The sequence below is a fragment of the Microcebus murinus genome, chromosome 14, assembly GCF_040939455.1.
Source record: "Microcebus murinus isolate Inina chromosome 14, M.murinus_Inina_mat1.0, whole genome shotgun sequence".
Classification (NCBI taxonomy): Eukaryota; Metazoa; Chordata; class Mammalia; order Primates; family Cheirogaleidae; genus Microcebus; species Microcebus murinus.
This window is the reverse complement of record NC_134117.1, coordinates 22411043-22647164: the sequence shown is the minus strand read 5'-3', so window position 1 is coordinate 22647164 and position 236122 is coordinate 22411043. Positions and strand designations below refer to the sequence as shown.

At 43.6% G+C, this 236122-nt stretch overlaps 4 protein-coding genes and 1 long non-coding RNA gene across 6 annotated transcripts; 3 read left to right on the top strand and 2 right to left on the bottom strand.

Moving 5' to 3' along the window:
* The first annotated feature begins 7714 nt into the window (after nucleotides 1–7714).
* Nucleotides 7715–19411, top strand: GSTO1 (glutathione S-transferase omega 1). Its single transcript, XM_012770714.3, has 6 exons — nucleotides 7715–7942; nucleotides 8135–8243; nucleotides 11073–11295; nucleotides 14765–14863; nucleotides 18285–18391; nucleotides 19181–19411. The coding sequence occupies exons 1-6, from the start codon at nucleotides 7909–7911 to the stop codon at nucleotides 19332–19334; spliced, it is 726 nt and encodes a 241-aa protein (XP_012626168.1). The 5' UTR covers nucleotides 7715–7908; the 3' UTR covers nucleotides 19335–19411.
* On the bottom strand, nucleotides 17029–20662 carry LOC109729414 (uncharacterized). Its single transcript, XR_002221388.2, has 2 exons — nucleotides 20265–20662; nucleotides 17029–17211 (listed from the first exon to the last, which is right to left on the bottom strand). It is a non-coding gene; the product is annotated as an uncharacterized LOC109729414 (long non-coding RNA).
* Nucleotides 20663–20690: 28 nt separating this feature from the next.
* GSTO2 (glutathione S-transferase omega 2) lies at nucleotides 20691–44599 on the top strand. The gene is made up of 7 exons (XM_012770700.2): nucleotides 20691–20780; nucleotides 25784–25882; nucleotides 26151–26259; nucleotides 28550–28772; nucleotides 30033–30134; nucleotides 42809–42915; nucleotides 44308–44599. The coding sequence occupies exons 2-7, from the start codon at nucleotides 25849–25851 to the stop codon at nucleotides 44462–44464; spliced, it is 732 nt and encodes a 243-aa protein (XP_012626154.1). The 5' UTR covers nucleotides 20691–20780; nucleotides 25784–25848; the 3' UTR covers nucleotides 44465–44599.
* Nucleotides 44600–55504: 10905 nt separating this feature from the next.
* On the bottom strand, nucleotides 55505–79944 carry ITPRIP (inositol 1,4,5-trisphosphate receptor interacting protein). 2 transcript variants are annotated; one of them, XM_012770727.2, is made up of 2 exons: nucleotides 79755–79944; nucleotides 55505–59350 (listed from the first exon to the last, which is right to left on the bottom strand). In XM_012770727.2, the coding sequence occupies exon 2, from the start codon at nucleotides 59335–59337 to the stop codon at nucleotides 57679–57681; it is 1659 nt and encodes a 552-aa protein (XP_012626181.1). In that variant the 5' UTR covers nucleotides 59338–59350; nucleotides 79755–79944; the 3' UTR covers nucleotides 55505–57678. The 2 variants fall into 2 exon arrangements, with proteins under 2 accessions (XP_012626181.1, XP_012626179.1); XM_012770725.3 differs by lacking the exon at nucleotides 79755–79944 and adding an exon at nucleotides 74607–78518.
* A 13972-nt stretch (nucleotides 79945–93916) lies between these two features.
* On the top strand, nucleotides 93917–185151 carry CFAP58 (cilia and flagella associated protein 58). The gene is made up of 18 exons (XM_012770738.2): nucleotides 93917–94091; nucleotides 99173–99454; nucleotides 101514–101662; nucleotides 104211–104367; nucleotides 105198–105392; nucleotides 107788–107925; nucleotides 109883–110042; nucleotides 113257–113339; nucleotides 115063–115254; nucleotides 131158–131319; nucleotides 131978–132124; nucleotides 138106–138246; nucleotides 139030–139253; nucleotides 141625–141736; nucleotides 143791–143895; nucleotides 177635–177754; nucleotides 180075–180208; nucleotides 184298–185151. Exons 1-18 carry the CDS (start codon nucleotides 94083–94085, stop codon nucleotides 184404–184406), a joined length of 2619 nt encoding a protein of 872 aa, XP_012626192.1. The 5' UTR covers nucleotides 93917–94082; the 3' UTR covers nucleotides 184407–185151.
* Nucleotides 185152–236122: the final 50971 nt, after the last annotated feature.

Here is a 236122-nt window from a genome sequence, read left to right as displayed (position 1 = left end):
TATTGTTGTGTAAGTATAAAAAGGAAAATATAAGTGACATAAATTAAGGTATTCCTTCAACTTTTTCACTTTTAGAATCCAACTCTTTTAAATAATTGTTCAAGTCAGAGTCCTAAGAATGATTTTCCTCACCCCTCCACCCCTGACACTGCCCTGTGTGCCAACAAGAACATTTAATATAATAATGCAGTAAGAGAGCTCTCTTATTATCTCTGGGATTTTCTTCCAAGCCATTGACATGTACCCTGCAAGTTCAAACATGAACGATAACATCTATGTCAGGACTACCACCCAGCCTACAGTGATTTTAGATACACCCCAATTTTCAGAGGTGTTAAAATGTGAAGAAATGTGAATCTTAGAATCAATGAGATTTGGTAGCAGTTAAGAGATGAGACCCAGGTGTTAGATCAGAATTGAAAAACCAGCTCCCCCATTCAAAAGTGTATTGATCCTGAAAAAGTCGCTTAACCTCTGACCTCCAGTTTCCTTATCCCTGAGATAATAATATTAACAGTTTTTAATTCTTAGGGTTGTTATGAGGATTAAAGATTTTTCAGGTAGAACATTTAGCAGATACCTGACAGGAAGCACACATCCAACAGATACTATTATCTCCTACATGCTTTTTGGGGGAGAGGATGTCAACATTTTAATTTAACAATATATCTGCGTTTTTTGTGGGTTTTTTTGAGACAGTGTCTCACTCTGTCACCTGGGCTAGAGTGCCGTGGCATCAGCCTAGCAACCTCAAACTCCTAGGATCAAGTGATCCTTCTGCCTCAGCCTCCCAAGTAGCTGGGACTACAGGCGTGCACCACCATGCCTGGCTAATTTTTTCTATTTTTAGTAGCGATTGGGTCTCACTCTTGCTCAGGCTGGTCTCCAACTCCTGAGGTCAAGCGATTCTTCTGCCTCGGCCTCCCAGAGTGCTAGGATTACAGGTGTGAGCCATTGCACTGGCCTTTTACAACATATCTTGAACATGTTTCTCTATCATAATATATAGATCTACTTCATCCCTTTGAATAGTTGTCTTTTAACAGTAGTGGTTTTTTTTTTCTGTTGTTTTAAAAATTGGTTTCTTAAATTTTAATTTTTTTCCAATATAACATATAGTAAGACATCAAATTGTATAAAAGTATTTGTATAAAATTGTATAAAAAGGTTTTTGAACAGTCTTCACTTCATTTCTTCCCACCTAATCCTTTCTTATTTCAATGCCGTTCTCCAGAAGCTACCTTCCAGCTGAAGAAAGTGACCAATATTCTTGAAGCACCACCCTATGCCATGCACCCTCCCTTTTCCATTCCCTGCCTTTCCTCTAGAGGCAATCATTGTCCTGATTTTTGTGGTTATTGTTCCTTGCTTTTCAATTCTACCACATGTGCATGTGCTGTAACCAATATATCCATTCATTTTGCATGTTTTTAAAGCTAATGTATGCAGAGTCATACCACATATATTATTGTGACCTGCTTTTATGGATCAATCTTATGTTTTTGAGATGCATTTAGGTTGATAGCCATAGACTATTAGTTTTCATTGTTAGGTAGATGTCCACTATATGAATAGACCACCATTTATCCATTCTACTCTCAAAGCACCTTTAATATACCCTCAATTATTTTCTGTTCAAGATCCTTTCTTTATGGACCATTTCTTCCTGTGTAGCACCTTATTGTAAGGAATATATATATATATATATATATATATATATATATATGTTTTTTCATTGACCTCACTCTGGGCCCTACTAATTCTTGCACTCAATCATTTAGCCAGTATGTTTCCATGGAATCTATTTAATGAAGGCTGTTTCCCTCTGCTATGGACTGTCACAGAATGTTATTTGAAAAAAACACACACACATTTATTTACAGAATAAAGGTGCTTAACTTTTTAAGAAGAGATTTTAAATATTTATTAAAATAACAACAGTGAAACTATTAATGTGACTTTCACTATTCCTTATTCTATAAAAATACCTTGCCAATATTATTTTATTATATATCAAAATGATCAGAATGCATAAAATTATTCAAATTATATTCCTGACAAGTCACAGAAGAATGTTGTAGCATGTGGGTGTATACAGGCAGTGAAGACAGATGGCACTTGGAATGTAGAAAACTATTTCTTGTCACTAGGCCTTTAACTCCTATCTTCAACTAGCAGAATCAGTTCAGATTACTCTCCTTGGGTTAATTATTGCCCATTATGGCTGCAAAAGTGTGCACACTGTGCCCTTTTAACTGCAGTGTATATACAGATGCTTATATAATATGCATAAAACCACGAAGCACTTGGAGATGATCCACTATAATGCATAGCAGCAATACAGTATATTTTCTTTTCAATTTATTTCTTCGAGGAACTAACTTTTCACTTATTTGTAGAAGAATTGGATCTTTCAAAGCATTACAAAACATTACACTATTCATATTAATTAGGTGACAGATCATTCCAAGTTTGAAAGCTTGAAAATAATACTTTGATGTGAAATTTTGTTTGTCTAATTGAAGATTTTGCTTGGCCAAGTTTAAATGTACAAGGTTTTGCATGAAGTTATTAATATGCTAGAAGTTCTTCCTAAAAGTTTATGTCCTTAAAAAGAGTTAAGCAAGGCCCATGTTTTAGGAAAAACATGGTCAATTTTTTAAATTTAATATGCACTTCTTGCTTATTTACCAAGTTAAAATGGAAATATGCAATAATAGCAAACATGTATTTAACATTTATTCTATGCTAAGAACTGTTCTATATGCTTTCTATATATTAACTAATTTAATCCTTCCTCAAACTGTCTAAGGGAGCCATTAAGTTTTTACCCTATTTTACAGATGAGGGAACTGAAACCCACAGAAGCTAGAGACTTGCCCATGTCTGCACAGTTAATAAGGGGTTGCTATGGATTTAATTGTGTCACCTCAAAATTCACACATTGGTGTCTTAACCCCCAGTACCTCAGAATGTGACTCTAAAATTCGTTCTTTGAAAAAATAAACAAAATTGACACACCTTCGGCTAGACTAACGAAAAGCAGAAAAGAAAAATCTCTAATTAGCTCCATCAGGAACAATAAAAGAGAAATTACAATGGATGCCACAGAAATACAAGATATAATTCATGAATACTACAAAAACCTCTATGTACACAAACTGGAAAATGTGGAGGAAATGACAATTTCTTAGAAACACACAGCCTCCCTAGGCTCAACCAAGAAGAAATAGAATTCCTGAACAGACCAATATCAAGTACTAAAATTGAAACAGCAATAAAAAACCTTCCTAAAAAGAAAAATCCTGGACCAGATGGTTTCACACCTGAATTTTACCACACCTACAAAGAAAAACTGGTGCCTATCCTGCAGAAATTATTCCACAACATTGAGAAGGATGGACTCCTCCCCAACACATTTTATGAAGCAAACATAACCCTGATACCAAAACCAGGAAAGTATGCAACAAAAAAAGAAAACTATAGACCAATATCCCTTATGAATATAGATGCAAAAATTCTCAACAAAATCCTAGCCAATCGAATCCAGGTGCTTGTCAAGAAAATAATCCATCACAACCAAGTGGGCTTCATCCCAGGGATGCAGGGATGGTTCAACATACGGAAATCTATAAATGTAATTCACCATATAAACAGAAGCAAAAACAAAGACCACATGATCCTCTCAATAGATGCAGAAAAAGCATTCAACAAAATTCAACACCCTTTTATGATAAGAATGCTCGACAAAATAGGCATAGATGAGGCTTACCTAAAAATGGTACAAGCCATGTAAGACAAACCCACAGCCAATATCATACTGAATGGGGAAAAATTGAAAGCATTCCCACTTAGAACTGGAACAAGACAAGGCTGCCCACTATCTCCACTTCTACTCAACATAATGCTGGAAGTCCTCACTACAGCAATCAGACAAGAGAGCGGAATCAAGGGCGTCCAAATGGGAGCAGAAGAGATCAAACTCTCACTCTTCGCTGATGACATGACATTATACCTAGAAAACCCCAAGGATTCAACCAAGAGACTCCTTGAATTGATAAATGAATTTGGTAAAGTTTCAGGATACAAAATCAATACACAGAAATCAGAGGCATTCATATACACCAACAACAGTACAAGAGAGAACCAAATCAAAGACTCAATTCCCTTCAAAATAGCAACAAAGAAAATAAAGTACCTTGGAATATATTTAACTAAGGAGGTAAAAGACCTCTACAGGGAAAACTATGAAACACTGAAGAAGGAAATAGCAGAGGATGTAAACAGATGGAAGAATATACCATGCTCATGGGTCAGGAGAATCAACATTGTTAAAATGTCTATACTACCCAAAGTGACCTACAGAGTCAATGCAATCCCTATCAAAATACCATCATCATTTTTCACAGATATAGAAAAAATAATTTTATGCTTCGCATGGAACCAGAGAAGACCCTGTATAGCAAAGTCAATCCTAGGCAATAAAAACAAAATAGGAGGTATCAATCTACCAGACTTCAAACTATACTACAAGGCTATAGTCATTAAAACAGCTTTTTACTGGCACAAGAACAGGGACATTGACCAGTGGAACAGAACCGAGAACCCAGATATAAAACCATCCTCATATAACCAACTAATCTTCGACAAAGCAGACAAAAACATACAGTGGGGAAAAGAATCCTTATTCAATAAATGGTGCTGGGAAAACTGGATAGCCACATGTAGAAGACTGAAAGAAGACCCACACCTTTCACCTCTCACAAAAATCAACTCACACTGGGTAACAGACCCAGCGTGAACTTGAGGTGTGAAACTATTAGAATCCTAGAGGAAAATGTTGGAAATACTCTTCTAGACATCGGCCTCGGCAAAGAATTTATGAAGAATACCACAAAGGCAATCACAGCAGCAGCAAAAATAAAAAAATGGGACCTGATCAAAATAAAAAGCTTCTGCACAGCCAATGAAACTGTCAAGAGAGCAAACAGACAACCCACAGAATGGGAGAAAATTTTCGCAAGCTACACATCCAATGAAGGGCTGATAACTAGAATCTATTTAGAACTCAGGAAAATCAGCCAGAAAAAAATCAAACAACCCCATCAAAAAATAGGCAAAGGACATGAAGAGAAATTTTTCAAAAGAAGACAGAATAATGGCCAACAAACATGAAAAAATGCTCAACATCTCGAGTCATCAGGGAAATGCAAATCAAAACCACAATGAAATATCACTTAACTCCAGTGAGAATGGCCTTTATCACAAAGTCCCCAAACAATAAACGTTTGTGTGTGGATGCGGAGAGATAGGAACATTCCTACACTGCTGGTGGGACTGCAAACTAGTTCAACCTCTATGGAAAGCAATATGGAGATACCTCAAAGCGATATAAGTAGATCTACCATTTGATCCAGCAATTCCACTACTGGGCATCTACCCAAAAGATCAAAAGTCACTTTATGAAAAAGACACCTGCACTCGAATGTTTATAGCAGCACAATTCACAATTGCAAAGCTGTGGAAACAACCCAAGTGCCCATCAATTCATGAGTGGATTAATAAAATGTGGTATATGTATACCATGGAGTACTACTCAGTTTTAAGAAAAAATGGTGATATAGCACCTCTTGTATATTCCTGGATAGAGCTGGAACCCATTCTACTAAGTGAAGTATCTCAAGAATGGAAAAACAAGCACCACATGTACTCACCAGCAAATTGGTATTAACAGTTCAACATCTAAGTGGACATATAGGAATAACATTTATCGGGTGTCGGGCAGGTGGGAGGGGGAGGAGGGGATGGGTATATACAAACACGATGAGTAAGAGGTGCAAAGTTTGGGGGATGGACACACTTGAAGCTCTGACTCGAGGGGGGAGAGGGGCATGGGCAATATACGTAACCTTAACACTTGTATTCCCATAATACGCTAAAAAAAAAAAAAAAGAATGTGACTCTATATGGAAACACGGTTGTTGCAGGTATAATTAGTTAAATTAAGATGAGATCATACTGGAGAGTGATCCTAACCCAGTATGACTGGTGTTGTTATAAAAAGAAGAAATGTGGGTGAAGACATGAGCCCGGGAGAATGCCATGTGAAGAAGGCAGGGATTGGGTGGAGCTTCTACACTCCAAGGGACGTTAAGAGATTATCTCAAACCACCAGAAACTAGGAGAAAGGCAGGCAACAGATTCTCTCTCACATTCCTCAGAAGGAAGCAACTCTGGTGACACCTTCATCTTGGACTTGTGGACTCTAGAACTGCGAGGCAATACATTTTGTTGTTTAAGCCACTCAGGCCTTTTGTTACCCTCGTCCTAGCAAACTAATACAGGGGTTGAGAGAGAACCAAGACCGCTGGAGAGTTCCAAGATCACCTCATTCTCTGTGCCTCCCACAACCGAAGTAATTAAAATAAAAAGACGTCTCCCCCACTCCACCCCAATAAATGGCACAGGAGTAACCAGCTTTTATATCTAAGAAGACAAGCAAATCATTTGAATAGTCTTTTTCCTTATCTGCATCATGGTGCCCTGGAACCCCTGTTTCTTGACCACTATGTTAAAGGGGCTCTTTGAGAGGACTCACTGGCCAGACCCTTTTTCATAGACACATGAGACTAATTTCACTCAGTCCACCTGCTTGACTCCGAGCCCCTTACCAGGACATCAAAACTCAAATGTTTAATAAACAGATTTGGGGGCTGGGCGTGGTCTCTCATGTCTGTAGTCCTAGCACTCTGGAAAGCCTAGGCGGGAGGATGGCTCGAGGTCAGTAGTTCAAGACCAGCCTGAGCAAGAGTGAGACCCTGTCTCTACTAAAAATAGAAAGAAATTAGCTGGACAACTAAAAATATATAGAAAAAGTTAGCCAGGCATGGTAGTGCATGCCTGTAATCCCAGCTACTTAGGAGGCTGAGGCAGGAGGATTGCTTGGGCCCAGGAGTTTGAGGTTGCTGTGAGCTAGGCTGGCGCCACAGCACTCTAGCCTGGGCAACAGAGTGAGACTCTGTCTAAAAAAAAATAGATTTCTGAATAAAGCACCCATCATTCTGAGGTTAATATCGAGATTTGTAGTTTCCTTTGGGTTAAAATGAGAAAGATGTATCCCATGGGTGACAGTAGGGACAGGGGCCCTCCCAGTAGTCATATTAAGCTAGTACTAAGAGAAAAAAGAAAAGGCTGTCTAGGTGGCTAGGCGACCTGGCCGTGAGCCATGAACGAGCTGGACAACAGGAGCCTTTGGAGAGTTTGTTTTGGAACTGTGAGCGAGTCAGGAGCTCGACCACAGGCCCTGAAGTCAGGAAAGCCTTGGGGCAGAGGGGGAGGTGCTATGAGGGTGTCAATTCCAAGGCCAGTGCCACGTGAGGGTGGCCTGCACACGGAGAGTGGGAGGTCAGGAGGTCAGGGCGAGGGACAGGCCACGCGCGGAGGGCGGACTAGAGACCTCCTTGGTTCGGGGCCAGGAAGATGAGTCTTAGCATTTTGAACTTCTGTGCATCTCCCTGTGGGCGCATTTCTTGGCCAGCACGACACACTTTGGCATAACAGCCACCTGCTGCGTTTTAAGGGATACCCCATACAACCGGGAAGGCAGACCTGGGTGGGGCGCGTGAGCGTCTCGGCCGCGGCTTCCCTCTTGCCGACGGTGGGAACAGCGACTGTTCGCGTCGGTCGCCGCCAGCCGCGGGTTCGCTGCGCGCGCACGTTCGCTCTAAGCGCTGGGTGGCGCGGGGTCCTGGGAACTCAGTCCGCGGAGCTGGCAGCGGCCGGGGCAGGCACTTTTGAGAGAAGGGCGGGGGAGAAGAGCAGGGAGGGAGGCAGGGCGGATCTACTTCCTGCGTCGCCCGCACACCGCCGAGCCTGCGGCGGGTGTTGGTCGCCCCGCGCCGCGCCACGATGTCGGGCCTCTCAGCCAGGAGCCTGGCGAAGGGTGAGTCCTGCCCGCCGTGGGGAGGAGGGCGACCCACAGCAGCGTGTCCGAGTGCGGCTGCTCCAGGAGCCGAGCCGCCCGGGAGGGCCCCACGGGCGGAGGACTGGCCGGGCTGCGGGGGACGCGGGGGCGGCGGGAGGCTGGCGTCCCGACCTCTCTCGAGGCCCTGATCGCCTTCGGTTCTCCCCGCAGGAAGCGCGCCTCCGGGGCCGGTCCCGGAGGGCCTGATCCGCGTCTACAGCATGAGGTTCTGCCCGTTTGCGAAAAGGACGCTTCTAGTCCTCAAGGCCAAGGGAATCCGGTGAGGACCTAAGCAGCGGGACGCCCCCGGAGCCGGCCGGGAGCCTGCTACTGCGGGTTTTGGGGTCGGAGTTTCAGATACGGCTCCCAGAGCTTCCTTTACAGCAAGGGAAAGTATTCTCAGCCGTTTGCGGGGACGTAGAAAGTTATGGACCCTCTCCCCAGGGAAAAAAAGTGCGGCAGACTCCATCGGTCTAGATACTTATTTAAACAGCAATTTAATGGATCAGAAAAGCTGAGGCGTCAGTAAAGTTAGTGATTTGCCAGAGTAATGACTAACAGCGGCTCTTTTAGCTTATGTAGGTTCCAGATTCCTAGTCCAGTGTCTTTGCTTTCGCCCATCTGCGATTCTTGTCTGATTCTTGTCCGCCTTATCCTATACTGTTTGCTGCTATTCTGAGTAGATGGTCCCTCCCCGAGTAGTTAATTTACCCAAGTACAGAGTTCAAACTTTGACCCTTCTCGTGCTGAGTATACTGTACATATTCCTGCAGATTGGGTTGTTAGTTGAGTCATACAGGGAAGTGTTTGTGCCTAAAAATTCATTCTTTTGCAAAGCCTCAGTTTCTAAACCAGCATAGTTTTTATGTCTTCTACTGAACACATACCCAGCTTTGACAATCATGTGGACCTGGCTCCTTTCTTTTATTTCTTCTATAATCTCTCAGGCAAAATACAAAATAGGCCTACTAACAATCTGGATGTTGCTTGGACTTCACCTGTTTTCTTCCTTTTTGGTTACTTTGTATGATTTACCTATGCAAGATTTTTTAAAACATTACCAGTATATGGAGATTGAAACCAAAAGTTTATTTTGTAGGTGGACTTTTAGGATTCCTTAATATCTTTGTAAAAAGCAAGGAACTTTTTATTCAAATTAACAAAATGAATTGAATTTTATCATGTTGGTTCTCATACAGGAGGTACTGACACAATTCAGTTAGTTGCTTCATATAATTTACAGTTAAGATACTTTTTAGCCAAATATGGAATATCATATTGACAATTTAAAAGCATTTCCACGTATTTATTCGTTCATTCCACAAATACTTACCGAGTCCCTATCTGAAACTATTTTTATTTTTTTCAGAGCATTTATATTTAAAATTTTGCTCATTTATGTGTCTGTTTATTTATATGATAAAGACACATAAGAATCCTAGCTTTCATGAAGATTACATTGTAGGAAGGTGACTTAAATGAATGTGTAAATATGTGAGCAAAGTAATTTCAGATACATATCATCAGATCAATGAAGAAAGTGAAACAAGCTGATCATGTAATAGAGAAAGGCTGTTCAGCAAGTTTGGAGCTGTGGTCTGGGAGGGCCTCTCTGAGCATGTGTTTGACCTGGGAAGACCTGGGAGAAGATAGGCAGAGAAGAAAGAGGAACAGCAAGTGCAAAGATGCTAAGGTGCAAACACATTTAGCAAATTCAGGGAATATAAAAAAGGTCAAGGTGTAGAAGAAAACATGGGGGAAAGCTTCAATGACATTGGTCTTTCACAATAATTTCATGGATATGACGCCAAAGCACAGACAACAGAAGCAAAAATAAACATGTGGGACTACACCAAATGAAAAAGCTTATGCACAGCAAAGGAAATGATGAACAGAGTAAAAAGGCAACCTATGGAATGAGAGAAAATATTTGCAAACCATATATCTGGTAAGGGGTTAATCTCTAAAATATATAAGGAACTTCCACAACTCAATAACAAAAAACTAATAACTTGATTTAAAAATGGGCTAAGCACTTGAAAAGACATTTCTCCAAAGAAGACATACAAATGGCCAAAAGGTATGTGAAAAAATGCTTATTGTCACTAATCATCAAGAAAATGCAAATCTAAACCACAATGAGGTATCATCTCACACCTGTCAAGATGACTATAATTTTAAAAAAAGACATGAAGTGGCCGGGCGCGGTGGCTCACGCCTGTAATCCTAGCTCTCTGGGAGGCCGAGGCGGGCGGATCGTTTGAGTTCAGGAGTTCAAAACCATCCTGAGCAAGAGCGAGACCCCGTCTCTACTATAAATATAGAAAGAAATTAATTGGCCAACTAATATATATACAAAAAAATTAGCCGGGCATGGTGGCACATGCCTGTAGTCCCAGCTACTCGGGAGGCTGAGGCAGGAGGATCGCTTGAGCCCAGGAGTTTGAGGTTGCTGTGAGCTAGGCTGATGCCATGGCACTCACTCTAGCCTGGGCAACAGAGTGAGACTCTGTCTCAAAAAAAAAAAAAAAAAAAAAAAAAAGACATGAAGTGTTAGCAAGGATGTGTAAAAATTGGAATGCTCTCACACTGCTGGTGGAAATATGAAATAGCACAGCCACTGTGGAAAACAGTATGCAGGTCCTTTGAAAAATTAAAAATGGAACTACCATATGATTCAGCAATCCCACTTCTGGGTATATATCCAAAAAAATTGAAATTAGGTTCTCAAAGAGATATTAGCATGCCCATGTTCATTGCAACACTTTCCACAATAGCATTATGTCAATGTCCATCGACAGATGATAAAGAAAATGTGGTATATGGGATATTATTCCACCTTGAAAAAGTAAATTCTGCAATAAGTAACAGCATGAATGGACCTTAAGGTCCATTATGCTAAATGAAATAAGCCAAAAACTGCAGGATTCCTCTTATAGGAGGTATCTCAAACAAAGTCATAAAATCAAAGACCAGAACGGACGGAATCAAGGCAGACTCCTAACTTTGGGGTCTGATCAGCTAAGTGAAGTGGATAGCAGGGCCAGTGAGGAGTTATTCACAAGTACAAAAAATGTTTCCTTCTCGTTATAGTCTTTGTGTCTTTCAGGCATGAAGTCATCAATATCAATCTGAAAAATAAGCCTGAGTGGTTCTTTAAGAAGAATCCCTCTGGTGTAGTGCCAGTGCTGGAAAACAGTAAGGGTCAACTGATCTGCGAATCTGCCATCACTTGTGAGTACCTGGATGAAGCATATCCAGGGAAGAAGCTGTTGCCGGAGGACCCCTATGAGAAAGCTTGTCAAAAGATGGTCTTTGAGTTATTTTCTAAGGTATGTATTGACAAATCTTAGCTTTTTAAAGCTATGTCAGTTCTGTCATTTATAGTTCAGTGATTTGGGAGAGGAAAACAAAATAGGAATATGCTCGTGTCAGCTCTGTCATGTCCTGCAAGCGCTTTCACAATCCAGCTCCCATTTACCTCTCCAAAGTTATCCCTTTTCACTCTTCTCCTGATGCTTTTTATTCCAGCCATACTGAAATAAATTGCCAAATTCACGATGTTCAACTCTTGCTGGAAGAGTCTTCCCTCTTCTTAATTTGCCTGGTTATCTCCATGTCATCTTTCATGTGTCTGCTCAGACACTGCTGCTTCCAGAAGCTTGTTGGGGCTGGTTAGTGCTCTAGCTTCCGAGTTTCCCACATGTGCTAACTTTTGCCCACCTTCTTGCCTGTGTGTTAAACTGGGGTTGTGAGCTCCTTGAGGGTGAGGGCTGTGTTCTGTTCATTGCTTAGGTTTATGACTGCTCTGCCACTTTCTGTTGTGTGACTCTGAGCAAGTTACTTATACTTTGCCTCTCTGTTTTAGTTCATCATTTGTAAAATTGTTCCCACCTCATAAGATAAAAATCAGTTAATATAAAATACCTAGGCCGGGCGCTGTGGCTCACGCCTGTAATCCTAGCTCTTGGGAGGCCGAGGCGGGCGGATTGCTCAAGGTCAGGAGTTCAAAACCAGCCTGAGCAAGAGCGAGACCCCGTCTCTACTATAAATAGAAAGAAATTAATTGGCCAACTGATATATATATAAAAAATTAGCCGGGCATGGTGGCACATGCCTGTAGTCCCAGCTACTCGGGAGGCTGAGGCAGGAGGATCGCTTGAGCCCAGGAGTTTGAGGTTGCTGTGAGCTAGGCTGACGCCACGGCACTCACTCTAGCCTGGACAACAAAGTGAGACTCTGTCTCAAAAAAAATAAATAAATAAATAAATAAAATACCTAGAGCAGAGTCTGACACATGGTAACTACTCAGTGTCAGCTTCGTTTGTATAGCCAGTGGCTAGCAGTGAGCATCTGCTGTGTTGGCAATAACTCTCAGCTGACTGTATAAATAGCATTCCTATAGAAGAACTCTATCTTAGCATCAATATTGTGGATTAGTTCAGACAATTAGTATTAATAAAGAAATGACCAACAGATGTGTGTTTAGACACCAAGAATAGCAATGTCCAGTTATATCCCTATAATACTGTTACCTTGGTAGTGGGGTCAGCATATAAAGGAATATGTTGTTTTTAGAGAAAGAAATGGTTCAAGAATTACCTAGAAGATGGGAGAGAGTTAGAGGGACACCATACTGTTTTTGAGACATTGTAAAGGAAGCCAATGGGAAAGGAAGAGGGAATTAGTGGCTTAGTGAGATCAGGGTAAAAGAACAGTAGAGGTGGCTGGTGTCAAAGAAAAAGGACAGGGAATATGACCTTTATAAGAAAGATGTTAAAAGAAAGAATTTAAAAAACCCTAACAAGAGATTCATTGTACTGTCCAGAAAGGAAATGAGCTTTAAAAACCAGGTGTGGAGGCTCACGCATATAATCCTAGCACTTTGGGAGACCATCATGGGAGGATGAGGTCAAGAGTTTGAGACTAGCCTGAGCAACATAGCAAGACTCCGTCTCTACAAAAATTAGAAAAAAAATTGCCCAGGCGTGGTGGTACATGCCTGTAATCCCAGTTACTTGGAAGGCTGAGGCAGGAAGATTACTTGAGCTCAGGAGTTTGAGGTTGCAATAAGCTATGATAGCACCACTGCACTCATGCCCAGGCAAAAGAACGAGACCTTGTTTCCAAAAATGAAAAGAAAGAAAATGAGCTTTAAAAACAAAGCTGGAGATGCCTACCATTAATTCCCTGCTCACCTCTACGAAAGAGGAGGTGGCCTTATATACCACATGACCCCACCCTCCTGGCCACAGCTTATTAGACCAGAAATGCACCCTACCCCCACACCTTGGCCAGTCATCTTCTCTCCTGGGAACTTGAAATTGAGACATAGAGACTAAAACCATAAAGGTTAAGACTAAGACAGTAAAGACAATTTAGCTTTGGAGCTTATATATATCATAGATTTGAAAACCAAAGCCACGTAAAAAATAAATTTTTAGGAAAGTAGAAATCAAAAGCATTGCAAAGGGCACTGACATATGCAAAGTAATATAGAGCAGACACTTAAGGGAAAACAAATGAAAGATCAGGCAGGCACAGATGGAAATGTGGATGGGAGGGCTGCCTGCAAACCTTCAGTTTCCATGAAGGTAAGTTTTACAAACGTGGATGGGATTTCATGAGGGTATCCTGTATTTTTACAAGTGCAAGTGCCTGGTTTTTTGTTTGTTTTTAGTACAGAGTCTTGGTTTGTCACCTTCGATAGAGTGCAGTGCTGTCATTATAGCTCACTGCAACCTCAAAGTCCTAGGCTCAAGTGACCCTCCTGCCTCAGCCTCCCAAGAAGCTGGGACTACAGGCACATGCCATCATGGTTGGCTAATTTTTCTATTTTTTGTAGAGAGGGGTCTAGCTCCTCCTCAGGCTGGTCTTCAACTGCTGACCTCAAGCAGTCCTCCTGCCTCAGCCTCCCAAAGTGCTAGGATTACAGGCGAGAGAACGACCGCGCCTGGCCTACAAGTGCCTGTTTACTTAAACTGGGTTTAGTGGATTTTTGTCTCTTGTAATCACATGATACCAGAGAGCAAAGTATTAAAACACAAACACCACCACAAGTATCCAAGGTTCTGATCCTACAACTGGGAAGTCTTCAGGTAGTAAATCACTTTTGAACAGTCTTCTGGTGTCCTTCCCCCAAGGTAGAAATCAGAAAAATTCTCTTCCCTACCTCTCTTTGCAGCCGGGGCCAAGGCTTGTGACCTAGGGTCTTCCTGTTAGACACACACGGTAGGGTTCAGTTCATAAATGAGCAAGGTAAGGAAACAGGCTCGGTGTGGGTCACTGGTTCTGCTGGTGAGAGTGGTGGCAGAGCTCCTGGCTTTGAGCAGTGATGGTTACACAGTAAACTTCCAGAGCAGAGATGGCATCAGTGTCAATGGCACTGGTAGTTACCTCAAGAGTCCACTTTCTGGCAGCAGCATAGACGGTAGCATAGTGCTCAGCTAGCATTGGCCACCAGCCAGTTCTCAGCATGATTCTGGAATGTTCTATCTTACTTGCAAGCCTATTTGTTCAGCCTCCCAACAATTCTATGAGCTATTCCTTTTAAGAAATTTCTGGCTTAAACACACCAAAGTGAGTTCTATTATTTCCAATTTATAGAATCTTGACCAACACAGCATCTTAGGCCACAGAACTTTCTAAAATCAGCCCATAATCCCTGTGAACACAGGGAGTTGGTACACCCTTGACATTTCTAGAACACTGACAACAGGATTATGAGGTTTTATCATGTTTTTATGTGAGAGGGCCAATGTAGTTAGCCTCAAACTGATAAAGAAATTATTCTCTATCTAGGTGCCATCCTTGGTAACAAGCTTTATTAGAAGGCAAAATAAGGAAGATTGCGCTGATCTAAAAGAAGACTTGCAGAAAGAATTCAGCAAGCTAGAGGAGGTAATCACTTCTCCCAGCTATTATCAGCATGAATGATACACTGTATCTACCCTCCTTTCCTTTGACTCTTTTCTTCATACTCCCATTTCCCAAGTCATTTTAAGGCAGTTAGAAATAATACCAAATAAAAATTTTAGTTACAATAGATTGCTGTAAGCTATTCTGTTTAAGATATAAACCAAAATACTTAAAAATATTTTGTCATGGGCTTGCTTTTAAAATATTTTGTTGCACTGACATAATAAGGGAAGAGAAAATTGTATCAACATATCCACAGTTTTCCACCTGTTTCCATTTCTCCATGCTTGTTTGTAGTCCTTGCCCATATATATATTTTTTCCCAGATACGTCAGACAAATGGTAAATCTCTTCATGATTTCTCCATGTATTTTTAAAAAATAATTGAACATAACTATAATCAGAGCACAGATATCATCCCATATTCTGTTTTTCCACTTAGTATTATATAATAAACATTCTTAACACAAAAATTTTTGCTATGAATCATACAGACACTTGGGGAAGCCTAGATGTGTTTTACCTCCTTTTGGGGAGAGCTGCCACTTGGAACTTTAGATAGTCTTCCTCTTGGCATTGAGACATTCCATTCACACTCAGCCTGAAGTTTTTACTGACAGAAGACATAGTTCCTGTCTTTTATGGGAATGCATCTTAACATCTTATCAGTAAGTATGAAGTTCACTGTAGGTTTTTTCAGAAACCTTTTTTTCATTAAGACAATTCCCTTCTATTACTACTTTGCTAATTTTTAAAAAGTCATTTATGAGTATTGAATTTTATTGAATTTTTTTTCTGCATGTTATATCTACTGAAATGTTCATAGATTTTTTTTCCCCTTTAATCTGGTGAATATGGTGTTATTGACAGATTTTCCTGGTGTTGAACTATCCTAGCATTACTGAGATAAAACCTACTTGTTCTCAATGGATTTTCATATGTACTATAAAATTAGTTAATGGATTTTTGTATTCATAAATGAGATTGTCTCTGTTCTTAAGTACTGTTATTTGGTTTTGGTATCAAGGTATAAAAAAAGGTATCAAAAAAGGATATTCTAATGTTATAAAGGATATTCTAATGTTGGAATACATTAGAATTACAAGGATATTCTAATGTTATAAAATGTGTGACCTATTTTTCTAATCTCTGAAACCATTTGATATGGACTAGCTATTTCTGTAAAACACTTGAGCTTAGTGTTTTTTACAGGGTAAAGTTTTCATTACTAGTTCAATTTCTTTAATGGTTATTGATTTTGGGGGTTTTATATTTCTTCTTGAGCTAATTTTCATAATTTGAAATTTTCTGCTGGATAGGATGGGAGCTGGAAAGATGTAATCCATATTCTTCAGATGGTTACAGTCTGGTAGTAGACAGAAGTCAGGTAGATATAAACAGTCTACAATGCATGTTATATGGGTCCTGAGAAAAACTATGGAGTTTATAAAAGGCACATTGGTTTATTGTTTTAATTAACCAGATATTTTCAACTCTTCCTTCTTGCAAAACCCTAATACCAATTCACCTTCTTTTTTTTTTTTTGAGACAGTGTCTCACTTTGTTGCCTAGGCTAGAGTGCCGTGGCATCTGCCTAGCTCATAGCAAGCTCAAACTCCTGGGCTCAAGCAATCCTTCTGCCTCAGCCTCCCGAGTAGCTGGGACTACAGGCATGTGCCACCATGCCCAGCTAATTTTATCTATATATTTTTAGTTGGCCAGTTAATTTCTTTTCTATTTTTTAGTAGAGACGGTGTCCCGATCTTGCTCAGGCTGGTTTTGAACTCCTGACCTTGAGCCATCCTCCTGCCTCAGCCTACCAGAGAGCTAGGATTACAGGCATGAGCTACTGTGCCCCAATTCACCTTCTTAAATTTCAGAAACATACTATTTGTGCTTGGCTTTCGAATAATTGTCACTTGTTTAAGAATTAATCCAGTCTATTTCCAGTCTATTTTAAGTACAGATGCTCCTTACAATGAATGGGGCTATGTCCCAACAAACCCATCATAAGTTGAAAATATCATAAGTCGAAAATGCATTTAATATACCCACCAAGCATCAGTTTAGCTTAGCCTATCTTAAATGTGCTCACAACACTTACATTAGCCTACAATTGGGAAAAATCATTTAACACAAGACCTATTTTATAATAAAGTGTTGAAATAGCTCACGTAATTTATTGAATACCTGTATCCAAAAAATGCTGGCAACACAATATGCTGTAGAGTATTGGTTGTTTACCCACATGATCTTGTGGGTGACTGGGAGCTCTGGCTTGCTGCCACTGCCCACCATCATAAGAGAGTATTGTGCTGCATATCACTAGCCTGGAAAAAGATCAAAATTCAAAGTGTGGTTTCTACTGAATTCATATCACTTTTGCACCACTGTAAAGTCAAAAAATCGTAAGTCAAACCACTGTAAGTCAGGGACAGTCTGTACATTTTTTAATCAAAAAATTACATGCAGACAAGTACCCAAAGGATAAGAGTACAACTTAATGAATTTTCACAAGTGAACACAGCCATGAAACCAGCACCATATCAAGAAACAGAATAATAGTTTGGGCTGTTTTTGTACTTTATACAAGTAGAATCATAACATGCGCTTTTTCAGGTCTGGCTTCTTTCAGTCAATATTAGGTTTATGAGGTTCATCTATGCTGTATGTAGTTTCTTCCTAATCTTTGTATAGTGTTCCAAAGCACAGTATACCACAATTTATCCAATCTACTCCTGACAGAAAGTAAATGTTTCCTTGTTTGGGCTATTATAAATGGTGCTGCAGTGAACATACATATCTTGTGGTAAACATATGTTAAATTTCCAGGTAGAATTGATGGGTAATAGGGCATGCATACTGTTTAAACATGGTTGTACCAATTTATACTCCTACCAGCAGGAGTTCCACACCCTTGCTAACTTAGTCTTGTTCAGTTTAGCATTCCAGTGGATGAGTGGTACTGCACAGTGGTTTTAATTTGCATTTCTCTTATGACTAATGTGGTTGAACACCTTTTCAAATGATTATTAGCTATTTGGACATCCTCTTTTGTGAAGTTCAAGTCTTGCTCATTTTTTTAATGGGCTGTTTTCCTTTTTCTTATTGATTCCTAGGAGTTATTACTATATTCTGCACACCAGTCCAGTCCTTTGTATTACAAAGAGCTTGTATTCTGTGTCTTGTTTTATTTTTCCCCATTTTCCAGTTTATTTTGCTTCATCCTACACCAACAGATTCTAAAGCTAAGGTTTTTGATTAAACAGACAAAAACCCAACTTGGATATGTCAGGGTAAAAGCTGCTGCTTTCACCTGCTCTACTTAATTTGCCTTCATCATTTCTGATGATGAGTCTTACTAGATGTACAAATAAGTACTCTTATGTTGTTTAATGTTCAGGTTCTGACTAATAAGAAGACAACCTTCTTTGGTGGCAATTCTCTGTCTATGATTGATTACCTCATCTGGCCCTGGTTGGAACGGCTGGAAGTACTGGAGTTAAATGAGTAAGACATTTGAATATTTTGTGTATAATTTAAGATGATAGTTGGAATAGTATATATTGACCTTTTTTTTCCTGAACAAGTTAAAATATTTAATACAACTGGTCTGAGTGAGAACAAGCAGACAGGAGGAGATTCTTGGACTATCCAGGGCATGTCATATGCCTATACTCACTACTCTCCATCCTTAGGGGTGCAGGGCATTTTGGTGACATGAAATAAAATGCTTTACAATTTATTCATTCCTTCCTGGTTAAGAATCTGTAAGGATGAAAATTTTTATAATGATGTTGTTGCAGGATTATATGACCAATGCAACCTCCCATTTATCAGTAAGATTTCCACATTATTTTCCAAACTCCAGGTTTTGAGTTTGATAGCCACCTTGCCTTACTCCCACTTCTTACAGCTACTCAGGATTACTTTTAGTCAACAGTCTGACTGGAACAATTAACATATAACATTCTTGATTGTCTTTCATGTTCTCACTTAAAAAAGTTATCAGTGTCTCAGTTTGGACAAATTCTCACACTAACTGAGCAAGTCATCACTTCAATCTAGTCTCCAATTTCTCTTTTGTAAAAAAAGACCTCTACAATATCTTTCAAATGAATATTGTATGATTATGTACATTTTAAAGAAATATTTTTAAATAAATACTTTTAAGGAAATATTTTAAAAGGTTAGAGGAAAACAAAATTAAACTGCAGAATGATCACAATGATATAGGGGGAGACTGATGCTATCCCAGTTAACCTAGCTCACATCTTTCATTATTTCCTCCTCCCGCAGGTGTGTAGACCATGCTCCAAAACTTAAGCTCTGGATGGCAGCCATGAGGAAAGATCCTGCCGTATCAGCCCTCCTCATTGACGTGAAGGCCCATAAAGGTTTCATAGATCTCTACTTACAGAATAGCCCTGAGGCCTGTGACTATGGACTCTGAAGGGGGCAGAAGTCAGCAATAAAGTTATGACTGACATATTCCTTCACTAATATAAATAATAACAGGCTTTTATTTTACCAAGTGCTCTCACATCTCATTAGATTATCTTCGCTGACTGATCTGACATCATGACCTAACTATAGGATCTCCTCAAGGTCCCCCTAAAGAAATATAAATGCATTTCCTAGCTCAGGATGCTCAGATGACTCTGAGGGTTCTACCATAGTCTATGCTGAACCCCCTCCTGCCCCCCAATCATCATCTCTAGTGAGATCTGGACTTCAATCTAGCTTTCTAACCACTCATAGGAAATTTCCCCTTTGACACCCTGTTGTCATTTCAAGAGATGCCCTTTCAAGTTTCTTGTCTTCTGGTTTCTGAGTCCAGAAACTTTCAGTTGCTCATTCTTTCCTTTCCATCATCAACTTAATTTCACTCCCTCTCTTACTCCTATTTCTACCACTGAAGACCATACCCACATTACCTCAAAACTAGGTGATTGGGTGGCTTTCTGTTTGGTCTCCCAGTCTCCAGTCTCTAACCCCTTCAAATCCTTCCTACAAAATCCCACGGTGGGCACATGGCTGGTGTCCCGTATTATATAATTGCATACTGTGTAGGCCACATCAGTCAATTCAGTGTATAAGGCTGGATGAGTAATGGGTATTATCCCCATTGAAAAATATTAACGTCATCTTCCATACATTTACATAGCCCACTGGGTTTCTTACTATCACCACATCACCTCCATCAGAAGGTAGGATGGCGAGTATCATTTCATTCTACAGATGATGCACCTAAGGTCCCTATGCTACGCGAGGCCTTAAGATGCTGGCAGAAGGATCTCGAGGACACACCCTGCACACGACCCTTGCCATCAGAATTAGGGGGCTCCCGCCCCGCCCCAATAGTCTAGTTTCCTGTACTTACTTCCGAGTTTGCCAGTGAGGAAAACCTCTGAATGATTAGTTCTTAAACCTAGGAGTGCTTAATAATCACCGCTGCGTTTCCAAGTCAGCAAGTCTGGGTAGGCCCCGAAGTCTGTATTTGAGCCAGGGGCCTTGTGGTGATGCAGGCGACGCAGGGGCGGTACCCTGGGGGGCGGCCGACAACGGGTTGACTTCACAAACGGCAGCTGCCGCCCACCTTCGGCGGCCACCAACGCCCCGGCTCCCGGCGGACCGCCTCTGCCGCCGTCCGCCTGCCCACGCCATTCGGACCTGGTGGCTCCCAGCGTATTTCCAGTAGGCTGTGGAGCCGGGTGCTGGGGTTTAAGCCTACATTACCCGGCCTCCTCTTCCGCCAGCCACAAGCACCTGCGAGGACCCCCGACTCTGTATCCAGGAGCCTGCAACGCGGCCGCCCATTGGCTCAACTCCACGTGGCAGGCACTTCCAAAACCCTTGAGGATTGGCTGAAGCTCCGAGCGCCGCGGCCAGTTGGCGGGTAGGAGTGCGAACGAGGGGGCGGGCACCGCCTGAGCCACGCCTCTCCGCTGCGGCCGCTGCCCCTCCCTTTCGGGTGTAGTGTGTCTCGCTCCCTGAGGTTCTTTGTTCTCGTCTCTGTTTTCTGCTTCACTGGGTGGGTCGGGCTGGCCTGCGAAGTATTTGAAAGGAAGAGGGGTTTGAGGTCAATTCTGAAACTTGGGATTTTCACGAATTTCGGGGCCCACGATAGTATTGTCAACTTTAAAGTTTGCCTGATACTTTAAGACAAAGCCTAACTAACCTTTGCCAATATTCCATCAAGTTATTTCATATGGAAAAAAGCACAAGGGCTGTAATCTAAGAGTAAACCGAATACCTTTAACTTAAAATTGTTCTTGTTTTTCTGATTTGGCTGGAGACTGGCGAGGACCACCCCAGATCACCTGTTCTCAGCCCAGCCTGGGGCACCACTAATTTAGCTATACCATGTGATTAGGGCACTGGCAAGCAGGGGAATTTGGTTTCTGGGAATGTCCTGTCTTTGTGAAGACTATGAAAGTCTTCCCTGCTACATTCAAATAATAATAAAATAATAACAGCCAAAGTTGAATGCTTACTGGGTAACAGACACATGATAAGTATGCAATGTGTTTCATCCAGTGCCTGAATTAAACCTTCCCAAACCACGCGATGTATTGGTACTATTAGCTCCAAATTGCAGATACAAAACCAGGACATAGAAAGTTGTTATTTGCCCAACGTCACCCAGCTGAAGAGGAGATTCAAATTCAGCCTGAACTCTTATAGTCAGTCTGTAAGACCGTTCTTGAGATAAAAATTGACATAAGCTACTTCCCGGTCTCTTTTTATTCAACAACTCTAAACATTTAGAGGTTGAGCCAGAAGGGAATAGTATCTACCTTTTTGACCACACCACTATTATGCCTGGGATTTAACAGAAGGTGTCAGTGTTCTTTTTCCAAACTCAGTGTGTTTTGTTTGATTTTACAAATATTTTGCTGATTTCAGGATCTTGAAAATTTGCCTTGGCTTTTTCAAATGTTATATCCAGATGTTAAAATTTTTTTTTTATTGTTCAAGTTGTAAAGGGAAATATGAATAGGAAAGCAGAATCAAGTACTTAAAAAGAAAGTCTCCTTTGAACTTGCTTTCCCTAGTGGGAAGATGAAGTCCCTTGTCTGACAACTTTAGTAATCTTATTTAATATGTCTCAAAGACATCATCATTAGAACACGGGATTCTTTACGATCTTCACTTCCTGGAAACAAGTCCTGAATATAGTCACATTTGAGAATAGAGCCTTTTCCCCCACTTAAACCACTCTTTGAATTTGGTGAACAATAACAGAACAGCCAGTAATATAATCTTTCATGTAAATCAGGCTTCTGAAATATTAAAAGGAACATCCTCCCATTTCTGCCACTATGAGAGACTTGGCATGGCAAAAACATTTTGAAAAATTGCCAAATGCAAACCCTAGTTTCTCTTCTCAAAGCAGACTCATATAAATAAAGATATTATTTCTTAGATGGCATTCTTTTCCTAGAAGGCTTAAGTCATTAAACACCCATGACCAAAGATCCCCACATTTTTAAAACAGATCCGATTATATTTCAGTTGGCTGGAAACTGATTCAGAGTAGGTTTAATATGGTCTTATTACAATCTGTTTTGTGCTTGAGTGAGTTAGTATAATAGAGGTATAAACACGAAATAAAAACAGAAGGAAAGTTTGTAAAGAGGATTTCAAAGAGGTACCTACTGGGTCATAAAAAGGAAGTAGGGATAAGCTGAAAGGTCATAATTAAATCTTTCTAGGGAAACTAGTGTTTGTGGGTAAGATTAAAAACCAAATTATTTAAATGTAGCCTCCAGCATTCAACCCATTCAATTGGCATTAAACTGGTAAGTGGTGAAATAAATATTGTGAGTTGAATGTTGTTGGTTCTAACATGGTTGGCAAAGCTGAATTGTGGTATGTTTCATCTTTATGGATACAAAACTGGAATGTGTTCTTATTCACTAAATTGAAATTCACTAAATTGAAATTTAAAAATGTGTTCTTATTCACTAGCATTTTTCATTAATTTTGAAGTATACTGAGGTCTTACTATACTAATGATGCCCTGTATCATTTGATTCAATAAAACACGCCCACCAGGTAGGTACTATTAGTGTTCTCATTTTGCATGTGATAAAGGTGAAAGGAAAAAACATTAGATAGCTTGCCTAAATGCCAAAGCCAGGTCTCAAAATCAGCCCACCTGGCTCCAGGGCCTGTTCTGAGAATCTTGACACTATATTGCTTCCCTTCAGAGGAAGAAGAACAGTTTCCATCCCTCTGTCTTTTCTCCCCTAACTACACTAAATTGACTTGCATTTCAGAACTTGACTTCCCACATAAAGTATACTTTTATTAATAATAAACATTTTTCAACTGTCAGAGTCGGTTACCTCTAAAGGGTGGCAATGAGGAGAAAAAACTTGGAAATACGTCTTTTTTTGGCACAGTAGAAAGGTGGGTCCAAGAACCTTCAAATTTACAAATGGAATTCCCAGTTTGGCCATTGCTAATTGAGTCATTGTCATATAGACCATGGATTGGCACAATATGGCCATCTGGCTAAATCCAGCCAACAGCTGTTTTTGTACGGCCTGAGAGCTAAGCATGGTTTTTACATTTTTAAGTGGTTAAAAAAATGTCAAAGCACAAATTATAATTTGTGTCATGTGAAAATTATGTAAAATTCACCAAGAGTGAACCCTAATATAAACTATGGATTTCGGGTAACAATGTGTTAATGTAGTTTCATTGATTGTAATTAATGTGTCACTCTGGTTGGGATGTTGACAGTCGGGAGGCTGTGCATGTGTGGGGCACAAGGCATATGAGAAATCTCTGTATCTTCTGCTCAATTTTGCTGTGGACCCAAAATTGCTCTAAAAATAACGGTTATTAAAATACATATGAAATCAAATTCAGTGTCCATAATAGAGTTTTATTGGAATAAGGCCACACCTATTAGTTTGTATATATATAATCTATGGCTGTTTTTACACTATTAGGGCAGAGTTGAGTAGTTGAGACCAGATGGCCTGAAAAGCCTAAAATATTTACTATCTGGAAAGAAGTTTGCCAACCATTCAGTCCATTGCATTTAGTATAGACTAAGATACTGGTTTGAGAGTTTTGCCTCTGGAGTCAAACTTCCTGGGCTCCTAATCCTCCTTCTTCTACTTAGTAGTTATGAGGCTTTTGACGAGTGCTGAACCTTGCTCACCTCAGTTTACTTTTCTTTTAAAATGGGATAACAATAGAACACTTATAGGTCTAATTTAAAGATTAAATGGGTTAGTACATATAAGGCACCAAATACATATTAGCAATAATTTATTTATTTATTTATTTAATTTTTTTTTTTTTTTTTTGAGACAGAGTCTCGCTTTGTTGCCCAGGCTAGAGTGAGTGCCGTGACGTCAGCCTGGCTCACAGCAACCTCAAACTCCTGGGCTCAAGCAATCCTACTGCCTCAGCCTCCCAAGTAGCTGGGACTACAGGCCTGCACCACCATGCCCGGCTAATTTTTTCTATATATATATTAGTTGGCCAATTAATTTCTTTCTATTTATAGTAGAGACGGGGTCTTGCTCTTGCTCAGGCTGGTTTCGAACTCCTGACCTCGAGCAATCCGCCCGCCTCGGCCTCCCAGAGTGCTAGGATTTCAGGCGTGAGCCACCGCGCCCAGCCAGCAATAATTTATTTTGATTTTGAGATTTTGCATTCCTCTTGTGGGCTTCCTTTTTAGATTATAAATGTATTTTTCTAAACTCCTTTCTAAACTATTTTTCTAAACTGCTTTCTTTATGTGAAGGATACATTTGTCTGCCCAGAAATCATCTCCTTATTTACCAGGGCTCTAACATGACATGGTTACGTTTCTTGTTTCTATTTTACCACCTAACTTTGTCCTTTTTGATAAAAATTAGCTCCTGAGTAGTAGTTATTCTATCACTTTATCTTCCAAAATGAAAAGTTGTTAGCATAACAAGACAAGAACCAATTTGTCTTTTTCAACAACCAGATTTCTTGCTGACATATAGACATTTTCTGTTCAGAGAACATTTATTTAAACATTTTTGCCATCCCCCAATTCTTATAAAATGACAACACATGCCCTATTATTATCTAAGCTTATCTTACATGAAATCACTGAATGACTTAGCAAAAAATGTAGTTGAGTCACTATTCTAAACATGTTCAAAGATTCTTATTCAGTAGCAAAAAATGTTAGCACTGTTAACCAAGAAGTTCTGGATAGATTGGAACTCCAAAGGGCAAAAGGTGCCCATTCATAAGGTATACAATTTGGTTCTGGCATTTTAATTAAAGATACCTAGATTCAAATAACAGATATTGAGCAGCTATTATGTGCTATATTTTTTCTTGGATTTATGTTCTTTTCTCTCCACACTGTTACTAGCTTTAGAGGCCAAGGGATAGAGTCAGGCTTTGGACTTTTAAAGTTCTTCAACCCTACTAGCTGGTCACTTTGGGCAAATAATTTCATTTTTCTGAGGCTGTTTTCTATTTTGTAAAGTAGGACTAATACTAGCTGCCTGACTAATTTGTTGTGGGGACCAAATAAGATAATTTAGTCCCTGTAGGTGAGGCACATAAAATACTTTTCTTCCCTTCATTCCCTGGCAATCCCATAAAATGAATTTATAAGCAATTCCCACTTCAGCTCAATCCTGAAAATTAAAGGAATTATTTTTCCACCTGCTGAAATTCAGGATCTCAGCTTATCAGGTCAAAGCCAAGGCCAGCTATCTCCTTTACCTCTTGCAGATCGGAGATCTATGCAAGTGGCCCCAGCATCTCTGGGCTATTGGTTGAAGCTGGGGCGATGTCTCCCTAGGTTTAGTTATCCTAGCTCCTGCCCCAGATCCCTTCCCCTCTGCCCCGCCCGAGCCCTTCGTTCAAATATTGAATTTGGGGCAGGAGGAACGCCGGAGCCCACCTGTCTCTGAAGCCTGCCTGCGGAGAAGCCGGAGGCGTCTGGAGACATGCCTGGGGATGGGACCAAGGCCCTAGCGAAAGGTGAGTCCTCGACGGGGGTCCGTGGACTGGGGGTAACTGGGGATGTTGGCTCCGGAGAAGGGGCTTCCCGGCCTCGGATCGCAGGCCAGCGGGCCGGGGAGGGACTTGGAGGGGTCCCTGCACAAAGCCAAGTGCCAAGTGGCCTCTCTGGGACTTGGGAGACAGTCGAAGCTCGAACAGCCCTCCTGGGATCGGGGAAGTGAGTGAGTCCCTCTCCCCACCGGGCTAAGCGGCCTCTCATTCCCGTTCCCCGACTGCCGCCCTGCAGGAAGCTGCGCCCCAGGGCCGGTCCCAGAGGGCTTGATCCGCATCTACAGCATGAGGTTCTGCCCATACTCGCACAGGACTCGTCTTGTCCTCAGGGCCAAAGGCATCAGGTGAGAAGCTGGAGCCACCTGAGCAAGCCAGGCTCACATAGGTGTGGGGGAAATGTTTAAAATCTGGGGCGCTCTGCTCAGATTTCAGAAGGGGCTCACTCTCCCTTTCTTCCAAGGCAAAGCCAATAAATTGTTAGTAAGGGACATTTTTGTTTGTTTGTTTTTTGTGGGCTCTCCTGAAATGCAGAGCTCTTTTCCAGGTCATGTCTGTGCCTGACACTTTTAGGCCAATGCAGAGTAAACTGAATGATGGGTTGGTGACCTGGGTCCCTCCCATAATGTTGGTTTAGGAAGGACACAGCCAAGGCTACAGAGGGCTCCCCTGGCTGCTCCACCAAATGTGGCCCCCCACCCATACCCCAGGCTCCTTAGGCCAACTCTGTTCTTTCTTTATTGCACTTGCTGCATCCAACATTTTCTTATTTGTTCATCCATCTTTCCCCACCTCTACCCCCTCAACTCCCCCCTCCAACACACACACACACACACACACACACACACACACACACACACACACACACATTCTACCCTCCCCCCAAGTATGAGTTCTCCAGGGTAGGGACTTTGTCTCTTTTATTCATGTCCAAGAAGACAGCCTGGCACATAGTAAGCACTCAAAAAATATATGTTGAATGGATGAACGAATGGTTCCAAACAACGAAATAGAAAGAACTGCTACGAAGAGGTGTCTGGAAGGTTCTACCATACCTGAGAAATAGGTACATATCCTTTGAGAAGGAATTTTGGAAGCCTGGTTTCCATGGGTCTAGATTTGGAAGCCTGGTTTCCATGGACCTGGATTTGGAAGGTAGATTTGGAAGTCCACACCCCAACTTTGCAGGGGTGTGGACTGCATAATGCAGGTGCCTTCCAAGCTGGAGCTGAGAATGTCACTCCGGGCTTCTGACTCGTGTCTTGAAGAGTCCATCACTGGGGGTGACTTCAGAGTTTCAGACTCAAGTCAGAGAAATAAAGAGACTGATATAGAGATGTTTTAAATAAAATCGTGTAATTCTGCCTTGTTGAGTGTGTAGGGCATATATTTCCAGATTCTTCCCTTTTGCTTAAATCAAGTTGGTCCTATGGTTACCTGGTTTTTGAGAAAAATAACAATAACTGGATATTTTGCCCACTTGGTGACAAATTATCAGCTTAGGAACTGATGTAAACATTTCTTTAGGGCAGGATTTCTCAACTTTGGCACTACTGACATTTTTTTTTTTTTTTTTTTTTTTTTTTTTTTTTTTTCTTTAAGATCACAGCATGTAACTACTGACATTTTGAGCAAGATAATTCTTTGTTGGGGGGAGGGATAGGTGCCATGCTGTGCATGATTTGATATTTAGCAGTATCTCTGGCTCTGTCTGTTAGATAGCCAGAAAATTCCACCCCTACTCCTAGTTGTGACAACCAAAAAAGGTCTCCAGGCATTGTCATATGTCTCTTGGGGGTGGGGATGGGGCAAAAATCACTTCTGGTTGAGACTCATGCCTTTATGTTTTAAGACAGTGTACTACAATGAGCAAAGAAATGCTCCCAATTTGTTTCCTTTAATCTTTTAAAACATATGTGCATGCCTCTGGTAACTTTATAGTTACTTAACTACTACTAATATTATTATCAGCACTTCTAATAATAATGATTAAGAAGAAGAATTAAGAAGCTATTACATGCTTATGTACTAGGCACTGTCCTAAACACTTTATACCTATTCACTTATTTGGTCATCACAGTGATGCTAAGAGATGGGTACAATTACTAGCCCCCATTTTACAGTTAAGGACACTGAGCATAGAGAGGTTAGCAATTTGGCTAAGGTCCCAAGCGAGACAGTGCAGTGTGCTGCCAGAACATGTGCTCTTAACTGTTAACATTTACCATGTTCTGTTGGGACCTCTTAGTACCAGATGTGTATTTTCCAGCTTTAAAACGTACTTAACTCCCTAAAGCAGTGACTAAGGGTGTGAGCACTGAGTCAGCCCGCCTGGCCCTGACCTTGGCTCTGCTACTCTTGCAAGAGATTCAACCTCCTGCAGCCTTATTTCCTATGAGGTAAATAGGGAATTCTCACTGGGATTCACGGGGAATAAATGAGACAGACCTAGAGGTCGTCTAATATACCTTACTGCAGGAATGAAGGTGGTGATGTGGCATGATTTATACAAAACTTAAACTTTAAAAAACCAACTGCATATTTTAACTTTATACTTTGTCTCTGCTTTCAGGAAGAGCATCTGCCTACACATGCCTTTTCATTTTTGTTCTGTCTTGTTTTCCTTTTGCTTTTAAGACATGAAATTATCAACATTAACCTGAAAAACAAGCCTGAATGGTTCTTTTCAAAGCACCCTTTTGGCCAAATTCCTGTCCTGGAGACCAGCCAGTGTCAACTGATCTACGAATCTGTCATTGCTTGTGAGTACCTGGATGATGCTTATCCGGGAAGGAAGCTGTATCCGTGTGACCCTTATGAACGAGCCCGCCAAAAGATGTTATTGGAGCTATTCTGTAAGGTATATTCAATTCAAAAAGCCACTTACACTCTATTTTGTATGTCTTTCCCAAACATCAACCCCCTTTAAAGTCAAATCATTGGTGTAATTGTTCAGCCTTAATAACACACGAGTCTCAGGAGAGTAACTGGCATGGAATTAGAGTAGGATATGACCACTGATATTATTATTTTTGAGGTGGGGGGACTGGGTATACCTCTATTGCCCAGGCAGGAGTGTAGTGGTGCAATCACAGCTCACTGCAGCCTCCAACTCCGAGGCTCAAGCAATCCTCCTGGCTCAGCCTCCTAAGTAGCTAGGACTATAGGTGCATGGCTGGCTAACTTTTTAATTTTTTTTTTTTTTTTTTTGTAGAGATGAGGTCTCGCTATGTTGCCCAGACTGGTCCCAAACTCCTGGCCTCAAGCGATCCTACCTCCTTTGCTTTCCAAAATGCTGGGATTATAGGGATAAGCCACTGTGCCCAGCCTTGACCACTGATATTAAAGGTTAAAGGCATAACTGCTAGGGTGCTTTTCCATTTTAACTAGCAGTCTCAAGAGGTATGGTTATGACATGTTAAATGACGATGAGACTTGACATACGAATATTGAAAGGACTGAAAACTGATGATCCTTTAAAGAGATTATTTATCGGGATTCAGGTAAAAAATACTGGAATGTAAAGAAGACCATGCATCGAAGGGGATTGTCCTTTATAGGGGCAAGAGTGCTGTCTGGGAAATGTGAAGAATAGAGAAAGAGGGCAGCTGTTGATAGCAGGAGAAAAGGGGATGGAGAAATTTTTATATCCCTTTGACAAGAAGTAAAAATAACTCAATGATATTAATAGCTGACATATATTGAGCACTTATGATATGCCAAGCACTGTCCTAACTACTCTGTAGAGGCTAACTCATTTAACCCTACAAGCGCACTTTGAGGTGGGTACGTTCTTGTATCCATTTTTCAGATGAGAATACTGAGGCCTAGAGAGGTTAAGTGTCCACCTAAGAATGTACACCATGGAAGCAGCTGATAAGTAAAGAGCACTGGAGCAGTCCTGTAAAAGCACCTCCTTTTACCAGGGCACTGTGAGAAGTAGATTCCTGCAAGCACAGAGATAACTTAGTGCCCCTCTCACAGAGCTGGGGAGTCCGGATGTGGGTGTCTGCCTGTTACGTTTCCATTATTAATACAAAGCTACTCCGCATGTGTAGGCAGAGTGGGAACATGAAGTTCCTGCAGACTTCTCCGCTGAGAATCTGTGTCCTCTCATCAGGTCCCACAGTTGACCAAGGAGTGCCTGGTCGCGTTGAGATGCAGGAGAGAATGCGCTGATCTGAAGATCGCCCTGCGTCAGGAGTTCTGCAACCTGGAAAAGGTACAAAAAGGGGGCCCTTCTCCTGGTCAGAGGCAATGGAGGAAGCCACGTGGGGTTGCTAAACTGGCCATGCTGCCACCTGCTTTCACAGGCTCATTCTTTCTGCCAGACTTTGATAAGTTCAGCATCTAGTCATCTGATGTTAACTTGTGCATGCTTGCTCTCCACTAACCTGCTCTGGGATTATTCTGGAAAATCTGCCAAGGAGTGGGAGAGGATGTGTGGCGAATTGCTTCCTTTCCTGGAGTCACCACATTCCCTAGGGCTTCTGTAGCTTCTGCCAACGAGGCCAGGGTCTGGATTGGTTAGAAATTGTGTTTGGCTGCCTATAAATTTATGTTATGATGGTTTATTCTCCCACATTAAAAAGCCAGAGGTAAGCAGTTCAGGGCTATTTAGATGGCTTCTTCATGAAGTTACCAGGGACTGAGGCCCTTTCTCTCTATTGGCTCTGTCATCCTCGGTGCAAGGCTTTCATCCTCCGAGTGACAAGATAGCTGCTGGAACTGCAGCCATCACATGCAAGTCCCAGGCTCTGAAAAGGAGAACAGAAAGGAAAAAAAAAATGACAAATAGCTATGCTCCTTTAAAAGGCGTCCCCAGAAATCCTACCTAATGACCGTTTTCATTTCATTGGCCAGAACTTAGTAGTAGAGTCCTAATTATCCACAGGGGAGACTGGGAGATTTAGTCTTCTAGCTGGAACACCCTGAATAAAATCAGGGGTCTGTAATTAAGGAAGAAGGGGAAATGGGCAGGAGCGATCTCTACCAGTAGGTCCTTCGTTTACCTGGCAGGAATGGAGCTATATAACCCTTGCTTCTAGAACAATCTGGAGAGTGGTTCTTTGACTTCCTTTATCTTTGTTCTAGAAACTGATAAATTCCCCTTATGGGTGAGTTGTTCGTTCCTCTGTTGGCAGCCAGAGAATGCTATTTTCACCCCCTTAAGGGAAGGCTGGTTATTAATACTCTTCCATTTGACTTTTATCAAGTGGATGCAGATGACATTTATTTATATTTCCAGTTGCCTATCTTAGATTTGTACAGTTGCAGTATTTACAGATGATGAATAGTCACGTGGAAGAAATGTCAATTTGTCCTGAGGCCACAGACCATGATCTTGACCCTGAGGAGTCAGTATGATGTGGTGGAAAGATTCTTGGATCTTATGCTTGGCTTTACTGGATTCCAGAGCCATGGGCAAGGTTCTGGACCTGTCTGGGCCTTAATTTCCCCATGGGTGAAGCCAGGGTGTGATTTGAAAGTTGTGCTCCTCACAGCCTGCAGGTTTTGCGGGGGGAATGCCCAGTGAGGGGAGGCCTAGGGGATAGTTCCAGATCCTGCTCCACCCAGATCCTGCGTGTTTACCATGACATCTCTTAAGATAGCACCTGGGGGAAGGGAGGAACTGCTGCTTTAAAACAGAAGTTTGAAAACTCTGTGAATAGAGAATTTTATAAGTATGTCTGTGTGTCTATATGTTTGTATATATTTATTTGAGGGTCTTGCCATGTTGCCAGGCTGGAGGGTAGTCACTGTTGACAGGTGTAATCATAGTGTACTGCAACCTCAAACTACTGAGCTTGAGCAATCATCACGGCTCAGCTTCCAGTTTAGCTGGGACTACCAGGTTCATACCACTATGCCCAGCTAAGTCTTAATTTTAAAGATCAACTGAACTGATCCCATCATGCCTGTTTACCTTCTCACAGGTAAATAAATACTTAACCAGGGAAAGGAGCCAGATGGGGGGAACCCTTTGAATGCAAAGATATAGTTAATTGAAAACACATTTTCATCAGTTTCCTTCCTACTCTGCATTTGGATGTTGGATGAACTTTGTAAACTACAGATTGCTAAATGAATGTATACTATTATGATGGAGGCACAGTTCTTCAGTTGGAACTTTTTTCTAAGGCAAGTGAGTCAGTGCACTTATGTCTTCAAGGACATTTCCTAGCCTTTATTAAATCATTAATCTACATGTACTTTTTTTTAGCTTTGCTCTCTTTCTTATATATCATTCTTGACTTTTCCATTTTAAAATAGCACTTGAACCAGGCTTCATTTTATCTTTGTGGGTAAATGTGGCAGGACCTTTCGGTGGCTCTTTCTGCCAGTGCCTTTATTCAAAATGTCTCATGATGGAAGTAGTCAAATCAAGTCCACGTGCAGTGAAAGACAGGATTCAGCCAGATTTCTCTGGTGCTTTGGATTTTTGCTCTAAACCTAAGAAGTGTTCCTGTGCATATGAGTTGATTCTACACTCTGGCCATTACTTGGTTCTTTCCTGGCCATTACTTGGTCCTTTCCTAGTCATTGTCAGAACTCCATAAAGGAGAGTCAGGAGAGGATGACATAAATAACCTTGAAACAGCACTGAGGGAGTGAGAACCTGCTAGATAACTGAAGCCTTCATCTCTGGTGGCCACAGGACACTTGATGCTTTTGCTTCTTGGTGTTCATTAACCTGCTTGTGGTACTTCCCCTGGCATCTCCATGCAGTTTCCCACATTGACAAGTCTGATTATCTGCCTTATGTGTACCAGTCTACACGAGGTCACATTTGCATAAGTTGTCTTGTGCGTCACCCAGGAACATCTGTAGTTAAATACTTTCTTGTTTCTAAAATTCACCCATAATCTTAATTTTTAATCTATTCTTTCTTCTCTCCAAAAAGGGACATTTTACACCTATTATATATTGTCTTAGTTTAGTTTTGCTGTTGCTCTTTCTTTTTATTAATTTCAGTGATGAAATTATTTATATATTGGTTAAGTGTTTCTCCTTTGATATCACCAGGATAGGAAGGAAAGGAAGTTTATACCTGGTTAATTCTTCACTGAAAATAATTTTCTGTAGCCTTTTATATATAGCAAACTATTTATAAATTTTCTTATCAAATAACATGTCTACAAACTAAACTCTTTGTTACAGCTATTTTTTATAGCTGTATATATCTCCTGGTTATTGATATATAATTCATATAAGCATATAATTCATATAACCATAAAATTTACCCTTTTCAAGTGTACAACTCAGTGGTTTTTGTAATAGTATATTAACAGAGTTGTGCAACCATAACCACTATTTAATTTCAGAACATTTTTATCATCCCCCTAAGAAACCCCTTACTCATAAGTAGTCATTTCCCATTTCTCCCCCACCCCACTCCCATCCCCAGCCTCAGGCAACCACTAATCCATTTTCTGTCTGTATGGATTCATTTATTCTAGACACTTCATGTAAGTGGGATCATACAGTGTGCAGCATTGCATGAGCTTCTTTCATTTGTCATATGCTGTCAATGGTCACCCTTCACTCCTTTTTATAGCTGAATATTCCATTGCGTTTACACACATTTGTTTGTCCATTCACCAGCTGATGGACATCTGGGTTGTGTCTACTTTTTGGCTTTCATGAATAATGCTGCTGTGAACACTTTGTACAAGTGTTTATGTGTTTATGCTGTCAGTTCTCTTGGATTTGCTAGCTAGTTTAGCATGTCTGCTAACATGCCACTTTAGTTGTAACCACTGTTCTTCCACATTAGGGAACTGGTTATCCCTGACTCAGGATGGCTAGTTGAGTATTTTAGTGCTGTTGCTAGTTTGGAAATTTCATTGTCCAATTCAAATGCCTGCTTTCTTAAGTAGAAACTAATATTAAGTAGAAACTAACTTAACTAATATTTGGTGTATTTCCTTTAATAGCTTTCTGTTAAAACCTCTCCCATGATATAAATAATTGTGTTACCAAAAGTTAGGCACTTGTTCTCGAGGCTACTTCAGAAGAATGAGGACAAGTGGTTTGAGGAGAAGGAAAGAGAAGTTTATTAATTTGCCGCCAAATGAGGAGGATTGTAGACTCTCATCTTAAAGGGCCATCTTCCTATCTATTAGCAGAAATATAGAGCTTAAAAAGGGAGTTTTCAGCTTTGGGCTATTGCTGTTTATAGCATCTCTGACAAAAACAATCTCAGGAAAGATTATTCTGTTGAGCCATCTCCAGTGGCACAAAGAACAAAGGACACTCTCCTTCCCCTCTGATTACTGGCCTCAGGCAAGGATGCAGGTTTTACTGTCTTTCCCCAAAAATAAGACCTACCCATAAAATAAGCTCTAGCAGGATTTCTAAGCATTTGCGCAATATAAGCCCTACCCCAAAAATAAGACCTAGTGATGGGCGTGGCTACAGCGTATCTGCACAACTCATGCATTTCATTGTGGAGCGGTAAAGAAGATGAGCAGCCCTTCTCATCTGCCCCATGGTGACAGCTACTATCCCAGAGGTGAGCAGAAAGGTGCCGGCAGCCCCACCAACAAGGTTGGCTCCCCGTCAGGTCCCGGCCATCCTGTGCGTGCTGCAAGCTGAGACTTTGAGGGGAAAATAACACATCCCCCGAAAATAAGCCCTAGGGTGTCTTCTTGAGGAAAAATAAATATAAGACCCTGTCTTATTTTGGGGAAACATGGTAATTCCCAAAAGGAGAGGGGTGGCATTTAAAGAGACAACTTGTAAAATATTTTACCCTTTTCCAGGCTGTTCCCTATTACAATAGAATAATTATTCTTACTATCTAAAAATTAATTTTAATCTTCTCCAATTATAAAAAATACTTGTTCATTAAAGAGAATTTGAATATATAGAAAAATATGGAAACTAAGAAAAAAGGTCCATAATCCCACTGCCCAGAAACAACTATTATTATTATTTTGGGACTTTTTCTGGTTTTGTTTTGTTTCATTTTCTGCTATCTATATTTTTATGTAGCTGAAATTGTGCTGTATATGGGACTTGGTTATCATTATGATGTAAAGATTTTTCTCATATTTTCTTAACTCTATAAATGCTTATTTATAAGAGTATAAACACTCTTATATATATGAGTATGAACACTCTTATATATATGTATAAGAGTGTTCATTAGAGCAACGGAACTATTTGTGATGAAGAAAAATTAGGAATCTTAATATCCATTAGACAAGGAGTGGTTAAATAAATTATGTTCATCCTGTGGAATTCTGTGGAGCAGTTGAAAATGAATGAGGTAGATCTATGTGTACTGAGATAAAAAGATTGCCTAGAAATATTTAAGTGAATTACGTAGTAATGTTGATGTATAATCCTATTTTAGTAGAAGAAAACAAAACATGTAAATAAATGCCTACAAAAATGTCTGGAGAAACACACATCCAACTCCTGCTCCTGTGGCTCTTCCCCAAGGGGATTGATTAGAATTGGGGTGGGAAAGAAAAGTGGTTAAGGGCCAGGATGGGGGAGAGAAGGTCTTTGCTTTTTACACTGTTCTTTTGTGTTTGAATTTTTTTTAATAAAGAGAATGTATTTCTCTATTAAATATGTAATTTTTAAATAGAAAAAAAATCACTTTTGGCTGGGCGTGGTGGTTCACACCTGTAATCCTAGCACTCTGGGAGGCTGAGGCAGGAGGATCTTTCAAGGTCAGGAGTTTGAAACCAGCCTGAGCAAGAGCGAGACCCCGTTTCTACTAAAAATAGAAAGAAATTCATTGGCCAACTAAAAATATATAGAAAAAAATGAGCCCGGGCATGAGTAGTCCCAGCTACTCAGGAGGCTGAGGCAGGAGGATTGCTTGAGCCCAGGAGTGTGAGATTGCTGTGAGCTAGGCTGATGCAACAGCACTCTAGCCCAGGCAAAGAGTGAGACTCTGTCTCAAAAAAAAAATCACTTTTAATGTCTGCACAATATGCCATGTTTATAAACCGCGAAATTATTTATCCACCACACTAAATAAGGGTGTTTAGATAGTTTTCTCAATGGAAAAGAAGCCAAACTCTGTAAAATAATTTAAAGAGGTTTATTCTGAGCCAAGTTTGAGGACCATGCCTAAAGCCATGCCCAAGAAACCTTGAGCAAGTGGACTGCTGTGGTTGGATTACAGTTTGGCTTTATACGTTTCAGGGAGACAGGAATGACGTGTAAAGTCGTAAATCAATGCATGGAAAGTGTACATTGGTTTGGTCTAAAAAGGTGGGACATCTTGCAGGTTGTAGGTGGGTTTAAAGACTCTTTGATTTGTAGCTGGTTAAAGAAATGAAGCTTTAAAAGCTTTGGGATGTTTTAAATTAATATAAGGAAGTCTGTTAATCAGAGACAAGCCACCAGCTGCATACCCAGACTCAAGGGATTTGTTATGTAAATTGAGGATCTGTAGATGCGGTTTAAGCTTTGTCTTGCATAGCCTTAGGCCTGTTAATGAACTAAAAAGGATAGCTCCCAGAAGGGAGGGAGTCATGACTAGGCATGTCTGACCTCCCTTCTCATGGCCAGCAACTCAGTTTTAGGATATTTCTGGGGTCCCCTTGGCTGAGAGGGGGTCCATTCAATCAGCTTAATATTTGTAATTCACAGTTTCCAGTCCTTTGCCATTACGAATGGTGCCACAGGGAACAGTACCTTCTTTGCATGAAAAGCATTTTCTTTGTTTTGGAAAATATGTCGTTAGGCTTGACTCTCAGGAATGGAATTACCAGATCAAAGGGAACGAACGCTTTGGAGGCTTGGGCTGAGGATCACTAAATTGCTTCCCAAAAGACTTGTGCTGTTTACCCCTCACCCAAAGTATATGAAAATACCCTTTGCATTATCTCCTTTTTGCTGTTGGGAGATTTCATTCAAAAAGATATTAATATTTGCTTGTTTTGGAGATAAACAGTAGTTTCTCATTGTTGATTTAATACATAGTTCTTTGATTGATAGTGAAGAGGAAGGTTTTCCCCAAAGTATTTCATCTCTTTGTGTTTGGTTTTTGTGAAAATTGTTTGTTGGGGGGCTTTGCCCTTCTGCCTATCAAGCTCTTATTGATTTTCCTTGTTGATTTGTAAAAGTTCCTTTTAAAGAGTTCCTTAAGTAGAAAGGATATTAACTGTTTTTAAAACAATTTTTGTTTTCTTTTGTTTTACCTTATAATTTAGCTTACCTTTTTGTTCATATAGAAACATTGCATTTTAGAATGTCCTGCTGCGTCCGGGCCCTCGGGACCTTCTGTTACTTGCGGGGGCGGGGGGGACCGTGCCTGAAAGAGATGGGCGAGAGAAAGAAACGAGACTAAGCAAATGGTTGTCAAGGTCTGCTTTACTTAGATTCTTAGTAGGTTTTATAAGCATACAGAAACAAGGAAGTAGAAACAAAAAAATAGAGTGGGGCGAGGATGAGGCTTGAGTCTGGGTTAATCAGCCCCAATCAGCGTCTTATCGGTATCCTGTTTTTGACTGGTTACTCATCTCCAACCTGGCAGGTGGTCGGGAACAATTGCAATCAGCACTCCCTGGAGCATTCCGTGGTCAGCACGTCATGGAATGCATTCTTCTCGGAGCTATAGCTGGAATTTTCCAGGGCGAAGTCCATGCGTAGGACGAGTCATAGGGGAGTTGAGGGTCTTTGAAGGTCCTTGCCTCTAACACTGCTGTAGGCGTTTCCTGTTGTGACTCTTTCTACTGCTTTTATGCATAGGAAGTCCTCTCGCTCTTGAGATATTTGGCAAATATTTGTTAATATTTTCATCCACTATCCATCATATTATAGATATTGGACTGGTAAAGCATTACTCTACTAGCTTTTTCCTCTACTATCTTGCAAATACATTTTGAACAAAAGAATTAAGCTCATTTAAAAAAATGCCAGCACTGAATTTTCAGAGCGATCCTTTAATCCCCAATTGCTGGCAGGTTGTATTCTGTCTGCATCTTCATGGGAAGATCTAGATCGTAATCCATCAGCAGCAGCAGGAGGTGGATGTTCTGCCGCCAAACCTACTTCTAAGGCTTTTCCCAGAAGAGAAAATGGTCTTAAATATACCCTAGGTTTGTTGTATATTCTGGGTAAGGAATTGGTTCGTTGCATCATAAGCTCACCTTCAGTTATATCAGTGTAGCAGGGACCTGAAATTTGCAATTTTGACAATCTCCACTTATCTTTGATGAACTCAAAAAATTTCCACCCTGGAGTCCTTTTCTGCTGCTTTTGGAAAAGAGCCCGTATTGCTGATGTACTGGCAGGTGGCTCTGTGTCTTTTTGTGGGGGCTGAAGGGGGGAGGGGGCTGAAGGGGGGAGGGGGCTTCTGCTTTTTAAGAACTATTTTTATCAAGAAAAAACGCTTTCCTCCTCCTCCTGCAAGTCCAGCAGCGCCCGCTGGGAGCCACCCCACGGTTTTAGGATTGGAGGCCAGGTATTTCTCGGCGGCGATGCCAGGAAAAAGGTGGTGCAGGGCAGGCAGCCGCTTCCAGGTTTGAAGCTCAATTATTGAGGCTGCATCTGAGAGTCAGTCCAAGACCTTGGACTAGAGCTGTTAAAATGCCTGGTTTGGAGAAGTCTGGGATTCGCGTCTCTTTGTGATCTTGCATCTCTCGCAAAAATCTTACAGACTCCTTTTTCCTCTTGTGGAACCTTCCCATGGGAACCACGGCCAGTGCGCTTCGCCACTGCCGCCACCAGGGGGAGCCCTGCGCGCTTCCTCCTTCTCTTTCCTACCTCAAGATGCCGACGCTCTCCTTTCGGCCCCCTGGTGGCGCCCGAGAGGCCGTCGCAGAAGGTGAGGGGTCTATCCACGTTCAGGGATGGAAATAGTGTCCCTTCCTCATACCAAACTGTCCCTCCCTCTTCATTTGCACTCTCCCTCCTTATTCCTCCCCATGCCCGTACTTCCCATTTGTCTGTATATTGGAGAACAGAAAAATTTAAAAGAGATTTTTCTAATATTCCAGAATATGAAATACCTTTTTTGCAAAATATCCAGGATTCTAAGGGAAAAGTAATTTTACACCTCTGGAAGGTACCATGTTTGTATTAGAAAGGAGCTTTTCTATTGAGTGTTCTAAAGATGTCAACAAACCTCTTTAACCCTCAGACCTGAATTGAAAGTGTGTAAATGCTTTCAGAAAATCCAAGGGCTGGAGGTAGAGCCTCAGCTCCCTCCTCTGGCCATCTGGAGAAGCCTTACGGGGGATGTCTGGGGCAGCAGAAGAACATAACCTTGCAAACAGGCTATTTTGCTTTGCTTGGTGACAGCAAGGACAGTGGTTCTGAGAGTGAGGGATTCCACTGCGAAGGAAGCTATTCAACATGAAGAATGGCCACTATCATTATATATGACATAGAATAAGTGGGGAGAACTCAACATAGAGTTCTTTAAAATGACATTGTACGTCAACGCAACCCCTGCTCAGTGGTGGAAATCTAACATCAACTTCTCCTTCCATTTCTGATGATGAAACACTTAGGAAAGATAAGATATTGGAAGTTCAGACTGTCAGTTTATTTGACCTCTAGCTTTTTTTTTTTAATTTTTTTTTTTTTTTTTTTTTTGAGACAGAGTCTCACTTTGTCACCCAGGCTAGAGTGAGTGCCGTGGCGTCAGCCTAGCTCACAACAACCTCAATCTCCTGGGCTCAAGCGATCCTCCTGCCTCAGCCTCCCAAGTAGCTGGGATACAGGCATGTGCCACCATGCCTGGCTAATTTTTTCTATTTATATTAGTTGGCCAAATTAATTTATTTCTATTTATAGTAGAGATGGGGGTCTCGTTCTTGCTCAGGTTGGTTTTGAACTCCTGAGCTCAAACAGTCCACCCGCCTCGGCCTCCCAGAGAGCTAGGATTATAGGCGTGAGCCACCTTGCTCAGCCCTGACCTCTAGCTTTATGCTAAAATATTTTCAGAGGAGCTAAGTGGCTGTAAATGCAGGGACTTACTTTAAACTGAGAAGAGAATAGCACTGTTAGTAAAATTCCCTGAAGACCTGCTTACCAAAGGACTAAGACAGGAAGGGGGGAATTCTGATGCACTCTCCCACAGTGACTGCAGTGGCATGTCTCATCTTTCTGCCAGGTAGCTCCTGATTCAGAGAGTAAGAAAGGGGAGGCAGTTCTTCTCACAGAGAGGCTCAGAGCTGAGCCAGTCCTTGGCTGTAGAGAAGTAAAAGCTTTTAGAATGTGCTGGTTCCAAGCTTTATGCTGTTAACTGAAATTTAAAGGACAAGTAAAGAATTCACAAGAGACTTGGAGAAGCTTCTGTGATTAGTGTCCTTATAAATACATATTTCATGTTGAATGACATGGGGTTCTGGGAGTTAGGAGAATGTTGTTTGTGTCTTAGTTCTGGCACTAACCATAGAGCCCCTTTACCCCCTGGGGACTGGGTGTCCTTCTCTGTAAAGAGTGGGAACCCTGTGCTTCCACATGGGAGACAACAAGAATCAGCCCACCAACATGTTTTCCTCTCTACTTTGGTTGCCAGGAAACTCAAGAGCCAAATTCAAAGCTTTATTGAAGGCCAGGTGCGGTGGCTCACGCCTGTAATCCTAGCATTCTGGGAGGCTGAGGCAGGCGGATTACTCAAGGTCAGGAGTTCAAAACTAGCCTGAGCAAGAGTGAGAACGGCTATTACTAAAAATAGAAATTAATTGGCTAACTAAATATATGGCCAACTAATATATATGTAGAAAAAATTATCTGGGCATGGTGGTGCATGCATGTGTTCCCAGCTACTCAGGAGCCTGAGGCAGGAGGATTGCTTGAGCCCAGGAGTTTGAGGTTGCTGTGAGCTAGGCTAATGCCACGGCACTCTAGCCTGGGTAACAGAGTGAGAGTCTGTCTCAAAAAAAAAAAAAAAAACTTCAGTGAAGGAACTCTGCAGGACCTGTGACTTGATATCTTGATACCATTTTCCTTCCTGGTTTTGACCTTCTGTTCCAGCTTTTGGTTTCCCTGGAACTTAGTGTTTTATTATTTTTCATGTTAATATGTTGTTGTAGATTTTTTTACACTGGACCTTGAATCCTTTGTGTACTGAGCATTGTAAACTGAGGAGGTTACACTAGATTAGTTTAAAAGGCCCTTCCAGTACTGATATACTGGGATTCTAAGGAAAAGTAATTTTAAGTGCCTGGAAGGTACCAGGTTTGCAGAGAAGGTAACTATCCCATTGAGAAGCCTAAGACTTTAGCAAACCTCCAAGGAGGCCTGGCCAGGATGTTCTTTTATGTCACTGGGATGCATCTTTATTTATTTATTTATTTAATTTATTTATTTAGGGGATGCATCTTTAATGGAGCCAGCACTTTGTCCTACTTTATAGGAAGCTAGCTTTCCTACTGGGATTTTAAGACTTGCCCAGTGTGAAATTGGTGGAGAAACACCTGTCTGGGGCAGGGCTTAAGAATCTGCAGCTGTGTCAAGAACTCTACGTCATTTTGATGTAGGTGGTCTCGAGCCACACTTGGCTCTAAGAAAGTCTGAAGTCAAATGTTTGTGCGTTTTGAGGGGAGGACGGGCGAAGGACTGTTGATCTGTTTCATCTTGACTTTTACCACGCGCGATGATGTTACTCCTCACCATATCCTCTGAGGTGCGTACTGACGGGCCCACTGTTTTGCAGATGAGAAAGCAGAGGCTTGGGGAGGAGCTAAGCTGCCCTGGGTTCGGTGTTGAAGGAGGGGTGAAGCCCAGCACAGGCCCAGGTCTGCTGGACCCTGAGCTCACCTTCTTACCTGCAACCCTGGCCCACACTGCAGCTGCATCAGCACGCTGGTCCGGCCTGTGAGGAAGCAAACCGAGCTGCCCGTGCCATCCCTACACTGGGACCCAAATTCTCAGCTTGATTCTGGTCCTCTTGTCCTCTGTCCCTCACCAGAGCCCCAATATCTGGGGACACAAATCAGCATGGCTTACTTCTACCGTCACAGGGCTCAGCATCTGGATCTATGGCTATAGGGAAGTACTTAGTTGACTATGAGTTATCTAGGTCAAAGCGAGCAGTTTGCTTGATTTGACTAGGTAATTGGCACCATGCTTTTCTGTTTGGGGAGGCCTGGACTAACATTAACTTTTGCTAAGCACTTTTGCTTTTTTGAATTTGCAAGTGCCTTTTTTGGGGGCGGAGGGGGGGGCTGTTTTGGCTACCTGTCTGTTGAGAGTTTATCTGTTTTCTTTATAGTCCATCCATCTGGGTCAATGTGCTTTGCACCATTTGGGAATAAGAAATTTCATTTTAATGTGAAAAGTTGATGATGTTGAGTGGCCAACAAGTGTGAAGTTTGAAGAGCTCAAATAAGAAAAGGAAAGGATGATAGAACCACAAAGTTGGGATTTGAGGGAGCCCTGTAAATAGCACTGCTCTTTTCTGCTCTGGTTTTGAACCAATGGAGAAATAAGGCAAAAGAATAAGACACATGGAGATGACAGTATCCCTTTTCTTATAGATAGAAAGATAGAGTGGGTTCTAGAGAATGGGGGTGACAACTGCACTAAGTGGGGTTCCTAATGCAGCTCTCAGGATCAGCCTCCCCTCTCCAGGGCTGAGCTCATCCACGGAGAGCTTAGCAACTGAGGAGCAGCTCCAGGCTGAGAGGGAAGGGCTGGGCTACCTCTGCCTAGTTGTTCTCCCAATTTCTCCAATCAGACGAGCTGCACTAGAGCTATCACTCCAGTGTTGGAGGGGGCTGAGTGTGGCCAGGAGTGTGACTCTAAAGGAAGTGGAGGAATCCTCAGGAAGATGCAGTCCTACAAATAGGGAGGAGGATCAAAGCCTTAGTTCCCCATCTTTGGGAATTAATTTGATATTTGTATTTTGTGTCTATAAAGATGTCATAGATGTGAAAATTAACTTGCTTTTGTTTACTCTGTCTCCACTTTTAGATTCTTGACTATGAGAACACCACCTTCTTTGGTGGAGACTGCATATCCATGATTGATTACCTCCTCTGGCCCTGGTTTGAGCGTCTGGATGTGTATGGGATTGCAGAGTAAGACATTTGACCTTGTGTCGTAAATTCCTGGAGTCACACTGGACGATGGTTGCAAAGGCCTGTGTACCATTAAGCCCCCTGTGGACATGTCTCAGGATGTCTATGAAACGAATCAGGTCTCTAAACCACAGAATGTGCTTCCTTGTCCAGAATTCATCTGTGCTCTGCTACCACCAACTGCAGAAGCACACTACGCCCCTATTTCTGCAGCTGAGACCCCGTGTCCAGATGTCCAAAGGCCTCCCAGGAGCTCCGTCCACACGCAGGCCGGTGCTGACGGCAGGTGGATAGCCACAGGCACCACGCTCTGATGACCTGGCTGCAGCTCCCTTAGTGGCACTCCACCTGGCCCTGCAGGGTCACCCAGCAAACGCCATAGACCTTAGTCACATCTTATTTCCCTGAGGAATTTTCCCTCGGATAGGAATACCCTTTTAAAAAAGATTTTAAAAATAACATGTGCTTGATGTGTAAACATACAAACGAAATAGCAGCCACACCCATGGAAGTGTGGAGAAGTTAAAGCAGGAAAAAAATAGCTAGGCAGCGTCCTGGGTAGAACACGAGCTTTGTTACCTGCAAGCTCAGCAGGGCAGTTGGATGTGTGCTGATACCTGCTCTAATCCCGGCCAGCCAGGCAGTGGGCGCCGGACTTTTCCAGTGTTTGGGAATCCAGTTCTCACAACTCACAATGCATGGGCTTGAGCCCACCCAAGAGTCTTCTTGTGCACTTCCCACTTTAGCCTTCTCTGAAGGAAGATCAGATATAACCTATTGGGATATTTGAAACTCTCAAGCATAAACACAACACAGACCTGTCTCCCCTGAAGACAGAGCATCGAGGCACAGGTTAGGAAACTTCCCCTCTCGTCCTGGATCTCTCGTTGCCCTCTGGTATTTTCTCGAGCAGGTCGTTGTACACCTTAGACCTGGACTTCCTGATCCGCCTTGGAAAGGGCCCTGTCAGCTCTGTTGTTTCAAGGTTTCATGATTGTTTTCTTTCTTAACAAAAAACATTTTGGAAACTCCTTGTCTTTATTTTTTCTCAAACCCCCTAGAGTAAAATCTGAGGCTGACCCAAGAACATCTGATTCGGAGGGTTGCCTTTTTGTTGGTAAACAATGAAGCGCAGACGCATGATTTCCCCAGAGCACCTGTCCACGGGCATTTCACTGTGCTATTAGAAGCAACAGCCACTTCTACATGTTCAGCCATTCCAAAAATAAGATTTTCCTCCAGCAAATGCTCATGTTCACTTGGTAATAAGATAACTTTATTCTCCAAATGAACCCATTTGTCTTATCTTGTAAATCTGAAAAAAACCAGCACGTGTCCCGCTCCTGCCGCCTTTTGCGTGTGATGTGCTGACACTCCTCTCCTGTCTTGCAGCTGTGTGAGCCACACCCCAGGCCTCCGGCTCTGGATCGCCGCCATGAAGCAGGACGCCACGGTGCGCGCTCTTCTCACGGATAAGTGCGTCTTCCAGGGCTACTTGAGTCTCTATTTTCGGAACAGCCCTAGTGCCTTTGACTATGGGCTGTGCTGAGCCCACCGTTCCCCCGTCCTGTCATCATCCAGAATTCCCAAGCTTGTCATGATCCAGCATCAGGGATTGTCTTGGGAATCAATCCGTCTCTGTTCCTTTCCTTGAGGTTCCCAATAAAAAGGAAAACAGAAACTCTATTCTTTCTGATAATTATTTGTCTGACTCCTCTGGCCTGGATATTCTAACGATTCTCTAGAGTCACTAGACAGTGCCCGGCCTCGCATCCGGGCGCATTTTGGGAGGCCGTGTGCCTTCCAGCTGCTTGGCCTTCAGCCCAGTTGACCTCCAGATGATTGACAATAAGATGCTTACTGGCACTCTGGTGCTGGTGCCGAGGCTCGGGGTCCTCCCATCACTGACGTTTGTCACTGCAGATGGGCACCCTCCAAAAACTTCCCTGGTGAGAGGGCTTGAGAAGAGGGAGCAAGGAGAAGAAAACACTCCAAACCCAAACACCTTCCATCTGGCACATGAGCCTGCCGTCCGCATGGGCGTGCGTAAGTATCATTCTCTCCCAGGCTTTGGCCTTGGGCCTGCCAGACACCGAGGGTCTTGTGACTGGAAAGAATTCCAAAGCAGGAAATGAAACGCCCGTTTGTCACCCTGGACTGACTACGCCCGAATGTCATTGGTGCTGTCAGGGCTCAGGATGTCTCACAAAATGTTCTATAGCCGGCATCCTGCCTTAAAAAATAATACACGCCCCGAACCCAGTCACAGGCAAAGGTCACCCTGTTGATTTGCGTCACACACTTTCAAACCATCCCAACAGACGCCTCTGGCTGCCTGTCGTGTACCAAGGCCAGGACCGAGCAGGGGATATGGATAGGGGATATGGATACGTTTGACAAGTACATGCGCCCCGCCCCGCCCCCCACCCCCCATCTCTCCACTCATCTGGGTTGAGGTTTTAGACGTAGCACTTGGGAGCTGCCCATCTTGCAGAGGGGATGCTTGTCTCGGCTCGAGTGCCGCCCTCCTGCCCTGCTGAAGGCAGTGGAGAGCTGAGCATGGCCGGGCACTGGCAGGGGCCTCAGCCTGGGCTCTTCTCTCACCTGCCCTGTTGGAGAGGGGCTGAGTCTGTCCGATGCTGTTCCATCTCAGTGTCTAGGGGAAAGCCTGTGCTCATTCCAACTTTGCTCATGCTGAATCTTTTCCTGCCCTCCCAGCCACGCTGAAGGGCCAGGCAGCAGCAAGAGCGATGTTTTGCCTTGTCTGTGCCCGCTGGGGCGCTGTTGGCTGCCCCTTCCTCTGCCGCAACCCAAACCAGCCCTCTCCTCTCCCACGGCTCAGCCTGGCCCTGCCATCTGCTGGCTCTGGTCGTATTTTGACCAACGTAAATAGTTACCAGGTGTTACTCCGTGCCAGTTGGACAGCCTGCTTGGTGAGGTGGCCTGGCCTTCCAGAAGAGGCGCCTCGTGACGGGAGCAGTCTGCCACACCATCTGCTCCGGATGTGGCGCCCTGTTGCCATGGCACCCGAGTGGATGCAGAGTGGAGTCTCTGAATCACCATTTCCCTGGGATCTTTGCTCAGAAAGAGGAGAATCATCTCCTGTGGCCTCCCATAGGACTTAGGGGGCTGATCAGCCCTGGCAGGTGTAAATCCTGCGTGCTGGCGAGCGCTTGGCGTAAGACCAAAATTGCTCTTGGTGCAACTGAAAATGGCAAGTTTCCAGGTCACCAAAACCAAAGTATTCTCTTTGGGGGGGCTCCACATACTAATTTCGAAAACCTGAAGAGCCAGGAAATACAGAATGGAGAAAAGTGCTCCAGAGGAAAGGGATTTGAATGCTCTTTGCTTGGCCAGGTGTGCTCCCTGCAGTTTGCTGGAGTCCTGGTCACCTGCACTGCCTTATGCTTCCTCCTGCTCACTTCTCTGTGTCACCCTCCTGACACAGAGAAACTCAGCATCAACCTCTGGGTGACACCAGGAGGATTTATCCTCGAGAAAAGAGAGAAAGAAACAATTAAATAATGCTCCCTGAAGAGCTTTTAAAATATGCTTCTTTTATGGGGGGAGCACAAATAACACACATAAGTTAAAAAATGTAATTAAAAATATTTCTATTTCTATTTCTTTCATTATCTTAGTGTACCAGAGATAACCACTTTTTAACAATTGGTGTATATCTTATAAAAAGTGTTTTAAGGCCGGGCGCTGTGGCTCACGCCTGTAATCCTAGCTCTTGGGAGGCCGAGGCGGGCGGATTGCTCAAGGTCAGGAGTTCGAAACCAGCCTGAGCAAGAGCGAGACCCCGTCTCTACTATAAATACAAAGAAATTAATTGGCCAACTGATATATATATATAAAAAAAAAAATTAGCCGGGCATGGTGGCACATGCCTGTAGTCCCAGCTACCCAGGAGGCTGAGGCAGAAGGATCACTCGAGCCCAGGAGTTTGAGGTTGCTGTGAGCTAGGCTGACGCCACGGCACTCACTCTAGCCTGGGCAACAAAGTGAGACTCTGTCTCAAAAAAAAAAAAAAAAAAAAAAAAAGCTCAAAAAAAAAAAAAAGTGTTTTAAGCTTAAGGATTTAAGGTGAGAGCCACCCTCTATCTCCTGCAAATTGGGAAAAGAGAAAATTAGTTTAAACCACAGCATTTGAAAGACTTTGCGGTCATGAATGATGTTAACAGCAGAATGGACGACCAGGGGTGGTGGTGTGGAGCCCCCCTCCTTGGAAGTTCTGAACTAGAGCCCGGCCTGGCTGAGTCCAGGTACGTCCTAGCAGGGCTGGTGGGGAAGGGGACCTGTGTGGCTGGGACAGCTGGCAGTGGTGGTGGGGATGGTGACTAAATGTTACTTGAAATTCCTTCTAGCTCTAAAATTCTCTGATCTTAGGCCATGGAAGTGGCTGTGAGTGTTAACGTGGATTTAATCTAAATTATAAGATACAAGCTAGATTGTAGGCACAATCTACAAGCTAGATTCCCGTCAGTGCTGCAGGGACTTGATGTGTGTGTGGCTCCCACCTTGCTCCTTGGAGCTTTGCCGATGGTGGTGGTGGTGCTAGTGGTGGGGTCTCTCCCTTGATTTCTCACCTCCAGGTCCCCTGGTCCAAATTTCCTTTGTGGGACTCATGGGCCTCATTGATGGAGGGGGACCGGGCTGGTCTGCACTGAGAACCAAGCTTGACTGCCCTGTGCTTTCCATCAGCCTGGTCTAAAGTCTTCACAGATAGAGAACTATCCAGGCCAAGGGGGTTCTCGTCCATTAGCCTCCAGCCCTTCCTCCTCCACACTGAGCACCGTGCCCACCCAGGAGACCCATTTCCCATTCATCTTCATTCTGAGTGCCTGGAAGGCTGGGCATTGGGTCTTTTCAAACATTTTGCTCTTATCCTTGGCTCATTGGAGCTCTTGAGCCTTCATAAATGCTATTTCCCCCACACACTATTCTTTCTCAGAGCAGCCTCCTGGTGTCTTCCAACCAGCTTTTTCTCTTGCAAGGTTCAGATCAAAACTCTCCTTTTAGTAAAGAGAGGTGGTGTACCATGGCGGTTAAGAACAGGGCTTGGAGGTCAGAGACACTGTGTTCAAATCCTGGCTCTGCCACTCATTAAGTTCCTTGGGCAAATTGCTTGACTTCTATGAGTCTCAGTTTCTTATCTGTAAAATGGGACCACTAAGTACTGATTTCATAGACTTGTTGAATGATGGGATCATCCATGCAAGGGCTTAGTCCCTGTGGGGTGAGTGCTCAGGGAGAGGCAGGCAACCCTATTTTCCTGGTGGGGCTTCTGCTCATCAGACTTGAACTCTGTGCTCATTTTCCCACCACTTGGTGGAACTAGATGTCCTGCAATGCACATGGCGTGACTCATGGTCTGGAGTTATTTTCTGGTTGTTTCATGTGGGCAGGTTTGATCTCAGCGACCTGTGAGCCCTTGGAAGCTGGGGTTTTATCCCCCCTATTCTTCCCTCGCACCCCAAGGCCTAGTTTACTGTTGTGCATTCTGAAATCTTGCATTGTTGTTGATGATGGTAAAATAAATATCCTCTCCCTTGTTATACAGGCATACTCAGAATCTTGCTCCTCTCCTGTCTGTTAAAGAAAAAATTATTCAATGGTACTTGTTAAAGCATGGTAAGGAAGACTTTATCAGGACCACCATCGTAGGTACAGGGACCACTGCAATGAGATTTTGCAGTGGGGGAGAGAGACTGGGCTCGACTCTGAACACAGCACGGGCAAGTGGGAATTTATAGCCAAGGAGCAAGGCGGGAGTCAGTGGACAGAAAGTTACTAAGAGGAAGCCTCAGGGGTGAGGGGGGTTCTGGCTAACCTGACCTAACAGGATTCTGGCTGAAGGCAGCCAGGGTGGTCAGACATCACCAGGGGATGGTGGAGGGTGAGGAACTGATCGCATAGTGAGGATGACCAGGTACCGAGGGTGGGGAGATCTTGCCATTGCCCGGCTGATTTAGCAGGGTTCTTTGCTGAAACTGGAGTTTATGAAGAAGGGTACAGACGAGCCTAGGAGAAGGTTCAGAAACCTGACTAAAGTTTGGTTAAGCAGAGAATCTTTGTCACCTCTTGAAGTGGGCCACCTCCTGAGGGTTATGGTGTGAGGGATTTGAAATGCCCGCAGCCTGCCCAGTTACCAGGCAGTGCAGATGTTGAATGGAACACAAAAGCGCCCCATGCTGCTCATGGATAGGACGATTACACACGTGCCGCATGGACACGAACTCTGCCTACTCTGCCCTGTCATTTCCTCCCAAGGATCCACCCTGACCATGAGCCCCCTCGCAGACGGCAGGCTCTCCAGCCCACTTTGTGGTCACAGACAGCTTCCCTCCAGAGGGCGCAGTTGAGCAGCAGCAGTCAGCTCCCTGCGGGGCAGCAAACAGGAAAGAGCCATTTCCACGCCTGTCCTGAGGCGGACAACGCAAGGGATGTGGGGGTCGGAGGTGGGAGGTCAGAGGTTGGCTCAGTGACCACGCTGCCCCGAGGGAGCCCTGAGCAGGGCAGCCTCTCTCCCACCACCACAGGACTGGGGCTGGGAAGCGGAAGGCTGAATATCTGGTAGCAGGATCAGCCTCTGCTAAAGCTGGACATATTATTCGAGTAATAAGAGATTTTGTATTCAAGAGATGTGTGTGCATTTGCATGTTTCTGTGCATTTCTGCCTTAAAAGGACGGTATCAGGATGAATAATGAGGAACTATATAAATGGTAAGGTATTTTAAAAATTTCATTCTAAAATAAATGGTCATTGGCCATTTATTTGCTAAACAGAAAGGCCCTCTTTGGGGATTTTATCTGAGACTGTCCCAGATGATCTGATAGCAGCAGGGAGGTGGACAGGTGGGGGCTCACAGACACCCCGGGTGCAGTGGCAGCAGGAGCTGCTAAACCTGAACACCAGGGGAAGCGTTACCTGGGGCTCTGCTGAGGACACCCTGCAGGAAGCCCTAACCTAAAACTTGGGCTTCCAGTTGTAGGGTTGTGGGCTGAGGGGGTAGAGTCAGAACAATAGGAAACCTTCAGTTTATCGAGTACTTACTATATGCCAGGTACTGTAATACACTACTTCTACCTCCCGGCCTTACAAGATCGGTATGAATTATTCCCAGTTCACAGATGCATAAACTGAAGCTTAGAGGTGGAGTCACTTACCCAGATGTCACATAGCTAGTGAAGAGCACAGCTAGGGTCTGAGTGTGGGTGGCTTAGTCCAGAGCCTGGGCCCTCATCTCGGCTACTTCAGCGTCCCCATCTCCAGCAAGCCTTGCCGCCTGTCCTCCCTCCCTTCCTCCTGCTTTCCCTCCTAGACTGGGAGCTCTCTCAAGGCAGGAATAGTGTCCCGCTTGATTTTGTTTTCTTGATACCTGGCATAATGCTTCATATATAGTAGTGATGGCCACTCGATACATGTTTTGTGTTGGTATTGATTATCTAGCTAAGAAAAAAGTGTTTTGTGAGTGAACAGGTGCAGGAATACATGACTGGATGAATGACTGAACCAATGGACTTATGGATGACACAGAAACCCTGGTCCCTTTCAGGGAACTCATCAGGAGGCAGCTGTCACAGGTGTTTCTGCCTTTGCTGTCTGGGAGAGGTACCTGTGTTTCTGGAACAGCAGGGGTGTCCTGCCTGGTACCCTCTCTCTGGCTTTGTTGTTGCTATGGCAACCCCATGTCTCTGCTCCGCTATTCTGCTGCCCCGGGAATAGGAGAGCAGAGGGGCCAGAAGGGCTGAGGTAAGAGACCCCGCCAGCAGGGGGCAGTGCCTGAGACTCCACCAGTGAGGTCTGCAAACATTTCCTGAGCACCTGGCAGGTGTCTGGCCCTAAGGGAGGCATGTGCTGAGGGAGCCCCCAGGGAACACAGACTCACAGGCGAGAGGAGGCGCTCCAGGCTGGAGGAGCTTTAAGGAGCCCTCCTAGGAGCAAGGGTTATAATCACTGTGGTTTTTGCTGTTATTTGTCAGGCCCTAAAACTAAATGCTTCACACATGCCCTTTTCACTTCCCTTCTCAAGGACTTTATAAGGTGAGCAATACTTTTCCTACTTTACAGTTGAGGAAACTGAGGCAAAAGCAAGGCTCATAGAAATGATGAGACTTGCTGAGCTAGGACACGGCACAGCTGGGATTTGAACACGGAGCCCACGCTGTTAGCCCCTGTGCTGCTTATTCTGAGTCCCTCAGTCTCATTGGCCTTGGCACTGGCTTTGTCATGGGGGAAGTCTGGGACCTGGTGGGCAGGACCTCACGTGCAGCCCCCACGTTGAGCGGACATATGGACAGAAGGCAGGGGGCTGCCCTCCCTTGTTTCTTCCTGGATCATTAAATGTTCGGGCTGAGCAACCTTGCTGCTTGACATGATATCTCGCCTTGTTCTGGATGCATGCAGTTTGTGTAGCTTCCCTGCCTGGTCAGATTATAAAATGCCAAAAAGAGATAACGAATCTGTGGAGAGGGCTTCCTAGGAACAGCACTGGGCAAGGTGGTGCGTATCCACAAGGGCTGAACGCCACTGACCTCAAATCTGGCTCTACTTACAGGTCTGCTGTAGTCTCACTTGATTCCTGGGGTGGGGGTATGTAGGGTACATATGGGCTGACTCACTGTCCTGGGCTGGGAGATCTTGGGGCTGATCTGCAGCTTCCAGACCCCTGAGGCTGATTCAGCACTAGCCATGCCTTTTGGAAGAGACTCAAGGGCATCGTCAGTCCTTGGGGGTCCAAGCACTATCCCAGGAGACCTTTGGCCTAACATAGCCCAGTCCACCTTTGAGGAGTAGGTGTGTAGTAAGGCCGTGGGGGCTGTGCCAGTCATCTCTGGCCAGTTGGGAAGACAGCCAAGGGTGGCTGATGAGAAGAAACAGGATGTGAGTCTTTGCTTTCTATTTCTATTCTAAATAAACTTACTCCAAACATCACTGACCAGTGGGTTTGAAAGGAACAGGTCTGACAAAACTCTTCCTAATTCCCTACCCCACTCTTGTCCTGCAAATCTCACTTTGCACTTTTAAGACCTACCTGTTCCCATCAAGAAAAGAAGAAACGTCTTTGAACATCTCTGAGGTTTCTGTGGTTCCATCTTTCTGGGAGATAATTTGTTGTTGACAGTTTTATTTACTGGTTTCTTTGTGGAGCTGTAGAGAAACATCAAAGGATGGAAAATGCCATTTTTACCTATAAAGCAGAGCCCTGCGCGTTGTGCAGGAGCAAATAAACCAGGCTTGGGCTCAGATGAATAGAGTATAAGCATTTGGGAGACACAACAATTATGTGGATTTGATTTTCTTTGGGGAGGCTCTTCATGTTTTAGAGAGTTAAACTGTTACAGCTCAAACTCAAAGCTAATCTCGTTCTCATATTCCCCGTCTGCAGGCCTTGGAGCCACACAATTTCACTTTGAATTACTTGTCACCCTTCTTTGATCTTGGCTTATTTTGCAGTCATTGGTCATGTGTTCCTATAGACCCACTTCCTTGGGGACGGAGCCCTTGTCTTATACTTTTGTTCCCCTACAGTGCCTGACCCAGGTGGATTCAGCACATGGTGTTGTTCAATACTTGTTAAATACCTTTTCCTCACTCTTTGGTCAGGATGATTGAATAAATCCCACCCAGTAGTTCTTTTTATGTTAAGGCGCTTGGTGGTGAATCCATATACAGCAAGTTGGTAAGGACAGAATGCAGTGACTACCAGGAGAGGAGGGATCACTTCAAACAGGCTTTGTGCACTGAGATGTTCACTGCTGTATTGTTTATAATTGCAAAAAAGTGGAGACAACTTATTCCTCAACAGGGGGGGCTGGGTAAATTAGGGTACATGCATATAGACAGGGAGGTAAAAAGCAGCTGTTTTAAAGAATGAGGTAGAACCTAATGTTCAAAAAAGATATCCAAGAAAAGTTAGATGGTATGATACTATTTATGTAAAAAAGAACAAAAGGGATCATCTTTTATTTTCTCCTGCATAATGTGGGGCTCTGCTTTATAGGTGAAAGTGGCATTTTCCATCCTTTAATGTTTTTCTACAGCTCCACAAAGAAACCAAAAAATAAAACTGTCAACAACAAATTAGCTCCCAAAAGTAACCCCATAAATCTCAAAGGGACACAAGTGGACACATACATAAAAAAATTTTGAAGGATGCACAGGGAATTTAATATTGGTTATCTCTGGGGCATGTACTGAGAAGTTGGGAGGGGACCTTTAATCTGTTACTTAATTTTTCTGTCAGTAGTTGAATTTTTTAATTATGACTGTACTGTTTTTGTTTAAAAAAAGAAACCAAACTAGTTAAACAAACAACCTATCTTTGGATGGCAATGAGAACAGTTAACTCTAGAAGAGGCCCCTCCCCGGGGGTGGAGGGGACGGCCAAGGCGAGGTGAAGGCACTGCTGCCCTTTGCTGTGTGCTTCTTGGCTGCCTCTGCCTTCCGTCCCCTGGCCAAACCAAACAGCCTTCCAGCTCTGTCCCATGAGGTAGGGACTAGACGGACCATGAGAACCTTCTGAATCACACAGCCTGGGAGAGACTCGAGTTGGGACTTCCTGGACATTCAGTGACCATTGCCAGCTGCCACCAGCCCTGCTCTGGAAGCTGGCCATATACCCCACAGCCCTGAACACGGAGCTGCTCACATAGTTAAGAACTCCATAGTTGTGGGGCGAATCAACCACCCATGGCTCACCACTGCTTGTTGCATGAAATCCATATTTGCCTTAGATTAGTGTTCAAGGGTTTCCGTGGCTCAGCCCTACTCTACTTTTTCAACCTTATTTGCCACGATTTCTCAGTATATACCAATATATTGGCCAGCACCGCCTGGGTTGGAATCCTGGCTTTGTTACCACCCTGTGACCACAGACAAGCCACTTAGTCTTTCTGTGCCTCAGTTTCCTCATCTGGAAAACAGGGAGGATAAGAACAGCGCTCTTCCCATAGGACTGGCATGGAATTATATGAGTTAATATACATAAGTGTGCGCAGAAGGGTACCCGGTACACAGTAGGTGCTGCTTCAATGCTGCCTGCCTCTTCGCTTTCCCACCTTCAAGCCATGGTTCTGGCCGGAATGCTTTTCCTGGTCACTGTCCTGCTCATCTTTCAGGGGCTGTATCGGGCAGCAGCCCCCCATGAGGCCTTCCCCCATCACCTCAGGTATCAGTGGTTCTTGGACTTCCCGCATCACCTGGGGAACCTGGTGAAAAGCAGATTCCTGTGTCCAACTTCTAGAGATTCCACCAACATCTGTGGCATGGCCATGAACCTGCCTGCACCCAGGCGATACCCATATGTGTAGTGCAGGGCCACACTTGGAGAAATAGGCACTCACTGGTCTTCTTTGAACCCATTAGCACTGCATTTTGATCCTTCTTGTGGTGCTTTTTGTGGGTGAGTACTTGGAAGGCCACCTTATGCAGTCCCTCCCAGGGGCACGGGCTTGGTCCTATTCATTTTTCTATCTTCTGCAGTGCCTTGCGCATGTGAGGCTCCCCATAAATGCCTGTGGACTATTAATGACCAGCTAGGAAGAAGTACTCACCGTCTTTTGCCTCCCCCATCCTCTCTCTGCTTCTCACATCTACTGTGAGTGGGTGTACTCGAGAGAAGCCGGTGGTGAAGCTGATGCCACCTGGACAGCAGATCCCAAGCAGGCTAATTGGATTCTCCCAAGTCTATCTTCCAATAGCTCCGTGGGAAAAGCAGTCCACTTGGGTTTCCTTTAACTTTCCATTTGGAAAGGAAGTGAGAAGGCTTCCTCAACTAGGGGTGCCATCAGTCACTCGGGGGAAGTTTAAAAGTAGAGCCTTGCCCAACCACTTCAGATTGAATTCTGGGAACCATATAGGTTCAAGAAGGGGTCTGGGCAATTGACCAGGCTCACTAGGTAATTTGGATGGCACCCTTGGTTATGTATGAACCAGAGTGCTAGTCATGAGTTCTCAACCAGAGCTGTTTCCTTCAGCAAGGCACGATGATGGGCTGGTGCTTTTGGGGACACAGGGCCCTCCCCCAGCTTAACCAACCTCTTGGCCTTGGGCCAGCCCTGTTCATTTCACCCTTGTCAGGGATGCAGCAAATACAATCCTGGAGCATTTTGCAAAGCACGTGAGCAGATGCTGGGTAAAACCCAGAATCCTTGGGAAGGAAAAAAAGACTCCTTAGAGAAAGAGGGTGGGGACTGTTAGCGGAAAGGCCAAAGTGCCCTAGAGGACTAGAAATCCTCCATTTAAAAGACAATCTCTTTCTTCAAAAACCAAAAGCTTCCTGTTACTTCCGGCTCCTACATTTCTTAGCATGCATCAGCTCTGTAAAATAAGGTCTTGGGCTGGAATGCGCCCTACAACCGGCTTTCAAAGGCCCTTTCTGGAACTCTGCAGGCAGCATACAAGTTGCCTCAAGACAGGCTAGAAATATTCTATTTTGTTATTTTTTAAAGTTTGCTGAAAGTGTAAGAATAAAAGGGGAGTGAAAGCATCTCGTCAATAGTCAATAGGAAATCCATCCCCTCCCCAACTCTGCCCTAGGAACCTCACAGATTTCCTGAAGTTAAAAGCAAACACTGTGACTTTTTCTACTCCTTGCAAGATTTAGTTCTTCCTTTAATATAAATAAGGCAGTATGAAACACCAAGAGCCCCACTGCTTTCTGCTTCAGAAGCAGCTTTGGTACACAAAAGATTGCTGTTTCCCCACTGAGTTCTACAGTCTCTGTATAAACAAGAAGCCAGAAGGTATTTTTACAGTGAACTTTCTCCTGGAAGCAGAGGGGAAGCCGAAGGAGAGCCAGGCTTGGTTTTGGCTTCTGGAGCTTGGTTTTTGGTTGCTGGGGTCTCTTCAAAGCACAGCGGGAGGAGGAAGAGGGGAATGGCAAGGGCAATAATAAATAAGGAAATTCGCTCTGATTCTAGAAATGCATTCGGCGGAATTGGGGTGGTGGTGCTCAGGGCTGTGGTTAGAGACACACTTGAGCAGGTTTATCCCCTGGTGTGCCGGGCTGGTGGCTGGGAGCCTGGGGAGGGGCAGACCCAAGCCTGTGCTCAGTCTAACTCCCGCTCACACAAGAAGTCTTCCTATAGGCTCCCTTGCCCTGGCCACAGCCAAGCCTCCCCACTGTGAATGAACCCTCAGAGGCAAATGGTCCATCTTCCTGAGATTTCTCAGGCTGGGTGAGAGGGCTCCCAGGGCTAGGGGAAGTAGCGCCTTTCTTTGGTTCACGGTGAACCTGGGCACCCCGTCGAGTTGGTTATGCTGTCTGGGAGGCATGGCTGGCTTAAACCCTGGAGCTGCAGCTGCACCTGGTGGAGGAAGTGGGTGGCTGGAGGCAGAACACGGTAGAGTCTTAATTCTTGTGTTTCCTCCTTGGCATCACTGAGGTGATGTTGAGAGAGGAAATCTCAAAGGGCCAGTGAAACTGCAGGTGGATAAGAGGCTTCCTGACCCTCTTGAATCAGACCTGGAGATACAGCCCAGCTGCAGCTGCAGGCTCTGGCACCCACCCAGTGACCACAGCCCCTGGCAGTGCCAAGGTGTCCTCTCTGAGGCCTGGGGGCTGTGCCCACAGTGCTGTCCCTGTGGGTCCCAGTCAGCTGAGCCTCTGCTCTTTGGGTCTGGGTCATCTGTGTGATCAGCAAGGCCCGTGCAGTAAGGTGGGTTCCGGGCAGTGAGGGAGCCCTGCTGAAGTGAGGAACTGGGGGGGACTTGGGGCCTGCAGACTAGAGCTGGGTTTCCACAGCAGCTCTTGCTTCCAAGCACACCCTGCCCTACGACTGGGACCCTGGGACAATCCAGGGCTACAGCATCCCACGCCCCTGGGCTCTGCAACTTCCTTTGAGCTGGGCCAGACTGCAAGCCAGATCCCAGCACCCTGGGTACCAGGCTTCGTCCTCTGCCCCAGTCACCGTCTGTGTGTCTCTTTCTTTAGATCAGCTTCCAGCATCAGCATCTGCCCTCCCCACCACACTGGTGGTCAGAGAGACCAGCTGTGAGGGTGATAAAGAGAGGGGCCGCTGAGCTGGCACCCAGCATGGTAAATGACACCCATGGTGCTTGGGACATGGCACGCCAAGTGGAAGTGGGTGCACCCAAGTGAGAAGTGTAGCTGAAAGGCAGCCAACTTCAAACTTTTCTCTGCCATCAAGTACCCATTCCCATGTGACAGAGACATTAGCCACTTGGGACCTCGAATCTCTAATAGGTCTTTTCTCTAAATAGTATAAAAAAGTGGCAGCCACAGTGACAGCCCTATTGTTGTGCAGGATGTGGATCAAAGGTTCTGTCTCTGTTAATGCTTTGGCTGCAGATGGCTGGGGGCAAGGGTTCCTGGGATTAGGGGTGATGAAACAGGTCCCTGTCAGCATTCTTATAGATCCTCTGCTCTTATTCTAGTACAGACTGGACCTTGGATGGAAAGTGAATTACACCAAAACCAATGACTGCATCGTTGCTAATTCAGTGTCCACAGTGTTCTTTCATCATCTTGGCCATCTGTGGTGATCCAGAAGTAACTTGTAAAGGATCAGTCCCCAAACCCAAACAAGAGCTTTACCCACAGGCCCCAATGGCATGACAACAAATCAGCTTCTAGTTGTATTGTTTTCTCCGCACTGGAAGGCCTGGCTTCCTGGCAGGCTGAGCCATGGCTCCCACCAAAGCCTGCCTTGTTCCCAGGACAGGGCTTGCAGATGCCCCGGGGTCTGAACGTGGGGGTTGCCCTCGTCCTGGCATCCCGGGTCCCATGTGCTCTACAAGGCGACAGCTTTTTGGGGCAGGCTGGTGTGGTCTGCAGGGACATGAAGGGAATACTCGCTGATGAGTGCTGGGGCATTCTTGAGCATCTCATAGAAGGAGTCCACTGTCTTACGGTAGAGATTTCGTTGCAGGACGAAGGGCCGGAAGAGGTTGAGAGGCTCAGCCTTGCGCACAGCCTCAGGGAGTCCCATGGCCTCCGGCACCTTGTGGTTGCCGATGAAGAAGTGATGGAGCTTTTTCTCGAGCAGGCTCTTCTCCAGGAAGCAGAGCAGCTCATGCAGACGAGCATTGAGCTGTCCAGCCTTCCAGTCAGTGGCCTTTCGGAGGAGCAGGAGGTGCAGCAGGGCCGTCTTCACGTGGTAGGTGCTGAGCCCGCTGGGCCCGGTCAGGCGGCTCTGCTTGGAGAGCAGGAAAGAGGCGATCTGCAAGCAGCTGAGGTGGCAGGCACCCTCGGGCAGTGCCTTTAAGGTTGTTCGGAGGAAGTGTCGCTCATAGACTGCAAAGGACAGAAGCCAGTCAGTGCTGGAGGCTGAGGTCCCCCAGGAGGGCTCCCTGGGAAGGTGGGAGACAAAGTACATGTCTGAGTCATCACACTGGATCACAGGAATCAGGTGGAAGGGCATGAACTTCCCTGAACGGAACTTGATCTTGAGGGACCCTGGGCTGTCCAGCTGGCCAAAGGCCAGGTCGAACTCGTACTTGTGGGCGATGCGGTGCCAGGCTCTGGTGAGGGCTGTCTGGAACCACTTCATGACCTGCATCGTGTCCAGGTAGGGGGAATCACTGGCACACAGCAGGTCTTCCATCTCGCCACTGGGCTGCACCAGGTTGTTCCTGCCGTGGAGGAGACAGAGCATGTCTTCCCCCAGCTTGGTCTTGCCACAGATACAGCCCAGGGCATCCCTGTCGGCCCGGACCACCTTAATCTGGCCGTAGCCCTGGCGATCCAGAGGCACAGAGCGGCTGGAGCACCAGAGCTCCGGGTGGAAGCGGTAGGGCTCTGGGGGCGTGAAGGGCACAAAGAGGTGACACACCAACGGCCTATCCGCCTGCCAGTTCTCATACATGCTATCCACGCCAATGAAGTCCTCCACCTCCATGTCTGTGTCCCGATTGCAGAGGCTCCTCAGGGCTTCCAGCAAGTCGTCCACGAAGCCTTCCACGAATTCCCGGGTGCGGGCAGCGTCTGCCGTGGCCCCCCGGATGCAGCGCTCATAGAAGTGGCTGAGGGTGGCCTTGTCGGGCAGGGTGAGGCCTCTCAGGGGGGCGCCCCCCAGTGCAGGCAGCTCGTCCTCATCACCGCCCAGGCACTCGGGCGAGGGCCCGTCCTGGTGGTCCTGCCGCCACACCTCGATCATCAGGAAGAGGATCATGCAGAGGGTGCTCCAGAGGTCCCAGGCCGCGCGGGCCTCATTCTGCTGCCTGCCCTCCTCCGCCACCCGCTCCAGGGCCTCCTTCTCGGCCGCCAGCCGCGCCACCTCCTCCTCCAGGCGCAGCTGCTCCAGCTGCAGCTTCTCCTGGTGCGCCTGCATCTTGCGGATGATCTCCTCCTCGTTCTCGGGGACCGTGGCGTTCTCCCGCGGGAACAGCAGCGGGTGGTTGATGATGGCCGTCACCACCACCAGGCACACCCGGAAGAGCCCCATGGCCATGGCCCGAGCTTTCCTGGGAACAGAGAGACGGCAGTCACGCCAAGCTTCCCCCAAGGCCACTTCTTCCCCGGGCCCTCGCACCACCCTCTGCGCCCCAGGTCTCTGTTCTCCCGCCCTGGCCACCGCTGCCCTCCCTGAGATCTTCCCAGGGGCTCCTTGGGAGGAAGAACCCCAAAGGCCTCCACCGGCGGCGGCGATCTCTTTCTGCCCGGACATTCCCCTTACTAGGAGCGGCCCCCTACTGTCCCTGGGAGACAACCCTTTCCTCCCGCCCACTCCCACGGCTGGGGCGGGGACAAATCCACCCCCAGGGTCCAGGGGTGGGAGCGTAACCCTCGCCCAAGACTGACTTTTCTACCCCGCTCCTCAGCTACAGCAACCGTGATTGGTTCTGGGATGAGCATGTGACCCAATTCAGGCCAATGGCAGACAGATGTTAGGATGCATCTGGACCAAAGATCCATCCTGTTGTCAGGGTTGCCGAGGAAACAGGATTACGCCTGTAGGGGTCTCTCAGGAAGGAGAGCCTCCCTAAGACACCAACATAGAGAAAAGCAGACCCCTGCCCCATTCAGCCGTGCTAGAAGCCATTAAGTCAGTTGGAGTCGTTTTTTTCTACCACCTGAAACCAAAATAGTCCAATAAAACATCCCCTTTTACTCCCAGTGAATGCCATCTTCCTGCAATACAGTAGAGCCTAGTAGTTAAAGGAGAGAGAGAAAGCTAGGTTCCAAAGCCAGCCCTGACACTGAACAGCTGTGTGACTTTGGGCATGTTAACTGACCTCTCTGAGCCAGGTTTCTTTACTGTACAAGAGGAAAAACAGTGGTATCCCACAGGGTCACGGTAATGATAGATTTGATAATCTGTGCAAACGGCCTGGCCCGGTAACCAGTGCATAGCCGATATTCATTGAACAATAACTTCCTGAAGTAGTTGTGAGCCCTAATATTCCTCCATTGTAAACGTCTTCTGATCTGGAAGACCTCACCCCGAATTCAGACTCAGATGCCCTGGCCTTCAGTCTTTCCCAGGATAATCTTGGCAACAACCAGAGAGTAACTGAGTCACCGGTTTCTTCTCAGAGGCAGCTGAACTTTAAATCTGACTTCTTAATTGTGAAAGGGGGTACTCCATTCCCCCAGGATAAATGGATTTTTAAGCCTTGAGTGACTTTTGGGGAAGGGCTAATCCTCAGAATCTTTGCAATTTCAAATTGTGATCCACAGACCAGCAGCTGCAGTGTCTCCTGGGAGCTCACTAGAAATGCACAATCTGTATTTTAATACCATCCAGATTAAAATCTGAGAAGTGTTGCCTCAGTGTAAGCCTTACTTACACACTCTCTTCTTCCTCAGCAGCAACTATGGGAATTAACAATCTGTTATTTCCACACTTGCCAGCTCCCTTCCTGCCTGACCAAATGGCCACATGCAAATCAACTGAGGTCCTACGATTGTTGTTGGACAACAAAGAGAACACCAAGTGCTTCTCCCACCCTACCATGCTCTGCCCTGCACCCCACTACCCTGCTGTGCATGCAGGGTAGTGGGTAGGACTGAGCTCCATCCCCTTGGGATTTGAGCCCCTGACCTTGAATTTGCACAATGAAATTCTTGTCCTAATGGTGTTTAAGAGCGGGGACTTGTCACCAGGTGAGGATACTTCAGGTTGCTCCTAAAGTATCCTAAAGTTCAGGATATGGATGGCCTGAGTTGTTTGCCAGCCACATGTGGGCAGAGCTTGCCACTCACATGTGACTCAGACACTTCCACCCCATGCAGAGCTGGACAGGTCAGCAGGAGCCAAAAAGGTTGGGGAGGGAGGTCCTGTGTGGAGGAAGCAAGCTCAGGCCTCAGGGATGAGCTCTGAAGCACTCACAGGTTTCCCCTTGAGGAGGAAATGGAGGACAAGAGAAAGCGGAGGAGGTCACACTGGCAGGTGGGTGGGGTGGAAAAAAGTGTCAGGAGTAGCAAGCCAGCTTTCTTCCCAACCCCAGGAGCAGCTTGCTGGATGATTGCAGAAACAGGTCAGCCCTGGTTTCTGCATCAACGGAACTCAAAAGAAAGTGTTGCCAGGGTGGTCCAAAGCATAACTGTAAGGCAGGTTGATTGATGTGGGGGAGAGATTTAAGATAAAGGCGTGGAGTGATAATAGTGAAATATCAGGCAGCATTCGGTTGGGAAATAATTTGGGGGTTTTGGGGTTCTTCAGGGCCCCTGTAGTACAGGCAGCCACCTTTAGGCACAGCAGGTCTTGACCAGTCACCGTAATAGCCCTGGCAGGAGGGAGTCAGTTTCCATGTCAACTCAGGGGAGGATGCCACCGACGGGGGAGTGGTGCCATTGCCAAGTCCTATGACTGGGAAGCCCTCCTGGTCTCCACCCCATACCTTCTACAGCGCCACCTGCATACACTTCATGCCTCTCAGAGGAGGAAGGGCTGTAAGAGCCTCCTGGCCGTGGGGCAGGAAGTTCAGAACCCCAAACCAACTGGACAGACCTGTTGCAAAGGGTCAAGAGGACAGACTCTAGAGGGGACAGACCAGGTGTACCTAGCATGTGCACCTACTGAAGGTGACCTTGGACAAATCAGTCATATTTGTCAGAACCTCAGTTTCTTCATCTGTAAAATGAGAATTATAAAACTTGCTGTAGTAAAGCTTGAATAAGACAAAGCAGGCAAAGCACAGAGCAAAATGCTTGCTCCTGAGCAAGTTTTCTCATAAAGGGGTAGCTGGGCTGGGAATACACAGATGACTTTGCCTGCAGGGATCCAGGATGGAGTGGGCCACACGGACGCCCCTACAAGGAACGTAGGCAGGATGCAGGCAGCCCTCGGTAACACTGACAACTGCAGGGTTACAAACAAGACCCAGTAGGAGAAAAAAAAAAAAAAAGACTCAGTAGGAACACCAGGGAAAAAGAGGGCAACAAAACAGAAGGCGCCCAGGCCATGAATACAGCTGACCTGCATTTGAACCTTGATTCTTTCCCCTGCTGGGCGATCCTGGGTGGTTCACTTAGCTTCTCTAGGGAGCCCATGCTTTGCCTGTGAGGAGTTAATAACACCCCACCCTTCTTAGGAATACTGAGAAGGGTGAGTGAGGTAACACCTTGGGTGTTTAGCACGTTGCCTGGTGTGGGGTGAGCTCCTTACCCCTCAGCACCCACAGGCCTCTGCTTTCTCACCTGCCAAGCACACCAGCCCTGCCCAAGTCCCAGGGGCATGGAGCAATGCACGCTCAAAAGTGCTTTGAAAGCACAAAACGCTCCGTTGTTGTTGCTGGTACTTGGCACATCCCTCCACCCACCCTGGCCCCCAGCAAGTGGGGAGAAGGCTTCAGAGCCTGGGATCCTCCTGCAGGCCAGGAGTTCCCTCTGACTCACCTCCTCACTTAAGCCATCTCCCCCACTTCCCTGGCATCGGGATCCCAGCTGTCATTCTGCTCCTCCTTCAAGTCTGCCAGGCTGTGTCTGTAGCACCCTAAGGGATGGGCAGGGGGGCCCGGGTGGGGTGGAGAATGGGGCTGTGGCTGCTCAGCGCCCACTACATGGGGCTAAGTTTGAAGTCTCTGCCACTTCCCCTTTCCAAACCACGCCATCGGGAACACTGCCCTGGGGACCCTGGGCGTCAGAAGAACAAAGGGAAGGAATCGGGTGACATTTGGCGACGGGACAGGTGGCTGGGAGCCTCCCACACACATGGATACTCACGGGTACATGTGCACTCACGAACTCACCTCCCCAAAGAGCCCCTTTCCCCTGAGTGCAGAGTGTCCATGTCCACCTTGGCCCAACACTCTCATCTCCACCAGGCTCTCTCACACCTGCAGTCTGTGACATCAGCTGGTGGCTTTGGCTTTTAGAATAAACCTGGGCCACTTGGTGGGGTTTTGTCTGACTGCTAGCCAGGAAGCCGGCGGGAAGCCTGCTGAGTTCCTCTCCACCCCCGCCCTTGCCCACAGAGAGGGGCGGCCCATGCAGTTCACAGCTAAACTTAGCCTGGCAAAGGGCCAGGGTCACAGGAAAGCAGGGGCTGAGGGAAGACAGAGGCCTCGGGTGGGCCTGGGCAGCGGGCTGCAGGCGGCTGCCTGGACCAGTGGTTTCCTCAGACCCGTACTCTGAGGGATCCGGAAGCCCGAGACCCTGGGGAGAGATCTAAGATGGCGCCCTTCCTTCATGGGGGTCCCTCACTCCTGGGTCCCCAGAGCCTAGCCCACTCCCCACCACAGCCTAATCCAGCGAACACGGCTAAGAGTTGTCTCGTAGCCATAGCTTCTGTTCGCCAAGCCCTCACTAGGATGTGCTGGGCTCTGTACAGTGACCGCTGTAACTTGCTAAGAGGTGAGTGTGATCCCTGTTTCGCAGATGGGTTACCCAAAGCCCAAGACACTAAGTAATTTTCTAGCCACAAGACTAGAAAAGTCATAGCTGGGCTGAGATTCATGCCCATTCTGTCAGCCCAAGTTTTCCACTGTGCTACATTTACAGAGCACACTGAGCTTGTGGAACATGCTGGATGCTTCAGCGACCACAGTGATGCGTACACATGATCCATGGCAGTAAAAACATTACAGTCCACGCGGGAAGATAGACAGCCACGAATGCAGTTCCAAGACAGAATGAGATGTGGGGCATAAAGGAACATGAGCTATAGGCTACAAAAACGCAAAGGAGGGGAGAGTTTTATTCCTGTTCTCTGGGGGCCTCTCCTTGTCTGGAGACCTTCCCTGTCCCCACCTGTTGGGGAGATGTGTGTACCCCCTCCGCTTCATATTCACCTCCTCCCCTATAGGAATTCCACACAGAATTCCTACAACAAACCAGGAACAGTGGGAGCCCGAGTCGGTCCCACACCTGTTCATCACACCCCTCTGCGCCCCACCCCCACTCCCACTCAGGGTTGGTCGACTGTGGCCTTAGCTGCAGGGGCACCCAGGACCCATTTCTCAGCAGCCTGTGTGCCCTCGGGGACAGTGGTTCTCAACGTGTTTCCCAGCCACAGCATCACCTGGGAGCGTGCTGAAAATGCAAATTTTCAGGTGCAACCTTAGACCTGCTGATCAGAAATTCCAGGCGTGGGGCCCAGCGTCTGTGTCTTAACAAGCCCTCCAGGAGGTTCTCATGCAGGCTTAGGCCTGAGAACCACCCTGTCCCAAGCCAGGCATCTTCTCGGTAGGAGGGTGGGGCCCCAACAATGTCACAGCAGCCCAGACCCCGGAGCCTGTCAGATGCAATTAGCTCTGCTAATTACAACAGCAAAAGCAGCCCTCGCCCTGGCGTCATCTTCAGAGCCAAAAGGAGCAGCTGATGGGTTTCCTTTATGAAATGGAAGAAAGGAGGTGGCTCACGGCAGCGGAGGCACTTTTAGCTCATCCCTTTCCCACTGTCTAGGTTCTGGGGCCTCCAAGAAAGGAGCCAAAGGAGACTCAAACTGTCATAAGTTTGAGCTGATGCCCTAATGTACCCTGGCCTTGTGCTGGAGTTTCCCAGTTCCAGCTAACGAGGTACCCAGTTGTTTGGGGGGAAAGAAAGCCAAGATTTAGAGTTGTAGTAATCTAAGCCCCATTTTACAGATGAGAAGACTGAGGCCTAATGAGGAAATATGCTTGAGCTGGAGGGTGGAGTGGGTGTGCTTGAGCAGGCTGGACGTCATTCCAGGGAGCATCTGGCAGGGATTCCTGCACAGAACAGCAGAGGGACAGTGAAAAGGAAGATGTTTTCATTAACAGTCACTTAGGAAGCCATTACTCCTGCCAGGCAGGATGCTAAGGACTCTGCATGTGCTGTCATTTAATTTGCAGAACATCAGTTAGTTGCACTATCCCTATCTTAGGGATGAAGAGACTGATGTTCAGGGAGGCCACTAAGATCCCCTGGTCTGCAGTGCATAACTGTATGAGCAGCAGCTTAGCTGAGTCTGCCCCCTGCTCGGGGGCACATCCCTGGCACCACTGTCAGTGGTAACCCCCAAAAGCATCCAGGTTAGCTGTCCCTCAGGCTTCCCAGCCCTAGAAGCCCAGGACTGTGAGGAAGGACAGGTGGAATGCAGAGCACGAGTCTGACCCTGAGTTTGGAGCCCACGGGCAGGCAGTCTGAGCCCTGGGGAAGCTCCCCTCCCACGGCCCAGCCTACCCGTCTCACTCTCGGGTCCACGCTTCTCGCCAGCAGGGCCCACGCTCCGATCTGGAGTCAGACCAGCTTCCCTGCCAAGCCCATTGCCACCCACTGTACCAGGCTGGCTCGGGGCCCCTCCTCTGGGGCCTGCCCCTGGGAGCAGGCCTATCTCACCCTTCTCTGAACTCCTGTGGGTCAGGCCACCTTCCTGCTCTTTACTGTGTCACCCGCCAGCTCCTGCCTTCCTACCTACAGTTCCAGCATGGTCAAGAAGCTAAAAGCCCCCGGCAGTCCCCAGGGCACCAGGCCCAGGCTCCCATCATGTCAGTGGGAGGAGATGGTGGTGGCAGATACAGCTGTGAGGGTGACATATCTCCACCAACTCCTTCCTCTTTGCCTGACTCAGGGCAGAGTTAGGACATGGCACAAATGGCTCAGTGACAGCAGCATTGAGTGCATCACTGCTCAACCCACTTGGCTCCTGTGTTCCAGGACAGTGGGAGAAGAGAACAGAAAGGCCTGCAGGGCAAGGCCACAGAGCTGCCACCAGGGCACCTCTGGCTCGGGTCTCTCTTTACCTGCACCCCAAATGAGGACAGGGAGGGGATCTGTGGGGGGTCTGAGCAGCACTGGGGTTGGGGGCTAGGCCCTCGTAGGAGAGGAAGAGGCAGGCCAGGTAAGGAAGTGAGGAAAGAGGAAGGAAGAGGACCAACACAAACCGCTGAGAAATTAGGTAGGGAGGGCGTGGTTCTGGGCTCCCAGAGCTTCCACTTCCTCTTCTCAGCACCCTTGTGGCCATCCTGCCTGCCCACTCCCCTCTCCTCCTTCCCATGGGCAGGACCTTCTATTGGCCAGGCCCACCTTCCTCGGACCTGCCACCCTGCTGCCACCGGGCCCCTTCCCCCTGAGGACAGGGTGGTAACCAAGCGCCTGGGGGACGGCCCCCAGGGAGTGTGCACCAGGCTGTAGGGAGGGCTGAAAGGCAAGGACACTGGTCACTGGATGGCACATATGTCATCTGGTCATCTGAAGGAGAGAGCCACCATGTCACATTTTGTGCACCCACAATGGCAAAATCTTTTCCTTTTTCCCCAAGAGAAGCCAGTAATGTGGATTTTATAAATATCTTCCAATTTTGAATGTTGGCTGCTATTTCAAAAATTCTTTAAAAACCATGTGAGCCAAATAAAATACGTGGGCCACCCAGAGCCGTGGCCCCATCTGCAGCCCCTCCCCCACTGGCGATGAAGTCTTCCTCAGGACTCCCTCACTTCTACCCCTCAGCAACTACCCAGCAAACCCACCATGTCCCCTGTGTCAGGACTCCCTGAACCACCCCCTGGTTCAATCGTTCTCCCCAAACCCAGGCCTGATCTAATCCAGTGCCTCCTGGCCGGCCCCAGCAGCCTCGCTTGGAAGAATAATCCCACCTAGCACGTATGAGGGCGGACTCCCGCCAGGCCTTGCTGGGCTTTATGGAAATGCCAGAGCAGGTTTGCTTCCTGCTCCATGGCCTCTGTAAAAACTGGAGGAAAAGAGAAAGACACCCTGTTGGGGTTGGCATCCTGGTGACTTACTGGAAACCTCCCCCTCTTCTAAGAGTGGGCCTTGAGGAAACTTAGTGCTTTGGGTGGGTGAGACCAGGCCCCTCCTGAGTCCAGCCAGTATGTCCACATGCAGACAGCAGGGCTCACCTTAGCAAAGAGGCCTAACGGTTATGCATGAAGGAGCACTTGGCGTTACAGAGCAAGGTCAGTGGTCCCAAGGAGACCCCACTGCTCTCCCCTAACCCAGGGGAGAGCCCAGACTGACTAAGCGGGACCCTGGGCTCCGGAGGACTCAGACGTCAATACTAGACCCTGGTGAGGTTGAGGCAGCAGGACAGGAGAGAGAGAGCAGAGGGGAGCCCGCCGCCCACGTGCTTGCCCTACCCATGAGACAGTGAGACAGTGTCCGCTGGGCCAGAGGAGCTGGCCCTTTTGCTAAGGTGATCCTCTGCTGTCTGCATGGGGACACCCCGGCTGGAGTCAGGAGGTGCCTGTCACACCTGCTCAAAGCATTGAGTTTCCTCAGAGCCCACTCTCAGAGGAGGGAGGAGTTTCCAAAAAGTCGCTAGGATGCCAACCCCATCCTCTGGACTGGGTCAGGAGGGCGGCCAGCCAAGGCACAGGAAGGACAGCGGCCGGGACCCCGCCAACTCCGGGTGGGTGAGCCACGTCCTTCCTGTTCCCACACCCGGGAACTGATGCACATCCGGGTGAGCAGGTGGAGAAGGCAGGGGAGCCATCAATCTCCCAGGAAGGATGGGTGTCCCTCCATCCAGCTGCCCTGCCTAACTCCCCACAGCAAAGGCCTTACCCCACAGGACATCACAGAAATCACAGTGTCTTGTGACAGGCAGACAGGGGCCCGGTGTCTGCAGCTGGGTTGTGGGAAGGGACGACAAGGAGTACAACAGTCACAGAGGCAAGGGAGGGTCCCCTGTGACCCTGAGCACTGGGCCACATCCCCTTTTCTCTCATCCACCCCCTCCAGGGCACCTCGAGTCCGGCAGTCACTGTGTGGGTTGAATGGCAGCCCTCAGAAAGATGTGTCCTTGTGCCAATGCCCAGCCCCTACGAATGTGACCTTATTTGGGAAAAGGGTCTTTGCAGACGTAATTACATTAAACAAGATCATCCTGGATTACCCAGGTAGGCCATAAATCCAATGCCATGAGTCCTTATGAAGAGACAGGAAGGGGGAAGACAGAGGAGAGGTGAGGGGATGCAGAGGCAGGGCTGGGGGGATGCTGCCATAGCCAAGGGTCCTGTGGAGCCAGCAGAAGCTGCAACAGGCCAGGAGGACGCTCCCCGAGGGCACCCAGAGGCAGTGGGCCCTGCCCAACCTTGATTTCTGGCCTCCAGCACCGGGAGAGCATGAATGTCTGTTTTAAGCCCCCTGGTTTCTGGCAGTTAGTTACAGCAGCCCCAGGAGGGTAACGCAGTCAAAGTCTCAGAGCGTGACGCACCCCCCCTCTTCCAGCCAGCTCTTCCCCATCGACTTTTCCTTTCTGTTGGGGGATCTTCCGTCTCACTGCCACCTCTGACCCAGCCCTTGCTCGGTGGGATTCCATGTGAGGCAGGGCTCTCACCTCCTGGTGAGTGTAGACCTTTTGAGCTGTCCCTAACACCTGCTCCTCCCAGGTAGCCCCCACCTTGGAGGTCCCCCTTCTCCTGTTTCCATGCGACACAGGTCAAGCTGTAAGTCTGATGTTCAGGGCCTGACCCCAGCCAGCCTCAGGGAGCCCTGTAGTTCCCTCCCTGCCTATCCTAGCCACTTCAGATCACAGACTGTCCCCCGAACACCTCCTGTGCTTTCCCACCGTTCCCCGAACCACCCATGCCTCCCCTCTCGCTGGCCCAAGCCCTACCCAACTGTCCTCATAGTAGCCCATCTCAGAAGCCTTAGAAGCTCCTTCCAAGGAGCTTTCCAGGTCCCTGCCTCCAACTCCCAAGACAAATCCTTCTTTCTTGAAAGGGACAGAAGAACAAAGGCAGGGAGACTCATCAGGCCGCTCTGAGTGCAAGCCAGTGTCCTGTGTAAGCCAGGTGGCTCCACGGATATGCCCGGGACACAGCAGGCACCCAGCAAAGGCTTGTTCCAGTGCCTCCATCTGCATCACATCTGACTTAGTGAGCAGCCCTGGCAGAGGGGCCATCAGCCATCTCAGGCCAGCAGCCCCTCTCCCAGGCACGAGCCTAAAGTGCTGAGAAGGCGAGTGATCTGCTCAAGGCCACACAACAGACTAAGACTTCAGACCCCGCTGTCTCCCTGCCCTACCCATCTGCGATTTCACCAGCTGTAAGCTCCTTGGGGCAAGGGTGGGGTCTTGTTTGTCCTTACACTCCCCGAAGTGCCCGGCACAGACCTGCTCGCTGTGCCAAGGACACACGCCATCCTGGGACCCACAGCTCACACAACACACTGGAGGCACCTGCTTTCAAAGCCCTCCACAGGTGTGCCCTTGCAGGAAGGATGAGTTTGCTACTGTGAGCCTGCCCCGAAGGGCCTCCTTCACTCGACTCGGACTCCCCCGTCAGATTTCCACGCCCAAAATCTCAGGGTGCTTGTTACTTACAGCACTGCAGCCCTGTTTTCCACTGTCCTATACTGGCCTGGCTTGGGCTGGTGTTCCTCAGAATGTCCCCTAGCCTGTGGGCCCCCTTTCACCTGCAGGTGCTGGTACCCAGGGAACGTGAACACCCACCTGGGGCAGGACCTGCCAGGGCTCCCCAAACTTGTCCCCTTTCTCTCTCTCCACACTGTGCCTCCTTTGTCGGGCAGGGAGGGAGGCTGCACACTGGAAGCCGGCTCCAGACAGCAGCAGACACAGGGGCTCAGGGAGGTGGAACCAATAGACGAAGAGTAAACACAAAGGAAAACAAAGAGGAAACAAATCCCTCCCTAGGCCACTCCTCACCCCCTCCACTTTCCCTTTTTCCCAGAAGAAAGGGGATGGATGGAATTAAACAAACTGCTAGCACCCAGCAGCCACCTTCCTTTTGATCCCCAGAAGGGAACAAAGAGAGCCCAGCTCAGAAAGACACCCGGCCAGAGTTCCACCCTGCCCCCAGGGCACAGGGGAGGATGGCCCCTCAGGACTTTTCCTGGGCCACAGAAAGGCCAGTTCCCCAACCCCAGCTTCCCTCCCCACCCCACCGTCTCTTACCCAGGTCCTGGCTTCCTGGGATTGCAGCCCCCACACAGCAAAATCCCAGACGGTTCTTCCACCCGGTCCCCTGCACTTAGGTCCCCTGCGGCTTAGGCGTACCTGACACAATGCCTGGGCCCCAGCTGGGCTGGGGAGAGGGGGAGGGGTGGGGAAGAAGGGAAGCCTCTGGGCCTCCCGCATACACCACACACACACACACACACACACACACTCTCTCTCTCTCTCTCTCTCTCTCCCTCTCTCTCTCTCTCTACCTGCAAAGATCTAAAAACCCCTTTCATCTTAATAAAGGGGAACAGCAAGAGACACAAAGACAAGAGGGAGGCCAACCCAGTTGTAAAAAACATTAAGAGCTTGTGGTAGGCTTCTTTGCTCGTCTTTGCTGGGGCTCTGCTGCTGGGACCAGGCTGAACAACAGAGCCAGGCCTCTGCCTGCCCTCCCATCCCAGCCGGTCAGAGCAAACCAGCTCCCCTCCTCTCCGGAAGTCAGAGGGCCCCAAACCGTAAGGCTAGAACAGTTAGCAAAATTACTCCCAGAATTATTCATGACTACCAAGAGTCATGCTCCCTGTGAATTACACAAATCAAAACAATGACAACAATAACCTACAACCACATCATTTTCCAGCCACAGGACACAGAGATAAGGAGTGATGTACGTGCTCTGCTGCAGCCTCGCACATAGTAGGTGTCCAAATAATGCCTGCTTCTGCATGAACCCATGACCCCGCAAGCTGCCACCGATAGTGTCAAGCTCACAAGGACTTACTCTCACTCCCAAGGTCACCCAGTAAGAAACGGTCCAAAGCTCATCAGCTAAGAAGAGCTGTTTGTAGAGGATTACAGTACAGTAGCTAAGGGGCCAAACTCCGGGAGCAATAGCCCCGGTGTGAACCGAGGCTTTACCACTTGATGTGACGAGAGTACCCGCTCCATGGCATTCTGCACATCCGTGAGGCTGTGCACACACTCCTATGGCAATGCTTTGTAAATGACACTGCTGTTGGCATTGGTGTTGGTGGTAAGGTCAGGTCTCCCCTTTGTTAAATCATCCTGGTTGCATCTTAAGGACTCCTCTGGGAAGAGGGGGGTGATTGACACCCCTGCAGCTCCTCCAAAAGCCTGGGATTATGACTGAGTTGTGTCCTCCACCTCCCTGTCTTCTAAAACCCCAAGGGGCTGGCACAGGGGGAGAGGAGGATGTTTGGCATCCCCCCCTACCCCCCGCTGCCCAGCCTGGCAACAACGACACCCACAGCTCTGGCACCAGGTTCTGAGCACCCTGTATCAGGAGGGGGCAGACTCCACATGGATGTTGCAGAATGAATGAATGAATGAATGGAGTCAGGACTGGGAAAAGAACCTCACAGCTTTTACTCCCAGGAGCAGGAATCTAAACTTCCTGGAGTGGAGTGGGAAGCCCTGGATGAAGTCGCTTCTAAATTCTTTCTTCCAGGGAGGCGCCCTGCAGCCAGGAGAGCAAAGCACTAACAGTGTAAGTGTCCTGGGAAAGGTGAGCAAAATCCCCCGACACAGCCCTGGAGCAGCCCCTTTTGGTCCCGACCAGCCTTCACCTAAACTGCAGGCTGACTCACCGGTGACCAAGGTTTACTGAGAAAATGACACAGGAATGAACCCTGACATGTTTATCTGCCCTCTCCGCCCCCAGCAACCCCCTTCTTGTAGAAATGGAAGATAAACAGGATTACAGGGTTCAATACAGATGAGCTAAGAGAAGGAGCAGAGAAGACACCCTTGGCAGAGAGACCGGCAATTCTCCATTTCTGGAGAAAACCAGACAAACCTCACAGCCCTGGCTCACCATGGGAGTTTTGGCAAATTGCAACCACTGCATCCATGGATCGAGGCTTAAGCACTGTGCAAAATGCTTTCCAAGTATCTCTTGCATTAAACCTCCGAGGCAGGCACTTATATCCACTTTACAGACAAGGAAACTGAGGCATGGAGAGGTGAGGCCACCCACTCACCCAGCATCACGGAGCCAGGATGTGACTCTCAAGCCTGCGGTCCTCCCATGCTGCTGTGCTGCCCGGTGGCCTGGTACCTACGGGCTTTCCTTCCCTGCACTGTTTGGGGAAGGACTGGAGACTACTGAGATGGACCGTGGGCATGAGGCAGGGAGTTGGACCCATTGAAATTATGAGGCTCTTTCTACCAAGAGATTCCTAGTGTGACCTGAGCCATTTGAGGTGGCTTTTCAGCCAAAAGGAATGGGAAGCCTTCTCTGCAGTTGATTAGGAAAAGGGAGTGAGGGCTCTTTTGGCACCGGGTGGCGCCTACATGTTAGGACGAGGCACAGAGGAGGAAGTGGCAATGGATGCACTGGCGTCTGGGGCAGCACACAGGGTGGGACTCAGGCATCCCCTGTTCCCCTCCCCTCCAGCCCAGGCATGTGTATCCCCTGCCCTCTTGGTGACGCTGGAACAAAGCATCACAAAGCCTCAGCAAACAAAGGACGCTTTCATGAACTTCAGGCGGTCCCCTGACTACTGCTAAGAGGCTATTGAAATAGGCTCCCATGAGAACAGTGTGTTTTGAGCACGTGGTTTTGCACCACCAGGCAGGGCCGACATTACAACACCCTCCCTTTTGGTTTGATACAGGCTGGGAGGAGACTCTCCAGTATCAGCTTCAGGGAAATGACCTAGAGGGGAGGGAGAAAGCAGTGCCAGCCCATGGCCCATGGCCCACTGCCCACGATAGCGCCAAAGCTGAGCCCCTCCTCCCAGGTGGTGAGTGTCTCACCATGTTATGCACCTGGAAGCGAGTCATTTGGTAATTGGGGGCTTTGTAATTTTCCTAGGGTCTTCCATCTGAGGAGCTCAAAGTGCTCTGAATATTATCTGGTACTGGTTGTTACTGTCCCCATTAAACAGACAAGAAAACTGAGTCCCACCTGCTCCTATCACAGAGTGAGTCACAGCAGGAGGGAACCAGACAACTCAGGCCTGGAGTTGGTGGTCTGCCTGCTATCTTGTCACCTTGGACACAAACTCTGAGGGATTCTTTATGCCAGCTTTATGTTCACCAGGCCATGGTGTCCAGGCAGAGGTGGCAGAAAGAGTCTAAGGCTCCAGGAGATAGCAGATCTAGACCTGAATCTCATCTCTGTTGTTTTTAGTTTGGGGCAAGTGCCTTGACCTCTCTGCAGCTGTCCGTTCACCTGTAAAACTAGGATAGCACACATCTAGATGGGCTTCTATGAGGAACAGAAACAAATAAGTGTAAATTCCTAGGATGGTGGCTTTGCTCACAGTAGGTGCTCAGTTAATGAAGCCATTATTTTTTTTTAAGTCTATTTTACTTTTATGAAAAATAGGTCATGACAATTGATTTGGGGACCAGATTTGTAAATAGAATAATAAACTTCAAATAGTCTTCTCTGCTAATGATACTCTAATTTTCATCTGTAACCCTGGAAAAGCTAGGTTCATACAAAAACTAAAGCAATTACTCTAGTCCCTGACATGCTGGGAAGCATTTGAAGTTATGCATCTGAATTTGCACAAAGCAAAAACTTTAACCAGATACCTTCAAGAGGAAAAACAAGGAAATTCCTGTTACGAAAGCTCTGTGGAGAGAGATCTACCATGTCATTTAGTTTTTCACCTTTATTCAGGGTGAGGAGTTCTCTCTGTCCTGCATCTTTTATCCCTGTTGGAATTTGGCGGTCCTTGCTTAGGAATTTCTGTTTTAAGGAGAGCAGGAAGCACCACCTTCTAAGATGTGGCTGAAGTCACAGGTCGCCAAATTAAAAGCATCAGAATTGCCAGGTGAGTTCAGCCTTGTAAATAGTGCCATCGCCAGGTGAGACAGGGTTGACACCCATGGCTGCCCTGTCCAACACCACTCCCAAAATGTCAAGTATATCTCAAACACCTCCAACTGCAGGGATTCCACAGGTTTAGTTTAACTCACTGAGAATTGTACAGGGAGGTGAACTGTCAGGTGGATTTCTATATCCAGCCCGTCCTACCTCTTGGGGTAGTGGATTCCCTACCTTCCTGCTCTCTGTGTGCTTTCGATCACAGCTCCACAGGCCACTGAACCAACCCCAGCCCAGCTGTGCATGTCAGGGGAGTGCAATGATTGCTCAATCAATGAAGCCCCATCGTAAGGACTTGAGCACCCTTGTTTCTCACTTTCTTTTGGGGGTGAGGGTGAAGGAGGGATGGCCCCATCACTCTCCAGCCTGTCCTTCTAACCCTCTCACAGATCCAGGCCCCTGTCAGGAGTCCCTCGCAGAGAACTAAAGTGACTACAGCTGTCAGCACTGGGCTCTTTGCCCTAGGGCCAGACCCAAGGCCTAAAGTCCCACCACCAACTGACCCACAGCCCAGACCTCGGAATCCAGCCCTTCCCTCTACCCCTTGTCCCCCGTAGTACATCCTCTCCTCTAGCTCTGGGACACACACCTGTGGATGTGATGCCTTCTCTGTCTCTTCCCTCCAACATGTGTCTTACAGTTGAGGCTGATCTTTCTCCTCCATGCCTGCCTTGAGGTGGAGGTGTTGCCTGGGGCAACAGTGATGTCACCGACAAGGTGCTTCCTTTCCACTGATGTCATGGGGTGGGCCACGTGGATGGATGAAGGGGAATGTGCTCTCTCCAGGCCAACACCACAGGCCCCAAACCCTCGAGGAGGCACCTACAGGCCTCTGTGCTCTCCCAAATGGCCCTCTTCTTCTTTCAGAAACCTCCTCACCCTTCCTCCTTCTCTGGTTGCCTGTTACAAGTCCTGCCCTGGACCTGCCTTTCCCTCTCCTGGAGTCAGCAGAAAGCTCCAGAAAGCAGCTTTGTCCTCAGCTCAGAACAAACCACTGGGAAGGGCACTAAGGATCTCCCTCTCCCTGTCTGGGGACAGTCTGGGTCCCCGCGGCCTTGCCCTTTGTCCAGGCCTCAGAGGAGGAAGCAGTGAGCTGACAGGGAAGCTGGGGGCCCAGTTGGCAGAGAATGTAGATCCTCAGTTGGCCTCTACCGCCCTGAGGAGCTCGTACAGGCCAGACTGCCAGGCTGTGCCAGGTGCTGTGCTCAGCGCTTTCCAAGCTTCATCTGGCTCAACCCTTCAACAGCTCAATGCGGGGTTATGCCCATTTTACTGCAGATGAAACTGAGCCTTGGAAGAGTCAAGGCATTTGCCCAACTACTGAGAACATGCAAATAATGAATGGTGGAGCCAGGACTCAACCCAAGTGTGCCCCTCTCCAAAGCCCATGTGGCCACACCTTGGCTCTGGGTCACTAGAGATGCAGCTCACCAACGATGAGCCAGGAGGGGCCTGAGCAGAGACCAGGGAGAGCCCTTTAAGTCCAAAGAGGCCACTAGGCAGGGCAGGTGGCCTGAGGCAGCCAAAGCAGGCACTGGCTTAGGACTGCTTCACCCCAGGCTCACGTAGGGCTGCTGTGATAGGTGGCCAGCCTTGCCCTACCACTGCTCAGGGCCTCCCTGCTGATCAGGGACCACGCAAGTGCTTTCGCTCTGTGCTTGGCTTCTTATTGATCCATTCAGGTCACCCAATCATCTTGTTGATTTGCATATAACATTTACCCCCGTGGCCTGGCCCCACAACGCTGAGATTATGCAGTAGTTATTTAGTTTATGCAAATGCAAATCTATGTCACTGGGAGATATTGCTTGCAAAGCACTAAACAAATAAGTAAACACAATGAAAAATCACTACATTATGGAAGAGGAAAGTGAGAAATCCTACCAGGCAAACACTACCCTGAGGCACTGGCAGGCATTCTGAGTATCTGGTCTATCTGGCAAGTATCTCTCCATTGGTGAGAGGACCTGAGAGGTGGGCAGAGCCCTGCATAATTGGTCATCACTGCCCCCTACCCTCCTGCCTGGCTCTGACTCTAGCTTTGCTAAACACAGGCCACCTTCTGACCTTTGGTTTCCCATACGGCTTGTGGAGGATAAAGGGAAGAGACAACATACAGTCTCTGTGACATTCACAAAGTCCCCTTTCAAATTAATAAACGAGCATTCTGAATTGTGTGCCCACTTCTGGGAGCCTTCTCGGGGTGACTCAGTAGCTTGAGCCCAAACCACTCAGACAATTTTGAAAATAGGGTTTCTGAGTGGGCACAGCTAAGAGCCATCCCCTGGGACAGGTGAAATGATCCAGGTAAACACCACCTGTGGGCAATCTGCTGGGCGCCAGCCGGCCCTTCCCAGGAGACATCTTGAGTTCCTCACTGCTGAGAAGCCGATATTGTTTCAAGTGTCCATCGACAGTATGTAGTAAAAAGTTCGGTTCCAGCTAGCTAAGCGCTCAGCTGTGCGGTGTGGAAACCAAGTGAATATATATACATGGGGCTGTGAAATGGCGTTTTCGGATAAGCGTGGAAAGGGCATCTGCAGGTGTTAGGACTTGAACAAGGAAGGAAGAAGACACAGATGGGGATTAGGGGCTTGGAAAGTCGAGACATCACGTTCAGATACTCCTCACCTCCTTCCACTCACTTTCTGCCTAGGTTAGGGCCTTTTCCCTCTGCACCACGCCCGAGTGGCACTTACTCATCACTCTCTCACCAGGCCCCAAACTGGATCTGCCGCCTCACACACCGCCCAGTGATTAAGGAAAGTCATTCGATTCTTGGACCAGGCCTCCCTGTCAGCCATCAAGGCTGGGCTTGCCTCTTTCTTTCCTCCTCTTTTTCCTGCCAAATGAGTCTTCCATCCTCCTCTGCCTGGGCTGAGGCAGGTATCTCTCCCTCGACAAAGAGAGAAAAAGGCAACTGCTCTTCCCTCTTTTCCACGAGGGTCCCTAACTAAACTAATTTTTTAAGCTTAACTTGCTCTGTCAATGCTTAGTGATTAGACTCAGCTTCCAGGCTCCTGAACACTTAACTTCCCTGTGCCTCGGTTTCCTCATCTGTAAAATGGGGATAATAATACTTCACTCACAGGGCTACTGTGAGGATTAAATGAGTTTATAGAAGCTAAGTGTTTTTGAAAAAAAAAAAAAAAGCTGCTGTGAATGTACAAGTGGTACACTGCTCAAGGGCACCTGGCTGGGGAGGGGAGCATGAATCCAGCTCATACGCTGCTTGCCCAGATATGAGTCATGACTATGTCCACGTCTACCCAGCTGAGGCTTTATTCCTAAATGGTACCAAGTGCCATACTTTTGCTGAGGAGGAAACACCTTACTCAAATTCACACAAGGGACCGTAAAGGCCAGCAGCAGCCCTAAAGGTTAATATTATTGACATCAACTGTCAGTATCCTCGTGGCTCTGCCTGCCTTCCCAGTGAGACTGGATTAGAGGGGGATCCAGGATGGACCAGTCTCAGCCAAATAAAGTCCGGCTTCTCAGCTCCCCAGCACACTTGGAGCACCTGGCCCTCCCTCAGTACACTTCCGGATTACAGCCCCACAGGCTGCTGTACCTCCTTGTCCCCACCCCGGCGCTCTCAACTCCAAACCACAGAGCCTTAGACTCTGAAGGCACCTTTTCCTTCGTACCTGTTGACAGCAACCTGTCACTACAGTGACTAGTTGACAGCAACTAGTCACTACAGTGACTAGTAGTAGCACAGTACTTTCTGAGGAGCTCTAGTTGTTGGAAAGTTCCTTCTTGCACTAAACTGAGACCTGCCTTTCTGCCCATTCTAATTAGGGAGCTTCTGAGGCCAGACCAAGCAAGTATTCTCCTCTCAAGCAACAATGCCTGAGATACCCAAAGACCACAGTCGTGGCCCCTTAGGCCTCTCATCCCTGTGCACCCTTCTCCCTCACAAGACGCACCAGACCCTCCACGCCAGTCAGTATGGCAGTGGGTGTCCCTCCCAAAAAGGAGCATTGAGAACTGGGCTAGGGACCTCCATCGGCCCACCCCTACTCTTGCCGGGGGCCATGTGTGGGGTGCACCGTCACTGCTCCAACGGAGGTGACTGTGTACCCTTTTCATCAGACAGAACTCACCCACCTTCTTTCTCTTTATTGACCCCAGAGGGTCCAAAAAGGGAAAAACACTGAATCAGGTTCCTCCCAGACAACATCTGCTCAGATGGGGCAATTCTGCCAGAAGCCTTTCCACAGAAGTTCCTGCCCCTTCTTGCCCTCTGATAAAAAGTTCACCCACACACTCTCTTCTCTGTTTCCCTAATGGAGGCTGCAAGAGCAGGGAGGTGACAACTTCTGGGATAATGACATCACGTTAAAAGTTCAGATCCTTGGCCCCTGAACGCCAGAGGTTGAAATGGCTGCATCTTTGAAAGTCACAGAGCAGGAGGATGGCACTAGAACAAAAAGCCTTTCCATCCATTCAGGAGGGCAGAGTCAGTATAACCACATCCTGGTTACCCACAAGGGAAAATCTGAGGGCAGAATGGCCTGCAGCAGCAGCAGCAACACACAGGGAATTAGCAAACAATGAAAGCCACTTAGGCAGGTGGGCGGGAGGGAGGACTCAAAAACCTAGCCCTTTGGTTTTTTTAAGGAGGGAGTAACAGCAATTCTGCTTGTCTGCCACCCCATTTCCCCTGCCAACCTAGGCCTGTAACTCCACCAGCCACGGATTAACTTAGCGGGCAGCCTCTCTGAGGTACACCTGGTTTGTAAAATGGAAAGGCCCTGGGTCAAATGCAAGAGAGGAACAAGGAAATAGAAGGCGACCCCAATTTAGCTCCCAAAGACCAGGTTCCAGGATGCTACCTGTTTCGCACTCTTCTAATTTTGACCAGGCAGAGGGGCAAAAGGCAAAATGAGGTTCCTGCCGATTCAGTAAAATATTTTCCCTCCCTGGTCGGTAGCATTTTTACTTTTAAAGGGAAGGAGCTTGTCGGATGGGGAATCCAGCCCTGGGGCTTCTGAGTCCCTTCACCTGGCAGCCAGAATGGCGGAGGCACCGGGACCAGGTTGAGGATGGGGTTAGGGTTAGGAGTCGGGTGCAGAGACTATTTGCAGCCCCAAGAGAAAGTCTGCGCAGCGTGGAGTCTCGTCCTCTCGTAGTCTTGAAAGAGGAAGCTGTGGGGGGCTTTATCCGGCCCGAAGCAACCCCATAACTCGACTAGCAGAAACCGAAAACAAACTTCACTCCTACTCCTTCCTTGCAGGAGAGGAGGGAAGGGAGAGCGGGAAGGGATGTGGCTAAGCAGCAGGGCGACCCGGCTTTTCCTTCTGCTGTAGCACTCTGCTCAGATGGTGAAAAGTAACGGATCGTCCGGGCACCAGGGACAAAAAAACGTGGTCCCGCTCCGGGCTCTGAGGCTCCCAGGCTCCGAGGCTCGGTGCGCCAGGGGAAGGGGCTGCCCGCCGCGCCGGCAGCAGCCAAGCGCCCACCCGCTCCGCGGCCGGGACCCGAGCGGAGAGAGCCGAGCGCATCCAGCGCTGGAGGAGGGGCCGCGGCAGGACAAAGCGCCCGCCTCCGCACGCGCCTCTAGGGGGTCTCCAGAGTCAGCCCCCCGGGGCCGCGCGGGCGCCCGCCCTCCCTGCACCCCCTGCGCCCCCACTCCTGGCAGCCATCTCGGGCGCAGCTCCGCCGAGTGCCCCGTCCTCATCGCGCCCTTCCTTCAGCGCACGAGGCGATCGGCTGCTGGCCCAGGACTTACGTTCGGGCTGGGTCCCCGCTCCCCGCCGCGGGGGGACGGCTGGAGCGCAGGCTTGGCGCGCGGTCGGGGCCCGGGCCCCGCTGCTTGCGGGCGGCTGCGGCGAGTGAGCGACCGGGCAGCTGGCGGGACGCGGGCGGCGACACCCCGGCCGGCTCCCTCCTCCTGGCCTCCTCCTGCGGGGCTCCGTAGGGTTTAAGAGTTGCTCATTTCCTGGATGTCACCGAACTTTTCCCTCCTTAGAACAAAACACCCGCCTCCATTCCGGGCCTCGGAAGCTCCTTAAGGAGGACCGTGTGGGTTGCGGGGTTGGGCCCAGGGTCCGCAGCGATCTGCCCAGTGAGCACCCTCTCTAGAAACTCCAGACGGCTCAGCAGAACTGGAGAGTGACTGGGAGAGACGGGATCCGGCCACTGGATTAAACTGGGGGTGGTGGACGGGGCTGCGGGGAGGACGCCCTTAAAAGTCGGTCTAGGCTGCGGAACCGACGGGGTTAAGTCACTGCAAGTCTACGAGCGTTTTCTGCGGCGCGTTTTACAAGCCGTAGAATTCCTGGGGCCACCTGTTTTGTCCCTTGGAGGAAAGTATAAATACAATGCCGGCCTTTTTCTCTTGTGCAGCGCGAAGGGATTAAAATAACTCACCAACTTTCACGATCAATGAAGGTGTGCTGTTGTTGCCTTTCTCTCTGAGTAAGCAGGCACAAGGGAGAATGAGGACCAAATGCTGTAGGGGGCGCGTTAGTCCCCAAACCTGGTTACAGTTATGAATTAGATCAAGTATTACTATCTGTGTTTTAAAGATGAGGCCGGGAAGCCAATAGTTTATGAAATCCATAAGCTTCTATTATATTCCCTTTGTCGTCTGCCCAAATCCTACAGACAGTAGAAGTGGCCAGGTGGGTTTCAATGAATTCTATCATATTATACATTAAGCTGCTTTGGGGGCGCGGAATGCCAGTGAGGGCAGGCTGGAGAAATTGGAACACACTAGACAAAGATCATCACCGTTGCTACTGCTATTTGATCTTAGATCACCTTCTTCCTTCCCTCCTTTGCTTGTTTCTAGCCAAATAATTTTAACACTCCCCTGGAAGACGTTAGGCTGAGTCTGAAAGACAAACAGGCAATGAGAAAATTTTCTAAAAATAGACCTCTTGGCCCTTGGCCCAGGGTACTTTTTATTTTCAAACTTCTATTGGTTTTCAAATCCTTTCATTATGTGAGGGATAGTTATGGGGGCTGATGTGTGTATGTGTATGTGTATGTGTGTGTGTGTGTGTGTGTGTGGTGCACACCCCTGCTACCCAAAGCAGGTGGGAGAAACTCCTGGTAGGTGGGGGCATGGGACTGGGCCCTATAATCCTTGGGCTAAGGGTTTAGGGATATGCTGGCATGCCAAGGTTAGTGCCTGAATGCCCTCTGGGATTGTCATCCCATCTGCAAAATTGTTTCAGCAATGTCTAACCAGCTTTGTATGTTTATTTATATTAATTAATCTAAGAGACATTTATTATATTTGGTTTTCTTTTATACCTGACAATTTTACCTTCTGTGACCTGGTAGCCTCTTTCATTGGTTCCTGTCTGCTCTCAGGGCCACCATCCTAACCTGCACCTACGCTGTTTTGTAAACTGGCCTCTACTTATCTTACCAACCTCTTATCTTACTCCATGTTCCACACCAAACTCCTTGCAGTTCTTGGAACTTATGCTTCTCAGAATGTGATGTGCTGTTTGCTTGGTTTTTCCTCCCTTGGATGTTTATACATGCTCTATTTAATATTTTCTGCTTGCAACCTTCACCCCCCCTCTTCCTCCAACCTGTCACCCCTGCCACCCCAATGTACATACACATCATTTTACCTGGCTAATTACATGCTCAGTCTTCCGGTCTCAGGATAGGTGATTACTCTTCCAGAAAGTCTTCCTTGTACCCTCATGCCTGCTTTGGACACCCCTCCCATGCAGTTTGTGTAGCACCCAGTGGTTACTCTATCTAGAAAGGGTTTTTAAAAGATAGGAAAACACGAAGGATTCATCTTCTGGGAACACTAGGGGTCAAGAAGTCAGGGAACCCCTGCTTCAAACAGAGAAATCCTGAATAAAATGTATCAACAACTGAGAGAAAGGAGGATCTCCAGGTGTGAGATAGGAAGAGGGAACTCAAAGGCATGACAAATGTCTAAGGACTGAGGAGTGCCCACTCAGGGATTGAGGGTTAGCACCTGTTCAAGCCTTGAGTTCTAGAAAGAGAGGAATCTGGACTTGAGACCCCAGTCTAAGGCTGGGACCCTGGAATGGCTACATTTTAGTAACAGGGGGGTGAGAAAAAAAACCCTCTCCCATTAGAAACCTTTATGTTAAAGTAAAGATAAGAATGTCCCCTTTTACCACATTAAAAAAATTTTATCCATTAAGAATATGTTCTGCTGCAAGTAACAGAATACCTGACTATAATTTTAGAAGTGTCTAAAACTATAAAAGGTTTAAACAAATAAGGGTTTCTTTTTCTCAAATAAGATGCCTGTATTTAAGAAGGCTGCTTTGGTTCAGTGCCTTGATATGTCAGGGCTGGTTAAAGGTCATGCACATTTACTGCTTTGATATATATTGCAAAATTGCCCTCCAAAGAGGTTTCACCAATTTAAAACTCTTGCCAATAGAGAATGAGGTTGCCTATTTCCTCACATCATTGCTAATGTTGGTATTTTCTAACTTTAGTTTTCTCCTTTTATAGGTAAAAAAAGATATCCCAATGTCTTCATTTATATTTCTTTAATTATGAGTAAGGCTGGACAGAACATTATTATTACCCACCTTTATGTCTTTATTTGTGAGTAGACAATTATAACTTTGCCTATTTTTCTGTTGGTGTATGTGTGTGAGAGAGAGAGAGGGAGAGAAAGAGAGTAAATGGAATTTTTTTTTTCATGAGCATTTTAAGTACTAGATGGGGCTTCAAATTCCATAGTGAAAGGTGACAGATAAGCAGTGGACCAACTTGCAGGGCAGCTTCACACTACAGTTCACGGTCAGTAACATTGGAAAAAAATTTTAAAATTAAATACATGGGGACAGATTTCCTGTTCATCCTATCCGTGGTTATCCCAATATACAGAATAAAATGCATGACAATAGAAGAGACAGGAAGCCCATGCTAGTCATTAAGCATCTGAGGGAGAGGGGAAAAAGGTCACTTTCCTTGATTTGGTCAATCTCTCACTACCCTGAATTCAACTTTGCATGGAATTTCAAGAGATAATAGCACGTTAGTTTACAGGATGTTTCACTGGAACAGGCTGTTTGCTGAGATCTCAGAGCTGTCAGTAGAGTGAGATGGATGGGGTTGCGTTTGGCTAGTTGGCTCCTCAAGGTTAGTTCTGGCAATCCCCCATCTCTAGGAATGTGGGAGCCTGCTGGCTTTTAGACATTATTTCCTGACAATAATGAAGCCCAGAGAAGTTAGGTCACATACGCAAGGTCACATTGCTGGTTAGTGACAGGATAATAATGGCTAAAACTTACACTCGATGCTAGATATTACTGTAGTAAGCATTTTACACACACCACCTCATTTAATTCTCCTAACAACCATGAGAATTAGATTTCCATTTAACCAGTGAAGAATTTGAAGCCCTGATAGGCTAAATAACTTGCCCAAGGTCACATAGGTTGGGAGAGCCGGGATTTGAACCAGGCACTGGCTCCAGAGTCTTGGCCTTAATTACACACTGTATCTTTTTGTTCAGAGGTATACCACTTTCTATCTTTTTGTTCACTGTATCTTTTTCCTTCAAATGTACAATGGTACTGAATTTCCCCAAGAATGAGATGACAATAATTAGACAAAGTGTTTTTCAAAGTTTTTTTAAAATACATTTTACCTTACAAACCATACAAGTGCATTATAATCGAAAGAGAGATTTCTTTAGAACAATCCATATAATCTGTTATGTTCCTTTTTGTTTTTCTCTTTCAATCTCTTACCCTTTTTGAAAAAAATGCAGGCAACTTACTAACGAGTCAAGATCCACAGTTTGAAGAAATGCTTTTTTAAACCACTCTTCTTGCTCACATATCTGTTGTGAAAACTGTTATTGGTTTATATGTTAATTTTCCATCTGCACACATCACTTGGAGTGGGAAAGAACTGTCAGATAATTTCTATCCAGCTATTTCTGGTCAGTAGGTATTTATTGCTTTCCTTGTAGTTAATGTCTAAAGATGGTACACTGGGCTTTAAAACAAATCACCCTGCTGTCATCTTAGAAAGACCTTCATTCACTTATTCATTCATCCATTCATTCATTCAACAAATATTTCAGCACCTGCTCTCTGCCAGGCATTGTGCTAAATTGGGAGTTGGCAAACTATTGGGCTGGCAGGCCCAATCCAGAGCACCACCTGCTTCTATAGAGAAAGTTTTACTGGCTCACAGTCGTGCCCATTCCCGTGTGTGTTGTCTATGGCTGCTTTTGGACAATAGTAGCAGAGTTGAATAGCTGCAACAGAGACCATGTGGCCTGTGAAGGCCTTAATCTGGTCTTTCACAGAAAAAGTTTGCATACTGTGGTTTTAGATTCTAAAATACAACATTTTAGACTGCTCTCTAATCTCCTACAGGTTTATTTTTTTAATTTTTAAAATTTCTCTCTCTTTTTTTAATTTTAGCATATTATGGGGGTACAAATGTTAAGGTTATGTATATTGCCCATGCCCCACCTCCCCCCTCGAGTCAGAGCTTCAAGTGTCACCATCCCCCAAAGGTTGCACATCTCACTCATTGTGTTTGTATATACCCATCCCCTCCTCCCCTCCCACCTGCCCGACACCTGATAAATGTTATTCCTATATGCGCACTTACGTGTTGATCTGTTAATACCAATTTTCTGGTGAGTACATGTGGTGCTTGTTTTTCCATTCTTGAGATATTTCACTTGGTAGAACGGGTTCCAGCTCTATCCAGGAAAATACAAGAGGTGCTATATCACCATTGTTTCTTACAGCTGAATAGTACTCCATGGTATACGTATATCACATTTTATTAATCCACTCATGAATTGATGGGCACTTGGGTTGTTTCCACAACTTTGTAATTGTGAATTGTGCTGTAAACACAATATAAACATTCGAGTGCAGGTGTCTTTTTCATAAAGTGACTTTTGATCTTTTGAGTAGATGCCCAGTAGTGGAATTGCTGGATCAAATGGTAGATCTACTTGTATCACTTTAAGGTATCTCCATATTGTTTTCCACAGAGGTTGAACTAGTTTGCAGTCCCACCAGCAGTGTAGGAGTGTTCCTATCTTTCCGCATCCACACCAACATTTTTTGTTTGGGGACTTTTTGATAAAGGCCATTCTTACTGGAGATAGGTGATATCTCATTGCAGTTTTGATTTGCATTTCCCTGATGATTAGAGATGTTGAGCATTTTTTTCATATGTTTGTTAGCCATTATTCTGCCTTCTTTTGAAAAGTTTCTGTTTATGTCATTTGCCCATTTGTTGATAGGGTTGTTTGATTTTCAACAACTGATTTTGCTGATTTTCCTGAGTTCTGAATATCAGCCCTTTATCAGATGTGTAGCTTGCGAAAATTTTCTCCCATTCTGTGGGTTGTCTGCTTGTTCTCTTGACAGTTTCTTTGGCTGCTCAGAAACTTTTTAATTTGATCAGGTCCCATTTATTTATTTTTGTTGCTGCTGTGGTTGCCTTTGGGGTCTTCTTCATAAATTCTTTGCCTAGGCCAATGTCTAGAAGAGTGTTTTCAACATTTTTCTCTAGAATTCTAATAGTTTCACACCTAAGGTTCAAGTCTGTTACCCAGTGTGAGTTGATTTTTGTGAGAGGTGAAAGGTGTGGGTCCTGTTTCAGTCTTCTACATGTGGCTATCCAGTTTTCCCAGCACCATTTATTGAATAAGGATTCTTTTCCCCAGTGTATGTTTTTGTCTCCTTTGTCAAAGATTAGTTGGCTATATGAGGATGGTTTCATATCTGGGTTCTCGGTTCTGTTCCACTGGTCAATGTCCCTGTTCTTGGTTTTATATCTGGGTTCTTGGTTCTGTCCCACTGGTCAATGTCCCTATTCTTGTGCCAGTACCAAGCTGTTTTAATTACTATAGCTTTGCAGTATATTTTGAAGTCTGGTAAATTGATACCTCCTATTTTGTTTTTATTGCATAGGATTGATTTTGCTATATGGGGTCTTCTCTGGTTCCATATGAAGTGTAAAATTATTTTTTCTATATCTGTGAAAAATGATGATAGTACTTTGACAGGGATTGCATTGACTCTGTAGGTCACTTTGGGTTTAAATTGTCCTACTTAGCTTAAATTGGCTTCTGGTCAGGTGGGGTGGCTCACAACTATAATCCCAGCACTTTTGGGAGGCTGAAATGGGAGGATTGCTTGAGGCCAGGAGTTCGAGACCAGCCTGAGCAACATAGTGAGACCCTATCTCTACCAAAAATTAAAAAAAAATAGCTAAGCATGATGGCACGTGTCTGAAGTGCCAGCTACCCGGGAGGCTGAGGCAGAAGGATTGCTTAAGACCAGGAGTTTGAGGTTGCAGTGAGCTATGATGATACCAGTGCACTCTAGCCTGGACAACAGAGTGAGATCCTGTCTCAAAAAAAAAAAAAAAAAGAAAAGAGAAGAAAATTGGTTTCCAAGCTCCCTAAATGGGCTTGAGGCTTTTTGCACCTGTCACATTGCCTCAGGGAGTTTACTGTGAATGTTCAGCAGGCTTTTGTTGCTGCTGAAATTATGCAGTGGATCTCACAGCAGGTATTAGTAAGAAAGCAACCTACCTACCAGCTAAAAAAGAGAGTCTATTCCTTCAACATAGCAAAGAGTTTCATGTTATAGATGCTTATCTTTGCTGCCTATGAGAATTGAGTAGTTAACTTTTATTGAGGACCTACTGTGTGTCTGGCCCTGTGAGTAAGAAAAAAGACATGGTTCTGTTTTGCTTACATTGAGGATGGGAAGAAAAATGAGATAAATGCATTTTATTGTAATGTTTAATACCTGTACTGCTGTTTGGGGCCTTGGTGTATACTTGGAAATAATTTCATTTAACTACCTAGAATCTTAAGTGTTTGTGTACCAATAAGTTTCAACTTCCTTTAGTTACTAATCACTCCCAGAGTAATTGTTATGGGCCTGAGTATATAAGTTAATTGTATTTCCCATTCATTCTTCAAACTTTCTACTTTGAGTGTCTCCTATGAGCTAACACCATAGATAGGTTAAAGAAAAGACTGGCCATCCCAGTCTGCAGTGTATTAACAGAGGGATGCTCAGGTTTTTCTAGCTGCACAGAGAAGTGTCTAACTGGGAAGACTTCTTGGAGGAGGGGACACAGAGCTGACTCTTGAAAGAGCTAACTTGACAAAGTAGAAGCCATAGGATATTCCAGACAAAGGACCAGCATATGTAAAGTCTAGAGATGTTTGAAAATAGAGCACTTTCAGGGGATAATAGAGATAAGAGTATTGACTCACCACCAAAGATATTTTGTGCCTTGATTTAAAAATTTTTTTCTTTATTCACTTATTGACTTATTCATTCATTCATTTGTAGTGGAAATAGGTTGTATGGAGCCACTCAGTCCTTTTAACCAATTTGGTCAGCTGGTTGGTTTGTACAAGTCCTTACCAGTCCTGTGTAGGACATCAAACTGCAGCCTTGGCTACTTGGGCAAGAAGGACCAACTGCATGATCTCGCCTAACCAGTTGTACCCCAAATTAATCTGACTGGGAAGAGAGGAGTTGCTGTTAAGCCAATAAAATTCAGGGCAGGTAAGATAACTGGGTGGTTATGACACTATTATCTCCTTCTCCTTGTAAAAATGATCACCTGCCATGGCTGCTCCTTCTCTGCTTCCATCTGGCACTGACCTTTCAGTCTTCCTAATAAATCTGCCTGGGCTTCGTTGCCTCCTCAGGTATCAAGAGGGGAGTTTGTCTGGAGACCCTTTGGGAACCGATGTCAAATGCTCAACAAATGTTCTGTTAAGTTAGGTCTGCAGCAGGCTGGGAAAGGAGAAGATTAAAGGAATAAAATATGTCCCAAACAGTCTTAGAGAGCACTAGCCAGCTGGGGACTCTGCTCTGTCATCTAAGGTGACCACAGGGTCAGCTGATAAATGATAACAATTTTCTATAACACGTGGGCTTTTAATCTTCCCAACAGCTCAGAGGAGAAATGTTAGATATGATGACAGGAGCAGTTTTTACCGTGCCATTAGGGGCCCCAAATGTAGTTTTTAGGTTCTGTGGACACTAAATCCAGTGATGCCACAAGCGTGCCTGTGCAAACAGCATCTGTGTTTGTCAGGGCTTTTTATTTTTTTTGGTATGAGCAATGAAAGCTCACTTCATCTAGCTTAAACAAATAAGGTGATTTTTTTAGGAGGATATAACGTTTCTAGCAGAACCCAAGAGAGCAGGTGTTGCTGGGCCTCCCCAGGAACTGTTAACCAGGATCCCAGGATCCAAAAGGCATCAGCAGTCAAGGAAGAAGCCTCCTCCTTCATCTTTACTTCCCTCCTTTGGGTCTGTGGCACCCCCCTCCTCATTCATAGTTTTATTCTTCTCCAGACACAGCCTGCTCTTCTCTGCCTCTCCCTGGCTTCATGTGCTCAGACCCAGGCTCCAGCAATGACTGACTTGCAACTCTTGGTCCCAGGAAAAGTCTACATTCCCAGGAAAAATAATAAAATTGGCTGCACGTGGGTCAGGTTTTTCACTCTTGACCCGTTTGCCTATGTCTCTGGGGGACCAGGTAGAGCCACCTAGGACACTGTGGCTTCAGGGAGGCGCATACTTCTGTGTGGGAATTACTAGTCTCAGAGAAGGAGATTGTGGATTGTGCGGACTCCCCCAAAATAGCCTTTGGGACCTCTCTGATCGGTAAGAGGAGTAGGTTTCTTTTAGGGCACAGTTGCTTTGCATTACAGCCTGGGGATTTACATAGAGGGCTGCAAATCAGTGTTTCTTTCTGCTTTTTTTGCAGGTTCACTTTCACATCCTCACCGGGTGTTGAAGAGGTGAGCACTGTGTGCGTAACACTGTTCTTATTCCTGTGTTACAGCACTCAGCCGAGAAGTCCTAGGAGGGGACTGATAAGACGCAATTATATCCAGGTTTATGTAAGGAGCTTTGCAGAGGTATTACAGCTCTCAATCATATATTTGAGTTATCTGGCAGGACAAATGGATGTGTCCTTGGCTTTCCCTGGTCCTTGAGTTTGTAGCCACTTCTCTGCTATTCTTCCCAGGCTCTCTACCATTCACCCATGCCCTCTTACCAACATTAATGTCCACTGGTCCCTGAGAGGGACCTCACCCTTCCTATGGCATGGTTTTTGCAATCTTGCTTTGGTATTTGCTTAGTGCCATTTCCTATACTTGGGATTCCTTTTATTTTCTTCCATGTCTCTGACTGGTATGTATCATTTGAAGTCAAGTTCAAGATCCATGTCTACCCTGCACTTTTCCCTAATATGCCATTGTCCACTGGTCTTCCTTATTTTAGACCTCATTCAATAGTGATTCACTCAATAGTTATTTGTTAGGCAGAGTGCTGGCCCGTTGTATTAGTTTGCTAGGGCTGCTATAACAATGTATCACAGGCTGGTTAGCTTATGAAACAAAAATTTATTTCCTCACAGTTCTAGAAGCTAGAAGTCTAAGATCAAGGTATTGGCAGGTTTTAATTCTTTTGGGGCCTCTCTTTGACTGGCAGATGGCCTCCTGTGTGCACACTTTCCTGGTATCTCTTTGTGTGTCCAATTTCCTTTTCTTATAAGGACACCAGGTGGATTGGATTAGGACCTATCCCAATGACCTTATTTTAAATTAATCACCTTAAAGGGCCTATCTCCAAATACAGTCACATTCTAAAATATGGGGGCTTAGGGCTTCAACATGTGAACTTGGGTGGGAGGACACAGTAAGTTAGCCCATAACACCAGTGGAGACATGACTGAAGAAGACATATGTGATCCTTGTCCTCTTGTTGTTTGACAGCCTGGGAGGGAAGACAAATATTAAACAGCCATTTATGTGAATAGGTCATTAATGACCATCATGGGATGGTCCAAGATGTAGGATGCAGTACTTGTCAAAGTAGTCTGGTGTCGGGGGACTGGTCAGGAAAGATCTCCCTGAGAACATGAGATCTTAAGGAAGGTGGGATGGGGGCTAGCCAAGTGAAGAGGGGGATGCCAGATAGTGGGAAAGAGCAAGACATATTCCAGGAACTGAAAGAAGCTCCTGTAACAAGGAGTGAGTGGTGGGAGAAGGCACCGGAAGGTCAGAAGGACCAGATTACACAGCACCTTATGTCCTTACACCCTCCCTTCAGCGCTTACTACATCCTGCCTTGGACTGTTTTTAAAAAATCTTTGGTGGAGGAGGGTTAGCATGCATGTTTTGTTTCCCCTTATGCCCCTTGCTGGAGGAGATCCTATTTGTATTCTCCTTTTGTATTTTCTCCCCACAGTACACAGCACAGGGCTAAGCATATAGTAGGTACTCAAGAAATAAAGTGGGTATAATGAGACATGAAATTAATAGAAGCACTCTCATTTGTCTAACTTTAGAGGCTGATGCGATCTTGGTGGGTATTTTTCCTAGAGGTGCTGAAAGGTGAGGACTTTTGGTAATATAATGCCACCTAGTGCTTCTTTTTATTACAACAACACAGGGGAGCAGGGTGATGACTAGTCTTTTGTCATCCAGAAAACTGGAAATCAAACATTTTGTTTCACCGGCATAAATTGATTTTTCCAACCGCTCATCCTTTCATTCATCTGTGCTGATGTCCACCTGCATCTCGTTCCTATGAAGTGAACATGTCACGTGCCTTTCCACCTCCTTGTGGTCCCCTGATTGTCCCAGCTCAGGTCTTTTGGCCCCCATATAAATATAATGAATGCTCTCAGATATCAGTGTCTAGATTCCCTGAGCTCCCATACTGCTTTCTGTTGACATGGCACTTACTAAATGACACCACCATATTGTGTTAGCATTAATTGTAGGTGTTCCTTTCTTTCTTTCCCCCAATGCAGATTATAAATGCAAAGGGCAGTAACTCTGCAGTGATAACCTAGGTGATTCGGTCAGCCTTGTGTCTACCATGTAGTAGGTACTTTACAAAAGGGTTTGCTGGATTGAATTGCTGTCACCTTGGCAGGTCACCTGATTGTGATCCTTTAGGAGATTCCTAGAAAATGGGAAGACACAAAGCCCCACAGTTGACACCAAAGCAAGATATAGGAGGCCAAGGCTCTCTAGGTCTTTCTGTTTGCTGCGTACCTTCAGGAGTATTATGGAGTCTCTCTTGTTCCTGGTGAGCCCACAACCTGATAGTCTCAATGTGCAATCAGGTTTTCCTGTAAACACACAAAGCAGCCTGAATTGTGCTGCCTGCCCCAACTCCAGCCCATTTCTAATTGCTTGGCTTGCAGTTTGATTCGGCCTACTTCTCCAGCTCATTTGTCAGTCCTGCAACCACCCCCATGCACATCACATTATGACTCAGCCACATTTCCCCCCTTTTGCCCACCAACTATACAATCTCAGATCATGGATGAGATGCCATTGTACATATGTCAATTTTCTCTGAATTAATTCATCAATCCAATGCTGTTCCAATTAAAATTTATCATGAGAAACTTGGTAAACTTACTCGAAAAATTATATGGAAGGATAAAGGTCCATGAATAGCCAAAGCAATTTTGACACATAAGAAGCAGGAATAGGGGACTTGCCCCTCAACCATGATAACTAACTACAAAGCCATAGTAATAAAACCTTGTGGTACTAGCACAGGAACAAACCAGAGGGCTCAGAGCATACCCATGTATATGTGGGAACTTTCCTAAACTAATTGGGAAGGAATAGACTGTTTATTAATAACATAGGGTGTTGGAAAATTTGCTCACTCCATGGGAAAAAATACAGGCAGATCCCTATCTCACACTACAAAAGTATATACAAAGGCGAACTACAGATGGATTAGATAATTGAAGGTAAGAAAGTAAAACTATGAAGCTCATAGAAGAAAATGATGGAAAATACTTTTATGACCTTGGGGAGTTGAAAAGGACTAAATCATACCAGAAAAGCAAATAAAAAGTTAAAGAAAAAGAAAAGAAAGAAAAAAAAGATAAAGGGCCACAGTATCAAAATTAAGTATTATTGTTTCATGAAGGACATAAAGGTAAAGTTTCCAGTCTTTGAAAGCTGATTAATGTTAGGACTTTACAGAAATATCTTGCAAATCAAAAACAGAAAGAAAAAGAAAAATAGAAATATAGGCTATGTCTCTTTCCTGTGTTAAATAATAAAAAAAAAAAAAGAAATATAGGCTATGAATAGGCAATTCACAGTAGGGAACCCCAAGTGGCCTGTGAATGCATGAAGAAATGCTCAATTTTACTAGTTGTTACAGAAGTGAAAATGAAAGCAAAAATGTACAGATACTACTTTCATCATATTGACAGAAATTAGAAAATTGGACAATTAGATGAGTCAGTATTTGTATTATAAAGCACTTAGAATAGTATCTGGTTCTTAGTAAACACTATATGAGTGTTTATGAATAAATAAACTAATACATGCTGGAAAGGATGGAAGTCTGGGACAAAAACCTTGTACAACACACTGGAGTGTAGTATAGAGCAGTAATTCTGGTACACAATCTTACAGTACAATACTTCCACAGAGTTTCCACTAGGCTATTAGGCATCTTTGTGCAGTTGGAAAACAGTGTTCACTCTGGGCAGATGAGTCTGAAAAAGGCATACCATCTAGATAGTCACAGCATTCTAGGTTCATGGCTTGGCTAGGGAACAGAGCTTTTGTGGGAATAAAAAGGACACATCTTCCTCCAGCAGGACACATAACATGGGAAAGGGAGTTGAGGTTGTTTTTCAGCCCTTATTGGCCCCTTGGCTGGAATCTTTGTGCAGGACACAGCTGCATAACCGAATGTGATGGCCTCATGCCTCCCCTATGACTTTAACAATCTCACTCCTTGGTGTATGTTTCAGAGGAATTTGCACACAGGTCCATAAGGGACCACAGACAAGGATGATCATGGCCCCATTGTTTGCAGTACTGGAGAGATGGAGGCAGCCTTGTTATCCACCAGTTGGGGAATGGGAGTAAAATGTGATAGATGCCCCATATGAAATGCTGTGCAGCAACCAGAAGCAATGAACTAGGATTTCCATACCATCTGCAACAAGGACAAATCTTTTAAAAGAATGTTGAGTGAAAAAAGTAGAAAAAAAGGTAATCTCTAAAGTCTAATGTCATTATTAAAATTAAAAAAAAATACCTGATAGAAATGCTATACATTTTTCAAAAATACATGTGGAAGCACAGTAGCCTGAAGTCCTAAGGAAGTGGAGGGGGAGGGGAGAGGGGAGACGGAGAGGGAGGAAATGGCATGATGAAGGGATGTGAACAGTGCAGAGGAGACAAGGGACAGCTGGAATAGGGGTGAGGGCACTATGGTGCTGAGAGAAGACGGGACCAGGGCTGGCGTCACTGGCGTGAGAACTATTCAGTTGCACAGGAGTGAGAGAGAGAGAAGAATTGATTTTGGGAGGGTAGCCCCAGGTGAACGGGAGCTTTTTGCGATGTGGCGCTACATAAATTTTTCCAAGGTGCCTTAACCTCTGCACCCTGTTCTTCTCATCCTTATGACTAAACCTTTTGAAGGCGGACCTGAGTCTTCTCTAACTTAGTTTTCCCTCCGTGTCTGGCGCACAGTGGCTGCTTTACAGGGTTAAAATGACCGGAACTGAGATTGTTCCTCGCTGTCACAGAGGGCAGAGGGTAGCTGCCGGTCCTGCTCTAATCCGGAACCCTCTGGTCCACATTTCCTTCTGGGCGTTCGTCCTTGGCTCCCCATCTCTGGTTCCCAGTGATCCCCCACCACCCTTTCTGGGTTGCCTCTCCCCAGAGACTCTTACCTTGGGACTCCGCCCAGCCTCCAGAGGCACCGCCCCCTTATCTCATTGGCCCCGCCCCATTGAGGATATATTTGCATATTTCTCTGGGGAGCACCGCCCAGGTGACCGCAGAAGCTCCTCCCGTTCGAATTTCTGCAAGCGCCCCTAGAGGGCGTGGCGGTTGCCAGGCGACAGGAGGACGCGCCGAGCGCCGGGTTTCGCCCGGGGCGGGCGGTAGAGACAGCGTGTCGCCGCTTTTGACGCTGGGAGTAGTGCACAGCCCCTTCCCCAGTCTCCGGCCCGGTTTCTGCGATCTCCATAGCAGCCTCTGAGGCCGCCCCCAGAGAGCGTCGGGATGGCGGAGGTCAGGAGTCAGCGCCCCTCTCTGTCGCCCCTCGCTTGACCCCTCCCCATTGTCCCTCTCCTACTGTCACATACACTGATTCCAATATTTCCTCCATCAGCATCCTAGCCCCACCTGCGCCTGCACTTCCCCACCTTTCTCCCCTTTCTCATTACCTTCTGTGCTTCCTTCAACTGGGTGGACACTCCCCGCCCCCACTATTTCACTGGCGCTGTGCTAAGCTCGGTAGGACATCTGTGAGTTCCCAAAGCCACACATGACATGCACCCACCCCTAGATTTTGAACAGTGAGGTGATACCATAAGAGGTTCACACTGAAATATTGGCCAGGTCTCACCTGAGTGGGGAAGCCTGGACAAAAGCTCCATAGATACCCACTGTCAGCCCTATTCACTGGCTCTTGTCCACCTATATCACACCTTGATTCCCTAATATGGTCACCTGCTGTCACACTCCTCATTAAGGCTGGTCAGCCCATCACCACTGCCCTGTGTGGTCACTGACCCCTGTGTGAACATGCTGTAGCCTCGCTTCACTCCCTCTTATAGTACACACCATCTTCAGCTGGCACAATAAGGGGTCATTTCTGCAACTCTTCAATGACCCCCTGATGTCCATTAGCCCCCTCATTTATAACCTTAACAGCCTTGGGTCCCTGTCATCACTTGCCATTCACAGTCCCTATCCCCTGTGGCCCTACCCAAATCCTTCATGGCCCCACTAAAGCCCTCCTCCCCTCCCCCATTCCAAGGTCAGTCCCAGCCAGGACCAGCCACATGATTTTTCAAGGCCTGGTGCAAAATGAAAACACAGAGCATCTTCAAAAATCATTAAGACAGGACAACAGAGCATTCAACCAAGGGTGGGGCCCTTCTGAGCAAGGGGCCTTGTGCAACTGAATAGGTCTCACATCCATGAGGCCAGTTCTAGTCCCATCTTCTCTCGGCACCATCGTGCCCCCACCCTTCTTCCAGCTGCTCCCTTGTCTCCTCTGCACCGTTCACATCCCATGATCATTCCGTTTCCTCCACTTCTACTGTCCCTTTATAAAGTCCATCTTCCTATGATCAGCAGTTCCTTCCTTTCCTTATCATAAAGTCCCTTTCAAATCCCTGGGCTCCATCACCCCATCTGTCTCTGACATCCATGTTGCTGTGGCCACATCTCTTCTCCTGTTACCCATGCTCATTCATATATCTTTTCTTCCCATTTTCTCCTCTTATGCCTTCTAGTTCTTTATTTTTTCTATTATTTGCTTTAGCGTGTTTCCTCCTCTTCTCCCCCATTAATCATCTTGATTTCATTCATTCTTCATTCTCCATATATAAGCCCCAGACACCAACACTATGGACTAATGATTTCCCAGTTTCCCTTTCCTTTTTTATCTCCTCTCATTTCTTCCTTTCTCCTACTTCTCTTCTCACTTGACCTCAGCCAACATTTCCTTGCTTCTGCTTTCACAATTCTCTATTTTCACTCTGGCCTCATCTTATACTGCAGCTCTCTTTTCCTTTTTTCTTTTCCTTCTCTCCACTAATTGGTATTCCCAGCACCTAAAACAGTGAGTGTCTGGCACATAGCAAACACTCAATGGATAGGTGATAGAATATAGCAGTGCCATAGTTCCTCTCTGATCAGTTCTTGTTCACACCATGCTTTCCACATAGATCCCATTATATACCATAACAGTGTAGATACTGTTTATTGGTCACAGCTAAGAGATTATTTTTGCTTTGCTTTCAATGCTAGTACACTGTTTAATGACAATACGAACAAATCTCTTTTGTTCATAAAAGTTTCTTTAAAACTTTTCTCTCTTTGGTGTTTTTCTCATTCCTGTACTAAGAGCCAGGTATACAGGGAAATCCTGGTCTGCAAACAAATCACTAGGCTGGTGATCAAGTGTTGACATTAATACCATTTACAGAGATGGAACTGAGAACATTGTTGTGATAAATGTTTGTGTGTGCTTATGTTTAGCATCAACAAGGGAGAAGCACAGAGCAGCAGCAGCACCATATTTCCTTAATGGGATTTTTTTCCTCCTTTGTGGGATTACTACTTTGTGGTCTTTCCAATAATCTGCTATTAGTAAGGAAGAAAAACCTCTGTTGAATTTAAAATTAGTACTAAAGTTGCTATACAAAATGTTATAGATATGCTTGTGACTCTGCATCTGTTTTGATCTCCAAAGATTGTGTTTTGCTTGCATGTCATCTTTAGAGATTTAATTAATAGTAGGTATGAGTGTTTTTGAAAAACAAAAATATGTAGACTTTCTCTGTATCGGGCAAGATAGGCTTGTCAAAACAGCAGGTAAAATAGACTACTTACTCAAATTCTTCAGGGTGAATTGGAATTTTACTTTATTATTGGGAATAGAGATTGTCTTAGTTGGTTTTTTTAAATTAGCAACAGAGTGTTCATGTCAAAGCCCTTTTTAGCGTAGAATATCAAAGCATAATATTGCAAACATAATTAAAGCTTTGCAGACCTTATCAGTCCTTTGCTCAAAAGTCTTGAGTGGTTCCCTGTGGCCTGCAGAATAATGCAGAATAATCCATACTCCCTAGAACACCATTCAGTCCCTCCACAGTCTGCCCCTAACTCCATGGCTAGTCTTCTCCTTCCAGCTCTCTTTCAAACCTCTTCAGCTGCCTTGGATGCTTGCGTCGTCCTGAGCCTTTGCCCAAGGTTTTCTATCTGCTGGGAATGCCCTTTTTCTTCATATTCACCTGTGAAAATTCCACTCTTCCTTCTGGGCCTACTCAAATGCCATTTCCTTTATGAAATTTGTTTTATTCTTGCTGCTGGGAGTCATTTTCTCTTCCTGTGTATTCTTACAGAACTTTGAGTTTATTTGGCAGGGACCAAATTCTATATTTTCATTACCTGCATACATACTCCAGCGGCAATTAAAGTATAAATTCCTTGTGGGTGGACTGTTATTCCTTATCTTGGTATCTTACTCCATCACAGAATTTACACATAGCAGGTGTTCAATAAATATTTGCTAAATGAATGAATAAATATATTAACCATGCCATTTCTTTTTTATCACTGTGTTTTACCTAACAAGAAGTAGGTGTATTTGTTTGCTAGAGCAGCTGTAACAAAATACTACAAACTGTGTGTCTTAAAACAGCAGAAATTGGCCGGGCGCGGTGGCTCACGCCTGTAATCCTAGCACTCTGGGAGGCCGAGGCGGGCGGATTGCTCGAGGTTGGGAGTTCGAAACCATCCTGAGCGAGACCCCGTCTCTACTAAAAATAGAAAGAAATTAATTGACCAACTAAAAATATATATATATACAAAAAATTAGCCGGGCATGGTGGCGCATGCCTGTAGTCCCAGCTACTTGGGAGGCTGAGGCAGGAGGATCGCTTGAGCCCAGGAGTTTGAGGTTGCTGTGAGCTAGGCTGATGCCACGGCACTCACTCTAGCCAGGGCAACAAAAGTGAGACTCTGTCCCAAAAAAAAAAAAAAAACAAAAAAAAAAACACAGCAGAAATTTATTGTTTCATGGTTCTGGAGGCTAGAAGCCCAAAACCAAGGTGGTGGCAGGGTCATGCTCTCTCTGAGAGTCTGAGTGTGATTCTTCCTTGCCTCTTCCTTAGCTTCTGAGAGTGGCTGCCAATCCTTAGCTTTCCTTGGATTGCAGCTGCATCAGTCCAATCTCTGCCTCCATTTTCATGTTCTCCCTGTGTGTGTATCTATCTGTGTCCAGAATTTTCCTTTTTGTAAGGACACCAATCATATTGGATTAGGTCCCACCTTACTCTAGTCTGACCTCATCTTAATTGATTATATGCACAATGACTCTATTTCCAAATGAAGTGAGATTCACAGGGTTAGGACTTCAGCATACCTTTCTGGGGGACACAGTTCAACCCCTAGCTATGAGGAGTAAATTAAACTCCCTATATGACTAACTCCTGGATTCTCATCTAAGCCATAGCCAGATTTGCTTGAATTACATCTATATGTTTGGGATTATATTTTTAAATAATTTGTTGCCCAGTTAATCATGGAAAGCAAATGCTTTAGAAAAGGCCCATAGGCACTGCATAGGGGCATTTCAGTAGACTGATGGGGATGACCTAGCCTGATTTTTTTAAGGGATAAAAATGATGGAATCTCTTTTGGGGGAAACATTTCATCTTTCAGGTGGGTTTCACTGTGAGTATATGCGATTTCATGATATCTATGCCAATATCTCCCTTTGTCCGACCTAAATATGCCATGGCTCCCGTCTGCAGTCCTGGGGGTAAGGAGCAGGACTCAATGAAAAGAGATCAGGGTTTGGAATAATCATAAAAGCTGGCCGGGCGCTGTGGCTCACGCCTGTAATCCTAGCTCTTGGGAGGCCGAGGCGGGCGGATTGCTCAAGGTCAGGAGTTCAAAACCAGCCTGAGCAAGAGCGAGACCCCGTCTCTAGTATAAATAGAAAAAAATTAATTGGCCAACTGATATATATATAAAAAATTAGCCGGGCATGGTGGCGCATGCCTGTAGTCCCAGCTACCCGGGAGGCTGAGGCAGAAGGATCACTCGAGCCCAGGAGTTTGAGGTTGCTGTGAGCTAGGCTGACGCCACGGCACTCACTCTAGCCTGGACAACAAAGCGAGACTCTGTCTCAAAAAAAAAAAAAAAAAAAAAAAAAAAGCTGTCAAAATTCATTGAGTACCTACTCTTTGCTGGGCACCTGGCTAAATGTTTAACCTTAATGATCCCATTTAATCTAATCCTTAGCAACATCATGTGGAAGAAATACTATTACCTTAATGCATATATATTCTGAATATAATATATCCCAGTGCATATATATCTAATACATATGTAATGTGTATGAATATATATATACATAATGTATGTATGTACATATATATTATATATATATGAAGAATGCATCAGGGGTTGAAGATGGACTCTTCCCACCATATAGCTTAATTATTCTGCCTCTCAGTGGCTTTTATTTTGCTTGTATGAAGGCCTTTTGTTCAGGGATAATAGCAGTAACTCCTTGATAGTAACGGCGTGAATGTTGCAGTGCCCATTCCCATCCCTGCTCTTTTACACAGGAAAAAAATGAAAAGCTAGTGATGGAAGAAACTGCATTTGAAGAAATTGAAAAGGATTTTCATGAGGTTCTCAGTGAACTATCAGGAGACAAAAGTCTGGAAAAATTTAGGGTTGAATATGAGAAGCTTCATGCCATCATGAAAAAGTCTTATGACAATGAAAAGCGTCTGATGGCCAAATGCAGAGAGCTAAATGCAGAGATCGTGGTCAATTCCGCGAAGGTCGCCACTGCCCTGAAGCTCTCTCAGGATGATCAGACAACCATCGCATCCCTGAAGAAGGTCAGTGATCTTCTAGAAATGGAACAAACCTGAATTTAAAGCAGCATTCTTTCATTATATTGACAGCTCTAGGCTGATAGTAAATGAGTTATTAGGTAAAAATGTACGACCTGTATATTCACTAAGCCTAAGGAATACTGTTCATTTAGAAAAAATAATTGGCCTAGGTGATTTACACCATGCAGAAAATAATTACACCATGCAGAAAAGAAACCAAACCTTACTGGTTTGGTTTCTGGGATGGCAAAAAGACTTAGAGGTAAGTAAATACACTTTTAGGGATCTCAACATGTCTGGTTTGATTTGATGCAAAATGAGTAATTAAATATCTCATGATGATAGCTTATTAAAGATATTTTCATACTTCTAGTTTTCCCCCTGTTTTGGGAGAGATTGCCTTGAGAATTCCTAGATAGTAATTTTCATGACCTTTCTACCTGACACCTGTGTGCTTCCTACCTGATCCTCCTAATTTCTCAAATAGGAGACCAGGGATTCAGCCTGTGGGGACATTGAGGAAGCATGGCTTTGTTTTGCATTGTATTGTTTCATTCTCAAGTGTGTTGCATTGGTTTGAAGTTAAAAACAAATATTCTTTGTTGATCTCAGGGTGATAAGATGTTGAAACATATTAATTAAAACTTTATAATTAATCTATAGTTAAAGTCCTAGTCATGAGAAATAATTTATAAACTTTTTAGATAATTCCCTTGATATCATGCATTCAGATGTCACCCAATTCAAATTAATTTTCATGACCAGTACAAAATATGGCTTATCTGTTTTCTTAGAAACTACTCTTTTTTTTGTGTCATTTTTTTCTCTATTGTCATTTTCTTCTTCTAGTTGCTGAAAAACCAACATAAGAAGGCTTTAGTTCATTTTATGATGGGAAAAAACACTGTTTTAAATTTAAAAACTGTAAATAGAAGTCATGAATTGATTAAAATATAATTGGTGAAATTGATTTAGATAAAACTTTATGTAATCGCATTTTAATTTGAATATCCTTCATTGTTTTGTCAAAAATAGTACATACGGTTGATATATAAGAACATATCCCACAAATTCATATTCCGTTTTGAATCACTAAATTATGTGCTGTTGTTACCCAAGAGTAATCTCTTTGTCTCATGTAATAGTGAGCATTAATTTATTAAATTAAGTATACTCTTTTTACCAATTTTATATTCCTTGTCAACGTTCAAAGTGGAGTATTTTCACCTAATGCTTATAGGTTCTTATCTGTATAAACCCACATTACAGTTGACAAAATTTTGCAAGAATGTTAAGTGGTGGGCTGAAACTCAAGGCTATTGCAACTCTTAACTGTGTTACTTGAATGGCTGTGATTCACTTTAAGTATTTATGTTAATATTCTATATCACATTTCATAACAGTAAGGAAGCCAAAGCTGCATGAGTCATTGTTTCCATTCCCTGCTACAGATTTTGTTTTTCCCCTATAAGCATTTGATGAGAAGGCCTGGGTTTGGGTTTCTGAAAATGGGAATTACCAAGGTTATTGTGCACAATTAGGTAACAGGGGAGAACAGGATGGCTGTGGATTGTTCTAGAGCTCACATTGTTATCCAGGAGCTCACTTGGGACCTGAGGACAAATACCTTTTTTATTTGCAAATCTATCAGGAGGTTCAATTCAATCTATCAATTTAGGGCTTGGGTCTCTGATCATTCCTTATATGATAAAACTTATTTTAAAAAAATATCTGGACTTGGAAAGCACATAAACTTTTATTTTTAATTTTGCAAACCTTGTAACTAACTATGTGAACTTTGTGGCCACACTCACCTACACAAGAAAAAAGCACACTTTACCAATCCCGCTCCTTAAATGGACTGTTCACTATTGACTAGCTCACGTTGAACAATTCAATAAGTCAATACGCATATATGCATAATGTATAATGTATAGTATATCATATTCTCTCCCCATAAATTGCTACTACACTATAGTCACAGTGTTATTCTACTTGCTAGTTTACCTTGCATCTGGAACCAAGTTTGGTTTTTCTCACTGATATCCCATGGCCCATCCAGGAAATTGAAAAGGCCTGGAAGATGGTGGACGCAGCCTATGATAAGGAGCAGAAGGCGAAGGAGACGATTCTTGCCCTGAAAGAGGAAATAGTGAACCTGACCAAGCTAGTCGAGCAGGGGTCTGGACTGTCACTGGACCAGGATAGCAAGTAGGTCATAGACTTCCTGATGCATGTTGAACTTGTCTCTGCAGAGGCTTTCAGCAGACAGCCTGGGGCTTGCCAGTGTCTTCATGAACGTTCTCTGTGATACAAAACTCTTCTTTCTTCAGTTCCCAGAGGTTGCCTTCTGTCTATTGCTATATTCTTTAATATTTCCTTTCTCCACACCCAAGAACTTCTAATCTGTGGTTATGTTAAACTTCTGGCTTTATAGGCATCAGTGTTATAGTTTCAAAATAAGTACATATTTCAGGTTTACTTCTCTCAAACTTGTGTAGAATGGAACTGGCTGCCCCTCTGCCCAGAGTTCCAGCCCCCCCAAGATTAGTCTCAACACCACTCCCCTGCCCCCCATTCTAGGCCCGAAAACAGAGCAGCTTTTCAACCCTGCCGCTCCATCTTTAAAGCTCTGTCTGTTGACTCAGTCTTCTAAGCATCACCTTTCCCTCCTTCCTGTCTCCAGTGCTACCGTCTTGGTTCATTCCCTGTGTTTTCTACTGGTTTTGGCAGTGGCCTCCTAACTGGTCTCCCTGCCTGCAGGAGTCATCTCCCACTTTATTCTTTCATTGCTACCAGATCCATGTTTCTGAAACACATATGCACTTATCCCTAGCATTAACACTTTTCATTTCTACCCATACCCAAAGGATAAAGCCCAGACTTTGAGTATGTTGGTCAGAGACCTTCATGAAACTGCCCCAGTCAGCCTCTCTAGTCTTATGTCCAGCCCACCATGTTGCCCAATACTTTCATACTTTTGCACGTGCTGCCTCTATGCTCGCAATGCCTTTTGTTTTATACTCTTGGTGGTCAGCTCCTATCCATCCTTTAAGACCTATCTCAAACACCATCTTACTTTCATCACCATCAGCAGCAGTTTTCTAACCTCTTCTCCACGTCTAGACTCCAATGGCCAGGCAGAAAAATCGCTGCATTCTCTGTTTCCGTTGGACCTGACACTTAACCTCTAGTGTGGCACTGATCATATTGTGTAATATTAAAATTATTTGTGGATGTGCTTCTCTACTTATTAGGCTGTGAATGCCCCAAGAAAGACACCTTAATATCACTTCCAGGAGTTTAGCCCTGGGCAGGGCATGCAAAACATCACATCAATTAAGAATCAGGAGTGAGCACACACTTCTTGGGCATCCTTAACCAAATCTAATGTTGCTCTCTTGTTTTCTTATGCTTTTTTGATGCACCGATCCAACATTGACAGATAGTCCTAAGTACCAGAGTTGTGGGGAGGGACTAGGAAAAACAAACAGAAAATGTGATCCCTATAGTGATGGATTCTATCTTCTTATGGAGGAAGTCCAGCATATTTAGAGCAACTGCTAAAGAGCAATGTGAGGGAACTGATTCAGATAGGGCGTGTTTGTAATGAGCATTGGAGGAAGGTGAAGAGGGGGACTGAAGAAGTTCTCCAGCCCATAATTTTACCTTTAACAACGTGCCCAGGTGTAAGCTGTCTGTCTTCATTGTAATCTTAGAATTTGAGGTTTTTGTTTCTGGAGAAGAGCTTGAGTGCTGGTTTGAAGATTCCTCATTAAACCTTATATAAACATTTATGTTACATCAGAGGTTTTGGTAAATAAAGTTTGTCAGATTACTGTTTTGAGCAGTTTGAGAGCTGTCAGCTGCAAGGGTCTGCAGTGCGAGTTCTCCTCTGCTCTCTCTGCTCTAAGAGCTGTCTTGCTCTTAGACTCATCGGCCGCAGCGGTTGTATCAGACACAGAGTGCCCACTCGCAAAGTGCCAATTCTGCAGAAAGTCATGCCAAATCATATAGAATGGCTTTTGAAATTCAGAGGTAACTGGTTTACAATTCAAATCAATGAATATTATCATACACTCTCCAAAAACAGGCATCATGAGTGATTTTCCAAATTTTGTTCTTGGGAACGTTTTATCTGGGCTGCATCCCTTTGGGAGAAACTAATCTCTTTGGGTAAATTGAGAGAAAATTGGCAATGCATATCATTTGCTTATGTTTATGCTTCAATCTGCACTTCATAGCTGTGATCATAGACCTCCAGTGGAGTGGATATATTAAACAATTTTTAAATCAGCATATCTTTAGGATTAATTACAAGAGTTTACAATAACAATATAGTCTTATTGTAAGAATTTCAAATAATACAGAAGTGTGGAAACTATCATCTCTTCTCCCAACTTTCCACCCTAAATTTCTCAGAGATAATCGGTGACCTCACTGGTATCTATTTTTCTGGGATTCTATAAAAATGTCTATAAAACACACACACATACACACACATGAATAGACACTGTATTTTCTTAAAAGTAAAAAAAAAAAAAACTATCATACTATGCATATTATTATTGGCATTTCCTTTCAGTTAACAGCTTACAAACAGCTCCCATGTCAGGGCATCAAGATCTTCCTCTTTAAGGCCTCAATTGTGTTAATCGTTGCCCTGAAGTCTTTCCCATGAAAATGGGCTTGGAGAATGATATGAAGGACCCCTGAGCAGATGGCCATTTAGTCCGACTCCTGTGTTCTTCTTTCTTAGTATCCGAGATTTACTGAAGTACAAAGATGAAGTGACAAAAGAGAGAGACCAGCTCTTGTCAGAAGTGGTGAAATTACGAGAGGCCTTAGCTCAGATCACAGAACAGCAGCAAGAAACGGAGCGATTAAAAGAAGAGGCTGAGCAGACCATAAGTCAGGTCAGCTCCACGACAAAGGGCAAGTGAAAGAATATTTCCTTCCAGAGGATGTTCGTCCTGCCCCAGTCTCTTTCCGTCTCGTTCCTGTCTCATATTTACCCTCTTGTGTCCAGATGAAGCATCCTTGGTTCTGCTTGTTTCTCTGGTTTGTTCTCTCTCCAGAAGCATTCTCTGTCTGAGAATGTCACTAAGTTAGGGACTCTCTGCTTACAACTCTGGCTCGAGAACTTGTCCCCTTCGAAGGCCAGGGGCCCAGTATCTGGGGATGGTAGAAGTAGTTCCTCTGGCCCTTCTCCTTTATAAGAAAGCCATCTAACTGAATCCTTCTGTGCAGTTCCCAAGAGAAAAACACGAGGCTTCTCTGAACATGAGATAAGAAAAAGGCTTTTCATAGAATTTAGACATCAAGGTATACCTATAGTGTTCGGTTTAGCAACATCCAGGATCATGCAAAACACAATTTACTAATTAGGGTAGCCAGCTGCATTTTATTTAGTTCCCATTGATGGAGAACAGGATGAATCCTTTCTGGGTTTAATGTCCCTAGAACTCTGAGCGTCCATACTTAGTTGATGGGTTATACTACCCATTGTGGATTTGTTCCCCACCATCAGGGTGGACTTTTGGTGTCAAGGCCCTGAAAAACAATACAGAATATTTCTGAAAAGTTCGAACAATGGGGCTCAAGGATGTCTGTCTGACAGAGGAAATGCTACTCTGAAGTGACCGCCCTGAGAATGACAGGCCTGGGAGAGGGAGAATTTGCCTGGCTGTGAGCTGCCATGGCAAGGGGTCACATTTTTCTTCCCTGTCCTTTTTGCACCCTGTAGTATGAACAAGAAATCCAGCAACGTCAGAATGAAGCTTCGCGGGAGTCTCGGAAGAAGGAAAAGATAGAGAAAGAGCTCAAACAGATTCAGGTGGACATGGACAGCAAGCAGGCAGAGATGAAGGCCCTGCAGCAGTACATGCACAAGAGCAAGGAGGAGCTTCAGAGGCTGGAGCAGCAGCTGAAGGAGCAGAAGGTGAGTCAGGTGTGGGTTATACTGGGCGCCATTGCAGAAAAACTGAGAAAAACCAAGAATGGCACCTTTGTTCATGGCCCACTTGCACATTTTGCATTTTCTTGGAAAGCAGCAAACTCTCTTCACCACTGATGTTGGTTACATAACACTGCAATTTGGTCTTTGAGCAGCTCTTTTAAGGCAGTTATGCCCTCCCTTTTCCCCCAGCTCCAACAGGTTAATTAATTTCTTTTTAACCTTTTATTGCTTTAGTAATATACACAGAGAAAAGTGTATGTGGCACAAGTGTGCAGCTTGATGAATTTTCACCACTCAAACACATCTTGGCCATCTGTACCCAGCCTGAGACATAGAACATTGCCAGCCCCCAAGAAGCCCCTATCACACCTCCCATTCATCCTTCTCCCCAAAGGCCACCTGTATCCTGAATTCTAAGCAGAGATTAGTTTTGCCTGTTTTTGTACTTTAAAGAAATGAAATATTACAGGATTTACTCTTTCTGTCTAGCTTCTACTACATTCTGTTTGTGAGATTCAGTTATGTTGTTGCCATGTAGTTATAGACCCTTGATGTCCAATATGGCAGCCACTATCTGCATGTGGCTATTTAAATCCACTGATAGAATATTAGCAGAGATAGGGAACATTTACATCATTGCAGAAAGTTCTGTTGGACAGAGCTCAGTAGACCATTCACTCTCATTGCTGTAGTATATTCCATTGGATGAGGATAACATAATTTATTTATTTATTTATTTATTTATTTTTTTGAGACAGAGTCTCGCTTTCTTGCCTAGGCTAGAGTGAGTGCCGTGGCGTCAGCCTAGCTCACAGCAACCTCAAACTCCTGGGCTCAAGTGATCCTCCTGCCTCAGCCTCCCGAGTAGCTGGGACTACAGGCACAAGCCACCATGCCCGGCTGATTTTTATATATATATATATTAGTTGGCCAATTAATTTCTTTCTATTTTTATGGTAGAGACGGGGTCTCGCTCAGGTTGGTTTTGAACTCCTGACCTTGAGCAATCCGCACGCCTCGGCCTCCCAGAGTGCTAGGATTACAGGCGTGAGCCACCGCGCCCGGCCCATAATTTATTTTTAACAGGTTTATTTTTAAGTTTCAAGTTTAGGAAACCATACTCAGCCTTTATGCACTTTTAATATGGCACTTTTAAAAAAATTAACATCCTTCCTTTTATAGTACTTTAAGGTAACACAAATATTAGTGATTTTAGTATGTCTTCTCTCATTTCTTAAAGAAGAAATTCACATAATTAAAAAGACTTTTCTTAGAAATATTTTCCCCCAGGGAGTTTGTTTCTAAAGAATTGTCAAGACATATAGCAATTTTCTACTTTTAAAAATAGATATCAGAACACATTTTTTTGTCAGTTGCTTTATTAATTTTATATAAAGCCAGAAGTCAAATAGATAATTCATAATGTACTGTCTCCAGGAGAAAACCACGAGACGTCTTTGAGCATGAAATTTAAGAGACAGGCTTTTGGACATCAGCATAAAACTATGGTGCTTTGTTTAGTAATATCCAGGACTATGTAAAACACAATTTCATTTTTAGAATAGCTAGTTACATTTTATTTAGTCCCTATTGATGGGGAGTTGGATGGATTCTTTTCATGTTTAATTTTTGCATGCATGGAAGTTATATTTTGGAGAAAGTACCTAAACTGTCTCCTCTTTCTGTTTTTTTCCTTCAGTCCATTTGCTATCCCTGCATATCACCAATATTACTCCTGTAGAAATGACTCCCCCAAGAGAGAATCCTTTGCATTTATAAAACCACATCTGCCCAGGATAGTCTAGATAGGGAAGAGGAAAATCTGGCTGACACTGAAGTCAGGCAGATATAAATCACTCCACTGCTGTTCCAAGGTTTTGACTTCAGTTGAATTAAAAGGAAATTGTCTCTGTGTTGGTGTTAGTGAACGTTTCTGTTGACGAAAATGTTGTAGGCATGTTAATGCAGGATTTGCTTCTGAAGATGTAGCTTCTGAGCCCACAGATGATAAAACCCATTTGGATCTCTGCTCATTTGCAATGATTATGGCAATTGTTGCGCATGCGAAGCCAGCCACATGGCAAACAGGCATTAAAATATTTATCCACCACCTGTGAACAAGACTTCCCAAGGCTCTCAGAAAAAAAATTCTGTTCACTGTGTTATTCATTAAAAGGCATCATTTTCTTCAGCCATTTAACATTCATCATATTTGAGTGCGTTAGTGCTTTCATCAGGGATAGAGAACAATTTCTACAAAGACAAAACAGTAGAGTTGCTGTTATCTCCCCGGGAGGTTTGTGGGGCTTCCTGTGCATATACACATGTCTTGTAATCAGATTAAAAAGCATTAACCAGCTCGTTCCACACTTTTCAGATACTGAATGAGAGAGCTGCAAAGGAACTCGAGCAGTTTCAGATGAGAAATTTTAAACTTCAGCAAGAAAACGAACAACACAGTTTGGTTTGTGAGCAACTAAGCCAGGAAAACCAGCAGAAGGCGTTGGAGCTCAAAGTAAACACCAAGAGATATATCTGTTCCCTAACTCTTCCTTCCTCTTTACCTATTAACACAAGTTTGCCTTTGTGGTTGGAGCCCTTAGTGGGATAACCTGTGTTAGCTCCACCGAGTGCTTGGACTCATCAGAGGCAAGTGCAAACCTACAGCCATTGCTTTAGCCCCAGAGGCAGAGAGTTTGGTAACTTCCATTCTTACTTATAAAATTGCAAACCTGATGATTGATCATGTGGTTATGCAAATGGTTTCCAGAGCGAGCTCAGGTGTTCATCTCTGTAATTAGTTTTGCAAGTAACCAGTTGCCCAGAGCTAGAAACCATTCATATGTGTGAGTAGCAAATAATTCAGATTATATTTTACTACTTGTATGGAGAAAGTGAGATGGGTGGGCTAGGGGCTGGACTGGGACTATTTAGTATTTACTTACAGGATTACGGAATCATGATTTTCACGTCTATCCAATATACATTTCAAGACAGTTTTCCCATCTTTTTCCTTGCCTTTACTGAACAGTGCTTGCAAATTAAGTTTGGATAACAGTTTATACTCAGATACGCCTACATGCTTAAAGGAGCAGCTTTTATGTTTATGACTTTAATTCTGACAAAATCCATATTCTCTACTCTGGTTCTGCTAGAATGCCAGGCCTAAAAGGACTGGCCTAGCACGAATAATATGTAGATTTGAGCAGTGAACCTTAACATTTTGGGATCACAGTCTCTTTTGAGAATCTGATGGAAGCGTGCACATGTACACACACTTACCTGCACATCTCGGATCTGGTGTTGCATGCATCCCAGAAATATAGGAGGTTTCCAAGAGTTTTCTGAAGTATAACGACAGGGTCTGGATAAATAACCACTGAATTGGATCATCTTGGAATTGGAAGGGGCCTTACGGTCAACTAATCTAACTCCTATAGGGTCTGAAGCTGAGGAACATTTAAAGCCGTCTAGAATGGGTTGACTTGAAACCATTCTTTATGAGAATGCAGTAAACTGAAGCATAGATGAGATGACTACTTAAGTCAAAATAACATATTAACCCTAAGCTGAAATTAGGTAAAAATACTCAGGCCGTTAATTTTCTCCTTTGATAACATGAATGGGGCATCTTGAAAGATGGACTGTTTCTGTTATCAGATCCTGAACCTTATGGGATTCGGCCTCTAGCAGTAACTTTAGGATAAAATGAACAGCTAATTTCAGTCTCCTCACTGTCATGAGCTGATATAATTGCTAACCTTTGTTTGCAGAAGAATCCCTAGCTGCTTTTCCAGTCATTTCTAATGATGAATTTAAAACAAAATTAATTTAATTTAAATTTCAAAAAATCCATAAAACTTGAAGCCCATAGACAAAAATATGGTGCATTCCTTTGCTAGGATAACTTCTTTGGTAACTTTTGCCATCATGCAGATTGCCTGTTCATACTGCCATGTCCGCCTAACTGAATCTACACCCACAGACTAACATGCTTGGAGGAAGGAGGACCCTTTCTCCAGTGTATGTAATGGGGTGACATGGGCCTTGTAGGTCCAAAAGAGTGTTTGAATATTTTATGGCATGCAAATAACCTTCTGAGAAAGGTCATTTTGTAAGTTCATGAAAATTGCTAATCAAATACAGTATTTGTATACACAATTCATGTATATTTAATACATACAACTCAGCATTCTTATCTTATTTGATTCCACAATTAGATGGTACCTTAAAACATCAGAATTCATCAGTCTTTGTATTATTTTTAGCTTATATAGCCACATATTTTATTCGGAGAATAGGGTTTTTCAATTTCTTTCAAAACCAAATAGTGCATTTTGACTTAATCTCAGAGAACAACTTTACACTGACATGGGAAGAATTTCCTTTTATTGGTTCTGAGTTTACCAGCATCCAGTCACTGGCTCTTTATTTGCTCAGTGTCCTGGTTAATTCTCTCTCACTGATCATAGGCCAAAGAGGAAGAAGTCCATCAGATGCGCCTTGACATTGGGAAGCTCAACAAAATCAGAGAACAAATCCATAGAAAACTGCACCAGATTGAAGATCAAAAGGCAGACGTCGAACAGCAAAAGGAAACCCTAAAAAATCAGATCTTGGGACTAGAGCGAGGTAAACCATTTTCCGCTTTATTAATTCACAAACGTTTTATTGGTGACTAATGTCATCAAGGCTTCATGTGTACGAACACAAACCATGCCAAATGAAATGAGTAAAACAACAGTCTGGGATAAGACTGCACCGAGAATCAGTGGAACAAAAATAAATGGCTTCTAACATCTTTTCTCTGCTAGTACTTTACTATGTGATGAACCCCTGTTTTATCCAGCTATAACTGACCGATGGAAGAAAAATTTAAGTGCCTTGGGGAGGTACAGAGGAATCAGGAGGCATACAAACTCTGGAGTCAGAGCTGCCCAGGGTTAAGCTCCTCCTTCAATTGCGTCTGTTTGTTGGGGGCTAGAATGAGCTAATACACTTAGAGCACTTGCAGACAGCGCCTGGCACACAGTAAGTGCTAATTAAGTGTCATCTATCATCATCCGGATATATTGCTGTTTTCTGAATAAGAATATAATTAAAAATACAGTGTGCTTGTGAAATTTGGTGAGGCAGAAACAGCTCTGGACTTGGAGATGAAGAAGCCGGGTGTGGATTCCGGCTCCACCGGCACATGTGAGGGAGGAACACCTGGGCCCCACCGGCCCCAGGCAGGCTGCTGTGAGTTATAAGTCATCACTCATTCACCAATGAATGTGAGAACATCCATAAAAGCACAAAAGCATACATTGTCCCATTAAAAGTGAGGTAAAATATAAATCTCTGGATAGAATTATTAGAACTATTTATCAAGTGCAGATATTTTTGCTTTTAAGAGACATAAGGAAATAGTCCTTTTATTGAGGTGCAGCTGCAGCTTATTTTGAAAGTTTCTCCATTCACCCACTCAACAAACTGAGTACACACTATGTGCAGGCACTGTGCTAGGCCTTGGGTGCAAGGAGGACTCTGCCCTCAGGATACCTACAGTCTAGAGCAAGTTTGCAGTCTGACGTCCTCGGTGACAGAGAGGGAGAAAAACGGAAGGACAAGAGCACATTTTGTAACTGGCTAAGTGACTGTCAAACACTCCCGTATTTAAATTTCTATGGTTTTGCTTGAGATAGTTCTAAGCTTTGAATTATTTTTTATCCATTCAACATTGAACCTAATTCTTCATCCTTAAATCATGTATACAAAAGTCATCATTATCTCTCTTCTGGTTATTTTATAGATATCATTAACATTGTTATTTCTTCTTAGGGCCTTTTTCCTTTTGATGTGCCCGATCACAGAATGGCATTGGGCATAACGGTTAGAAGCATGGGTCCTCCACATGTTGTGATTTTCCTACCACAAAACCCATGAAATGAACTAAAAAACTAGCAGAACTAACAAGAGAGTTCAATAGGGTGGCCAGATTATAAAATAAATGTACAGATATCAATAGCTTTTTTTTTAATGACCCCAAATCAGACTATATGATGGAAAAACCCCCTTTCAGAATAGCAACTAAAGTAACAAAATATCTATGAATAAAGTTATCAAGATATCTGCAAGACCCATATATAAAACAAGCTACAGGATACTATTGAGGGGTATAAAGGAAGACTTGAAAGATGGAATGATATATCAAGTTCTTGGATGGGAGAATTCATTAGGAAAAAGGTATAAATCTGTCCAAGTTAATCTATGCATTTAATTTTTCTAATAAAAAGTTCAATGAGTTATGTTGTATAGGATTCAGAAACTGATTCTAGAGTTCTTCCAGAAGAATAAACATATGACAATAGCTATAAAATTCTGGAAAAAATAAGTGATGACAGAACATTTGCCTTACCAGATGTTTAAATGTATTATAAAGCTTCAATAATTAATTAGTGTAGTGATGTTGTCTGAATAAATAGATCAATGGAAAAAATTGGAAAGGCCAGAAAAGATCCAAGATTATCATCTATGATAAGGTGTTTCATACTAATGTGCAGTATGGATTATTAAGAAAATGGTAGCATGACCATAAGCTACTTTTTTTTGGGAAAAAGGTTAACACTGAATGTTTAAACCATAAAGGCAAGATTGAGAGATTCAATGAAATTAAAAGTTAAAATTATCTGTGTAGCAAAAGACTCTATACATAAAGGCAAATTGGCCAAAAGGTTGTCAAAGTTTGTATCTTTATTCTATACAAGGGCTTTTAAAAATCCATGGAAAGGATAAACAATTTACAAAAAAAATTGGCAAAAGGAAAATGTGAGCAATTTAAAAAACAGAAATATAAATAAATGGTCATTAAACATGAAAAAGTCAGCTTCACTACTAATCAAAGAAATGAAAATTAAATACACATTGGTTTTTAAAAATCTATCAGATTGTCAAAGATCAAAAACAATGATAATATCCAGTGGTGGTTTGGGTATAGATTTAAATTGCTATTAATTTTCTAGAGAGAAATTTGGTAGTGGGTGAGAAATGTCTTAAAAAAATCCTCTTTGATCCAGGATTTCCTCTTCCAGATGAAAAATTGAATAAGAACTTTCACAGGATTATTGCTTACAACTACAAAAAAAAAAAAATTAGAAACAACCTAAATGTTAAAATGGTGGATTGGCTAAATAAGTTATGCATTTTCACACAGTGTAAAACCATGAAGTTAATAAAAATTCTTTTGTTGATATACATTTATAATCTATTAATAAAAAGGCATTTATTCTTTGTTAATTATAAAACCAATCTACAAAATAGTTTGTGTAGTCTGATTCCTTTTGGGGTATGTGTACATTTATAAGTAAACTTATATTTACTTATTTATGTGTTTATACTTATATACACACACATATATGGGGAAGAAGCCTGGGAAGAAACATATCAAAATACTAAGCAGATTCTCATTGATTTACCTTTTTTATCCTTTTGTTTATTTGTATCTCTAATTTCATTCTATATTTCCATTTGTATAATAAAAAAGTTTTTTTTATAAAAACAAGACCTTTTAAAAAAACCAAGTACACCCAGTTTCTAATCTCAGCCCTCTCTGTCACCTCTTGGCTTCAGACTTTTGGCAAATGGTTTAATCTCTCTAAGCCTCGGTTTCCATCTGTTTAGTGGGACAGGAAGGACCTACCTTACTGAGTCATAACAGAAATCACATAACACTCAATGAATAGTAGCTTTATAGCGACAGACAAACATGTAAAGCAGTTTTTTTTTTTTTTTTTATCTCTTTGGCTTTGGCAGATTCTAAGGTTGACTCTGCACTGACTGTTTTCCCCCCTCTGTTATTATGTAGAGGTGGAGGCTTCCAAAAAACAAGCAGAACTTGATAAGAAAGCAATGGATGAGCTTCTGCGAGAAAGGGACATACTAAACAAGGTGAGTTTGTTACAGTAGCACTGGGGAATAAATGTCTTTCTTTAGTGCTACGATATTTGCCTATAACCAGTCACACGGGAAAGAAAACTCTAAGGCAAACAAAAGTAGATTGGAATAAATAATAGTGCTTAATTTTCCTCTAAGCAGCTGCCTACAGTTTACCATCCACTGGCCATAAATTGAAACTGCATTATCACCTGTGAACACAAAAAGACTTTGGAGAATTAGCATATAAACCAGCAGGGGATTTCCGAGCAGCGTTTTGTGGATTCCATTTTCATTGCTGATGTGTTATTTGGCATCCTAAGCAGCTGAACAACATTTCTGAATTGAATATCTATAATCTACAACTCTTGCTAATCCAAAAATTACAAGCGAGCGCTAATTAGATTTTAACTCTGAAGTGTTAGGTATAAGAATGGCAGATTGGTGACATGAATCTTCTAAGCTTTTCTTCATCTTTTCAGAATTGTTATGGGTTTTTGTTTTTGTTCTAGGTCCTTTATCTCATCTTATCTTTGAGCTCAATGTGACTCAAAGCTGGGGGGGGGGGGAAGCTTGAAGGCAGAGACCTAGAGACTCCACATTAAATGTAGGAGGATTTTTTTCCTCCCCGCCTTCAGAAGATTCCATCCATTGACAGTCAGTTTAGGAGATTAACTACTTTCAAGTATTTAGGGTAATTTTCCTACAGGAAGGAAGAAGCCACAGGCCAGGTGTGGAGGGAGGAGCCTGCTTCTACTATAGACAGTCTGATGGCTTTTCGCCAAGACAGCTTTGTCTCATCAAAGTCGAAATGGCTTATATTTGTTCATTCTGACTTTCATTATTTTTTTAGGTTTCCCAGAATCGAACAAACATTAACAAAATAGACTATACTTTAGCCTAAAGTAGACTATTTAGAGAATCTCAGGAAATGGTAGGAGATTAAGTCATCACATGCTAAAATCTCTTTAAGAAAATCATTGACTTTAAAAAAAAATAATCCTGGGCGCTATTCCTTTATTCTATAAATTTATATATAAAAACAATAATATTGGGTTCAGATTTTTAAATTTATTTTTAACGCACATTTGATCCATTTATATTTTATAATACTGGTAAACAACCAACAGGTTTTCTACCACAATAAGAGACATAGCACAACAGTCATTTTATATTTATTTGTTTGATTTGATTCATGTCAATTTCTTCCTTTAGGGCAGGGTATGCTTTTTTTTTTCCTTTCCTGACCATTGTATTCTTAGTGCCTAGCACAGCATCCAACTCTGCGGACAGGCAATCAACTTTTATTGGTAATATATTCTTTCCCCATTGACTTGAAAGACCATCTTCATCCAAAGAATGAGTGACATAGTGTTGACCAGCAGCAACATGAATATATTTTGGTTCTTTCAGTGTCATGTTGAAGTGGCTTTATCTTTTACAGAATGGATGTTTAACCCAACACCTACCTGAAAATTCCAACTCCTAAAATGGGAGTAATGTAGTGCCCATTTCTTAGGAATGCCGTGGTTGCTAAGTGCATTTATATGTGCGTTTAAAGTGCCTTGTGCAAAGTTAACATAACAAGCTCTTAAATAAGCTTAGAGAATATGATTATTTTTGTTCATCTCAAAGACAAGTCATCTAATTATTTTAGGCATGAGTCAGGGAGTAAACTTTAGCTAGATATCCTCAAACATTATGAGTAATGTGACTGCTTTCTTGCCCTTATTTTTAGAATATGCTTAAGGCGATCAACGCGACCCAGAAGCAGATAGACCTGGTAAAGCTCCACGAACAAGCCAAGAGGAGCTTGGAGGAGGAAATCCAGAACTACAGGGAAGAGGCTCAGAAGCAGAGAAAGATCATCTTTCAACTGGAAAAGGAGCGCGATCGGTACATCAACGAAGCCAGTGACCTGACCCAAAAGGTAAGGCGCTCAGTGACGCTGTGGGCGGAGCACAGCACACTCTTTCCTCCGCATTTCCGATTGTCACACGCTGCTGCAAAGAGCAGTTATCCCCATTTCTGCTTGTGGTTTGCATGAGGATTTAAGAGGAATGATGCGGACGCAATACAAGCTGTTTCTCAGTTGGTCTTGGGCCAAATTGTGAAATGGACGAAGCATGTGCTTCACCTTCCAGGGCCTCCTTCCAACTTCTGGATTCTCCCTCTTCCTGCTGCCCTGCTGCGCAGCGTCCCCAGGTTGGTCTCACCAGGGCTGCTGGTGGCATCATCATCTCTCAACCCTTTATTCTCCTCCTCCCCATCTGTCACTGAAACTCTTGTCTCCTCAGAGCAAGGATTCCAACTGGTTGTTAGGAGAAGACAACCTAATCTAAGGACCCCAAATTAAGATGTAAGTGGCTACTGGCATCAGCTAGACACATCACATATTCAGAACATTTTTTTGCTTTAAAACTATTGTGAACAGAAAACCCTGCCACTAGTGGAAACCCACACACTGGGGAGCTGAGTTCTAGATGTCTAGTTCTTGTAATCTGCTTAATGGGGAGAAGGCTCAAGGACATGACTACAAGAGTGACTTAGGGATGTGGACTGTACTTTACCCAGCTGTCTCAGTGCATCGCCTGCATTCAGCGTGAGTGGTCAAACTAGAACTCTCCCTAGTGCATTTATAGATGGCACAGAACAGTGGTCGAGGGATGGGGTCGGGTGGTGGGGACTGGAGAAAAATTTTAGCTATGAGGCTGAGAAGAGAGTTTGGGAGAAAAGACTTATTTATTTATTTATATATTTTTTGTACCAGAGATAGAAGCATTTATTGCATATATTGCTTTTTTTTTGTAGCACATATATAGAAACATTTTTTTAAAATTTTTTTTTTTATTTGAGACAGAGTCTCGCTTAATTGCCCAGGCTAGAGTGAGTGCCGTGGTGTCAGCCTTGCTCACAGCAACCTCAAACTCCTGGGCTCAAGCAATCCTCCTGCCTCAACCTCCCCAGTAGCTGGGACTATAGGCATGTGCCACCATGCCCGGCTAATTTTTTCTATATATATCAGATGGCTAATTAATTTCTTTCTATTTATAGTAGAGACAGGGTCTCACTCTTGCTCAGGGTGGTTTTGAACTCCTGACCTCGAGCGATCCGCCCGCCTCGGCCTCCCAAAGTGCTGGGATTACAGGCGTGAGCCACCGCGCCCGGCCCTAGAAACATTTTTAAAAAGTGATTTTAACAACTTTCATCACTTAAAAAATGCAGCTTCTTTATCATTCATTATTAAAACTTCACATTCATGTTCAGTGGACAGATTTTGCATAGTTATTATTTTTTTAAAATTACTTACTAGGTGACATATTATAAAGTGGTACATGTTCCAAGCAACAGGTAAGCAACTTTGGAACACATGTCTTCTTATAGAAGAAAAATGCACCACTAACCTTTAGTTCCATAATGTAAGGATTATAGAGTTACCAGAAGGGGAAGAAGAAAACACTCAAGGGCTGGATAAGCTAATTGAAGATATAATAGAGGAAAATTTCCCAGGCTTTGCCAAAAATCTGGATATACAAGTTCAAGAAGCTCAAAGGACCCCTGGGAAAGTCAATGCAAACAGGAAGACATCATGACATGCAGTCATCAGACTGACCAAAATATCAACTAAAGAAGTCCTTCTATGAGCTGTAAGATGAAAGAAGCAAGTAACATACAAAGGAAAGCCAATCCGAATAACGCCAGACTTCTCTACTGAACCCTTACAAGCAAGGAGAGACTAGGGCCCCATTTTAACTCTTCTGAAAAGACTCATTTAATCACCCCATCCCCCACTCCCTGCCAGCAAATGTCTGCTAATGCAATGTAAGCCCTTTCTTTCATCCATGTCTTCAGTGAAATCCACAGTAAATTTTATGGTGTTGACCAATGCTCTTGCATACTTAAATTTGGTCTTGTTTCTTGGAGTGAAATCCCAAAGAAGATGACAAGGTGACAGCCAACAGTTTTTTTTTTTTTTTTTTTTTTGAGACAGAGTCTCACTCTGTTCCCTGGGCTAGAGTGCTGTGGTGTTAGCCTAGCTCACAGCAACCTCAAACTCCTGGGCTCAAGAGATCCTTCTGCCTCAGCCTCCCAAGTAGCTGGGACTACAGGCACATGCCACCACGCCTGGCTAATATTTTCTGTTTTTAGTAGAGACAGGATCTTGCTCTTGCTGGGGGGATGTAGGGGGGTCTGGAACTCCTGACCTCAAGTGATCCTCCTGCCTCAGCCTCCCAGAATGCTAGGATTATGGGTGTGAGCCACCATGCCCGCCAAAAGCCAACATTTTAATTGTACACATAAAGAAAGGGGGAAACGAGCTTTACTAACAGGAAATCAGCTTCTTCCCACTTAGACTAAATCCGTACCGAGCAGATGCTTACCAGGGGATTCTCACACCCCCGATTGGGAGCCACGGAGTGCAGCATATTCCCCTCCTGACTTAATCATCTTAGAAGCTCTGCTGATGGATTTACTGACTCTGAGAGGACGAGTTGTCAGGTCAAGCACTGGAATTCTCGACATTGTGCTAGCACATAAGCTTCTGTGTTCGTCTTCTTACACTGTAACAAATAACCTGCAAACCTCAGTGGTTTGCAGCAAGAAAGATCTATTTTTTGCTCACATTAATGGCCTTTGAGGGTCAGCTGCAGCCCCGCTTCATGTTCTTTTCACTCCAGGCAGACTCTTTTGGGATGCACCGGCCTCTTGACAAAGGGAAAAGAAGGGAAGACTGGGCCCTCTGAGCTCCTGCCGACAAGGGGAGGGCACGGGGCCTGTCCGCTCATATTCCACTGGCCAGAGCAAATCACATGGCCACACCTGACAATCTTGGGTGGGAATGTGGTCCTCCTAGGGGAAGAACCTTGTAGGGTGAGGCAGCAAATATATTTGAACATACGGTATCCTCTATTGCAGCCTCCTATTTCATCTTCCTGATAAGCAGGCTCTCTTCACTCCAGGCTGCCACCAGGCCACCGTCAGAGCAAACGTTTAAAAATTCTAATGTGGTTTTATTATTGTGCTGGTTTTATGAACCTCTGTCGCCTCTCAGCTCCTTGGGGCAGTGCTTTCTAACATTTTTCTCCACACAGCACAGGTAGAAAATGGCATATCAATGACACATGCAAGAAGGGGATGAAGCTGTTCAGGGCTGGAGGGGACTAACCCAGGGATGCCAGCTGCCCAGGTCCCACCCGCCCATCTGTGGGTAGAGTGCGTCAGTATTTTGGTACACACGCGTAACCTATGTGAGGCACAGAAGTTGGGACACTCTGACCTATAGGATAGAATCCAAGCTCTTTGTTCTCCCTGGAAAGTCCTTCCTCCCCTCCTCTGCATGGCAAACTCCTATTCATCCTTTAAGACCCGGCTCAAATGCTCAGACCAAGCCTCCTCTGACTCCCTTGGTGGAGCCAGGTGATTCCTACTTTATGGATTTGTTGACATCTCTGGAACGACACTTATCAACCTCTAGTGTAATTATTTATTTGCATACTGGTTTCCTCTACTTTACAGTGAGCTCTTGGGAACACGGACTTTATTCCACTCATTTCTTTATTTCCAACATCCTGGAGCATAGTCAGCACCAAAAAAGTATTTCTCAAACAGATAGATAGATGATGAGTGTAAAAAAACACAGCCACATATTTTAATATAAGATTGTATATTTTTCTCCACTTCTTTGTAAAGGAAAGATTCTGACACCAAGTTTTGCTCTTAACTGTTTTTCACAAGTTCTGATATTTAACTGCACAGGTTATATAATGTCACACCTAAATAATTTAAGCACAAGCTCTCAAAATATTACTTATCACTTACAATATTTCTATCTCTTTCTTAACCCTTGACAGCATATATCAGTTGCCATAGCAACGTGTGCCATCTCTGGACTTCTTATTAAGGACATGTTTGTCTTTTGCCCCTCACCATATACTTTTTTTCTTTACTGTCCAACATACACATGTGCACACACACACACACACACACACACACACACACACACACCCACACACACCCTCTACCTAATTCCCACAAACAAAAAGCTCCCTTTTGTACATTTTATTTATAGATCATTGAGGAATAACACCAAGGGCTGGGGAAGATGTCATAAAGTTGACATTTTTATCTACTTCTAAAGTAAGTATACATTATTCCAAGCTTATCCTTTTGATCCAGAATTTTCTTTTGTAAAAACTGAATCTAAGCAGAAAAAGAAAATTAAGAAATGCAAGGATTTTTATAAAAGAATATTCTTCAAAATATAATTTATATTCCTGAAAAATAGAAATCAGCCCAAATGTAAACTAAAAAGGTTAAATAAATTATGCTACATTTATTTGACACAATATTATGTAGCTGTTAAAAATCATGTGTTTGAAGACAAATGTAAAATTATTTGCACATATAATTTTGTTTGTGTGCATACTGAAAAGATTGGAGGCATACTTAATGGGGTGATCGAGAGGATTCAATGAGATAATATTTGTAAAATACAGCAATCTTTGGCACATTACGTAAATGATAAACAAATTTGTTGATAGATAGTCCAGTTTTTCCTCAGAGTGCCATTTGAATGTACCTATTCTCAACTTCTTGTTAAATGTCAGTAAGTTTCAGACATTGATGAAGTGTTTCATCAGCATAAACATTAAGGCTGACATGAAGCCTGATGTTAAAATATAAGAGAATGGATGAGAATTTTAAAGAGGTGAATTGGGAAAAACTTGGACCTCAACTCATGGTCCCTTCAATTTGCTTCACAGAAGAGACAACCTGAGAGGAGCTGGAAAGATGCTTGGGAACTCTCCCCCCATCTCCTACTGACTCAGGGTCTGGATCACCCAAGAACTGATTCGGTGTCTCTTTGTGTATTAGTCAGGGTTCTTCAGATGAACAGAACAAGTAAGGTATATACACATATAAAAGGAGATTTATTGTGAAGAATTGGCTCACATGATTATGGAGGCCTGGAAGTCCCACCATCTGCCAACTGCAAGCTGGACCCAGGAAAGCTGGTGTGTAATTCAGTCTGAGGACCAGGGCACACCTCCCTGTCCAAGGTCCAGGGAAGATGAGATGGGATGTCCCAGCTCAAGCAGGCAGGCAGGAAGGAAAAAGGGGATAATTCCTCCTTCCTCCACCTTTTGCTCTATTCAGGCCCTCAGTGGACTGGATGAATCCCCCCACCCTCCACCCACACATTGTGGGGGGCATCTGCTTTACTGACTCCACAGATTCACATGCTGATCTCATCTGGAAACACCCACACATCACACCCAGAAATAATGTTCAATCTGGACACCCCATGGTCAGTCAAGTAGACACATAAAATTAATCATCACATACCACTTTCCTACTAGTCAACTGTCTTTTGCCTCACTAGTCAGGAAAATATGACAAACCCAGGGAACAAATGAACAGGCAGTGGGGAAACTGGCCATGGCCCAGTGCATTCCGAGGAGTTTGGATGTGTGAAACTCCGAGGACTTTGGACGTGTGAAAGGGCAGACAGATTCGACCCAGGTAGTAGGGCATAGTAGCAATTATAGTTCTCCATCAGCTCCGAGTGCAAGGGGATTAGCATGAGGCTCCTTCAATATTGCTGAATGAAAGAACACAGAAGCTGGGAGGCGAACTGGGATTCTGCACATCACTGTGTTTGCAGCTATAAATTTGAAAGTACCCACCATCCTGGGGTACTAGGAGTTGGACTAGGGTAAACCCACCCACCTTAGTCGTGTTGCTTTTAGGTTGCAATAAATCCCACACTACTCAAGGATGAGTAAAGAGAAGAGCAACTTAGTGAATCCTGTGGGAAAGTATACCTTATAGCTAGAGAAAGAGATTGGCTTTCGGGAGTCCAGGGTAAAGGCCCAGCTCTGAAAATTCATCTTCAGCAAGATCTTTAGGTTGAACCCTCTGAAACAGCCATGTTTATAAATAAGGTTCAACCTAATAGAAGAAAATGCAAAGAAAAGGTTTGGCTTCCTTCAAAGAATGTAAACATGTAAAACTTGGAGCCAAGTTTTCTCTAAAGGGAAGAACGGTCTTTGTTTATCAAAATACCTTGATACTTGCATGGGTATGAAAGGTGAGGCCCCATGAACTACAGTGAAACAAAGTAATGTAAGAAAAGTAACAAGAATTGGGAAGGGGATGAGGTGGTGACGGGAAATGGGGAGGAGGGACAAGGATGAGGAGGAGGACAGACAGCATCAACATCAAGGCAGTAGGCTGGGCTCTTCTGGAAAAAATGAACAGTTGAGGAGTTCCCAGAGGGAGGAATGACAGAGAATTGTTGATATATTTGATTTTTTGTGCAGTGATGTCATCACAGCTCACTGCAGCCTCAAACTCCTGGGCTCAATCGATCCTCCTGCCTCAGCCTCCTGAGTAGCTAGGATTATAGATACATGCCACGATGACTGGCTAATTTTTAAAATTTTTTGTCGAGTTGGGGGTCTTACTATGTTGTCCAGGCTGGTCTTAAACTCCTGGGTGCAAGTGATCCTCCTGCCTTGGCCTCCCAAAGTCCTGGGATTACAAGGACCACCATTACAAGGGGCCACTGCACCTGGCCCCAATTTTGGGTTTAAGTTCTTGAAACCCCCACTGACAGTCTGCTACATCAACCCTGCAGTTGTGATTGCACTTTGTGGGGCTGGCATGGGGTGTGAGGTAACATGTCCTAGAAAAGGACAGTGTGCGCAAGAGACAAGATGCCACTGAGAATCCAGAGTGCTACGGCAACAGGAAACCAGAGCCACAGTGAGTAGGAGAAGTACAATCCCTCCAAGAATTCGCAGAGATTTCAGGAAGGATGTTGGGCTTCCTGGCACACAGAGTAGGGATTCTAGACTCCTTGTTGTTAAGGATAAGGTGACCCCAGTAGGATATAGGCTGTCATCTAGGTTATATTTAATAAGTCCAAGATGGCATTACCTCTAGGAAAAAGCAAAGATGAAATAAAAAGGAAGACGTGGATAAAATAAGAAACAGTTGTGAAGAAACTAAGAAACAAATCAACAAAACTCACACAAAGTGAAAGCAAACCGTAGCAGATTACAATCCACAATGAAGCCAGTAAAGAACAGAATTGATGTTGTGGGAAATGGAATCAGCGGAGTGCAAACTTGGAGAGTTCTCTTAGAAAGCAGAGAAAAACGTTTAAATATAATAATAATAATGATCAAAGAGCAGAGAAGAGATAAGAACAGAGAGTAGAAGCCACTACAGAGCATTGGTTTCTGGTGGTGGAACCAGGCTCCAGATCCAAGATGTCATGGGACAGTATTTTCTGGAGATGAAGAAAGAACTGTACATGCAGCCCGACCACGTGGCAGAGTCAGGGACAGGAGATTCTCATGCAGACCTGCCCTGGAGGAAAGTCTGTGTGTGTGTGTGTGTGTGTGTGTGTGTGTGTGTTAGCCACCATGGTAGAGAAAAGTAGTCTCTGAGAATCTAGGCAAGAAGAAAAAGCAGACACCCCATTGCCGATTCTTAATAGGAAAAAGAATAGAAGAAAATATATTAACGTATTAATTGTCGTTATCTCTGGGTCATAAGGATATGTATTATTTTAATTTTCCCCTTTTGTGCTTTTGTATTTTTCAAAACATTTTGTATTTTCAAAATACTCTAAAATGAGTATGTATGACTTTAGTATCCTGATTAAAAATAAATAAAGCAATATTAATATCGCCTTGCTCTTCCTTCAAGGACCAAATAAAATTCCACTCTTCCCAAGGAGCTTTGTTAAAAATAATCTCTAACTGCTCTGTCCATGGTTCCTGGCAGTTGAGAATCCCACATGAACTTACCTTTATTTGCACTTCTGTCTCATTCTACTCTCTGCTCCCTGGGGGCAGGTCTTCTTCAATTTTGAGTTCTTCACATTACTTGTTTACTAAATAGCTACTCACATATTTTTTTGAAAGAATGAGTGGAAAGTATAATTGGACATCTGAATTAACTAGTTGAAGACTCACTTTCAAGCATCCACATTAAATTCTTCTCTAATAGTATATTTACTTATCGCTATGGGTCTGCCCTCCCTTTAAACTCAGGTGAAATGTGTTGCCACAATGGAAGCTCTTACCTGAATTACTCTCAGCATTTTTAGCTGGCAATCACTTCTAGGCATGGTTTCTTCTTCCTTCTGGGCTGCAAAAACAGCATCAACATTTGCCTTCTGGTTCTTTCTGGCTTAGAGAAAGAAAGGTGAAATCTAAGATATTGAAAGTCTATGTTACATTTTATTAATTGAACTCGGTATTTGCAAATGAGAAAGAAGATCCACCCTGCTTTTTCTTTTTTTTTTGCCAGAACTAGATGGCTCAGAATCCCAAACCTTTTCTTACTTATGTGTTTTTCTTAGTAAACACTTGACATAATAATGCTGCATAATAAACAGCCACAAAATCTCAGTGGCATGCAAAATCAAGTATTTATTTTTACTCACACACCAGCAGTAAGGGTCAGCTGACCTAGGCTAGGCTTGCCTGGGCTTGGCTTTTGGGCTTGGGCCCAGTTGGCAACCACAAGTTTCTGATGGAGAAAGGAAGGGGAGCACAACTCCACCCACTAGTACATTTCATGTCTCTCTACTTGCCTAATGTTCTGATATCCCATTGGCTGTGGCAAGTCACATGGCCACATCCAACATCAACAGCATGGGAAATATACTCCTCCCATGAGGTTGTGGGACAAGGGAAGAGAGTGAATATTTGTTGAACCATAAGATAATCTACTCTAGGGGTTCACTACTTTTCATCTTCTAATTTTTCCTTTGATGCACTCTAAATTTTTTTTTGTTTGTTTGTTTTTTTAGAGACAGGGTCTTGCTCTATGGCTCAGGCTGGAGTGCAGGCATCAAACACAGCTCACTGCAAGCTCTAACTCCTGGGCTCAAATACTCCTCCTGCCTCAGCCTCCTGAGTTGCTGGGACCATAGGCATGTGCTACCATGCCTGGCTAATTTTCTTTTTGTAGAGATGGGGTCTTAGTATGTTGCCAAGGCTGGTCTCAAACTCCTGGTCTCAAGCAATCCTCCTCCCACCCTGGCCTCCCAAGGCACCAGGATTACAGGCATGAGCCATTGTGCCTGGGAACTCTAAATTTTTCTAGTCACATAAATTGAGAGGCAGAAGGAATGGCAACATAAGTTGTCCATCATATTTATTCCTGTCTGTACTTTTAAAAATTCTAGGTCCTTGGCCGGGCGCGGTGGCTCACGCCTGTAATCCTAGCTCTCTGGGAGGCCGAGGCGGGTGGATTGCTCGAGGTCAGGAGTTCGAAACCACCCTGAGCAAGAGCGAGACCCCGTCTCTACTATAAATAGAAAGAAATTAATTGGCCAACTAATACATATAGAAAAAAAAAAAAAAAGCCGGGCATGGTGGCACATGCCTGTAGTCCCAGCTACTTGGGAGGCTGAGGCAGGAGGATTGCTTGAGCCAGGAGTTTGAGGTTGCTGTGAGCTAGGCTGACGCCACGGCACTCACTCTAGCCTGGGCAACAAAGTGAGACTCTGTCTCAAAAAAAAAAAAAAAAAAAAAAAAATTCTAGGTCCTAGTTAGTTATTAAATATGCTGAACATTTTGCACATTATGCACTTAACCGCATTTTGAGACCCCTCCTTTTTCACTCCAAATATTAAACTTCTGGCAATTGCCTCTTAGACATTTTATGTGCCAAAAAGCATTCTTTTGCAATGAATTCCTACCAACAAATTTTTTTTAGCTCTTTGCTCATTTGCCTATAGCAGTGTTAAGCAAAGCTCTCTGGACAGAGGTTCCAAGAAATGAATAGTAATGTGCTTTCAAGGGCTTAGAAGCAAGCAGAGAAAGCAAAAAGTTGATTAAAGAAATATTGTCCACTAGATAGATATCTTCATAATGAAATAAAGCTCCTGTTTCTTTGATGTTAATTTGAATTTTATTCGGAGCATCTTTAATTGGGTAGAAGCCTGGAGAGAGGAATTAAGGACACACACACACAATTTATAAGCTTTTTTGTGTTATAATAAAAGAAGTGTACAGCATATCATTACTTTCCTGCAGAACAGTTTTTGATTCCTAGGAAAACCAAATTAATTTCTTTAAGTACTAGTATTATATAACATGACATCATGTAACCTATCATAATAATCTGTTCACATTTATTAAATAATCAAATTGCTAAGTGCTAGGTACTTATACGGTGGCACAAATATTCTCTCACTAAAACCTCATAATAACCCTCTGAGGCAGATAGTATTATATCCCCAATTCATAATAGAACATAAAGGTTATAAAAAAGAATAGAAACATAGATATGCCTCTCTAAATTTAAGATAGAGGATAAAATAAGAAAGCCAGAAAAATAGGGAGGACTCAACATTTCACGTGCCTGGGCACAGTTCATGTTTTTTATTTTCAGAGAGTGAGATTTTCAGTTTCGTTATGAAGGTAAAGGCATTGCCATCATTCAAACCATTGACATCGAGCCAGAAAAACTTATTTGAGAAGTTTATTGTACTGATATTTCATCAAATGTATGTTAAAGGGTTCCAAATTCAATGACCTACTTTCTTATCCTGCCCCAGTCTATGTGACGTTTTGGCCATGCTGCAGTTTTCCAGTATGCGTTATTGATTTTTTTAAATCTCACTCTTATTTCTATTGGCAGGTTTGTTTTAACAGAAAAAGAAAAGGTAGGAGTAGGTTATAAACCAGCACTGTACCCCCATCATGCACCGTGAGCACTTTCTGGGCTCCTCTGAAGCAGGCCTGGAAATGCTAGGCGCTCCGGTTCTCTGGCTGCAATAAAACTTTCTATGTTCCGATATGATTTATCTCGTGAATTGATTGGAGGTACCTGCGAATGTAATAAATCAATTAATCTCCAGCCCCACAGCTGGAGTCCCGTGTCTCTGAGATGCCACTTTTAACAGGGGACAGCGGCTTGCTGACAAGAGGTTTTGCTGCTACTTAACACTCCGTACGTTTTATGAATTTTCAGAATTTGAACTTCTGCGTGACATTCGTTTCAATGATTTCCATCAAAATAAATGCAGTCCCAACATTTACAAATAAATTGCTTTGTAAATTGTCTTTTCCCTCTGGTTTCAATACTTGTTATTTTTTCATTGTCATTTAACTTAAATTCCTTTGATCTTCCTGGTGTCATGATGGGTTCTTATGACTCCTAGCTTCACGATTCTGGGAGCAAGTGTCTGATTTTGTGCACTGTTATGTGCAGAAAGATGGACCATGCTAATCTAGTTAGATTCTCAAAAAAAAAAAAAAAGTCCTCAGCTTCATCCTTTCTCTGGAGCATTATTCTGTCTGTGCAAAGGATTATTCTTGTTATAACATTTCTCAAAGTGATTGAACAAACAATTTTTTTCTTTTCTCTGGTGTGCTGCTTGATATTCTGAATGCTGACGACGCTGTTCAAAGTATTTTCAATCTATTCATTTCACTGACCCCAGAGAGGGCGACGGCTTATTTATAGAAAGGCCAAGTGCTAGGCTAGGGGAGTGCTTTTTCTTTAATAAAAAAGCAAACAAAGAACAGATCCAGTGATGGGCATCTTATTTCAGTTTCATATTTATTCCTACCTTAGACATTTGAACTCCCGATGTTGATACCTTAAAAGGCGTTAAAAACTACTGATTTTAAAGAATTATAAAGATGTGGATCAAATAAATGATGGAAGAAGGATTGGTATTTTTTTCATTTCAGATCTACCCACATGTGTTTTTCCCAGGTCTTGTCTTTGATTTTCTTTTTTTTTTTTTTTTACATATATAAACACAAGTGTATTGTCTTTGATTTTCTAATCTTCCTCCTTCTAGGCCCTAACCACCATCCACACCATTCACCACTGAGTCTGTACATATTCTTACCTGGGGCCATTTTCTTTCCACTTGGTATCAAGTGTTTGATAACAGTTGGTAACAATAACAGTAAAACAATAGTAAAAACATATAAAAATACTGTGTACAATTATAATTGCACAAATTTTAAAAATTGGTTGAAACAGATAATTCTTTTGAAAATATATGCATCAGGGTTTGATTCAAGGAGAAGTAGAAATATTAGAAAGATCAATAACTATGGGAGCCACTGAAAAAGTTGAGAGGGAATTAGCTCCAACACTGACTGAGCACCCGATGAATTTAGAATTGAGTACCTTCAAACCTTTAAGAATCAGATAATTCTCATGTAGTTTTTTTGTGTATGAATTTAGAAAAAGTGTTGCTCATGCCCTTTGTATTATTTGGGGTAACACTGATAGGCATTGCTTTACTGATACAACTTGTGCCTTCTACAGTGGTCCCTAACCTTTTTGGCACCAGGAACCAGTTTCATGGAAGACAATTTTTCCACGGTGTTGGGGTGGGGTTGAGGGTAGGGGAGGTGGAGCTCAGGCAGTGATGTGAGTAATGGGGAGCAGCTGTAAATACAGATGAAGCTTCCCTTACCTGCCGCTCACCTCCTGCTGTGCAGCCCAGTCCCTAACAGGCTACGGACCTGGGGTTCGGGACCACAGCCATCTGCAGTGATAATGTACAAAGATTCCAGGCCTGGGAGAGATCCTAGGGTCCAAGGTGAACCCTTGGTTGGGTATAGTTGATTAAGAAGGAAGCAGCAGTTCTCACAAATTATGCAAATCTCTAGTATTAACTTCTTAGGTAACATGCATGGGTCTGTCCTCAGAAACTATCCATTAACCTTCCAGTCTTTGATTCTCCCATAACACCTTGTGCGTATCTCCGTTTACTTGTACACATTCCTTGAGTCTTCCTTCTATGAGTAGGTCACTCACTAGTGGTGAACTGGAAGGAAGGGAATGTGTACCCTCTTCTTTATGTCACTCATGTGCCTGCCATGGCTAGTTCCTCAGTACATATTCATTGAGTGAATGAATAAATGGGTGAGTGAATGAATGAGTGAACACAAAGGTACTCTGCTCACTTTATGAAAACTAACAGAAACCTTGATATTAAAATAGAACCAAAAAGAAAGCTGTAGCCCTAGATCACTTAGGAAAATGTATGCAGAATCCTAAATGAAATTCTAGCAAACCAAATTCAATGTACGTTAAAAGAATCATCCAGTATGACCAAAGCGGGTTTATCCTGAAACTGCAAGGATAGTTTTCTATTAAGAAAACTATTGCTGGCAGTGTGGAAATGTAAAGTGTTACAGCTATTTTGGAAGGCAATCTAGCAATACCTATTAAAGTTAAAAATATACATGTCTTTTGAGCCAGCTATTCCACTTCTGGGAATCCATCCCACAGAAATAAAAGTACAAGTACAGGAGAACACATGTACAAAAATGTTTATTGCAGCATGGCTCCAAGTGGCAAATAAAGTGGAAACAAAGTTAATGCCCTTCAGAGGGGAAGAGTTAAGTATATGATGGTACACCCACACTGTAGGTTATTATGCAGCCTTTAAAGAGAATGAATTAGAGCAATATCAGATGATTTCTACAAGGTGTTATTGAGTGATAAATAGCAAAGTGCATATAATAAGATCCCATTTGGCTAAAAATTCAAAACAAAACAAAAAACAAAGAACAAACATATCTCTGTATCTCTATATTACTAGTTGAATAACTTTGAGAATATTACTTCTTTTGACTTCAATTTCCTTCTTTGTAAAATTGGGTGATAATAGTATACATTTTAAAGGATTTTTGTGAAGATCAAAGGCGTTAATACATGTAAAATGCCAGGTATATATAAAGTACCTGATGAACATTAGCTATTATTATGTTTGTTGACTTGAGTAGAATATGCAGAACTCAAAGAAAAATATGGACAGGCACATACTGGATTGTTAACCTAGTTATGTTATGAGTAGATGAGGGAGTGATGTGGGATGAAGGGAGAAGGAAAGCCCAGTGAATAAGGAAAATAAATATATATTTCACATTTATGAATTTATTTTAAATTATGGCACATGGGACTATGTATAAAGAAATTAAAATGTTTTTTCACAATGAGTGAGATGTGCAACGTTTGGGGGATGGTCACGCTTGAAGCTCTGACTCGAGGGGGGAGGGGGGCATGGGCAATATACGTAACCTTAACATTTGTTACTCCCATAATATGCTGAAATAGAAAAAAAAAAGAAATTAAAATGTTTTTAAAAGGAAAAATTTATTACTAAGTGTATCAAATCAATTGATCGAATAAGAAAAAAATAGTACAAAATTACATATGTTGAAAGGCATTTACTAAATTTTACTAAAATTTACTAAAATTTAATCCTATTCCTCCTTAAATATCTATAAGAAAACTTTGAAAGGTGCTTTTAAAAAAAGATATAAAGGATAAATATTTTAAACAATAGCCATCAGTAGAACAGGGCTTCTCAAGGTGTATTTTCTGGAATAGTAATTCCACAAGTAGGAAAGAAGCGTCCTTGTACAATATTTGGGCACATGCTCACAAGTGGCCCACATCTGAATCATCGTGACTATTGTGATCACAAAGGTCTACGAGGTCCTTTTCCACCTTTAGGTTCTAGGTAAAATGTCACTTCCCCAGAGGAACCGTCCATGGCTGTGTACATCAAGTATCTGCCCTTCCCTCCCTGCTCTGTCACAACGCCGTGCCTACGTCCTTCAATTGTCATCATTAAAAAAGAAAACTCCACGACAACTCCATGAAACCTTTTTAAGTTTTTTTTGCTTTCCATGTTCTAGCTGTTATTTACACCATAGTTTCATTGCTGTAATCAGTTTTCTTCTCTAACATTTTTCTTCTTAAGAAATTTTTAAAGAAGTTTGTCCTTAAAAAAATCAATTTCTGTGGACATTGCCACTGAGAGTCAGGGTTACGTAATTCCTACTATATGGATTGCCTGTTCAGGGGTATTGACTGAAGGTGGAATTTCAGGCCTGGCTTTTTCATAGTTGCAAAAAGGAGGTGATCATTCTTGCATCCTGTCTTTCCTGGAAGTATATCATGCACAATAGAACACTTTTTTTTTTTTTTTTTTTGAGACAGGATCTCACTCTGTTGCTTGCCTTGGCTAGAGTGCAGTGGTGTCATCATAGCTTACTGCAACCTCAAACTTCTAGGCTCAATTGATCCTCCTTCCTCAGCCTCAGGAGCTGGGACTACAGATGCCAGCCTAATTTTTAAATTATTATTATTATTGTTATTATTTTTGTGGAGACTGGGTCTTGCTATGTTGTTCAGGCTGGTCTTGAACTTCTGGGCTCAAGTGATCCTCCTGCCTCGGCCTCTCAAAGTGTTAGGATTACAGGAGTGAGCCACAGCACCCGGTCTAGAATGCATTTTTTATGAAGTCCTTCGAGTTTCCCTGAGGGAGCGAGTTTGATGTTGGCAAGACAGCGTTATGATGGCTATCAGAGTTCAAAGGCCACTTTCCTGTCTTACGGTCAACTTTATAAAGCGTCCAATGTGGCCAAACAGCTAAGTTATCATTTATCTTTCTTAGTGCTCTGTGTTAAGCCTGTGGATTTTTATTTTTTATTTTTCAGTGGATAGGGTGGGTGGTCAGGAGAGGATTTTCAGACTTGAAAGAATTTCTTCTCCTTTTTTTTTTTTTCTCTGTTGTGATCACAAAATAACTATGTTAGGCTTTTATACAATTGAGCAGAACTCTGGAGTAGATAAAAGTGTATGTTTCCCCCTAATCAGCCAGGCTGAATTTCTGTGTTGTGCTGTAGTGATTATAGCCACAGTCAGATTTTCTGATCGTTGGCATCTTGTCAGCCACCTTAAATTAAAAACCCCATTTGTCCTGAACCGATAAGCACAAAGGGGCTATTTAACCACATTCATAGACTTCTTTCTCCTCCAGGTCCTTATGAACATGGAAGAAATAAAAATGCGTGAAATGCAGATTTTTGACTACAGGAAAAAAATAGCTGAATCGGAGACCAAATTAAAACAGCAACAGAACCTGTATGAAGCTGTGAGGTCAGACAGGAATCTTTACAGCAAAAATCTGGTTGAGGCTCAGGTAAAGAATATACTTACGTCTTTGCATTTTGATTTCTCTCTACCCTGGGTTTAAAACAGTTTCTGTTATCCTCATGGCAGAATGTAGAAGGGATCACAAAAAGAAATCTCATGGAATTCACCTGAAAAAGATCAACTTATGCGGTACTATCAGGTTGTTTGAAATGGAAATGACACAACTTAATAGGATGTGGGGATCATGGTCCTACTTTTAATTATTATGTACACTTGCCATTCTCCTCTTTCTAATTTTTAAAACTGCTAATAGAGACTGTGACTCAGAGGGGAGCTACTCACTCTTGTCATTTAATTCCATAGCTTGGCTTTGAAATCTCTTAGCTATAATGTTTGTTGTACTTCCAAATCCTTGGAATTGGAAAATGAGGAATACTCATGTGTGCGTGTGTGTGTGTGTGTGTGTGTGTGTGCGCGTGCATATTCATTATGTATACCTTGTCCCTGTCTCATGAGACTATTTTGAGGGGTAATGCTATAAAGACAAGCATAAGAGACAAAGGCATAGCCCAGTTGTAATTGGTCATGAGATTGTTGTTTTAAGAGAGCTTCCCTTAAAAGCTCTTAAATACACATTGAATTTCCATAGGGATGATGATGTCTGTTTAATTTACTTTCAAACATTTCTTCTTTCATTTTGTTAGGACGAAATAACAGAAATGAAGAGAAAGTTAAAGATTATGACCCATCAGGTTGATCAACTGAAAGAGGAAATCTCTGCCAAAGAGGCAGCACTTGTGAAGCTGCATCTGGAACAGCAGCGAATAGAAAAGGAAAAGGAAACATTGAAGGTACAGACCTTGTCATAGAAGGGACGGGCTATTGGTCCCCACTCGAGGCGGCCTCCATTCTCACTGAAGGCAGCAAGGGACAGGGGAATTGTCTAGGCTGCCTGTGGTCACAGTTGCTAATTCCCCAAACCCAGCCACACAAGGCACCAGGAGCATGAGCCCTACTATGTCCAGGTCACAATTCTTACAGGTAGCGCTCCCGAGAAGGACGGGGTAGGGTGTAGCAGAGATGCACCAGTGCCTGGTTCATCTATGCTGGCTGTCATACTCCAGTGGGAGAGAACTGGAGGCAGGCTGGCAGTGCCCAATAAGTGCTTGGGCCTGCAGGCTCGCTATGACCCCTTGGCATTTACAGCCCAAGTCCAGCCATTGTGCTCACACCCAATGCTCCCAAACTCCTCCCTGGGCCTTCTATAAGGTGATGCTTTGTCCCTCTGCTCCTAACCATTGTTTACTTCATGTGCATGCGACTTTTCTGCCTACAGTCTCATCAACTGGTTGTCAGAGCTCTGTCCTCTCTTGGTTTGCCCCATCCAGGTTCATAATCCACTCTATCTCAGTGAGCCTTAGAACTTTGGAGCTGCTCCTTCAGGGATCATTTCTGTCTTCATATATCTCACTAAGACATGTCCTTTTGAATCCACTAATTTAGAACTTTCTATGTCTGCGAACATAAGGACTTTTTCCAAGAAGGCATACCAAATAATGATAACATTTCAAATCCTGTAACCAAATATGTTTCATGATATATATCCCTAAACCTAATATATATTCCTTTTCATATTCAATCCAATATATTTACCTTCTAATCTATTAAATAAAGGACTAAAAAAGAGAACTTCTAAGAGAATGGTGCCACTGATTTTGAAGATGTATGTGCAGATACTCATGGTTGCTTGTGAGCCCTTTGCAGAAACTGTTTACAATTTAGAGACTGGATACCTTGGATTCTGCACGTTAGTATTCAAAGATAGTCCCTTTCTTCAAAATGTGTCCCTAGTGTTGGGCAGGCTTAATGTCATATTTCCTTGATTCTAAGGTGTCATAGATTGAAATATGTACTCTCAACTTAATAATGAGTTTTGCCAACTTAATGATAGGTTTCCGTGGAAATAGAACTGCTACATTAAATTAATGTAAGGCACACTTTTTTTTTTAAGAAAGATTAAGCTGTAACAAAAGTATCTTTACAAAAAAGATATTATAACTGCTATATTTATGTGAGATTTTCATCTCCCCCACTCTAGCTTATGATAGAAAAAGAACAGAAAATTCTGTATTAGAATTTATTACATATAAACAAATATGTTTTTTACATATAAACAAATATATATGTTTTCTAAAATTTGAAAATATCCTGCATCTTTGCCCTTGTTGCCCCAGTTTGAAAGCAGTTTTACGGAAAGTGGTTTCTTTCACCCTGGAGCCTATAGTCAGAAGAGGTTTATTTATTGCTGAATGAATCAGAAAAATATTATTGCAAATATTGCTTCACCCATGAGCCCCATGGACCACATCAGCAAGGTTCAGTGTAGTCCATTTGGTGCATCATCACTTTCTCTTTGGAGCAGGGGTCCTCAAACTTTTTAAACAGGGGGCCAGTTCACTGTCCCTCGGACCGTTAGAGGGCCGGACTATAGTTTAAAAGAAAACTATGAAAAAATTCCTATGCACACTGCACATATCTTATTTTGAAGTAAAAAAACAAAGGGGCAAAAACACCCACATGTGGCCCACAGGCCGAAGTTTGAGGACGCCTGCTTTAGAGGATGGTGTGGAGTCTCATCTTTTACTTTCCCAAGTAATGCTCCATTTCAAGAGATTAATTATTAGCCCATACTGGGGCCCAAGGTGGAACTAACTGCTTTCTACTAAATCCTGCTTTAGAATAACTGTCCTATACAAAAGATCAATTATTCCTGGTTCCAAGAGTTTGACTTTAGTTAATATTTCTTTCAATTGTGCCCTCTGCCATCAGGCATCTACATATATGGCTCCAAAGATGCATCATAATAAAATACAATAAAGGGCGATAGGGTCCTGTGATTTGGTCCTGGGCCAGCAGAGTTGGCGGCTGGTGGACGTGAAGGATGATTAAAAGGCTTCTGCCCTGGAAAATCTGCTCCCAGTGGGAAATCCCAGGTCTGGATGGTTTTGGGTCATCGATTATAGGAAGATGATTGCTTTGGACTTACTGTGGAACTACGATGACTTTTCTCCCACATTTCCCATTAAGGCAAGGATGAGAAACAGAGAAAGATGCTTGCTTGATTTATTATTTGAAGCTATCCACGGGTGACTTGCAATGGTGCTCCGACTGGATAATTTTGGTCTATCATTAAGCCCATTTGACATTCTTTAGAAAAATATTATAGCTCAAATGTTGACTTTTAGCCTCTTGACTTTTTTAGCCTAAGAATTTGAATCACGCTTCACACAGGTCTCTGGATTTCATGCATCTAAAGTTTGCAAACCGGAATCCTGAGGGAAAGGGCAGATTTTCTAGTAACCTTGCTCCAAGAGACATTTATCTTATTATTGTGAGTTCTGCAAAGCTACATGAGTACATAATCCCTCCAGGAGGGGAAAGCCCTAGCCTGCTTGGTAGACCGTGGGATGCCCTTTGGCAGGACAACCCAATTTACGACTTCTGCAAGCCGACACAAAAACAACTGTCCATAGCAGGGCATCTACATGCTAATCCATACCCCTCAATGAAAAAAATCCTGTCCTTCTATGTTTCTTTCACTTTTTCAGTTGCTACCGGGCTCGGCTTGTGCCTCAGTATTCTAGACACTGTCCCCACATCATGGTCATGACAGAATATCAATACTTCTCTGTAGATGTTGCCATGTCTGCGTTCGTCTGCCCATTCTGTCCCAGTTGTGTTTCATCAGCACTGAGAGAGCCATCTCGTTTGGAGTGTCTGCCTCCCAGTTCTAACGAGCTCCTGATTCTGTCTCATCACTTCCCAATCATCCCACCTCTATCTGACAGCACTTTGATTCTTGGTGAATAATTCAGCAGCACATTCTCCATGTCCAGAGCTCAGCACCACATTAGGGACTGGCTTCAGGGCACCGTATCCTTTTACTTAGTGGACTCTGTAGCCTGCCATGGACAGGGAGCTGTCATCCATGAGAGAGAGAGAGAGAGAAAGTCTAATTATTCTCGTGGCTAGAAGACTTCAAGTGGTCCTGTTTGTTTTGCTAGATTTAAATAGAGAGCTTCTATGAAACCCAGTGAATGCTGGGATCATGTATGAATGGGTGAGACTCCTGCAAATATGGCTTTTGAGTTACGATTTATGCCCGGAGAAAATTAGATTATATTTAGTCCGTAAGTACCTATTGTGAAATTGTATAATTGTAGAAGCCGTGACTAAAGGGTGTGCCCTGCCATTTCATTACACCTTCATATCACCACTACCACTTTGATAGGTGCAGAAACCACAGATTCTACCTAGGATGTTGTTTGATGAGCTTTTGGGTGCATAACAGTTACCATCTTTCCTGGGTGAGACAGCTCAGATTTATAACCGCTAAGTGCATTAGACTCAAGGTATTTTGTTGATGTTAACATTTGCTGCTAACATCTAATGCCACATCTTGTTTACAGCTCATAAATTTATGACATAAGGAGACCACTCAGAATTTTGATATATTATGAAAAAAGTACCTAGCAATGCCAAACGCACGGATGGTTTTACATTTCAGACAGATACTTTTACACACTGTTGATTGCATTTTAATATAACAGGGGTTTCATTTTGTTATGCTGATGGATTCTGATCAGCTCTTGGCACTTAAGAACAGGGAAGTGAATGTTGCACATCTGGGAAAATAAAAGTTTTATTAAAGAAAGCATGAGCCAAACAGGTATTTTATTGCTGTCTTTGCTGTCACCTTAAATGATTATAGAAACAGAAAGGCTGGTTCTTTCTGATTGCCTAACAGGCAGTTCCCCCAAATGGTAAATACTGCACCAGATCTTTTCTCCATAAGTATTTCCTTTTGCTTATCCTGAGACCAAAACATATTTCATGAATGAGCAAACAAAATGTCATAAAAGAAACCTTTGGTTTTACAGTAGCTAGCTGCATTCAGTTTGTGGCATTACACATCTATTACTAGGCACACAGTGTCTTCATACTGTTTGGATAAGTCCGAGGTGTGGAATTAATGACTCTTTGTCTTCGTGGGTTAGAGGCGGAACTCGAGTAGAGTTGGGTTGGCTCATAGGCATTTGCACGTATGAGCTTTCCCATCATCTTGGTGACCTTTCTGGTTGGATGAGAGTGTGGGTCCCAATACTTACTTGAGAGAAAACATTCTTACTCTTTTCCTGTCATTTGCCAACCTGCAAACTGTTGATTGACAAGTTGAAACCTTTATATCATCTTGCCATTTCCCTTCTGATTCCAGGTATGGGTGAAAGCAGAGCTCTTCCTCCTCATTTGTTTTTTCTTGTGCTGACATGGTAACCCCTTGTCCTTCCCAGCTGGGCATGAAACCTCTCAAAAGACATATTCTCCTTTCCTTTTCATGGTTCCCCATTGCACACTCTGTGCAGTGCATGGCATGCAAGGCCCTTCCCAGTCTGGCCTAGCTTCACCTCCAGCTAGTCCCTGCCTAACTCTTTAATCCCGCTGCACTGGATGCTTTGCTGTCTGGTGAACACCGCAGGTAGTTTATAGTTTGCATGCCATTATTCACACAAGCCCGAATGTTGTATGTCCTCCCTGCCGACACACACCCCTCCAATTGCAGGACCTGACTGGCTCTTCCCTCTAAACCCCAGGCAGAAATAGAAATCCCTTTGGGCGTATGCTCTTGTCCTTTGAAGAGATAGATACCATTTCCACATTGTTGATGGTTATATCCATGATCTTCAGTGGATGGCGAATCCCTCAAGCATTGCTCGTCTTTTGCATTTGGTTTGAAACTATTGGGTGGTGACCAGAAGGGTGGGTGGGAGTCTCAACTCTGCTACTTACTAGCTTTGTGACCTTGGGCAAGTGATTTGCTTTTCTTTGTTTCTATAATTGCATTTATAAAATGGAGACAAGAGTAGCAAAATGCCTAGTATCAGGACTGGGATACTGTAGGTCACAAACATAGTTGTGGAATAGAAGTGAATGTGCACTTTGATGGGATAAATTTTCCTTGTGAAAATTTCCCGCCCATAGCACCTTTCCCCCATAATTCCTATGATTTCTATACACACTCATGGGCCATATTTGGGTGAGAGCTCTCTGAGAAAGCGTCCACAATGACCTCAGCCCAGTGACGACTTTCCTTTGACTTCCTGTCTGTGTGATGACAATGCTGATGCTGGAAAAATTTTGCCTGGACTTATTAATATTTGCCTGTCTTATCCTCTCTCTCATCTGGATTGGCAGGGTTGTAGGAGTAGGATCTATCTATCTTTTTATACCAGTACATCCTTTCTGTTCCATCAAGATGTTTTACAAGATAGACACTTAGTTGTCATCTTTGACTAATTTAGTTTTCACTTACAGTGGGCTTTATGTCTGCAGTTAATGTGCCGGTGGTGTTGGGACCACTGAAGGAGCTGGTACAGAGGCCTCCCCGGTCCTCGCCCCACATCCTTCTCTGCACCAAGCTTTGTCAATTCTCCTGGTGTTCACTGGTAGGAGGTGAAATGCTGCTGAATACCAATGACGCCCCTGCTACACATATTTAGAAAAATTATAAGAATCCCTCAAGGGCACAACTCATAGAATAAACATGATCACTGTCATGTGCATTGCTGTTTCTTTATGGGCTTTTGTGTGTGTGTGTAGGGGTGTGTGTGTGTGCTATAAGCTTGTTTTGTTTGTGAGAATGTTCAAACCGTTTTAAATGAAACATCCGAGGAAAGTATAAGAAGCACAACTGCACTTCTAGTTCCAGGCCCTGTGCTCCTGGCTTGTGCTGTAACGGAATGCAATTTGTCGGTATCGTCTGTTCTTTTTTCAGGCTGAGCTGCAGAAGCTGAGACAACAAGCCCTGGAGACCAAACACTTCATTGAAAAGCAAGAAGCTGAAGAGAGAAAACTCCTGCGGATCATTGCCGAGGCCGATGGGGAGAGGTTGAGACAGAAGAAGGAATTAGACCAGGTAGAACAGTCCCTCCCCACCCCCCACCAGACTTGCAGATCTTATCAGCAGACACACGTGTTGGATTCCACTCTTCTTGAGCCCTCATTCCTTTCTTTGTTCTGCCGTCCCATCCTGCTGGAGGAGCAGCAGCAGAGGCTGACTTGTGTCGATCAATTATGACACATGCACTCATTTGTTAGACTCGTATTTATGAGCACCTGCCGTGCCCATCACTCCTCTCGGCACTGGGGACACTTTGGCCAACAAGACAGGCAGGTCCCTGTTCTCAGGGAGCTTACGTTCTAGTATAATTGCTCGCCTATAATTGCAAGGAATAATTACATAATTTGGAAGATAGAAATTCAAGTGCATAATTTGGGGGTTAGAAACGTAAATGCTTTCAGGGACCTGGCAGAGAGAAGTTGACCAGTGCAAGATAGTAAGGAGTGGTGGAACTTGGCAAGCGCTAGCCCACCATGAAATCATTCAGATTTCAACATTAGGAAAAATAATAGGTTGGAAAACAAACAAACAAACAAACAAACAAACAAACAAAATGATATATCCATGGGCCCAAGATTACTAGATGATTGGACTATCATTATTATGGATTATTTGTTGTATGGTGCTTTCGCAAACGCTAATGAGAGCAGTCCAGTGCTGACTCTCCAGCCGGCGATCGTTATACCCAGCACATGTGGGCATTCGATAGATACTTGTTTGACTGAGTGTGTGCTGCTACCATAATGAAAAACAAGAGTTTTCATTCCCTAGTGGCCATGCCCTTCCCTACCTTTCTAGGTCATCAGCGAGAGAGATATTTTGGGGTCTCAGCTTGTTCGCCGCAATGATGAGTTAGCGTTGCTCTACGAGAAGATCAAGATCCAGCAGTCAGTGCTGAATAAAGGCGAGAGCCAGTACAACCAGAGGGTGGAGGACATGAGGATCCTCAAACTTGAGATCAAGAAGCTTCGGCGGGAGAAGGGGATTCTTGCCAGGAGTGTGGCTAATGTCGAGGAACTCAGGTAATAGGAGACTCTCCGGGCTGAGGGCACAGTGGTCTGGGGGGAGCTCCTGAAGGGGCCCTGTGATCATGCTTGTTGGATGGAAGGTATTTTAAGTTGTACAAAATGAATTTTATGTGATGTGATGAAATTATTAGCCAAATCACACACACAAATTAGTTACAATTCAGACATTCCCCCCCCCCATGAGCTTTTTTGAATTTCTTTAATAAGGTGATAATGTAAGAGATTGAGCATCAATATTTAAATTTATTGCACATCTTTTTCTTCAGATTATATACAAGATGCAAATAGGTAGAAAATTTAATTTTATCATTATTTGAAAACACTATCTCCTTAGAAGGCAGCCAAATTTTATATCTCCCTCTTGATTTATCTTCTGCAGCTTTCACTTTAGCTTAGTGTGCCTTCTTCTGTCTTTAAATCTTACATCACACGAGATCTACTTTCCCCTTGGGAAAACATCCCCGTTTTTTATGTAGGCAATTGCAGGAAACCAAATAAGAGATCTGGTATTTTTTTCTCAGCAGCTGTCCTTATTCCCCACAGATTTGTAGATGAATAGTATTCTTGACCACCTTGGAATAAGGACACAGTTTGGTTCTGCTTCTCAAATTAATTTGGTTAGGAGATAGTTTTGATATTTACATGCAGTGAATGTATTTGGGAATAGCAAAGTTGCTACTATCAAGGATGGATCAATACATTTTTGTTGTTTTTAAGAGTTGCTTGTCTTTCAGATGATGAAAGTGGTACAAAAATGCATTGTAGAAAATGTGGGAAATGCAGAAAAAATATAAAGATGGGATTAGAAAATCACTCATAACTTTACTACCCGGAGATACCACCATTGACGTCTTGAAGACAAATGGATTCATTCTAAGTAGCTATTGAATGGTTTCCAAGACCATTACTAAATTTGTTATTTTTATTACATACACAAAGACCAAATTTTACCGAGTATTTCTAGTTTCTTGACAATAGCTTTTATTTTTCTTTTCAATGGGAAGACAGCTTAATAAAGGTTGGAGGCAAGCAGGCATGAATTCCAAGCTCACCTTCCCACCTACAAACTGTGCAACCTTGGGCAAATCACTGAACTTCTCTGAGCTTTGGCCTTGTAGTTACAATTAAACACAAAAACAAATGTAATGTGCCCAGCACAGAGTCCAGTACACAGTCAGCCATCCAGTACAGTAGCTAATACTTTTGCCCTCCCCTTCTGATGACACTCAGAAAATGCAAGTGTTAAAAATATGCTTTTAATTCTAAGCAGCTTGTTCTGAGCTCCCTGTTGAGTGAACATCATGCAGTTAATTCTAATGGTTTGTCTTGCTAATGAGGGGAAGTTGTATTATTGGTTTAAATGAAGCAATTAAGTAAAAGAGATGGCTTAGTATCAGTAATCTGCACACCCGCGGCAGACGAGGACAGATAATAACATCCTTATTGCCCATGTCAATGCAAGCGCTTGCCTCTTCTCTGCCTCCCGTCAAAGCTTCTCCTTCGCTAGGGTTACAGCCAGCTCACAGGACACGGAGACTGGCTGTCGCATATTACATATTAACTGGAGAGTCCCGCAGATTGTAGCAGTATGTTTGAGCCAGCGCTAGTTCTTCAGGACTTTTCCAGCCATCTGTGTAGTTGTGGAATGCGAGATAAAATATCACCATCACCCCTAACTCGGTGTTTCCCAATCCTGGCTGCACACGAGAGTGAAGAGCTATGAAGCCCGGGACCCAGCTACACCATTAAGGCAGAATCTCTCTGGGGAGTGGGTCCAGGCAAAGAGATGTTTTCAAAGCTCCCTGGGGGATTGCAGTGCGTAGTGGTGGTGGCAATGTCCTGCCCTAACGGGTGTCAGGTTATCACCTGAGCCTCAGTGTCTTGCAGTCAGGTGCTGTGTGTGGGGAACGTAGACTGTTTACTTTCTGCTACTACAGAGACATTAAAAAATATTAAAAAGTATATTGAAACGTTCACAATTCACCTCCCCCTACTTTGTTCTTTTCATAGACTTCTAAATTTCTTGAGTATCCAGAATCATGATTCTTTTCATAGATTTCTAAATTTCTTGAGTATCCAGAATCATGATTCTTTTCATAGATTTCTAAATTTCTTGAGTATCCAGAATCATGATGCTGAAGCCCTGGTTCTTTTTTTTTTTAAAGCTAAGGCAATTCTTGAGCTCTGCAAGAATCGATATCATCTGCGTCTTGCCCAGATTTAGGAGGCTGATCACAGTGTTCACCAAAGGCTCCCTAAGTCCAACTTTTTACATAAGATGTAGTGTGTATGTAACCATCTAAAGATATGATGATATTCAAATGGGTGGAGAATGTCTTTGCAAAACAAAGTTTGTCTTATTTAGGCAGGAGCTTTTTCACATGCAAAGAGAATTCTTGAAGGAGAGGACACGATGCCGAGCCCTGGAGGAGGAACTGGAGAACCCCTTGAATGTGCACAGATGGAGGAAGCTCGAGGTAACATCTGGCAGAGAATTCTTCCCAGCCCCAAATCTCTTCTCCCACCCCACGCGAAGCTCCTAACCTAAAGCACAATGGGAAGCACGGTTTTATTTAATGCTATGCAAATTGTCACCTAAAATGTAAGGCTGGATCAAATGTAAATTGAGTTGTTCCAGAACCAGATGGTTCATTTGGGTTTTGTTTGAAAAGTATTGGGCAATATCCTTTCTGCTAAAGAAGGCCCAGTGAAAGCTGCGAACTGGCCTTGCCAATTGACATTTAGGTAGTTTTTGGTTAACCAGTTATCCTATGGCTGCCTGTTAGTCTTGGACTGGTAATGGCCCTTAATTATACTGGCCACCAGTATCTTCACCGTGTTTCAATTTGTCTTTACATCCTTTCATTTCTTGCAGGAAATAGGGCTTTGTGAACTAGCCCTGTTTTTGAAGGACTAGTGCTATGTTAGCCAAACCCTTTCTCTTAGGATCTGAGGACATAGCCAAAATCCCATTGGTAGGGGGTGGATGATCAACTTCATATTTTATTTTATGACTTCCTGAAAGACATTACTACCAGCACTGAAAATAACAGTTAAAGACAAACTCTGCTTATTCAAGAAAAACATGGCCATCTCCTTTAGTAAGGTGGGTGCCAAAGGGGGCTTTGACTACATGAACAATTAGGTTGTTGGGAGATTTAAGTATGTGATATAAGAAAGAGCAGGGCAAGGCAGAAAGTCAGCCAAGTAGGTGTTTGTTTTTCATTTTTTATTTTTTCTATTTAATGAAGAAAACATTAAGGATAATGCATTATAAATTCTTAGGTAAACATGGGGCCTGAATTTTAACAACATCCAGTCCTGCCAAGTAAATGTGTGCCAAATTTAGTCCCAGTATATGGATATCAGTTGGCACTGCTTAGTATTTCTTAAGCAAAGTTAATAGAATCTCTTTTTTTTTGGACCCTCATTTATTCCTCTTCGAATGCCAAGGGTGGTATAGTTTACTAACCCAACAATGATACGAGTATGTCTGGGGAAGTGGAGCTGCAGATTTTAAATTCATTTACTGTCACATTAGTTTATTTCATGTGTTTTTAGCACATCTTTAAAGTGTCCACTTCCATGTCAATTTCTATTAAAAAATTAGAAAATGGAGACTCTGGGAGGCAGTTGAAAATATTTGGCTGTTGGATGAATTAAAAATGTCAGTACCGTTGAAAGTGAAGCCTTGGCTCAAAGTCTAGAGGACAAATTATCAATTTATAACTATATATCTTGTTTGAATTGTACACAGATAGCTATTGAAGGAGCATCAAAGCTTTGAGGATTGATAATTCCATTTCAAAGCTAAATGCCATGGTCACATTCCGCTGCCAATAATTAGCAGAAGTCCACATCCTGGAAACCTTCCCCATCATGGACTGCAATTAATCTTCCTGTAGACAATTACCAAAGGAGAATCCTAAGGCTGAGTGAATTAGGGAACCCCACCTCACTCCTACAGAAACAGAGGGGATGGTAGGGAAAGCCTCGGGGCATAGTAATTAGGAAGCACAGCCTTTGGAGCCAGGCATATCTGGGCTTGACTCCAGCTCTGATCCATACCAGTCTCGGTAATGGATATCATTTCTCTTAGCCTCAGTTTTCTTATCTGTGAAAGGGGAAGAGTGATACTGTCTCAAAGGGCTGTCTTGCAGCTAAAACATAATATTGTATGAAAAGCACTTAGCATAGTGTTAGATGGTGGCAAAGAATCAGATATCATGCATAGTAGCTACTATTATTGTTATTTCCACTGTGGAATAGACATATTTACTTTCTATATATATAGGTTAACTAGAGCTATAGATAAGACATCCAGAAAACTGCAATCTACTTTTTGGGGGGGCAGGTATTTATGACTATCCCATCTGTTACACTTTTTTTTTTTGGTTCTAATATTCTCTGTATTGGGTCTGCAGGTTTGCAATAGGCTTAATGTTATAAAACAATAATTATCTTACATAGGGACCAAGGTGCTTTGAAATTGATGCCATCTCAGCTACTTCTTGTTGTTCCCTTTGGACAGGCCAGCGACCCTAGTACCTTTGAGCTGATTCAGAAAATTCACACCCTGCAGAAGCGTCTCATCAGCAAGACTGAAGAGGTGGTTGAAAAAGAGCTGCTCCTTCAGGTAGCATTTTCTTTTTCTGTACTCACTGAACAAACGTATTTTCTCAGCACCACCGTCTCCAGGGCTCTGCTCTTAGGGTTAGTCAGTTATTTGGCAGCCTTGCATGCCCCATATTTAACTGTAGATGGCAACAGTGACTCACACATAGAGAACAAACACAACCTGATTAATTGGTCTTTTTTATGCTGCGATCACTGATATTTTGAGAATTCTGGAAAATTAAGTTCAAGGCTAGACATACTGCAGTGGGTAATGTGAGCATTTCCCCCCACTTCTCTATGGTTTTATTTGTCAGGTTCTTTTAAGTACTTTTCTTCTTATCTTCATATAATGCAAAATGCTGTGATTTGGAATTTGAAAATAAGCTTTTGCATAGAGCACAAATGATCTGTCCACATGAAGATTTGTGTGAGTGAAATGGAAGGAAAGATTTCTTTTTGAGGATGTTATGCAGTAAGCTGTTCTGGAGCAATTAGCCTTTATCTTTGCAAGTACCAGTTGTCATTACCATTATCACCATCCTCCTCCTCATCATCATCATCACCATCACCATCATCCTCACTTACTGCATGCCAGATGCTGTGCTGGGGGCTTTACCTACCTCATTTCATTTCCCCTTCACAGTTCAGGGCATGAGTATTGTCATTCCCAATTGGCGGGTCGGGACGTTGGGGCCCAGGAGTTTAGTGTGTACATGAATGTCAGCTCTGGTGTTGGATGGTCTGGGTCAGAATCCTGCCTCTGCCACTAGCTGTGTGAGTTTAACTCCTCTGCACCTCAGGTTGTCAGTCTGCATTACAGGACAGTAACAGAACCTGTGAAAATGGATGTTGTAAGGATTTAAAGAGTTTAGCATTATGCCTGGTAATATAGTGTCTAATAAATATTAGCAATTATTGGTGTTATTTCTGATTCCAAAGCCCATATTTTTAACCACTGGATTACTATTAGTAGAAGTATGAGCAAGGGGTATTTGCCCCTTTTGATTTACATTCTACCTTAAAAAAGATATTTTCCCTAAAGTTGGGTATACAGTAAATAGCTTTCCAGAGCATCGCTGCACTGAATGGCCGACAGGGATTTTCCTCTTTTCTGGGATAGGCACATGGGTTCAGAGGGTACACTTTGGTGTCAGAAAGATCTGGTCTTGAATCACTTCCAGCAGTTGATAGTTCTATGACTTGGAGAGGATTACATAAATTTTGCAAACCTCAGTTTTCCTATCTGTAAAATGGGGATAATAATACCCATTTTCATTATGGCAGGAAGATACTCCTGTCAGAGTATACAACTTGGAAGTCTTGTTTGTAAGGATAACCAGTTAGTGTATGGGCCCTGGGCTTTGGCAGTCCAGAGTTTGAGCTGTGGCTCCACTGATGCTGGCCACTAGTCATGTCTCAAAGCCATGCAGCTGGTAAGTGGTAGGGTTGGGACTCAGCCCAGGCAGTCAGCCTCAGAGCCCGCTTTCTACCACTTAACTACCCGGTCTTCTGTTGTTATCATTATTTTGATAGTTTTAGAAAGAACCAAATTTTGTGTTTGCCAAACCTTTCTATTGCAAGTTTGTTTTATATTTCATCAACTGCTCTAACTTTATTACTTCCTTCCTCTGTGTACTTTGGGTTTCCTCTGTTTCTTCCACTTTCTTAAGATTGATGCTCAGCTCGTTAATATTCAGTCTTCTTTTCTAATATAAGCATTTAAGGTTATAAAATGTCCTTTAGATAATTTCTTTAGTTCCTTCCCACAGGTTTTGATATGTGATATTTTCACTTAATTCCACATACCTTCTATTTTCAGAATATTTCTCCTTTGAGAGTAAGTCTTAAAAAATATCCAATATTTCTCCTAATAAGAGATAGGAGATATTTAATGATAATTAACAGTACATTTTTAAATTTTCAAATATATATACATATATATATTGACTAAAATGTCATATTTAAGGTATTTTATTCCCATTCTTTTTTTCTCTTTTTTAAAAATTTTGATACATTTAGGGGTACAAGTTGAATTCAGTTACATGTATATATTGTATAGTGGTGGAGTCTGGCTTTCTGGTGTACCCATCACATGAGTAGTGTACATTGTACTCATAGGTCATTTCTATCCCTAACCTCCTCTCACCCTCCTCCCTTGTGAGTCTTCAATATTCATTATACAACTCTGTATATCCTTGTGTAGTCATTGTTTAGCTCTCATTTATAAGTGAGAACATGCAGCATTTATTTTTCTGTTCCTGAGTTACTTCACTTAGGATAATGGTCTCCAGTTCTGTCCAAGTTGCTGCAAAAGACATTATTTCATTCTTTCTTATCATTGGGTAGTACTCCATGGTATACATATACCACATTTTCTTTATCTACTCATCAGTTAATTGGCACTTAGGTTGATTCCATATCTTTGCAATTGTTAATTGTACTGCAATAAACACATGAGTGCAGGTATCTTTTTAATATAATGATTTCTTTTTCTTTGGGTAGATACCCAGTAGTGGGATTGCAGGATCGAATGGTAGATTTACTTTAGTTCTTTGAGAAATCTCCACAATGATCTCCATAGATGTTGTACTAATCTACAGTTCCACCTACAGTGCATTAGTGTTTTCTTTTTACCACATCTGTGCCATCTAGTTTTTGACTTTTAATAATGGCCATTCTAATTGGAGTAAGATGGTATCTCAATGTGCTTTTAATTTGCATTTCCCTGATGATTAGTGATGTGTTGAGCACTTTTTATATGTTTGTTGGCCTTTTATATATCTTCTTTTGAAAAATGCCTGTTTATATCATTTGCCCACTTTTAAATGGGATTTTTGTTTTTTTCTTGGTGAGTTGTTTGAGTTCTATGTAGATTCTGGGTATCAGTCTTTTGTTGGATATGTAGTTGGTGAGTAATTTTTTCCCATTCTGTAGGTTGTCTCTTTGCTCTTTTTTAAATTTCAGCATATTATGGGGGTACAAATTTTAAGGTTGCGTATAATGCCCTTGCTCCCCTCCCCCTACAAGTCTGAGCTTCAAGTGTGAACATCCCCCAGATGATGCACATTTCACTCATTATGTATGTATATACCCATACCCTTCTCCCCCCTCCCACCTGCCCAATAACCAATAAATGTAATTCCTATGTGTCCACTTAGGTGCTGATCAGTTGATACCAATTTGCTGGTGAGTATATGTGGTGCTTATTTTTCCATTCTTGGGATACTTCACTTAGTAATATGGGTTCCAGCTCTATCCAGGAAAATACAAGATGTGCTATATCACCATTGTTTCTTAAAGCTGAATAGTACTCCATGGTATACATATACCACATTTTATTAATCCACTCATGTATTGATGGGCACTTGGGTTGTTTGATTATTTCTTTTACTGTGCAGAGCTTTTTAGTTTAATTAAATTCCATTTGTCTATTTTTGTTTTTATTGCATTTGCTTTTGGGGTCTTAGTAATAAATTCTTTGCCTCTGCCAGTGTCCAGACGAGTTTTTCTTAGGTTTTCTTCTAGGAGTTCAGGTCTTACATTTAAGTCTTTAATACATCTTCAGTTAATTTTTGTATATGGTGAGAGATAGGGATTTAGTTTCATTCATCTGCATATGGTTACCCAATTTTCCTAGCACCATTTATTGAATAGTGCAGTCCTCAGCGTATGTTTCTGTCTACTTAATCAGTTGGTTGTATGTATATGATTTGTTCCTGGGTTATCTATGTGTCTACCTTTATTCCAGCACCATACTGTTTTGGTTACTATAGCCTTGTAGTATAATTTAAAGTCAGGTAATGTGATGCCTCCAGATTTGTTCTTTTGGCTTAGGATTTCTTTGGCTATTCGGGCTTTTATTTATTTGTTATGAATCTTAGAATTGTTTTTTCTAATTCTGTGAAAAATGATATGTTGATATTTTGATAGAAATTGCACTGAATCTGAATCTGTAGATTGCTTTGGGCAGTATGGTCATCTTTTCAATATTGATTCTTCTCATCCATTAGCATGGGATGTTTTTCTATTTGTTTCTGTCTTCAATGATTTCTTTCATCAGTGATTTGTAGAGACCTTTCACATTCTTGGTTAAATGTATTATTCTTAGGTATTTTATTTTTTTGCAGGTATTTTCAATGAGATTGAGTTGTTAATTTGGTTCTCAGCCTGGTTGTTGGTGGTGTATAAAAATGTTATTGATTTGTGCATATTGGTTTTATAATCTGAGACTTTGCTAAATTCATTTATCAAATCTGGGAGTCTTTTGTAGAAGTTCTTAGGGTTTTCCTGGGTATAAGATCATATCATCAGCAAACAGAGATAATTTGACTTCGTCTTTTCCAATTCGGATGACCTCTATTTCTTTCTTCTGACTGACTTTACTGACTAGGACTTCCATCCAGTACTGTGTTGAAAATAGACATGGTGAAAATAGACAGCCTTCTCTTCTTCTAGTTCTTAGGGGGAATGCTTTCAACTTTTCCTGACTCAGTATGAGGTTGGCTATGGGTTTGTTAAATGTGGTGCTTATTATTTTGAGGTATTTTGCTTTTATGCTGAGTTTTTTGGAAGGTTTCTATGATGAACAGACACCAGTTACCACTTCTCCATTACTACCTATGTTCCCTTTTTCCTATTTTTTTCCTTTTCTCAACAGTTATCACCAATCAATATAATAATTTCTCTCTCTCTCAATGTCTCTCTGTCTCTCCCCCCATTTCCCCTCTCTCCCTTTAATCCCTCCTTGGATTCCTCTAAATATATTCTCTTAATTCTCTCTCTGTCTCTGTATCTTTCATGGATTCCCTTAAAAATTTACCATGCTAAGCCGGGCGCGGTGGCTCACGCCTGTAATCCTAGCACTCTGGGAGGCTGAGGCGGGCGGATTGCTCGAGGTCAGGAGTTCGAAACCAGCCTGAGCAAGAGCGAGACCCCGTCTCTACTATAAATAGAAAGAAATTAATTGGCCAACTAATATATATATAAAATTAGCCGGGCATGGTGGCACATGCCTGTAGTCCCAGCTACTCAGGAGGCCGAGGCAGCAGGATTGCTTGAGCCCAGGAGTTTGAGGTTGCTGTGAGCTAGGCTGACGCCACGGCACTCACTCTAGCCTGGGCAACAAGTGAGACTCTGTCTCAAAAAAAAAAAAAAAAAAAAATTTACCATGCATAGTTGACATAAAATCTAAACAAGGTTAAAGTTGATCAATTTCTTTCTCCTTCTTATAAACAACACAGGGACTCAGAGTGTTTTAACTGCAATTACCCTACTGTTCCTGTCATTAGTCATCATCATCATTTTTAATTTAGAGAGTTAAGTGGTGAGATGAAGAAATCTGCTGTAAGTCTCATTATGTTTGTTCCTTTTTAGGTGACCTGCCTTTCTTCTGTTTGATTGTTAGATCAAAATGCCTTTGGTATTTTAGGGTTTCAGCACAATGAATTTTGCTATGAATTTAGTTTTATTTACTATGCTCAGAACACTATTTCCTGAATCTGAAGATTCCTGTGTCTTCAGATAGTCTCTCCTTTATTCTCTTTGTTCACTCCTCCTGAAACTGTTATTAGCTGTATGTTGGGTTTTATTACTCCCTCTTCCTCATTAGCTGACCATGTTGATATTTTTCTTCTCTTTAACTCTTCATGTTATATTTTCTTAACTTTACCTTTTTGGTCATCAATTCTTTTTAAAAATGTACTCATCTGCCAATAATCAAGCCATTGAGATTTTATTTTGAATGATTCTATTTTTACTTTCTATAGATTCTTTTTCACATATACCTCATCTTTGTTGATAGTTTCTGGACTTTTCACATGATTTCATTCTTTCCTTTATGTCATCAGTTAATTAAAAAATGTATTTTATGTTCTTTATCTCAATGTTCTATTATTTGAGGTTCTTGGTTTTTTTCCCCTGTTGTTTCGCAAAGGTAGTTCCTGTGTCTGTCTTATTGATTATCACATACCTAGCTTCTTACTCACAAATATTTGTTTAGTGACTGATTAAATGTTGGAAGAATGGTGATCCTTAAGAAATTGGTATATCTCATAGTGGTTTAAGTTCTTTCTTTGAGCTCTGAGAGGTTATAGGAATTACTCATCCTGTGGTCTTTTCATTTTTGTTATTGACTTATAACTTTGCAGGAATCTGGAATTTACTGTGTATTTATGGATCTATAAACATGATGCAACCTGTCTGTGTCCTTTTTGTGTGCCAAGGCAGGGTGATTCAGGTGGGTGTGCTCAAAGTTCTTCCCTTGCTCATAATTAAAATGAAAATGGTTCTTAGCCTAACTTTATAGCTTCAGTGGTAAGATGAAGAAGTCTATATTTTCACCAGAATTGGAATCTAAGGCATGGATCAGAAAAACTTCTTTTCTTTTGCCCACCAGGCTACTGTTCCCTTCGGGGAAGCAAGGGCAGTGGGAGCATACCTGCGGTGTGCCTCCTGGTGGCCTCTCCTCTCTATTGTTCCATTTGTTCCTTGTCTTCTCTGAGTCCTTCAGGATTAATGACTTCTTATTTTTCAAAAAGGCCTCTGCAAGACCAGACAGGCATATGTGCCTTCAGTAACTGCTATCCATTACCCGAGTATCATTACATCATCATCATCATCATCACCATCATCATCAAGATGGCATTCCAAATAATGGGCACAAGGCATGATAGCATTAGAGCAGGAAGCTCTAATGTCTTGCTAGAGGCACTTACCAACACAAGGAACACTCAGAGCGGCTTAAACTTGTTTTTTCCAGGTCGTTAACACATTGCCTGCCACACTAGAAAAAAACATTTTTCCTGGGCATGTCCACTCAATGGTCACTGAGCACTGCTGTGTGCCAGGGCACCTGAGATCCCAGGGTGAATGACATGGTGTTTTATTATGAAAATAGAATGCCAACTTTGAAAACAATATGATCCTTTCTAATTTAATGAAAAATTTGTTATTTTTTATTGTTTTCTGTGTGTGAGTTATATGCAACTCACACAGCACTAGAATTAATTTTTACACTGCATGCCATGTGAATTGTATGTGACTTATGACATGCTTATTGAATTTGCTTAGGGGAATTGAGTCTTCATATGCTTCACGAGGTCCCAGGCTAAAAACTAGCATGAGTTCAATGCAACTCACATGGCAGTTAATGTGTTAAATTTGGTGGAACAGGCTCAGATACATTTACTCTCATGGCCAGGCAAGGGACAAAGAAGAGTGAAGTGGACTTTGCATATCATGATCAGAAATGGCAACTGGTAGGGGTCTCAGAGTCAGAGGTAAAAGGGAGTGGTGGGGACTGCAGTACACAGGAGTGGGTTACTATGGAGCCCCGTCTATAGGAAGCAGCTGATCCCACCCCAGCTAAGTGTGGGCTCATGTTGTCAAATCTTTAATTTTTCAAGAATAGCTGGAAATGTGGATTTTATGCTCAATATACTGAGTTTTAAATATTGGCAACCTTAAGACACTGTATAGGCCTCCCTGAAGCAAGTCTGCCAACCCCTCTTGGCCCACGGGTAGGTGGTTTGCAATCTTTAGCATCAAGGCCTGCGGGAGAAGGAGATATAAAGAAACACCAGCTACACAATCAGCTTTACTTGTTTTGTAATCTAGTTCTTTGTTGTGATTCCTTGATGGAATCACAGAGCCACAGAATCAAAAGGGAGGAGGAGATTGGCTTGCGGAGAAAGAGCAGACTGCAGGGGATGTCTATCCCTTGATAATGACTCCTACTTTTACTTTATAAACTTTTCTAAAACAGAAAAGGACTTCCCTGAATTGTTGAAAAGACCAAGGGCTGTCTCTGGACCTTCTGATGTTCTATTGCATATATTACCCTATTACCCTTTTTTTTTTTTACTAATCCGACTTTTGAAAAGACAGTGGCCATTTTCCTAACCAAGCTCCCATTAGACCTCCCCCATCCCACCCACCTATTGCCATTTCAGTTCATAGCCAGTAACTAGATGACAAGACACTGTGTTGCCAGCGTCCACTCAATGGTCACTGAGCACTGCTGCGTGCCAGGGCACCTGAGATCCCGGGGTGAATGAGACAGATGTGGTCCCAGCCTCGAAGGCCCTCTTAGCTCAGTGTGATTCTGTATAGGCTACTGTGAGCCTCTGAGCAAGGCTTTGCAGTGGGCAGATGTCTCAGTTTGGGTCACCCTAAATCAGAGACTGAGACAAGGGTTTGGGGTCCAGTTGTTTGGGAGGTGGTCCCAGGAGAGAGACAAGAAAGGAGGAAAAGCTATGGGGGTGCGGGTGGAGGGAGCTAGTCTCTGTGGAACCACACAGAAACAAGGGCAGAATTGTCCCATCAAAGGAAGGAGGCTGGGACGTTTGTTAAGTGACTCCCATTCCCCATTGGTTGGCAGTTGCCTTGGGTGCGTTGAGCTGCCTCCAAATGCAGACCAGAGGGACTTTGCTTGTTTCCACCCCCATCCCACAGGAAGCCCTGGCCTGAGGCAGAAAAGCTGACTCTGCATGCACAGAAGCTGCCTGAGTGTTCCAGGATCCAGGATCCGAGGGCCACCCCATATGCCAGGCACGTCAGCTCAAAATCATGACGTTTGAGATGGGCCGAGAGGATGAGGCTCAGGTCTCCAAAAGTGTCTGCTACCCGAGCTCAGGTCTCCTGGCAGGTCCTAAAGGCCACCAGCTGGTGGACCACCTTCCTCACTTAGCTACTCACCTAAGACATAAATTGCCAATCTGACTTAATTTTTTATTTCTTTTTTAAGGCTTTTTTCTTTGCCAGTCCAACTTTAGAAAAGTCAGTGGCCATTTCCCCATCAAGTTCCCATGAGGTCTCCCCCATCTCGCCCACCTGCTGCTATTTCAGTTCATAGCTGGCAACCAGATGACACGATCATACTGTAGTTTGTTTAAACGACAGCTTAAATTGAATGCTTACCGTGTGGCAGGCACAGCCCTCCCTACACACAGACATCGGGGCATGGTGGTGAGCGCACCATGACTGTTAGCTCGCAGGATGGTAGGGATGAAACGACATATCATCCACCTGTCAGGTGGCACAATTTGGGGGAAAGGAAAGAAACTTGACCTCCTAGAACGTTAGAACTGGATGATCCTACCCAGAACATTTTATTATACAGATGAGAATACTGAGGCATTTTCCCCTAACATGTAGGAGTAGTAATGTATTACTAGAAAGAAGGGTTCATTACATTGGGGGGTTTGATGGGTGGGAGCACACTACCTAATGAACAGTGATGCACTGAAATGACCCAGGTGAGAAAACCACCTTGGCAGAGTTCCGGTTTGTGTTGCTCTAGGAAATCGTCACATGCCTCCTTTCACATGCACCCAGAGGCCGTGGTAATGGGCATATCCCTCCGATAAATAAATCATGACCTGAGCTGGAAATCGCTGCTTCTCTACCGGCATCTGGGTCCTGCCCTTTCAAGGTGAACTTTTCTCTCTAATTTAATTTTATGACTGACTGGATGGAAGTCTGGTTTACTTAACTGTAAAATGGCTTGAATGATAGGAGGGTTTGAATGGATCTGTACAAGTTATTAGCTGTGCAGAGGGGAAGAAATCTCTTATAGCCCATTTTTAGATAATTCTTTTGTAAGCCTCTTCACTTTTCTTGATCTTATGATTATCTTACATTTATTGATGGCTTACAATATGTTAGACATTTCTCTGAATGCATTATATAGGTATTATCTCATTTAATTGTCACCACAACCCTTGAAGAGCTGTTACCAGACAAGGAAAGACACGGCCCAGAAAGACTTTCTCCTGAGGCCACACATGACTGGTCACTGTTGAGTCAAACTTCACCAGTCTGCTTCCAAAGGCTCCTTAGGACTGTGCAGGAACACCATGGTCACTGGATTCAGACTGCCTTGGTCATTCATGGAGAAAACTCACGTTTCTCACCATACGTAGAGCCTTGCTACTCCAACTTTGGCCAGAAACATTGGCATCACTGAAGAGCTCTTTAGAAATGCAGCATCTTGCCACGGCCCCAGTCTTCAAGAGCCAGAATCTGCATTTTAACAAGATCCCCAGGGATTCGGCTTACTGGTTCAGTCTGAGAAGCACTGGTGCCTTAGAAGTTGGTTATCCTTTTCTTTGCGTGGACCTTCGTGCACTACAGCCCAGGGCAGAGCCCCATGTCTCCTGGCCACCAGGCGTGTGGCCTTGCCTTGTTGCTTGACCTTCCTCTGCCTTACTTTCCTTTTCTGAAACTTGGAGCTCATCATCTTATCAGCATCCTTTGGTTGCTGTGAAGATTAAGGGAAAGAACTACATAAAGCACTTAGCAGAACGCTTGAGAGTTGGCCAGTGCTCCCAAAATACCATTATTTACAGTTTGGAGCATGATAACCTCCCACCCTGGTCTCCAGGGACTGAGAGTATCTAGGAGGAAACTGACCAATGAGTGTGTCCAGGACTTGGGGCATGTTTTAGGACCCCACCAACTCTCAAAGGTTACTGATATTAGTATGAAAAGTCTAGAGCATTTCTTGTTGATAGAGACATGATGATCATTTGTCTCGTTTGAAGGTCTGGATGTGTTTGGCAGAAGCTGCAGAGAGTTTTGAAGAGTGGGGGAGCACAGCAGCCACAGCCCACATTTGTTGAAGGCCAATATGCTTCCCTGCCCTGTGCTAAGCATTTTTTTTTTTTTCCGGCTGTATCCACTGGAGACACAGATGAGATTGACGCAGTTGTTGTTTCCATTTTACAGAGGAGGGAATTAAATTTGTGCAAGAGTTCACAGAGGAGGGAAAACTAAACTTGCCCATGAGGTTATAGCTAAGAAAAACTAGAGCTGTGATTATAATCCAGAGTTTGGGTAGTTAAACTTCATTGGGTCTGCTCTTCTGGGCCATCGCAGATTCAAGTAAGAGAGAGTAGATCTTTTGGTCCAGACAATTCCCTAGCCCAGTGGACTAGAGAAGGCTTACCTGGGGTGATATTCAGTACAAAAATATACTGATTTAGGGATGCAACTCTTGAACAAATCAGATTTGTGAATCCAAGCTCACTCATATGGCTGTGTGACCTAGAGCAACTTAACTTCTCTAAGCCTCAGTTCTTGATTTGTAAAATATAGATAGTAGTAGTACCTTCCATATGAGGTTTTTGTGTAGCTTAAGCAAGATCACCTTTATCAAGCACCTAGCTCAATGTTTGCACTCAGTAAAGGTTAGCTGATATTACCATAGTATTGTACTTATACTTAAATTTTAGAAGGGCCTCCAAAATACCTAAGTAGCTTATAAATGGCTTAGTATAACTGAGCATTTCATATGTGAACTCACTTTCAGGAATAATTGCATGGACCCATCCGTTCTCAGAGCAGTCACTCACTTTTCTTCTATGGTGTCCAGCCATTAATTACTGTGCCCACAAGACAGGTTTCTGTGATGACGGCTGTATCTGTTAGCATTCCCTGTATAACAGACCACTCCACAACGTAGTGGCTTAAAACAATAATCATTTATTAGGTTGTGATTCTGTTGGTTGGCAATTTGGGCTGGGTTCAGGTGGTCTGTTCTTCTGTTTGGCTTGCCTGGGCTCATTCATGCTTCTGCAGCCAGCTGGGACATTGGCCAGGAGCTGGTTGATCCAGATGGTATATCACTCACGTGTACAGTGGTTGTTGCTGGCAATTTGGTTGGGGGCTGGCAGAGGTGACTGAATCACATGTCTCCACCAGCCTAGCCCAGGTTTATTCTCATGGTGACAACTTCAGGTTTTCTAAGATTTATTCTCATGGTAACAACCTCAGGTTTTCTAAGATTTATTCTCATGGTGACAACCTCATGTTTTCTAAGAGTAGCAGGAAAGGCCAAGCCCCAATGTGCAAGGACTTTTTGAGTCTTCATGTGTGTCATGTTTGCTAACGTCCCACTGGCCAAAGCAAGTCACATGGCCACGCCCAGAATAAATGCAGGAGATGACTCTCCAGGATCATAGATACAAGACGCCATCTTTGCAACAATATGCTACGGTCGCCTGTCTTTGGGGAGTTTGGGTGGAGACACTTTGCATTTAAGTATTCAAGTGGTACAAGATTTCTTTTTTTAAAATTTTATTTTTAATTGACACATAGTAATTGTACCAAGATTTTTTTTTTCAATCCTTTGTTGGATATGGTACTTCAATATGCCTGGCATCTGGTTGCTATCCTTGGATTTTATTGCTGACACGTTTTTCTTTCCTTTAATCTTTTATTCCCTTTATTTGGGAAATTATAGTTTGCTGCAGGACACAGTTCTTTTTATAGGGGAAACAGCTGTGATGTCATAACCGAGCACATTTCCTTAGGAATATGCGTTTATCCCCATGACTTTGGAAACATGATCCGCCAACCGTTTGTTCATTTCTATTTTGGGGTTTCTGATTTCATATTGAATCAGAGCAAATATGTGAACCAAAAATGTATTAGTTGATCAGTTAATCTATAAAAATGTTAAAATTTACTATTTTCTTTTGAATTCTAGTTATTGAACTATAATAGGGGAGAGAAAGTTAAAAAATAATTATTTTGTTTTTCCTCTATAAGGGTCAGATTGAATGAAGTTGCATGAAAGTAAGTGAGCAATGCAAAGCAATGTGAGTTTCTGGTATCAGAAACTATTCAAGTTTTTTTATAAAAGCAGTGTTTAAGCAGGACTTTTTTTTTTTTTTTTTTTTTTTTTGGTAAAAGCAAATAGCAATAATATGACTAGTAACCGAAAAGGGAAATAAATAGATTACTTAAGAGTCCAAACAAAACATTTTCGATAAAGATTTTCTCAGTGGAACATTTAGATTCTTATTGAATCTGTATACAATTATATCTTACTCCCTAAACAAAACAGATTTTCAGTGATAAATGTTTTTGGACAGCAGCAAGATTCAATTCAGTTCATTTCAAGATAAGGATTTATTTGTGAAATTAGAAGAAAATAGTTGCCAACAAGGACCTGGGGGAGTCCTATCTATCTTTAGCTCCTCTGTTGGTGTTTTACCCAGAAATGTCTCAGAGATGGAGGTGCTTCTCACAAGGATGAGAAAAATTGCAGGTGAAGCAGAAATTAATTTGTATTTATAGTCCAAACACCTACATGAATCCTTAATCTGCTTTTTTTTTATGATTTTAGGGGAATTTATAGAATCATTTAGATTGGAAGAAATCTCCAGTGGGTCATCAAGTTTCCTCTCCTTATAATGGCAGTGCTGATTTTATTATCCCTAAAGCAGCTCTGATAGATGGGTGTCAAGCCTGGCTCATGTTTCATGCATTTAAAAATGTACATTCCCTACTCCGAGTGTATTTAATGTGTAGGAGACAGCCTGGGAGCTGCCTATAAGCCCGGGAGACCTTTTCTGAGTTCCTGACACACAGTCTCCTCTGGAACAGATGCCAAATATGTAGCATATTAAGCATTATACTGATGCCATCAAACCCAGTTAGCTTTCGGCTTCTCGCAATTGGGGACATTTTCCTCCAATGTGTGGAGGGGCCCAGTGTGCTGTTTGTTTGGCGATGATAATAGATCATTCCCTCTTCCATCCTTTTGTCCTGCCTCCTTCCAGAGACCTGCCCTCCCCCCAGTTTAAATGGCCTGCTTGGAAACTAATTGTGAGCCAAAAAGCATTTTTGGGGTATCTATAATGTCTACAGAAGTTTGTGAGACACAAAGGAGTATAAGACATGGCCCTTACCCACGAGAAATTTATGGCCTCTTTGAGAAGATTCCTGGGCTGTATTTGGGAAGAAATGAGACTGATCTCTATGAGCAGTACTCGAAAATCCAGACTGTTACTTTATGGTTCCATTTAGTGAACAATACACAATTATACCCAATCACATTATACTGGGCACTGACAATGGTGAGTGCCTAATTGTGCAGAAGAGCCACTGTCTCAGACAGTGTATAATGAGGTGTTTGTTGTTTAAAACAGCTGTAAGTACCAAAGGGAGAAGGGCAGGGGAGATGAATAAGAACTGACTTCCTCAAGGACAAAGAAGATGTGTTTTGGGCTGGGCCTTGAGGTGTTAAAATGACTCATCCAGTTATTGCCTAGAAATCATGCACTGAGGCAGGATGGCACAGCAGCTGAGAGCTCAGACCTAGTTTTGAGTCTTGGTTTTACCAGTGACTGACTTTGTGACGTTGGGCAAGTACCTCAGCCTCCCAGAGCCCCAGTACTCCAGCTGGAAAGCAGTGAGGGGGACAGTGGCTGGTGTATGGGGTCGCCGTGAGCATCGGATGAGTTGACCTGATTTAAACTGTCTAGGTCAGCTAGACCCGCAGCACAGACACCCACGTGTGGTGGTGGTGAGGTACAGAAAAGGCCCCGTGGAGGCACACGGGTGGGGGTGAGGGAATGTTTTCCTGAAGGAAGTGTATTTGGAAAGCAATGAAAGGGGCATTTTGGGCAGAGGGAAGATGCAGAGTGACAGTTCGGAGGTGGGGTGAGAGCATCTGTGGTGTGGGGATGTGGCTGAGCAGCGGCTCTTTTGTTTTGGGGAGCAACTTCGAATATATTGGGTGGGGACCAATCATATGGTTTTAGAGAACAAACATAGGCTGTCAACTTGCTCCAGCAGACAGCTATGGACTCTGATTGCGACAACGACCACGGCTCCCACAGTAGCAGTTGATGGGTCTTGCAAGCCTGTTACATTATTGTGTGTTATATTATCCTCACAATAATTCTTATTATTTAGGTATTAGGCCAGTTTCACAAATGAGGCAACGGAGGCTCAGAGTGATTTAAGCAACGTGGTTAAGGCCGCTCACGTGCCCAGGGCGGAGCTGGGGGCTTAACCCCATGCGGTGTGCCGTGAGCAGCGGCTCCTGTGTCCTGGCTGGGGTTGGCTGGCCGTCCAGGCCTGTGCTCTGCAGGCTGTTAATCAGTCAGGGGTACGACTCTGTGAATGTGATGAGGAGGAAAGGCTGAGGCCAGCGACTGGGGCTGAGGGGGAGGCAAAGGAGCAGCTGTGACGTGGGCCCACTGAGGACGTTGGCAGGGGCCAGGCACTGGGGATGAGGAGAAAGGAGAAAATCCATGAGGTCTTAAAGAGACCAGCAGCGCAGGGGACTTGGCCATTGAATGCCCGTGAAAGAGACCAATGAAGAGGCAAAGGTGGCTTTCAGTTTGCCTCCTGCGCAGTGGTAACTCCAAGGCTGACCCAGCCCATCTTTTGCCTTGGGACCTGTGAAACCACAGCACACCCTCCTCCCGCTCTGCTGCCCCCACCACCCCCACAGCTGTGCAGGCCGAAACAAACCCGGACGTAGGACTCTTAAACCTTGATGAACAGAGGCCAAAACCAAAATAAAACAAAACAGAAAAAAAAAACCCTGTGTCACATAAAGGCTGCAAACATTTTTTAGTCCAGTAATATTTTTGTCCCATCTCACTCTTCCTGATTGGTGTCTCTGGAGGGGATTGGCAGTTAGTTATGGGGAAGGAAGTCTTTCCCCATCATGTGTTCCAGCTGGTTACTGTTGGTGTGCTGGAAAGCTGTTGATTTTTGCATGTTTACTTGTATCCAACCCATCATAATAAATGACTTCTCAGGCAACTTTCTGGGGATTCTAGGCATATAATCATACCTTCTTTAAGAAATGGTGCTTTCCCTCTTCTTTCCAATAATTATTCCTTTTGTTTTTATTTCCTGACCTGTTGCCTTGTTTATAATATCAGTTATTTAAAAACACTAGTTGGAATAATGAAGTGATGTTGGGTTTTTCAGCACTAGCAGGAAGGATGGGCTGGAAATCAGAGAGGCTAATAGTAGAGTGAATGGCCAGCCAGCTACTGCAGTGGAATTGAATTGTGATGTCCAAAGAGATTGAAATGAAGGAAATTGAAGAGTCACAAAGAAAATTGACTGGCTTTGTTACTGGGCAGGGTACAAAAGATGGCTTTCAGGCTTCAAGTCCAAAGTCCAGTCACTAATTGACAGTCACCAGGAACTTGGCTAGGTTATTAATAGAATTTGAAGTTTATTGCAATCTATTCATCTGAAAAGAGGTGAGAGGATGGAAATTAATTAGAATTCTCAGTTTATAAAAACAGTTCCAGGAATGTGGATTCAAAAGAAATTAGCAGGTATTTTAATTTTCTTCAATATTGCCATGGTCTGACTCTTAATCTAGCTAGAGGCAAAATATCACAGAATAATTACAATTTATAAGTGTTTTTTTCTAGTTGACAAAGCAATTTTACATATATTGTCTCATTTGGTCTTCAGCAACTCTGTGAGATGGATGGTGATAGGAGGATTTAACATTTGTCTAGCAAGTTACATTTTGCAAAGCACTTCCACCTACACCACCTCATCGAGTGCTCACACTCATTAATTTCTAACGTATAGTCAATACATTTATCTGATTGTGACTCTCTATAAACACAGATTTTCTTTTCTGTCTTTGAAAATGAAATTCCCCACAGGGAATGTGCACCCTTGCCTCGTCCATGCTCCAAACCCCTCTTCATTTCTCAAAATCCTGTCCAGTTGGGACACTACCTTTGCCCCTTCCCCACAAGGACAGAGGTGGAGTGGAGAGAGGCTGAGCTCAAGGGGGGAGGCCCCAGCACAGCCACCCTTGGGTACTGCATGTAGAGGAGAGTTGAGAAGTTCCCTTGGCAACGCTGGGGGTGACAGAAACTTTGGTGTGGCCTTATCCCCTTTGGATTTTTCCAAAAGTGAAAACTGTGGAGATGGTGGCTGTCAGGTGAGCATGGGCAGTGTGCTGTTTGGAGGATGACATTTCATATGCAGACATACGTAAGCACCCTGGGAGGCTCCGTATTCTTTGCTTAGACAAACCTCGTTGCTCAGAGAAGGAAGAGGAAGGCTCACTGGGCTGTCTGCAGGGTCTTTCAGTGACAGGTGTCTGACGTTGCAACGGAACTCAGAGGACGGCACCACGAGGCCAAGGGGGGGAGACTTTCCAGGAGGGGGAGGTCACCTCTGTTAGCATCTGCCAAGAGAAGCAGAATGAGGGAAGGATGTGGCCACAGGGAAGTCGCCCACTGGCGCCCTGTGAGAGTCCGATTCTGGGAGGTTGTTGGGATCAAGCCCGGCTGCCCGGGGCTCAGAGGGAAGGGGCGTGAGACAGCAGAGGGAGCAGACTTGGGTTACTTGAATGAGACAGTTAGCTTAGAGAGACTGGAGGAAAAAACCGTAAACACACATATAAAACACAAATACTTTCTTATTATAAAAAATTCAAAGAATTTAGAAACATGTGGAAAAAACAGAGCAAAACCTCTGTCCCTCTTTGTCTCAGCCCCACTCCCCAAGCACGGTGGAATGACATATGCTCTTCTAGTCCTTGGTAAGCATTTTAGAGGGAGGGGTGAAATCCATGATGAGGTCAGGCATGAGTGCAAAGAGCGGGCACAGAAGGAAGAGAGGAGGGTCAAGGCAGGCATGCGTGTTCGTGTTGCGCGCGGGGGTAGGGTGTGCGGTTCTGTGTGCGTGGGTATATGTCTACGTACGTTGACTCAAACACACATGCACACACACTCACCAGGAGAGAGGGGGAAGAAAATCGGCTCCTCATCTGATGTGGACAGGAAGGCAGAGAGAGTTTAGGTAGCACCTATGTCTTGCACTGGAGGTTGGTTTCCCTTAAGGCGCAGTCTGTCTGTTCGGATCAGGACATCTGAGCCAGCGTGACTGAGGGACACCGGGCTACTGAAGAGAGCAATCTGAAGCGGCTGCTGAGGAGGTGCCACCCAGGTGTTCACAGGGCATGAAAGTGGGAACCGCTGAGCAGAGGGAGGGAACAGATCCAGGTGCAGGGCTGGAGTCTGTAATGGCCCCACTGTGTGCAGCTCTGCACTGTCCTGCAGCCGCACCGGGTGGCCTGGGAGCTGAGTGATCGGACAGCAGGAGAGGGACAGTGCTGGGAGTGTGCGTGGCAGGTGTGGCAGGGGCCGGGGAGAGGGGTTGAAAGGGCTGTGGGGGGCACTCACAGGTCTTAGGCTCTGGGGTTGAGCTAGGAGACGCAGAGCAGTGAACTCAGGAGGGGGTGGATGGGTGTGTATGGTGGGAGCGTTGAACGGTGAGTTGGGAGCCTGTATTCAGAGAGGGGGAATGCAGAGTTAGAGCATTACGAAGCCGGCTCTTGAATTAATGACATTCATATTCAACCGGCTGTGGAATTTCAGATGTATAATATGTCAACCAGATAAAAGCAAAAAACCTGCCGGTGCCTACTGTGGCATATCAGTCCCTATCTCCCAAATTTGTTTATCAAAATGTCCTTGTTATTTAATGATCCCTTAGTGTCATTTCTGAAATCAGTATGTATTTGAAGAAGCCTCAATTCCTCTTTGATATTGAATATTACAGTTGCTCTCCGATTTGTGAAATCCTTTCATTCTGCTAGGTCTGACACGACTTGAGTTTCTCCCAAGACAAAAATGATTCAGGGTACATCTTCGTGCCATACCTCGCTTTTGTTTTTATAAAAACTGATCTTTTCATCTCTTGAGCCACCCATGTGACCCCTGGGCTACGCATGAAATCACTACACTTTTTCATTTTAGGAACCAGGCTTTGGCCGTTTTAGACAGGACACAAAATATAAACTTAATTTCCCCCCAGCCTTTCCTCTTCTGCCTGCCCCAGAGAGCTGTGGCTCTCTCTGTCACGGTCAGCCGGTCCTGTCCTCCCACTCGGGGGCGGGTCAGCCCCTGCGCTGCAGTCCTCCCGGCTTCTGAGGCACGTGATCGCGGTGGCAGTAAGGGATGGGCAGATGGGCAGAACAGGAAGGGAGCTTTTCTAGGACTTTCGACGTCAAGGATGTGAGAGTAGCTGAGTAGGATGAAGGAAAAGGGGTTTTAAGTACTGATGCGGGTACTGCATGGTCGAGAGATACCAACAAAGTACTTAAGTTGGCCGGAGGGTGCTCGCTGGTCATTTTCTTTGCCCGTGACCCCTCTCTGTGACTGGTCCACATGGGTCTTCGTGTCAGTGGGGCTGTGCTGGAATCATTGCTTTCCAGTCGAGAGTGGATGGCGTAAGAAGGGGGTTACCCCAGGACTGCTGAAATAGCGAGAGCTGATCCCCAGGAAGTCCACGGGGCAACAGAAATGTCAAAAGACTGGCAACAAAAGGCCGTTTCCTGATGGTCGTTGCTTTTCACGTTACCTTCTCACCTCCTGTCTTCTTTTGGAAACAAATCTACTTTGCATTACAGAACTTAATACACGATTTTCCACTTCCCTAAAATTTTATTAAGTGCTTTATGGAACAATTTGCGTAAGGTCTAATTTTCCAAGTTGTCGGCTGTGCAGGATAATGACCTCATACTTTCTCATCTAGTTGCATGCCATTATTTATATAAAGAGGTGGTTGGTTTGCATTCAAATTAGGCATGTATGAAAACTGGTCGTGTTTTTTTCCTCTGCAGTTTTAGATCTAAAGCATCACTGTTGCTCTATTTCAGTGCTGTCCAATAAAAATATAGTGTGAGCTGTATGTGTAATTTTAAATTTTCTAGTAGCCACCATAAGAAAATGTGAAAAGAATCAGTGACATTAATATTATTAATATATGTTGTTTAGCCCAATTTATCCAAAACAATATCACTTCAGCATGAAATGGATTTCATCATTAATGTGATATTTTACATTCTTTTTTTGGTATTAAGTCTGAAATATCTGGTGCGTATTAATACTTAGAGCAAATATCAATTCAGACTGTCTACACTTCAAAGTGCTTGATAGCCACATGTGGCTAGTGGCTACCACATGGACCAGCACTGGTCTATTTTATGGTCCTGATTACTTGGGTACCAGTTTGGCTGCTAAGTTCTTTCTCATTTACTGGGAATGTTTGATCTGACTGATGGCACTCATGGGAGTGGCAGAGAATTGTTTAGTTTAATGAGACATTCATTCATTTATTCATTTTTTTCTTTTTATTCACGCATTCACTCAACAAACACTGAGTACCAGGTCTTATGCTTATTCTAGGGGCACAAAAAGACACGAGGAGAAGTCCTTGTTTATGATGGTGGCAGAGTCTAGTGGAAGAGGCAAGCATGTAAACAGATGACTAACTATAGCACATATAATAATAATAATGCGCTATACTAGAAATATAGACAAAGTATCATGGGATTCACATGTAGAAAAATTAAGTTAGAGTCCTAGTTCATATGACACACTAAATTTTAAAAAATATTGTAAAAGTTCTAGAATAAACTATAAATGAATTTCTATATATTCTTTGGGGTAGGGAAAACTAATTTTCTTTCTTTCTTTTTTAAATGTTAATGTGGAAAAATAGATGATAATAGAACACACACACCCTCTATTCACCCAGAATAGTAAATGTTAATGTTTTGTCACATTTGTTTCTAATTTTTAAATAATGAAATGATAGATTTTTCAGATTAGGTGAAGACTTCTTTGTCTTCAAGGTCTTATTCCTTTCCTGCCTTTCCCAGATGCAACCACCATCATTGATTTGATGTGTATTCCTTCAGTGTATTTTTGCATTTTTTACTGAAAATGGATGCATCTATAAACAATGTGTAGAATTACTTGGTACATTTTACATTTGCACACATGATATTATACTGCATGCATTATTATTCATTTTCTTCTTTTTTTCCCCATTCAGCATTATATTTTTGAGACCTATATATGTTGATACACATAAAAAATGTAGATAATTTCATTGAATATCTATACTATATCCATTTTTTTAAAAATGATGGACATTTAGGTTTATTTTCTTTCAAATTTTCACTATTTTTTTTTGTTTGTTTGTTTGTTTTTGAGACAGAGTCTCACTCTGTTGCCTGGGCTAGAGTGCCATGGTGTCAGCCTAGCTCACAGCAACCTCAAACTCCTGGGCTCAAGCAATCCTTCTGCCTTAGCCTCCTGAGTAGCTGGGACTACAGGCAGGTGCCACCATGCCCAGATAATTTTTTCTATATTGTTTTAGTTGTCCAGCTAATTTCTTTCTACTTTTAGTAGAGTTGGGTTCTCGCTCTTGTTCAGGCTGGTCTTGAACTCCTGATCTCGAGCAATTGATCTGCCTAGACCTCCCAGAGTGCCAGGATTACAGGCATGAGCCACCATGCCCAGCCAAATTTTCACTATTGCAAAAATGTTTCAGAGGCATTCCTGTACAAGTTTTCTCATACACATATATGAGCATCTCTCTAGGGTATATATCTAGAAGTAGGGGAAGGACTAAGTATAATACCAAAGGCAGAAATCATAAAGGAATAGGGTGATAGATAGCTTTGTCTACATAAAAAGTTTAAAACATTGCCAGTATGTGAGAAAACACTTTAAAAATGGGGAAAAAATCTGGGAAATTATTTGCAACAAATATGGAAAAGAAAAGGTCAATATCTTTAATATATAAAGAGTTTTTGCAAAGCAACTTGAAAAAGATGACTATTGTAGTGAATAAATTGGTAGAGATAGTAAACGGTTCACAAAAGAAGAAATATGAATGGCTAGTGAACATGTAAAAATATGATAACCTTATTAGTAATCAAAGGAGCAAAAACTAAATCAGAATTGTGTATGAATATGTCCATACTGAGGATGTTTATTGTCGTGTTATTTATGCTGGCCACTAAAGATGGCCTTGCATGAACCTATGAAGAATATGACTAAATCAACCCAAGGTTGAAAAACCCAACTGCACTGTGATAACACCAAAAATGCAGTTAATTTGAGGAAATTGGAAAGGCCTCCAAAAATAAGTTACTTTGAGTAAGGTCATGCAGGATGAGAACATGTTTGCCAAGGGGTGGAGGTGGCAGTAGAGCAAGGGCATTCTGGGAAAAGGAGTGGCCAGCACAAAGGGAAGAAGTCGCAGAAGAACCTGGTTAGATCAGGGAGTGACAGGGATTCAGTGTGAGAGGCATTTAGGGAACCCGAAGGGAAGCAGAGCAAGGATGGAGCCCTCTCTGCTCTAGCCCATCTCGTGATGTCATGGTCCAATTACTGCTGAAAACTTCGTAGGATTTAATTACAAAGTCCAACTCACTTGGAGTTATTTCAACTTGAGTATTTAATCCCATCAGAATATTTCTTATTTTCAGAATTTAATTGAGTTTACTATTCCCATGAATTTTTTCCAAGCTAGTAAGGTTTCACCAAGCTGCTTTTTATTGGCTCCAGTGATGTTCTAACAGGTTTCTTGCCTAAGATTCTTTCCTTATGTAGCTGTCATCATCAGTGTACAGTTGGTTATGTGGCTGCTCTGCTCTCCTGAGCCCTCACTACCTTGCCCGTCCCTTTGCTTTGGCCCTGTGCTTTGAGGGTGATAGAGGGAGGTGATTTGCAACATGTTGGAAGAAGCCAAGCATGTGCTGACCCAGGATTGGAGCCACACTGGCCTGTGTTCAAATTCTTACTCTGCAATTCGTGAGTGTGTGATCTTAGGCAAACTGCTTAGTCTCACTGAGCCTCTGTTTCCCCATCTGTGAAGTGAAGTTGATGTGTGAAGATTACATGATTCAAGTCCATGAAGTAGTTTTCAGAGCTTGTGGTATGTGCTCAATAAATGTTAGCTATTATTATAATTACTGTTTTATGAATAATTGGAATCATTCTGCTTGTCCTATTAGAAGATCATTTATATTATAGGCCTAATTAACTACTTATGGTTCTAGAATGTCCCTTGTGTCTCTTACCTCGTGGCACGTTGGAGAGAGGAGGCCAAGAATTCACTGTCTGGGCTGACTCTTGACACAAGGCTCTAAGGAGCAAAGTGTAGGAGGCCTCAGGTCTCCGAGGCATGAGCCCCTTTTAGGACCATGGAATATGAGCCTGAGTGAAGCATGCTCCTAGGCTATCTCTCTCTGGAACCCTAGCATTCATACATCATGGTTCATTCCACCCTGCAACTCACCAAGAAGCAAGGGTTCCAGAGGGAGAGATTCAGGGAAAGAAACTTATGGACCCAGCCAAGTGACCTTTGGCGATGAACCCTTGAGCTCTTGGGAAGTGACAGACCATTATTGGTGATGGAATCCCAGGGGGCCTTTCTTTTCAGAGATGTCCCTTCTCCGATTCTTGTGGCATCAGTCGTAACTGTCAAGAATTGCTCTTACCACAGCATACTATTGAGCCTCTCGTCTGTTTCTCCCACTAGACTCTAAATTCCTTGAGAACCACATGGTCTCCAGGAAGGAGTATTGTTTTTTGGAATTGGGACTAGTGACCTTGGTCAAGTTACTTATTTCTTCATTTGTAAAATAAAGACATTTCACTGATTTATGGAATTGTTGTAAGGATTGGATATAATTTATGAAAAGTGGCTGGCATAAAGTAGTAACTTAGGAAATGGTAGCTGGTGACTATGAGAACAACCATGACAACAGTGATGATAACACCAGAGTGCAGCATGGTGCCTGGTGTGTCCATCGGCACATATTGTATGACGGACAGTTGGGTGAATGAATGGTTAAGTAAATGTGTGTTTAAACAGTTGAGTCAACAATTCCAGTGGACTGACTTCACCCTTGTCCTTCTTGACCTCTACCGCACTGGACGCTGCCATGCACGCTCTGCACTTGTCTCTTCCCTTATTTTTCAGGGCTCAGAAGTTGGCTGGTTCTCCTGCCTTGCTGACTGCTCCCTCTCTCTTTTTTCTTGGCATTTGTCCCTCCTTCTCCTGTTCCCTAAATGTTAACCATTCTCCAGGCATATTCTTGAACATTGCTTTTGCTGCTTTCACCCTCAAGGATCTCATTCTTTATTCCGGCTTCAATTATCACCTTTTTGCAGATAAAGTTGAGATGGCTTTATCTAGACTCTCCCGCATTCTGGGCTTGTATTTCTTAATACTTGTTTGTCAAAAGGGTTTCCTGGGGATTCTTTAAAATTGAGCTCACCATCTTCTGCCTGAAGCCAGCTCCTTCCCTGGCACGAGTCTGCACATTCATGGTGCGGCAGCTCTTCCAGGCTCCCAGAGGCTTGAAATGCCAGAGTCATTTCTGACTCCTCCCACCCAAGTCCCAGTCAGTTGCCGATCATGTAAATGCCATCTCCACATGCTCCCGCATCTGTTTCCAACCTTCTTTATTTTTCTCCCCAGGCACTATCATGATTCAGGTCCTCTAAAGTTAGACCAGTTCTCTAAAGTGGAGCACTGAGTGTTGGAAGAAAATATTAGAAGTTCTACACATACACGCATTTCTATCCCAATCTTTGAAATGTTCTGTTTTATATATGTCTTGTAGTATAAATAATTTATTAGAGCAGTGTATGTATATAAGCATATTATAATAATAACATATTATTATGTTATAATAATAACATATTAATGGAATAATAATATACACCAAGAAACCCTCAATGGCTTTGCTTTCAGCTGCCTATCATGTTGAAAACAAACTCACCTGGCTGTCACTCAAGACACATGTAGTCCCCCTTTCTAGTCTCATAAGGCAGCCCTTTCCAATCTCCCTTGTCTACGCTGCAGGCTCTAGCCACACTGAACTGCTTAGTGGATGCTTTTAAGCTGTCACTTCTTCACCTTTATGCCGTTGTATCGTTCTCTTACTCTCCACCTGCTATAAGAAGCATATGTGTAGTGGGTAAGAGCAGGCAGTATATTTAAACACTTTTATTTCAATCTTTAAAATGTTCTATTTTATATAGGTTCAAATCTTGGTTCTGCCGCTTTTTAATTTGGGCAAGTTTTATTTGGGCAAGTCATTGACACTTCTGAGCCTCAATTTTTCTTATTGGGAAAACAGGGATAATAAAAATCAGTTCACGGGTTTGCTGTGAGGAGTTATTGAACTACTACTCGTGTTGAGCTTAGCACCATGCCTGGCACATCCATAATACCTGTTCTGTAAGTGAGAGCTGCTGCTACTGCCTCTGCTGTTACTCTTTTCCAGTGTTCTTTGTCTAATTCTCCCAAATTGTGACATTGTGCAGGAAAGTAAAGGTCAGTCATAACAGAAAAATATTCACTGGTGCGCTTGCTGCTTATATGACTAGCCCCTACTCAGACCTCCCTCCCAGCATCCTGTGACTATTTCCTGCCCGTCTCAATATCATTAGTCTCTCTTTTTCAGTAGGATTGTCCAGTGTTATTAATATCCAACAGTGCAATGCAATTGTAGAATACGATGCAAAGCAATTGTAGAATAAAACTGCAAACTTTGCAAAAAGTGTCAGATGCTATGAAGTCAATACAAGTTATATTAGAAAAATACTGGGATCATATACAAAAGCAATGATAAATCAAGATCTAGTGGAAAAAGAGAAAACTGAACAAGTTTTAAGTAGGGGCACTTCACAAAAGAATGTTTCTAATATCAATGGATTAAGAGGGGATTTGGGAGAAATTAATGAAGATTTGACTATTTCTGCTAAAAGAAATCTTTTAAAAATACTTGGTTGTAGTACTTAAGAAAAATAAAAAGCATTAACCATAAAAGAAATTATGGATAAACCTTACTACATTAAAATTAAGAGTGTCTACTCCTTAAGAGAAATTATAACAAAAGTAAGGCATAAACTTTATATATTTTTGTATGTCCAGAGTTTAGAAACAATTACAAATCAAGAAAAAGACAACTCAGTAGAAAAATAGGTAAATATACTGATATTGTTCTATTTCATAAGTTGGGTGATGGGTTCATCATGAGTATTTATTATTATACTTTATATATGTTATATATATTCTTTTGTATGATTGTTACATAATAAAAATTAAGAAAATGTTGTACTGCAGAAGTCAGATGTATGAAGGAAGTCAAATTGTACTATAATATACTATTGCCAGTTATGTTATATCCAAAATCCCAATCATTTTACTTGAGGTTAATTGATTATTTGTTATTCCAATAAGCAGTACATTATTATAACTAAAATGTAAATTTTGTTAATTATAAGACAAAAAGACTTCTTATGAATTTTAGATCAATTTTTCAAGTAAAAAAAAAATCTCATTTAAACTTTTTATAGGCCAGGCGCAGTGGCTCACACCTGTAGTCCTAGCACTCTGGGAGGCTGAGGCGGGAGGATTGCATGCGGTCAGTTCAAGATAAGCCTGAGCAAGAGTGAGACCCTGTCTCTACTAAAAATAGAAAAAATTAGCGAGACATGGTAGCTATAGTGCCAGCTACTCAGGGGGCTGAGGCAGGAGGATGGCTTGAGTCTAGGAGTTTGGGGTTGCTGTAAGCTAGTCTGATGCCATGGCACTCTAGCCCAGGTGACAGAGTGAGACTATGTCTCAAAAAAAAAAAAAAAAAAAAGAAAATGAAAAAAGAAAAAAAACCTTTTTATTACTCATTATGAAGATTAGACACTTATTTTTTAAGAAAATGCTTATATTTTCAAAGAAAAATGTCAATAGCCAATTGCATACTTACTTATTCTTCAACTCCAATTTTGTTTTCTTTAGACTTAGAAATGACTCACTGATTCACTACTTTAAACAACTCCTTTTTTCCCTAAATATTTACCATTTACTCATGTTGTCCCTTCCCAAGGAGGTTGCCCCAGTACATGTCTACAGGCCCTTGATTTGTTTCTTTTGCCACAAATGCAAAACATAATTCCATTGTGCATCTGAAGGGCTCTATTCACCAAGAATAGGAAAAAAAATTTTTGGATTAGCCAATTAAGTTGAATAAAAAAAAATCCACATGAACACAGTTTGGTTGGGGCAGGAATCCATTCCTATGTTCCTGGTATGTATCCATAAATCTTTGTAATCCATCCTTCCTCTCCTATCCATATTATGATTTGAATCCAATGATCCTGCCCCAAGGACTGGTATCTAGTGAGCCCTCTCCAATCCAAGCCTTTATAACCAAAACCAAAACAAAACCAAAAAAAAAAAAAAAAAAAAAAAAAAAAAAAAAAAAACCACCAAAAAAGGAGGCAAAATATTAGAAACTATAATCAAAAAAGACTTCTGGGGAATGATGAGTTATGTCTGTCAGATATGCATCAATACCTATCAAATTCCCCCAAACAAATGTCTCCATGGTGTTCAGATAAATTTTAGAAACTTAATCATTATATAGATGGCGAATATCATTTTATATGAATTATCTTCAAGTGGCTTTATCTATTAAATTTGTCCTTTCATAATGAAGACTTTTTCAGATCCACGAACACAAATATTATTACTTCTACTACTTCTCCCACCAAGATCCATCTGAAATATTTTCCTTTCTATGGCCCACCAAATGGATATCCTCTCGACTTTTGAACCTACCTATACACTGCACACTTCTCCTAGCACCTTTCTTTGTCTTATTTTATAATGACTTAGTTATTTGTTTTTCCTGAACTGGATAGTAAGCTCCTTGAAGTTTTGGACCTTACCTATCTTTGTATGAACCTAACATGATCACCTGCACAGACCTGTTTCATTAATGGCGTTAAGAGAAGTCCACACTATCATGATCGAATATGTGCAAATTCCTCACATACGTTACGTTGCTGGGTAAGATGCAAAGTTAAAACAAGCAAACAGCCTTGGTAACAAAGCTCAGGCTAGTCTAGGGAATCATATACACTTTGTACAAAATTTCACATACATATATTTGCATTTTGGAAATAAAATCCCTTGCAAAAAGATCTCTCAAGAAAGTTTGTGTTGCTTATATCAGAAAAAGCCAGAAGCATTTTTCCTATTGTTATAGAAATGGTGAAGGTTAGATCATGCAAATTTCTCATATGCCTCATAAAACACTTACTCATCTGCATCCGAAGCCAAGAACCACTGTGTAACCAGCTAGTTCCCTGCTCATAAGGAGCTCGGCTGTGTAATTCTGTTTCATTCCCAATTCCAGCATCTCCCATCCTCTCCAGGGGGCTTTACCACTTCATGACATCATAAACAAGATGGGTCCAGAGTTGAGTTTAGCTGACATCTTCGTTATAAAGCCAATAAACAAGAAAGCCCCAAGGTATTAGCCATTATTTTTTTCCTATTCTGAAGCTAGATAGAAATGTAATGTTTACAGAGTTTCTAATTTATTTTCTTACTAATGAAAACAGGCATTTCCAGATAAATTAGGCTGTGTTCTGGAGTTGCGTTTATACAGAAAAGGAAGCAATTTTGCTTAGAATTTTAAATGTGGCTTTAGTCTTTTGTTAAGAATTACGGATGGAGGTGGGGGATGGAAAAAGGACTGAAAGCTAAGCTCAGAGGCAAAAATGTATTGCTTTTGTTTTTATTCTAGAAAGGAGTTATGTGTGCAATTAGGATTTCTGTGTTTAAGGAGGCTATTTAAAAAGTCACCACATTATTTAGTTGAGGAATGTGGTTTAAGAGCTATGCTTGCATTTTCATATTCATATGTATAGGTATGTACATGCACATGCAAGCAGTGTTTTCACAGCCAATTAATTTGGATACATTTGCAAGTCTTAGGAATTAAAAGAAATATTTGAAACTGCTGGAACTATCAGAAAACCTCTATAAACATTTAACTAAGAGATCAAGGTTATATGTCAGGTGATTACCTGAGTTATACACAATATACATAATGAAAAAATATAGCTCAAAGTAATGAAATGCAGAGCACCAGCTCAGTAAGGTGAATTATGCAAGTTCTGCTACCTGGAAGATGTTATAGAATGGTCTAATGCAAGCAAAAGTTCTCAATACAAATATATCTGTACCTTTATTGATGAATACTACTATAATATGATGGGGATAGTTTGCTGATAATATAATTGCAATCAACAAAATGATTGAGCACCTAGAATGAATAGAGCACAACACTAGGTATGAGGTATAGAGAGAGATCCACCGTGGTTCTGGCCTTAAATGCTCATAGTTTGATTGGATAGAAAGTATTGATTCACAAGGATAAAATACTGTAGGTGGCAACACAGATGATGTCTGTTGACATTTTGAAAAAGAGATTTTCTGTATGTTCTGTGAAGTAGGTTCTCTCAGAAGTACGGTTATGGGATTTTAAAAAAATCAACCTTATTTTGAACCCACTCGGTGAGGCTAGAGTGAAGGCAGAATGGTATCTCTTTCCTTGGAGCTCCTGATACTTAAGCATCTGAGTGGTGGCTCTTGCCCTGGTGGGTGTAGATAAGTGTCTACAAAGATAAGTCTTTGGTCTGAAAGAAAGCTGCCTGTTTCACATGACTCAGCTTGTTCACAGAGTGAGGCGATTATTCCCAACTCTTGCCCAAGCAAATTGATGACTCCAGGGTGAGCAGAATCAATGCACTGGCATTTGCCAAACACAGATTCAGATGAAAACAGAATAAATTAGTTCCTCTCAGTCAGTTATCGCTTCAAGTAGATGAGCTGAGGAAGAAGGGGTCCTAAGGTGCACATCGAATATGAACTACCTTCTGTTTTCAGCTGAAGATGCAAAGAAAAGGCAGAGAATATAAACAGACAGTGATTATAAAACTGTAGCTCGATGGGGAAAGGAGTTCTGTGAGCAACTCAATTTCTTCCTCTGAATTGTACCTGGAATAGCACCGACTCTTATTTGCACAGACTGTTCAGGTAGTTGGAGTTTCCAATATGGAGTTACAGACTGTCACCATATAATGACAACATTATTTGAAGCTAATACTGTAATTAATTTCTTACCACTATACTCAGGTGATATTGACAATGAGATGTGCTGATTATGTTACCCATCATAACTTGGCAGAGACTCTTGTAGCAAAAGAATCCATAATAATTTCTGACAATCTGTCCAACTGAGAGAATAGGATGTCTAGGAAGAGAGTATCATTTTAAGGATGGACATAGTATGGTTAGTGCTCTCAAGACATGCTCAGCCAAAGACAAAGCTGGTCTCTTTGTATTAATAGTCTAACTTTATTCCAGTATAGCTGTTCATAAGATAATTTAAAGAGTGAGGCATGCTACAAAGTGGTATTGATGTGCACCGTGAACAAACTCTAAATATATAAAGAAATGCCAACCAGAAGATGCAGTCTTTTGTTGGTGAGGAAATAAAAAACTCTTTATGATTGTCTTATGATGTTTCATTGACATATGGTGCTTCTAACCAAGTGACAAATTAATTGACTAGGTTTAAAGAGAAATGGATGTGGCTTAATGAAGAAGGACAGGACATGTATTATAAGGCAGCTGGTTCTGCCACTGCTGGCTTATGGAGACGATATACATTGGACAGCTAATGAGTCTCTGTTGCATAAGATAGATTCTCTTTATAATAGAATTGCACGCTTTGTCTGTAAATGGGGCTATTATACACACCATTGCACAATGTTTGAAGAGCTTGGTTGGCCCTTGTAGAGGGTTAGGAGGGAAATAAATTGGAAGACAATCGTACTTAAGACCTTCAATCAATCAAACACTTCATATTTATCTAAATTACTAGCACGTTCTTCCAAAATACAAATCTGTATGATGCACACAGCTAGAATGTTAATGTTGACCAGACTTCACTTTGGCTGTATCAGTCAGGTTTTCTGCTGTGGGCACAGACCGACATGAATGCGTGTTGAAGCCTGACGATCCATTCCAGCCGCTACTCCTCATCCCCTTTGGCCCTGCTCTTCATGCATTCCACTGTCTTCGTCCCTGAAGTTTCGTTTGGTATTTCTTCCACCCACCATGAACACACGGGCATTACTTGTCCTGGGTTATCTCAGTCTCAGAACTTTTTGACGTTGAATGCTCAGACAGTTTTAATGGTAACTCATTCAGTTTCTTCACTTTCCTTCATACTCGTGAGCCTTATTATTCGGTGGCTTATTTAGTTTTTGAACACTCAGTTATTTATTTATGAGATTTATTTATTAAATGCTCATTTATTTATTCAAATAAATCCAATTTAATGAATGTTACGGTCTTGAAACAAAAACTGGAAGTGATAGAAGAAGACAGGTTAAATGTCATCAGTCACTCGGTGCCAGCAGACCGTACTTCCTGCTGGAGGACATGGGGGGGCTCATTCAGGTGGTGTAGGTGAGCAGTTGGAGGAGTGGAGTCGTGCTCTTACCTGTAATACCCTCTAACCTGGCTTTGAACTTGATTCCATCTTCCGGCTTGATTCTTCTATTGACGTGATCACGTAGTCTTTGGGAATTTTGTAGCTCAACTTGATTCAGATCTTTTCAAGGTGATAGCATGTCTTCAAGCCCCAGGGGAAGTTTTGCACAGGAAAAGTGATTCTTGGGCATACTAGGTTTTTGACTTTTTGAGGGAGTTTGGAGACACCATTAATTCCTATTGATCTTGGGATTCTCACCTATGTGGTGAGGTAACAGTATTTGCTTCTTCCAAACTTTCTTCTCTGTGTCTCTAGCCTCCCGATCTACCAAGAATAATTGAAAAGAATTACACCTGTGAAAACATTTCAAGGTTCTTGAAGTAAGATGGTCTTTTCAGTTTAAGACATTATTATATACCAAAGCAGATTTTGTTCCCTCTTCATCATTGCGGGGTTCTTTACTTTTCAAGTCTACCTGTACTCTGGTATAGAAAAAGATGAGCCAACAGAAATGGACAAAACAGTTTCATGGGCTTCTCCACATATTTATTACCCTTTCCAAATTGAATCTTGAAGCCTTGTCAGAAGTGTTATTTTTCCAACAGAGCAGGCGTTAAGTGGCTATAGAAAATAAACTCACCTCCTGATATCTTTCTCTTTGCTTGCTACATCCATTTACTGTGAAGATTATATTGTAAGGTGTGACAGGTGTTGTACAGCGAGGGAAAATCACCACTTTGTAATTCTATTTGTTCAACTTTTCTTCTTTAGCACAGGCTTTGGAGTTTTCTTGTCATTTCTGGAATTATTTCTTAAATGATAAGTATTATTTTTGTATGGTTTTTTTCCCCCAGAAACTTATTCCATCTAATAATATTTAAGTTGCATACACTCTTCTGTAAGTAGAGCTATGTTATTTGTAATAAAGGTTCTATTAATTTGGCCAGGGAAAAAGAAAAACTAAAAAAAAATGGTAACAATGACTAGTTAATGAATTTTCTTTCACCTATTTTTTTTAATGACTTTTATGTTCTCTGGCAAGAGCAGATTATTTGATGACCATGCTAAGAACCCTTAGCTCTAGGTAAAAATTAGTTTCCATTTGACTGGATGTTTTCTTTAATGAGAAGGCTTGTACTTATCATATTTTTTCTTTAACATAATTACTTTAAGGAAATAAATATGTACAGAGACTAATGAGTAGACACACTAGTCTTTATCCATGCTTGTTCAAATTATTGCAGTTTGGAGGCATGGGAATCTAGAATTGAGATGCTTTAGAAATAAATCTTTGCTCATGTGTAATATCTTTAGTTCAAGGATCTGAAAACATGTTACAAGCAATTAAACTCTAAGATACAAATGGGAATTCCAAATTGTTTATTGTTTAAATTAAGTTACAGAAGTATGCTTTGCTTTAGGTTCCTAGGAAATCCTTTCTTTTAGGTCTACAGATCTGCATCTCCTAGTTTTCCTGGATTTTTACCTATTCCCTCAAACCATTTCCAGATCTCTTTTTTTCCCATGCCAACATATTTCTTAAAAGGTTCATTTTCTTCATTTTCTTCTGACTTGTTCTTCAACCTGTGTGACTTTCAATTCCCAAATGTCACTGCAGCCTTTCCGACGAGGGCAGCGGTGATGTCCTGACAGCTCACCCCAAAGGCTGTCTGCAGTCCTTCTCCTCTTTCTCCCCTTTGCCTCACTTGATGTCACTCACCACACTGGTCACTCCTCCCTTTTTAAATGCCTGCCTTTTCTTGGCTTTGGGGACATTGCATTGTTTTCCCTCATTCTTTTTCTCTGGTCTTTCTTCCTTAGCTGCCCATGTGTTCTTGTTCCCTGTAGATCTAGTTGTTCTGACTTAACCTGGCCTCTGCTTCTCAACTCTGGGCTCATATTGTCAACTCCTCTCCTAGACACCCCACAGGGCTCAAGCTCAATATGGCCTAATGTACAGATCTGCAGTCATATGTCTGTTCCCCGACACCTGCTCCTCTTCTAGCCTCCCCAGTCTCCAATAATTCTCACTCCCACCCTCCACCCCCACCCCGGCTGCCCACCTTAGACACCTGGAGTCATCTCAGCTCCTCCCTCTCCCTTCCTCACTGGTCTGATTGTTCACCAAATCCCAGTGGTTCCACCTTGGAGCTGTCTTCACCTCTGCCTACCTTCCATCCCAGGTGCTCTCTTCATCTTCTGCTTATATTGGTGCTGGGCAGTCCCCTTGTTTGGTACTCTGCTTTGCTCCTGGAGTTATTTCTCCAAGGACAAACCCAGGCGTGGCTCATCCCTGGCCCCCAACTGCCCGAAGGATGTGGTCCCCAACCAGATCCCATGTGACATCACAGTCACCGCTGCACTTGCAGCTCCCTTCCCGTCCCTCAATCGTGGCCTAACAAGCGCTTTTCTCCCTCTCCTTGGGGGAGAGACTCCCACTCATTCTTGCAGGGGTGATTCAAGTGGTATTTTTGTGACAGCTCCCTTAACTCCTCAAACCAGAGTTAATCACTCTCTGCTTTCACTGGTGGCAACACTGTGTGGCGATCTCCCGTCACTGCCCTTGTCTCACAGTCGTGGCTCCTATGAGCAGGTAGAGAGGGACTTTCTCTTACTCACTGTCTTTTTGTTTGTGTCCAAATGCCGGGCACATCCTAGGCAGGTTATGGTCTGTGGTCTGACGCATGCTTGGGTGGATCGGCGAGCGAGTGTTGTCAGTCCCAAATGACCCTGGCCATGCTGTCAAAGCCACTCTCCTTGTTCTCACGGGCTGTTTCCCTCTGCTCACGGGTATGCTCTCCACCAGGAAAAGGAGAAGCTCTACGTGGAGCTAAAGCACATCTTGGCCCGGCAGCCAGGGCCTGAGGCTGCGGAACAGCTGCAGATCTACCGCCACACGCTGCGGGAGAAGACCAAGCAGCTTAAGGTCAGTGGCGCCGTGGCTCTTTCCTGCTCCAAGGGCAGCCACGCCCTGGGGAATATGCCTGGGCAAGTCCACAGCCTCGGCACGAGGAACTGCTCTCCCAAATGCCACCCTGTCCCGAGCTCAGCTTTCTCAGGGCTGAGAAAGTCCCAGGGGAGCTGGGCAACCTTCTATCCTCCTGGACACCACCGCCGTCCACTGCCAGGGAGGCAGGCGAGCCAGAGAGGAGGGGCTCGGGGAGAGGCTCATGGCAGTGGAATGGAAATGTGGGGATGGGGCTCGTAGGGGTGACTTAGAGGACTTGGAGGGTGACGGGCAGCAGAGGAAACAGTTGAACACCATCGCCCAGCTGAAGCAGACCACCGTGCCCCGGCGGGTTGCTGCTATTCCGCCCCATCTGAGATAAACGTCCACGGATCTCCGGCCACTGCCCAGCCCCGAGGGCCTTGCTTCATGGCCAACTGTCAGATAAGCAGCCACGCAAGGGAAATAAAATCAGGCCAGAATGTTGTTAGCATAATTCCCTTCTAAGTCACATGGGAACCTCAGTAGGGGAGACAGAGTGTTTTACTTCTCTATGTGCCTTTTTAAAGTTTTCTTAAAAAATTGTGTTCACACTATATTTTGAGCTTTACCTCCTAAGCGAGTACTTAGATATTCTTGGCATGTCGGGGAAAGTTTTCCACACACATCCTCGGGACGAAGCACGTGCCAGCTGCATTCTGGCACTTACCTGCCCAATGAGCGTAATAATTGTTGCCTTTCTGTCCAGGGTGAAATAGATGCCTCCCTGCTAGGATGGCAGTAGCCCTTTTGAAAATAGGACATTGTAAGATTGCCTCCTTTTAGTTAAAAAGGGCAGATGAGACAGAAGTCTAATTAGAGCATTGACTTTCAGCTTGTCCCTCTGAATGTCCATTTCACGTGAGTATCCTGAGACATTGTTTGCATAAGGCATGAGCTTTTATTTTTGTTCCTTTAAACAACTGAATATTTCAAACAAAATAGAAAAATATTTTCTTGATTTCTCAGGGGTAGTTATAGATTAGAACAGCACATGTCTGTCTTGTCCACACTAAGCTCCAGATTGCTTGACATAATTCATAGGAGCCTTTTGTTACTTTAACCCTTTATCTCAGGAAATCCAGGGTTTTTTGTTTTTTTTTTTTTTTTTTTTTTTTTGCTAAGAATGAGATATGACACCTCATGGAAGAGGTTCAGAGATAGGTGATGCTGAGCATGTCTAACAGTTTATCCTCATTAACTGGACTCTTAGGAAATTCTACATTTATGTTTAGAAACAGGGTCTTTGTTTCTAAGAGTTTAACTATTGAGACAGGTTTTCTTCTAACATGAAAATCACGTGCATTAGCTCACGATAGCAGGGTCAGATTCATTTTCCCAGAATCATTTCATTAACTGGAATGAGTTCAGAAGCAGATGAATGCTAGAAAGATGAAGATCTCCCTTTTATGCAAATCTTTAAAATAGAGAGCAAGAGGAAAACATAAATGGGATATATCATATGCCCCTTGGAACAGTAGCCTTCCTTTCCTCCTTTTGGTCTTGCTGGGGAGCACAACCTAGCTTTGGCACGCTCTGTGTCCTCTCAGATAGGTGGCCTCCCACTCTTACTGTCTAGCCTGAGACCAGTGGCATCTATTGAACGCAGCCATGGAAAGAGGCTGATGACTTCTTTCGACAGCCCCTTTCTTGCACTAGACTCTGTGCATGTGTCTCGGCTCCCTGCATCTTAGAGGTAAGTGTCCCAGTGCTGGGACAAAGGGAGAACCTGTGAATAGTCCCAAACAACACGGCATTTAGCAGAACAGCCACCTTGGAAAACACATAAATTGAATGCTTAGTTAACAGGGGTGGCAGGATGATTTCAGAGTAATTTTTACCACCATCCTCAGATGAATCACATTCCCTAGTGATGTTTTTCTTGAATATATTTTTTAAAAGCTTTAAAAGCCATTTTAGACTGTGTGTCTGGGAGTTTTTCTGTCTCTATTCACCATGCTCCTTGAAGCACATTGCATCATTCATCTGCAAGCCTGTTTGAATATTGCCGGATAGTTCTCCTTTTAAGCAGGAGAACGATGTTTTATTTGCCACTTGATTATGTGTCTGCAGCCCTCAGCCAGGTTTTTACCCAGATGTGGACTTTGAGCTGGTGGAAGTGCACAGATTAATTGTTAAAACCTGGGTATTGTTTTGTGCCTCTAGCTCACTGAGGTAAATGATAGCAGATTAAAAGATTTTGTATTCAGAACAGGATATTGTCTCAATTTTGTTAATGCTACTTTATTTGCCATGTTAGGTTTTGTCTTCGGAATTGAATATGTATGAATCGCAGAGCCAAGAATACAAGTATGAGATTGAGAAACTTACCAATGAACTGCTGAATTTAAAGAAGAAATATCTTGCTCAGAAACGTAAAGAACAGATTCAGAAGTAAGAAGGGGTCAAATGTTCTAATTTTGTTGTGTCTACTGTCTGCTCATAAGAAATATTTGGTGGACAGTCACAGAGTTGCAGATTTCACTGGGGTAAACTAAGTTACATGGTGAACAAGTAACATTCTACAGGTCACGAACTGGGTTTGTATTAGAGCAAGCTCAGCGTCTCATCCGCTACTGAGGCCCTCCCTAGTACCCTTATAGGGACCCAGTAATATCTCTCCTTGGTGGGTCTAACCTGAAGCAGAGGAAATAGGATGTGATTTTCCCTTCCACACTGTTCTCATGGTTTGGAGATAATCATGCCAAAACTGTGTTTGCAAATGAGGTTCAAAATCAGCCTCGTACAGTCTGAAGCGTGTTCACATTTAAAACCACATGTACTATTGCTAAGAGGGCAAAGCTTGGTAAAGGTATTCTTTCTAAAAATGCAGCTCTACTGCTGTAATTTACCTATGTTTCAGATAAATGATCTCTGAACTATCTTTTGTATCTAGTAACTGATTTCAGCATCTATTGTATCCATGTGAGCATTACTCTGCTAGAAGATGACAATGCAGATACGAGGTTAATGTTTTGGGGTTCAGGATCCCTACATGTTAAAGAGTAAATGTTCTCTTCACATTGTTGGTATCATTAGTCTGATCCCAGGGTGAGAGCAAGGGCCGGATGAATCGGTAGGTTTGTAACTGGTTTGGCTGCATGGTGTTGCCAGAATCATCCAGCTAATTCTGTAGTGACTCACGTTATGGGTTGAACGTCACGTTTGGTACTTATCCACATGGACATTTCAGGCACAGGGTGAAATATGGTTTGAGTGCATTTGCCTATGATTCGTTAGTGGCAAATAGCTATATAAAGTAACTGGATGTGAATTCATTTGCCAGTAAAAATGTGCCCTTCTTGTAAATCAGAATACTCCCCTGTCCCAGGTTTAGGTGCCAGTTCCTTGGGTGGAGTAAAATACTGCTATAATTTAGATAAGTCTGTCTTAATGTGTAGTTCTAGTGAGATTTACTAACTGTGTAGGTTTCCAGGCCCCATTTCCAGATATTTGGATTCTGTAAGCTCTGGATGGGCCTCAGAAATCTGTAATTTAATAAGACCTTCAGGTGACATTCATGTACACTGAAGTTTGAGAAGCACTAACATTAACAGTATGAATTAAATGAATGCTGGAGTGGAAGCACTATAGATTTCACTTAGGATATAAGGTTGTGCTCATAAAATGTCCACATGGCTGGTTTCCGCATGAAGCAGATGTCTGGCTCAGTGGTCTCCAAGCTTTTGGATTGCACACCCTCATCAGTAAAACATTTTTGAACTTGCAACCCCCCCATAAGTATGCATATTCTTAAAAATAAAATTTTTATTGTAGAAGAGTTTTAGATTTACCCTCCAATATATTTTAATTTATCAATTACATGTAGATACCAATGTCAGTTTGCGACTATTGGTAAAGCATAATTTTTAATTTTTCAAGATAGAATTATAAATAGAATCTCTAGTATCTTCTTTCTATCCCCAGTGGATCATCTCTTTCATGTTTTAGAATTCATGTTCTCCATTTTGAGACCAGTGGTTGAGTTTACACAGTTACAAACAGCTTGCTTGGCTAAACAGTTAATTGTCTCTCCAGAGCTGATGAACTTTCCTGCCTTGGCCCTGGGGTTTGGCCAAGTCTTTGCCCTCACTGCCCACTGGTGGCCTGCCCCCATGGTTTGATGGACACAGACAGCATGATGGGCCACCCGTCACTGGCTGAGCCATACTCAATGGCCCATCCATGGCACTGTGCTGCCCCAGCCATGGGCTGCCTGTAGCTATTTAATTTAAATGAATTTATAATGAAATCACATTAAAAATGCAATTCCTCAGTTTTGCTAGCTACTTTCATAGCCACACGAGGCTGGTGGCTGGATCTAGGGCTGTTCAGCACCACGGACAGTTCTGTTGAATGCAGCTGCTCTAGAACCTTTGCCTTTGCCTGTCCTCATCCTGTCTTCATGTGCTCATTACTTGTAGCCACTCTGACTGGTTAGGGTTTCACTGGTGGGTCCGTCTACTTGAGGATCCATAAACGGGTAGACAGAGAGAGGAGTTCGTAGGAGAACAGCAAGACAGACTAAAGTGCTGAAGAAAAATGTGCAGAGGCAGGAACAAAAGTGCTGAGAAGTTTTGACTGGAAGGAAGCAGGCTGAGGGAGTCATTATACTGGTCTATAAATACACTAAAAAGATAATATAACGGAGACAGTATTCCCATTAGTCAGCTTAGACCAAGCCAGAAGCATTAAGCTTAAGCTCCTTCAGAAAGGAAAATTCAGGTTATTTAAGGCAAGGGAGGGCGGGGGTGGGGGGTGGGGGCACTGCTGCCTCTGATACCAGACAAGTTGCCAAAGTGCAGGAAGGAGTCCTCTTTGCTGGATCCACTCAAGGCTAAGGCTTTTGTCCTATTTGTGGAGGATGGTTTTTTACAATCACGAAATCAATGCTGCTAAGAGACAGCTGGGTTGATTAACTAATCCTCTATAGGTTCTCTCCAAGTGCAATGATTTAGTATAATCTCTGTGGATGTTCTCCCCATACATGCCCTTTATCAAATAGCAACTCATATCATTTTTACATGTTTACCTTCTTTTGTTTCTCTCAAACACTCTTCTCATCACACTCTGATCCTGACCTGCACCCCCACCTACCCCTGACTCCCCCACTAACCACCAGACTGGTCTAGAGCCTGCAGTACCAGTCAGATTCTTTTCCAAAAGGCAGAATTCATTCCCCTGGGGTAATCATTCATAGTTGTCCAATCTAATTGGTTTTGGTCTTAGCTGTTTGCTAAATTTTTATCAACAGGGATTCCATAGATGTTTTCTATAACAGCAGTCCCCAACCTTTTTGGCACCAGGGACCAGTTTCATGGAAGACAATTTTTCTATGGACCAGGGGTTGGAATTGTTTCAGGATGATTCAAATGCATTTCATTCATTGTGCAGTCAAACCTGATAATCTGTATTTGCAGTCATGCCTCAGCACTAGCATTACCGCCTCAGCTCCACCTCACATCATTAGGCACTAGATTCTCACAAGGAGATGTAACCTAGATCCCTCGTATGTGCAGTTTGCAGTAGAGTTCACGCTCCTATGAGAATCTAGTGCTGCCACTGATCTGACAGGAGGCAGAGCTCAGGTGGTGATGCCAGCGATGGGGAGCAGCTGTAAATACAGATGAAGGTTCACTCGCTCCCCCACTGCTCACCTCCTGCTGTGTGGCCTAGTTCCTAACAGGCCACGGACTGGTATCAGTCCACACCCTGGGGGTTGGGGACCACAGTTCTGTAAGACCCCTAATTATACAATAGATAACTGTGTACATTACTTCTGCAGGAATCCTGAATGCAAGTGTGTGTGTGTGTGTGTGTGTGTGTGTGTGTGTGTGTGTGTGTGTATGTGTGTGTATTTAAAGGAGATCTATATAGAAGATACATTATAGATTTTAGAGTAGAACTCACTTTTTTGCTAAAAATACTATCTTGTTAATCTTCCCCAGCTTTTCTTGTGTCTTAAACTATTTCTAGAAATAACGGTTGCTTGTCTAGAGTCATAGGAAAATTTTGTTTTATAAATATCTAAGTTTGATGATGATATCTTGTGTGTAGTAAATATTTATAAGTTTCCACCAGAACTTAGGAATATAAAAATTGATAAATGATGAATTAGTCATTATAATTGAGGCAAGAGAAAGAGTCTTATGACTGATCTTTGGAACTAAACAAATGTTTTATAAAGCAGGAAGATGATTACAAGTCAGAAGTCACCAAATCCACAGTGTTTGACTTATAATTAGGTCTTCTGTCCATATTGAGATCAACCTTAGGAGAGTACATCTCACATTTAATTGTCTTCCCTGAATTTTCTGTGTTACCAGTGAACACCTAATTAGATTTAAACAACCACCTTGTCTAAAACTAGAAGCTTTAATTAAAGTTGTTTTCAGTGGCTAACTCATCCTACGAACAACAAACGTCAAACTTAGAAGACTGAAAAGATGTTAGGGAAGCTAACTTTCACTTCCTCTCTTACAGAAACAAGGACAGAATCCCCATGGAGAACACCTACGCAATGGCCAAACAAAGTGTCACTCGTTTTACAGGTGGCGGATTCCCTCTCAAATCATCAAAGGTGAACACCTAACTCAAAATTGGGGTCCAGTTGAACAGCTCCTGAAATTTGCTTTGGAACATTTTGGAGGAATCTCAAATCCCTTGGATCATAGAGTCAGGTGCTCAGATTCCAGGATGGAAAGACATGCAGAACTATCAGTCATGCACATATAGGAGTGATGACCTTTTACGTGGTCTACATTGATATTAACAGATTGTCAATCTACCTGTTCAATCAGGCTGACTCATTGCATGAAGCAGATTGTTTGCTACTACCATCTTGATTGATTTGAAATGCACCAGATCTAGATACTCCATGTGGATGAAGCTTTGGATCTTAATTTCTGTATTATAGACATTGATGCTCCCGAAGGTTTTATATTTAAAAATGATTTTTGAAATGCAATGCATTCCCTCTCACCTTATTAATAAGAATCTATTTAAATTATTCCTCATTAACATGTCACTGCAAGAGATGAGAAAGAAGGACAGACTCTCAAGAATTTAAAAAAGTGTTTTGAGAATGATTTCTACGTGCAATTGCTTTTCAGGCCTGGCATAGGAAAATCTATTCCAAAGAGACATACTAATAAATACTTCATCATAAAAAATAAAAAAGAACCTTTGTAGAGATTTTGATCTTTGCTTTGGTAGGGTATGTAATTAAAATTTAAAACTACTGTTAGAACTGTTTAACATGGGGATTTGATTCAGGGGAACCAAGGCTGTAAAATGAGGGATTTGGGCTCGTACTTTCCAAGGGACTATCCTCTGTAGACCTCATGCTTGAGGACAGAGTTATGCACCATAGGGATTCGTCTGGCTCCTAGGTTGCAAGCCAGCATCTTGAGCTGTTGAATCCATTGTGTTTTCTTTTTGTTGAAGGCACAATTATTTGGGCATCAGTTCAAAGTTCCTTCATGAAGAATGTCCATTCAGTAATACTATGTGAGGATGCTGTGGCCACCTCTCTCACAATAACTTGACCTCTGTAGTTTTTTAAATGATTGAGGAGTAAGTAGCTCAGGGATGAACATGCATGATGCAAGTGGATCATTAGACCCTTCCATTTGTGCTCAGGGACCAAGATTCCCCTTGTGAAGAGTAGGAGTGTTAATGACCCGAGGTGCTTGTTCAGACTAGATGTGAAGGTGGCATTTCAGAGGGAGCTTCTAGACATCCTGTGTCCCTTCAGTTCTCTACATGCCAGTGTCCTTTCTTAGATGAGGTTCTCCAGAAGCAGACCAAAGACACCAATGTCCATGAAAGTCATTTATTATAAAGTGATGCTGGGGAAACCAGTAAGAAGGTGGAGAAGTGAGACAGGGAAGGGAAGTGAACGAGGCCAAGCATGGGTGCAAGGTCAAGTGGAGTTCCATCATAGGAGACTTGCCTCCACTTGAGGGAGCTCTGGAGTTGATGCAATCGTACCTCAGAGTTGTCTCCACAAGGGTGAGGGAGCTGGGGTGTTTATAGCCCCTGTGTGTCAGTGAATGGCCAAGGACTGCTCTGGAGGGACCCTCTGGTTCTCCCTGCCTGCAGGCAAAGCAGGCTCTGGAAGCTTGATTGATGGCAGCTCCCAGAGAGAGAGAGGGTGCTGAGGATTGGAAGGGAACGTGGTGAAGGGCTCGGGGGTGGGGGGGGAAATGGGTTGGGCAGTGTGCTTCTCCTAAGTGGGCCTAGTGAGAGAACTCTCAGGTGGAAAGCAACCTCAGTGTAGCTGATAATGTTGTGATGAGGTGTGATCGTCAGCTCTTTGGGCCCCATACAAGGATACGGAGGATGGAAATGGACCCTAGAGAATTTACCAAGAGCACTTTAAACTTAAAGAATCATAGTGGGGTCATTTCCATTTTTGAAAATCTTTGACAGTCTCTTGCCCTAGAGCCAACTGTATTCTGTTTAGACAAAAGATTTTTACTGGTAAAGCAGGGCAGTTATGACACATATATAACCCTGGAGATTTTCCTGTTCATCCAGAGACATTTTGAAGCATAGCCATAGCTAACTTCATTCTGAGTCCTTGGGTGGCTTCAGAAGAGGTTCACTCCTCTAGGGCACAGGGTCCATGATCCTTGATCTATCTTAGTATGACAAGACTCCAGAGATAGATGCTGGGTTCAAATCCTGACTCATCATAACAACGGGTTGTTTTGCGGATTAAAGGAACTAATGTATGTAAGCTTGGAACACTGTCAGGCACATGGTAATGGTTCAGTAAACATCTGCCATCATTATTATTTTATTACATAAGAGATCCCTAATGTTTTTGAATTAGGGAAGAAAAATTCCACAATACTTATCAACTATGAAGGTGATTCTGATTCTCATAGAGGATGGATAATGTTAAAATGTCTGGATGAAGCTGGATTTAGTCATGTAATTTAAAATTGACTATCTTGTAGAAATGCCACATTGCGTGGCTTGTGAAAACTTCCATATATTTTTCTTATAGTTGTGATCTTGGGACAAGTGGACCTTCACCTTCAAAGTCCAAGCTTTCAGTCTTCCTCTGTTCCTATGGGAGGGAAAGACCCTGGTGGTCTCTGGCTTCCTGTTTCTGTGTGTGTAACAGAGCAGGGTGGGCAGCTGCTGCTGATGACAGAGGTCCCATGAGCCCAGGTGGAAGAGGGCTCACGCTCTATCAGACTCAGTACGCTTGTGTTCAGGTCGAGGAGCAGTGAATTAGGCTAGAAAAGGTGGAAGATACCACTACCACCTCCCATTTACTACACATCCCGACAGCCCAGGATATTATAAGCAATAACTATTTAGGTGCAGTGTTACCACCATAGCCACAGCACAAACATGAGCTGTTAAACACACTGAGATTTGCAAATCATTAAAGATAACTGTGAACTCACAGTGGGCTGAGGTGCTTTTAAAATCACAAATTTGAGCTGCGCTGTAAAGCAACATTAGGAGGTTGTACAGTAGCATAATTTTACCCTGGGGTTTTCGGAGTTTCGGAAAGGAGTCCTGTGGCTAAACCATCCGTTGACTCCCCACTGGGCTGATGGGGAGCTGGTGCGGTTTCTTTGTTAATAGAGAGAGACATGATAAAGAGCACTCCCTGGTCATTATTTGCTGCTCATGGCTTCTCAGCGCCTGCTCTTGTAGCCGGGTTATTATTGTGCTTGCCTCTGAAGAATTGCTGACAGCAAAAGTTTGTTGCTGTGATAAGCCGTAGAGATGGTGGTAGTCATGCTAGCCAGAGACAGCAACAACTCTCCTTGTCATGGGCTGTAATTTTGTCATAAAAATTTATCCAGGGTTGACAATTATCATTCAATTCCCTGACTTGTTCAGATGGATTCTGAAGTTTGACCTAGGCTAAGTTACCCATAGGAAAATACTGAATAACGAATTCTGAGCACTATGGCATTTCGGAGCCTAGACAATTTCAGGAAAGAAACTATCTCTTTCTTACATGTAATCAATTATATAGAGATCTAGCTGGGATAGGAGCAAAGGGAAGGTGTTTTAAAATATTAAAATGGTAAAATAATTTAAAAATATATCTCACTATTTTCTTTGTGTAGATGGAAAATATTTTTTATAGCATTATCCATTTTTAGCTTCTAATTCAATGCTGTTTTAGTATACCATTTCTCATATCTATTATTTAAAAGTTCCATTAGGGTTTTTAGATCCATTAGAATTTTATAACAGTATGAACTGTGATATCAACAGGGTACCATTTTTCTTTTTTATAATTAAAAATAGATTTTTCTTATTTCAAAGTACCTGATTGTTACAGAAAATTTAAGAATACAGATAAGCAAAAAGAAGAAAAAGGACACCAGTAATCCCACTACCCGTTGATAACTATTGTTTTCCTGGGCTCTCACTCACCTCACTCATGTGCGTTGGCTGTACCGATTGTTCACACCTACCATTTATTTTGATTGATTAGTGCTGGTGTTTTCCAGTTGTTAAATATTTGTAATATCACCTTTGAAACATTACTGTTTTATAATTTTGAATATATCTTCTGAATCTTTAAAATAAGTATATACTATATTTATACTATATATATGCACACTGCATATATACTATATATATGTAGAGAGAGACATATTTTCTTTCTAAAATCAACTTTGAGATATAATTTAAATATAAAAAGCACATATTTTAAGTGTACTGTGGTTAAGTTTTGACAAATGCATATGCCCAAGTAACCAATGCCACAATCACTGCCCCTCAAAAATGCCCTTATGCCATCTGAAAAGTCAATATCCCCACCCCTCATCCAGCCGAAGCAACCATGGGTCTGTTTTGCACTGTTGTAGATTAGTTTTATCTTTCTTAGAATTTCATATTCATGGAAACATACACTAAACAGACTCTTTTGTACCTGGCCTTTTTTTTTTAATGTAGTACAATGTTTTTTGAGATTCATCCATGTCGTTGTGTGATCAGTAATTCATTCATTTCCATTGCAGGGCAATATTCCATTATATGGAAAAACATAATTTGTTTATTTTACCTGTTGATGAGAACTCAAGTTATTTCCAATTTTTAGCTATTATGAAGAAAGTTGCTATAAACATACATGTACGAGTCTTTATGTGAACACACATTATCATTTCTCTTGGGTAAATACTGAGGAATCAAATTGCTGCATGAAAGGGTAAGTGCACATTTAGCTTGACATGAAACTGCCAAACCATTTTCCTGACTGTTCCATTTTATATTTCTATCCACAATGTGTGTGGACTTCAGTTGCTCCATATCCTTTTCAATATTGGGTATTGTCAGTATTTTTTAAGCCATTGTAATGGATGTATAGCGATATTTCATTGTGATTTAATTTTTTCTTTTCTTTACTATTTTTTTTTTTTTTTTTTTTTTGAGACAGAGTCTCACTCTGTTGCCCTGGGTAGAGTGCAGTGGCATCATTGTTGCTCACAGCCACCTCCAACTCCTAGGCTCAAGCCTTCCTCCTGCCTCAGCCTCTAAAGTAGCTGGGACTACAGGTGCATGCCTTGATACCTGGCTAATTTTTCTATTTTTAGTAGAGATGGGGTCTCACTCTTGCTCAGGCTGGTCTCCAACTCCTGAGCTGAAGCGATCCTCCCACCTGGGTTTCCCAGAGTGCTAGGATTACCGGTGTGAGCCACAATGCCTGGGCTGATTTAAATTTTTATTTTTTGATGACTTAATAAGGTTAAGGATCTTTTCATGTAATTTTAGCCATTCATAAGTCTTGTTTTGTGAAGAGTTCTTAAACCTTTAGCCCATTTTTAAATCATTTTTCTAGGTTATAAAAGTTCTTTGTATAGTCTGCATACAAAACATTTGTCAGTTATATGTGTTGCAAATATTTTTGCTGTGGCTTACTTTTTCATTTTCTTAATAAGGTCCAAATTGTTGTTATTTTTCTTATGAGGTTTGTACTTTTCTTGTCCTAAGTAATTTTTGCCTACTGTAAGACAGTAACAATTTTTTGCCTGTATCTTTCTCTAGAAATTTTATTATCATTTTAGCTTTTTTGTTTATATTTATGATTCATTTAGAGTTAATTTTTTGTATGATGTGAGGTTATAGTTGAGGCTCATTTCAAAAATTTATAAAATTTAAGAAAATTTAAAATGTACGTTTTTATTGACTATAGTCACTTTGATGTGCAATAGATCTCAAAACTTATTCCTTCTGTCTATCTGAAATGTTGTACCCTTTGACCAACAAATCCCTCTTCCCTCACTGCTCCCTACCCCTAACCTCTGGTAACCATTCTACTGCAAGTAGAGGTTCATTTTGTTCCATATTGACAGTCTGGTTCAGTACTGTTTGCTGAGAAGACTGTCATTCTTCTGCACAATTATCTTGGGATATTTGTAGAAAATCAACTGACCATATTTGAGCAGTTCTTTTTCTGAAGTCTCCATTCTGTTCTGTAGTTTCTGTGTCTATTTGTCTTGATAACAATATCGTCATGGTAAGTCTTGAAATTGAATGGTGTCAGATCTCTAACCTTTTTCTTCTTACAATTATTTTTGTTATTCTAGGTTCTTTGCGTATTTATATAGAGCTTATAATTGGCTTGCCAATCTCTACAGAAAAACCTCTGGGAGTTTGGTTGGGATTGGATTTAATCTGTAGATCACTTAGGGGAAAAATGGCATCTTAACAATATTGAGGATTTCAATCCATGAGCACAGTATATGTCCCCATTTATTTAGATCTTTTAAAATTTCTCTCAGGAACATTTTGTAGTTTCCAGTGTGAACATATTGCACAGATTTTGTTACATTTGTGCCTGAATATTTTGTGTTTTCTCATGTTATTGTAAATAGTATTTTAAATTTATTTTCCACTTGTTTGCTATTTGTACATGGAAATACATTTGATTTTTGTATGCTTACTTTGTATGTTATGACATGGCTTAATTCATTTGTTAGGTTTATAGCTTTTTTGGGTTATTTAGGATTTTGTATGAACATATTCATGTTTCATATAAATAAAGACAATTTTTCTTTGTTTCCAATCAATATGCCTCTTATTATTTGTTTGTTTCTTTGTTTGATTATAATCACCTTACTTTCACTAGCCAGAACTTTCAGTGCAATGTTAAAATGAAATGATGAGAACATTTCTGCCTTCTTAATCTTAGAGGAAAAGTACTGAGTCTTTCATCATGAAGACGATGCTAGCTGTAGGATTTTTATGAATGCTTTTTATTAAATTGAGAAAATTTACTACTATTTCTTGTTTGGTGAAAGTTTTTAATCATGCATGGATATTGAATTTCATCAATGCTTTTTCTGCATGTTTCAGGATAATTAAATGGTTTTTATTTTATTTTTGGACATGGTGAATTGCTTTGATTTTCAAAGGTTAAACCAAGTTTGCATTCTTTGGGTAAATCCCACTTAGTCATAATATAGTATGATTTTATATATTATTGGATTAGATTTACTAATATTTTGTTAAGGACTTTTACACCTATGGTCATAAGTGATTTTAGTCTAAAGTTTTCTTTTCTAATAATGTCTCTGTATGATTCTGGTGCCAAGGTTTAGCTGGTCTCATAAACTGAATTGGGAAATGCTGCTTCTCCACTATTTCCTGAAATACTTTATGTAGGATTGGTATGATTTCTTCCTTAAATGTTTAATATAATTTGCCAGTACAGCCATCTGAAATTACATTTTTTCTTGCAAAAAGATTTTAAATAGATGTAGGGCTAATATATGGCTATTCAGATTTTCTATTTCATCTTGTGTCACTTTTGATAATTTATGTCTTTCAATAAATTTGTCTATTTCATATCAATTGTTGGATTTATTGCCATAAAATTATTCAAAATATCCTTTTACTACATTTAGCATTGGTAGGATCTGAACATATGGGTCTTATTTCATTCTGGATATTAGTAATTTGAATCTTCTTTTTTCTTGATGAATTTAGCTAGGAGTTTATTGATACAATTTTACTGATTTTTCTAAAGAAACAGCTTTTTGTTTCATTGATTTTTCTCTATTTGTCAGTTTTTTATTTCATTGATTTGTGCTCTCATACTTAGTGTTTTCTTTTTACTTGAGTTTAATTTTCCCTTCTTCTTATATTTTCTTAAGGTAATTGGTTTTAGCCTTTTATTTTTTTAAAATATAAGCCTTTAAAGCTATACATTTCCTTCTAAGCTCTGCTTTAAATCCTTCCCACACATTTTATGTTTCACCCACTCTGTGGCTTAGCTTTTCATTTTCTTAACAGTGTATTTTGAAGAGCAGTATTTCTGGCCGGGCGCGGTGGCTCACGCCTGTAATCCTAGCACTCTGGGAGGCCGAGGCGGGCGGATTGCTCAAGGTCAGGAGTTCAAAACCAGCCTGAGCGAGACCCCGTCTCTACCATAAAAATAGAAAGAAATTAATTGGCCAACTAATATATATAATATAAAAATCAGCCGGGCATGGTGGCTCGTGCCTGTAGTCCCAGCTACTCGGGAGGCTGAGGCAGCAGGATCGCTTGAGCCCAGGAGTTTGAGGTTGCTGTGAGCTAGGCTGACGCCACGGCACTCACTCTAGCCTAGGCAAGAAAGCGAGACTCTGTCTCAAAAAAAAAAAAAAAAAAAAAAGAAGAGCAGTATTTCAAATTTTAATAAGGTCCAATTTATGCTTATTTTTCTTATATGGTTTATACCTGTCTTCTCCTAAGTAACTTTTGCCTAGTCCAAGATTATAATAATTTTTTGCCTGCATTTTTGTCTAGAAGTTTTATTATAGTTTACCTTTATATTTATATATTTAGGATCCATTTAGAGTTAATTTTATGTATGGTGTGAGGTTAAAGTATGTAATATATTTTCATTTTGCTGTGCAATAGATCTCAAAAACGTCCTCTTGTTTAGCTGAAACTTTGTACAATTTGATCAACAACTCTCCAATACCCTTTCCCACCCTCCCCTGCTTCTGATAGTCACGATTCTACTATTTCTATATGTCTGACTTTTTTAGATTCCATATATGTGAGATAATGTGGTATTTGTCTTATTTCACTTAGCACAATGTTCCCCAGGTTCATCTGTGTTGTTGCAAATGACAGAATTTCCTTCTTTTTAAAGGCTGGATAGTATTCCATTGCCATATATACCACATTTTCTTTGTCCATTCATCCTTTGATGGACACTTGGGTTGATTCCATATCTTGGCTATTGTGAGTGATGCTGCAATAAACATAGGAGTGCAGATACCTCTTTTTTACTCGAATCCCCACTATTCTAATTATAGCTGTTTGATCGTGGGCAAGTTAAGTAACCTCTCCAGCCTTCAGATTTTCATTTGTAAAGTAGGGATAATAATAGCACTCCTCTCACAGAATTGTTATAAGGATTACAGGTGACTACATGTGATATTTGCACAGTGCATGGGACATAGTAATGGTTCAATAAATGATGTCAGATTTATTAGTTTCTAAAAATCATCTCCCTGCTCCTAATAACAGCCTGGAAAGGTTAAAAATATTGTTCTAAGTGGTCAGGTGAATGGATAATAAGCACTGCAGAAACTGCTTAAATGCTGTCTGAATGAATATGGCCAAGAATCTTCACTGGATTATGAGACCTTATATTATGCTCTTTAAATAGATATTAGAAGATTGAATGGCTATTAATGTAAATTGTGTCAATTCTGTCTCTTTCACATTAAGTGATAAGTCTCTTTTAACCTTAATCTGAGACACAATGCCAGGAACTCTTTCTTCTAGTTCCAAAATAACACTGTTCTCTTCTGTGGCTTAAATGAAGACAGTTCCTTTTCCTCCTTCCCACTGTGATGATGCAAGGGAATTTAATAAGCATAACAATAATAGTAACAGCCACCATCACAAGGGCTTTTAGAAACTCTGATGTCCAGCCACAACCCAGAATCTTTGGGAGAGGAGCCCACATTCTCAAACCTGGTTGTATATGGGACTCACCTGGGGAACTTTCAGTAACACTGATGTCTGGGTTTTTCTCCCAGAGATTTTGATTTCACTGGCCTGGTTGTAGTGTGGGCATCAGGATTTTTTTTAAAGCTCCCAGGTGGTTCTGGTGTTCACTCAAGCTTGGGAATCACATAAGTCGCTCCTCTGCGAGAGAAGCCCCCGTTCACACGCACAAGGCCTCACCAGTGAGCGGGGAAGCAACCTCCTGGGTCAAGGAACTTGACTTCTGGAAGCAAGACATGAACTGGTAAGTCTCTTTGATTACTCTTATCATGCCCCGCATCATGGCTTACTGCAATTTCTAATCTCATTGGGTTTACCCAGTCCCCCATCCCTCCTCTCCCTCTTTGTGATCAGCAAACTTCCCTGCATCCTCAGCCTTTTCTCTGGATGGAAGTCCCCCTTCCTTTCCCTGCCCTAATGGAGACCCGGCTCACCCCTGCTTCCTTGCAGCCCTCTTGCATGGAGAGCTTCTCCTCACTGACTCTCACTTGTGCCTGCTCTTCAGGTTCAGGAGACGGAGTAGGCATCATCTTTGTTCTGCATTTCTGCTTTCATTTTCATTCTTCTTCTTTTTTTTTTAAATACCAGTGTATGTGAAGTGGGGCCACCCAGCTATACCACCCACCAATGCTTCGAATTGCAATTGTCTGTCCACCTGCCTCGTGAGCGCTCTGCGCATGCTCCAGAGGCCGTGGCTTTAGGCTCAGGATGTGCTTTTCCACACTGACTCCTTTATTGCTTCTGGGGACACCAGCATTCCTTTGGATGACTTGTGCCATGCTCCGGGCTCTTGGTTCCTTCAGTTCCTCAGTGCCAACGACTTTTTCCTCCCTTCCACCGTGGGTCATCAGGGTATCATCTAATTAATTATTCTACCAGTCTTGAAATCTTGAGTTTGAATATTCTATTCTCTGACAGTGGCCTCCTTATTCTTCCAGATAAAATGTTCTAGAATAACCAACGCAACAGTTTTCCAACACTGTTGAGCCCTTCAAAACATTGACTTCATTGTTTTGTCACTATTGATCACTTTTCTTCCTTTCCTTATGTAGCTTAGATGTGGGGGCCCACAATTGCTGTTGTTTCCATGAAAACACTTTCAACTCCTTGGACCTCCCCATTTCCGCTGTAAGGCACTGGCAAGGCCCCTCATGCCAGTGTGTTTTCACTGCCTTCTTTCTTCCGCCCTTCCTCACCCCTCACCTTCTCACTTGTAACTCACGGTTTGCTTCATACTTAATCCACAGTGTAGAAGCCATAATCCTCCCACTAACAAACCTATGAATCTGCTTTCAGCTTGCTTGTCTTCTCCACTTTCCTCCCATTACAAAGTAAGACATATCCTTACCTCCATCAAAGGCCAAACCCCCTTGTTGTGCTTTGGATCCCGTCTCCTTGCTTTCTCAAGGACTTGCTGCTTAAACAAGTTTTTACATCTCTCTCCTGTGTCATCAGTTTGTCCTCTACAAGATCATTCCCATTAGCTTATAAATATGTGTATTAGCACAGCTCATTAAAAAGCCAACAGGCTTCCCTGATTTCACATCCTTTCAGCTCACACCCCAATTTCTCTTTTTTCTCTTCCAAACAATCTTCTTGAACCCATTGTCTCTCCTTGATCCCATCACTCTTTGGCCCTCCCCAGTCCAGCTGTGATCGCCAGCTACACGTCTGTAAGCACCCAGGTCTAGCAGAACCTTCCCTGTCCTGATCTCATACCATCTCTCAACCATGTTTGGCCTAACTGGCTACTTTCTCCTTCTTAAAACACTACCTTGTAGAATGCCCCTCGGCATAAAATTGACATTTTTCTTATGATTAGATTGGGTTTATGGTTTTTTGGAAGGAATGCCACAGAGGGGAAGTGTCCTTCTAGTCCCATGATATCAAGAGGTACATGAGAGCCACACGGTGAAGGTGATGTTTCCCTTCATCACTTGGCTAAGGTACTGTTTGTCAGGTTTCTCCACTGTAAAATCACTAGTTTTCCCTTTCCCTACTCTACTCTTTGGAAATGAGTCACTAATTCTGGAGCAACCTCAACCAGGAAAGGGGTGGTAAAGATTAAGTTCCACCAAGAAAGATATTTTTTATCCCATTTTCATGTGAGGAAAATGAGGCTCAGAGAGGCTAAATAAATTTCCTAAGACATGGATGTTTGACTAATGATGTTGGGTCATTACCTAAATAACGTTTAACAATCCAGCTTGTATTCATGCAGGCAACCTTGCATGAGGGGTTTGTTTGGTTGAAATGCTTTTAAAACCTCTAGGTAAATGCAAATATATGCTCTCTGCAAGACACAACCATTTCTACAGGCCAGTGTGCAGGATAATAAAAATAAAAAGGAATTCCAAACAACATTTGCCATTGTTATAGAAACCACCACACCTCTGGTTTAGAGAAGATTTTAGAGAAATGGATTCCAAATTGTGTTCTGTGATTTGGATCTGGCTTGCAGATGTGTCTCATTTGGCCTACAAGGTGTTTAAAATTATTTTATGGTTTGTTGTCAACTCTCAAAAAGTGAGAAATCTCACAAACCAATCCAGATTGAATGTTTCTCTTGGAGAGTTGAAAAACCTGGCAGCCTTAGATGTCCATTAATGTATGACAGTGGTCACCTGGGGCCAACCTGCTGCTGCTCCCCATAAATGAGCCACCCTCTGGTTCCCCCTAGTCCCTTATAGCCCCACCTCGTGTGATTTTTGGCTATTGTAGCTGCCTGAGCTCAACACTCCTGGTGAGAGGGATGAAATCCCCGTCCCCTGTTGGTCGAGGGGTTACCAGCTCAGAAGGGGAGTCGGCACATTCTGTAGAGCTCCTGAGAGTGGAACCTGCATCCAAGACCCAAGTGGCAGGAGACCATCACCAGAAATGTAAGGCAGAGTGTTCCACTGATGTTCGTGGTCCGGCAATCCAACAGGCTGCCTCAAATATGGTCACCCTCTTTTCCCCCTAAGTGTTTAAGCAGAGAGGAGAAGATCATGCATCAGGACCATTAAAATCAGGATCTGTGCCCTGGAGAAAGCGTGGAGCAGAGACATTGGAAGAAGTGCTTCCAACTCAAGTATTATGCAACCCCATTTTCCTGGAGAATTAATAAACTTAATGGAATGGTAATACTACTCATAAAGAAGTAATTATACCTAATAACTGATTATATGGGGACAGCCGCATTAAAACTCCCAATTTAAAAGAATATGAGAGGCAAAGACTATAGAGAACTAACTGAAGTATGTAAGGCTACAGCCGAGAGTGAGAAATGGGCAGAGATGTGGCGAGAGCCTAGGGTGAAGGCAGCGGGAACACGAGCCGAGCCGCTGTGTTTTGTTCTGGACGGAGAGAGGGCGAGGGAAGTGATGGGATGATGCAGTTAAAGGGGCAGTGTGCTCACCGCCAGGCAAACTGCAGGCCTGGATTTTGTTTTCTGATAGAGTGGACTTGACATTTTTGTAATAAAAGGAAAGTGAAGTGTAGTTTAAACAGTCTGCACAACTTCATCTAATCACAACCTACTGAAGATGGTGTTTTAAGCTTTTTTTGTTCTTAGGTATTTTGTAGACTTGTGGTAGTGTATTCTTGGTTTAGGTGGTTAAATACTCGAGTGCTGTTTGGTTTGTTACCTTAGAGACTATTCTAGCTTTGCCCCGAGTTGCAGGGTCAGCTTTGGGCAGTCTTACTGCTGTTGACCTTATTTAGGTTGTTACAGAAAGTTAAGTGGTTCGGTATAAAGCTGTTTATGTTTACGGGTGTGAGAATTTGCCCGAGGAAGAGTTTTGCCTCTGCAACTCTTTTTTGTTTTTTTAATCTATGAAGAGGATTTGGGAAATCATTCAGAAATTAATTTGGGACATTGTGTCCCAAAGACAAGTAGAACACATCTATCCATCAGATGGGCTTATTACCCTAACAGCAATATAGAGGCTAACCTCCTTGGCATCAGTGATGTTTGAGCCGAGAAAAGAATACTTGGAGCAGCTAATTATAACTCCCGGTATTAATTACCATATTAAGTGACAGTTTTGTTCACACCTTGTTGTTTCTGTTAAGGAAAAAGGAAAAGAACAATTTTGTGCAGTTCTCTGACGATTTGGAATGGGAATCTTGGCTCTTGTCCTTAACAGATTTTAGACCAAAATAAGGAAAGAAGAGAACTGTTTCCACTTGTGCTTGGTGGCTTAATAGAAAAAAGAAATTAATGACTTTCATCTTATTCCGGCTCAAATGCCTACCTGAGATATGATTTGAAATGAGTTTCCTCTTCTCGACGCCCCTTGTTGAAGACCTGGAGATTTATCAATATCTCACGACAACAAAGCACCTCGCTGGGTGCAGTTTGACTCAGGTGCTGGCTTTCTTCTCCAAAGAACCATCACATGTCTTCTTAACGTCTAGAGATTTAAGCAGGATTTGTATTTTATAAACTCAAGTGTGTATCCAAATCCTCTTGTTGTTGTAAAGAACAACTACAAAAAAAGCTCTACTCTCCATAAGCCGGTCTTGTTTTCTATAAACCTCTAAAGAAAGATTTGTACTTTCCCCAGCCTGAGCATTAGAATAAATAAACCCAGTTTGCCCGGCAACCCTCCCAGACAGCGGTACCCGGGAACAGACCCTGGGGCCCCGCCTCTTTCCAAGCACTAATATGAAGGAATCAACAGAGCACTGGAGCGAATTTGTCATTACCTTTTCTTCTTTAAAGTAGGTAGCAGCTTATGTTCAATGTGTGCCATTCTGGAGCATTGCCGTGTCGTGCTGTTATCTAGTCAGAGACATTTTTACTATTTCCTCGTGGGATTTATAACCACAGCGCTTATTTCCCTGTTGATGTTTAGCGTTATGTTTAGAATTATGCCCACCTGACGCTTGAGGAAATTTCCTCTGGTGAGGTTGTATTTAAGCCAGAAATGGGCAAACTGGTTCGGAAGCCACTGCTCAGCTGCTACTTTCTAGGCAGTGGAAGAAGGATTCTTTGAGTGAAATCGATTTTACTCTTTCAAAGTTGACCTTCTGTTTCCCTTTTTCCTTTGAGTTTTTCTTGCTGGGCGATCCCTTTCCATTGCCCCCATATTAAGAGGCAGAAGAGGCAGAAAATGTAGCACCTGCACATTGCATGAGTTTATCACATACGGGATGCCTATGGATGTGTGTTCCGTGTGCAGGTATAGTCAGGGCACTGCTGAGCAGGGGATGCAGGCGTCCTGGAGGGAAGGAAGGGACAGAGAGTCAAGACAGACCTGGGTTAAACTCTCTTCCTTCCAATGACTAGTTTTGTTCGTTAATTTCCTGTCTTCAAAAACTTACAGGGTTGTTACAAGGGGCTACTTGAAATAATACATACAAAATCTTAAGAGATGAATGGTAACTGTTGATTTCCGATTAATAGCTATTTTCCTTAGGGAAAATGTGAGATTTAGAATTCATGTGAATGTTATAAATGTAGCTCGGTGTTTAATCCTTTAACAATTTCACATCTAAGAAGCATCAACATCCTTTGATAATTTTATTTCTCATTTGGCCAGCATTCCTACCTCTTTCTGGGTGAGTCTGGGTAAAAAATGTTTAAAATACTTTTGGCTGACATACATGTGTATGTCCATACCTGTGTGACAAAGGAGTCCATAAAAAGTACTGTATTATACCAAGGCACTTTGATCCTATTCGAAACATTAAGATCTAAGTTTAAGCTATTTCAAAGGTCTGATAATTTCTACTTTTATTCTCAACACAGAAATGACTCTTATGGAACTTGTGACCCCAGCTGGGCCATTTCTGCCGCTGTTCCCAGGGAGGGCACATTCCTTTCATACTCAGTATGGACAGCCACTGATTGCACCGAGAGACCACCCCCTCATGAAGATGATAAAAAACTCGCTGGCTTTTACTTAGCTGCTAATGAGTAATTGCCTTGTGGCTGGCTGCAAATGTGGCCAGCCACAGCAGGCTATTGTGAGAAGGCACACACTTTCATCCCTCATAGCCTTGTGATGCTGCCATCAGCTTGGGCCAAGAAGAGGCCGGCTGTTGGCCTAGCACCTTGTGAGCAGGAGATATATATATATAAAATGTCCAAAACCCAGAAAAGACTTGATAGACTAGAATGGCCAAGTAACAGTATTATTGAAAAACATAGTCACCGAGTGCTCTGGATGGTCATCCTAATTTCTCTTTAGCAGCAAAGTTGACTTGGGAAACCAATAAAAGGGTTGTTTGGTGCATCTGTTAATGCAATCAGAGTAATGACATTAATATGTTTTGTCTATGGCCATACCACCCTGAATGCACCTGATCTTGGAAGCTAAGCAGGATCAGGTCTGGTTAGTACTTGGATGGGAGACATTGATAGGTTTCTTAGCATTATCTTTTCCTTTTTAAAATTACACAAGCCATACATTTTCATTGCAGAAAGATTAGAAAACGTGATACTGAGGGATAAAAGAAGTCACACCTACCACTTCGAGATAACCAGTGTTAATATTTTTCGGTGTATCCTTCCATACTTTTCCATGCATCCTTATTGTGACTTGCATACTTTGGATCTTGAGGATAATTCATTCTTTTAGAAACTTAGGCCCTGTAAGATTTTATTTTGAGCAAGGGCAAGAAGCAGAAAACCTTGCTCCTGTGAAACCAGGAGTGGGTAGGTGTGTGACCCAGTTTCAGCAAGTTGTGTTCTTGCAACCCCTTGGATACAATGATTGGTCTGGGGTGGGCATGACATCCGAATAGAGCTAACCAGAGATTTTTCCTGGAATTGGTATATGAGCACTAGGAGAAAAAGGCTCTCTCCATGCTGAGATAGCTCCATGGGGAATACGGGCAACAAGGGCAGTCTGATGCCCTTGACTGTCACGTGGCAGAGCGCTTGTCTGACAGCAGGGGACAGCGGTGCAGAGAAAGACATGAGAGGGTGGGAGAGACAGAAAGAGGGAGAGAACAGTTGACATGCTTGAGCCCTTGGATCCATCCATCCTGAAGACTCCCGGTTATGTTCGCCTATGAAACTTCACTTATACTTAGGCTAGTTTAAGTTGGTTTGGGTCAAATATAATAACCAAGAGTCATGGTTCAGCCAACTTCTCCAGCTCTTTGGGAAGAGGGCCCTGTGTGACCTAGTCTCTAAACACACTGCCTGGCTCATGGCCCGTGTGACTCATTGAGTTCTCATCTCTTCTTTGTGCTCAGGATGTAGCTTCTCTCCTCTTCATTCTGCCTTGACCATCTCAGCTCTAGCTCTGCATTCATTGTGGTGACAGTGGGCCAGTCTCTTCCTGGGGAAAGAGGAGCCCAATGCAGCCTTTTGGCAACCAGCACAAGGGTGGAACCTCTGACCGCCCTCGTGGCTGATGGGGTCCAGATGGGCAGGGCAGGTCCAGTTTTGATTAATGGGGCTATAAAATGGGATTCTGGGACTGACCTCCACTCAACTCAAGCAACACAGAGATAATTGACCTTTGGAAACTGCCTTTGGCAGTCTTTTTATTATTTTTATAGGAAAGTCCTGCAAACCAATTACATCTCACAATGGGCCTTTTATGGTGCTATTAGTTTAATGCAGCTTTCAGAGAAATTAGCCCTCAGGGAGCCTGAAATTCTAGAAGGAAAAAAAAAGCTCTCCATGGACTTATTTGACTTTTGGATTAGCAGGAAAGATGGATTGGTAGCAAGTACAATATTTTCTCCAGTAACTTTGGCAGTTTGAGCCATCTGACCGAGGTACCAAATTCCCATTTTGGGCCCCGGGTGTCTGCCCCAAGCAAAAAGAAAAAATATAAATTTAAAAAAGAATAAACTGCCTTTTTAAAGAATTCACTCTACAAATCAGAGAGGGTTTATTCCCTCCTTAGTCTGAGGTTAAAGACAAATGAGAGCCAGAAAATTGAAACAGTACTTCCGTTTGGAGGGCTGGGCTTTGCCAAATGTGAAATTACAAGTGTCTGTCTCTGATCCTCATGTTGGCTTTAACACCTCTCACACAGCCACAGTTATTTGCAGAGTGACAGCTCTGGGGCCATTGTCACAGGGTCAGGCTGTGGGTCTGGGCTGGAGAGAGAGGAGGTATCATCTCAGCAAAGTCACACTGCCCTCTCCCAGGGAAAGGGCATGGGGAGTCGGCACAGCAGAATGGGGCAGGGAGAGAAGCTAGAAGGTGACAGGAGGACCAAGGACTCACAGGGGCCCTGCCATTTCCTGGGGTGTGATTCCCAGACCGTTTGGCCAGCTCATCTCCTAGGACAGGGAAGAGACCAGGGAGCAGGTGCATGAGGGGCAGAGAGCCCAAGCAAATTGCCCACAGGAGGTGCTGCCCCTCAGCCCAGTGCTGACCCTTGACCCCCTCCCATACTTGTCCCTGGGTCAGGTGGTCGTCAGCCAGGTGCAGTGGTGAGCTCACAGTCCTTCTGTCCCCTTTGCAGCCTTGAGGGTTTTAACCACATTCTTGTGCTCTTTTCCTCCCAGTTACTGTTTGCTCTGGCTCTGACCTGGCCAGTTCCCGGGCACACCTGACCAGGGCCTCTTCTGCAAGCACCTGAGCCTGTCTGCGTGGGCTTCTTGTGGCTGCAGGAGGACCTGGCTTAGCCTGAGCAGGTGGGACGGGCTGACACGCGGGGAGTCATTGCTTATGGGAACAGCCTCAACTATGAATGGGAAGGGGTTAGGAGTAAACCCCCAGCTCCCTGGCCCCTTGGGATGGGGAGACCAACTCTGAGGTATGTTCTCCATGGTCTCCCAGAGTTTCCCAGTGCAATGGAGCCCAGTCGTCCCCAAATGGCAAACTTCTTATCACTATGCCCTGCATTTGCCTCTTTCCTGTCCTTGTCTCAGTCTCTCCTTCCCTACTGCTGTGTCTTGGGATCACCTCCTGAAGAAACCACCCACACCCAAGCTTGTTTCAGTCCCATTCTTGGGGCACCTGCTGGAGCCAGACCTCACGCCTGGTTTTCTGGTTCTGCCCTCACTCTCTTGGCTTGGTTCTAAGCCTGGTGTGGCTCTTCCTGCTCCTGTCCTTACCTAGAATTGGACGACTTCTCAGGGAAGAGCTGACTCAGGCTCCTCCAGGCAGTGACCTGGCTGGCCTCCCAGGACTCTCCCCTGGCCCATGTGGCTGGAATTCCTGCTGGTTTGGGCCCAGTCCTTGAGTGGAAGGAATGGAATCTCATTTTTAGGGGATAAATGGAGAGAGAGAAGGGGGGAGAGGGAGGGGGGAGACCCTCCCTCTTGAGGGCTGGGAGGAGAGAATACTGGAAGGCCTGAGGTTAAGGAAAGATAAGCAGGGGAGTGTCTCTGGAGATCACAGGGACTGCCGGAGAGCCGGTTCTCCACTCGCTGGAGCTGCCACGCGTTCTTTTCTGGGTTTCTGATCTTGGTGCTTGAAATGACCATTGGATCAGCTTTACTAGACAGCAGGGCTGGGCTCCCCCTCTTTCATCTCGAATCTGCTCCCTTTGGAAGCCGCAGCATCTTGCTTACAAAGCAGAAAGCTCTGGCTGCAACCACTGCTCGGGCGATGTGAGGCAGGTTGTTTAATCTCACTATAGATCAGTGTCCTCATCTGAAAAACGAGCTTCATCATGTACCACCTCATAGCATAGTTACGAGGAGTAAATAAGAAAATGTGATGAAGTGCTTAACAGAATGCCTGGCACGTCGTAAGAGCTCCATAAATGCTAGCTGTTATTATTAACCTGGCGTGTGCTGCCTGGTTTTGTTCATTATCTTTCGATATTTTATCTCCCTGTAGGCAGGAGGCAGGCAGGAGCATCCTTCTTCCTCTTGGTGTCTATAGTATGTTCATATAGTACGTGTGTAAAAAGACACATTAGCAGAGAGCTGTCAGGCAGGTTAACATCCCAGCCATCTGGCCTTTGCTCTTCCCTCTTGACGTTTCGGGCACCCCAAAGCTTCATCCACTGCGGAATAATTCCAGTCGCAGAGAAGCCATGCTAGGACTAGAGCCAATGCCAGGAGGCTCCCTGGGGGTGAGGAGGCACATGGAGTTCTAATTACAGCCGGGGATTCGGTCCCATGCCTGCGTTCCCGAGGGATGCCCCTTGCCATGCATCGACCATTTCATTGGCAGCGCCAACCCCCCTTTATCATACTTAAACCCCAAGACAGTGCAGGGCCCGGTCCCCCAGGAAGGACCAGGGCAGCGGTGGGGCTATTTTATGCTCTGGAGGTACAAAAGTATTTAAGCTGAACAAGTCACTTAAATAACAGCATTATCTGCTGCTTCCCCTTCAGTGTTCCAGACAGATAAAGATAAAATAGCCGAGGTAATTGTGGAGATGGAGTGTCGCTGGCAAATGATCTGAGCAGAAAGACCATTTCCAGAGACAGATGGAGTGGAGGCTCCGGTAATTTTTCTTGAATCATGTTTAAAGTGGCACAGTCTGAAAACCAATTCAGCAGGAGTGCTGTGCGGAGGGTCCGGCTCCACCTGAACTTTGAAAATATTAAAGCCCCGTGAAGCTTACTGGTGACAAAGGAAGGAAGATATTCCCCAAATGACTAGCCAAGCACCCTCTGGGGAATTTCACCCACGGAGCACTGGGTACCCATGGGCGATGCGTAATTCCTGGGGTATCTGGCAGGGCTGCCCTCTGGGCTTGGCTTAATTCCAGAGTCCGGGTGGGATGGCACAGACACGGCGGGATCAGGGGAGCGCCCCAGGAGACCTCCGTGTTCATGATTGCTACAGGGCATGGAGGCCAATGCGCTCTAGGAACCTGGCACTTTGGAGTTTGAATATGCTGGCAGTGTCCTTGGGCCCCGTGCCAGCCTTGTGGTGGGAGAGCAAGTGTTTGGGGACTTCTCTCAACTCACTGTCAACCTGCTAATGAAGGAAGTAATGGGCTCTGAAGGTTAAATGACATCTTATGGGACACTCTGCAGCTATTGAAAACCATGTTGTAGAAAAACTATCTACAACATGGGGGAAAGATTCATGATATTTTGCTAGGGGCAAAAGCAGACTACAAAACAGCATGCAAATATGCTCCCAGGATTTGTTTAAAAAATTACATACACACAAGTATGCAAAGAAAAATAATGACTGAAAATACAGCTAACATATATTTTTAGATTTTCACCTTTGACACTTTCTACATTTTCCAGATTTTCTATGATAGGCATGCATCTGCTTTGCAATGAGAGTAAGGGACATTAAAATTATATCTTGCATTCATATAGTATTTATAGTTTTAAGAGTTTTTAACATACATACTTTCATTTGATTCTCCTGACAGTTTTGTGCATTAGGCAGAGCTGTTATTCTCATCTTGCAGATGAGGAAATTGAGGTTCAGAGTAAATTGGGGACGTGAAGAATGTGTCACCTGGTTTGTAAGACACTGAGCTGAGGCTGGAATGGAAATCTTGTGTATTCCAGTTTAGTGTTTTTTCCACTGCATGTTAGGGGTATGAAAATAAGCCAATCAATGAGATCTGCCTCATAATTGAGGTCCTAGCTGGTGTCCCTTCCCCAGGAATTCGTTCCCCGGTGCCCTGGCTGAGACTAGTTTCCTTTGTTATGTGCTGTCTGACACACAGTAGGTGTGCAATAAATGACTATTACTATCAGGAACATGCTAGCGGTGTCCCTCAGGGTGGGCAGAAGAGTAGATTTCAAATCTCAAAATGACTGGCTTTGAGAAGCAAGTTCATTCTCTTCTGTGTTGTCCAGTGGCGTAGCCCCTGGCTATTTAAATTTGAATGTAAGCTGATAAACATTTAGGAAGATCAAACATTTGGTTCTTCAGTCACCTTAGTCACGTTCTCAGTGCTGCAGCCCCGTGCGGCTGTACCGAGCAGACGGTGCAGGTTTAGAACGTTCCCATCCTCACAGAGGGGCCTGAGCAGGGCTGCTCTGGACCATTTATTTCCCTTTGTGATGAGACGTTTATTTGTTCAGTTATTACTGGATCCATGTCTGTTCCCTGCACTGATGGTAAAGTCCACGAGGGCAAGGAGCTCAGCTCTATGTGCTCCTCCCTCCCTTCTCCTCCTCTCCTTGTCCTGACACAGGGCAGTTGCTTAATACATATCTGTGGGATGGTTTCCGCTGCTTTGGAAACCATCCCACATGCCTTAGCGTGGCTTCCTAGGCCCTGTGTAAAGTGGCCTGGCTCCCCCAGCAAGCTCCCTCTAACGCTCTTCCTCATCGCCAACCATCCTGTTGACCCACATTTCTTCAGTTCCTTGGATAGCCCATTCTCTCTTGCCACTGAGCCTTCACAATGCTGTTCCATCTGGCTATAGCACCCTTCCTCCGCCACAACTGTGGCTGGCTCCTCACCCTTCATGTCTGGGTTAAAGGTCTCATCTCCCTGCCCCCAGGCAGCCTTTCTGGGCTCCCAAATCTGGGTTAGCTGCTGCTCCTGGCGCTCTCACAGTATCTGCACTTGCCCCGTTAGCACGCTGTCGTGTCACGTCTCTTAAGGTCTCTATCTCTTCAGCTGGACTGTGAACTCCCAGGGGCAGAGGCTGCATCCGTGTTACTCACCATCAAATCTCCTTGTGCTGTATCAGTGCCTGGTGCAAAGTAGTGAGTGGGCCAAATTATGTTTATGGGGAACCCACTCTGTGCCAAGCTGGTGCCGGGCACTGGGAGTACATTAGTGGACAAAAGAGACATGGTCCCTGACTTTGAGGGTCTTCTTTAATCTTAAGAGCTTTGCAGAATGTTTGTTGAATGAATAAAGGACAGAAGCTGCGTCTAGGGAGATTGGCCTGTCTCAGGAGGTGGCGATTTGTCTGATGCTGGAGCTGCCGGAGCAAAGTCAGGGAAGAGATGGGAGGGTCTCTGCACTGACTGCACTCTAGCCACTAGGGCAGTGGCTTCCAAGACCATGTGTGGGGGGCCTGAGGACAGGCGTCTCCCAGGCAATGTGTGTTTAAATGACTTCTGGGTCATTCTGAGATTTTAAATCTACCCCTCTCCACAACCCTGAGAATCGCTGCTAGAGCATTCCCGGTAACAATAGCCATCGCTCATGGCACGCCTGGTGTGTGTCAGGCCCTGTTGTCGTGCCTTATACACATGGACTTGACTCATCCTCTTAACCACCCCACACGGGTGGTGTAATTATCATCCCCATTTTACAGATGAGGACACAGAGAGGTAAAGCAACTTGCCCAAAGCCACCCAGCTCATGAGTGGCGGAACCAGGATTTGAACCCAGGCAGTCTGTCTTCTGATACGTGCTCCTAGTCACTGAACTAAAGCCTGCTCAGAGGGTGCATGTCTCAGGTGGGTTGGGGCAGAAAAAAAAACAAACAAAACAATGTTGAGAACCACTTTACTGGCGAGTTGGACGAACCTGGAGATTCCCTCTACCTCAGAGGCTCGTGCTCTAGAGCTTACATTAGCTGCTACCCATGAAATCATTCCAGAGTGTCCCAAAGGAGGATACAGTCCTGTGCTGCATTTGGTGGCCCAGGCTGTACGTGGCTCTGGGCTGGGGAAGACCAGGGTGGATGGAGGGACGGGAGGAAGTGTGAGTGCTCTGGGGCAGGAAGGACAGCATGAGGACCTGGCACAAGTGGGTCCAGCACTGGGGGTGCTGGGCACAAAGTGAGTTTCTGTGCATGTTCTAAAAAAGGCTTGGGCCTGTCATCATTACTGTATCATGGAGGTATTAAGCACCTACTGTATTCCAGGCACTGCGCTAGGTGCTAAGTGCATAGAGTGAGAAGAATATACCTGGTCTCTAGCCTCATGGAGTTCACAGTCTGATGAGGAAAACAGCAGTTAGATTATTGTACAAGAGTAAATTGTCCGGGCGAGGTGGCTCACGCCTGTAATCCTAGCACTCTGGGAGGCCGAGGCGGGTGGACTGCTCGAGGTCAGGAGTCCAAAACCAGCCCGAGCAAGAGTGAGACCCAGTCTCTACTAAAAATAGAAAGAAATTAATTGGCCAACTAAAAATACATAGGAAAAATTAGCCGGGCATGGTGGCACATGCTTGTAGTCCCAGCTGCTCGGGAGGCTGAGGCAGGAGGATTGCTTGAGCCCAGAAGTTTGAGGTTGCTGTGAGCTAGGCTGACACCATGGCACTCTAGCCTGGGCAATAGCATGAGGCTCTGTCTCCAAAAAGAAAAAAATGAGTAAGTAACCAAGGGAGGTAAGGGATCTGAAAGGAAAGGAACACGTTTCTTGGAAATGCATAACAGAGGAATCTCACTTAGCTTCCTGTCGGTAGGGGAGAGCAGGTTAGGGACAGCCTCTCTTCAAAGTGTTGTTTAAGCTGAGATACGAGTGATGAGATGGAATTAGCTGGCTAAAGGTGGACAAATGGATTCCAGGGAGACGGACTGGCATGTGCAAAGGTCTTGTGGTAGGAAAGAGCACAGAGAATTCTGGGGAGTAAAAGAAGGCCAGAGTGGCTAGAATTCGGAGCAAAGCCAGAGAGTGGCTCAGGCAGAGCTGGAGAGAGAGATGGGGGGGCCTGACCATGCAGAGCCCAAATGTGGGGTGACCATACATCTCAGCTCATCAAGGACAGTCCTGGTGTCCTCTTATTTTCCTAGCAAATTAGGACCAGTGTCCCCTTTTACTCTCAACAGTGTCTTGATTTGGATGACAGCATATATGGCCATGGCCACCCTCTTGAGCCATATTAAGGATTTAGTTCTTATTCTGAACAAGGGGAAGTCACTGAAGGTTTTCAGCGGATGAGATTCTCCCCCGACAGAATCAGAGCTGTTTCCCAGGGAGCCCAGGCTGCAGTGAGGAGGATGGCTGGAGGGGTCGAATGTGTAGGTGACCACTAGCGACCAAGGAAAAGTCTTTCATTAGCAGTGGAGGGAACTACTCCCTTCTACTTCACCCTCCCAAAGAAAGTTCCAGAACTCAGGGTTAGAGAAGTACTACTCTCTACTCACGAATTGGCAGGATTTAGGTCTCCCTGGTGTGTCATTGCAGTTTCAGGTTGAGTGGAGCCCTGGTACAACTTCCCAAAAGACCAAGGGCTTCATACCTGAAACACGCATAGTTCTCCCCAGTTGTGACCTGCAGGCCACCAATATACGTCTGGGACCTTCTTGCCAGGGGCTGCTTTATGGGGATCATTGATTCGGGGGGCAGCTTATGGGAGTGTGCACTCATTTTCCTGGTGCCTGTTTTGGATTGCAGGTAGAGGATCAGAATTTGAGAGGGATGCTCAAAACACCCCCTCCCCCAAGGTTGCACACACTGTCTCTCTTTCTGTCTCTCTCTCTCTCTGTCCCTGTCTGTCTCTCTGGAGCTTTTACTTTGTTATAAGTCTGTGTGAAAGCACTTTCATTACCCTGTCTGCTTGCCTATTAAAACTGCCTGGGCTTGGCTACTGTTTCAAAGCATCTCAGTTCTTTTCTCTTGCTTGGTGAAATGAAAACAAAGTTATTCTAGTGGAACATTTTACATTAGATGCAATCTAAGAAAACGGCTTATAGAACCAAGGGCTCATTTGGAAGCAGCCAGGGCTGGGAGAGGGGAGAAGCAGGGGTGGGGGTGGGGGGGCAGATAGGAGGGGGAGGAGGTGCAGTGGGCAGACAGAGCCCGCCCTGACAGAGCATGGGCGAGACTCCATCACTGCCTCCCTGAGCTTGGGTGGCACCAGAATAAGTCACAACATGACTGATGACCCTTTTTACTGTCTTTATTCCCCAGGATTTAATTTTGTCAGTCCAGAAATCTGCAGCTCTGTAACAGGGCACCTCCTTCTCTTCATCTCCTTTCTCTTCCCCATCCCTCCTGCTCTTAAGGTTGTTTTCCTCTCCTTCAAGGTTTGTACTGCTCTCCTCCTGGCCAGGGCCAGTGGTTCACTGTCTCTGCCACCCCCCCCCCCAAGCATTTTTGGGTTGTAAATGAACCATAGCAGCAGGAACCAAAAGTTTCTGGCTACTCTTCCTCTTAGCTGGGGCTCCAGGGCCTGGGAGTTTCCAGCTTGGCCTGTCTCTAACAGGAAATCCAGGGCATGGTCCATGCTGAATCATGGCTGTGGCCCCTGGAGTCATCGTGCAGTTCTGTTTCCAACTGAACCCGACAGTTATGACTCTGCCTTAGGATGAGTTAGCACCAAATTCAGCCTGAGTCCCTCTCTGCCATCATCCCGGTTCGTGGAAGAGACTGATGTCCCGAGGGTGACGTGGGGTCAGTGACTCTGGACGCCAGACTCCCAGCCCAGTGCTCTTTTCCCAGTGATGAAGACAAGAAGCCCAGAGGGCAAAACTGCCCTGGGCTCCTCTGTGGCACCATTCTAAGATGTCATGGGACCCTGCAGGGACCCCACAGGACTCATGCTGATTATCTTCTCACAAAGTAAAGGGCTGATGGAGAGGGAGAGTTTGGCTGGGAAAGTAGCCAAGTGCGTGGCTCTGCACCAGAGGCTGTGGGTGGCCACGGGGCCAGGCAGGCAGGAGTGGTGGGGACAGTGGCGGACCAGAGACGATCTCAGCTGCTCCCGGGCGCTAATCTGGAGGAAAGAGGGCCTGCTTTCTGACTTTCAAGAAGGATCAGAAGAATCAGAAGTCTGGACTTTTGAGAATATAAAATCTGATTTTAAAATATTGGCTCTATTAACATACGAAACCCTGAGTCGGTCAGACCCAGTTTCTTGTGTGACTCGTGCTCAGGCTGATCATCGATGGACTCACCTGGGGGAGGGGACGGGTTGGGGCGTGGGGGGCGAAGGGCACTGAGGGATGACACGTGCCTTCCCCAGCACTGTCTCTTCTGTCGCGCTCCTTCAACAACTTTCCTGTAAAGAAAAAGAAATCATGCCAGAAGAATGCTGTGGGGTTTCTGTTTTCAGAGCAGACGACTAACAAGTAATGCTGGTGGAACTTGCTATCCTACTCAGCCAGCAAGGGGTGAGGATGGACCTTGTTGTAGGACCAAACACAACTCCTTGTGTCCAACTTGCTTTTTAAAAAACAGCTATTGCCTCTAAGTAACAACGGTGATATATCACATCTTATATTTTCCTGGTTAGAACTGGAACCCATACTACTAAGTGAAGTATCCCAAGAATGGAAAAACAAGCACCACATGTACTCACCAGCAAACTGGTATTAACTGAGCAGCACCTAAGTGGACACATAGGTACTACAGTAATAGGGTATGGGGCAGGGGGGAGGGGGGCAGGTATATACATACATAATGAGTGAGATGTGCACCATCTGGGGGATGGTCATGCTGGAAACTCAGATTTGTGGGGGGAGGGGGAGAAAGGGCATTTATTGAAACCTTAAAATTTGTACCCCCATAATATGCCGAAATAAAAAAAAAAACAGCTATTGCTTATGAAATGCTTACTATGTTATACATTAGGTCATTTAAGCCTCACAATGATCACATGGCATGGATTTTATTATCCTTTTTTTAATGGTTGAAGAAATTAAGGCTCCAAGAAATTAAGTAATTTGTTCAAAGGCACACAGTAGGCAGCAAGTGTACCTGAATGTGCACACTGCACATATTCTACCTACAGATAAAACTTTGAAAAGTTGTTCTTTTATTAGTTCCTAAGCCTCCTAGAAGAAAGCTAGTTTCATGTCTTACACAGTTTCTCATTAGTGATAACTGTGCTTGGGTGAGCTCGCCTTTCCCATGAACTGCAGTTTACTGGCTTGGCAAAGGTGTCGGCCAGTTTGACTGCAGCTTTATTCTCTGTCCAGCTCCCAGAGCAGAAGGGCTCAGGCTGGGTACAAACCCGCTTGTCTTTGTGGCTGGCAGCAAGCTGGCAGCAAGGGAGGACTGAGCAGGGAGCATGGGTCGTCTTCTTTTCCTTTCTGCCCTTCCCCTGGGCCTCTGCCAGGCTTTCTGCTCTCATCCCTGACCCTTCCCTCCCTTGAAGGGAGGGGACAGCCTTGCCACCCCCACCACTTTGTCCCTTTCTGGGCCTCAGCCACAAGCCTTGGTGTATGACCTGGAGTTTGGAGAAAACATGGGCCATAGTTTTGCAAAGAAGACACATTGTACTTTTTTTAAAGCAAAATCAATTTATTTTAGAGTTTATAGATTTGCTAGGAACAGTAGTTGCTGAGAGTTAGCTTAAGTAAGGAAAAGTGTTGTAAGGTTATGGACCTGCCGGAGTCCAAGTAAAATGTGGCCCTTTCAGCCGCAGGAGAGGTGGGAATCGGGCTACTCCCAGGTGACAGCAGCCGCAGGGTTCCTGACCTTAGCGTTCCCGCTTTGCCATTAACGTGACTCAGCTGAACTCCACATGTCGAAGTTTTATCTGACCTGCTCCCATCTGCCTCGGACTCTCGCAGCTTCCATTTCAGAGTCCTGGAGAGGCTCATCGAAGGCCGTGACACTGGGCCAGGCAGCCATCACCGATTGATTGAATCATCTGTGAACAGGGTGCCCCCAAATGTCTGCTGTCCCTCATCGTTTTACTACAATGTTATTACTATGGCTAAGAGTAGCTCAGCATGCCCAGAATAAATGAAGTCACTCAGAAACATCAGGCATTTTTTTTTTCCTGATAAAACTTGAATATCCTTGGGGTTTGCCTTTCCAGTGCTTGGACCCAAATGCCTCTGTTTTACGATAAAAAAAAAAAAAACTTTTAAAGTTTTACTTTAATTTTATTATATGCACTTGGTGCTAAAGACAAGTGATACCCTCCCTCTCTAGGGGACAAAATATGAATTTGGGAGGAAATCGGAAGGCAGAGAGTCATCTTTCTAGCCTGTCAAGGATGGCAGACATCAGGGTTTAGATCTCAACTCAGATCCTGGACCATCCTAATTTCTTTTGGAAAAAATGATGACAAGGATGTAGAATGTGGGACATCTTTGTAGCAAACTTCTGCAATAGGAATAGGAATAGGAATGCCCTGTAATGAAGTGGGAATAGGAATGGAATGCCCTGTAATGAAGCGGGTGAGACCACCCAGGACAGGGACTGGAGTGTAACAAAAACTCAGTAAATGACAATGCTGATGGTGATCATCAACTCCAAAGGGCAGGGATCACCATATACCCAGAATTAGGTGCCAAATAAACAATATCTAAAAACTTAATGATTTAATAATCTAATTACATTAATTAAGCCTAATAATCTAAATATTTAAATCTAAAGTCAAATACATTAAGCCTTTTTAATAAATTTGTATTTTTATAGTTAGATAAAAGGAATAAGTTCGAGTATTTAATAGTACGAGAAAGTTTCCAGTCATCTAGAAAATGCATATGGTTTGCACGTCATTCCTCAGCTCTGACTGGTAAGTGAGGTGCTGTCCTATGAACCTACATAAGATTGCACCCTGGAGATGTGGTTGGTGTTTGTTGATGGGCTTGTAGATGGTAAACTTCTGCAGTGGTTCCCCCAACCCGTGGGCTGGTGAGGTTCAGGGATCCGGGGCTACTGTGATGAGTTTGCAAATCCATGCACCTGCTAGCAGATACCGTGTTTCCCCGAAAATAAGACAAGTCTTATATTTATTTTTCCTGAAGAAGACACCGTAGGGCTTATTTTCAGGGGATGTGTTTTATTTTTTTTTTAAGTATGGTACAACAATCTACATTTATTCAAATAGAGTTAAGTCGTCGTCTTCTGGAACATCATCATAACTCTCCAAACCCCAAATTCCATCCTGAATTTCTTGCGACCCTATTTCCTTTAGAACCATTGGTCCCAATCTCTCATGTCGAGCAGTAGAGCTCTCATGGGGCAGATGAGAAGGGCTGCTCGTTGTCTTTCCTGCTCCGCGACAAAATGCATGGGTTGTGCAGATACGCTGAGTAGCCACGCCCATCACTAGGTGTTATTTTCGGGGTAGGGCTTGTATTGCACAAATGCTTAGAAATCCTGCTAGGGCTTATTTTATGGGTAGGTCTTATTTTCAGGGAAACACAGTAGGAAAGCTGACTAAATTTCTTGTTTCTGTCACACATGCATTGATATTTTAAATATATACAACTGTTCTTGTGATTGCAAAATAAAATTTATTTCAAAGTACAAACTTCGTTATTGATATATAATGTACATATTTTGGGGGCACATGTGATATTTTAATACATGTATGCAATGTGTAAGGACCAAATCAGGGTAATTGAATATCCACCATCTCAAACAGTTATCTTTTCTTTGTATTGGGAACATTCCAATTCTTGTCATCTAGCTATTTTGAAATATAAAAAAATTGTTAACTGGCCGGGCGCGGTGGCTCACGCCTGTAATCCTAGCTCTCTGGGAGGCCGAGGCGGGCGGATTGCTCAAGGTCAGGAGTTCGAAACCAGCCTGAGCAAGAGCGAGACCCCGTCTCTACTATAAATAGAAAGAAACTAATTGGCCAACTAATATATATAGAAAAAATTAGCCGGGCATGGTGGCTCATGCCTGTAGTCCCAGCTACTTGGGAGGCTGAGGCAGAAGGATTGCTTGAGCCCAGGAGTTTGAGGTTGCTGTGAGCTAGGCTGACGCCACGACACTCACTCTAGCCTAGGCAACAAAGCGAGACTCTGTCTCAAAAAAAAAAAAAAAAAAAATTGTTAACTGTAATTTTCCTACTGTACTATTAAATACTTAATCCTTTTGTTTAATTGTAAAAGAACAAATTTGTTAAAAAGACTGATGCTTTTGATTTATTTTGATGTAAATATTTAGATTATTAGATTTAATTAATATAATTAGATTATTAGATCATTTAAGTTTTTAGATTTTGATTTTAGATTTAAAAATACAAATTTATTAAAAAGATTTATTAAATTCAGTGTAGCTATCTGTCCTTAAGTGGTTTTTCTTAATCACTGAACAGAGAATTAGGGGAATTGTGAAAATTGACTTAGAGGTTAGGAGCTCTGTCTTGTATAAAATTGTCTTTAATGGTAATAGTACTGGAAATAGTAATTCTCCAAGTGTATCCGCTGTGTGGGGGGCACTTGGTGGGTCATCTTACAAGTATTATGTCACGCAATTCTTGTCACAATCCTGTGATGTGGGAAGTAAAAACTTCCCCCTTCTTACAGATGAGGGAAATGAGTCCCAGGAAGATTAAGGTCTCATGGCTGGTCAGGGAGGGCGCTGACGGCTGTTGGGGTTTTGAATGGCAGTAAAATACTGGCAAGGTGGACGGGTGGGGGCCACCTTTACGCATCCAGTACCTGCGAGCTTGCAGCGCTGTGCCAGGTGTCTTCACTTCCTCAGGCTCCTCTAATCCCCCCCACAGTGTCATCTGCCCTTCCCCTCTAAAGGACCACAGCCACCGAGGTGGCAACCGGGAAGGGAGGGTCTTTCCTGGGAGCCTGCTTTCCTGCAGAGCTGGCCCCTGCAGTCCTTCCAGGAGAGGCCTGCCAGCTCACTGGTTTCCCTTCCTGCAGCTCAGACGGAGCTGGAGGGCAGAGAAGGTACAGAGGCCCCCCCTTAGGTGTCCCCCAGAATCCCATCCAGGTGTGAGGGAGCACAGTTGGCTAATTAAGCTGAAAGCAGCAGTAAAGGAGCCCAGGGAGGAAATCAAGACATCTGTTCCCCTCAGAGCCTCAGGACGGGCTCCTTCACGTTGCTGCTCTGTAAGAGCAGGGCCCCCTCCTCCCAGCTCAGGGCGGGTGCTTGGAGGTGGCTGTGGGCCTAGCGGGAGGGGACAGCAGCTAGCGGGGCTGTGATGAGCAACATTTTCCTCCTCCCTTCTAGTGTGTGCTCCAGAGCTGTGCCTTTCACCTAATATCTACGTTGTGTGGCATCAGCCCCGTTTCTGTTTGGGAATAGCTTGCAGATCTTCTTTTCATTCAATTGACAGAATTTGCAACAAATTCCTCCCGCCCCCAATTTATTTGTTTATTTTTTATCATGGAAGGTAGCTTACCTCCACTGCCCCATTCAGGGGAGAAATAAAGGCCGTGGTCTGGATTATTGAGTGGGTAGACCAGACACAATTTTAACAAAACCCTACATGTGGGGTTCTGACCCTCGCGATGCAGCACTCTGCTCTTCTCCGGTACAAGTGATGTGAAAACCAGGGGGACCTCACGATCTCTTTTTATCTTTGGTTTGTGGTGAAGTCAGAGATTGCGCGCACATATTCACTGCGTTCAGTGTGTTCCCGCCTCTGTCACCCAGGTGAGGACAAGAAGAGGAGGAGAGAAGGAGGTCATAGACGTTCATATATTGAACATTTATTGGATGCCATTCATTGAGTAGCCGGTTCTATATGTTCTTGTTTTTTATTATTGTTCATAATAAAAGCTAATATTTATGGAGTGCCTATATATGCCAGGCATCTAAGTACCTTTTATTCTCACCTGCTTTTATATCTTCTGCAATTCAAAGGATAACTGACTTCAAGGTCACTGACTTCAAGATAACTGACTTCAAGACCTGAAACCCAGGTCTCTGATCCCGAGCCTGTGTCATTATCACAGCGCTATGCTGTGTTTCCTACGCTATATATTTTAAACCAGTTAGTCGTCATAACCCTCGTAATAATGGCTAATTACTCCTGTCTTCATTTACTGGCTAGGAAGGTATGAAAGGCTCCAAGAAGTTGAAGTCAGGTGAAGGGAAAGTAAAGTAAACAGCAGGTTAGGTCCCAGCTACCACTGCTGAGGTCACTGCTGCTCTGAGTGGAGCAATGTGAAGTTCTGCACCAGGTCCGCTACTTCTTGAGAGCACGGCCTTTTGACTGTTTTGTTCATGGTGGTGTCCCCCATCCCTAGAACACTTGCCTGCCACAATCACTATTTGTGGGATGGGTGAATCCCAAAGCAGCATACTTTGCACTGCTCTGCACAGCTGTCACCTTTGGGCAGGGCTGTCCAGGTCGGAAGACCCTGGCTTCTCCACGGAGGTGTGCATTGCCGGTGGTTGGCCCCACGCCCTGCGAGCATCTTCTCACTGGGCAGCCTCCAGACCTAACTTCCACTGCCCACAGTGTAGCTTCCAGTTTGGAAGCTAGGCAAGGAAATCGGGGCAATAAAGTTATGCCAATGAAATAAAAACTCACCCAAGCTTTATGTATTTTAATCTTCAGAAATACTTGGAAACCATTATAATTTAATGTTTCCACCAAGGTCCAGAAAGTGTGCGAATATATTATTGAATCTAAATCAGTTTTTCACACCTAGTGGGCTTCTGTGATGTCTTGAGTCACAACACATCAAAAGGAAGGTGTAATATAAGAAATGAAAAATTAAGGAACATTTTATTCTTGGTATAACCCAGTTTCCACTACGCCTGATCTCTAAGAAAAGGGACAATTTCCTCTAAGAAAAGGGACATTGTTTTGTCTTTTTCGGGGTTTCCTTATGCTCAGTTGGTGGGGTCAGCTCACATGCCTCCTTGTGCTGTGGCCCGAAGGCATTGGGGATGACCTGATCCTCCCTGGGCTCATCGGGGACTTTTCCTGAGCAGTGATCTCTCTGCATCTGCTAGGATTCCTCAGTGCTCCCAGGAAAGCCTGGAAAATAATTGAGCAGGCTGAATATCCTCCTTCTAGACTGAATAGGGGCTTTTAAATTTAGTTTTCTAAAAAGTTTCTTAATTGACAAAAATCACATATATTTATAGTGTACAACATGTTTTGAAATATGTATACCTTTGTGGAATGACTAAATCAAGCTCATTAAAATATGCATTACCTCACATACTTCTCACTGTTATTAACTATAGGCACCATGTTATACAATAGATCTCTTGAACTTACTCCTTCTACTTAGCTCAAATTTTGTATGCTTTGGCCAACATCTCCCCAGCACCCCCACCTGCCCCCAGTAACTATCATTCTGCTCTCTATTTCTATGAGTTCAACTTTTAAAATTCCACATGTGATATTATGTAATATTTGTCTTTTGGTGTCTAGCTTATTTCACTTAACATGATGTCCTCCAGGTTCATCTCTGTTCTTGCAAATGACAGGGTCGCCTTCTTTTTTGAGGCTGAATAGCATTCCAGTGTGTATACCACATTTTCTTTATCCATCCATCTATCGATGGACACTTACGTTGTTTCCATATTGGCTACTGCGAGTGACGCTGCAGTGCACATGTGAGAGCAGACACCTCTTCCACATGCTGATTTCATCTCCTTCAGATGCACACCCAGTAGAGCAAATGCCGGATCACACGAACAGGGATTTACGTTCTCCATCCACCCTCTGGAATGGGGTGTTGGAATCGGACACACTTAGTTTACGCTTCCTGCTTGGTCATAGGCTTGGCGAGAAGTCATTAAGCTGTCATTTTTGTTTTTCAGAGATACTGAAATCTAACCCTTAGAGATGCTAGATGAGAACAAAGAGTAGAAATATATTCTGCTTTTCCAATGGTGTACCCCTTACTCCAGACAACACTGACCATGTGCCTTAGGGGGTTCCAGTCCGGGTGCATAGCCCTAACCCTAAACTTTTCTGCTCTGTTTAAACATTCCTGCAGAATTTGCATTTTATTCTGTAATATGCCCATGCCTGTTTTGATGAGATTGGGTATATTGAGGGTGGTATAGCCACAGACCCATGTTCCTTTTGATGTAAGTGGTGCTCTCTGTCCCCTGAATCTTTGGAAAGAGAATTGACATTCCAAGGTGCTTGGGTATTGTGTGTACCCTGTGGTGCCTTGGGGCCCTTGGCATGAGCTGCCTGTCCCCACCACTGGCTCCCCGTGCTTTCTAGAAGTATGAGCATCAGTATGAGAAAGTGTCAGCACAGTGCCTAGCACTTGGTAAGTCTCCTTTTAATGCTGCTTCAAAATAGTCTCTGGAGTAAAGGCTGAAGATGTCACTGGGTAAGGGTTTCTTGGGAGGACACCTGTTTGCCCTTGCCCTGCCCTGGACCTGCTGCTCTTCTGCCTTTGTGCAGTTACAGCTCCCCCTGTGGGACCAGGCACTTGCTGCTTATTGAGTTTGTCAGCATTTCCCCCATGCATCTCAGACTGACTAATTAGCCTGCCCTGCCTGATTGCTGAAGCCACAGGGCACTGCCAGGCCAGCACTTTCTCACATGGCATCTGCTGAGGCAAGCAAGCCGGGGTCTTTAACTCTCTCTGTGCCAACTCTGCAGCCTGTGGGTGGGTCTCCACTGTGTGGATGTCATTGGCCCCATAGGTGAGGTGCATACCTGCATGAGCTTGAGGGATGTGGGGTGTGGGTTCTGCTCAGGCAGTCACTAGCTGTTCCCTGAGTGGCTAGAGCTGGTCAGAACACTTGGAAAGACCAAAGTCAAAGATTCTCATCAATATTGAGTATAATCTAGGGGTTGGATCTGGGTAACTGGACACTATTGCCCTGATGTTGATGAAAAATTATTATTATTATTATTATTTGAGACAGAGTCTCACTTTGTTGCCCAGGCTAGAGTGAGTGCCGTGGCGTCAGCCTAGCTCACAGCAACCTCAATCTCCTGGGCTCAAGCAATCCTGCTGCCTCAGCCTCCCGAGGAGCTGGGACTATAGGCATGCGCCACCACGCCCGGCTAATTTTTTTCTCTATATATTAGTTGGCCAATTAATTTCTTTCTATTTATAGTAGAGACGAGGTCTCTCTCTTGCTCAGGCTGGTTTTGAACTCCTGAGCTCAAACGATCCACCTGCCTCGGCCTCCCAGAGAGCTAGGATTACAGGCGTGAGCCACCGCGCCCGGCCTAAAAAAATTTTTTTTAATGTCTAACTTGGCATTTTGGTTTGAAAGAAATCAGGGTCACTCAAACACAAAGGTCAGGTTGGGCATAAGATTGTTTTTTCTCTCTCTCTCTCATGCACTTAAACATATTTCTTCAAGCTGTTGCAGCCTGAGGCTAAAAATGGGTCATGCCATCAATAATCTGCTATGTTCTCCTAGCTCTTCATCCCTCCTGCTAATGCAGGACCCCAGTCCTCAGCGAAAGCCCCTCAGGTATTCTTGGGCATACGCAGGGGATACCCAGTGTGAACGCACAAGGTAGCCCAGTCAGCTGCTGCAGGTTTCTGCTGCCCAGGCCGTCACTGGGCTGACTGTGTATTTCTACCTCTGCTGGACATCAGCATGTCCACAGGGCACTGCTCCTTCTCCTGGCCTCCACCACCACCTCCTGCAGAGCACCATGGTCTCCTGGTCTCTCTCCATTAATGCCTAGGAACTGCCCAGGCACTAAGCATGGTGGTCTGTGGCGATGTTGGAGGGAATGCCGGCTCTGGTTCGTGCTTGCCTGAAGCAGTCCTGGCTGCAGCTGCTGCCTTAGAGATTGCTTAGGCATAGAGCCCTTTCAACTCCCCTTCCGGTCCCGTCTCCCTCGGGGATCTGGGTGAGGTTAGATCTGGGTAATGAGTTCAAACTGCCTGGGGTTTGAAGCTTGATTCTCCTGATCAGATCAGTAGATGTCTATGCTAGGGAAAGTTCTTCATTTCTTTGAGCTTCGAACCCTTCATTTGTGAAATAGTACTAAAACAGTAGCACTGAACTTGGGATTGTTTTGAGGCAAAATAAGCTAATGTATGTGAATCTTGGTGTACTTAGTAAATGCCCTGTAATGTCAGGTGATATTAATTAGCTAATAAGGCCCAAAGGATACAGCACACAGGCTGGGCAAGGACAGGGACAAGTGACAGCTTCTACAAGATCAACAGAATTGCACCTCCCCTCTCACCCTGAGGACTTGATATTGGGTCAAGCTTTTCCTTGTTTACCTCCTTCTTCTCTTGGGAATTCACTGCCAGGAGGCTCTTCAGCCCTTATAATGATCTTCTAAAGGGAGTCACCAATTCTTCTGACTTGTCTGAGTCCCAGAGCTGATATAGCTTAGGCCCTGCTCCTTCCTGTTCCCTGTTCATCTGACTCTATTTGTCTGCCTGCTTATGCAGCTAAGCACAGCAGCTATTTGCTATCTGTGTGTGTGTGTGTGTGTGTGTGTAATTACAGCTACTGAGTGCTTTGATGTTTACTAAAAAATCCCCCCTTTGAGCAGAGTTGTGTAGTTGACTCTATGAGAAGACACAGATGAAGGACTTGGCTCTCCATGCTCAAAAAAATTTATCTGAATGGGGCATCGGAAAACATGGACTTGCCTTTTGGAAGAACTGGACTGATAACAAAGGTGTGATCTTGCCAATCTTGGAAGAGAGAGGTTATCTGGAACATTTTGCAAGAGCCACTGTGAATATACTGATGTTCTCTCTAACCAGGAGTCCCCAAACACCCATTATTGGCTCCAGTTTTGCTGGCAACGAGCACACATGTGATTTCCTTCCACCTTCCAGCTCCTCTGGAGTATGGGAGAACTTTCTACCATTTAAATGACCTGCTATGCTATTGGAGGAAGCTGGCTCGGGTTAACAATGAACCCAGACATGGCAGAACTTGGTTTTGGGTGTGGAATTTCCATATCTTCTGGGAATAACTCCTGCTTTGAAGTCTTCAGCAACACTAGGGTGTCAGGAGTGTAAACACTTTCTTAAATCTCTTCCTCCACCTTACACTCAAACCATCCTTGCATGAAGCACAGGAGCTATTCTACTTGCAAAGGCTGACAGTACTGAGTGCAGTGGAACTGCAGGAGGGTCCAAAGAAAGGATAATTTCTTCTAACGTACGTTTCCAGCCACTTTTCAACACCAGACTTATGATGTATAGAAGCTTAACACTGTCTTATGGGCATTCTTGGAATAGTGAGGCCATGGTGTACAGGCAGTTCCTTTGACCTTACCTGCAATTCTATTCCTTTTCTCCTATTCAAAGAAGCACGTGGTTAGGTGTAATGAAGATCCTTGGGAAAATACTACGAATGATTTGAAATCCCTGGCAGTGGCCATGTGATGGATTTTTTCCTTTCTAAAGGATATGGAGGCTACTAATGAATTATGACCATTGTTCTTAAACAAGGTGGTCCAAGGTTATTGCACCCTGTAAGTCACATGCATATCTGATTTAAGGGAGAATGGAGAACTTATGCACATCCCATGCTTGAGCCTCACTGTTTAGGCACATTTTTACACACATGCACATACACACACTCACACATCTTCAAATAGGTTAAGAAAAAACAGTCCCTGTATATTTTTAAAATAAAGAAAAGAGTATTGTAATATAAATCCAGCATGGTGGGGGGACTGATTTTTGCTAGGGGCTCACAATCTTTTCCCAGGTCCTCAAATTGAATTAATGCAGGATTTGGGCAGAAGACTCATGTGTGTTTTAGACTGTGGTAAGACATTAGAGAAAGCTACACATTCCACATCCAAAGATGGTCTAAATCAAACCTCACAGAACTGTTGGCCAGACATTTGTTCTGGCCATTTCTTCTGTGCAGCAACCCCCTAGACCCTCAGACCCCACTTGCCCCACTGCGGGACACCCCGGCCTCTCCTGCCCGATCTCACCCTCCCCCGCTCCTGGTGCTGGGTGTCTGCAATGTGCATTTGGTTCTTTCACCGTTGTATCCTGCACGGCTCCCTCGTCGTTCAGTTAGGCTTGGAGCTCTTCAAATGCTGGGGCAGGCAGATGTGGACTTCCATTTCAGCTCTATCAATTCCTGGCTGTTTGGCCTGGCTGTTTAAATTCTTGAAATTTTACTTTCCTGATCTGTAAAACTGAAGTAATAATACCTTCTTCAGGGGCTGCTTAAGGATACCATAATAACATAAGGCACTTAGCACAGTACCTAGCATATGTTCAATAAATGCTAGCTATTATTATTATTGTTAGTAGTATTTACCATTTGTGCATTCATTCATCAGAATTTATCCTCTTTGTCTGTACTTCCCTGCCCTCTGCCACAGAATAGGAACGTAGCGTGTGTTAGCTGAATGAATCAAATCCAAGGGCACAAATTCCTCCTTAGGCCATAGGACATGCCAGGAGCCAGCCACACTCACCCTCCTCAGGACCCAGGCTTGGTGGGTGGGAGAGGGAGCTGGGGTTTGGGGAGCAGGCATCAGGCAGGGCTACCCAGCTGGGGACCAGCCTGGTGTGGGTTCTTGGCCTCATTCTGATTCCTGCCTTGGGCACTCTCCAGATCACAGAGGGCCCCTCATGTCCACGCACCAAATGGAGAGTCAAGAACACCTCTGACATCTCCGCGCCTGCAGGGAGTGTGTCCCTACAACCCTGCATGTGGGCATGGGAAGGCAATGGCTGTGGTTCTTTAAATGCCTCGAGCATTTCCACCCCCTTGTCTTTTTCTTATGGGGGCTCCGGGGTGGGTGTCCATGCTGGTCAGCTCCTCGGTCCTCTCTGCGCCTCCCGGACTCCCGCCTGACCCACAGAGCTCCTCGCAGCTCAACACCTCTGCCTCCAGCCCTCCCTTTCCTTCTTTCTCTGATAATGATTTTTGTAGTTAATGAGGTTCCTCACCCCCCCTCCCTCCCCCAGTTCTCTAATTACATGACTCTGAGGTCAAATTTAGTAACTATCCAGCAGACTGCTCAGCCCTTCCTCCTGAAATTCTTCCCTGACCCTTTTATTTCTCACCACTGCAGCAAACAAAGTACGTCTCGGAGAAGATGGTTATTTCCCTCGAAATGACTCTCAGTACGTGAAGAGACACTGCTGTCGAATGTGGGTAATTAAACATTGCTGGGATGCTTGGTCCTAAGACCAAGTGTTTGGCAGCTCAGTTAATGCTCATCTGGAATTACCCAATTTTTGTAGGTTTCTCAATATTAAAATGCAACCTAATAATAATGATGCCCGCAAGGAATAGTCCCTCCTTGTCAATCATATTGATCACAGAACTCTGCATCTCAATCAACTTATCGAGTCCTATATGAACCTTGGCTGAATGCAGTACAGCGCTGTGAGCTCCAGGGAAGTAGCTGGGGGAGCTTTCAAAGGATAGATACCCAAGCCCCACCCCAGGACCTCTGGGCATGAGAAGCTATCTGCCAGGCTCTAATTTTCAGCCTGGGCACAAAACAGATCTGGGGGAAGAGTTCCTCACCCTCTGGAAGCTTAGGAGTGTCTGCAGAGAGACCCTGTTGTGCACCTACACAGGGCTGGGTACTTCTGTAGCCATCAGCTCCCCTCCCTAGTTCTATTTCCTTGACTGAGTTTCTTGAACCGTCTATATGCAGGTGCAGACTCACCTCAGAGTCAAAGGTCACACAGCTACAGAATGGCAGAGCTAGCTTTGTACCTAAATCTCTCTGGCTACAAACCCCAGGCCTTTCCCACCCCCATCAAGGTATTTATGTCAGGAAAAGGCTCAAAGCCATGCTTCATTAAATGCTAAATCCTTGATTCTGATTCTGTAGGCATTTAGAAGGGTGGGGGGAGATCAGTGGAGTTCGGAGAATTTAGCCAGGATTTTGCTGAGCAGGTGAGATTAAAGTGGGACTTGACAGATCCCTGCGATGAGCTTGGAAAACACAAGCGGATTGCGCTTCTTCCATGGCTGGGCACATGAGAGGGAGCATTTCTCATGTCTGGCTTGTGTCTTCACTGTAAACAGGTGTGTTTGTAGGGGCTGGTGGTGGCAGGGGAGGTAGTGTTAGGGGATGGAGCTGGCAGTTCGCTTCCCAGGCTGGGCTTCCTGGAGTTTGTGCTCCTTTAGGGAGTCATTTGCACCCTTAGCTTTGTAGGTTCAGAACTTCAGTTTTTGCAACTGGCCAGGAATTGAGGTTCTGCAGAATGGATTTGTCTTGGGCAAATGGGACTCCACTCTCAGGAGAATGAGGTGTGCAGCCGATGTGGAAATTTACAACAGGAGGCCTCTCCAGCAGGATGTCAGAGGCCAGCCACATGCACCTGCAGGAAAGGAACACTGCCTCCCGGGAGGATCGAGAGGGGTGCTTGAGAAGGCCCTCATGGTAGGTCAAAATATTGCCTGGGGAGCCCAGACTAGGAGCAAAGGGAGTTGATATTCACAAGGAACATCGCCTTTTATTTATTCTGAAGATACTTTTGCCTCTTTCAGAAGTGATTTCTGTTAGAATTAGACCACCCATTCAACTGGACAGGGGTACTCAAAACATTATTTCTCCATGGCTTTTGTCTTCCTGTACTCCATACAATGTCTGATAAGATTATGACAGCTTCATCAACACAACTTATAATCAATCAGAAAAACTTATCTGATGCATTACACTTTTATCTCCTTGATAGGAATTTACTTTTATTGTGTTAAAATATACATAACATAAAATTTACCATTTTAACGATTTTTAAGTGAACAGTTCAGTGACATTAAGTATATTCACATTGTTCTGCAACCATCACCACCATCCATCTCCAGAACTTTATTGTTTTATACTGAATCTCTGTACCCATTAGGCAACAATCTCCCATTTCCCCCCCTCCCCTAGCCTTTTATATTCTTGATGACACCCTAGGAAGATACTCCTCAAGTGTGCAAAACTCTTATCTGGGGATCATGTTTAAATGAAGGTTTCTAGGTCTCCTCTTCATAGATTCTGGTTCCACAAGTCTGGAGTGAGGTCTGGGAGCCTGTGTTTCTGGGATTCTGATGCAGGTGGTCCGGGGATCTTAGAGGGAGATGGTCACTCTATTCCAGTTGACCAACACTCCCCTGGCCCTGCAAGCCCACCTCCACCTAAAAGTCCTCTTTGGCTGATGAATAGTGACTTACTGCTCCCCAGCCGATGGATTCAGAAGATTCACAATTCCCTTCCCTTCTCCCTAGACTCCCTGGCCTGTTTCCAAACATGTGAAAAACACCAATTTCTGAGCCAGTGAAATATTTATCCTCTCCTCTCTGCATCCTTTACAATCACTCTGCTGTGAGGCTGTTTTGCTTTGACAGCCCCTTGAGGGCTGTAGTAGGGGCTATTTAAAATGATTTATATATTTCTATTGACTAAAAACTGGGATAATTCCAGAAAATCTGGGCTTTCTGTGTGCATGCATGTATGTATGGAGATGTTTACATTTATATTGCTACTATGTTACATCAGTGGTTCTCAAAGTATGGTCCCTGGGCCAACAGCACTAGTATCATGTGGGAACTTGTTAGAAATGCAAATTCTTGGACCTCATGCCCGACCTACAGAAACTCTGAAGGTGGAACTCAGAAATCTGTGTTTTAAGAAGCCTTCCAGATGATTCTGATGCATGCTAACATTTCAGAATCACTGCTTTAAATCGTCTGATTTAACCCTCACCAAAGTACTGAGAACATCCTCATTAAAGAGCAGATATAGAAACCTAGGGAGGCTAAAGATAAGAGCTTGGCTAGGTCTTCTCTGGAGTCCCACCATGGACTGATCCGGGGTTGGCAGTAGCACTTGCCCACACTTCTCTCGCTTCCGCAGGCCGTCACCACTTACAGAGAAAGGCTTCTTCAGGCTTTTGCAAACACAGACAAGGAGAGAAGGAGAGAGAGGCCCAGAAGAGGATGCAAATGGGGTTGGGCCAGAGAGCAATAACCGAGGTTTGGTGTCAGGAAGGCATTCGTGCAAAAGGCAGCCAGGCAGCATCTTTCCACACTGCTTTCCTTTGTCCCCTATGTAGCCAGTTCGCCCACCCGGGAGAGGTCGCTGGCTTCCTTCAGCATCAGCAGCTGGCTCTGCCCGGCAGGAGGTGGGAGCCGAGGCTCCATTTGGGAAGTGTCATCAGTCAGGGCAGGCAGGCTCCGTGCGTGGCGGGGTGAACCAGAGCATGGAAGGCCAGATGTTGGCTCTGGGACTGAGCAAGAATTGGTGCCAGTGCCATTTGGTCTCGGCTGCTGCATCCTGTGACCCCGGGGAACTGCAGCGTTTGCTGCTTGTAAGCCAGCTGTTTATGGCGCCTCCAAACAAGCATAAAATCTCTCACTAGCTTTTTTTTTTTTTTTCTTTAAAGTTTGCTTTGATTAGTGTAAAGTTTGTTAATGGAAAATCAACATGTCTTTCTGACTCTGGCTCTGGCCAAGAGGTTGCCGGGCATTCAATTATGGTCATGCATTTTTCTCCTGATCCTGCCTTAGGTTTGGGTGAACTGGTGGTGAATTTGATCAATATTAGGGAGCTCCTGCTCTGTACCGGGCAAGGATCTAGGCGCAGGGGATGCAGCAATGAGCAAACATCCCCTGCCTTCATGGAGCTTACCTTCTAGAGGTAGGGGACAAATAATTTTTGGTTATTTGTGATAGATAATATGAAGAAAATGAAACAGAATGATATGATGTCAGATATCTATTGCTGCATAATAAACCATCCTGAAACTCAGTGGCTTAAAACAATAACTATTCAATTTATTCACAATTCTACAAGTAGGGCTGGGCTCAGCAGGGTGGTTCCTTACTAATCTTGCTGATGGTCACCAGTGTGGCTTCCTTTCTCTGGCAGCTTGGCAGGTATCCAGGGTCAGCTGAGATTAACTGGATATCCCCTCCCCGTGTAGTTGCAGGGTCTCTCCTTCTCTATGTGGCATCTCTATGTGTATAGTCTCTTTGGGTGGGAGCTCCTGCGAGCTCCTACGTTGCGGCTCTGGGCTTCTCCAAGCACAAAAATGAAAGCTATGAGGACTTCTTAATGCATAGTATCACCTCTGCTACATTCTATGGTTACAACAAGTCACAGGACCAGCCTGGGGTTCAAGGAGACGGGACTGTGTAAGGTACAAATACTAAGGCATCGTGTATCGGGAGCCACCAAATAAAGCACTATCCAAGATATGGCAGTTAGGATAGTTAGGCTAATGGGTGGGCTAGTCAGGGAAGGCCTCCCTGAAGAAGTGACAAGTGAGCCTGACTGACAGCGTGAAGCCAGCCAGGTGGAGATGTGTGTGTGTGTGTGTGTGTGAGAGCACTCGAGACAGGACAGTGCAACTTTCTCTACCGCGATGCCCTCCTTACCTTCTGCTTCCCAGGCAGAGGAAGCAGAAGGCGGAAGAGGAAGGTGTGCCAGAGGAAGACCCCCCTATTTGGCAGGGTGAGAAAAACAGAGGGAGGAAACTGGAGGGAGGAAAACCAGGTCCCTCAGGGTCACGGAGCCATTCATTAGCCCGAAGGGAGGGACTAGGAGAACCAGCGTTGAAGGAATAGCCTGGATATTTCTCATGAGTGCCTCTGGGAGACAGCGAGCCATGGAGCTACGGGCCCTTCATGGGTCATGAGTGGAACTTGGGGCTTCAACACTGAAGAAGCCGTTTGTATTCTCCTGGTGGCATCACTCTTGTGGCAGCAGCTGTTGCTTTGCTTCTTGAGAGGAGGCACCTATGCAGAAGGTTCTGGAATTGCTCTCAAATGGTGAAGCTTCTTGTCAAGTGTCTGAAAACAGCCCTTGGGATTATTTATTTATTTGCTTGTTGGTAAAGTAATAATATAGATGGAATCAAGAAGGCTTGAACCGGTTCTTTCTTAGAATGTGGTTCACAGACCAAATGCTACAGAACCAGCAGTGACCTAGTTAAAATGCAGGTCCCCAACCCCCGTCTCTCTGATGGATTGGTCAGGATCTGTGGAAGACGGGCCCCAGAGTGAGTGTTGCAATGCCACTTTCCAAATGATCAGTGTGTTCATAAAAGCCCAAGAAGTACTGCCTTAAACGTTTTGTGGCCTTAGATGGAGTGACAAGTGGACTGTTTGGAAATGAAGTATGGAGTCATTCTTCACGGCCCCATTCACATGTCACCTGCCCCAAGAAACCTTCTTGATTCCCTTGGGACAAACCTGTTCCCGTGTGTACTGAGACATTTAGCAGACATTGTTACACATCCTTTGCTCTTGGCAAACTGAGAACTCCTGGCTATGGGAACAAGTTGCATTTGGATTTTTGTCCCTAGTGCTTGGGACAAAAATTCAAGTCCCTGGAAGGTGCCTGGCACCTGGAAGGCAGGATAAGTGCTCGCGGCTGACTAAGTGAATAGAAGGAGCCCTAAGGACACCTTGTCCAATGCTCTTGTTTCACCAATGAAGGGCCTAGAATCTGTGAGGTCAGGTGACCTGCTCAAGGCCATAGGGCTAACAGTGCAGAGTCGGGACTAGTATCCAGGCTTTTGGACTCGTTCTCTAGTGCTCATCCTTCTCACCTGGCCAATGTCCTCGTTCAGGTGACAGGCATGTTGGTTTCATTTAGAAATTAAATACTGACAGCTTTTCCACCTTTCCCCCAACCTTACTGTACAGTGTAGGAAGAAAGTCATCTCCCATCCAGACCTCTGAAACTCTCCTTTGCTATCTTCATGTGGGCCCTGAGCTGGGAACTGGAGCAGGAATTTGCCAGGAGAGTTCAGAGGAGCGTGTCCATTCTGGCCCCCAACTTCAGGCGGGGTGCAGGCTTACTCGGCCCCTCTCTGCTTTCCTTCAGCTCACAGCCCGCCAACCCCATGGGTGAGGGTCCACCCAGCCTCCTCTGAATGAACATAACCCGCTGCTGAGGGTGCCTCCCACTTCATTGTGAGCCACAAAGGGCTCAGGGTGGGATTTGCATATTGCTAATTACAGTTGATTCTGACTCTGGAGAAAATCATTGATCCGTTTATAACTTACAGTAATTTGCAAAGCAATTACCTTCTGGCATCTTCTTTCTTGCTAAAAATGTGTCGTTATTTTTCTCTCTGTTTCCTTTGAAAGAGAAATGATCTGGGCATTATCCATGAAGGACCAAGCTCTCTGTGTGCCTGAAAGAGCACACAATATGTACAACAATATGTAAATATGTACAGCCCTGGGGGAATAGAACTATGACCTAAGACTTTAAATTTTACTCGGTGCCTGCATATAGTAGGTATGCGATGAGTCACTGGCTGAAAGAAGAAATTGGAGAGGTCCTTGCGTGGAATACGTGATTAATGCAGACACTGCGGGCACCTTCTTCCTTCTTGTAGGGGTGGCAGGTACCCCCAAAGCTGGTCATCCAGGTTGGGGTCTTCCACCTTCCTCTTACTGGCTTCATGATTTTAAATAAAGATGCCTTTTTGTCACTTGCTTTTCTCATGTGAGAGTTGGACAGGCTAGGGGCGCCTGCTTCCCCAGCTTTGATGTACAGATTGAATGAGAGAATGCGGGTAACGTGGTAAATGTTAAATTAATGTTAGCGATTTACTTTGCGTTGATTCTCATAGTTGTTTGTTATGATTCAATAGATAAATTGTCAGTTCCTGGCTGGATGCCTGCACTGGATGAACGAGTCCCCTCTGGTGTGGATGGAGTGTGTTGGCAGACAGAGGATGCGGTAGTTCTCGCACACGCATGGCTCTGACGGTGGGCTAGCCTCCTCAACCTGCTCAAAGGAGTCCCGTGAGCAGCAGGAAAGCAGATACACCAGGCACAATCAGCCCACAGGTGGTTCATTTGGGAAACTGTAGCTTAGTGGAAAGAATCCTTGACTTGGGGGTCAAAACTACTGGGTTTGAGTCATGGCCCTGCACTTACCTGTGTGATCTTGGGCAAGTCACTCCACATCTCAGAGCCTCGGAGGAGAGAAAATGAAGATCATTAGGCCAATCTTGCAGTCAGCACTGGGCTTAGGGTGAGGAGAGTGAGCCACTTACTTTGGGGGTTGGGGGGTGAGCACCAAAATCTCAGTAGTCAAGATAATGAATATTTTAATGCAACTTAAAAAAAAATCAAACCAAATGCATCTCATTCCCTAGATGATAAGTTCTTCTTCCTGCTCATTTAGCCGTGGCCCTGAGTGGACAGACAGTAGCGAATGTGACCCTCCCTTGGGCTGCCCTATCTGGAAGTGGTCTTTTATTGAAGTGATTCTCCAAGTGCGGCTCCCACCCGCAGCATCAGCACCACCTGAGCGCTTGTTAAAATGCACATTCCTGGCCCCTACCTCGACCTACTGGATAAGGGGGAGAAGGCGGAAGGTCAACAAACTGCTAGTGAGAACCACTGCTTGGGAAACAGGGCCTCTTCACTCCAGGGCGGGACCACGTCTCCTGGCGTTCCCATCTTTTTGGTACTGAAAGTGTCAACTTTTTACGGGTTAGCAATGACCCTCCCCCTTTATCCTTCCGGCCCTCTGTCCGTCCCACCCTATGGTATGCAGATTTCGAATGAACTGGAAATAAAGCCTTTTCTTTCTAGCTGAGGGCTGCAGCAGGGAAAGGTAAGATGCAAAGGGAGCATCTCTGTCTCTCCAAGTTTAATGCCCTGCTCAACTGCCTCTAATTTTCTTGTCATAGAGACAGGTGAAATATCTCACTCGCCCGCCGCCAGCGTTACCTTCCGTGTCCTGGCCTGCTAAGCTTGCGCTGCAAAGACATTTTAGCTGACGCTCTTTTGTTTCTTTTCTTTTAGAGAGCCAAGTGAAGAGTAAACATGCTGCTTCTTCCCTTTCCCATTTAAGTAAATATCTTTCTTACATTTTTTCAAAAGGTCCTTGCTTCAGTAGGTTTTCGTACTTACATTAATCTCATCAACTTTCTACTCGTGCATCTTCAGAGGAGCCACCAGAAAATAATCTCTCCGCCTGAACCCCTCCTCCCGTCCAGCTAAAAGCCGGTTCTGCCTACAAACCCAATCACCCTTTGGTCACACACACAGCAGGGAGGATGTTTGGTGGCTAACCTGTAATTGGTTAATTTGTATTGCACAAGTCTCACTTCTTTCTCTGTTGACAAAGACAGCTTCGTCCAGGAGCAGCGCTGCTCAGCAGGACTTCTGTGCCAATGGAAATGTTCCTTGTCTGCTCTGTCCAACGTGACAGCCACAAGCCACAAGTTGAGCCCTTGAAATATGGCTTATCCAACTGAAGAACCAAATTTTAAACTTTAATTTTAATTCATTTAAATGTACATTTAAACAAAGCTGCATGTGGCTGGCTAATGGCCACAGTCGTGGACAATGAGGTCTGTGAACAAGATCACTCCTGGTTAGAAGGGAATGGCCCCCCCGACACCAAACACACACACATATGCACACACACACATGCACACACACACATGGCCCATCCTAGCCCCTGCCCTGCCCTGCTCTATCATGGACACTGAGGAAGGGCTTGTGTGTCTCCACCAGGGGAGTGGGGAGGGGTGGCCAGCTTCACTGAAGGCTGCCCCAGGCTGCCCCAAGCCCCCTCTTCCACATCCCCCTCCTCTCAGGTCATTGTTAGTTTCTCCCAGCTCTTAGTGGACGCTAAGCTCATGTGGCCATTGGGTGGGCAAAACCACCTGGAGGGAGGGGTAGGTCCCACAGAGGTGGAGAGGCTGAGTCCCAGGTGGGGAGCTCTAGGGCTGGCAGTTCAAATCCCTATAATTAGGAGATGTTTGAGCTCCTTCCTTAGCCGCTTGGGGCCTGATGTTATAGAGCACAGGCCTGTTGATGAGCTGCATGAAGAGTAATGAATGGTAATGGACCAGTGGAGCTGGTATTAGAAGGCAGGGTCCTACCAGAAAAACACACATCACTTATTTAAAGCAATATGATGAAAAGGCTTCAAGACAAAAGGGATGGGGAGGCAAACCAGAGATTGGCAGCAGCAGGAAGGAGTTGTCACCCTTAGGCTGGAGGTTCAAAGGGAAGAGGTGGTGTTACCAGGGCACAGGAGTGGGGGTGGGGGTGTCACCTGGTAGAAACTGGATCTCTGGGACAGGTGTTTCTGTTGGGAGCTGGAGCCAGTCAGGAGAAGCATCTATTGCCATAGACACTGCCTCAAACAGGGAAGGAGGGGCAGAAATACCCTGGCTTCTCCTGCCTTCCAATGTCCTGCTACTGCCTGGCATTGTTCTGCTCCAGCCAGAAGTCAGCTGACATAGAAGCCTGAGAAAGGCTGTCTCCAAGGTCTTCTTCCATGATAGAGCAGGGCAGGGCAGGGGATAGGATGGGCCATGTGTGTGTGTGCATGTGTGTATGTGCATGTGTGTGTTTAAAACATGAGCCCCTCTTGTTCCCCCAGCACAGAGGTACAGAGGGTACAGAACCGTATCCCATCTCCCCCTGCTGCCTGCCCTAGTCTTCCTCCCCCAGACCCTTCTCCCTCCTCCCCAAGCGTGCCTAGTTCCCAGTTCAGTGGTCTGCCCTTCTAGGGGGTGTCAGTGGTGTTGATAGAATAGGCTCCTTAAAAAGAATGCTGTAGAGTGGAGTTAGATGTTGGTAGTGGTGATGGTTTAAATGGAATTATTTTTTTGGAAATTAATTGGAAATGGAATTAAATTGTGGAAAAATATACATAACATTTACCATTTTAACCATTTTTAAGTGTACAATTCAGGGACATTAAGTACATTCTCATTGTTGTGCAACCAATTTCCATACCTCTTTTCAACTTGCAGAACTGAAAGTCTCTATCCATTAAATCCCCTTTACCCCACTCCTCTCCCCAGCCCCTGGCAACCACCTTTATAGTTTCTGTCTCTATGAATTTGACCACTTTAGGAAGCTCTGAACTGAATTATTTTTGAAGTGACTGCCAAAACTAAAGATTCTGTGATTCAATCTTCATTGTCTTTATAGTAGAATGTCCCAGTGATTTAAAACAAAACGAAAAAGAGCATCTGGGTAGAGTTAGTGTGGTTGGATTTTTCCCTTTGGAAATAGAAGGAAAGTTATTCAGAAAAGGACTGCTGCTGGAGGGGTGGGCTCCTGCGGGGTGGGGTTCCTCACCTGGCAGGTGCCCCAAGCCTTCATTCCTAGGGGATCTAAGTCTACTAGTTCGCTGCCTTTTCCACTGACCAGCACAAAAGAATGCCAGAGAATCCTCAGTGGTTCCCTGGAGTTCCAGCCGTGGTCTCTTCTGCCTCACTGGGGAACAGCAACCCCAGCTCCCTTTGGACACACCACCTTCCCCCAAATCAGTCACCCCTGTATACCACACACCAACTGTCCCTATTATCAACATTTTACATCAGTACAGTAAATTTGTCTTAATCAATGAACCAATATTTGCACAGTATTATCCACTAAAATCCATACTTTATTTAGAGTTCTTTAGTTTTTACCTAATGTCTTTTTTTCTCATCCATAATCCCATCCAGAACACCATGTTACATCTAGTCACATGTAGAGCCTAAGGTCACGTCTCCTTAGGCTCTTCTTGGTGGTGACAGTTTCTCAGACTTCAGTTGTTTTCAATGACCTTGACAGTTTAGAGGAATACTGGTCAGATATTTCATAGACTGTTTTTCAACTGTTTTTTTTTTTTTTTTTCATGATTTGACTAGGGTTATGTAATTTTGTAGGGAAGACCTCAGAAGTAAAATACCATTTTCATCATGTGGTAGAGATCAGCCTGTGACTATCACTGTTGGTGTTGACCGTGATCACCTGGCTTAGGTAGTGCTTGTCAGATTTCTCCATTATAAAGTTATGCTTTTTCCTCCCTTTCCAAACTGTACTCTTTGGATGGAAGGCACTATGTACAGTGGGGAGTTATGCTCCTCTTCCTTGGGAATGGAGTGTCTTTGTAAGTTATTTTTATTTTATTTTTTATTTGAATAGATTTGGGGGTACAAGTGAGTTTTTGTTACATGGATGCATCGTATAGTGGTGAAGTCAGGGCTTTTAAGATATCCATCACCCAAATGGTGTATATTGTACCCGATAGGTAAGCTTTGATCCCTCTCCCCACTCCCAATCCCTCCCCTTCTAAGTCTCCAAAGTCTACTATTCCATTCTGTATGCCCATGGACACCCATGGTTTAGCTCCCACTTATAAGTGAGTACGTGTGGCATTTGTTTTTCCATTCTTTTCTGCAAAAGACATTATTTCTTTCTTTTTGACAGCAGAGTAGTAAGAGTAGTATTCCATGGTGTGTGTGTGTGTGTGTATGTAATGTATATATATATGTGTGTGTGTATATATATATATATATATATATATATATATATATATGACATTTTCTTTATCCACTCATCAGTTCATGGGCACTTAAATTGATTCTATGTCTTTGCAATTGAGAATTGTGCTGCTATAAACATAAGAGTGTAGGTATCTTTTTGATATGATTTCTTTTCCTTTGGGTAGATTCCCACTAGTGGGATTGCTGGATTGAATGGTAGATCTACTTTTGGTTCTTTGAAGAATCTCCATACTGTTTTCCTTAAAAGTTTTAATTTACATTCCCACCAATGGTGTATAAGTGTTTCCTTTTCACTGTATCCATGCCAACATCTATTGTTTTTTGACTTTTTAATAATGGCCATTTTGACAGAGGTAAGATGGTATCTCATTGTGGTTTTAATTTGTATTTCTTTGATGATTTGTGATGTTGAGCATTTTTCATATGTTTTTTGGCCATTTGTTTATCTTCTTTTGAAAAATGTCTGTTCATGTCTTTTGTCTACTTTTTAATGAAGTTATTTTTTTTCTTGCTGAGTTATTTTACTTCCTTATAGATTCTAAATATCCGTCCTTTATCAGATGTATAGTTTGCAAATATTTCCTCCCATTCTGTAGGTTATCTATTTACTGTTTCTTTTATTTCTTGTGTTGTACAAAATTTTTTAGTTTAATTAAGTCTCATTTATTTATTTTGTTTTGTTGTGTTTGCTTTTGGAGTCTTAGTCATAAATTCTTTGCCTAGGCTACTCTCCAGAAGCATTCTTTGTAGGTGTTCTTCTATAATTTTTAAGGAATCAGGTCTTATATTTAAGTCTTTAATCAATCTTGAGTTAATTTTTGTGTATAGTAAGGGATAGGAATCCAGTTTCATTCTTCTGCATGTGGCTTTCCAATTTCCCAGCACCATTTATTGAATAGAATATCTTTCTCCAGTATATGTTTTTGTCTGGCTTATTGAAAATCAGTTGGTTGTAGATACATGGTTTTATTTCTGGGTTCTCTATTATGTTCTATTGATCTATGTGTCTACTTTTATACAAGTACCATGCTGCTTTGGTTACTAGATAGACTTGTAGTATAATTTGGAGTCAGTAATGTGATGCCTCCAGATTAGTTCTTTTTGTTTAAGATTGCTTTGGTCTCTTGGGCTCATTTTTGATTTCATAAGCAATCATATCTGCTCCAGAAGCTCATGCTTGAGAGCAGAGGCGGCTATGTCCATGGCACTGGATGGTTGGAGGAGAGGAGGTCCCCATCTTCACATCCCTTCTCCAGCTTCAGTGCTGCTTCTGCTCTGGGGTGAGGACATTCTCCTATCCTATGGACTCCTGTCTGTACTCGGGTCTCTACTGGGAGGGGTTCAGATGACTTTGGATCATGAGCCAGGGGCTCTCTGGTGCAGGAGAGTGTGCATTCTGCCTTCTTGGGTCCTAAAAGGCATTTGTAGCACTTCCCAGTCCCCTTGGGGCAGCCTGCCCTACATGCCAGAACTCCAGAAATACTGTTGCTCTCCTGTGTCTCCCTGTCCCTTTGTGACTGTCACAGTCTAAGCAAGTGCTGCAGAATGATCGTGTGAGGTCCCAGTGACAGAGAGACTGAGGTGCTGTGACTTCCCTTGCAGGATAGAGGCACCAAGCATGTGCACGGGTCTGTGGTGGGGGAAGTGACCCTACACAGGCCCTCAGCTCAGTGCAGAGCTCCCAAGAAGCTCTCAGTTCACTGGTGACAGCAGTGCCTGGATCCATGAGGGCAGAAGTGCTCTC

Coding starts and splice junctions, on each gene's coding strand:
- GSTO1 (XM_012770714.3), top strand. CDS start 7,909: ATGTCGGGCCTCTCAGCCAGGAGCCTGGCGAAGG. Junction 8,244..11,072: donor CTCAAGGCCAAGGGAATCCG/GTGAGGACCTAA, acceptor TGTGTCTTTCAG/GCATGAAGTCATCAATATCA. Junction 14,864..18,284: donor AATTCAGCAAGCTAGAGGAG/GTAATCACTTCT, acceptor TTTAATGTTCAG/GTTCTGACTAATAAGAAGAC.
- GSTO2 (XM_012770700.2), top strand. CDS start 25,849: ATGCCTGGGGATGGGACCAAGGCCCTAGCGAAAG. Junction 25,883..26,150: donor GACCAAGGCCCTAGCGAAAG/GTGAGTCCTCGA, acceptor GCCGCCCTGCAG/GAAGCTGCGCCCCAGGGCCG. Junction 30,135..42,808: donor AGTTCTGCAACCTGGAAAAG/GTACAAAAAGGG, acceptor CTCCACTTTTAG/ATTCTTGACTATGAGAACAC.
- ITPRIP (XM_012770725.3), bottom strand. CDS start 74,758: ATGACATCAGTGGAAAGGAAGCACCTTGTCGGTGACATCACTGTTGCC. Junction 59,351..74,606: donor AGAAGGCATCACATCCACAG/GTGTGTGTCCCA, acceptor CTCTGTTCCCAG/GAAAGCTCGGGCCATGGCCA.
- CFAP58 (XM_012770738.2), top strand. Junction 104,368..105,197: donor CTGAGCAGACCATAAGTCAG/GTCAGCTCCACG, acceptor TGCACCCTGTAG/TATGAACAAGAAATCCAGCA. Junction 115,255..131,157: donor CCAGTGACCTGACCCAAAAG/GTAAGGCGCTCA, acceptor TTTCTCCTCCAG/GTCCTTATGAACATGGAAGA.